This window comes from Ammospiza nelsoni, chromosome 5, assembly GCF_027579445.1.
Source record: "Ammospiza nelsoni isolate bAmmNel1 chromosome 5, bAmmNel1.pri, whole genome shotgun sequence".
In the NCBI taxonomy this organism is placed as follows: Eukaryota; Metazoa; Chordata; class Aves; order Passeriformes; family Passerellidae; genus Ammospiza; species Ammospiza nelsoni.
Genome location: NC_080637.1, coordinates 45,497,273 through 45,785,630, shown reverse-complemented (window position 1 = coordinate 45,785,630; position 288,358 = coordinate 45,497,273).

The following is a 288,358-nucleotide window of genomic DNA, read 5'->3' as shown; positions in this document are numbered from 1 at the left end:
TAAGCAAACCACAACACTACCATATACAAAGTGTCTTTATTTAAAAAATCCCCTCAATTGTGTGCAGCTACCTGTGTTACACCCCTTGAAAATAACTCTGAATTCTCATCCACACTTGAAGAAAGTTGGCATCTATTTCCTTTATTGGAAAATAAATTGGCAGCACATTCCCTCTCACGCTCTCCACCCCCTCCAGTCTCACTCAGTTCATTGCCCAAAGAAAATTTCCTGAAGTTCAACATGCACCACTGGTTCAGGGCATTGTTCAGCATGACTGGGAAATTTGGCAGGAGGTCCACTTGGCTAAGCAAGGAGCTTCTTAATGAACTAAAATGCAAAGCACATAAGAAGTGAAAACAAGGGCAAACGACAAAGGAAAAGTATAAAAGTACTGCTCAGACGTGTTGAGACAAAACCAGAAAGACTAAAGCCCAGCTGGATTTATAACTGGACAGGAACATAAAAACTAACAAGATGTGATTTTACAAGCACGTCAGAAGTGAAAAGAAACTTAGAGAAAGAGTGAGTCCATTTCTGAATGGAAGAAAACCTAGTGATGGAAAGTATGGAAAAGGCTGCTCAATGGCTTTTTGTCAGGGAAAACCTGTTCCCAGATGTCTGCACCCACCAATGCTATATGGGAAGTCAACAGTGTATTAAAATCTGTAGGTCTGGATGGGACTCCTCAGCAGGTGCTGAAAGATATGGCTGACATGCTTGTGAGGCTTGTCATAATTTTTGAAAAATTGTAGTTTTTGGGGAGGATCCCAGATGACTGGACTGATGTCACCCCCAGGTTTAAGAAAGGCAAGAAGCAGGATCTAGGTAACTGCAGGCTGATCAGCCTCACTTCAGTCCTTAGAAAAATAACAGAGCACATCCATTTCTGAACACAGGAATGACAGGTAGCAATGAGGAGCAATCAACAGATTTATCAGAGCAAATCACAGTTCTGAACTTGGACTGAGGAGTGGACTGCATTAAAAGATCACAGGTAGCAGGGTGTGGGTGGAATTTTGATTATTTCCCTCTTTTTGACATTTGTGAGGTCACATCTAGAACACCAGTTTGACCATGACTACATCCATAGTTTAAAAAAAAACCCTGATATGTTAAAGTGTGTCTTGGGGGTCTCCAGGATGACTGGGAGGATTGTGGCACAGAGAATAAAAGGCTACAGGGAAGACTGATTGTTGTTTTCTACCGCCTAAAAGGTTAGTATAAGGAAGGCAAAGACTTCTTGAAAGTGCCTGGCAAAAATGCATGCTATAGAAATTGCAATTTTGGTCACTGGAATAATCAGACATATTTAAAGCTCAGTTAGGCTTCCTAAACTCACTTTTGAAGTCAGCCCTGCCTTGAGCAGGATCCTAGACAGTACAATCTTGAGTTCACTTCCAACAAAAACCCTCCAATGTTTTTATGATTCTGTTTTTAGACAGCTTGATTCCTGCCTGTGATGAAAGAACTGGTGACGTGGATATTGAGTGGTTCATGTGGGCTTGTATCCTTCCTGTCTGGAAGCTGAGGAAGAATAGGCTGGACAAATGGACTCCTAAATGAGCTGAAGATTGTCTGGGCCACTGGGCTGAAAAGATAGCAATCAATGTCTCATGGTCAAGACAGCAGCCAGCAGAGTGCTCAAATGTTTGATAATGAGGCTGATACTGTCCAGTATCTTCACCAGCAAAAGGGAAGATGATGCAGAATGCACCTCCTAAAAGCTGTGGAAGGTTTGGTGGAGTGCACCATGACAGCCCTGAGCCTGTGGCATATGGCCAATAAAAAATGATTGAAGGAACTGAGTTTTAGTCTGCTAAAGAGGACCCATAGAGGCAGAATCCAAGAGTAGTCTACAACAGCTTGAAGGGGAATTTCCAAGCCAACAGAGCCGCAATCCTCGAGCAGACAGCAGATGCTATAAAAACATGCAATGGCCACAAGTCACAGATTTAAAGATTCAGGGTGGACATCAGGAATAACATTCATGAGAAGCATAGGACAGCAGTGGAACAGGCTTCCCAGAGAGATGTTGAATCTCTGTCTTTGCAAGTTTTCAATGCTTGCTTAGCTCAACAGAGCTACAAAGTGTGATTTGGTGCTTGCCATACACATGCTTAAGCAGGACTTTGGACCAACTGAGCACTCTTCCAATCAAAATTCCTATGGCTCTGTGAGCCATGCTTCATCTGAGCAACACATGTGAGACCTGCCAGCATATCTCCATGTCCACAATTTTAAATACACCACCACAGAAGCATCACAACCTCTGATTCCTGCACAAACACATCCCAGAACACACTATGCACTGTCCAGTGAGGCAGCTACTAGACTGTTTCCATGGCAGTAAAAGTGCAAAAACCACACACTGGAAAAACTCACAGAGATGAACAGTAAATGACAGCAGCTTCCAGTTAACAGGAGCTTAGGGTTTTATTTTGGTTTTTGCCCTTTCTTTCGCAAAGTAGCAGTTTCATCTGTGCCTGCTCAGGCTTAACCATCCAGGGAGATGTGCAAAGCACCTTCAGAAGAGGAGTGCAGGAAGTAAAATGCACACCCCAGCTGGACACTAAAAATTACAGATTAAATGGAGAGATTGGCTTTATAGCACATTGTAATTCCCTCCCTAAGCCCCTCTATCTTTCACAGGCAATGAATTACCTGTCTTTTTCTCTTTTTGCCCACCAGAAGCTAATGACCTTACCAGCTTTTTCATTGCTCACACTACCCATATGCTCCTCAGGTACCCTGCACTTTCTTGCCCAAATAGTCTAACTATTTAACATAATCAAGTTAACCTCAGACCACTGTTGCCTTTAACACTGAAGACGCTGCATTTATTTCAGCTTTGAAAAATGGCTCTCATAGCTGAAAGGCTGTCTGCTTTGTCCAGCTATCTGCTGGGTCTAATAAAAGGTATTATCTTCCCCTACAAACTTTTCAACTGTTATATCCATAGATTATCATGATTCAACAACAATGCCACTTTTATGAATTAAACAATTTGAAAGAACCATGTTTTTTAAACAATTGCTTAATCCTTTCTTCCAATGCCGCCCATTTCCATATGTGAAGGCATATGCCCAGACTCTGCCTGTAAACTTCATTTTTCACTGGAGACAGGTGATATAAAACAAAGTTTAATTTACTCCAATTTGGAATGCTGCAGGTCTTAATCCTGATATAGGTCAAAACTTACTTCTTACAATCTGCTGAAGGCTGATGTAAGTCAGCCTTTGAAAGTTACCTCTTTGTCTTTATGAACTGCATCAATCTCAGGCTCCTCAGCCCAAACACAGGACTTGGTTGTAGCAGATTTCTGTGCAGCCTTGGAAATTGCAGAGCTGAGCAATTTATACTAGTCTGTCAAACCTGTATTCTTTAGGGCTAGTGATTTTGATTGACAAGGATTCTTTTTAAACATTTAATTTTTAATTTTTTACTGATTTTAAATCAGCCCATTATCTTGTTGGGGAAATGCAAGGGAGCTGCTGAGACTAAAAGGGAATAATGGTCCTCTCTTGATGGACTGCATCCCATGTCATAGATAAGCAATTTCAATGCAAGACTAATTTAAGATAAAAATCTCAATGTTGTGTTAAAAGGATTGAAGCAAAGAATAGTTAAAATGCACTAAATCCTGCAACTTTTGTGCTTGTTTATAAACCAGTTATAGTCTTGCCAGAAGCCAGCACCATCTTTGGAGCTGTTCTGGATTTTCACTTTCAACAGTTTCACTGTAGGTCAGAGTTCACTATAAGCTGCTCCACTGTATAATGAACCAAGCCAGAGGGGTTGACTTAGTAGTCTCAGAATCCACTTTGAAATATCCAGACACCCTGGAAACAAAGGTTTAAATTCCAACAGGGTTGACTCAACCCTTCTACTTTTTGAGGCAGATAAATGGTGTGCAGTGCACTAGTCTACCTATGGACCTCTCTGGTAAGGTGAGACCTGAAAAAGAGACATGCCATCTACTCTGCACACATGAAAGGGCTTACTGCCTTTTTCTCAAGGACAAGTTTGTTTCAAATTCATGTCCAAAAGTTTTCAGCTCCAAGAGCTGTGCAGTTCAACCTGTACTGCTTTTCTGAGTGACTGTTACCCCCTGAGTTAGTGAGACTGACTGCACTTCAGCTTGATCCAAAACCCATCAAAATTAAGGTTGTACTTTTAACTTTTATATTGATTTTTTTTGTGTGACACCTTCCATTAAACTCTAGGTGTCCCCCGTCCTTCCCCCCCAACTCAAATATTATTAAAAACAATCCCTGTGGTACACTGTATCAGAAGTACAAATGCATTTGTAATACCATATATTCATGACCTCTTGGATATGCAACTGTGCACACACCTAATATGAAAATGAAATCAAACAAATGTGATTCAGTCCTTCCAGATACCTCAGCCCACTTGTCCCAGTTGTGTAGCATATTAGCATTCATCTCACAGTGATTTGCCTACAGAAATTTTTCAAGATGAAAGTTTGATGCGTAAGAAGAATCTTAGGACAGAGCGGTTCCCTTAGCAACCTTGCAGCCGGCTCCAGCAGCTCTGACCCAGCTACAAAGCCCTTCACAAGCAGAGGAGACACACTTAATGACAGCTGGGTGAAATTTGGGAGTACTGATAAACTGCCTTCTTATCTGGAAAACACCTTTGAGGAATATTATCTTTATTGACTTGCTTAAAAAAAAAAAAGCCCACAAACTGCTGCTACAAATTAGTACACAATAATAAGCAACAATACCAATTTATTAGTGTGCCCTCCCTCTCCACCAGTAAAGCACCTGAGGCACTGAATAAAAGAGTAAAAATAAACACAGCATAATTAATTAACACTGATTACACTTCCTCCCCTCTAGACCTTCACAAACATTGCTGCTCAGTCTTGTCTGTCTCACCCTGGCTCTCCCCATGCCACCTACACCTGGTAGCCCCTTGCCACATCCCCAGCTCTCCATTTCCTCTGCGAGCTCTGGCCTGCCCCATCTTTTGTCTCAGAGCACAACTATGTCCTTTTCCCATTTTTGTACCTGCCTTCCCTCCCCTGCCTCCATTTTATGAAAAAAGGCCAGTTTTGTCTTTTGTTGGACAGGGGAATCAATTATGGGTGTGACTGAATTGGAATAGCAAGGAAATATTTAGAGAATAACATGGGAAAATGTTGCTATGATTTCCCAGGTCTTTCTTTCTGCATTGCTGAAAAATCCTATTATCAAATTTTGGCTTTTAATCACATATTTACATGGTATCTCTGAGTCAGCTCTGAGCCTCCTAGCTGACTTCCATGTTGTCTAAATTAAGAAAAATGAAACATCTCCTCTACAGAGAGGTTGATGGCATTGACCTCTCTGCTCAGTTACAAGGTTCTAACTTCTATCCAAGTTTCAACATGAGTTTTGTAAATCTTCCCAACTTCACCCTGTGGCTGACTCACAGAAAAAGGCAAGCTTTAGCAGGTAGGGATTGCAACAGAAAATTTTTGATGTGGAGGTGAATGTGCATGTGGAACACAAGGGAGGCTGAATAAAGCTTGGTCTGACACAACACAAGGAAAGCCAGCCATTTTCTATAGGTCAGGATAATCCCTTTCCATTGTCAAGATAATATTAACAATATAAGAATACTAAATTGTTATGTGTTGGAAAAAAAGGACTTTAGCATCCTGACTTTCTCCAATGTGGTCCTTTTCATGATTAGCCCCTGTCACCACATGCAAATCTCTGCAAGGATTAACCAGCAAAATCCCCACTGAGGACTACTGTGCCAGTGCACTGACCCATGAGAAATCGGCAGTGCCTTCCAGACTCTTAGAAATAAAATAGGAAGGAAAAATTGTGGAAATCTTGTTATATGTTATAATAGCTATTGCATGATGTAAACAGTACATATTGCAACAAATTTGAATGAAGCTTGTAGTTACCTCCATCGCATTATTCATACTACTATTAAAAGAGAATGATAATGAAAAAATCTTAGCAAGGTTTATAAAATTCTGATGGGGATGGACCTCCTGTACTCCAAGATAAAAGTTACATATGTAAACAGAAAATCTGCATGTTGAAGGGAGATATTCCCTTTCACAGCTTGTGTTAGGCAGGAAACTGTAGAAGTTGTGGCTGAAAAATGAGCACTGTGTACTCGTGCAAGACTGTGGCTGGGGATGTGACAGTGCGTGTGACAGCAGCTGCAGCATTCCTTCATGCTGGGCTGAGCGTGAGCCTTCTTTCCACAAATTCAAAGGCATTGTTTGTGGAAAAGATGATTTTTGTTTTAGGGCAAATACACTCAGCCTAAACCACCACTCATTCTAAACCTCAATTTTGCATCTGCAGATGTTCAGAAGCAGATATTAGTAAGCTTAGATTAAATGCTCTTAAATAGATCAAATTTTCTTCCACATCTCATATTATTTAAAGCGATTTTCCCAGGTCACTTGACAGTCTCCAAAGTTAAAAGATATCCCTCATTGTGTGTAGATACACATACACAGTTTATCATTTCAAATCATCCCTTCACCTTCAGATCAGCTGGGTAAAGTTCGGGCACAGGCAGAGGAGGTGGCTGTAAAATCGTGATCAGCGCTGGCTTCCACAGCTTTGGCACAAATGCCATTCCTGTCCTTCCTCCTGGAAGAGTGGGAATAGGCTGTCTGAGCCTCCTGAGCTACCCTCAGAGCAGATATCTCCCTCCCTAGATAGCTGGATGTGCCACTGCCCTGTGGTTGGGGTCAGGGTGTGGAGCTGGAGGAGATTTCACCAGCATGGACAGACAGACAGGCGCGTGACGAGGCCACTGTCCGTGTCTGTACCTTCCCCTCCTTCCCCATGCCTTTGTGCGAGGGCACAGATTCATGGGGAGAAGGGAGGAGGAGGAGACAACACGCCTATACCACCACCTAACACCACCAAAAATCTTCTGGAGCCTCCAAAAACCACTGAAACTTTGCAGACCTCTGCACCATTCAGTGCACCTCCTTCTCTCCTGTCTCCCCAGATTCTGGCAATTCCTGTCCCTGCTATCTCTGCCCCAGCCAACACGTGCCTTTCCACACAATCCCTGCACTGCACCTGGGTGCTGCTTGCACAGTGGGTTTGCCTGTGCACTTGACATAAATATTTCTGACCTCTGAGCGAAGTACTCCTACATTGCCCCCCTGATGTCTTATCTCTGACCATGCTCTGCCAGCCCAAGCTCTTGCTGAGAAGCCACGGGGAGCAAGTTGGAGCTGTCAGCTGTGCCCCAGCTCCACAGCACCACGATGCCAGCCCTGAAAAGCTGACAAAAGCTCTGGCCATGAAAGCTGCTGCAAAAAATAATTTACAGTCTCGGCAGACAGGCTGAGCAGAGGTTTGTGAGGAGGGAAACAGGAAAGCAGAGAGAAGAAAAGTGACAGCCCAACACAGAGGACATTAGTGACATCTTCAGAACTAGATGTGCTAAGATGGACCTGCATCTCAAAAAGAACAGGGCACCATGACTCACAGAATGCAGGGCTGCAAGATTTTATGATAAACCACATGATCCTCAAAAATGTTGAATTTAACTCTCTAAAAACCTAGCTCAAATAAAAAAAAATTTCGGATGTTACAGTCTGAATAAAACATTAAGGCATAGTAAATATTCACAATGGTCCCCTCTGAGTTTGTAACCCCTGACTGTTGAAACTTTTAGACAGGGATATGCCACCTCTGAAGTAGGCCAAAATAATTATAGCATAGATGGTGAAAAATATATGGAATATAAGAAAAGGCATCCTTGTTAATACTGTGCTCTAAATTCAAATAGATTGAAGAATTTAATAAAGATGTTCGCAATTTTTCATGGAATGGAAATTGAAAGAAAAAAATGTATCTTTCTCAGATATCCCAGTTTGGTGTTGTTTTGCTGATTAGAAGCAGCTCAATTTGTTTTATGATACCATTTGTTACTGTACCACAAGGTCCCAATAAACATTTTAATAAACATCATAACCCAAGAACTCATCATCTCTGGTTATGTCTCCATAAAAATTTATGACAGAATCATTCTGCCAGGGTTTCTGACTGAAGAACTTAACTTAGATGGTTATTTATGAATTTTGTCTGGGGGGCACATATTTATAGAACAGTTGGATGCAGCTGGCTAATCACATCCTCCCCATACATCCATAGTGGAAGCCATCTAGACTTTTCTTTGGACATTTTGTGCCTTCTGCCTCCCAGAGTGGCCTGGTGTAAAAAGGGATGAGCAGTGGAGGGGTTACAAGCCTGAGCCTGAGCTGCAGCTCAAGCCTGTGGGTGAGACACTGTCTGTGCCTGCACATTGCCCTGCTGGCCACACGTGCTGCTGAGTGACTCCTTCCACGCACCAGAGGGTGAATTCCAGTCCAGGCCCGCTGCCTATTGCTTTAGATGTATCTAGGACCTTCCTGACCTTTATGGTTTAAACACTGATGAGAAAATGCTTGAACTGACTTAACCCAAAACCCAGTTCTGTTCTTTCCTCCCAGTTCGTAGCTTCAGCTATAGTTTTGCACCCAGTCACGTTGAAGCAGTAGAATTGCTTTCATATATGTCTTAACGATATTTAATGCCATCAAAAACTTTGAAATAAGCTCTGGTATAATGGCTTTTCCAGAGTGCAGAAGTGAAGGGGTAGTTCTCCCCACAGTGAAGTGGAGACAGGACCTGCCCATGGCTCTGGGCTTGCTGAGAACCAACAGCACCAATGGGGCCATTCATAAGGGGGGAGAGAAAAGCAAAAAGCAAGAAGAAAGAGTCTTTCTGTCAGCCGTGGGGAGGAGATTAGACATGGTGAGAGCCCAGTCCAGTGCTCTGGGCAGGTGCTGGGCGTCCTCAGCTTCCATTTGCAATGGCATAATGGGGGAGACTGGGAGCCTGCCTGAACACTCAGCTCCATGCAGCAGCATCCCTGGGAGCTGCTGCTCAGTCTCCTATTTTTAACTTCCATTTTTCTTCAATTTCAGTTGCAGCGTGAAAAGGTAAAGTAGGAGGAAGGGATTTGATGCACACAGAGATAGTTCAGTTTCATAGTGGCAACAATCAGCCAAATTCCCAATATTTATTGGCCATATTTGTCTCCTCAATTGAAAAGAGACTTTATCAGGAATGTGATTTATATGAAAGATTGCTGGTTTTATACCTCTTTATACAAAGCAGGCAATCTTGGCATAAATCAACATTAAATCATTTAAACAATAAGTTGTTAACTCATAAAACAGTAAGTCAGCTTCCACACAAGCCAAAATCAGTCACTGTCAGGTTCTGATCACTTGGTAGGGGTCTCCAGGCAATTTCTCTCACATCTGTGCCTTAAAAATAGATTTATCTCAATGCATGGGGGATTTAGCTCTGATTCTCATCAGGAAGAGGTCCATTTCCAGGCCATTTTTATAGCAAAGTCATAGTCACACACAGGTGTAGGGTTTTTATTGGATTATTGGCTTGACTTTTTTTTTTTTGTTTTTGTTTTTGTTTTGTTTTTAAAGGAAATGTCACTGTTTTATTTTTCATGAGTATTGCACCACAGAGACCAAAGTATATGGGCTTTACCACTGTGCCTTCATTTGTAAGTTGTTCTGTGGCTCAGTATATGACTGTTCTTTACTACATTGGCTTAGGCAGCTTTTTCCTTCTTTATTTTCCTAGCATTACTTCCTACTGTACAGCTTAAGACTAAAAATAAAGAATAAAATGACAATAAAGGCTCCCAGGGAAAAACAAAAGGGAGGAAACATGAAAAGGACTTGAGAAGAAAAGGGTATAAAAGCACAAATTACAAAGGAACCTAGAGTTGAAAAGATTATAGAATTAAGGGGGAAACGTGCTAATGTAATCTTTAAAAAAAAGAAGGGAAATAATTCAAATGAAAAGCCATCAAAAGGAAGATAAAAAGGAGGAACATTAAAAAAACCTGAGATATTTTTAGACAGCCTGTTTAACATGAGGGGCCACCCTCAGGAAAGCCAGATGTAGTTTACTGAAATTATTATCCTAATAAAATGTGTAACAGAACAGAGAGCACCATAAAAACAGTTTTAATGGAGAACACAAAATGATCTTCTCCTTCTTGTTGGTAACACCTTTGCTTTGAGCACAACTCCTGTAAAGGGTACTGCATTCCCAGCTTGTTAGTTCTCTGCCAAAACAATGCCTCTGTAGCTCATACATATTTTTCACTTTTCCTACCTATAAAACATGGGTATTATTTCTGGATGTGTTTGTCCCTGGGGAGAACAGGTGTATTAAGGGCTAATGGGGACCAGTCCTCAAGTCCTGTGCATGTGGAGAGAATGATGGGGATGCAGCCCTGCAGAGGAAGAGCAGTGTCCCCAGCCCTGCCTGCCCACTGCCCTTTCCCCAGGCTCATCCCAACAGGTACCTTTATTTATTTATGTGATGCTCTTAGCAGGGTTAAAATCAAATGGCCACTCTGAGGGCAGAAAGGGAGAAGCAGTTCTGCTTAGTGAAACACAGTCATTAATTTTCTACATTATAATCTTTCATTACAGTGCTATATTTAAAGCTAAGACTTTTTTCCCCCTTTGTTCATAGCCCCTATTTACAGAAATGTCTGTATATCCTGAAATACTTCATTTTTGCTGGGTATGATTATGTTTCTCCTAATTTCAGAAAAGAGCTGTAAAAAAAGTATAACACCTCTGTTCAAATGATATCAATATAAAGAAGTAAGAGAGTGAGTAATCTTATTAGTTAAATCTTCATTTCCCATTTCTATTTACTGGGGCCATAGTATAAAGCAGATGAAAGGGCAATTAGCTAAATTAACAAAAGAAACATTCATTAAGGACTATTAACCACAAAGGTGTAAACTCAGTTTTTGGCTTCAGGAGCCAGTAAGTTAAGTCACTAAAGTTACAGAAAACTGAAATGTCACATGGTCCTTGCCTTGATTTAATCTTCCTTTAGACTGGAGGGAGATGGCTTAGAGGCACAGTTGCATGCAGCCTGGGATTTTAATGTTGTAAACCCCAGGTTGAGAAGACAAAGAACCAAAAATAATGTTGAGAAGACAAAAAACCAAAAATAGCTTTAAAAAGTATTTGTCATGGGGATTTCATTGGCATGCATTGCCTCAGCAGGCAGGTTGTCAATGCTAAACACACCATTAAGGGCTGGGAGTATGAAGTCCATGTTTTGCACTGGCACACAGAGCTCTGTCCAGGTTAGAGAAAAGGGTCGTCAGTGGAGCAACGTCTTGTTAGCTCTGCATACATGCAAGGAAAGGCATTGACAAGGAAGGTCGGGCACAGAAATATTCAGAAGTGGTGGCTTCAGTTCCCAGACAAGCTGGGCAGCTGCTTCTGATGTTCATGAAAACTTTCACACCCTGGGTTACACACAGCCAAATCCTATCATGGCTGACATAATCATTGCTAGGGTGAGAATAAGGGAGGAGGAGAAAGGCTGAAATCAGGGGAGCCTAGACAGCAAGGGAATTAAAGGTTAAAAATAGACCACTGTCAAGCTGTATTTGACATTTCCCACATGCAATCCCGTGGTAGTTTAGAGCACTCAGGATCAGGTATAAAACCTCATTTCTACCCACGGTCCAATGTTGGAATTGGGTTTCATCTCTGACAAACCAAGCCAAAAAGCCCTGGGAGTGAGATTGCTGTCATCCAGGGAAGGACCCAAACACCTCTGTCATTTGTGACACCATGCAACCAAGATTTGCAGCCAAACTAGAGGAGTAATGAAGACAAATCCTACAACCATGGTCTGCCTGCCTTGTGGGCTAGAGCACGTTTGAGTAAGATCACTTATCAAATCCACTAGAGAAAAATGGGAAGAATACAAAAATAGTCTGCTGGAGAAACTCATTGCTGATCACAAGTGGATCTTTGGTGAACTATTTGGCAATATGCCAGGTGGGACTGAATGGCATGTAGCAGGCAATTTCATAGAATCACAGAATCACAGAATCACAGAATCACAGAATCACAGAATCACAGAATCACAGAATGAGGTTGGAAGAGACCTTTAAGATCATCAAGTCCAACCTATGCCCTAACACCTGAACTAGATTATAGCACCAAGTGCCATGTCCAGTCTTTTTTTAAAAACATCCAGAGATGGTGATTCTACCACCTCCCTGGGAAGAGCATTCCAGTACTTTATTATTCTTTCAGTGAAATATTTTTTTCCTAATATCCAACCTATACCTTCCCTGACGTAGCTTGAGACTGTGTCCTCTTGTTCTGTCAGTAAATTTCTCCCAGAAGGAGGTGTTTTGGGAGCAGACAGTGAAGGATGACAAAGAGAAAGCAATCAGAAGGTATTGGCTGGCTTACCAGTTCAGGACCCCAAGCCTGGGATTCCTCCTGAGCATGTGTGTTTATTAAGGTAGGACTGTGTCTCCCTCAGTTAAAAAAATAGTTCTGTCTATTGGCATCAGTATAATGATTCTGTGGAAATGAAAATACATGAAGCATTTCCCAAATGGTCATGCATATGGTTATGCTTGACTTCAAAGCTGAGTGCATTTCTATGACCTGTCTTCCTGCACTCTGCCTTTTCCCAAGGGAAGAAATTCTCAGATTCTTTTGCACCTTTCTTTATGTTTCTAGTGTTAACTTCACTCTTCTTTAGCAACACATTCTTCTTTCTATAAGAAGTCTGAAAGCAAACTCCCATGTGAAGAATGGTGTCAATATTTCCCTCCACAACCTCCTTGTCTTTAAACAGTAAAATTGTTGACACATGGCTCAGAATATGAATATTTGATCAAAATGAAGCTTCAGTGATTCCAGAAATTTCACGTCCCCAAGCATCTTTTTGGCAGATGGCCAGTAATCATCTACATTTTTTTCCATTTGGATCCACCTTGTTTCAGGTTTAATGCCCTTAGAATAGAACAACCATTATGGAAATTAGTTAGCAGCTGCTGTACATCAATGTTTAGAAAATTAATATTACCCACATTACACAGCACAGAAGCTGAATTTTAATGAAGCATGGAAACTATAACCAAATTGGCCTTTCACCTCATCAGAGAAATAGTCAAACACTACTTTTTCTGAGAAAACTTATAATTTTTGCCAGAATTCTCTGGACATGATTAAAGAAATACAGTATTTTCATTGTAACAAAAGGAATTAAATGCTTCAGCAGATTAGAGATGACAATAGAATCTAAACTATTGCATCTTCCTACTGCTAAGCTTTAGAAATATTTTCTCTTAGTCATATGAGAGCGGAAATTACAATGCTTTATAAAAACAGCTCCAACACATGAAGAGAAATGATCAGATATATGCTGGGAGGAAAAGGGATCTGAGCAGTCAGTTGAGGTTTGAGGTTTCCTCTGGCTTAGGAGCCATTACCAGCCCATACCAAGAAGGCAGCAGCATCAGTCCCTCACTGACTGTTTGGTTGCTGGCTTCTTTGTTTTCCAGCTTTTCATCACCATTTTCTTCTCCTTTTTATTGAACTCTCAAGAATGTTCAATTCTGACCTTTGTAATTTAAATCATGTATCTTCTTTTATATTCTAAGACAGTTATAACTAGATCACAGGCAAAACAGAAGGGGTGAATTTATTATACTCAGGCAATGTATCATGGACATTTTAATTTCAGCTAGAAGCACTTAGTTAATGCATTTTTCTCTTCTTTAAAAAAATACAAAAAATTACTTAGAAAAACTTGCAGGGTGCCTTTTTGCAAAGACTTTCTGAAATTATTTTATAACCTTTTTAAAACACCATCCTAGCATGTGTTTCTGTGTATGCGCTTGTGTAGTGTTGTGTGTTTGGTAAACATGTATCAAGACTGCCAGTATAAATTTACCTTGAGGGTAAATTTATTCTATAAATGGCAATGAGTACAAGAAAGTCTTTTGATGAAAAATTATGCAGTTTCTAGCAGAACTATTTACTGGAGTACAAAGTTAGAGGAACAGGTCTGAATGCTGTAGTAGCCAAATTTAAGTTTTACTCACATTTAGTTGGCAATAAAAACAGCCTCAAACTCTCAAAAGTTAATAAATGTGAAATAAAAAAAGGCATCAGGAAGACATTACAAGGCTCAAATAACTGTACTGTAAGCTGAGTCACCTGGCTGCAGCAGGAATTCTTGGTGTGTAGGGATTCAAATTAATGGAACTTTGGATGAATAAGAAAGTCTGCTTATCATTTCCCTCAGACACAATGCTGATTAGAAGGCTGCAGCAGAACCATAAAGTGCTATAAAATTACTTAAAGGTCATCGCATGTTGTAATAAACTGTAACCTAATTTATTTTTTCTTTAATGCTGACATGAATCTGCTGAAACTAAAAAAGCAGGTAACTTTCTCAATTAATGTCAAAATGTTCCACTTTATTTTATAGGTTGTTTTACCCATTCTAAGTTGAAATGATGCTTTATTATGGTGTCATTTTATGAGCCCAAAGAGACATTTTGACATTTAGCATAATCTGCCAGAAAATCAGTAGAGAAATGGTTACAAAAGGTGTACTGAAAAAAAATGTAGGAAAGATTACATTATAAATAGGAGGGGTGAATAAAGTATTGGTTTTTCCCCACTTCAGATGTGGGGGCTGTATTTCCCTCGCTTTCTCTATACTCTTCAGCACTGTCTTTGAAATAAAAGGCAAGCAACTTGCAAGAGACCTTTGAAAAGCAATAAAAATCCTTCTTCAGACTTCATTTTTGTCTCGTTATTTTGCCTGTAACCATTTCATGACAGTCTAGTGCAGAGTTATTATGGATTTCAACTGCAATTTATGGGCAGTCTCTGCTCCTTGCTGGAGCGCTGTGGGTGAAGAGATGAGGCATAAAGGGTTGAATAGTCTCATTTAAAGAGGCTCTTTCTCGTGGCCCTCTCTGTGACTGGGCACTCAAGCACCCCAATTCACGCCACCGCAATGCCAGGGTGGGAGGATGCTGGCAGCCCCTCTCCCTCCCCTGGCCCTTGTCTCTGCCTCTCTGCAGCTTCCCCACTCAGCTGCTGTTCATTGCTGGGGCTCACGGGCAGAGATGCAGAGCAGAGGTGACTGACGTGCTCTGCTTTGGCTCTCTCAAGGACATGGCCACACGGGGCTCCCTGCTGGCCCCTTCCCTGGCTCCCAGCCACGGCTGCCAGCATGCTGGCCACACGCCCTGCACGTCTCTGAAGCCAAGGGGTGTTTAAAAATACCCCATAAAGTTCATTGGAGCCTGGTGCTTTAGGGATTGGCAGAGAATCAGCCCTTCCTAATTAAAAGTTTTAATTTACTTTTGAGCCACCCCTTAGGTCCCCAGAACAATCCTGGCTTACTCTATGTGTCTTCAGAAGGACATTTCTTATTTTCCTGGGCCCACGAGAGAACTAAGGGCTGGAAGTGACACTGAGAAGATGCTTTTTTCTGGTGGTAGAGGTTGGATGAGTGGAAGGCAGTGGCAGTGGTCTGGAAAGCTCCCCAGGAATCAGGGCTAAGCCCAGATGGGTCTCACTGTCTTTGGATCTTCATCTCTCTTCACAGGCAAGGAAGTGGAAGGCTGTACTTCACTAAGCATTAATCACTAAATGCTGACATCATGTCAGGGAGTCCTCTGTTTTAACAACAGCTGTTTCCAGAGACTCAGTGGCAGCTCACAGCTGCCTAAGACCAAACAGTGGCTCCTGTCTGCCAATGGACATCAAATGTTTTAAAGCGCAGGATGTGTGTGTGAAGCCAGCAGCCCAGAAGGGTGAGGGGAGAGGTGTAAGGAAAGGCCATTGCTGGTCCTGCCCGGGGCACCATGAGCATCTGCTCAGTGCCAGAGGTGCCCTGTGCCATGTCTGGGGCCGGGAAGAGCTAGGGAGAGCAAGCCATGGAGGGCTGGACATTCAGGGGGACACTGTGAACACAAAATTAATTCCTTACACAGCTGATGTTGTCTGGGATCCCCAAATAAACTGTATTGGGCAGTGTTAGAAAAGGGACCAAGACCTACACTGTGCATGGTGAGCAGCCAAGGACTCAGAAAGTCCCCGGTCAGGGAGAAGGTGTGGAGCTCACACCAGAACAATGCCACTCTTTTCTTTCTCTAGGAAGAGGGAAGTGGAGATAGTACCATGCCACTTCTGCACTCACTTCAGAGCTCTGGACCTCAAGTCAATCGGGCAGGGAAAACATCTCCACCAATCTCAGCACCACAGGAACGGTGTTTGACTGCTGGGGGCTTGGAGAGGGTTGTGGTGGATCACCATCATCTGCCCCTGCCAGGTACAGGTTATTCAGGGTTTGGCATCCTGAGAGAACCTGGTCCCTGCACGCTTCAAACTGCCAGCAGCAATTTTCTTTGGGAATTTAAACACTGCCAAGTCATACAGAGGACAGTGAAACAATCATTTTGGATAAATAAACTTTCTGCTGAGTAAATTACCTTTGGTTTTCCTGTAAACCCCGGTATTTTCTGCTCTGGTGGTGCTTACTGGAAAGGCATGAAAATGCACTGATGGAACAAAAGGAAGGGAAAAAGAAATAGAGAAAAGAGGAAAAAAGAGGAAGGCATGGGTGTTGCACAGTTAAAGGCAAATGTTAGAAGAGAGGGCATATAATTGAGGTATAAGGCTGGAATCCCCATTAATCCAACAAGCCTCGCAAGCTGCTTTCTCACCATGTGTTAAATCACCAGATCCCTTCCCCAGCACACCCTGTAATGCACAGCCAGCCAGTTTTCATCCTAAATTATATGCTTGCAAAACCTCCAGTAGGCCTCATTAGCAGGGAGCTGTTAGCATGTGCAGACGTGTTGCATTGAGCTGGTATTTCACAGGCACATTTTTAATGTCCTTGCTATGACTGCAGCTGCAATTTCAAAAGATGATACCAACCCCAAGTGACTGCAACTTTCTGTCTGCCCCAACGGAGAGGACAGCAGTCACAGATCAGACAGGGCATGGGGGATTTCTGCTATTGTTAATAAGAATGCAGTATCTGAAGTGCCACATTCGTAAAGAGCACCGTGTTCAGTTTTCCTCCAGCCCTGATGCTGAACTGATCAATACTAAATCTAAATTACAACGATGGCCCCTGTGAAGCTTGCAAATGTTATGTCAACATGTCTTAATAGCTTTGGCTTCCTGAGCAATCTTATTAGCTGCAACCTTCTCTGCTTCTGCTATTCTCTTAACTACTTCCAGCTATGGAGCCCCATCTCTGACAATGCTGACCACTTCTTCCACCCTTCTTTCTCTCTTCCGCCAGCGGTGGCTTCTGTCCTGTTGGTTCCTGTCCTGTGAGAGCTCTCCGACAAGGACATACAAGAAAAAGAGAAGAAGAGGAAAGAAAACAAAATTAATTCCCCTGCCTATTCTCCCCCTCCCTGCAACTGATGAACCAAAGAAGGAAATAATTGCTACTTTCTTTTAATAACACCACGTTTACAGAAATTTCCATAAAGATGATTCAGAAAGGAATGCATGGATTTCTTCTCTGTGGGGTGTCAAAAACGGTTTGCATTGTTCTGTAATGTAATGTTATTAGTGCTCCATCTAATTTATATTTGCATTTCCCTGTCTCCAGGGCAAATTTTTACAACTCACTGGCAAAGTACTAAATGAAGAAGTGCTGCAGTGCTAAAGAACATTTCCTAGCAAGCTCTCAAGCCATTCATTAATTGCCAAGGGGCCAAACCTGAAAGGTGTTGAAGGACTCCAAAGAAACCCTGAGTATTCTCCATCCTCATGGGGAGCACAGAGCACGCAGAGCTGCAGAAGTGTTTGATCATTATGGCTGTAACATGGAAAGTGGAAATGAACAGACTTTGTGTTTGTCACCTGAATTTGCTGTAAATGGGAAGGATTACCTCCCCACTTACCACTGGAAAGGAAGTTGAAAGTGGAACAGAGGCAGGTGAAAGATGAGTGACAGGTAGAAAATTACCATTTTTCTGAGGTGTCTCACTGCCAGGGCATGTGTCACATCCACATGTATGGCAGGATATTTTAGGTGAACAAGCTTTCATTAATTGAAAACTAACAAACTCTGGACTATACAAATACTAATTGTAGCAGCGTTTCTCCTGCCAGTTACTGTGTAGGCACAGGGTCTCTATCCCAATGGAACAATACAGGGAAGATAGGAAATAATACTAATGTTATTAATTAATTATTCTGAAGTAGCTGTAAACTCTCCTTTATGTGCACTGGGAAACAGGTGCCAAGAGATGTAAATGACTTGCTCAAAAGTCAGATGGGAAGTGAGTGGCAGTGGGAAGGAGGACATGAATCCCATCAATCTCAGTCACATTCTTTATGCTTAAACAATTTTCTCCTTTTCAGATATCATCTATATAAAAATTATAAATACCTGTACATAAAAAACCCCTACATAAATTAAACACCACCAAGTGGATTCTTAATTCTGACACTAAGTGTGTGGCATTTCAAGAATTTGCCCAGCAGCTCAGGTCAAGCTAATTTGGGTTTAACAACAAAAGCTGCAGACACGCCGGAATAGTTACCAAGGGACAATGGTTACTTTCTTCTTCCAGGAAAGAGCTCAGGCTTCACAGCCTGTGGAAGAAAAAAATGTACTAAAAATTACCAGGGTTGGGAGAGAAAGAAACATAATGTGAGGTTTCTGCTGTAAATACCTGATCAAAAGGCAAGAAAAGAAGAAAGCAGCAGCTTCCTAACCTTTCTGGGCAGCAGAAAATTGTGATGATTTCTGTGTCTGTGATGCCAAGGTGGCTGCTTTGCTTTCTAACAAGAGAGTATTATAGTCCAATTAAAACAGGATAAGCTTGTTCCTCCTGTTCTTTAATGTCAATAACTCAAGACTGCAGTTTATGGCAAACTCCATTCACATAATGGGGAAGCTGCACCTGCTTTAACATCAGGTCTTAATTTAGATAAAAGTCTTTATGGATGCACCTCAGATTTTGTTTCATTAAGATGACTCTACATGCTTCACTGGGTGCTAACCTTTCAAATATATTTGCAAAGCAGAAAAATGTAATATTTCAAGACTTTACCGTGTGCCTTACTTAACAACTCAAGCTTTATGTTCCAGGATTTTAAGAAAACCCTTAATTAATTCAAGGTAAGGAACCAGAATCACGTTTTTTTTTTCTTAATAGGGATTCAAAGAATCCATCCACCTGTTCAAAACAGAGGATGAGCCAAAATTTCATGTTGGAGTAACAATTATGTCTGTCAAAGAAACAACTTTTCCTCCACTCCCCCCTTTATTTGGCCCATTCTTCCTGTTCTGAAGATATAATCTGTAGAACAAGTCTTCAGCAAATCCAGCAAGTATCATTTGTAAAAATCACACCAAGTTAAAAACAGAAACCAATTTCCACTTCAGCAGCTTGAAGTTTAGGTCAGAGGTGAAGCATGTTTATAAATAATATTGAGCTCTAAGACATTGTGAAAGTTGTATTTTAAAATTGAGATAAACAGTGGCCAAAGGAATGTCCTGTTATGTAATTCTTTGGACTCCAAAAATAATGAGAATGGCTTTTACAATGGAAAAGAACATCCATCTCGGGGCTGGCCTCTCCCTTTGTTCCCTCCTCCATTGATCCACCTCTCTCTGTTCCTCTGGCTTTGGTAGTCAGCAGGCAATTTTCTCCTTGGCAGGAGGGTTTCTGCAGGCTGGTGACAAACATCACACCACTCACAAGAGTGAGATTCTCCATAAGGAAGAAAAACCTTATACAGCATCCTCATAAATGATGTTTCTATATACTGGGGTCCTAAGGGCAATGAGATTGGTTGGAGACTATGTAAAGCCTATAATATTTAGGACAAGTCCCTGAGATAATAATTTAATAGCTGGGCCATGTTTTCAAGAGGAAGACTAGAAACTCACAGTAAAACATGGAAACTGACCTTCAGCTCAACGTTTACAGCTTCTACAACCTGGGTACTCACAGGCTTTGATTATGACTTTCAGTAGACCCAAAGTCTGGCTCTGCCTAAATAAATCCCTGAAGATCACACACATGGCAAGACAAAGGACCATTTTTGGTTCACCTCCCTGACTGTATATATGTGTCTTCATGTTCTTTGAGGATTTTCTTTCCTTGAATATTTTCTCCAGGCATAGTCCTGCAGTTCTGCCCCAGAGAAGACCCTCACCACGGTCTATGGATTTTGCTAAGCTGATCAGACACCACACAAAGAATTTTTTTCTGGCTGAGTCATGTGCAGAGGTTTCCATGCCTTTCCTCTGCCTCAATGCAGTATCTGCTGGCTTAGTTTGGACCAGATTAGTGGCACCTGGAGCTAATGCTGCACTCAGAGAGAGAAAAATCCACTGATATAATGCTTTCAGCTGCATAGGAACAAGGAACTGGTGTCTGGCAGTAATACCCAATGCCCAAACAGCCACTGCTTCAGTGGCTGACCAGGGCCATGGACATCTGGGACACAGCAGATGGGTCAGAGCAGTGTTTGTTATGGGCATTCTGCCTTAAAAGTGCCTGAATTTTCACACAGGTTAGAAAGGGTGAGCAAACATTTGCAAATGAATCCCCTAGTCTGGACAAAGCCAGTGAACGCGTGTTTAAGTTGGATTTGGAGGATTTGGCAACCAGCCAGGCCACTTCTTCCCTATTTGTAGCAAAGTGTTAAAAACAGGATAAGGTCCAGAAGGCTCAGATCTGCCCTTCAAAAAAATCCATATAATTGAGGAGTTTCTCTCACTGACACGTTTCTATTTCTGTTGTCAAAAGGAAGGAAAAACCAATAATGTTGGGGTTTAATAACAGAATATCCCTGACATACAGAAGGTCTTTAGATTTTGATTGGGAGATTACAAGGTAGGCTGCTGTTACCTGTGCGTGGTAAATGGTGCACAGTGAAATCATAACTGAAGGGCTGAGGTGCAGGTCAGACATGCCACAAACAAAAAAATAAAAGTGCGAGAGAGCTATAATATCTTTCATTTCTCTTTCACCCTTCAGGGTTTTAGGAACAGTAATAAGTAAATAGGTTTACAGCTGTCCACACATGAGGGGTTTTTGATCACCAATATGGCCATATTTTTCAGCCATGATAAGTTTAGGACCAGGGTTTTTTAATGATCTGAACTGGTCCAAATTTTGGCCTTAGTATCACAAGAGAAGTTCTTGATTACTGTCCAAAACACCAACAAGAATGAAAGTGGTAAAATGCCCATTATAGGACCTGATTTGCTGCTTTGCATCCTTATTATTGGTGGCAATCAAAAACAAACAAACAAAAAATACTCATCTTAAAATGGAAGCTCAGTGCTATAAATAACAATTCTCTGTGAGATTTTTGAAAGATATGCATTCAGTTTACTGAAAAAACCCATATTTTTCTTTCTGTCACCAGAATAGGGACAATATAACTACACATGAACACACTGCATTCTGACTCAAACACTTCCCTGGAGAATTTTCAGTTAAGTTTTTATTTTACAGTTTTTATAGTCAGCAATGATACTTAAAGCACAGAAATAACAGTTTAACTTGAAGTTATAAGGCTAAATCTCCGCTCTTGATCAAAAAATCTTGAATTGACTTTAAAAATGAGTGAATTCATGTGGCATTTATGATGCAGGAATATGTAGAGAGTGTTTGGATGTCATTTTCATAAGGACACTTCTTATAGTAACTGAAGCTGCTATAAATTGAATTATGGAATATGAAAGTCCTTAAGGTTTATGGCAGAGTTTGTGACTGCTGAAATGAAGACAAAGAACTTGAGATAGCAGGTGTGTCAGCAGCACAGAGGCTAAGTATGATTCATTTTGTTGTAAAATTAAAGTACAGGGTTTTCTGCAAATATTTGAATTCCATCGTAGGTGAATAAATACTGGTTTTCTATTAATTCATACTGAAAAAGATGCCTCTTTGTCTCTTTGACGTTGAATAGACTATATTGTACTATAAAGCTTTAGTGCTGTTATTTCTTTTACCACTAATACTTTTATGGTTTCACAGCTATTACACTGCCATGCTCCTTGGACTTGAAAATATGTTCTGTGCACTGATCCCACAGAATCTGTTTATGCATTTCACTCTCCTGAGTTTGTTCATTAGAGCAGTAATTACTTGCAGGAGCAGAGCTTGCCTTTTCAGGTCCTAAAACATGCTACTCTAATTAGGTTCTTTGAAGCCACCACATCCTGTAAATAATTTAAACATATCTGATTCATGCAAACACATCCAAATGACCTGTAAATATAATTTCATATGCAACAGATATTGGATACCAATTCTGAGATTTCTGCCTCTTCTGAAGTGCTGGAGATGCAACAGGGACTGCTGCTGTAGTGGGATCTTTTGGGGTGAAAAAGTGCCCTGGTGTCCCCAGGCTCCTCCATGCCAGCACCAGGCAGGGTCCAGCTTCAGCTTCAGCAGGGACACAACAACTTGATATTCACAGAATCACACCATCACACACAATAAGCTGAGTTGGAAGTAATCCACAAGGATAATCGAGTCCAGCTCCTGTCCCTGCACAGCACCATCCCCAGGAGTCACACCGTGTACCTGAGAGCATTGTCCAAACGCATCTTGAGCTCTGTCAGGCTTGGTGCTGTGACCATTTCCATGGCAAGACCACTTCAGTGCCCTTCTGGGAGAAGAAATTTTCCTAATACCCAACCTAAACCTCCTCTGACACAACTTCAGGCCATTCCCTCAGGTTCTGTCTCTGACCAACACAGAGAAGAGATCAGTGCCTGCACCTCCACTTCCCCTCATAAGGAAGCTGCAGACTGCCATGAGGTCTCCCCTCAGTCTCCCCTACAGGATGAACAGGCCAAGTGACCTCAGATGCTCCTCATATGGCTCCCCCTCAAGGCCCTTCATAATCCTAGTGGCCCTCCTTTGGCACTCAAGATGAGTCTGCCCCGGTGCAGAGCAGAGGGGACAATCCCCTCCCTTGCCCAGATGGTGATGCTGTCCCTGATGCCCCCCAGGACAGGGTTGGCCCTCCTGGCTGCCAGGGCACTGCTGGCTCATGTTCAGATTGCCAGGTCCCTTTCCCTGGCACTGCTTTCCAGTGCCTCTTTCCCCAGTCTGTATGTACCACACCAACAGGGTTGCCCCATCCCAGGCGCAGAATTTGGCATTTTCCCTTGTTGAACTTCCCATGGTTGGTGATTGCCCATCTCTTTAATTTGCTGAGGTCTGCCTGCAGGGCTCTCAGACTTCAAGAGGATCAACAGCTCCTCCCAGTTTTGTATTATCTGCAAACTTGCTCAGTATCCCTTGCAGTCCCGTGTCCTAGTCATTTTTTAGCACGGATGCATTTCAAACAAGAGGCTTAGCTGAAGTTTTGCAAAATCTTTGAGATCTGTGGTGGATAAGCAGAGGAACAAACTTTGGACGCTTGAGGAGGTAAGGTCAAGGCAAGTGTCAGCAGAATGATAAATATGATGACTGATATTGCATTTAGTTACCACAGGACGAAGTACTTACTTTTGAAATAAAATTGGAGACATATTTAGTGTTGGTGAATGCAGTACCTCTGAAAGACACCACAGTGGAAATTCTGACTTCTCCCCCATGCCCAAACAAATGCACCAAAGGTAAAATACAGCAAAAGTAGTAGCCAGACCAACCCAGCAGTATGCTGCCCACTGACCTTGAAGCCACTTCAAAGCCATAAAAGTTGCTTACTTCTACAGCCCATCTAATCTCTGACCTATTTAAAAGGTGCTATTGAATATTAAAGTAGTGTTTTGTTGTTGCTGTTGGGGGTTCTCTCTGTTCTTCTCTCCTCCCCCACCCCATCCTGCCCCTTTTTATTCTTTTCTTTTCTTCAAGCCAATTCCTGCACTGGTATGAAGCAAGCCATCCCATTTTCTGACATAGTACTAAAATATTCACGAAAAACAATTTGTTGTTAACATCAACTTGGGCTACAGTTGAACACCCAAACATGAACACCACCTGCCTGTCTTTCATGTTAAGGGGACTATTCATGAGATTTCAGCTATATGTTTTTAACACTCTCAGTGGATCAGTTCCACTGAAGTGGAAGATCTTAAAGATCTGCCTTAAAGATCTTTTCCACTTGCTTCATTAATGTTAAGCAACAGCTCCTTCAGAAGGCAAGAAAGTCCAAGCAGGGGTGATATCTTGTAGATATTGAAAGTGAGTATAGAAAAGTATAAAAAACATATAGTGAAGCAGAAGTTACAGAAATTATGATACATTGTTCATAGTGACTAGAGAAATGTGATCGTGTAATATACCTTATGAAAATATTTAAAAAATTGGATGGAATACTTGCATTAAAATTACAGCTTGATTTTTAATTCTATTGACACAGTTTCATTATTCAGACATTTCTATGTTTTTACCTCAGAAATATTTTGTGGTCATGTCTTCTGAAACCATTCTGAAACCACACAGAAGCCATGGCAGGGCTGGTGCTGATACCTTTCAACTCAACAGTAGGGATCTCAGCAGTAGTAGATGTGTGAGCATGTTTGGATATACTTTACATAATCAAAGTTTAAGGGAGTACAATTGCACAAGTCAGTAGAATTTTTCATTAGAAAGATAAACCTAACCAGACAAAAAATATTTAGTGCTTAGATTTTGATGAACAGATAAAATGTTCCTTTATATCCTATAAGGATCCTTCTGATTTTTTTCTGTGACCTCTTTTCAAGCTCTAGCCAAGTCACCATGTGGCAATCTCTGTGAGCCTGAGGATAGACAAAAAGTGCGCAGTAAGAGCTACCTATCACTCAAATGCATAGGAACTCTGAAATGCATTTATAAAACTTGTTTTTATAACTCAAAGCCAATCTACTTTTTGCATCTTCCTTATGAAAGTGGCAGCTGAAGCACACAAATATATGAGAAGTTCAGTTCTTACTACTTGCTTCATCAACAAAATCACAGGGCAGATGGGGCACAGGACATCTTGTTCCTTCTAATTACATCCTAAAACTCTCCTCTCACTCAGTCCAACCTGCACGTGTTTGCCCACATCTGTGACCTTGGGAATAGCTGGGGAATCTGCCACTGTGTGTGCTTGCACTTCTGCTGTGCTGTGGGGCTGGATGCTGCTGTGTGCACCAGCAATGCTCACTACAAGGAGGGGATGAGAAAGATTTTACAAAGGGCTATGAAGTTATTGTGGGGTTGGATCCCATAACCTTGAAGGTAGGAGCTTTCCCTGCCCCACTGGTTGGCACAATTAGTAATCTACAGAAAGGCTGCAGTAGAATTAAGCAGTCTAAGCATAATATCTGAGAAACCCTGAAGTTGTCTGTTTAAAATCAGCTCTATTTAAGGAATTGGTGAAATACAAATTATTTTAAGATGAAGCTGACCTATAAATGCAGTACACCACTTTGCCATTATCTCTTAAAGAAATAAAACTCCAGGTACATAACTTTGTAAAATAGTGGGAATATAAAGTCTGATAAATTATTAAAAAATGCTAAAGAGATTATGAAAAGCGATGCATGAGCGATCTACGTTTCAAAAGCCAAAACACAGGCGTGCTGTATTTCTTACAATTATTTTTGCTGTCATGCTCACCCTGTGCAGAACTTGGGAGATCCACTGCAACAGGGAACTTTCCAAGCACGTATTCTACAAAAGGCCATCTCATTACCCAGCCAATTAAAACGATTTGTTTGTTCATGATGGAACCTAATGTAGGGATTTGTTTTCTTCCAATAGATACCTTCTGCTAAGAAGCCAATTTGGCACAACTTTATAATTGTGCTAGTTCCACTGGGAGCTACAAAGAAGTTTGTGAAGCTGATAATTCTTTAGTGCAAATGAACGAACAATAAAGACAAGACACTTATGAAATTTTCCACAGTGAAATTTCAGAAACATTGTAGCATCCAAAGAAAATGTTGGAGATTAAAAACCCTAGGACTGTGTTATATTACCATCTTTATTGTATTACTGATGTTATAATATTTACGATATTATTGTATTAACATATATATTATATGATCAGCTTTATTGTTGATGCATCAATGAAATCTTATTCTTGAGGATTTTAAGACCAACAAATTGATATTTCAAAACCTTGTTCTTTCCCAAGCAAGACACCAAAGATGCTGTAAAAGTTGTCACAGTGACAAAGTTTTGCACTCTGTTTCTCAAATAAACACATTAACCATCAGAGCCAACCTGGATATAAAATTCAGTAACTTATATAAACACATTTTAAAATTGCAAAGAGAAACCTGTAGAGCCTTATAGACTTTGCTTGTAATGAATGTAAATAAAAATTTTCTCTGAGGCACTCAGAGCAATATGCACCCCACACAGCGTAGCCTGTTATTCAAAACTACAGTAGGTACAAACCTGCAGATTTAAGCATGAGGCATGGAGGGAACAGGAGGAAAGAGGCTGCAATTTTCTAAAAGTTAAGCTGAAACTGAACCAGGAACATTTTCTGAGGAAAAAATAAGGGTTTCTGTAGCTCACGGCGGAGTTGACTTTGGCACAGAAGCTTAGCTGGTGTCATTGCTGCAATACAAGCAGCAGCAATGGAACACAAAACACTCAGGTAATTTTTGGCTCCAAAGCTTGTTTTTCCTTTCCTAATTTTGGGGGTGGGGGGGTGTGGGGAAGCAGCAGAGCAAGGATCATCAATATGATCAGAGACAGACCTGATCACCCAAAGCTGGTGGAGAGATTGATAGTCCTTGTTGCAGACCACATAATCCTGGAGGAAATGCTGAGAAAGCCTCACATGAAGAATTCATCATCCTTCTGGGCATGAATGACTCTGCAGCAGTGTCAGCAAACTACATTATGGATCATTCTCACACTGCTATCAAAGTGGTGAGAAAAGATGGATGCTGTTGGCAGTGATGGGGAGAGGGTGTGACCCCTGATGGTCCTTACATGTTGTATTTGTGGGCATCCAGAACCTCACACTCTTCTCTCCAGGGCAATTGGTATGTCAGGAGAGACCAAAAAAGAAATAAAAATACTAGTACAGAAATACTACTACTGAAAAAAATAAATACTGATACTATAAGTACTCCCTTTCGTTTATTCTCCTTAGCCCTGGGAATCCAGCCCAAAAATGAAGAGAGTGGAGGAGGTCTCTGACAGCTCTGGGGAAGAGCTGCTGCACACCTGGAAGCTAAGGAGAACTCCTGGGGTGAGACACAGGCTTCATCACAAGCGATTCTGTGGCCGAGGCCTGAGGGTTTTATCCACACTGCAGCATTAATCAGAGAATCATGTTTCCTTTTCTTGGAGGCAAAAGTTTGGTTTATGTCATTAGAAGATTAAAATTAGAAGCTAGAAATGTGGTGTATGCTCACATACATCCAAAGGTAGGAATTTTCCTCAGGGTATTTAAATTGCCTCAAGCAGATTTCCTTTTATGGCCACAAGTGTGTGGAACTAGCATTTCCCTTACTGTGTGACTTTATCATCTTTCAAATTAGTGCAAAGTGGCAGTCAAGTACCACAAACCCAGAAGTTTGTAACACTGCATTTTGCCTCAGTAACACAGAAGAAAAGATGGTTTGTTACAATATTTGAGCTATTTTCTTTTGGACAATAAATGCCAGTTCAAAACATCATTATTATTCTTATTGTGGATAAAATTAGAATTTAAACTTGTAAAATATATGACAGAAGCTGACAATATAATAAAATGAAGTTTTGGAGCTGATGAATAGTTTATACTGTGGATGCTAAAATAAGATAAAGAATGGAGTTAATGCTGAAAAAAATGAGCTGGATACATCTCATTAAGGGCTTACTGCTGTATTTGCATTTTTGTTTAATACTGAAATCCTGAAGCACTGCAAATGAGCTGTAACTCTGCAGTCTTTAAAAAATAAATAAAGATTAGATAAATGCAGATGCTATGCAAATAGTCAAGCAGCAGCAGGCTACTGGGCAGTCATTAGTGAGTGCTGGGAAGTTACATAGGTGATCATGAAGACCTTTCCAGGAAGACTAAATGCCAAAGTGTTGTGTAAGTTCCTTCTACTTCTTTTCTGGAATTTGTCACACAGGCTATTCAGAGGTAATCTGGAGTTATGCCTTGTTAGGTGGGGAAAGTTGATGCATCTGTAGGTGGGGAAATACATGTAGCATTGCAGAAGAGACAAATAGTATAATTGCACAATGCCTGAATCATTGCAAAGGAAATGAAACAACCTTTTCTGTTATTTCTAGTTCTTCTTCATTATCAAGTAACAGATGAGTATCTCCTGGATTCGCAATCATACCCAGACCTTCTAAAAATTACTTATCCTCAATCAGATGAGACAGTTGTTCATTTACACCCCAGATTACAAAAGCATTTTAAAAATCTTTCTTTCACTATCCATTTATTTGTATGCCCCATGTGTTCTTATTGGTTGCTCGTTATGAAAGAGATTTGAGGTTTAAAACTCCTTCTTATTTATCCCCTTCCTTTTAATGAGTAACTATAAAATAAGCATCATTTTCCTAATGTGCATTTTGAGTGTCAGAAATAGGCAATTTAAATGTGAGGCTTCAAAGCGCTATTATTGCTGCAATTTAGTGACAAAATATCTCTGTTTTCAGTGCCTCTTGCCACTCTTTCTTCATTTCAGTGATTTATTGTATTATTTCTCTGCCTGTAATAGTTAGTGCCCTAAGTAGCCGGTTTATTTTTGTATTTCCCTGCACATTAATACCCTTCGGTAATGGCTGGCTCTACCTTTGTTTGACAGTCAGCCAAGAGGAATGCCACAAAAGCCCCACATTGTGCCAGGCCCTTCACGACGCCTTTCTGGGACTGTGTCTCCGTTCCCCAGCTGTGGATGGCTCCTGAATACTAACTTGGAGAAGCTCAGCCTGCCATGAACGGCTCCAGCCTCGCCAGAGAGCGCCAACCGCTGCTCTCTCCCCCTGGTGACAAGGGGGAAAAGCTGTCACAATGACTAACATGAGAACCTAAGTAATGATAGAGATTAGAGGGTTTCTTGATGATTAGCTCAGCTTCATCTGTTCCAAAGCCTTTAGAGAGGATGAACTCTGTCTCAAGAAAGGCACTGTTGCTCCGTGAGTTTAGCAGCCTCTTTTCTCAAATACGCTACAAACACAAGTAAGTTCTTAGCACTCAGTGTGTGGCAGGCACAGTTTCAGGGCCCTGGATTTCATGTCTGCCTGCATGAGGCACTATGTAAATTATCCAGCAACCTGCTGCTAGTTGAAGATACTGAAAGGTTTTTTCCATTTTAAATGTGCACTCAAAATCCAGAGACTGTACCACCGTGCCTGCATTAGATATACTCTTGTGCTGAAAATGTTTTCAGACAGCTTCATATAAACAGGTCTTTTGTGAAAATATATTGTGGTGCTCTGAAAGCTGCAAAAAGACAAATTGTGCTTGTCAAAGCCCTTCCACAGTCTTCTCTCTTCTCCTCCCAGGCTTCAAAGCCTATAACACAGAATAGGTACCCTCATCATTTACAAACTGTGTATGATGCAGGGATGGCTTAGTGTCAGTGTTGGCATTTCAGGCTGAGAAATAAACCTCAGAGTTGTGAGCTACCTGTCCTAGCATTGTACAGCAGATTTATTACAGAAGTTCCTTGCTCTGTGCTCTAATCCAATATTGCTAATTGGCTGACCTAAATGCATTCCTGTGGTGGCGTCTCCCAACAGCAAAATCAAGTAAACAGCGACACTTGCCACTGGAAAAAATATTTGTTGCCCCAGATTTAGGTCCTGAATCTGACTCTTGTATCCCAGAAGATCACAAGACCACTTTTGTTGAGATTTTGTCCTGTAGCTGAAATGTTGGCAGAAATGTAGGACAGAAATGTTTGGGGGGAAAAGAATAGAAAATGGCCTCCTCCTCTGTCTGAGTGTTTAAAAAAGCCTGAAGGGTTCTTCCTAGAAGAGGACAAAAATGTTCACTAATGATGAAAAATAAAAAAACATGGCCTTATTGGGAAAATGAATGATATATTGTGATCAACAGCTCATTTTGTTGCCACAAGAGCAAATTTCCTTACAGCTTATTGAGAGAGTAATGTCCCACCAATGTAGCAGAGGATGTGATGGGCTCATTTCTCATGGGTAGTGAGGGAAGTTGTTGCTGAACTAAGTTCCATAAAGGAAAAATCAATGCTATTGCACCCAGAAAAAAACATGTACCACAATATTTGCAAAATCTACCCAGGCTTGTCAAATTTATTTCTACTTAGAGGTATGTTTATACAGTATTTAGCATTGGAGCACATTTTTAAAAAAATTCTCAAACTACTTTTTTTTTCCAGGAGTACGAAGCCTTGCATCACTTTAGCTGGACCATCCCCAAAGCCAAAGAACAGTCTGAAGTTCAGGAGGAGACTGGCTGGATAGGAAAATTGTTAGTGTAGCTCGAAAATTGTTAGTGTAGATGATGGATTTGGCAATGCCATGGAATGAGCTTTATGTAAATCTCCCAAAACTTCAAGATCCCGTGCAAAATTTGGATCACCTGGCAGTTGAAATACACTTGCCCTTTGTCCACTTTTTGAATTTTAAAGGACTGTATGTGCCTGAAATTCTTCCATTACGACTCCAGTTTATTCCCACCTGCTCCTCAGTCTTATGCCAGGTTTTACTGTGAGAAGACTTAAGTTTGCATAGAGCTTGAAACAATAGCTTGACAGACATATATTCTCCACCTGAAATAAAAATAAAAAAAATACTGAAATTTTCTAAGAGAAGTATGAAATGTCACTTCACTGAATGAGTTCACCTGAAAGAACAGATCAACCAGAAAATTGTTCTCTACATGCACCTGAATGCTCTTTGATTGCCGCAGTCAGTCACCGACCATCACATTAGTCTTTGAAAGAGGAAACTGCAGACTGACTGTGGAGACTTGAGGACATTAGGCCAGCAGGGCTTGCAGACACTCTGAAAGTTTCTCTCCTCACTCATACAGTGATTCACTGCTAAGCATTTTGCAGTTTAACTGGCCACAGAGAAGGCTGTCAACTATTTCCAAGTGCTAATCATCACACTTTTGTGGAGAATAAAAGCGGGACATAATAACCAGGAGTGCCTTAGAACAAGAAGATGAGGCTGGGCCATCTGAGAGCACCATTTCAGGCACACATACAAGATCCACAAACCCAGGGCTCCCAGCTCTTCAGGCTGGTCCTTCTGCATGGCAGGATTATCTTTTTGTTTCTCATGTGAAGCAGTCACTTATATTTACTCATTTTATTTATGGGGTATGTCAGTAATTTTCTTATTCTGGCATTTTAATTTTCTCTGAAGAGACAGATTTGTCAAAGAAAAAGCTACAAAAATCTTCCTCTTGTAGAAGTGCCTCTCAAGAAGGGAGCAGTCTTTTTCCCTTTGAGTGGAGTTTGCAAATGTTCTGAGAAGGGAAATATCTTAATAACTCGGCCCATTTTATTCAAAATCCACATGGACTGAACAAAAAAATATTTCATATTTTTATCACATTTTCACCACATTTTTCAATAGAAAAAAAAATTTAGAAATAAATGTGGAATTATGTAGTTCAAGTTTATTAAGTCTACTTGACCCATATGTCATATAATGACATTTTAATTTTACTGCCTGACATTTAACAAATCCTTAGCAGTCCTGAAAAAGTTAATGATTGAAAAAGAAAAAAGAAATCTCTCTGTGGAGCTAACTAATATACATGCAAACAAAATAATTAGCGGCATATTTTGTTTTATCATATAAAATTGTTCACTATTATGATTTTTAATTGCTTGTTCAGCATATATTTATCCACAGCCTTTTGTCTAACAGCTTGCCCTATTTATTTAAGTAGTGGTTGATTCTTTAAATAGACAATAAGGAGAGGCCAATATAATAATAACAGTAATTTATAATATTCTTATCATGTATCAGACTTTTCCCTCCTTCACACTACTGACCTGGAGAGACTCTACTACAGAAATGAAAATACTACGTTGCCTTTGCATATTTCTGACAATAGGATCGTGTCCCTCCCAGCTATTTGCAAGAAGTCCTATAGGAACAATTATGAAATACTCTCATTCATTTGGCACAATGGCATATGGAAATTTCCTGGAACACTAATTACTATGGTTGCAATCTTTAGCCAAAAATGTCAGTGTCTAGGATTTAATTAGGCTTCAGCAGGATTTTAAAACTGACCTTCTAGTTTAGTTAATTAATTTTCCACTTCTTTTCTTTTTTCTTTTTTTTTCCAGAGAATCCTGTCACATCAGTTTTTAAGAGATTTTAATTAAAAAGAAATCACTACTTCTAATGCCAGCCGAATGTCTAAAAGCAGTTGTTAAAACATTTTTAGCAAATAAAGCAATGAGGTCAAGTCCCTATTGCTTCGGTGTGCCCTGCTAGCCGTTGCCCACGAGTGCTAGGATTGCCACCCAGGTATTGGTGAAAGGCAGTTTGCAAAGTGGAAAAGTGTAATGAAGTTATTCCCCAATTAACTATTTTTCTCCCTGCTTGCATCAGCACTCTCTGCTGATAGTGATGTCTTTACAGGAGTCTTTTACAGTATTAATTAGAGACCTATTTGAATAAAAATACAGAAACCAACACACTGAAAGTCTTGGAACGATTGAATTGTTCCAAAATCTCCAATGAGCATCTGAGGCTGGCGTCTCATTTGAACCAGAAATCTTGATATAATTCAGTTTCAGAGTTATAAAGGCAGAACTGCAAAAAAGATTTTTTTTGTTCAGTTTTATCTTGACATGAGCCAAAATATGCCTTTTATTCTATCCTCTTTCTTTGTGACAGTTACTCTGCTGAGAAGTTACACATTACTCTTTCCTGTGGAGAAAATTAAAAACAAGCTATCTAGCAGTCCCAGCTCTGCAGCCCATTCCAGCTACTGAACTGTGTCACACTGTTTTAAAAGAAGAACTATAGTACATCCCCTGAAATGGAAGCAGCTGTGGCTTTTTAGGTGCCGAGGAATCAATAAAAGGCTGAAAAAGTACATGGACGTGCCTGAGACTGCTCTTGACACCCGCACCCAGACACAATTACCAGCTATAGGTACTATAATGGAGGGGCTTTACAGCTGGGATTTAATCACCAGGAGCATGCATGTTGCCAGCTAAACCATGAAAACACCCAGGAACTGCTTTTTTGCAAAACTGTGGTAAACTTTAATCCCTATGGCAATACTTGTGATGGATTTCTAGTCATAAGTCCACCCTGTTTCCCCCGTATCCTGGATGAGACAAAGGAATTAAAATACAAGCAGAAGAATGTCATCTTGTTATAGAATCATCACCTTGCCAAAAAGTCACAGTGATACATAATCCCAGAGCTATCACCTGGGATAACTCATCAAGCCACTAGGAAGGGCAGTAGCTATATCCATGTGTCTGCAGCTCAGTCTGCCTATATCTGTCATCTTTCCATTGCAGACAAATGCTTCCCTTGCAGCCACAAAATGCTGCTACACTCTGGAAGAAGAAGAAATGAGACTTCTTTCTCTAAAGGAGACCAGGTTTTGGATAAAGAGAGAGGAAAAAACAGAGTTAGAAAAATTTGAAAGATACAAGAAAATATCAGAGAAAATAATTTCAGGGAATATTCCAGTTGAAATCTCAGAGGAAAATAATAGGAGGACTGGAACCTCTCTCCTGTATAAAGAGTGAGAATTGGGGTTGTTCAGCCTGCAGAAAAGAAAATGCTGGGGACGTTGTTGCAGCTATTCAATACAATAAGAATTTTACTAAGTCCTGTAGGGCAGAACAAGAGATAATGGTGTTAAACTGCAAGAGACTAGATTTAGGTTGGATTTAAGGAAGAAATTCTTTACCATGAGGATGATGAGACACCAGAACAAGTTGCCCAGAGAAGCTGTGGATAGTGCATCCCTGGAATTATTCAAGGCCAGGCTGGATGGGGCTGTGAGCTACCTTCTCTAGTAAAAGTTGACCCTTCTATAATGTCCCAAACCATTCTGTAATTCTTTGACCTGCCAGTGAGCAAGTCTGATGGTGAGCTGAGGGCCTGCTATCTTCAGTTTGTTTGCTCAGTAGATCATGGCTTATCAGTGGAGAATTATGAACACCATGTGAACTCACTTTCTGTACAAAACCTCTCTCAAATATCATGAAACCTCCAGGATGCAGGGACCTCTATCAGGTGTTCCATAATTTCGAGGAACATGCTTTTGATGTTGCCCCATTATTCATTCATCAGAGGCAGCTCTCTAGGCCTTTACAAACTGCACATGCCTGTTCTCGTTTCTCAGCAATGAGCTTGCCTGAAGACACAAATTAGCATCAGATATATTTGTCCTCATGTTACTGGCCTCTTCCTGCATTACTGCATGGTTCTAAGCTCCACTACAAGGGCTAGCAAAAATGAGATGAGCTCTCTCTCCTATTTTAACTGGTTTAGCTGTTGAACATGTTCTCTTCAGAGAGGATTTGTTTAACAGAGTGGTTGCATGGTTGCAGTGTTTGTTGGCCCTTCATCCTCAACAGGGGAGAGTATTCCATTGCTCACAGATTTAACTGAATATTTTACAAGCAGCACCAGTAAGTTAAAACCAAGTAATTTATTTCCCTTTAAAAGAACAACCACAGAGAAGTTATGGCCTTTCAATTGTGTGGTAACTGTTGACCATTTAACAGTTCAAAGCAAGTTCTGAATAACATCAAGTACAGACTTTGCTTATTATTAAACAATGAATGAGTGGGTGACTGTTTCTGTATCAGAAACCATAGAGAAGACTAGCAGTAATGACTTGTGAAATGAAATTAAACTTACAGGACACGTAAATTCTCCACTACCATTAGCAATTTTGACCTTCCATTGTACAGTATATGTTCCAAGGGTGGAATTTCATTTACCTGAATATATTTTGGACTCAAGGAGTTAAAAAGCAAACAAGCAAAATAAAGACGCATCAGTGCATCTTTCATAACCTTTATACTGTTAGAAGGTCCAAGGCTTTGAGGATTTGTCTGAAATCATTAGCTGATTTTCTCATTACCTTCACAGTGTGCAAGGAAAGTTCCCTCTGTACCAGCTTTGCCTGTCTACAGCTTTATCAAAAAGGACCCAGTAGACTTCTTGTACCCATAGTTGCATTGACTTTCACATCCCTTCAAAAACTTAAGGTACTTTTCTGCCTTCAATAAAATCACTCTTTACCAATCAATAAATAAACCCAGAGAATATGAATCTTTCAAAATCAATTATTATGTACAATAATCACACAAGTATGCTAGCGACAGCTGGAGTGTCAAAGCAAATCCCAGGTCCAATGATCTCAAAGCCTCCAGAAACTAGCAGAAAATGATGTAGTTTTATTCACTGGTACTTTTGTGTGAGCCAGTGTCAAGGTTAGATGATGAGTGGGTGTATTAACTCCTCAGCCTGTTCCCTCAACTTTCACAAAACAAACTGCACTTAAATGTGAGGATTTTCAGTTTGATCAAAAAAATTCTACTCCTGGCTGCTGATTGAAATGGCTGAGTTCAGACAAGGTGGAAAAGAACAAAATAGTGTGTATGAGTGCTGACTTCTCACACTAGCTATTTATGTGGTGCAAAGAGGATTCATGAGGCCACTTTACAGAAGTAAAATTTACAAGACTAGTTAGAAATTACTGCAACAATGCAAGCTGAAAGCAGCTTGGCAAGTCCACATTCAGCAGGAAGTCCCCTTGGGTAAAGGACTGGGGTTTTCATCTTCCTCATAACATTTTTGGTCATGTTGGAAAGTTAGCGGGTGGATGCTCTAGGGATGACACTGATTCCTAAATAACATATTGGTGTAATGTGATTTAAGAAACCTGCAGTCTTTAAATTCTAAGATATCAAATAATTGCCTTGTAACTGTTCAACCTTTTCAACTACAGTTTTCTGAATCTGCAATATTTGCAAGCTATAGCTGTATTTTTAACAGTTTGTCTTAGAGCTCATTCTGAGCTCTACACTCAAATAAGTTTGCTTTCTTACAAAGAAAGTACTAAGAAATTGACAGTAGGAAATGATGAGAGGTAAGGGTCACTGGCACAAAAGTATGTGTTTTCACATTTGCCCTCAGTGCTTTTTCAAGGCTAGCCTCAGTTTCTGGTGTTCTTGCTTTCCATTGGGTGGGTGCATAACACCTTGCACACAGCCTTGATCTTCCTTGCTTTTGTCCATCTCCTAAGTACAGCACAATTCAGGGGACAACCTCAGCAGCCCCATGCTCCATGTGCCAGGGCAGCACAATTTCAAATGGATGTCTAAACTGCATTGCTATTTCATCCCTCTAACTATGCTCAGATCCAGGAGTGTAACAAGCATCTCACAAACAACTTCTTCCACTCACCAATCCTCTTCCCTTCACCCTCTAGCCCTGCTTTTCCCCCCTTGTAATGCAGATTTCTACTTACATTTTTACAAAGTCATAAAAATACATGGATTACATTTAACTATTTCAAACTGAACATACTACCCAGAAAGTATACTGAAAAATCCTTTCTGGGGAAGGTGTAAGAAGATTTACATAAACAGCACCACTTCTCAGTTATTCATGTTGTTGTGTGTTGTTGCCCAAAACTGTAATGGAATAGAAACAAGGTCAGAAATTGAATAGGAGATATTAAAAATAAAAAAAAAAAATTAAAAGTACATCTATATTGGTATTTCAAAGCACCACATTAGAGCTCAGGTTTATCAGCAGGAAACTGAATACACTGATATCAAAGAGCAGCTCCAGCCTATCAGTCAAGAGTTCAGCCAGACCTTGTTTAGAAGTGTGTACAGTTCTTAGGAGTCCTTTGGTGATAAAGTGAGCTTGGATGTAGCTCCCATTCCTTGTGTCCTTGGTCTCCAGGGAGAGTGATAAATGTGTGTGAAAGAAAACTTTCCAGAGTTAAAAACATCTGCCCTCTGATCATTTTTCTAGACAACCAAGCCAGAGAAGCTGTAAGTCAGATCAGTCTACAGAATAAATATGAATGTAATCAAAACATAACAGAAGGGAAACAGTTTGAAGAAGTGATAAGAGGAAATAAAAATTTAGCATGAAGACTACTTTCTTTTTAATCCACATATGGCTGTCTCTGCCATTTTCATTGTTCTTAGGTGTTACATCCTACATTATCAACCTCCTGTTTGCATCTTCCCCATTTTTGCTTCTTGTTTTATGTTTTCCAGGTATTTTTAAGGACTCTTCCAGTCTTTACAGAGAGTAAAGACTGTAAAACTAGAGAAGCCAGAGATATAAGCCTTTAGTCAGCAGGAGGGAAGGTTTTTCTGAATCACTACAAATCCAAATAAAACAAAGCTTTTGCTCAGTGTTGGCTACATTCAGTTGTCTCATTACCTCAGGGCCTAATTCCCCTACTTGTGTTATTTTCTTCAGGGCTCTGCACTCAAAAAAAAAAACAAAACCAAACCCAACAAACAAACAAACAAACAAACAAACAAAAAAAAAACAACCAAAAAACCCCCACAAACCCAGGCAAAAGATATGAGTGTGTCCACAGTGCTTTTATGATACAGCCATGTTTGTCTCCCTATAATGTTGCAACTTCTCTGTGAAAAGTGTCCCTATTAATTTCTTTAGTAGATTTTAGGACCAGAGAACTTCCTAATTAAAAGTTCCCAATTTCTTACAAACTCAGTTCTTAGGAGATACATGTATATATCTTAATTTGATGAATTTAATTTCTCCTTCATAACTATAGAAAGAATAAACCTGAGTTAAAGATGCAGGCAAGTAAACCCTGAACATGGAAAACATTGAGGGGGTTTAAATCTCAAAGTACAAGTGCCTGTAAATACTAAAGACCTTTTTTAGGAAGAATAAAACAAAGATACATTTGGCTCAGTTTGGTTTTCAGCTCACAGTTGTAGTTTACAGCCATATTACCATGCAGAGTGACAGACCTATGGACTGGATAAATAAGATTTGCAATTAAGTCCTCATTGGGAAAAAAAGCCAAAATTCACCAGAAGGACTCTGCAAAGAATTTCATCCCTTTTTTAACCAGTTCTAATAAATGAGGTGACAGATGGCCCCAGATCCAATACAAGGTTGCACTGGCTCAGGGGGCTCTGCTTGTTCATGGGTAGCAGCTGAACTCCAGGATTGGGCTGCTCCCTGGGAGACACCATTTGTTTTAATGGGCAATGCTTCATATTTGTGTGTGCATGTTTGTGTCCCTTTTTGTTTTTGTGCCACATGCACACAATGGCTTGTAAATGATTCCTCACTAGGTTTCCTTTTTGTACCACTGGCAAAAATTTTGTCCTCCACCAGTTCTTAGGGGAAAAGGCTCGCACAGCTTTTCCATAATGACCTTATCTGTGCAGCCAGCGGCAGCGCTGGCAATGGGGGAGATTGGGTTTTATAATTAAACTAGTGCTCCCTCTGTTGGCTGGATGTCAGGGCCCAGAAACAAGGATTTGCATAGCCAGAAATTGTATTGATTGTGGGGGGAAAAAAACAAAAAAGTAGCATTCTGACTCTTTGCAAAATATAATTTCTCATTTTTGAGTGTGCATGCCAAAACTCCTTCCCCTCCCTTTGCATTCACATCAGTCACAAATAACGTAGAGACTCTGAAGTTTACCTGGCAAAGAGAAATAATTCAGAGACAAAACTCAGCAACTAGCTGCAGTACTGTCTTTCAAGTAACTCCACAACTGCCAAAGGATGTGGATGAATAATACATACAAATAAGGCTAAACAGGAAAAAAATGGACCTCATTCAAGCCAAGACCTGCACATCAAAGCTGCTTACCACTTTTTGAAAAATTATCTACAGTCCACTTTGCTCACGTTTGTGGGTTCTCCTGTCCCACTGGTTTCCCTCCACCATCACAAAAAAAGAATGAACTTTTTACCAAACAACTAAATAACACACCCAGAAACTGATGGGAGTATTTTGGGTCTCTGTGTTTATCTCTCTCATATTGATGGAAAGGAAGTCTAAAGAGTGTAATGAAGTTTTGCCCTTTGTGTTCTACTATGACACAGTGACAGAGAGCCTCATTATTACCTTGTTCTGTTTACAAGGATGGGATTAGTCTTTTGAAAAAGTGCAATCAACCAGGCTTTCCACAGAATGCTGAATATCTTTACTAAATTACAAATCTTACATTTCAGAACTAATGCTGTTCTCCATTTTAAGAAAGATGTATGTATCAGCTTTTTAATTAATTACTTACCTGGTGCTCTGTTGCAAGATAAATACATTTGTGATTGTATTATTAGCAAACAATATTATCTTGGATGCAGCCCATTGGGTTGTCAAGCACTGCTTGCATTAGATGAGTCTGTCTCTGCTTTTTTTGACACAGTGGAGTTTAGGATATTTTGAACGTCATAGAACGAACTGGAGGCAAGAAAAACTAAATAAAAATGCCAAGATATGCTTCAGCTAAGCTCAGGAATTCTTTTAATCTTACCTCTTTGTAGGACATTGCCACCTGCAGAGGTGTTTCTTGGCAGGCTTCTGGCACTGGCTCTTTTCCAGAGCCTCTGACCTCCCAACAGGGTGTTGTAGCACCTCACTGGATCTTGCTGGACATGAGCTAACTTCCCAACCAAATCCATTCTTAAACCTTGTTCACCTAGCTAGCTCACTAAAAGGATGTCTTGTCTCTTTAGAGACTCCTATTTTTTTTCCATACTCTATATTTTTTTTATTTCTTTCCTACTAAAGCTATTTATCATCTCCATTTCAATCTCAGATTGTTTTACACTTGCTCCCCTTGTAAAAATAATTTTCTTTATTTGGTGACGAAGCTATATATGCTGCCAGTCCCTACCCTTCCCCCCACCTTGTTTGGTGTCAATCTTTCTCTCCATTTCCTATTTCTGTTGGCTCAAACCATGCTGAAATAATTTCTCGCATTTCAGGTAACACAGGGAAGATCAATACCAATTAGGAGACCATATTGTAATAGAGATGTATTAAAATCTTTCATTCTTATAGTCCAATTTTATTCCCACTGAAGGATAAAATAAGGCAACAGTTTAGAGACAATTCCCTTTTTCTGAAAAGGGCTATATATCAAGTTCGCTGAGAGCTTAGTGGGGCATGCTGCATTTGCCTACAGTGAAAGTATTATTTCTTCCCATCAAAACTCTCCCTCTTATTTACTTTTGGATATAGAATAGCACATTAAACAGATCTTGGTTATGACCTAAATGTAGGAAATAGCTTATAGATAGCTTAAAATCCCGAAAACCATTGATAAATTATTTTAATGAATGCCTATGAGGGCTTTTTGTTATCTTTATTGGAAAAATCATATAATCATAGTACTGTTTTCTTACTTCTCCACAGATGCAAAATTCATATTCACTTCCTTGGGGTGCAAATACTTGACATAGAATTTGGCTTATATTCTTATCAGTATGGTCAGAGAAAAGAGGATACATGGTTGCTATGCTTTTATGCTTGGATTAGATTTCAGAAAAGAGAAAACTCTGCATCAAAATGCTCAGTCAGCTCCTGAGGAAAGGAGCTTGACAGGAAAGACACTTGTCCTGTTTTTCTTAGGGAAGGCATCTGTGGAGATTCCATCAAAAAAGGACAGGGAGACTTGTTTGTCTTCCACCACCAGGAGGGGCCATAGCTGCAACCAAGAACTGGTCCTTGACTTGTACCACACCCCTGCCTTCCTACATCAAAACCAAAAATGACTTAATTTTTCGTTCATGTCCTTGCCAAAACCTCAAACCCCATGAATTTGCCTGCTCTCCCACCACAAACTTACTTTAATGGAGAGCATAAAGCACACCATGCTATCCCTCTGCTATTAAGTATTCCTCAGAAAGCAGAAAAGAGTCATAGCACAGAATAAGGATGGACAGTGATGTTTACTGCAAATAAAGTGGGGGGCTGGGCTTGGGGGTTGAGCTTTTCACAGCCTGGTATTAAAAGGTAACTGTTTGCATCTCTGCTGCTGTCAAGAAGAGCTATTCTCTAAAGCAAATGGATTCCTGACAGTGTTTATTCTGGCAGCTGGAGTTTAAAATAATGATCTCAGACGTTAGTTAAGCATTTAACAAACAGCGAATTAAGATTTGCATTCTCAGAGAAATTACTGGAACAGGCCTAATTTCTGGTCTGCCAATCAGACAGAGGAAAAACATTAAAGGAATAAATTGCTTTCTCCCATCCTCCTGCCTGCCTTCAGACAGGCAGAGCCACCTTTCAGGAGAATGTGCTTCACCCACGTGCATCCTCCAAGGCACTGGAGTGTACTGGGCACTGTTTCCCCAGCAAAGGCCATTCTTTTGTGCCATGCAGTACCAGTTGTAGGGGAAAGTCTGCACATGCAGCCATGCTTGTACTAGCCCAGCTGCCCTCTTTCCCTTGCTCCTAAACTGGAGCTGACTCCTTCCCATGGAACTTTGCTTTGGGTGACTTTGCTATAATCATTGCCCACGGCTACACCAGACCAACAGAGTACAAACTTAATCCCTTTTTTACTAAAAATTTGCAGCCTCCCTTTTGAAAATCAGTACTTTTCCCTTGTTTTTGTTTTGCTTGCTTCTTTTATTTACTTTAAATAAATAGCCCTGGCAGCAATTTAGTCAACTCCTTCTCTTTTGTCTCTTCTCAGAGCAACTCTTCCTTTTGTCTCCCCTTCCTTCTCTCTCTACCACAACATCAGAATGTATCTCAATCATCAAAACATGCCCATGTCACAGATCTGAAATTCTGTTCTCCAAAATACTGCTCCTATATTTCAACTGAAAATGTACCGTGGGCAAGGAAAGAGCCCAGACTGCAGGGTCAGAAGGCTTGAAAGACTCATCACATTTTTGTTCCAGTTATAAAACTAATACCCTGGGAGGGGAGGCTGGGGGGAGTGCTGGGATGAGGGCAAAAGTTGATGAAGTCTGGGCTGTAGAAGAGTGCAGTGTGACTGGTGCTAGACCAGTCCATCTGGTGGTTCAGCGTCTTTATGGCTTGCTGTGAGAGGATGGCACGGCTCTATTCACGCATGAAAAAAGGCAGAAGACGGAGAGTCACTGCTGTGATCTGAAACGTGGTGCTGTCTGACAGGCTGATTGCCACCCCAACCTAGCAGGGCTAAAGGCAGAGAGCAGTGAGAGAGGGGCAGCAAAATCTGAGTGGTGGTGAGAGATCGATGTGCTTTTCTTTGCTGACATACAGGATTGCCAATTGTCAGTGTTAGTTGGACAACTGTTTTTCCCCTGCAAATGACTATTAACAGTTGGTGAGAATTCTCAGATAAAATGGTATAAATGTTGATTCATGCTTCAGCTGTTCTTGGCAACTCCATGTCTTCTGATTTCTTGTCAGGATTCCCTTGCACAGGCTCCCTTTTGCCCCTTGCAGAGACAGGGGCACGGGGTGTGATTGCCATGCTCTCATGATCACTGATCACCTTTCACTGCTTAACCTAAGACCTCACCACTGTACAAGATCTGCAGGCTCTTTGATTTGCCATGCAATTCTCCACAAATGCACAATAATCAGGATATCCTACAGGACTTGCAGAGGTTTCTAACCACACTGTTCTGACACATAAAGATTGCACAAGGAATATATATATATATACACGTAAAGTAACCCAACTTCTTCCTGCTCTTCTCTGATTCAGTTTCCTTATCAATTTAAAGCATCAGGCTCTTTTAAAGCATTCTGGAGGCATCTTCTCCTCTGGCCTTGGAGCTCCTTCTGTGTCCATCTCTTCTTGGGCTGTGAAACAAACCTGTCCTTCACAGAATCATAGAATGGTTTGGGTTGGAAGGGATTTTAAAGATCATCTGGTCCCAACCCTCCAGCAGTGGGCAGGACCATCTTCCTCTAGAGCAGGTTGCACAAAGGCCCGTCCAGCCTGGCCTTGAACACTTCCAGGGATGGGGCACCTACACCTTTTGTGGGAAACTGTTCCAGTGTCACACCACATTCATGGCTCCACATTGTGCTCCTTTGCTCCTAGGAAGATTCGTTCAAATCCCCCACCATGTTATGAGGTTGTCAGCAGACTGACTTTTTTAACCTGCCTGTCATTTTATCAAAAATACTTAATTTCAAAAGTAAATCATCAATGTGTAAACTTTCTCTACAATCAGCCCCCTTCTTTGCCTCTGAAATTTTCCTGGACTGAACATGAAAATACACTGGAGAAGGTAAACAATGTTCAGACTTGAAGTGTGTGTTTCATGATGGTTATATATAAAGCCATATATATATATGGTGTAATGCTATATATAATTATACTACTGAGTTTGCAAGAACTTCTGACTGGGAAATTAAACAACAGGTATTACTAGATCAATAACAGAGTGATTATATAGGATTTTGTTTAAAAATTAAATAAGAAAAAATAAACCCAGAAAACCAAATAATATTAATTATGTTTAATCACTTTTCAGTAGAAAAGAGTTATTGAAAATTTCCCAACTACTCATTTTAGTGATTTCTGTTGTTTATCAGGATTTATTTTAATTTCTTTTAAATCACAGGATAGTCCTTAATTCTTGGAAGAAACACCTTAATTTCTTGGCAAGAATTTTGTTCTTGCTGTTAAAAATGTCTAACACTGATGGTCCTGTTCAGTGAGTAATAAGATTAAAATAATTGTGGTAGGGCTGAAGATATGGTCTTGTTTGCATATATCAGTTTTCTTTCTAAATGCTTACGCTCTTATCAAAGAGCACTGATGTAATGAGTAGAAATAACCATCACTTCAGAGACAATAATTTTGGACTTTTGATATAACTTTTACATGCTGTTCATTCATCAGTGACCTTCAGGAGTTGATATTTTCAAACTATAGAGGGATGGTAGGATATCAAGGCAAGTAACAAAAAGTGGTGGGTATAATACATTACAGAAACTGAAAGAAATTGAGAGCAAGGGAAGAAGAGAGAAATGCAGCTAGAATCCTTGCCCAGTTTTGCACTGATTGTGTGAGAGACCAAGGGGCCCTTTGGATGCTGCCTTCAAGGGGACAAAACCATCAGTAGCTGCCTTGTAGGTGTCTGAACAATCGACCAGGACAGGACAAAAGGTGTCATCTTGCATCATGTAAGGAAAGATTTGTGTGTGACAAGGCAACTGAGAAGAGGGACAGAGGAAAGGAAACACATCTAAATCTCTTACAGACTACACAAGCTCTATGGTGATAGGCAGGGATGGACGAGTACATTCAAATCTCCTGTAAATCAGAAATTAGGGAATCTGCAGAGATGAGCCTGTTTCCATTATAGTTCTGTGTACACAGAGGTTTTGCAAGCTCAGTGGCAAGGTGCAAATCAAGAGAAAGAAAGAGGCTTCTGATGTGAATCTTGTCTCCCCATTCCTATCCTTTATGCAGTTTGAACCAGCTTTCTCAGGGGGCAATTGCAATCAACAGAAGAATGGTGCACTCTCTTCCATTCCACACTTCTAAAATAGCACATGGGGGATTAAAACTCTGAAACTTTGCTATGTGTAAATATTCTCCAAAACCTAAAATCCAAGAAAGGACTGAAACATATTTTTATTTTTCTATTTTTGTGTCAGCTTTCAAAATAGGGTATAAATAAATTTGACTTCATAATCTCATGATAAGAATGACTTCATGAAGAAATAATAAATTTTACATTTTCAGAAGCTGCTGAAATACTTTATTGCTGTAGCAAGATTCATGGTGTCTATTACATGGGGAGTAAGGGGAAAAGGTTTTTCTTCTTCTTCTGTGTTCTACAGAGAACTTGAACCATTTGCAACAATCCTTTTCAGGTAGCTCAGTTTATTTTCTCTGTCCACACTGGGGATCGAACACTGAGTTAAGCCTGGAGAAAGTAGGGACAATTGCCAGGGACCAAATGTTGTTGGTTTCACATCTATGACTTCTCAGAACTGCATGAGAGAGAGAAGTATGAAATGCTATATCTAAAACTGAAAAAGTGTGACTTGGGGGTTCATTTTTAAAATACAAACATTGAAAAGAAAGCAAGGGGTAAAATTGGCAGGGTAGGAACAGAGGAGCAATGGGCATAGGGACAGGATGCAGAAGATGAAAAGTTGCAGATAAGTCAGACAATCTCCACCCAAGTTTTCCACATTCCATGACATTTTTTTGTTCATTAGCTGAACCAAAACCCCAAACCCCAGATGTGAGCATCCTAGGGATTGCTTTGCTCCACAGACGCTGCCGTAGCTCCTGTCTCAAGAGGTATGCTTGAACCCATATTGAATGAGTTAGCTTGGGTTACACTGTTTAACTGGGACAGCACAAGCAGCTGAGACCACACAATGGCACAGACAACCAAGCATTTGCACAGATCCTTAGACAGGATTTGCAGCTCATGCAAAGCCCTGTATTGCCATGAATGCCCTACCAGTAGCTTCCAGCTACTTCTCATGAGCCTCAGTGGGGTAGGCAGGAGTGCACCTCAGGCTCAGCACTGACACCAGGGCAGAGCAGCACTTTACTCTCTCTTCTGAGCACAGTTGCACAGGTCTGCAATGCAAATTGTAATACTCTAGACCTCTTGTCCTCACCTCACTCATGGTGAGTTAAGATATTTTATCCCTTGCCAATATGAACAGACTGCAGCTGTCTCTGGGTTAGACTCTGCTGCAGGCTTCCAACCAAGCCGCAGGACCCTTAAGGGATGGGCAGGGAGGAGGAAAAGACTTTTCCTAATGAAATAAATGAAAGAAAACCCATTGATTAGATGAAAACTGTTATGATGGAAAGTCCCACATGATATACTGCTTCCTTACTGTGCTTATATCTACATAAAACGGCACAAACACCCACAACAGATCTGTTTGCTAGTGTATGATGTCATATTAACTACAGTTTTATATATATATATAGAGAGAGAAAGAAAGAAAGAAAGAAAGAAAGAAAGAAAGAAAGAAAGAAAGAAAGAAAGAAAGAAAGAAAGAAAGAAAGAAAGAAAGAAAGAAAGAAAGAAAGAAAGAAAGAAAGAAAGAAAGAAAGAAAGAAAGAGAAAGAAAGAAAGAAGAAAGAAAGAGAGAAAGAGAGAAAGAGAGAAAGAAAGAAAGAAAGAAAGAAAGAAAGAAAGAAAGAAAGAAAGAAAGAAAGAAAGAAAGAAAGAAAGAAAGAAAGAAAGAAAGAAAAAAAGAAAAAAAGAAAGAAAGAAAAAGAAAGACATGACTCTATATATATGTGCCTGTTTCTTTTTCCTTAAAGTGATTAGAAGCAGCTAGTGGACTGATGAACAGCTGGCTCTTGATAAAACCAGGATACCTGTGTGATATTTACAAGAAGGGAAAATACTGCACAGAATGTGCCAGAATTCTGACCTTTGTGTTGTGTAATGTCTCCTGGGTCTTACGGGATACCTGGGAAAGAAGTGTGTCAGGAAAGCCTTCTGTCATCTTTGTATGGCTGCAATACCTTTGTTTGCTCATCCCCAACAAGAGCTGCAGTTCATGTGTTTGCCTGCCCTGGGAGGGACCACAGATTCTTACTCTACCTGGAGGTGAACATGACTGTCTCGGACTGATCAAGTGAAAGAGCCCAGCAATTCAACCACCCATATGATCTACAAAGGACACCTTGAACATCTCACCTTCCCTTATAAAATTCTTCCCTCACACATTCCTTCCAAGTAAGTTCAAAGGCCAACTCCTGCCTAACGAAAAACACTTCCAAAATCAGGAGTTATCCATCTAAGAAACACATCCACTAAGTTTCTCATTCACCACTAAAACTGCATCATGGAAAAGCCATAGTTTTAAAGGGATACAAATTGAGGACATAAGACTGTCCATTGTCTGCAGGACCTGCTTCTGAAAGAAATCAGACTAAGCTGTATTGCACTTAAATTCAATCTTTTTAATGCAATTTTCATCAGGGACAGTGCCGGTAAATGGGGCAATCAAGGCTCATGTATAGGGAGGAAGACAAATGAGAAAGAAAGCAAAACAAGAAGAGGTTCACACAAGCGTATTTTTTTCCCCCTTGCATCAGGAAAAACAGGGTTCTGTTGTCATGGGAAAAGCTACCCACCTCACAGTATGTATCTTAAGGCAGGATTTGTTCCTTTTCATTTCCACACGTCCCATGCATTTCTTCACTCCTATTACAGTTCACTTTTCTGTTTCATGTTCTTTATTTTGGCACTTCAGAGCCAGTTTGCAACATATGGTCTATTAGGTGTAGACCTGCAACTGCTTACATAACTCAAGGCTTGCTGGAGTACAAAGACCTTGTTATACAACAGATGCACAAATGAACACACGGTCGAACGTGCTGTGGATACAAAAGGATAACGATACTGCTCAGAATCAGATTTATTCTGCTTCTCCTGTGGAGTACACCTGTCTTCTGCTGGCTATACATGTGGCTCCAGCCAGCAAGGCTTCATCATCCAAAACTAAGCTTAGATCTTCTTTCCCTCATTACTGCGCTGTGATTTCCCCTCCTACACCTCATTTGCACAGGGCAACTACATGTTCATCTAAGCATTTCATTAGTGTATTCGAGACAAACCCCCAGCAGGCTTGGAAGTGATACACACAGAGGCAAACAAATAAACCTAGATGAGGAAACATAAGTGTGCCCGTGGGTTCACAACAGGTTTTAAACAAATTCCCAGAAAGGAGATTAAAAGTCATGACACCCTTAGCTGTAAGAAAATGAGTCATGTTTGTTAACTCCTTCTAACCATTCCCTATCCCCTTTAAAGAGTGCTGTGTTACTTATGCCATCAAGGGAGCTTCCTCAAAGGAGCCTCAACTGTGATCTTCTGCCAGATGGAGGTTATTCCAGAGGTCAGATATTAAGCCCTGGCTCCTGCTCCTTCACCCTGTGAGGATAGTGCAAAGGTAATGGAGCTGCTAACATCCAGTTGGCAATTAATTGAAGAGTCTTCATGTGGAGTATTTCTGGTATAAATAAGTTTATGCCATCTGCTTTTCCCTCTGACACAGGTGTTTGGGAATGTTCAAGGTAGTTTGAGCTTGGTATGTCAGGCTCCAGCAGTTTGGAGAGGGATCTTTAGGAGGCTGAAGCTTACAGAAAGTCATACCAGTAGAGAAATGAAAATATGCCATGACACAGAATGTCCAGACAAGTAGTTGTAATGCTCTCTTAAATATTTATTAGAATAAAAATTTCTTCTTTTACAGACTGGGGAACCAAGGGACCTTTCACCCCTTCATCCAGCTCTACAGTTTCAGATTCTCTAATGTGTCCCTCATAGCCCTCCCACCCCAAATACCCCACCACACAATGTGTGGGCTTCTACACCACCCCATCCACTCCTCACTGGGGTCACACCTTCTGTGTTTGGGGTGATTTGACATCTCTGAGACTGCAATTGCTGTGTCAAAACTGGCTCACAAGTTCTCAGGGAGCAGAGCTGCCAGATAATGAAAACACAGGAGCATGATTTCCTTGGGACTTCTTACCTGCATGAAGTCAGGATCTTTTTTCCTTGTCTGCAGTTACCTCACAGATAGCGTGGCAGAAAGCAGCCTCTGAGGCAGTTGTGGGTCTTTTACTGGCAAATCTTTCCAATTTAGCATCCTCAATGGCTTTGCCACCAACAGTTTAATCACCTTAGAAAGCCATGGTTCCCTCTGACAGGAAAGGATACTACCTAGAATTACCTCATCTGCTTCTTCCTGTGGCTATATTGTCAGACATTATCAGCAAATATTTGCTTGTTATAAACATGCCAGTCTTCCTGCCTCCCAGGTAACTAATGCTTTGTTGTTTTTATCCAGTGAAGACCATCTTGCTTGAATTGTTCTTTCTGTGTATATTGCTCATCCAGACAGGCTGACAAGTGACAAGGTGCACCCACAAGCACAAGTAATTCTGAGTATATAAAGGAGCAAAACCTTTATGTTTCAAATGGCATGAGTTTGTTTTCTTGCTGTCCCCATCTGCTTCTTCCTAACCTCCATCTCATGGCTTATACAGAGGGTAGGGGAGGATGAGCATTTCTGACTATGAAAAACCTTATTTATCCTAAAAGGAAAGAGATTCTGCTGTATTTGTTAGAAAACAAGGGATTTTGGACCAGCAAAATTCCATGCATTTCAACTGCACTATCCCAAGTTCAGTATAAAATGGTAAAAAAGTTCTACCTAATGCTTTAAGCTTCAAGTGCAAATTCACTTTGAAAACATTAAGAAAGCTTCTATAGTTTTGAGAAAACATCAGCTTTGAAAACACCCACATTTCTCATTTTCTATTTCCTTACTCTTTTGTATTGCACTATAGAAAAGCTGAAGCCTTTATTTGATTTGATTTAGGGTAAAGAGAAAGGTAGGAGTTCCAACTGAAATGCAGACAGTACCTGTCAACTTTCCTGCCTCTCTCCTGAAAAGCACAGAGGGATCGCAGTCTGAGACTGCCATGTAAAGTTGTCATACAATGTTAAACATGCATTACTAGAAAACAAGATTTTCAGTACAGTAAAGTGTCTAATGAGAGGTTTAAGCATAATTGCGAACTAGAGTAATAATAAATCATGCAAGAAGCACCAGTTCTTAATTAACAGCCCATTATTTTGGGTAAAGTGCAGCTGCTTTATATCTTAGGTGTATATAATTAAGTGTATCATAAACTATGGTTACATTTTTCTAATAGTTGAGCTAGACTAGGTACTATTTTACTTTTCCTGTTCCAATTTAGCTTTTTTTTCCCCCTTAAAGCTGCACATTAGTAGGCTGACTCTTAAACAATAGATACTTATTTAATGTTCATATATATGAGACATAAGCAAGGGAGAATTTGAAGTCTTTCTAACCACCAGTATTAGCACAAATCATGCAGAAAAGTGCCTGAGTCTGTTATACACTCTTCTTCTAAATGCTGGCTGTGCTTTAGAAAAGCATCTTCAGCTGCATTCCAACCTCAAAGTCATTTGCTGAAAGACAAATTGTTTTGTTTCAGTCCTTAACAACCAGGAACTAAAAATTTATTTGAAAGTGTTTTGTGCTGGCCTAAATACTGACGGTGTTTTCTCAAAAACATGAAAATGCATGTTGTGCCTTTCTCCCTTATAGGCTTGTCTTTCTCATGCTGTAATTCACTGCAACATATAAGCCTTTATTCCTTTTCCTGTACAGGGAGTCGTGTAACTCAGAGTGTTTTCCTGTTGTGACTGAGAAGATGAGGAATTATAAAAGACTAACACTACAATTTAACGCTTCAGAGAAACAGTGTATATCATTACTCCTCTGTAGCCAAGCACACTAATTAATATTTATTGCACTTGTCAAACCAGTAGCCATGGTCAATCCATTGCTGCAGCAGTTCAATGGGAGGCTGGGCACCATATTTCTCCTTGGCAGGCGTGTTTAGGTCATCAACAAAGACAAAAGCCCTTTTCCCTGGTGGAGCACTGTAAACCCTCTTCTTTCTCCTGCAAAATTAAACCATTAATTTTATTCATGTTAATTTTCATCTTACTTTGAAAAAGCAGAAAAAAAGAGAGAGAGATATTGGAAAAAGGAAAGAAAAGAAGAAAAGAAAGAAGGAAAATCACACACTTTCTGGGGAGCCTGCCTGACATTATTATTAGAACCAGTTCTTTTGGAATCCATGACCTTTTATTTTTATCCGATGTGCCGTAAAGGTCACAGAAACATGGGGAGGACATAGTTATAAATCCACATGGAGTTTAATCAAAGGTGGCATGTTGTTCTGAAGTAAACAAGCTAATAAAACTATTCCAGTTTAAACAAAGAAAAAAAAAAAGGAAAAGAAAAACCCTTTGTTAAAGACTGTCAACAGAACTCTGATGAACTTGAATGTATCAATGGAATTAATTAGGCAAGAAGGATTATAATAAGTGAATTTCAGTGCTGCATCTACAGTAGCCTCTTTGGCACCCTGAGTAAAATGCTTTTATTTAGAGTCCTGCACCTCATACCAAAGCATGTTGTGGTGCACAGTGTGCTGCTGGGGAGATGCATTCACTCCAGATAATTACAAGACAGAAAGAACTTGAACTAAAGGCAACCATGGAGCAGAGTGCTTCAGTTCTACCAGCCTGTGTCCTGACTGCATCACAAAATCTTGGGACACTGTGAAGTAACAACATAAATGGAAAAGAGCTATGACACCCTGTATTTCTGCATGTAGTATGACAGCAAATTTTAATTACGGGTCTTGAAAAAATTCCCCCCTTTTTCCTTCCCTCCTCAAAAATATCAGGTTGGGGTGTCAGAAAAAAGATAGTGCTCCAGTGTGGGTACTATATAAGCTAGCGAGTCAAAAGCAAGGTATTGGTTCTATTTCTTGTCAAGCTGAACTGGTTGTGCTGCATCCCAGGGAAATGTCTAAAGTAAAGGAGGATCTACGAATAGAGCAGGAGGCAAGGTTGAAATACCAGCTACCAAGGCTAAAAGAGGTGAAACCACCAGAAGTTAATGGCTAGAAGACAAGTAAAGAAAACAGAGATCACCTCTTGAAGAATATAGAAATCATTTTGGGAAAGCCTAGTCCTGCATGGGTCCTTGTGAACACTGAATCAGATGCCAAGACCTATAGAATACATTATAAGATGGTTGTGAATGTGTGTTTTAATGTTATAGATGCATATTAACAGCCTCATGTTTCTCCCTGCAAAAGAGTCTGGGCTGGGTTTTTCACTACAGTACTCAGAGAAATAGATAAACGCTTTGAACATCTCACTGGCTGTCTAAAGAACTCTTTGAAATAAGAACTGACTGTCAAACCTACTAAGATACATTTGAAAATCATTTTAGCAGTTACATGACTCAACAGATGTCTAAATACCTTAGGAAATAAAATCCTTTATGGTTAGATATACAAGGACAGATGTATACATATTTTGTCTCTTATACTAAGGCTTGTTACTCAGATGGGTCTGGATCCACTGGGAAGATTTAGGTCATGCCACACAGAGCTTTTTAAAAGTGCCTTTAAGAAGACACTTTGCCTTCTTAAGGAAAACACAGCTCAAAGCTGGGTGCTTGAGGCTTCTCCATATAGTGAGAAAAACAGGTTCCAAGCCAAGGCCTCTATACAGAGACCTTATACGCCAGGAGACTTCAGATATCAGAGCAAGGCAAAATCAGCTTAAGGAAAGGTAGGCACCCCTCCACTCTTGCCATAGCTGGTTTCTTAACCCAGAAACTGTGTCAACCCCAGGAAAATGCCCTGCTGCATGGGGCAGCTCTCCTGAGCAATGGCGTAAGTGCCTGCCCAAGTGTCCTGAGCCTGGGTGCCCAGCTCCCAGAGGGAAGCACAGGCAGCCAGGAGCCAGAGTCAGAGCAGGGGAGGCAGGATGCAAACACTGGGGGGACTGAAACCACTGCTAAGTGTGGCGTGTGTTTTGCAAGTCTAACCTATATTTCTTGGCTCTTTAATTCCTCCACAGGGTTTGTTACACGAGGCTGGTGAAATGCATCAAGAAGTACACTGTGGTCTGACTGTGGAAAGAAAGCCATTTTCCCCATGCAAATAATTATAGAACTAATTCTGGGGTCTTTCGTCAGCTGTCTTGCCTCTCCCTTAAATGCTCTTGGATGGTTGTAGAGCCATAAAATGGGTTCAAAATAATACTTGAAATTAATACAGTTTGATTTAGATGACCATTTATTTCATAGCCCTAGTTAAAATGTCAGGAAGATTTAACAGAAGATAAACTTTGTATTTGCTAGAATAATTCTAGCAGCTCAAAGCCATGTTTTGAGGGCCTAGTGTTAGCAGTATTTTCCATTTTCCTTGACAAATGGACTGTAAGTTAGCCATCAGTTAATTATTGACAGATAGAGGTGATATATCAGATAATATCTGGTAGAAGAGAATCACAGGAATTAGCAGAAAAGACTAAAAATACTAGAATCACAGGAATGATGCAGAAAATAATTCTTATGCTGTTCATGTCCCTACCAATATGGAGCCGTTTTGTATTCTATATATCTATATACAGTTCATTTTACATGACCTAAGAAATTCTGCTTTCATTGTTTCTCCTGGAGTCTATTCATTAACAGGAGCTTTTTTCTAATATGTAGCTTAAACGTTCATTACCTTATTATGCCTCACAGTGAACTCAGCTCAGTGCTTTCAGCATATAGTCATAATTTTTACCTATCGGCTGGAAGTGTACTCTACTCTATGAAAACGTCAGAATTATCATACAGCTACTGCCTGATAAAACATTGCTCAAATCCTGTAATGTTTTCAAATCTTGAGCTATTAATAATTTAACATAATTAATTCAAAACACTTCACTCAATGTGAACCAGAGAGAGACGATGGGGAAATGATGCATATTCCATCTTTCAAGGGTGGAATTAAATATGGGAAACAAGGAAAAGATAAAGAGCTGCCAACACTTACTTGGAGTGTAATTCGCCTGTTTTGAACTTACTATAAATTTCACGTTTCTAAGACTTTCAACTAACTTCACAGGCATAAATGATAAAACCCTTTCCCCTATCACAAGCAAACAATTTAACATGGTTAGAGCTGTTTGTCAGGCATAAGAAAAAAGAAACAAATTAACAAATGGGTGAGATTTCTCTACAAAAGGGAGTAACAATTAAGCAAACGAACAGTCTTGTAGAAAATCCTTTAAAATGCAATACACGGAGACTCCTTCCTCTTTTTGTTAAAGCTTATCAACAAAGAGTATTGTATTGCTAACACTTTTGCTTGATTAAACCTTCTTTAAAAGCACTTTGTTGTTGCTCTTTTCATGGTAGGGTTGTTTTTTAAAATTTTATTTATTTAAATCAAGGCTGGACCCAACCTTTGTTGTCCTGGCTGGAAATTCTTGCTGTTAGAAAGAACTGCAGGTGCTAAATTATGGCACAATACATCGCAGCTGCAGAAGTGCACCTGGAAAAAATTAGACTAGTAATGAAAATTTCACCTGAGAAGTGCCAAATTGGAAGTCTCAGAGATTGAATGCTTCCATTAAGCCACCACTCAGGAACAAACCAAGTAATAAATATTGAAACTTCCTTCTTTTCTTCTTCCTTCTTTCACTTATTTCAGATGTGTTTTCCTCTTTATTTGGGGAAAGAAGGGAAGAACTTGGAGAGAGCATGTTCATCTCTCATCTCCATTAAATCCCTAGCCAATGTCTACTGCCAATAGAGGTACCAATTAGTACTAATTGTAGTAGACACTAATAGTGTAGACACCTGTCACTATCTATTGAGCTGGGACTGTCAGTAAATTCACAAAGGCCACCAAAAAAACATCTGGAATAATAATAATGATCATCATTTTGGTACTGACCCAGTCTGAAATTAAACTGTTGATTCTGAGGTAAAAAGCTCAGCAATGCTTTTTGAAGGTGCCATAATCTAATGAAAGTAATGCACACACGCACACACACACACACACACACACACACACACACACACACATATATATAGGTTTTTATTACAGAAACACACAAAAAATGATACAGAACTTGTTACCATAGCAACAGTACTTTCTGTACTGCACAGACCAATGATCCTCACTATTTTGGAGCATTACAATGGATTCATGCTTTATGAAAAGCCGCCCCCCCTCCGGACAATGGCAGGACCTGTGTGGGTAGAATGATGAACCCCAGCCCGCCCCGATCCCCTCCACAGCTGACACGCACATCACTCATGCCCACATAGGGCAGCGTTCAGCTTCTCCTATTTCATGTGTAATAATGTGGTAATTCTGTATGTAATATGTCACAACGCGATGAAAGGCGGCCACCTTTCATTTTGACAAAAAGCATGCGGAGCCTGTCAGCTTCAGCACAACAAGGGCAGCTCAAGGGCCAAGCCTGAGCCTCGTTTCCAGGCCACCTACTGATTATGTGATGTAAGTCATTGCTGTGAATGCTGCCTTCCCTCAAAGTGGGTGCGGGAAGGACAAAATCTCCCATGATGTGATTCGCACCAAACCAGCCAGACACGGGACACGTGCTGCTTGGCCTGGGGATGGGAACCCGCACCTGTTGGTCTTGGGGGAATTTCTAATTCCCACAGTTATTCTGGAAGCACTCCAGGCACACACTGCAAACACCACAAGCGATAACAAGCCCATAAAACACTGAATGTTAGAGATTACATGTAAGCATGATAGAGAAAAATTAAATCCATTAAAAATCCCTGCCAAGCCGTGATTAGCTATTATTATTTTTTAATTCATTGTAATATACACTGTGCATAAGAGAAAAGCTAACAAACGTAAATAAGAGGGACGTTAACCAACACATTAATTTTAATTTTAACTTAGGCCTCTTGCCTGAAATAAATGGAAGTGGTAACTCATGCAGATGAGTAAGATATGTTCTAAAATCTTCTGGATGATGGAGCCCTGCAGAAATACCAACAGGATGCCATTTGTGAGCGGCTTCTCTCTGGCAACAAAGAGAACCACCTGCAGTATTCAGAGCAGGTAATTTTTTCTTCATGCAGAACAGCTGGACAGCCATGGATTCTCAAGCAGTTTCTTTGCATCAAAGGAAAAAAGGGGGATTGGGAGTTCAGAGGATTCCTGCAAACTCTGTTCTGCTTGAAGTTGAGCATCAAAGAAATCCACAGGAATATATATGGAGAAGTCTTTGGGAAAAGCCTTTTCCGAAAGACAGACATGTTTCATTTTTCAGTTCACAGAGAACCTTTTTGAATTTCTGCAGGTTGGGAAATCCACCATGAATTTTCTGTCTGTATTCTGATCTCTCATAAGGTTGCATCTCAGTGCCAGCAACACATATCAGCTCCAGCAGTGCCTGATGGGCCCAGCTATGCTCATAAGGATGGTCGCTTCATCTCTGTCTTGGAGGAAACACAGGAAACACAGGTTTTCATTAATCACTAACTCTCCAGACAGGACTTGTATCTGGAGTTCCTTTGCTCACCAGAGTGTTGTGCAGACAAGTCTGAAAAGGTCCTGCTTTGCTCCTTGCCTTTCAGTACAGCATTTCACATTCCCCAAGCAGGCATGAAGTCAGAGCTTTACCAGTGCAACCTGCATGCAGCTAAATTTCCACTCAGGGGCCTGAGTGTACACCCTGAAAAGACCTGTCTGTGAGAGAAGCTTCTTGGCAAAGACGACCCAATTCTTTTTCAGAATTAATTAAACTGGTCACCAAGGGACGGTAAAAGAGTTCTGCACAGAACTTCAAAACAGAAGCTGCAATCAAACTATAGAAATCACTTCACCCATATTTGCTTCAGCAGGTGGGTAAATGCAATCTGCTCTTGGAGAGAGACAGCACAAGAAAAGTTCCACAGATGGAGATTGTTGTTTCTCCAGCCCCTGAAGAGCGTTCTTCCTCATCTCGTCTTCCCAGCCAGAGTTTTTGACTGATGCAGAAGAGGGTACACTGCAACCCTTGCCTTTCCCTCACTGCCCTTCAGCAGTGAGGATTTGGACAAGTTAAAAACCAAGCAGATGCAGGCAAAAAAGCACAGGATGTCTTTCTTCACTTGCTGAAAAAGGGGAAAGCCAATCTTTGTCACAAGGGGTGAAAGAAATCTCATTTTTGAGAGCACACTGTGCACTGTCTGTTAGACTCCTTATTTATTTGACTGTTTAATTCAGTACATGACTTCAGTCATGTATTCAGATGTCTGGTGCTCATTTTCAGCCAGTTGACAAACTGCCTGAAAGTTTGAGTCTTTTGATCAAATACTTAATGAAATAATCACTGTCTGAATCATGCTGACAGATCCAGGTTGGGTTCTCCTTCAGCTGATTTTTTTTTGTAGATTAGAAAGTTGTCTCGTGCTGAATGTAGCTTAAATGTCTCTTTGATCAGGCAGTTTGGTGCTGTTTGCTATGCTGAAGGTTCCTTCTGCACCTTTGCCTGAGCAGCCTCCTGCTGCCTCCACTCTGCCTGAAAACCATGACCAGCTCACTCCCCCTCCCTTCCCTGGGGCCACCACCTCCCTCCTCCCTGCTCTCAGCAGATGACGGTCCTGATGGACTTGTATCCATCTGACTTTCTTCATCTTGCTCCAGTACTGTGCCCCCAAGGGAGCCCTGCACCCTGTCCAGCCTCACCCCTGGTCCTCACGCACGAGTACCTGCTCTGGAGATGTTTTGTGGGGGGTTCCCTAGCGCCATGACCACCCACAGACTTTTTTTACTACTTAGGCTACATTTTTCAAATTGTTTCCACCATCTAACTTTCACTGCACCCGCCTCAAGATGAGAGCCACCTACGCCATGTGGGCCAAGCTGGGTGCTGTGTTATTCCATCATTGACATTTACAACACTAGATTGTGTTGATTACTACAGAAAATACAATATCCTTGGTGCTGGGGCTTCTAGCTTAGTAGCAGATGCGTAGCAATTACAACAATAAAATATAGTGACCTTTATTACAAAATTGTTCCTCTGTTCTTTGCTTTTACAAGTGTCTGTGATCAACTGGAAACCTTAAAATTAAGCTTGCAGCACCCATAATACATTTTGATTTAATTTCCATGAATGAAATTTCCATTCCATTTCCAATGCTTGTAGATGCATACGTTCTAGGTTTGCTCACTCTGAGTAAATATTTCTGCAATATTCTCTATCTGTTTTAGCTGAGGAGGTTAAAGTAGCTCTGGAAAATGTCTCTAAGAAATAATCCTGAGTGATCTTGGCCAAGCATAATCAGAGAAGAAACCTCATCTAGGCCATAAAACCATCTAGACTGGACTGCTGGTGTTTCCCCCTAAAAAAAGACTATTTCTTTAATATAGTTTTGGAAGACCACATTTCAGGTCCTTCAGTAACTTTTGACTCAGAAACAGATATGAAAAGGGCATGAAAAGCACTTAAAAATATTTAATGAATTTTCAAGGTATATATTACATTTTTCAGAATCTGTATGATCTCACTCATTTGGTAGCTAATCCTCTGTAATCCATCAACTTAACACATGGGCTTTTAAAATACTTTTTATGAACTAGAAAATCAAAATGCTAGTAATCAAAATCTGACCACCCCTATGTTGCACTTCACATTATAGCACTTTGCTAGAATCTGCTCTACTAGTGCATATGCACTTTGATAAATTGAAAAGAATGCCCTTCTGAGAATTTTTCTCTCTTGAGAGAAAATTCCTATTTTAGTGCAGGCTAAAACAGTGCAGCTTCCTCAGAGTGTTTATGATGACCTTGTCAGGATTGGGACAGATCATTTTTGGATGTCTAGTTATTCCAAATCTTCTGTCTAGGCTACTTTAACATTTTGGGGTTTTTTTGACAGACTTTGAAAACACAGCTTATAGAAGAATACAAATATAAAACAAAAATACATGGAGCAGTGGTTTTATCTTGACTACTCAGAGATTGAAATGATAATTATGACTTGTGAGCCCCACAGCAAACACCCTCATGGAATTTTCTAGCCCTTTGTATTGTTGGTAGGATATATTTCTCCATTAACTACAGCCTGCCAGTTGTCATAATAGCATTTATCAAACTCCATAAAAATGCCTTCTTTGTGTGCTTTTACTATTTATGTCACACCTGAGTCAAATTCCTAGTTTTATTTGCTCAAGGAAAGTACAATTATTACAGTAAATTTTAGCGCCAAAAATATAATCTCCAATATTCCTAAAGGTTCATGCTTGCACTGAGCATTTTCAGTATTTTCTTTCATTAAAAAGAAAAAAAAAAATTTTTTTTTGCATTGATTGAGGTGTGATACTGCCCACAGATCTCATTTCTGGTGCATGCAAATATAAAGTTGGAGGTTTTGTTGAGGCTGTCTGGCAAGCACGCCTCTCTGTATTGAGAGGTGCAGAATACTCTATGAGCTCCCTTTTATCATGCCAATTAACATTTGACTTGTTTGTCTGCCATGTGATGAATTAAAAATGCATGATTTAGATGCTGGTGAGCTAGCCATTTTCTAGATATAATCCCCTGGATGCTGCCATTCTTCCAGTTGATCTTTTTGCCCTCGTGGGTTGGCAAGTACCATATATAGCCCACTGTTCAGATCTTTCCCTAACAGATGGCTCTCTTTACTAGTTGGGACTCAATCTGGTGATTCCCTTTAATATGCTTTAGACTGAAGAATACCCAGGGACAGGGAGCTGATTCACTCTCCTAAAGCAAAAACATCTAAGAAGATAAAGTTAACCAGACATGCTTTCTGGATTATGCGCTGTTCTATATATGCCATAAATCAGAATTTTTGTCAACATCAATTAAAAGGCAGTTTCCCCGGTAATAAACATTACATAGAGAAACAAATCAGCTTTCATTTATTCTGTCATAAATGGAAGAAGAGCATTTCATGTTATTTTGTGGATGATCTCTGTGGACCAAACTGAGCACAATTACATATTTGATTTTAATTAAAACTCAGGATACCCTTCGAGTTTTGTTAGGAAGATGTCCTGGGTATGATTAGCTGAGACCTGTGCTGAGAAGTTAATTTGACATACAACATATTTTTCATGAGGTAACTGTCGCAGGAAGTTGTTTGTAATAGCTATCTTTCCCAGGCCTGTGGGGGCAACAAAAAGTAATGGCTTATCCTGAAGCAGCAACTTCTCTAGTATGCAGCACATCTGCATAACAGTCCCAGTGGTGCTCACAGTAATGTCATTAAGCTGAGAGAAAAAAAGAAAGAACCAAAAGATGCAGCTACTGATAAAGGTGTTTCATTACCCACTGCACGGCAGAACAACAGCAGAACTCAATCATAAAATAGTTTCGGGTCACAATAAAACCAAAACCCACAGAAAATACCTGGGAATGACAAAGGAGTTACAGTTTATGAGCATCGGGCTGGGTGGAATTGCCAAGTTGGGGAGTTAAGCACAAAAGAGCACTGAGAAATCCTGTTTGGTGTGAGGGAGGGAAGCTATTATACACGAAGCTGGTAATGAGAATGCAGTGTCGTTAACTGTTTTCTTTTACAATATTTGACACCAGGATGGCTTAATGCTATGTTGTTTTCTCTTCAAGCTACAGTTTTCCTTTGCAAGAGTGTGAGAGCAGAATTCTAATGTAGGTATACACTGGGAAAAAAGGGCCTCACTGCTCTGCTTTGTCTTTTTCAATCTCTTACACTTTAACTGGAAGGTCATTTCATTTATTACACACAGAAAAGGGCAGGAGCCAGGCTTAAAACTTGCTGCGTACTCGTATATCAAACTGGCACTTATTTTGTGGTCCCCTATCTGGCTTAGCTTCCCGCCCTCATCACTGCTCTAGGTGCATGGTCTGGCTAGAGAGAGGTGAAAATAACAAAAGTAACCTCCCTGCATGCACTCCTCCTTCACACCCTTCCAGAGGAGGTACCTGAACCTGGGGGATGGGTGGCAGAATTGTTTGGTTGTTTCACAGGGCATCTTCTAACCTCAGCAGCAATTCCCCTGCATGAGAAAGCTACAAAGAAAGTGTGCTCCATGCAGAAGGTTCACAAAGCAATTTCATCTATTCACAGCTGGCTTATTAAGGGAATCTAGCAAATGGCAGTGTCATTGAAGCATCATGTTTCCTGCCCTTTTCCTTTTGAACATAGCTTTGAAAATGTAACCAATATAAGCTGATAGAAACCAATTGCTGGGGTTGATAGGTTGTAACTTATATTTCTTGAACACTGGAACTATTCAGTCCCCTCTACCAGGGTCCAAATCGTGCTTTGAGCAACAACAGCTGCAAGAACATTTTCCATGCCTGTCCAGGGCTGAATGTAGTGCCATGTCTGCACTGCCTTCCCCAGTTTGTGGGCTGACAGATCTCCTCCCAGCTCAACCTGGCCACAACACAGCTACCACACTGATGAGTAGCCAGTGGAATATACTACACCAGGCTCTGCTACAGTGGGGTCAAGATGTGGAAGTGAAGAAAAAAGTGAAGGAAAAAACACCCTTACTTAAGGCTGCTCTGTGTTTTTCATACAAATTCTCTCTTTGGCTGAAGCGAACCACATAGATCTTGTCCCTCATTCTCCTGGATTATTACTGACAATGTATTTGCTCCAGAGTGGGTATATTGTGTACAGAAACATTTTAAAAGGCTAGGCAGCACACAAACACGCAAACACAAACTGATAGAGCTAACTCACCTCCTGCAAGAGCCTGAGTTATGAGCAGAAAAAGCAGCTGAAAGTTTGGAGGGAAAGGCAGAGATGTTGTTCTGGGTCCCAGAGTCAAATGAACAATTTTGGAGCAAAACAGTTAACAGCATCCCTAGCTGGCTGTGACAGGGTCCCTTCCAGCAGGATACTGTGCTGAGCAGCACAGGTGGGTAAGACACATTATCCTCTGCTGAGGATGTCTGTAACATTTGTAGAGAATCATGATCAAATATACAAAATACATCAGTGCATAGGGAGTTAACAACATCCTTTTCATTTTAACAAGAAGCCTTGAACCCTTTTAAAGCTACAGACTGAAGAAGAAGCAGTTGGCCAGTATTCCTGCAGTAGAATATGGCCTGGGATTCCTACCCATTTTTATTAAAAAAAAAAGAATTGTTTTTGGAGCGTGTTCTGAAGTACTGGCTCTCTAATCCACCCTTTTCCTGACCAGAAGCTGTCTCTGAGCCTGGCTGTACATTACTGGTGGGCTGGAATTAGTTGTTCTTGCAGATGGACACCCATTTTTAGTAGTGCCTCACCCCTGCACAAATCACATACTAAGGGACCTTGCTGTGCTGCCATAGAAAGTGGGAAAGAGAAGAATAAAAAGCTATTTAATTATCACAGGAAGTTTGTGGCTCCAGAGATGTGCACTGTACACATGTGAGGATATAAAATTAAGCTGTGAATTACACACAGTTTGGCCTGTACAATATTGCAAACTGTCTTACAGATTGGTTTCACTCCAGTTCAAATTCTCAGCCTAAAAGGTTAAATATATAATACTCCACATTGTCAGTAATCCATTTTTCCTGCTTTCAGCAGTAGGAAGAAGGTGAACATACAGCTAATTAAAATACATTTGTTGAAAAGGTCATGCAGAGCTACAGTTCAGCTGAATAGAAGGATTATGATCCTATTCACCCAGTCTGGTGACAAACACACTGAAGACAGAGCCTAAGATACAATTAATCTGTTTTGCTGTCACAGAATGGAAAATGGCTCAAACTTAAGCGTGTTCTGGTCCTGAAAAAATCCCAATCCTTAGCGTTCCCAACATGCTCTGGTACAGCAGTAATAGGCTATGACCACGCTTTTCACAAGAGAATTAAGGGGTCAGTTGCTCCAAGTCTATTCAAATGCAGTTAGAGCATCTCATTCCTGTTGCTGTAAAAATACCAGTTTACTTTACAGAAGTAATTCACACAGCACGGCACAGCCACATATTAGTGGCTACTACCCCCTGGCAAATAATGAAGTAATTAAAATCCATTCTCAGTTTGAAACTACTGATCATTCCCTTCATCCTGGAAGAAAGCTTACCACAAACAAAGTTATGTGTGCCTACATCTTCTGTGGAGTCTGATCTCAGTTCGGGAGTCTGATATTTTACTTTATCAAAGACAGGAACTGTTTTATGTTTAGATTTTAACAGCCACCAGAGGAATCTAAAGGTATCTCCTCTGCATGAATACATAAAAAAAGAAGTTGTGAACATAGCATTTTTTCATGCTACTCACTGTTCTGAGTCAGACACCTCCATGAAGCCATAGACCGAAGAAGATTCTTATGCCAAGGATAGTTGAACATTAAAGAGAAAAAGATTACATTCATCAGCCTCTCACATTACCCAGAAGAGGTTTGAAAAGCCACATACTTGTGCTGCTTGTGATCATTATTCACCCTGGGGCTTTTTGTTGCCAGCTCCTGATCCAAGTCAAATTTTATCACAGGGACTCGTGCAGGAACAGAAGGAGCTCAGTGGTTCACCCAGCCTCTCCACATGTGTGACCTGTGAGGTGATGCTCTGGGGCTGTATGACCCATGCATTCCTGAACAGTCATCACGGGCCAGGGAAAAGATGCAGTTGTCATTCATACTGGAGTGAATCCAGTACACCAGCAGAAACAGTAATGAAGTGAAAACGTGGTATCTACTTCATTATGCTCAGAGGTAAACAAACAGGCAGACAGCAAACAGTTAACCACGGGTAGTGTGATTGCTGAAAATGAAAGGCAGCCCAAGACAAAATCTATTTATAGGTCTTCAGGTTGAAAGAAGTTTAAATTTCTTACAAAACTACGAAGACTGACAGAATTATGGAATTTAATTAGTGAAAATACATATGGCAGTGACCAGGACTAAAAGTCAGGTTCAAAATACAATGGACCAAAAGCTAGATGTCACAGGCCTGAACTCTTAACTGCCTTCTCCTTCTGAGATTCAAGATTTCTTATGCAACCTAAAAAGTGGCTGGCAGAGGCGATCTTTTTCGTCATCGTCATGCAGAGCAACAAAACATGTAAAGTTTTGCCCAGCTATCCCAAAAATTTGAAGCAGCCTTGAGAAAGAGAGTAAATTAGCATGAGTGCTTCTGCTCTGCCATGGTTAAACAGCAGATCCATTTCCAACACGGCATGGTAGAGGCTCAGATGGCTGTGAAGCGCCCTGCACAACTAACACCCTACTGGCATGACACACAGTGCCATTTCCCCAGCTGACAGGGCAGCCAGCCTGCTCTCCAGCAGCACCACAGAACCCTGTGTCACACTCACATTCTCCTATGCAAAACGGGCTCTCAAATAGCCAGCCTGCTGGGCAGGAAGCTGCCTGGAGCTAATCGACACATGCAGCTAATGACAACAATAAGTCTTAAGTCCTGTCCCTCGGGCAGAAGTTGCCACCAGAACTCTCCCGTGAAGATTGACATCTGTATTTTCTTTTTTCCCCAAGTCCTAAGCAGGATCTCAATTCCTCTGCTGTGGCAATCCTTATTGCTTATTGTCCTCCTTACTCCTCACACACAAATACAAAACCAGGAAGCATTAGGCTAGCATGGAAAAGGGTGCTAAGCAGCTCCTGTGTTTAAAGTGTGTCACCCTGGTTTTTTAAGATTTTCTAAGCCTTCTGATATTGACATTCTTGTAGTGAACTTTCTCACACACTTTCTGTAAATAACTCATAGTTTTGCATTCCTACATGGAGGAGGATAGAGTTGATGGACTGTTGGTTTGACCAGTGTCATTGGAGAGGTGGCACTGTCACCCTCCAATCCGCTGTCACTTTTGGAAAACTATAAATGTTGGAGTCAGAAAATAAACTTCCCTTTTTCCCTCACCTTGAGAACAGTGGTGTGTGCTTGTGTTCTTTCATGTCCTATAGTGACAAAAGTGCGTAACTATATAAAAATAATGCAAGAGACATATGGGAATCAGGAAGAAGGGGTTGATGAAACATATTTGGTTATATTATAAATCTCATAGCTTAAGGAAAAAATATCCAGCTGTGAGAAGAGAGACTTGGGTCTCAGCATGGTTTAATTCACCAACCCAGAACAAGAATTAAAGTGAGGTGTTATCCCATGTGAGCCTCTGAACCAGTACAGACTATAGCTTTATACCCAGTCTATTGCACCATCTCTGAACTGGTACAGCACACTGGTACAGCCCCAGAGGTACCTTTGTCCTTGCCCCAGAGCAATCCTGACCTGAAAGTCAGAGGATTTTGGAGGGCCCTTCAGGCAAAGCAGAATTGAGCAGTGATCAGTCGACCACTAGGTAGATGAATAGAGAAGCCACAAGAAAAGTTGGTGTGCTAAGGGAAGAAGGAGGCAGCAGGTACTCTCAGAGCTGTTCTGAAGGAGGACACAGCCGCACCGGCCTCCCCACAGAGCCCAGTCTGGCTGCCCATGGCCTCCAAAGGCTGGTCAGGCTGGCCTCTGGGTTTGACCTCAGGTGGAGATGGGTTGCTCTTCTCTTTCAGAACAGAGGGAAGCTGACAGGGAACAAACCAAGTCTTTAGGCACTTTCAGAGTCATAAGAATAAAATTATTAACTAAACGAAAAATAGCGTGAAAGGAGAAGTCCTATGAGCAATGTTACAAAAAGCTCTTTTCTTTTTTGGATTATCTGTCTGACAGAATATGAATTCTGACTTGAGATTTCTGAGACCACAGCTGGGATTTGTGATTCTCTTCTCTCTCATAGAGACTTCAGTGTATAAGAAGGATTAAGCTCATGCTGCAGGCTTTATCACAGTGGGCACCCTAATTACAGTCTTACTCCTCTACACAGCTGTTTATTTTCATCAAACTTGTGGAATTTAATATATTTAAGACTGTCTTTCCACTTTGAAATATGGTTGAAACTAAATAATAAATTCAAAAGGTACTCAAAGAGAATCTGTAGGTAAAACAAATGTATTCTAGATTATATTGGTCATACTTTCCTAAGAAATGAGGTAAAAATCTGCAGTACCAGTGAAACTAAGGTACTTTCAAAGGTAAGGTGTAGGGAAGGGAAGCCTTCAAAGGTATCTTTTTGAACCAGATGCTCAAGTTGATTAAGTCCCACCAGAAGATCTATATCTGGGAGATTTTTCTTCATTACAAAACAAAACTAACAAGCACTCCAGAGGACAGGACTCATTTGTTTTCTTACCCCGTTGAATAGATATCCTCTTCTTTCGACCCACATGACCCTGCATAATGTTAGCTGCACTAATTGTAAACAAAAGTCACACTGTCAGAATAAAAGGGAGATGAATTAGCAACAATAGAGTTCATTAAGGCTTGTTAATCTTTAAGAGGATAAGTGCAATATAATTGGAAGAAAGGCTAAGAGCTATGTGGATAAAATTTTTCAGGGGAATACATTTCACTTCAAATGACAAAATATAATTAAAAGTGAGCTGTTAAATCAACTGTCAAAAGCCCAGTTACAGCTGTCTTTCTTTGTTCTTTGCATTTTAAATACGATGACGTTCTTTAGCCAGCTTTCCCAGCCTGTCTGACCCACTGTGCTCTGCTCCAGTTTTAGCTACAGGCTCCTTCAGGCTAGCTCTTACTGCTCCAAGGGAGACTGTACCCCTTGTGTACTTTCCACTAATTTCCTCCTTAGTTTCCTACCCCGTATATTTAGCTATCAGGTCATCCTCGTAGCAACATCTGCTGCCGCTTTTCTTTTACTCACTGACCTCTACTTTACTTCCATAGCAAACCTGATACTCCTTCTGACAGCCAGCCACACAATCAAGTCTTTGCAAGTGACCCTTTCCTGTCTGTAAACCAAATATCCAGGGATCTGCAGTCTTCTGCTTCAGTCCCTGAGAGATCCCTCTATGTCAGATGCCACAGCCTACCTTCCTGGACTCTCTCTATTTTAACTCTTTGCCCCACAGTCCCTACCTCCTCCTCTGCAACTTTGCAGTCATAGTATTTTATCAACTATCAGTTCTTCATCTTCCCATTAGAGATGCCTGAACTTCTGCTAGCAGTGCCTTTGTGGTTTGAATGTCTTCTCTCTTGCACTGGGCACAGTAGTCTCATGGTTATGGTTCAGGTTGGCTCAGCCTCTGCAGTGCCAGGCTTGTGCATCAGCCCAGACAGAAGGAAACCTGGGAAATGTTAGCTTAAAGCTGCAACATCTGCACCCACAGCATGCACTCACCAAGAGGATTTTGCTTGCCTCCCTCTGCATTATTGCATGCTATCTCATCTCTCAGTTTAATGCTGCTTCTGCTGGTAGTGCCTATCTCAGCTAGTCAGTGGGCTCCTTGAATCACAAGCTTTTATGTGTAAGCTATCTAAGCCGCACACATACACTCAAAGTGTCTCTTCCTTCAAACATAAGCACGTTTTATTACTCTCACAGTCGAAGTAGCTGCTTTCCAGGGAGGGAGGAGAGATGGGACTAAATAGCAGCATAAGGTAATTTCCCCACCATATCATTATTTCTAAGTCCTCTGTCATACTTCTGAGGTCTGGTTTGTAACTGCAGATTGGGTGCTTACACACACATCTGCCTTTGTCCGAAGGTGCACACAGAGAGCTGCCAGTGACTATTTCCAGGACCCTGAGGGCACCCCCAGCACCCCTGTCCTTGCCTGCACCCCTGGGGCTCCCCTCTCCCTGCTTATGTCCCAGCACTTCATTTCAGTGGTCAGTCCCTGTCCCAGCAAGGCTGGTGACCCCTGTTTGTCCTGCTCCTGACTGGGGAGATGGGGAGGATGGGGGAGATGGGGAGGACTGGAGAGATGGGATAGGCCCTGGCTTTCCCATGGAGAGCTCTTTGCCCCCCTCAGGGCCCTGGCAGTTGTACCCAAGGTTCCCAGAGGAAATACTGGGAATGGTTGAATCTCTGCTGCGAGGGCTGCACCTGGGTCATGTCCATGTCTGTGACCACACTGAAATTAATGTAATCTATCAGAATTTCAGTATGCAGAATTGTGGTATTTATATTTGTGGAGGGCTGTTCAGAGGGGATTGGTGCAAAGAGACCACCCACCCTGTACCTTTCAGCACCTCGTGTTTGCCTGGTTTTCAGGCTTGTCACACTGCCTCCTGGTCATGGCTGCACCAGTCCATGCTCCCTGAGTGTCAGATTCTCCCCTCCTTACACCACTGTCACAGACACTTCTCACATTTGGCTAGAATGCTGAGTGCTGGTGCATTTGCTACAAATAGTAGTCACGGAGGAATCACTTGATAAGCAATGCATTGTGCACTGCTGTTGTGTTTAAAACCCTCTGTTTCCACAGCTGTCAGTAAGCTGGTTTTTGTTTTTACAGGAGTCATCTATTACAAAGCACATCCAGGTCTATGGTCAGCATTTGAAGTATGCCCCATTGACCAGCAGCAAAAATCTTGTCTCTGCAAATAAAGCAAATGTCAGCCCACACTGACACTAGCACACAGTTTCTGGGAAAGGCACAAGAGCAATTTTTCCTCATATGAAAGCAACAAGCTTTTTATTGTCCTATTGTCTTGGAGTAATCAGCTCTCACTTAAGCACTGGGAGGTACCTGAGCACCTCAGGTCCTCAGGACTCTGGAGCACTGATCCACCTACCATTTGTGTGACAATGGCATTGATTTATCTCCTCAGCTTGAAGGAGCTGCTTGGGGTGGACTCAGGCTTGAGTCACACTGGCAGGGTTCACATGAGTGTCCTTGCTAGAACCTGTGTGAGCCAGACACTGTGGCCAGCCCTCCACAGAGATGTAGAGATGTACTCTAGACTCTGCTGGGAGACCCAGTGCTGGGAATGGGTAGTGGAGGTCACAGAACCCCAGGCATGGCCTTAGCTTCTGCCTCCAATGTGATGATCTCAACCAGCTCAGCATCTCCCAATGACACCTGTTAGAAACTCATCCTCCCACAGAACACCCCCTGTGCCTCCAAAGAAGCACTCTACAGGGCTGGGACCTGCAGTGCACTGCCAGGGGGCTGATGGCTGCTTCCACCAAGTACAGAGCGTGGGGACATTTGGCTTGAAGATTAGATGGGATGGGGAAATGAGAGAGAATCCTGAAAAAGGCAAAAGAATCAACAACAAATGAGCATAAAAACTCAGCTATGAGTTCGTATGCTTGTATCCTGTCCCAGTCATCTCTTACTTATTAGTAACAACTCCTCAGGAGTAACTCTGACTTTAGAAATGGGAAGTAGTCTGATTATGTGCATATTCAATGTATAGTACCCTGTGCATACTATATATAAATAATTCATAATGTTCCTAATAATATGACAATACTATTCACAATTTTCACAATTGTCATTTTCATCCTAGCCAAATAGGCAGAGAGAAGCCTCATCCATACTAAACAAAAAACATCTTAAAATATGTATATATGTAAACAGAAGCCAAAAGGAGCAAAAGTATCCTTGTTTCAAACATGTCTGAATCCTTGACCCATAAGCTGTAAACACATCAGCTTCAGGTTCAGGATTACAGTATGAAAACTCTGCCTAAATTTGAAGATTTAAGGTGTCCCCAAAAGTTCCCCATTCAATTTACAGGACAAAAGTAGTGTGCTGAGGTAAATGTTTTAGTTCAGTGATATTTATACTGTCAACTTAGGTCACCTCCAGATGAGGTATGTAGAATAGTAATAACAAAGATTATTACTGCAGGTTAATTGCATAACTACAAGGCTGTACAAGTTGTTTAAATAACACTGCTGTGAACACAGATCAGCTTGCCCGCTATCACCATATTTTAATATGGTTTCTTGTGGTGTGAATTATGATTAATGAATTTCTAGGTGAATGAAATACAGTATGATTATGATTAAATGTAATACATTGAAATGTCTCTGCTGGCATCTCTGTTCTACAAGGAAATTAGGGTGATTCTTTAGTTTTTGCTTGTGCAAGGGATTCTAACACATATTTTGGGAACAGCATATGTGATGAGTTTTGAAAAATAGGAGGGGATTTCTTCCAAATAAAACTTGACCTTAAATAATTAGTAGAGAAGAAACTGTGCCATCCTTTTACAGGTTCTGAACTATCACCTTTGGCATGGGTGCATTCAGTCTTTGGGGACTTAATACAGAGTTTTTCCTTTGCGCTCTTTAAGTCAGACCTTGGTGTATTAAAACAAACTCACCCTATAAAATCAGTTCAAGGAAATGCTTGAATACCATATATCTCCTCCACTGTCACATACATGGTGTAGTGTAGGGTTAATTTTCTCACAAGAGCAGGGAGTTTATGATCGTTTCTAGCTTATTGAAAAAATACCTCATGTTAAGAGGCTTATCATTAAGTCTAGCAACAAATCTGACTTAGTCACAATTAAATACGGAACTATTGACTATAAATAATACATATGGTATTAAATCATTTTAAATTCTTAATATTTTTATAAAAAAAGAGAGTTTAATTTTGTATGAAGCCCTGTAATTTTCTTTGCACTGCTTTAATGAAAATGTTATTGTTTATCTGATTTTCTGATTAGAAATACACAAAAGAAACACACATCCTGAGTTTTAAGGGTTTTTTTTCTTTTTTTTCTGTCTGATGGTAAGAATATTAATGGTATGACATTTTTTGTTTCTGTTTTACTTTGGTAGACATAAGCCACTTAAAAACAAAACCCTAAACAACTGTTGCAGCCCAAGGATACAGACCAAAGACAAACAGAAATTTTTCTGAAAGATTTAGATTTCCAAGGATGATGTGCTACATTGCAAGTATGGTTGATGCAGTATATTCTCCTTAAATATTGCATTCTAGTCCCAGAAGTCAAAAAGGTGCAACTCTTCTGCAAGATATTGATGAAAAACTCCACTAAATTGTTTATGCCACCTTCAATTCCCTGAACAGTGGCCCTTTAATATTTTTTTAATAGAAATCATAGACCCAGCCTGCAGCATACTAATGAGTCTAAGCCTACCAATTACATTTTGCTCTCCATTTCAGATTAAATGACTGTCTGTCTATGCAGTCATGCATCCCACCCACTCCCCACACATTGGTGCCCTGGTTTTCAAAAATAGAAATAATAACAATAATAATGTACTGTATCTTTCCAGTTAGCTACAACTCTACATGCTTTGTTAGGCTAATGATAAAGAAAATGCCTGAATCTCAATGTTATGGTAGCTGCTTCATGAGGATAATCAACTTGCCATGCATCCCTGATGCTTTGCAAAGCAGAACAGAGAGATAGGCTTTAAGGAGTTACAAAGAGCAAAGTGCATAGAGAAAACAAAAATAACCCACAGATGAAAGAGTAGAAGAAAGCTGAAGGGTAAAAACAGTAGAACTGCTCAGAATTTTTCACTCCACTCTTTTCCTTTGGAAACTTTTTTTCCCATGATGTGCCCTTTCCATTATCTTCCTTTAGAAGAATGACTATTCCAGCTTTCTGGCAGCACTTTTCTCCATATTCCTGGATCAGAAGGCCTCTGGGATATCAGCTGTCTGTACCCCGTTCAGTCTGCGTGCCAGAAAGCCAGTGTTTTGGGGTGCTCAGCTTCCAGCAACATATGGCAGGTTGTTGTCAATCTCTCTCTTTGCCTGTAGGCGGAGAGCCAGGCAGGGAAACCATTGCGTCGCCTCTGAGCTCACACCCTGCACATCAGCAAAACCAAAGAGGTCAAACCAGACCCGTGCCTCCCTCTCATGACGTGCCCTCTTGTTATGGTTTGACACTGGCACAAGGCCAAATGCCCCCATGAAAATACACCTTCTCTGGTGTCTGCTGTGAGATTTTGACCAGGAATAAACAAAGCAGGCTCCCACTTGAAAAAAAAGAAAAGTTTATTGACTAAACTACAAAAAACAGTTACTAAACTACACACAAAAGGAAAAAAAAAAAAAACACAAGGAAAATGAAAACCTCACAAAAACACTCTTCTCCTCCTCCCCCTTAAATTCCCAATACAATACATCTTCCAAAATCACCAGTTCTGGGTCCAGCACCACCCTTTAGAATGCTCAAACTTTCAGTTCCTCAAGAGGAGAGGGAGTCCTTCCGTGCATCGTGGTGGCCTTTTCCGTCCTTGTTCCGGTGCTCTCACCACCGAACAAGAATCAGGGCTGCTTCCTGGGTCGTCTTTTTAAGGATGCTTTGTCCATTTCCAGAAAAGCACAATATCTCACCTTCTCACCTTTGGGACATCTGTCCCCCCCATATTTTATATACCCCCTGGGGCCGAGGGGTACCCACACTGAATCTTCTTTGGCTCTGGGACATTTCTCCCCCTGGACTCAGTCTCTGTATCACACGGAAACATGGCTCTGTCCATGGCTACACAAAAGAGTCCAGCATAAAATGCCACTCCATCTTCTCCATTCTTCTAACATCTCTCACTCTCTCTTTGGTCCAGACTTCCATCGCTCGCTCATTTCCTTCGTCCTCCTCCACTCTTGTCCCTCGTCTAGGAAGGGTTAACGTTCTGTAAGGTTTTCATTGTCCCAGAAGGGTTAAAAACTCCTCCAAGCGGCTGGACTCCTGGCTGCACCCCCCCCCATCTCCTCAGCCGGGCTGCCTGCTGCCAGCACATGTTTACTAAATTTCAAGGTAACGGCCACAAACGCAGGCTGCACTCTCTCTCTGTCTGTCTCCAAGGGGCAGGGACAGGCTGCACATTGCTTCCCGGCATTTCTTTACTTCTTCCTTCCACCCTTGGGGGGGCCAGGCCTACCTCTCTCGGGCTGGGCCACATGGCTTTTCCCCTCTTTCCGCCCAGCCAGCAACTGGGCCGGGGGAGAGACCCAACTCCTTCCCGCCGGAAACCCAAAGAGAAACTGCCAGGGGGAGAGCCCTGCTTCTACCCTGTGTTCTCAGAGGTGGATCCAATGCCCAGTGGTTGGGCCAGATGGCAATATTCAAATCTGAGCACTCATTGGCCCCATCCACAGCATCCCAGAAATCCTGTTTCCGGGTCAAACCATGACACCTCTACTTCTCAATGTCTGTTTTGGACACCAACAATGTACTTGGTACTTTATTAGTTGTGCTGAAAACATAACCACACTGGCCTGGGACCTCTGAAATAACACAGGCTTGCTGTCAACAGAAAAGTGCTCCCCAGATCAAGGATCAGCCTCTTGGGTTTTACAGGAGACAGGGAAATAAGAGGAGGAGAGTGAGGCTACAATGACAGGCTGTTTTTGTTAGAGACAGAGACTGGGCTTATACAGAGTAGATGTAGGAAAAGTTTGACAAAGGCTTGTAAGACATGTTTATAATATTCCAGAGTTTGAAATCCACATGCATCCAGGAATATCATGGGCAGGGTTAGGGCAGGACTGCAAATAGACAGGTTTCATAAGATAAGAGGCAAACTAAAGCCTCTCTGTATGTTTGTCTTCACACATGGCCTCCACTGCCTTTACATGCATTCAGTCCCTGATCTGCAGGAAGTTGAAAGCAGATCAGGGACTGCTTTCCACTATATACTGGGACTGTTTCCCACTGCTTTTCCCAGTAGCCCAGTTTATTCCCTCCCTACTGGCAGGATGTTCTGTACTGAGGAATAAGTACTCAGTCCAATGGAGTTGTAGCAGCCTTCCTGCTCTAGAATGTTAGATGAAACAGAACAGTTTGGGGAGAATTGGTGCACCCATCCTCCTGGTGGAGAGGGTCACTATTTCTCTCTGAAGCTTCCCAACACCCACTTAAACATGGGGCAGCAGGAAAAATTAGTTTTAGATTGACATCTTCGCTTGACCATGGGTAGCTGAGGACTGTGCCAACATTTTGCTGACAAAGGCCTTGTGCAGCTTGGGACCAAAGGAACACACAGAGAAAAGAAATATCCCTATTGCTTGGTGAGATGTTTATCTATTGCAGTGCACAGGAGGAGGACAGAGTTGGGGCTGTCATAAAAGCTTTTCCTTGCCTCCATGTGCCATGGCCTTGCATTGCCCTTATCTCAGCTGCAAACCCCTGTTCCTTGCTAATTAATTAATTTCTCCTGAGCATAACATGCATTTCCCTTCTTTACTTTTTTCTGCCTCACCACAGGTAGACTCCTGTGCTGTGCCAAAGTCTTTTGTTTTGCTTCCAAAGCTAGAGGAAAACCACCTTTCTCCAGCCTGATACCTCATGCGTGAAGAGAAAAATGGGATACTGACAACAGGTTGGCATGATGCCTGAAGAGTGGATGCAGCAGCCCTCAAATTGGCTGAAATTAATGAAGGAGAATGGCTGACCTACACTTTAAAGCCCTTCCTTGATTGCTTTGTGATGAAAAAAAGTAATAAACTTGCTGCCTAAACCATGTTTTTCTCACCTTGTCCTGAGCCTCTGAAACACTGAAAGATTGAATGGGAAGGATGATTCTCTTTGCCAGTTCTTTTCCAGGGCTGATAATATGTTCCCAAACTTCTTGCTGATTGTTGTACAAATGTCCTGGCTGGTCAAAAAGAGTCAGGTCCCAATTTCATCCCCTTTTAATTATCATGTGGTTAGTCCTTTTGGAGGATTCTTGGGGCATCTTCTGGAATAGATTTGCACAAAGACTTTGATTGCCTTCTCTGCACAGACTCCATAATGAGAGCAGAATTTCACCCAACCAACACACAGGAGGGTGCATGATTACCCCACTGGAAGGGGTGGCAAAACTCCACATGTGGGAGCTGTAGGTAAGTTTTAGAGAAATCACTCTTAGGTTACAAGTCCTTAAATGACTCCCACTGGTTTTGAATCAATCACAAAGACTGCAAGAGAACTAACAGAGTTAACCTACTATGCAGTTGTTAATTTTGCCTCGTAGGTAAAACTGAAAAAAAAATCCCACTGCAAAACATAAAATATACAGGTGTTTTGTATGTCCCTTTGGAGTTCAACCATATAAACTACTGAACTGGTACAACTACAGGTGCAGAAAGACCTCAGAGGGGAAGCAAAGATATGGAGGCTTGGTGGTTTGAATTGGGAGTTTTCTAGGGCAGATCCATGGCTGCCAGAGGAATACTGTTCCCTTGGGGAAGACTGCCTTTGACAGTTCTCCATTCATCATGTTCCTCTTCCCCTCCCTCGAGGGTGCCAAATGTCAAATCATGCAGTTTCACACTTATTGAGAGGCAGGATCACGGGACCTTCAGAAGAATATGCAAAAGAAAAAAAGGATTATTGTTTTCAAAAGTAATAATTGGAAGTGCCCACCTAACAGCCCTTATGTGGATATGATTAAACTCCCTTGTTGAAAAAAGAATCCTCAGGGGCAACTTCACTTGGATTACAGGTGAAAAGAGATGTCATGGCCAGTTGCAGTTTGACTTCAATAGGACCAGAATTTCACCCAGAAAGTCTGTTTAATTGACATTTACCATACTCAAATGCTTTTTACCTTTCATTCCATTCAAATCTAGCACTGTCAACTTCCAGTCAGGAGTATAGAACCAGCTGAAACCTTCAACATGGTTAACTCTGCAGAAGCAATATTATTCTCAGGTACTTACTCAAGTCTTACTCAACTGCATCAATAACCCGTCTGGAAGAAGAGTCATTTCCTAAGAAAGGTTAATTGACAGTCAGAAAGTCTGACTGATGTGGAAAGGTACAAAACCTAAATATGACAAGGTTTGCCAAGTACCATGTATTACTATGAGAATACATGAACCACCCAAAAGTACCAGAAACCCCTGAATCCCAAGGATGGAAAGGAGATGATTAAAGTGGTGTCATAGGTAAGAGCAGGAGCAGTAGTAGGATCGTATTTTCAGAAATGACACATTCACAGCTAAATAGAAAGCCAAGCTTTAATAATATATGGAAGAACAGCTTTTCACAGTAAGCCATTAAGCCCTGTCTACTGAGACCTTAAACCTAGACTCAGAAAGTACCATAAAAGCCAGGGACAAAGCTGCCATGGAAAAGATGACCCAATATATCTTTTTTTTTTTGGTCCATAATTTATATAATTCCATGAGCTTTCATATTCAGACAATAAAAAGTAGAAACACCTCCCCAAAAAGTTTCAACTGCCCTTTATTGCAGTCTTTTGTCACTGTCATATCTTCGTCTTCAGGCTATCTGCACCACAAAAAAATTGTTTAGGAACTAAGATTAATAACAGTTTCATTGAAAGGGGTGAAAATGCAGTAGGATGCATGATTTTTAGCCTCTAGCTGCTAATGAGGCATCTTACACATGTTGGCATTCTTTGCCTTTGGAAAAGAGGAATGGTGTTTCTGCTGATAGCAGAAATGTAGCATGTTCACAATACTGCTCTGAGAAGACAAGTAGTTGCTGACCAGTTGCTATCAATAAACAAAGAAACCCTGACTCAGAATGCAGCAGTGCTTTCTGAGAAGGCTCTTTTTTCCAGTTTATCTAACTTACCATTTTTTTCTCAGTTTATCAACTTACCTTTTTTTTTTTCCCTCAGCACTCCTGAAATAGACCATGCCATTTTAAAAATGAATTAAAGTTGAAATTAGGTAGAACACTAAAAGATATGGGAATGGAAAGGAATTTTTAATTAAACCAGAAATGACTGAAGTTAGATACATTACTGTGGAAGAAAACTGCACTGACTGTAGGAAGTGACTAACTTTTACTATGAACTCAGAGAAAAATCAGAATTTCGATGGGACTCAGTAGGGCCAGAAAGGTGACACAAAAAAAGGCTGGGAAACCAACTGTGAAGAAATTCCCTGAATATTTTCTTCTGCCCTCTCTTACCCCCTTAGTGACAACAAATCTTTGTCCTACCTATTTGCTCATTCTTGTGTACTGTGTGCCAAGTAGTTAGTCCAAATTCCATGGAGCGAAATTTGTTCCACTGGGAAATAATTGCTTGGCTGGGGGTGAGGAGGGGGAATGTTTTATTACACGTCTTGGAAAATGAGATGTGTTTGGGTCATTAAGCCATTCTTTTCTGTCTGGATAAAATCAGATCAGAGGGCACTGGAAACATGACAGCAACAGTAGCAAAGATAGATGGACATATACAGAGATAAGATGGATAGACAGATATGACAGATGCTGATAACAGGGTGTTAATATATGGGGTAGAAGACATTGCAAAAACTACAATCTTTCTCTGGCCAAATGTGGAAACTGTTTTATGGAATTTTACCTTTGCTGTTAAGAATTCTGTAAAAACATTAAAGTGATCTGATGTATATGATTTATAATGACTATAAAGAAGCTACCAGCCTGTTAATGGAAAAATGGAAAGGCTCTGAGGAGCAAAAAATCATGGGACAACAGAAATAATTTGAAAAATAGTGTCCTCAAGTAATATAGACACTTTCTCACAGGTATCTCCAGAGAAGAAACTTCTTACTGAAATACACAGCAAGCCTGTAACTGATTACATCATCTGCTATATTTAGAATACCTCCAGAGTTACCATGGAAACTGCTTTTGCTTAAACTCACATTATTCCATTCAACATTAGTTGACAGTGGAGTAATACTTTTAGAAGCTCACAAAACAATTAACGTATCACTGTATATATATAGCAACGTGCTTTTTCTCAAGTATGCATTATGCTCACCCAGAGATGTCAGGTTTCTGACAAAGACTACAAAGACCCAGATTCATGGCGATGGAGTGCACATACCAGACTCCAGGAGAATTCATAGCACATCTCTGTACTTTGCTTTAGGCCAGCTGCCTGTGGAAAGAGTTCATGCTGCCACACTCCATGCACATGTCTGTGTGTCTGTCTTTGGCATGCAACGGTTGAATCCAGTTTCATCCAAATTAAACAAGGAGAAAAATAAAAAGGGAGGTTTTTAATCTCCCACAAGATTTGCAAAAATAAGCAGCTACGCAGAAGAAAGCCTTACCAGAGATGCCACTGAAAGACTAATAAGAGCAATCCTTTTTACACAGAGAAGAATTTACAAAAAAGAGGCTCTGTGATTTTTGCAGGTCAGAGAACTACTTATAATATTGATGATCAAATCAGAAAACAAATAAAGTTATACCTATGCACTGCATTGTAGAAATAAAATAAAAAAGAGTTTCTATTGTTTCTCTATGAAAATGCTGCTTTGCAGAAATCGTCAAGAAATTCCAAACAGGTAAAAGAACTTAAAAAAAATTACCAGAACTCCCAAAATGAGAATAAAAAAACACTAAACCAAAACTTAGAAGCAGAAGCCCCAGACTCCGACTTTCAAACTGTACTCAAGGACATATATTCAAATGGTTTTAATTTATACAAGTGATTACCAAGGAGGAAATGTAAAGTTAGTATTTGGAAACAAAGTACTACAAGATAAGTACAAATGTGCAGTTTTCACAGTGCAGGAATGTTACTATGAGGTTCCAGATGCATCTGTGCTCCTCAGTGTATTTAGAACTGAGCTGTAAATGGGAATGAGGCAACCACATTTGCAGACTACAGCTGACTGCAAATAATTTCAGAAGGATCTACTACAACTGTGTGTCTGAGTGAGAAAATGGAAAATCACATACTATGGTAATCAATACGAAGCAGAGTATGAGTGTGTGTAAAATAATCCAGACTATGCATGTACAGGGGTGAGCTCTAACTTAGCAGTTGTTACTCAGAAGGAAATACTGGATTTGTAGGTACCTCAACACAAAGAGCAGCAAGAAAGGCAAATCAGATATTCAGAGTTATCAGCAGACTTACTGGAGCAACAGGGAAAGACCTTATGTCACTTATACACAGTTTTATGACTGCGTGTGATTTTAGTCACCTCAGGAGTGATGTGAGAGAACTGCCTCACACAAGGGGGAAGAAGAAAACAGAGAGCCAGGCTATGGCATCCTTTCAAGAAGAAAAGAATACATGAGAATTCCTCAGCCTGGAAGAGAGTCAGCTGGAGGGTGGTAAGATTAAAGCCTACAGATTCATGAATTGTATGGATAAGATGAAGAGGGAGTGACCTCTTTTGTGCCGGGGAAAGGATGAAATAGGAAGAAGGAAAATGACCTTGACCTGAACTTCCACTTCAGTTGAGAGTCCTGCCAGCTGCACATCTTTTACCTCTGTCCCAAATCCTGTACCCTGTCAGTGAGTGATCCTGCCAGGAGTGCATCATCCAATAAAGAGACTGCAGGAAAGCAAAGGAATTGCATTACAGAAACATGGAAGAGAATTTTCTAGCAACTACATATCAAAATGAGAATGACATTTACCAAAGACATTGTTTTTAATCCATTAGGGGCTCTTGGGTAGATTTTTTTCTCCAGCAATATCCTAATTCTTCAGTAGCCTTGGGCAAAACCACCTAAATACTTTGACTGAGTGGCATACCACATGCATTGAAAAGACTACAAATTTTCAGCATTTTCCTCCATTTTCTGAAAAACTGCTGACAAGGCTTGCTGCTGACTAAAGCTGTAACTACTAAACTCAGTCATGGGACCAGACCTGTAGAACAAAAGGATCAGGCATTCAGTTTGGGGAAGTGAAGTTACTGCAGCTCAGCTCAAGTCAAGTACCAGGGTCTGAAGGCAGCAAGCCTTCTGTTGCCCTCCCTGTGCTCCCAGGAGGGCAGGCAGCCTTCCCAGCCCTGCTCCAAGCCTGTCCTGGCACCTTCTTTTGTGCAGTGAGGCTGTAAAACAGATTGATGAAATGATCTGAGTTAAAAATAACCCAGCAGAAAAATCTATGCAAAATAATGCTCTGCTGCAAATGATGGCCAACAGCTTTCCAGCTGCTGGGTGGGTTTAGTCCACAGCATTTCTGTGGGAAAGCAGTCAAAAGGATTTTCAGTACAGTGGCTGAGCTAAGGAGGATAAAATAAAATAATAGTGACAGTCAGTTTCTCCAGCAGCATAAAGTCCCCATAATGGCCAGAAAGAGATGTCTGAAAGTCAGCCCTGCTGTGTTGAGTGTTGGGGTCCCTCCTGTGTTGAGTGTTGGGGTCCCTCAAAGAGCATGGATAAGGGGATGAATCCTTTCTGCAGCAAGGAATTCTTCATCCCTTGATGGTAGCAGAGCACCAGTTACAATCTGCAAAAGCTTCTGTATTGAACATGTGAAAGCCATAAGTACTTGCCACTGAATAAAAACTATCAGTCACTTGTAGTAGGTTGACTTTGAAGGAAAACAGCTCTTTCAGCTTTTATGCTTTTAAAAACTTTACTCAAAGTATCAATTCCTTTTCAGTCTTAAGAGTCTCAAAGATGTCAGTTTGAAAAGCATAACTTTCCAAAATATTTTGCAAATGTTTCATGGTATGCCTGCTTGTACCAGTGGAATTCTTTAACAGAAAAATCAGATTGCTACCAACATCCAGAAACTAATTAGGAGGGAAAAGTACATTTCAAACTGCAAATATTCCTTTTTATATTCCCAGTGCATTACAAATGGAATGAAAATTTGGTTTTCAACCCCCATCTCCTCCTGTGATGTTAAAAATGTGACTGGAAAATAGTATATCACCAACCTGAAACCTTGTTTTACAAATACAATTTGTAACCTAAGGCAATAGTTTCAAACAGTTAAGTGGAAAATCCTGAAACTAGGGACTGGAATGCCCTCTTGGAGAGGGGAGACACCCTGAACTAATGTGTTGTCTGCTTGTTGATGTTTTGTAGCTTCTTATTCCCTCTAATGGGGCAGAGATTATTTCAGATCTACATTAATTTGCTAAGCAAAGTCATTAGGCTCCTTCAAGTCATTTGCATCTCACTTTAATCCTTCAGTGTAACATAGACAGCTCCATAGTCCCACATAATATGAACGAGCAGAATGGATTCCAATTTATCAAGAAACTATAAATTGCAAAATATCAAGCTGAAATGGCACTAACAAATCCAGTGATCATTGTCCCATACATTTTAGATTGATATTTAAGTTCTCCTGGAAGATCAATTCTGTATAACCTGTTTCTGAGGATTCCTGTGTGCTCTATGAATTCTTTGTGACTGTTTTCATTAATGTATTATGACTTGTTTATGATACTGAAGAATAAGGGGTGAGATATGGTCACAGTGCAATGGGAAATTATGTGGAAATCATCAGGAAAAGGTGTCATTTTTTTTCCTGTCTCTGTGTGCATATACTGAAGGATTATAATTAGCCTATTCCACAGGCCTCACATTTATATCCCTCACACACTGTGTCTGCACCTAGATGTTCCCTCTTTGTGAAAAATACGTCTGTAATACACATTGACTCCTTAACAATAATCGCAGAATTCAGACCCAAGATTTAACTTTAAATTGAGAAGTTCAGAGAGTTGGTCAGTAGAACTTTAAATCTGTGGATTTCTTCACAGATTATGTGACTGCCAGCCAAGCAACACCGGACTTTATGGTAGCCAATGTAACAGATGATTGTTACCTCTACTGCATCCCTGCCTGCTCCTGCTGATGCATGCCACTTTCAGGAACCAGGAGACTGAATCTCTCCAGGAGAGGGGGATTTTCTACTCAGCAGCTGCAGAGGAGATGGCCTAAATAGGGTACTTTGGGGCAGTACCCACTGGGCAGCAGGTTTGTGATTATACCTCCTCTACTTTCCCATCTGCTCATCTAGCACTTCCAGGGAATAAGCCAGGCCTCACCAGGAAGGTGCTGGAAAGAGTCAGTAAAAGATAAAGTCAGTCGTTCTCCCTCCTTTCTGTGCTAGCAGCTTCTGACTATGAGGCTTGGAAAGCAGGTGTGGCTAAAAATATCAAGGAGGGCAGCCGTGGGACCACCACTGGCAAGATTTCATCCCCCTTCTTTCTGATCCATCATGAAGCCAGGCTCCCTCACCCTGTGCCTCACTCCTGTATCTTGTGTGTCCACATGCCTGTGCAACCCTCAGTGTTGCTGGCACCTCGGGAGCACGCCCTTCTCTCTGACAGCAAAGGGAATCACGTCCCTGGGGAGGCTGCTCGGTGCAAGCTGTTTTCAACGTTATATCGTGGATTTCCCGAAAGGCTTATGCTATCAGTACAATTACTCCCATTTTAGGAAGGACATAACTGCAGCTGAGGGCTTACCAGTTTGCTCAGATATATCTCATGTGAATTATACTTTTAACTCAGGAATACATTTAAGTATATACTTAAGACCCTTTACACTGCTCTCTAGGAATACACCATTAAAGACTTATTTTAAAGCCCACTTTAAATCCAGTTGATTAAAGTCCATGCCTATATGGTTTTTTGAGTAAAAAAACTTCAGCAAATTGGAGTCTCATGTATAAAATGGATGACTAAAAATAAAATGCTGTTCACTGTAGGCACCCAGCAGAGCAAAGAAATATATCAAGGGCTTTTATGCTTGGTGTCAGGCATGATCAGATTCATTTTGGGTCTGTCCTCTGAGTAGAGAAAGTACCAGCAGTCTGAAACACATAAAATAAGAGAAATAAACACAACCATTTCATGTGATAATGAGAATGCAGTGTATTTTCCTTTGCCTTCCTTTCCTGCCTCTGTTTGCCTCCCTGTTCTCCACAAAGCATTAAAGAATAATAAAACCATTTGTTTAATAGTGAAAATTATAATTTCTCATTGTTTGCAATGCTTTAGCATATCCTGCATCATTCCTATGAGGAAGTGAGTTTTGCAATCAGTATGATCCTATAATTTGTTCTTTTGTGACAAGGTGCTTTAAAAGATTATGCTGTACCAACTCTTCCCATGCAACTCAGTTGCTGCCTTTTTCTTCCCTCCCTGTAGAATAATTTTCAGGATAGAGCCAAAATTAGTTATTTGTAAAGTCATCACTCCATTTCATCCACACGGATGTACAGATCTCTCACAGCAAAATATTGTAGAGTGCATTAAAATAAAAGTCATAATGAGAGGAGTTAAACTGTGGGATGTGTTGCAGTTGTTAAAAAGAAGATGTTAAATCCTTTCTGTTTTGTATCACAAGACAATATATACCTTCACAGTATTATAATTCAAATAACTACTGAATTATAAGAATTAGCTTCAAGTTCTGATTCTTAATCTGAGTCAAAGTTTTATAATGCTTTATACTTAAGGGACAGTATTGCTTTGACCTAGTGAAGAGAGACTAGTGTTTTTGAACCTTTGCCCAACATTAAGATTGTCTTGCTCACAGCACTTCATCAAAGACGTATGCACACCCAGATGTGCACACACACATTGCCCAACTCAAACTGCTACAGAAATGCCTTGTCTGCTGGTAAAACATGACCTGCAGAGGGTGAAAGCTTGCAACTATTTAATGGCATGCAGTCATGCACATTAATTTGAGGAAGTTGTGGGCTTGGCTACAAGGGGACCTGCAAGGAGCAAGCCAGTCACAATCTGAGATTTGGAGAAGCCATCAGGATTAATAGCCAGAGGCTTAAAGACAAGGCTGCCTGTAGTGCACAAAGGTTGCAGCAGACCTTGGCTTCATGGCCCAACTAAATCAGAGCATTTCCAGCAGCACAGTATCTGCTGCCATTTGGACTTGGTGCTGTTGCAGCCTGGACTTACCAAAGGCCCAGCACCATTTCCTGCAGCCTGGGGGTATTTTTTGCTCTATGCTTATGCAGAAAAGACTGACAGGATTAACTCCACTTGAGCCAGCTCTGGCTGGGCTCTATTAAGAACAAGAAGCAGCCTACATGAACTCTGTGTTTTTTCCTCTTTTGGAAGTATGTAGTATTGATATAGGCTTCCCATCTAAGCAATGATTTACTTTCTCCTTGCTTAGCATATCGATTTAGACAGGATCAAAGTACAAGATGACATGGCTGAAAACTAATCAACTTATAATTTGCACAGGATACCACGCCAGTATTGTACATCATTAATAAATATGACAAGAATCAGACAACTCTGCTTGCTGATCATTCATACTACATAGGAAATCGACTGAAATGTCATTTAAAAAAATTTGTATTTGCACAGAATCCAGAGCACTTTTTCCTGTTTTTCTTTCCAGAAGTTGTCCAAATCTTTAAAAACACAGAAGAAAAGTTGCTTTGATTTTTTAAAATGTCAGCTATCCTTAAGTGGCTTTTTTCTAGATTCTGAAAAGTATTGACAGGCTTTCTCATTTGCAACCCTCAGAAAGTTTCACAAATAATCTTTTTTGTCTGATTTTAAGTCAATAAATATGAGACTATATGCAGAGGAAATGGGATGAAAAGTGAATCGACTGAAAAGTCATCAAGTAAATAGCTTCTTTTAAAACATCTACTAAATTAGAACAAAATTTTTGAGATGTTGGAAATCATCTCTGCATCCCTTCAACAATAAAAAGTGTTTTGTGGAGGGAAGGCTGAAGAGCTTATCTCTCACCTCCAACTGTAGGTATGAGTGTCTTTGAAATAGCTGTGGGCAAAGGCCATCCTAGGAAACCTCTGAGTTTTCTGGTGAAAACAGCCAGTAAATGAAAACCTATGGAAAATATAGGATGTTGTCAAAGCACAGCCCGAGGGTGTAACCAGGATGCTGGGTATCTGAGACTGCCGTTTGGTGGCACCGGGTTTCTGTCTTTGTGTTGCCACCCCACCACGGTGGTCACTCATGGGCTGATGCTGGCAGGAATCTCCTGCTTTTCATTAAGCCTCTTGCCCCTGTGTCATGCTGCCAATCCTGTGCCAGACTGGGCCATTCCTGTGCACAACTGTGCTTCCTTTGACTGCCAGCCAGGCCCGTGCTGCTTTCTGCAGCACCTGGAGCTTTGCAGTGCATCTGTCTTGGCTGACTTGGGGGGATCAAAGGCAGCTGCTGACAGGCTCGAGAGTTTCACCGCAGACGTGGGCCTGTATTTCATAGTCAAAGTAAAATTTGGGGATTTCGGTGAATGTGTCTTTGTCATTAAATTAACAAATATCATCAAGGGGAAAACAACTCAGAGAAATGACAGGGGTTTAAAAAACTAATATCAATTTTTTTATATTCTTTTTTCTTTTCATTAATTCTATTTTTTTTAAGGTTTTGGCTTAGTCACCTCAATTAACAAGAGGAATAGGCTAAATTAATCTCTAAGTGAAAACATCATGGAAAGGACTGTATGCTTGATAATTTCAGGCCATGACCAATAATAATTGAGAATAATGCTTGTCTCATAATAATAAGCATAATAATAAAAAAGGATAACAATGCCATTTTAGCTGGAAAAAGTAGAAGGAAAAAGTTTGGCCTTCTTTGATATTTAGAATGCAGTCTTTGACTTTGTTAAGATAAAGTTGAAGATGGAATGAATTATTCACATAAATGTTGCCGTAGTAACAAGCCAGCAAATAAAATAATGAAAGCAGTTTCTTGGTTTTAAGGGGGAAATGACAAATTTCAGCCTCTGAAAATTCAACCATTTGTACACTCTGGGGCTACTGTGACTTATGCCTGCACCTGCAAAATCAGTTCTGCATGATCCTGACTCTCCATCATATGAACATTTTAGCATTTAGAGGAGTGCAGGACCATTGCCTCAGTGAGCTCCATGCTGCATGAGATGGGTATTTCTGCATCACCCAGAACTTAGTTCTACAATGAATTAAGACCTTTTTTTTCTTCTTTTCTTTTTTCTTTTCTTTTCTTTTCTTTTCTTTTCTTTTCTTTTCTTTTCTTTTCTTTTCTTTTCTTTTCTTTTCTTTTCTTTTCTTTTCTTTTCTTTTCTCTCTCTTCTCTTCTCTTCTCTTCTCTTCTCTTCTCTTCTCTTCTCTTCTCTTCTCTTCTCTTCTCTTCTCTTCTCTTCTCTTCTCTTCTCTTCTCTTCCCTTCCCTTCCCTTCCCTTCCCTTCCCTTCCCTTCCCTTCCCTTCCCTTCCCTTCCCTTCCCTTCCCTTCCCTTCCCTTCCCTTCCCTTCCCTTCCCTTCCCTTCCCTTCCCTTCCCTTCCCTTCCCTTCCCTTCCCTTCCCTTCCCTTCCCTTCCCTTCCCTTCCCTTCCCTTCCCTTCCCTTCCCTTCCCTTCCCTTCCCTTCCCTTCCCTTCCCTTCCCTTCCCTTCCCTTCCCTTCCCTTCCCTTCCCTTCCCTTCCCTTCCCTTCCCTTCCCTTCCCTTCCCTTCCCTTCCCTTCCCCTCCCTTTTCTTCCTAAAAATCAAGATAGCCTCATTTACAATGCTTTAGTAAAAGGAAACTTGGGTCAAAAACCAGTCCACAAGATCAGGAAATGTCAGCACAAAAATGATAGCAAGAAGATTTTCAAATAGTTTTTGTGGAAATGGATGCAGATAGAGAACTTAGTATGTCCAAGGCATTTAAATCAATTAGGGAAAACCAACAAAAGGAATAGAGCAGGGATTTTGTATTGTCTGGTGAAAATTGGAGTCCTGTGATTAAAGCATGAGCTCCCATTTGGTGCCTGAGGCCCATTCAGCACCCGAAGCTGTCCCAGCTGGCATGGTGATGCAGGGCTGGCTCACTGAAGGCAGCAGACAAGAAGGGAGCAGCCCAAGCCTACCAGCATGGGGGATAACAAGATGTCAAAGGGGTGATCACTGGGACAAGGGTCCCTGTCCCAGGCACCCAGCCAGCAAACCCTCTGGGTGGGGTAGCAGGCAATGCCTGACCTTGTGTGCTGGTGAGGGACACCAGCATCACTGGGGGCTGAGCCATTGACTCACCTGATCAGCTGTGCTGCTCAGGACACTCACCTGGGAACAGAGAACCCAACACTTCAGGGAGCATAAATCAGAGCACTGGTAAGCTGCCTGGTGGTGCCAAATGTCCCTGATGGCTCTCAGAGCCCTCTCTGACCCCCTTTGTGAGGGAATGGATGTGCACACAATTGTTCCTCACAGCTGTTGGAGCCTACATATGTAAATAAATATTTCTGCTCTATATTCAGTGCTTTAAATGAAGTACATCTGGAAAGGGTCAATACAGATGGCAAGCAGTTTGCCACAGGGAATACTCTCCAGTCAGAAGGGGTAACCCATGGGGTGAGACTTGTTCTCCACCAAACTGTTGTTTCAATCATAGGTGTTTTGGCATATTTTGCAAGACAATTTCTGTTCAGCTTTTTCTGATGTCATTAAAACTCAGCATCAGTATTTGGCTCTGTAAATAAACCTGAGTCTAGGCTAGGAGCAATACCAGCTTATACTATTGGAGAACCTGGCATATATTCTTTCATATTCTCTCCTTTTTTTTTTACCCCTTTCTGAATCTTTTTTCTGGAAGTATTTCTTTATTTTAAGCAAATGTATGTAATATCAGAGAAGACAGAGTGCAATGTGGTATCTTTGTAGGACATTGCTTAATGTCCCAGGTATAATCAATTGAGACAATCTCTAGCACTGAGATTGTGTTTAATAAGGAAGGATCCTTAAGGAAGGGTCAATTTATACCAGGAAAACTTTAAATACTTTTGCTTTCTAAAATCTTTTTAAAGATACATATAGTTTGGCCAAAATCTTTTTATGGATAGATGCTTTCAAACAGTGTCAGAATATCCTCTGTGCCTGATGTTTTTCTCTTCATTATCATGAAAGCTGGGCTTTATAGACTACCTTACATCAGATCATTTCAAAGCAACATCTGTTGGTTTCAAGGTTAAGCTTGCTGTTACAATAAAGTACTGCTAAAATGTTAGCTCTCTGTAGAAATACCTTGGCTGAGGTCCACTTTATGCACAAATGATTGTCTCATAATAGTGCATTGAAAATAGAACATATAAGCTAAATTAGAAAGATATTAGTTTGCAGCAATCAATTTTGTTTACAATAGCTCCAGCTAGAGAGCACTGTAAGACCCTGGCTTCACACTATTTTTTGAGGATGTGTTCATGAAACACATGAAATGTGTTGACCCTCACATTCACACTTCCACAGTCAAAATGCCAAGAGATCCCTCCAACTGGAGTGACTGCCAAAAATGCCAAGGATAGACAGGGCTGGATGCAGTCAGGCCATAGTCATTGCTTGTAGGGGATCCCCATCACTGTGCTGCCCTGAAATTGGTGTTGATGGATTATCATGGATCCATTCCAGGGACAGAACCTCAGTTGGGGCATGACTGACTTTGTGGGCAAGTAAACAAAAGTAGTTTTGTTGCATTTACGGGGGTTATTTTCTTTCTGCTAAATGTAATAGACTAGAGATTGGGCAAATTCCTGGCAATTTTTCTTGTTACCAATCTACCTTGCTTTTTACACATAAAACTGCCACTAAGCTGTTGATTAGATCAGCTTGTGCGCATCATGCTAGTGAATTAGGCAGCTACATAGGCATTTTCACTTCTGCAGTGGAGTTTGGGTTGATAGACTGAACCCCAACCTCTGAGTGGGGAAAATTAATGTTTGTACCAAACAGCTGCAGCAGGATCACAGGTCTCAAAAATTCTCCTTAGCAAACAGAAGTTTCATTAGAGGTTAGAAATATAAATTGGTGAAGTGACAGATTCTATGATATGATGGAAGCTCAATTATAAGTGGATAACATAATATAACAAGTGCAGATGAAATCCTATTAAGGTCTGAAAATCCAATATCTCATCTTCCTGACTTTTAATTGATCTTTACACATATTGTCATTACAGTCAAATATTTGAAATTATTCCTGTACACATAAACAAATGTAAGCACATTAACTCTGTTAATAATTTTAACAAGTAATTTGTATTTCCCATTAGAGTATCTTACAATTTGCTTTACTATAATTAAAGATATCATCAGTGATAAGCTTTAATGTGTTATTTAAACTCTGCTTGTTTATAAGATTTGGTTTTATCATTAACTGCAGGTTGATAAGATCCACATCTTAATGAAGACACTCTCATTAAGAAATTAGATTTTATGTCTAAAGCAAATAGGATGTTCAGGTAGACAAGGACTGCCTATTTTTTCATAAATCCTAAATATAGACCTTTCTTCCTAAGGCAGGTCTGTGGTAAGTCAAGCAAGTTCATTAAACCATGCTTTTAGTCTGTTTTAGCTGAGAAGCAACACCTCTGGTAAAGAGTATATCCTTCACTTGACATAAAATTATGTATGTCTGTAGTGTCAAGAGTACTGATGGGCAAAAGAAGTCCTGCACATGAAGACAGTTATGGGGGCTCTTGCTCTGGAGCAAGGTCAGGCCCCTTTGCTTTTGACTGGGATCAAAAGCCTTAAAGAATGGAAATGTTTCTGCCTGCGTTTCCCAAAGCCCAGACAGCAGAGGTTTACAGGGACCAAGCTAGAGAAGAAAAATGGGATACACTGGGGACACTGATTAAATCCCTTGCAAATATTTTGCTTCTTATGGACTTCCAAATCAGGTACAAAACACCCCTCCTTTATTCTTGACTAACACAATGGGAATAAACAGACTATTTGCCTCTGCCCTTCTCTGTCTTGTATAATCGTTATGTCTCTCTCAACAGCGGTGCTCTGAAACTGCTGTTCAGAGATGATTTCTTTTGTGTTATTTGCCACAAAGAGAATGAGAAGTAATATGTATGTTTCCAGCTTGAGGTTTGAGCTATTTACTTGTGGTAAAAATGTGACTTTTGGGAGACTTTCTCTTGATATACCCAACACTGCCACTTTGTAAACAAAAACAACTGTTTTCACCAGCTATGACTAATCCATTTCTTTAGTTCAGTAAGTAGAATATACGTTCAAAACATAACCAAATAGATTAAATTATTTTGCAAGGTTGAAAAACAGACAGGTGGTTTAGCTTTTTTTTTGTTGTTCCTAAGGTTATAAGACATTTAGATAGAGGTAAATAAATGTCCCCGTGAATAAATTAGCAGAGTAGGTGGAAGGGAAAGTAATTTTCTTCAGTTTATTTTTCACTTGTGGTTTGTTTAGAGGGCTTTTTTTGTCCTTGGTTTTATTTTAAGGAATGAAGCATTTATTCCCTCAGAATCTGCTGCTTCGCTGTTTTTATTTTTCTGTAGAGAGGAGATCATTTGGACCTTAATTAAAATTAGAACCTCTTCTTTCCATGGAATGATACCAAATACTTTGCTAGAGAGAACTAGCATTTAGTAAAAACATTTTCTTGCTATTATTTTCATGGAACTTTCAAGATTCCTCAAGAAGATGAAAAGAGTCTACAAAGACATAACTGGCAAGTAATAGACGGATACCCTTCCATTCCACATAGCAATCAGAACAGCAAAATCATGTGTATCTTCCTTCTCCTCTGTATCCTTATTCTTCCTCCGTAACTTACATTTTCTAAATTATGGAGGGTAGAGTGGATTCAACTATAATGTTAACTGAGAACTGTTTAACTATTTATGTTACTATAATTTTGTATTGATTTTATGTAAACTTTTAACCAAACACAGATTGCATTGCTTAAAGAAGACTTTTGGGAGTTCCTAATAAATTGCCTTTCCGATCTTTAATGGAGCATTAGTAATTATTGGATACAATGTGATTTAAAGCCATTTAGAAACCACATAACAGTAGCTTGATACAGTACATTCATGTTTCACTAACAAGTTGTGTTAGATGCAATTTATGTCTGACAGGAAAAATACTGGCAATAGTATATCTTGATTGTAAAATTCTGTGTGATCTTCGTGATATCTCAAATGCTAGATAGTATTTTCATCACTAAAAATTACTGTAGTGATTTATGCATTTCTACAGGAGAAAGAAATAGCAGAAGTAGCACAACAGAAGGTTGCAGGATTAACTCACATTTAAATTCAATAAAATCTTAGCAATGCAAAAATAACTAGGTCCAGAACAGGTAACAAAATGAATGAATAAAAACATGCTTCCGCTTGCAGCAGTCAAAATACAACAATTTGCCCACAGAAAGATGAAAACAGAGAGATAACTGATTATTCTTATGATAGAATTTCTGGTCATAACCAGATCTTTAGACTTTCAGTTGTTGGTTAACAGCCAAGAAACCCAAAGAACACACACCACTGGCTAACAAGAATCTTTGGGTGACCAGAAAATGCTGTGATGCAGCAACTGGACAAAATTCATTGTAGTGGGACATATGAATGGCCTGGCACCTCTTCTGTGTCTTATCTACTTTCCAGACCTAGTAACACCTCTGATACTTGCTTTAGATACAAAACACTTAAAAAATTTTTCCATAGTCCTCCTGTTGGTCATCTGGCACAGCTTGTATAAGTGGGCTGAGTGTGCAGTGAAGGATTGAGGATGTCCTGAGAGGAGAATTCCCTTCTCTGTATTGCTATTGCTCTTTCTATTGTTGCTGATAACCCCCGTAGTTCCAGCAGCTGGAACCTAAGGTAAGGGCTTTTTATTAGGCACCCTGTAGCCATGGCCAAAGGCCCCATCACATCAGAACTGCACACAGATCTAAGAGAAAACCTCCTGCCCCTTGCCCTCAGGCTAAGGATGCTATAGCTGGCACTTTTTCCTCTGTCTCTGTCACAGCTCGCTATATCCACAGCCTGCTCACAATGTTCTCCTTCTTGCTCCTTTCTTCACTGCTCATCCCTACATGGCCCTGAAGCCCCCACCTGTGTCCCACCCACATGCTGACACCCCATGTCTCTGCCTCCTACCCCTGCTTTTGGGCATCCAGTTCCCACCAGTACACATATTTCTCCACTCAGTGTCTGAATCACCTCTTCAGTCTCCTTTCCCCATTAGCTGCTTCCACTTTGGCTGTTACTGCCACTCAATTCTCTTTCATATTTTCACTCTGTCCACAGCAAACACTGCCCAGGTCTGCAATAAATTTCAGCTAACCCATTTCTTGTTCTTCCCATCAATCTACCCTGATGCCTTTTATCAGTTTTGTCCCCAGGGAATTATTTGCCCTTTACTTGCCCCCTATAAAACTGCTGAAGTAACTGTATTCCTATCATGTCTACCCATCTATCTTCAGCATTTATGGTCTTCAGGTCATTACAGAGCATAGGTACTGCTACCTTTCCTGAGATCACCAATTACTGTTGGAGCCACTTCTTTAAAACTCAATCCCTTAATTAGATATTCTTGCTAGTAGTCTCACCACCCCTTTCTTACTAGCTCATATATATATTTCGATACCTTTGCCAATCTGTGAACAAAGAAACAGTCAGCAGGACTTGTATTTCTAGGTACTTTTTGCAGGTAGAACTGAAAAGGCTTCCATGAGTAACAACACTCCTCTCCACCCTTGCAGATTTCCAGATGCCCCAGCCTGGGGCATAGCCCAGAAAAGTTCATCTATTGACTTGAGTGGTCAACAAATAGGGTCTGCTGCCTTATTTTTTGATCTGTAAGAGCAGACAAGAGCAACATAACTAAAAAAACATTTTTAAGACTTAGGAGAGGGATTTTTTTATCTGCTCATTTCATGGTGTACCATGACTCATGGAGATCATGGGTGTGACTCTAGAAAGCAGAAATCCCAAAAATATTCTGTACAGCACTCACTGGTGGAAAGAAATGCAAATGTTCACAGCCAGCAAGCAGCCAGCTTACCTCATCCATTACCTCAGTCAGCGTATTCTCATGTGTACAGGAACCTTCTTGGGTAGATCTAAAAATGAGACAGGGATTGATTATGGAAGGAACTGTTATGTAACTTAAACATTTTCTCCATTTCCACAACCCTAATCACAAAGTTCCAAATGCAGTCAAGTGACAAACCAATTTAAAAACAATTTGACTCCCAAGAAAATCACAACAGGGAAACACTTTAAACTGAGCAGGTAATACAATGCAATTAGCACAATTAACCCCTTATTACAGCAGCAAATCAAGAATTTTCACCTCTCACTGTTTCTTTAAAATGTCTGCAACTAGAAAAGTGACTTCTGGCATGGCGGAGTTAACACTGTGGCAATCTCTCCCTTACAGATTTTTAACAGTCGCCAGGTGGCAAAATCTATTTATACACCATATGTTTGTAATAGAATCTCAATTTGTAAGATACAACATTAAATTTCTCAAATGAATATACTGAACAGAATAGCATGGCAACTGAAGCTGCAATATCATGATAAAATGTATTAAAATTGGTGTTAATATAATAATCAGCTGTGTTTTGTTCCGTATGGCAATTTATGTTAACAATCAAGCTAAACCCCATCTGCTTCTTTAAAAGCTGAATATAATAAAGGAAGAAAGGTCACAATCATGAACTTCTGCCACCAAGTCACACCATGTGTATGTAATAATGAATGTATAGCTCAGTGGTTCTCTATAGGATGTGTTGCAAAGAAAAAGGCAATATTTCTTCCATATTATAAGGAGCTGTTTCCCAGAGAAACCAGCTCCCTATTTCCTAACTTATTAAAAGAGCCTTATGGAAGTGCACAGATGGCAGCAGAATGGTCAATGGCAGTGCAAAGAGTAGACCCAAATTTTTCCTGCACCGAAGACCCTGTCATCTCAAGGTATACCTGGTTCTGCTGCTATGACAAGACAAATGGTATATTCCACACATCTAACAGGTGTGCTGTGCTTCCGTTCTGCTTGTACTGAAATGCGCTGACAGTACAGCAATGGGGAACATTTGTCTTTATAACAACTGACAAGATGCATGATTACAACTGTAAGGGTATCAGGGATAAAAAAAAAGGCAGGCCCTCTCTGTGAGCTCAGTTATTAGTCACATGCTGAAATGCTGACCAAATCTAGGAGAACAGGAATTATTTGTAAAATTGCTCTCAAAGAATATTATCTTTTGCCTTGCTTCCAATAAACAAGTGAAACAGATCTAAGCTGATCTAGATTTTTGTTCTTTTTTTTTGTGAGAATTTCTATCAGTTTGAACTTAGCCAAGTTCAAACTATTAATGTCCCTCTGAAATTCATCACATCTGTGGGGGTTTTTTAGTCCTTAAAAAAATCTATTACTATGATTTTGATTACTATGGATTTTTTTCAGCACAAATAGCTCCGAAGGGTTGCTACCTGTGAATTTGCCCAATGTGGGCAAAATATATATGTATACTGTATTTATTTTTGAAGACAAACTTCTCCTGGGATACCTTTGAAGAAAATAAAATTATCAAGCCCCATACAGCCTCAAGTTCAAACAGAGGATCCTTGCCTGGGCACCTACCTTACATCTTTTCTATCTTACGTCTTTTACTGCACTGAGATATGTAAAGAAAGGGTCCAGGTTGTCAGTTTTGTCACAGATGTGAGAAACAGCCTATCAAACACTTTTTATATCAGCCTGTTACATAGTATCCCTGAATTTTCCTTCCTAAAGTGTGCTCATTCCCAATTTGCCTGGAAGTTAACCTGGAGTGTAATCTCTTTGAACACATAGATCAATAAATATAATTCTGCCATTGATGAACAGATGTGTTGTCCTCTGCAACGCACAACAAATTCACCATGTACACAGTTCTAGGTTTCCCATTTGGAGCCAGGAGTTCACACATGGAAGGGTAAGAGTTTGTGCAACCTGGAATACCCCTTCAGAGAACAAAAATAAAGAGGGTTAGAAACAGAGTTTATGCCTATCAACAATAATTTAAACTTTATGAATTGCCTCCCAGGGCACAGTAAAGGCAAATGTGGGTTTTCCTTTACCTCTCAAAGTGTGGTTTTAGTTAAACCTTTTCACTCATGAGGGAATTACACCTACAGCACCACTAACTGGTGTACAAACAGGAGATCCTCCTATTCCTCCAAGGATGGGGAGTATGAAAACATCTCAGGTCTCCTGCAAGATCTCTCCCAAGACTCCACCAAGTGAGTGAATGTCCTCTCTGGACAGTGAAGACAGTCACTGTGAACCACTTCAGCTGCCCTGATTTTATACAGCAGCAAACTGGACATAGGAGCCCCAGCAGCTGCAGCTCAAGGTAGAGGACAACGTTACATAACATGGATGTTATTTTCAAGATGTTTTCCTCCAGAAGGTGCTAGAAAATGGGATAATGGAAAAAGAGTATTCATCTTTTAAAGAAGCTTCAAGTCCCAGCACCACTCAGAGCCCCACTCACATAAATTTGCTGGGTCTTCCTACATGCTTTGCTTTTCTGTTACCTGTCCTACCTACAAGCTTCTTGAGCAGATATTTTGTCCTTGTATCTGCCTGTGAAAGCTATCAGTAAATTGTTTAACCAGGCAAACATGCAACTAATAAATAATAATCAATTTAGAAGATAGGTCTTTAGACAAGAGGTAGAGTCCTTTCTCTCACAGACAGTTATTACCTCAGGAGAGCTGCTGTGGCCTCTTTACATATTCAGTCCTGCACTGCTCTGTTTTATTTATGATAAAGTAAAACAAAAATGAATTTAGAAGGAAATGATCTCACTTCTATGCCATTAAAATTGAGACACAAACCACAGAAGCCAAGATATGCAAAGACACGACTGTCATTTTTCCTGACACCATGCAGTCTGACATAGTGTCAGACTTAACTTTGAATTTCCTGGCTTTGGTGGGTTCTTGTTCTAACCCCAAGATATCATTTAAATGCAGTTTGTCGTTTCTGAATATAACTGTAACTCTTATATTATCAATAATAATAGGGTACCTTCTGCTCCTCAGGGGCAAACTCTAAAACAAATGGCTTGTGAATCAATAAATATGTTCTGTGCTGCAGTTGGATTTATTTATTCATGAGATGCTTATCTCTCTGTAAATTCCTTAGGAAAAATCCTTAATCCCACCCTACTGAATTGACTATTTATCAGTTTTAAATTGGACCTTATTAATTTTGTTCCATGCTGGAAAATGTCTCTGGCAATCCATCTTCGGACAGAATTGAATTTCTTTCTGTCTCCCTTTTCTCTCTCAGGAACAAAACCCAGTGGTTAAGAATGGGAAATAACAGATGGCAGCAATCTCCCATATACAAATCTGCTCTGTCTGAGCGTTCTGCAAACTCTCTTTGCAATGTACTTGCAGAAGCCTGTACGCCATGGCATAAGCACAGTCACATTTGGCTCCTCACTTATCGATGACAGGCTGAGCTGTTTCTTCTTTTGTTTTATTGCTGGCTCATTGGCAGCTGCTGTAAGTAGAGATCAGCTCCATCTCAACCAAGCACAATTATATTTATGGGCTACAGACGTACTTACAACCCATAAGCATAACGCAGAATTAAATGCTAAGGCAGTGATGTAGGTTTTACCTACTGACTGTGGCAGAAGATGTCTTCTCAAGATCTAGGAGCTAAGAAAACACTGTTGTGCTGTGGGCTCATGTGAATAATCTCACCACTCATTAAATACAGCTGCAAGGCAAGGAATGGCAGGGTTCAAAGGCAGACCAGGAGAATATATTAGTAACAAAATTATTGTCAGACCCTTTAGGTACATTTTCTGATATTCCTCAGTGTAATTCCATAAATTACAATGGGAACAATTGTGTCATTTGCGAACACTTGAAAAGGTTAGCTGAAGATTCTGTGCTGATAGCCTTAGTAGTCTATTTTTAGAAACACTGTTGCTAGAGAATTTCAAAATATTGTATATTTTGATTAAAGATCAAAAGAGGGATTTGGTTTGGGCATTCATGGACTATTTCACGTTATGTGATAAATGAGTAAGAAGTCCTAGACTGTGTTCTTTTCTAAAAAAGAGTTGTTGACATGATTTAAAATACATTGCCTAATTCCAGTATCTTTTAGAGGCTGCAGACTGCAGGGAAAAGACAGCATTCAGATATTCACACAAGGTTATGTTTTGCTTGTGTTTTTACATACTATTATCATCCAGCTCCTCTTCTGGCCAAATGGCATCCACTGGCTCATCAGAAATGCGCCGTTCTCCGCCTTTTTGGCAAACGTCCCCCAATACACCTGTTAGGAGAGGCAGCGAGCACAGCAATGGGGCAGCCTCTCTTGATTCAGATCCTGTGATCAGAGGGTGCCAAAATGCTTCAGGGCTATCAAAGTGTTGACGTCTCCAGTGCAATTTTCATCTTTGCTAAATAAAATAAACTTTCCAATATGGCTCAGGAGATTGGAGTAGTGTCTTTTTTCTTCTCTGCAAATAAGAACTGCTGCCATCCTTTAATATTTATCAACCCGAATCCAGAGGGAAATATTCAGCTGCTCATTTTCCAGAATACGTGTTTTTTCTCACCCCAAAAAAAGCTCCTGGATTCTACGAGGCAAAGAAATTCAACTGCATTTGATTTGGGAGAAGGAGGATATTACAAGTGCTTGGAGGCCTATGTGGCAAGTGGCCATATTTCAGATCTGCCACTGTAATCAGAAGCAGAGTGACTGGAAGGTGTTTTCCATGAAAAACCTCTCTGGAGCTAAATCCAGGGACTGGGGCATTGTTTGTGAAAACACTGTCATTTTTAAAGGAAATGTACTTGTTTACACATCATAAAAAATTTAAGAGGTACTTCTCCTTTAGGGACAAGTGTGAATGACTAGAGCTAAAGACAGTTATTTTCTGGATCCTTCAAGTGAGAGGGAGCACTGAAAAGAAAAGGACTGTAAGTACTGCTTATGGAGTGTTTCACTTTAAACTTTTGTAAAACAGGTAAAGGAAATGCTTCGTATGAAAGAGATACAAGAGCTCCCAATTAGACCTTGGTTTGCATAGCACTCAGGCACCCACTTATCTCCCAGCCTGTGAGTAGTAATGCTGACTCCCAAAGGAGATGCTAACAGCTGAGCATAGTCTTTAGCCTGGATGGAGAGGAGGAGCTGGCAGAGAGGCAGCGTGCCATGCTGCGCCTTGCTGTGTCTTCTGTGCCCCCAACTCCCCTCCTTTTCCAGGCCAGAGAGCAAAGGACCTCTGCATGCAGCAGGGATTATTCTGCAGCAGAGATCAGTGGACACACAAATGAAGTTTGATTATACCCACTGTTGCTTTAAGTCTTGTTTCGGTCCTGCAGATGCTTTGCTTAACCTTGCAAAAGTCATTCGCAGGCAAACTCGCAGGCGAAAATCCTTTGTTTACAGCAAGCTAACACCAGCTGCTTTTAGCCTTTCTGTATGGGAACAAATGTCACAAAGAAGGAAAGAGAATATGCTTTTATTTTTATTTCATAGGGAATTAAAAACACTAGAAGCCATGGGCCTATCTCACTGCACAATTTAATTAGACTATTTTTCAGTGGTTTGTTTAGTTCTCTTATTCATATTTAATGTGGCTGCAAACAGCAAGCAAGGAGTTTGGTTCACCAGCGTAATGATGCATTATGCTAGCCACTAAACTCCTGAGACTTTGTGATCCTGGCATTTATGGTCAGGTCAGCTCCTATTATTCTGTTTCTGGAGTCACATGTGAGGGACATTAGCATTTGTTCTTCCAGCAAGGGGAGGGAGAGCACACAGCCAGCAGGCCAATGGATGCTGTTGCTAGGCAGGAGCCGGGGTCCTGCGGTAGGGTCACGCTCGCGCCCCCGCACTGTGGCACCCAGGGTCATCGCCAATTACCGGGCATGGACTGAAGAAAGCAGAACCATATCCTCTGGAAGGACAGAAGAAAAAGGGTGGATGGAAGAAATATGGTGTTAAGAGTAAATCTTTGTCATTACTCAGCTCATCCTTGGCTTTTAGCATGGCTTGTTTTGCTGAGAGAACAAACCGCACGGAAGGACAGAAAAACTGGTTATGCCAGCGGCCCTGAACTGCTCATTACCCCCTTCAGCCACTTGGAGAAAATATTGAAACTGAAACATGCACCTAATATTCAGGTTTCCCATAAAAGAGAACTGCAGGTGGTGAGATTTGGAAATCCTTGCCCCAGTCATCCCGCACCCCTATTAAACATGTCTGCTGCCCTGGAGTTTTTCTGAGTCCTGAGAGCTCTTCAGACACTGTGCTCTAGGGTAATAATTTCACTATCTGAGACAGAGAAAGCAGAGTTGCCTGGGGCAGCTGCCAATAACACAGGCCCTTGACAAGCAGAATATATGTTTTCGGGTTATGGGCCTTTCTTTTTAGTGACATTTTTTTAAGCCAAGCTTTGATAATCTAGCAGTAGTACTGATCAACTTAATTTTCTCAAGTTGGTTACATATTGCAATTTATAGAGTACATTTTTGTGAGTATATGTAACAAGTGTTGGATTTAATTTGACAGAAATTGATATTTTTAGGATATTTTTGAGGATGTGTAACAAAAACAAAAACTGATAATGCTGTGGCACCTTTGTCTGAGATTTGCAAACTTAAAAGAGCTATTGAGAGGTCTCAAATATTAATTCCCACTTCCAGCTAATGTAAGAAATACATTTGGAATAGGATAATAAGAAGAAAAATAACTACCCACTTCTTATGCAGAAAAGTTTCAAAATCTTTTTCACAGGAAAGAAATAACTCAGAGAAAAAATAATATTCTAATCAAGTCTGAGATGTTATTGCAGTCATATCATACATCAGTGGTATAATGGATTATGAATGATGAATGAAGGCAATAAAATTAGATCATCTAAACCAGCTCACCATACACAGGGCTTTCCAGCCAAAGCTGGTGTTGACATACTATACAGTCTTAACTGAAAAGAAGGTAAGCAGCTAAAGTCTACTGATGGTCTTGTGCTTTGAGAATTTTTTTGCATATCTGGAACAGAACTATCCTGGCTTTGAAATCAGTACATAAGAATAGAATGGGGAAAGAAATCCATGGAGGAAACTCAAGCTGAACCTGAATGCTATTTTAAGCAGAGGAAGGCAAAAGTCTCTGCATGGAATACAGACAAAGCTTCTAAAGAGGGCTGATGAATATCTTCCTGGTGCTTAAGAGCAAAATACATAAAACACTCAGATGAAGTCAGTAGCTCCATAAAATGACCATGATGTGCTTTAAAAACAGAGCTACAAACAAAACCAAAGCATATGTCAAGTTCTGGGGTTGGAATACATGCTGCAATCAATTGGTTGATGCTGGCCTAAGGTGTGCCTGGTGTGGGTTGCAGACAAGGGAGCTGTAACCTGTGTTGGGTTTTGTTACCTGCACTATCTCCCTAAGAAAGAGCAGTCTTGAAAATACAGCCTTGTCCCAGTAGCAAAGAATAGAAAAGTGAAGGCCATTGATCATACAGAACTTTATCTTGTGATAAGACTGGCCAGTCAGACCTAGGAAAATGCACAACAGAACTGCTGGATATGAATGCAGCAGGATTATATCTACAATATTTCATTTACATTGGTATGGCTTGTGTGGAGAGGACCATTGAGCAGAAAAGAGAGTTTAATTCAGACCTTATGGCTTCTCTAATATGAAAGTGAAGAGAAAATTCTCAAGAGGGGCTCAAAAATTTGCAGGGACTCTGCCTGAGAGTCAGAAAAAAAATGACAATTATTCATCCCTTTCTGTCTGTATGCAGAATTTCCAAAATACCTGTTATTAAAACACGATCTTGACATCTGTGTATATAATCAGTTTCAAGTCCAGGGCAAAAGAGGCATTTCACAAAGTTCCTTAGTCCATGCCATTATGAGCATATATAACATATAACAGCATATAACAGTAATGATGATGAAAACAATAAGAAGAAATGCAGGGAATGCAGACAGTCAATACGTTGCACACAGCATTTATATAAAAGGATTATTTCACTTCATGGCTTTACAGGGCTATGGAACTCTTTGTAACTCTTTAGCAATCTTAGCAGTGCTGAGTGAGATGATTTATGTTACACAGCTGAAAAGATGGAAGTTTAGAGATGTGGTCTACTGTAAGCCAGGCTGGACTGCAGCCAGGATACTCCGTTAAGTAACACTACTGGAAGCTCATGAACAGCAATCTTGGGATATTTAATGACTGCAGAGGAGCAAGCTAACTGCCTTGCAACTCATCTGAAAAGCAGTTCATCACCACAGTGGAGACATTCAGTCCTACAGCCAAGGCACTCCTGGGCATTTGGGAGGGCTGGGTCTGACTCCCCATGCTGTGGAACAGAGGAGAAATAAATTCAGCTTTCCAGGACTCCACTCCTGCCATGACACACATGTCCCCCGTCAGCCTCTGTGCCTTCCAGCCTTTGACTGCTTTGTCAAAAAAGCAGAAATTGGATGTGATGAGCTGTGTTTGTACACATCTATCCCTATGTGACCCTTTCATTACTGGGAGTTGTTCCTGCTCTGGGGAACCACCTTCTTAGGGTGGGGCAATGTGGTGGCACTTTGCATCATGTCCTGTGCATGTGAGAAACAGATGGAAGTGACAGGAGATAACCGCAAGTACAACCCTGATGAAGGAAGGGTCCTCCTGATGGATGCTGGTGGCCTGCACCAATGGCTATTCCAACACAGAGGGCCCCAATTCCAGGCCTTTACCTCAGCAGAAGACCTGGGCTCCACAGCCATAGCTGAGGCTCAAAAGCAGAAGAGAGGCTCAGCACTTCAATGCAAACATGAGAGGGATAAATATCCCTATGAAAGAGAGCAGGGCTGAGGCCAAATACAAGTGACATTTGATGGGTCTGGTCTGGAAGCATGGGCAAAAGCTAAAGTAGCCAGATGGTAGAACAAGGGCTTATGAAGAATAAGTCAGAAATACTGAGGGACTTGCTGCTAGACATATTAATCTGGAATTAAATAATGTTATGTATTTCAAAGGAGGCATAATAAAATCCCCAGATACATTACTATAAATCATCTAATTTTAACCCCCTAAAATATTCATATTTCTAAAGTGGTCTGATAGTTAAGTCTAGAGATAGGGCATTCAAAGATTTAATTTAATTAGCTGTAGAATTATAGGCATTTAGTATAAATCAAGAGAGGCAGCTGTAGTGGCTGCCTAAGAATAACATGTAAGACTTTAAGCTCATTCAGACTAAAATTTTCTAATCACAAACTGCCAATAAGCTTTTGAAATAGGTGCTACCATATGAGCTGGGAAACAGAAGAAAATACTTCAGAACTAATTATATTAAATTACCCATATTAAACTCAGCAGATTAAGGAAAAGAAAATATAAAAAAGCAGGGACTCTTAGGAAAACAAAAACACTCAGGAGAGTGGACCAGAAGGATGGAGAACTGTCCCACACTAATTCTTCATCAGTAGAAATGCAGCCAATCAAACTGCTACAATAGATTTGGATTACTGTGCTGACATGAAACAGACAGAGAAAATACATTTATCTGAGTTCTAATAATTAATATCTTTAACATAAAGGAAAAGTGATTGGGTTAATTCTAACAGCTGTTTGAAACCTTTGAATAAAGAAACTCTCAATCATCTACAGAAAACATATTCATAAGGCCAAATTGCCTGTAGTAGGTTGTTAGAGTAATACGATAAATTAAATGGTTATTTCTCCTTTACAATAAGAATAGCTTACAAATATGTCAATATTTCTCTCAATTTTTATGAGCAGATAAAATATTTAGGCTAGACAGTGAACATGGGCATCTGTATCTTTTTATATGTGTAAAATGGTCAATCTGAAATAAAATTAGCCTATTCAAAAAAACACAAGGTAAAGGAACCAAAAACACAGTGTAAAACCAGACACCACAGTTCTGAAAATAAGCATTAAGTAATGGAAAGTGCATGTGTTCAGACAGCATTGTGTGATAAGTTGCCAGATGGGAGCCCTTGAGGGCATCAAGGAAATGTCTTGGGATCTCACTCTTCCTCTGTGCCCAGGTATATGGATGTGAGCTGATAAGAGTGAATTCAGCCTTTAAAAGCCCTATTAACATCCCTCTAGTAGTTTCCCCTGTTCTCCTGTGGTGGTTTTGACTGGGGTAGAGTTAATTTTATTCATAGTACCTGGTATGGGGCTGTTTTAGATTTGTGCTGAAACCAGTGTTGATAATAGGGAGATGCTTTAGTTACCGCTGAGCAGCTTTTCCACAGAGCCAAGGTCTTCTCTGCTTCTTGCAACAGCCCAGAGAGGAGGCTAGGGGTTTTCAAAAATTTGGGAGTGGGGCACAGCTGGAACAGCTGACCACAGTGACTAACGGGACATTCAAGACTGTATGCTGCCATGCTCAGTATGTAAATTTGGGAGAAGAAGGAGGAAGGAGGGATGATGGTGTTGGTTAGAGCCTGATGCTAATAACACCAAGATTGAGGGTTTGATCCCTGCATGGGCCCTTCACTTAAGAGCTGGATTCAGTGATCTTTGAGAGTCCCTTCCAACTCAGAATATTCTGTGATTCTGTCCTCCCAAGTGATGGACCCCTGCTTTCCTGGAGATGGCTGAACACCTGTCTGGCCATGGCAAGAGGTAAAAGAATTTCTCGTTATGTTTTGCTTGCACATCCATTTTTTTTTTTTACTTATTACCCTGTCTTTATCTCAACCCATGATTTTTTGCTGCACCCTTACGATTCTTTTCCCCCATCTCACTGGAGTGGGGTAGAGAGTAAGTGTCTGTGTGGGGCACGGTTTAGGATGGGGTTAAACCATGACCCTTGGAGTTCTCCCTTTTGGCAAGCATTCAAAGGAAATTTATGCATAGCATCAGAAAAATGACCAAAAAAATTGAAAAAATGGATAGAATCAGAAGCAAGAGATATTTCAGAAAACTGGTCTTGGAGCAAGAGATATTTCAGAAAACTGGTCTAGGAGAGAAGAGATGAATTCTGTGGGGCAGCAACTCTGGGACTCAATGGGATAAATGATCTGTGGGCCAGGAAGTTGTAGGCCTATTTCCTTATACATTTTGTACACACAGGCAGGATACCTGTGGTCTCTAAAGGAAAGCTCACTGAAGACAGTGGTTGTATGTCTAGAGTCGCTCTCAAGTCAATGGAGTGCTTATTCATAAGCACTCCAAGGGCAGCTTCTTTTTATCCCAATGTAGGTGACTGGAAAACAGGTCAGATTATTCACACTTTAAAAACTGTATATTTCATTCATGTAGATGAAAGAGATCTGTCTGATACAGTCTATATGGATTTCCAAAATCATTCAGCAAAGTCCTTCCACATAATTTCCTGAAGTATCTAAATGGATGTGGGATAAAAGTTGTTGCAAGAATAAACAACTGATTAAATTATTGGAAGAAAGGGTAAGAGTAAATGGCCAATTTTCACAGTGGAGGGAGGTCACCAGTGGAGTCCTACAGGGCCATGCTGGAACTCATGGTGTTTAACATGTTCTTAAAATGCTGTGAAGCAGTGGCTGTGGAAGTGTGGGTGGTGAAGTAGCAAAGTTTACTGAGAGTACTGGGTTGTTCAGGGTTGGAAAGTTGAAGACCAGCTGTGGAAAAGATATAAAGACCTCTTAAAGCTGAATGACTGGACATGATAACTCTGTGTAGAGAAAGATTCAATGAGGATACAACGTTGGGCAATTTTGTCTGATATTACCCTTTAGGACCAAGATCTTAGGCTTCTAGTGGATAAGTAGAGAATTCCTTGAAAATCTTAGCAAGAAGGAATTATGATAAAAAAATCAAATTGCCAGGATAAAGGACTATAAGGAAAAGAACACAGATCAAACCAGAAAACAACATGATGCTTTGAAAAGCAATGACTGAGAGAGGCAGAAGGTTATGAAATTGTGAAGGGCAGGGTTAGACTATTCCAGAAAGACTTTCTCTCTGTTCCTGTACAAGAACAAGAAAGCATCAGTAGTCATTCAGAGATAGTATGTTCATTAAAATAAAATTAAAGCAAGTTGTTTTTCATGTAGCTTGTGTTTCAGCTGTGGAATTTCTTGCTTCAGATTGCTGGAGGTTCACATAAGTGCTTACAGGGATTCAAAAAACAACCTGTCCAAGGAAGAGAATTCCTTTCTTTCTAGGATAATTAATTGCAAAATAAATTAATAGTAAAACAGTCCCAAAATCCTGAATGTATTGGTTTATGGAACCACTGACCGGCAACTTGTAGAATGCTTGGAGAATATTTTAGTAGTATTATAGATAGCCAACAGCTTTTCAAACTCATCCTTTGGCATCTGCTGTCAGCCATTGCCCATGGAAAGACACTGGGCTGGATAGATCTTTTTATCAACTTAGTCTGGTTGCTCTTATATTATATAATGTGAATAAAAGGACATTCTTGAGAAAACTTTGTCTTTTGTAACACAGTGACTTCCATTCTCAGTGTTAGAATTATAAAAGTACATCTCAAATGTGAAATAGAAAACTGAGTAATTCCTAAGAAGGACAAAATGCAGAATGGAACAAGATAAAGCAAAAAGCCAAAGAAAAGTATTTGAAAGAACAAGCGCACACACACACGCACACTGCTGTAATGGTTACCAGATCTGCAAAACACAGAAGTTGGAAAATGGAGAAACTAGGCTTGACAATGCAGTGAGTCCTTTAAAAGAAATAATAAGCTCACACTGGGCTGCACAGAAGCTAGTTCCCTTGACTACCAGGGACTTTCAGAATGGAAATAAACCCAGAGGTGACTTAGAGAAAGAGCAAGTGCAGAAAGAGGGGGAAACAGAGACTCCAATTAAAATGCACCAAGAAGCTGAAAAGATTCATGACGACACCTCAGATGATGTTATGCAAAAGACTGGGCAATGAGTAGATTTCATTGGGCCAGCATGAATGCACAGAGTGTAAAAATGGTAAGAAATCATTGCCACTGTGCAAAGTACCAGAGATAGAAACGCTGGGAGGCTGTGACCATTTGTGATGCACCCAGCAGAGCTTGACAGCAACTGGCAACTGATGTATTTAAACATGGAGGAAACCACCACCTGCTGATAATTGATTATTACAGTTGTTCTTTTGAAGCTAACAAAAGTAAAAAACACATAATGCAGCACTCTGGTGAATCACACTGAGGTAGGAGTCATCGAACACTGCATTTGCAATGAGTTCATTTGAGATAATGGGTCACCGTACACACTGGAGGAATTTTTAAGGTTTTTAAAGTACCAGGGTTTCAAATGCAGCTGGTAGTTCTTATTGCTGATAGTTTTATGGGCTGGTCAACATTATTAATAGCCAAAAATATAATAATTCAGAGAAGATCTGCCTTGAGGTTTACTGACACGACCCTGTGGAATCAAATGCTTTACTGCCTGGGATGCTAATAAGCTGAAAGCTCTACTCATAAGTCCCATGGCATGCTCCTTCTACAGCCCAGAGCTGCAAATAGCAGCCAAGTAGCACAGATGGGAGCAGAGAGGGAAATGAGAGAGCAAGCCCAGCACAATCATTCGAGAAACTACAACACAGCTCTAGGTAACTCAGAGATAATGGCATGGCTGGTGTTATCCTTGTGTGGAAACAGCATTTGTGGGAAAATTCACTTTCTCTGCAATACAGGTAGAAAATGGAGAGAAACGAGATTAACCTCAGATGTTAGAAGACAGCCCTGGCCATGCAACTACTCTTCTGCTCTGATAAAAATCTTATTCTTGATCCTCAAACAGCATCTGAAGAAGTCAACGGCCACAATCTCGCCGTGGCTTTAAAGCCACCCACTATGCAGAGGGGAAATGACTCATACCTGAGCATCAAGTGATACAAGTGAACTGTACTGTGTCACTCAAAAAGTTCAAGCCCAAAGATCTGACATTTTTATGTTGTGATTACACAGAAACATTGGTAAGAGCATTTCCAGTTTTATGTCATTTTCATGCATCATTAGATAACTGGTGCAACATCATTTAGAGAAAACCTCTTAAAATTACTCCAGGAGATTGTTTTCTGCTCACTTGATCAGCACGGGTGCTGAGTTCAGATGCTGAGAGCAAAGGGTGGTTTTGAAAGCCCAAATTAAAAAAAACTGTTTAAGTTTAAATGCATGGGGTGTCATTCAAGTGAGCAGTCAGAATAACACAAAATATAGGTCAAACAACCAAAATGAAAATAAATATGAAAAGTTACACTCAAGTCAGAAATTCACAGCTGTGCTGTGGAAGAGTTGGGGGAGATTTTTGTTGCTGAGCTGTATCTCCTTCATCTCACAGAGAGAAAGGAAAGCCTGTGATCCCCAAGCCATGCCATAGATTTTACCTCACGCATATATTGCCTCAACTAAGAATTCATTTAAATTAAGAGCACTGAATGCTACAAAGCAATGCATTCAGGTAGGAGGGTGATTACAGCACCTTGTAAAATGGTTTATTTGAAGAATAGGCCCCTTACATTGCAGGATCAGGTTCCTTTCCATACCCTTAACACTGTCTCTGGGAGCAATCTGGCTGATAAACCACTTTGTATATGAGTTGAATGGCTCTTTTGATTCCCCTGTCTCAGTTAAATATCCACTGAACGCAGTGGAAGCTTACACATCCAGAGCAGAGGAAGACACTCATGTAACCACCTAAACTCAGGTGTCTTAAGCTGTCATGCATAATGACTTTTCCTCTTCTCCATCGTGGCTGCTTCAACCTTTTGACCCTTATTTAGCATAGTTAAAATGAGTAAAATTGTAATTCATTTAAATTAGTGGAAATCAATGACTCATTTCTTTGTTTGGAAAATCTATTTCCAGTCCCCTTTCCTCTGTTTGACTAGGGGAAAGCTGGGGATAGTTTCTTTTTTATGTTTGCTAGATTCTAGCATAAAGGGAGCCAGGAAGCAACTGGCTTTCTGGACTGTATGAGAGTAACACTTTATATTATTGATCTTAAAGTACTGGTTACATGTTAGATCCTATGTAATGTCAAAACAACAGAACTTGCCTCTGCCTTTGTATGTGTATAACTGCTGTGTGACATTTTCACCTGACAAATATCAGACTAGAGAATATGAAGCTGATCATATGTGTGTGTGTATATATATATATATATATATATATATATATATATATATATATATATACATGCAAGCACACACATATACATGTAAATTAATTAATTGTGACTGTGTTTATAATATTTCTGTCCTTTTAAGTTACAAATTCATCATCCATATTTTGCATAAACAGCTGCACTTACATTAATTTTTGAAAATAGTAAGGTCATTTAGTCATTTAATTTAAATTAGCAGCGATGCATTTTCCTGTTGTTAATATCTTTTCCTAATAATCTGTTGTTCCCAAAGCTTTCTTTAGCCTTCAGGAACTTCTTCAGTTTTCTATTCAAATATTGATGAAACTTAACCCTGGTTAGTTTTCACATCTGACAAGATCATAACTCGATGTGTACTATTATCCATTAAAAACCACTTAAGGCAATTGCTGTTACCATTGTAACATGATAAACCTGACAATAGACTGTTAGTTCAAAAGAAAGAACCCAGTAATTTCATTTATTCTCCATTCCTCAAAACATCTGCAGTGACGTAAAAGAAATGTCAAGTTAAAAATAACAATGCATGGGTCATGGTATCAACTGTGATTTCATTACATTATGTCTCTGAGAAGACTAAAGCTGCTCTGGCATTCAGACTTTAGGTGAGCTTGTAAATGAAGAAAATCTTAATCTATTTCAGTTCAAGAATATCAATTATTCAAATACCTACGCAGAGTCTTCATTTCCCCCACACTGCTAAAATGAGACATAATGTGGTCAGCACCGTGGGAGGCAGGTAAGTGTGGGGAGCTCTGTTTGCAGCCTGAGCCTGCAGCCTCTGTGCCAAGCTGGGCTGGGATGCTGGGAGAGCATGGCTGAGGATGGCTCAGAATCAGCATCCTGCTCAGAATCAGCACCCTGCATTTTGTCTGGGAGCTGAGCTGCACCTGCAGACAAGCCTCACCTGTGCCTGCCAGAGCTCCCCTGGGATGCTGTGCTTGGGAGACATGCTGCTTGAAAGAGAGATCTTCCAGGTTCCTTCTGAACACCTCCCCTCCTATGCTGAAAGTCAATTGTTACAAAGCGTATTACTAATTTTATAGTAAGTAATATATAGTTATTACTTTATCGGTTAGAAAAATGAATTTTTGAATACAAATGGAAAAAAAGGGACAAAAAACCAGGAAAGTACATATAACACCTTATCCCTTCAGTGCATTTATGGCAGTTCCATTGCAGTATCTATGACTGACAGGACCTGGTAAGCTCAGGTTCTGTTCTGAGACACCTGCATCAAGAAAGAAAGAGAACTTTTATCCTTATTTCAGAACTAAGTCGCTTTAAATTAGCAAACCTTTGGGGCTGACCTTACTTTCAGGGAAAAAAAAATCACCAACTCCTAAGTGAGAGAGACAAAGATGAAATCTAGAAGAGCTGCTATTTCAAGACATCCCTTGCTTTAAGCTATCTCCAGGAAAAAATGAAGCTTAAATGCAAGAGTGATGTAGGCACTTCAGAAATCCCCATACAAAAAGGGACAGATGCTCAGAGATATGGACAGTTATAGGCACCCATTTCAGAATGTATCCACCAAGTGTCACTGCCCAGAATCTGGGAAAAATGGATCTTATGTTTAAGAATGACACAGATAATAAAAATTTAAAATATTTGCAAGCCGAAAAAAATCCATATAGCAAGAAAAATTTCACCAGGGTTATTTTCTTTCCTGAAAGCATCATGTCTGCAGCTAGTGCTTGAGTGCATGCACAAATTAAGTTTACAGATTTCATAAAGCAATTTATTCCACTTGAATGTAATAGCAGTAATTTTTCATGTAAGTCAGCAAAATACAATCCATAAAGGAAAAAGTACCGCCATTATTTTAAACTATATTGTTCTTATTCTATCCAAATGTGAACTGAAACTAAATAATTTACTGTGTAAATTTCATTTTTAATTTTATGCCATTGAAAAAGAAAACAGAGAGAATGAGAGAGAGAGGGGGAATCTTCAAAGCTCTAAATCCTTGTATAGTAATGTCTCAACAGTAAAATAATCTAAGGAGTGTGCTTCAGCAAAAATGATTGCTAGGATCTATAATAGGATTGTTTTAACTCAATAGTGTTTTATAAATTTTTGATTCACTCTGGGTTTTTGACAGCTTGCCAAGTTACAGTTTTTATCTGATCATCTTTGCATTAATAATACATTACAATAAGTTTTGCTGAAAAGTGGCCACTTTTTTCTCACTGAATACTTTACTTTTGCCAGCAAAATATTGACTTGAGTTTATAATCAATTCCTGTTTGGCTTGATCATGCTTAGCACGAAACTAAAATATTTGCTGCTAGACAGATGCCAATACAAATGCCATCATTGTCGTACTCTAACGAATTCCATCAGCTGCTAAATGATCTGCCTTGCAGGTTGCAATGTGTATCAGACCGAGGGCCACAGCTTCAGGCACACCAGGATGTGAGTAGTTGTACTTACACAAAGCTCCCATTCCTCTCCTTCAGAAACACTTCCTCCCAGCAACAGCATTTATTTCCACACAGACATCCTCTGAGTCATCTGTGGCTTGCCCACTGACTGGATTCAATCAAGGCAAATGTATGAACAAAGAAAAAAAAATGCTAGAAATTACTTTAGTTACCTACCCCCACCTTCTGAGGCATGAATGAAAATTGACTTTCAGGAAAGAAACCAAACCAACCCCTAGTAAAGGAAGTTATTTCTCGAGAGATTTTGCAGGAAAAAAAAAAAAGCTACTTGCAATTCACATATCTTTATCTTCCATCATAATTATAACATTTATATACAGATTAATTATACTTGATTAGTATCAGGAAACAGAATAGTCTGAGAAATACTACTTTTTAACCTAACTCAGTCAACTTACCTCAAGAAGATAGCACAAATTACCCCTTCCCTTGCACTGGCATGCCATTTGGAAAACCCCATCCTATTCTGGCACATCAATCCCAGACCTTGAGTTTGCCCCACCAGAGGAACTGAGCCAGAATTCTTGCAATTTTCTCTTTGTGCCTTCAACATTGAAAGCACAGCTCTTGTGTGCCAGGTCCAGGACTGGCACTCGGCCAAAGCTCTGCTCTGTTGGCAAGAGACTGCTCTGCCACATGGCCCAACCAGAGAAGGCAAGCATGCACACCTCTAGGAGCCCAGTGATGTGATGATGATGGATAGCAGGTACCCTCTGAGCAGGGGAAACCTTGCCACACTCTCAGCCACTCCCATTGTGAGGAATGGGAGAGACTTTTCTTAAGCCCCAAGTTGGCAACTGCAGAGAGTGAGAACATACCTGGAGAACAGAAATGTTGGAGCCTGTCCCAAACAAATCTGTGCTGAGGTCCCTCTGTCTGAAAGGCAAATCAAGATGCAGAAGTGGCACAGAGCCAGTGCCAAACACCCTACCTGACCCTCACAACACTGTCTGTCCTAACACACATCTCCCTTTGACATGGCTGAATGCTCTGATACTTCACCACCTTGTGGGGTTCTACAATTGACATAATGTGTTGTCCATTTCATGCCCAACTTAGATATTTGAAAAAAGTGAGGAAATTAAAAACTGGCATGTGCAAATCAACAGATTGTGTACATCAAGACATGCTTTAGAATTTCATAAAGTCACTCCTGATGTCCAGCCATTATTTGTAATTAACTATTACCTTCAGGCTGACCAGTTAAAAAAACCCAAACATGAAAATATGAGTTTATATTTAAACACAATTACACATTATATTTATTGCTTCATAGAGTAAATTTCTCCTCTCCCCCAGGCAACAGGCAATTGCTCTGAGAAGTATAATATATGTGAGCCACTAAATTATGCAGGCCCTTTTAAGCACTGCGTACATCTATAGTGTCCCAGTGGCAGTGACATTGCAAATTGTAACATAGCAATATGGCCTTTATGAAAGCCATTTTGCTACATCTGGTCATTACACAAGTACTTTCAGAAATATGTTTCATTTTTCCCAAACTTAAATTCCTTTGAGAAAAGCATGCGAAATTTTGTCTATGAAAAAGCCAGGGTTGGCAGTCCTGTGGCACGTAAGAAAACCAAGTGCCTCAAGTCTCAGCTCTAGTGATCTCAGAGAATAAACTCCCTTTATATAGTTTCATCTCACTTGGGGCAAACAAGGAAGACAAAAATGTGAGTTTGCTGCAGCTGCTATCTCCTGCCTGAAAGTGACTGTCAATCAGCTTGAAATGAAAGGAAGATGCATCCCTCTTGTAGCAAGACAAAAAGAATATAGTGGTAGCTCACTAAATCAAGATAGTGAGAAGCATCATTTGGAATTAAAATTGGAATCAGCTGGGCAATGACCTTCTTCCATGCCTGTGATTAATCAATACTTCTATAATGAATCAATTAATAGTTGATAGCTGCTATATCTATTATGAAGGTCAAACAGCAGAAACAAAATTCAATTGAAATAAATAAGCCTCCACATATATATCAGTGAAAAAATTGCTCTGGAATGCTGAAAAACAAGTGTTCATTATTTTTAATGTATGCTTTCCATTTGCCAGGGTTGGGCTTCCCAGTCCTCAGGGCTGGGTGAAGGTGGCAAATGGATGGTGCTGTAGTGAATGCTGAACACATGAGTGACATGTGGGACTGACTTAAAAATTACCTTTTGTCTCAAAGAACAATAAAAAGATGACAGTTTCAGATTCATTCACATCACTGTCTTTTTGCAAATCCACAACAGTAACTCTGTCACTGATACAGCACACAGCACTCTCCATTCCAATGCAGGCAAGCATAACCTACATGGCAGCACAGGAAGTCTGGAAGCAAGAAATGCCATCCTGATTTCCCTTCCTACAGTACAGTCTGTATTTTTCAGCTTTGAGGAAATCAGTAAATTCACTGAGACAATGGATGGGAAAGAAAAAATTAAACCTTTCTCTCACTGTCATGTGCATACAAAATGAGAATTATCAACCCAATGCAATCAAGCATATGGAAAACAATTTCATTGTTTATACAACAGAAGCAAAAAAGGTCATTTAGCCCTGGCTTTCCAAACTGTGATTTGCTACATATTTTTTTCAAATAGGAAGGATTAGTTGGTTTTGGTTTTGCTTTCTGTTGAAATCATGAAAAGAGCTCACTGGTGTCGCTTCATCTGTGAACCCTCGTCGGACTTGAGCTGAGATAGAAGGTTGGTACTTTGCATGTTGTTGCAAAAAGAAAACCTTCTGGTTTTGACAAAGTGAAGAAAAATGATCAGAAATAGCAAAAATGCATCAGATATTAGCTGGAAACACATGAACTGGTAATATGAGCGACACTGCTATTCATTTCATCCCTTTGTCAAAGGAGAAAGACATTTTCTGTTTTGAGGGTTGTTTTGATTTCATCCTGTTGAAACAATCATTCTTCCATTAATGTACACTGGTCATGACATTGTTGGTTTGTTTATGTGATTTCCTAACACTGTGGATGTCTGTGATGCTTTGTCCAAGCATCCTGACACCTAATTTTCTCTGACAGCAATCATTCCTATCACAAATGCCAGTGGAGAATGTTACAATGGAACAAAGTGAAATTTGGTGCTTTTCTAACCATGCATCACTGTTATAGTGATTGAAGGTCAAGCAACAGGACTACACAGGGTTTTGTACAGCTGCAGCAATGCTAACAGTGAGTGGTTGATGCCCAGGAAATCACCTTTTATTGTTTCCTTTTGTGTTACACAGATCCATGCATTTTTCTGTACACTGACTTGACCTGTGGTGAAGTATGTGTCATCCAAAAATCAATACCATGGTCTTTTTGCCTTTCTGTACCTCGCAGGTCAAACAAAAGGAAGGTGTACTTGCTAGTCTCTTTTTTTAGAACTTTTTTGAGAGTGTTCATCTGAAATGATCCAGTGAGTAACAAAGAAACTCAAAAGGAAGCTGGTTTCATTAAAAGGAAAAGTATGCAGAAACATAATGAGTTTTTCTTGCATTAAATGAGGACCTGACTCACACGATAGAGGAGGGGATCAAAACCCAGGTACTTATAAGAATATTACAGGTTCTCCTCTTTGGCCTGAGTCAACACGGGCATTTCATTACATTAGAGCATCTCGTGGTGTTTTATTTGAAACAATACTCTAAAATGCCAAGATGATCCCATCTTGGCTCTAAATCACAACTCCTCCAGCTTCTGAGTCAGACAGCAGCCCCTGAGCACACAGAAGCAGCAGACAGAAACCAAAGTGGTTTTGAGCTACACAAATTTGTATCTTTCACTGCAGATGTTGGGCAAAGTCTCTGTTTTCTAATTGAGCCAAAACAGTTTGTCTTCTGCTAGTGCCAAGCTACTCAAATGCAGGTCCTTAGTTTCCCACATTCACTGCATGTTGAGGAAGGAGAAGGATGTGAAATGTGTGATCCCCACTTTTGGTCAGAGGTGCAGGGAAACAGATGATTCTTTACAGAAGCTGCAGAGGCTTTCTCCTTTTCTGCTCTGTATTTCTTGCTTAACTTCCTTGTTCTCACAGTTTCCTGCCACTGGCACCAGCAGTTCCACTTTAAGTGGAGTTTTAACATGGATATTTCACCCTGTCTGCCATTCTTCCTTGGACTAACATTTACATGGCAGATGGTACAAATGGCCCAGCAAATATTTACTGGATCAGTGTTAGAAAGGCAAGGCAAAGCAAAGCAAAGCAAAGCAAAGCAAAGCAAAGCAAAGCAAAACAAAGCAAAACAAAACAAAACAAAACAAAACCACCCCAGCTGCCAGACTGATTACTTTTTGGCACCATATTATGTACCACCAGTCAACAGGATGGGGAAAACACCACAGGAAGATAATTGATGTTGAACTTACTGGATTTTTTGGAGTACTTTCTGAATCTTTTTATTTGGAGCAAACCCAGAGGGCAACTACAAGGACAAGAACTTTTCCCTTTCCTTCCCAGAGTCTGCCTTTTTCTTGTTGCTTAGGTAAAAAAAAAAAAAAAGTATTGTGACAGATTAATATATTCCCCTTTCAAATAAAAACCAGTCATATCTGGTTTCAGAACTGTATTAATTACAGAGAAGCTCCTTGCAAATGGAGTCTCTGAAATTCTCATGGCAAAGTCTGGGACAAATATCTTACAGATTTAAGTAATGATAGAAGCAGAGGAAGGTGATCAATGTTAAGAATAACCCATGGCTTTTGGAGGCACTTACTTGTTAAGGCTTATCAAGGGAAGAGCAGAACAGTGAAGCACCTGTGCAATGAAGTTGCTTTTTAATTTCCATGTTCCTGTCAATCACTATCCCTTTACTTTGCCATTTCTTTGCTAGCTGAACTAACTGGGTGTGAACTTCTTTGATGGTGAAGGACAATGAAATGCCAGGAAGTCTTATGGAGCAAAATCCTTTTTCTTCACCACAGTGATTCTCTATAATATAATTAACAGTGCAGAAGCAGTTCAAATTATATTACTATTCAAATGGATGCTATTTTCTAAGCAGGTTACATAAGCCATAATTTAAAAACATTCTGTTAATATTCCAAGCAGAAAAAAAAAAGGAAAACTGAAAAACAAAAGCCAAAAATATATGGGCCCCCATTCTGAAAAGCATTTCAGCAGAGGGCCAAAAGGAAGATTTGTATAGAATGGGACACAGCAGAAGGAGATGGAGCTCATCTAGAATTCTTGTTCCAACTAGAAGTTTGAACCATCTGAAAATCAAATTATGTTTATCCTACAGCTAATTTTTAATTGAAATTTCTAAGTCTAAGAAATATTTACAAATGATGTTTTTTGTATGTATATTTGTTTAAAGGAAAACAAATTTTCCTTCTCCCATCAGTCCCTCAGGACATATTTAATTTCTCTTTAAGCCTAGGAGCAGGATAGATAGAAGGAGAATGTACATACAACAAATATAAGTAAAGAGAAGAAAGAAATTTCTGTCTCCTGCAACTGTGTTTTGCCCATTTATCTTGCACTGTAAACTGTGAAATAAATGAGAATATGCCATGAACTGGAAAAGGGAAAACAATACAGTCCTGATTAATGTAGTTCAGCCAAAGTTCTCCTCTTGATCTTATGGCATTTCAGAAGACACTGTTCATTAGCTACCAAAGCTAAAAAAATGTCACTGTATCTTCAGTGCCAAAAGAGAAGTGAAGAATTCTTCCACTGGAAAACCAAAGCAACTACAAAGTCTTTACACAAAGGCTACAGAGAGTAGGGCTGGTTTGGGGTCCTCTCTCCAGGATTTGTTTCATGACTTTCAAACAGATCCTCCTCTCCAAACTCATGTGTCCGAATGCTAAACCTGACAGTATCAGAGTTTACATCTGAACTCAAAACAGCAGCATCAGATATAGGCAGATTCATATAGTCTAGAAAAAGAATATTCTTATACAGGCTTTGAACCTCATGCTGTGAACTTCTATTTATTAATAAAGGTGGTTACCTGGTTTGGGATGTTCAAAGGCTCCCATCTTTCATGCCAGTAATTCTTCAGTTAATCTCAATGTGGCTACTGAATTTATTCAGTAAAAGAAACTAACCAAAAAAAACCCACCCAAACCCCAACCTACCCAGCTGGTTTTTTTTTTTTATATCTATATGTAAAAAAGTACAAAAAACCAAATCAACCAAATCAATGCTTAAGTAATTTGTCAATGTTTTAATCATCATCCCGCTGCACAACAAAGAGATTCTATCTGCTATTGTTTCTACCATTCTGTCTCAGTGATTCCTAGGGAGGTTAATCTCTCTGAAGCACCTGCAAACTGCCACCTTGTTAAGCCAAAAAATTCACCAAAGGATATTGGATTTCACTGGCCCAGGATAGCCTATCACCAGGTTTTTATTTTAGCTCTCTGCTTTATGTGGCAAATAGATGAGGTTAAGCAAGGAGAGGGAAGATTCTTTTTTTTTGTGCCCATTTTCCTTTTCTCTCTAGAAAAAGGTGACTTGAATTGCACATTACTAGAAACAGATATGTGGAGTCCAAGGTTTAAAATAAGTTTCATTTTATTTTATAAGGTTTAGATTTTGTAAGCAAATCTGTTCATTATATAATTAGGGAAGAAACCATGAAGACACTGACCAGCTTCTCAGCTGGAGGAGCTGGACAAAGCTGTGGTGAAGCCCCGGGAAGGGCTGCTCAGGGAAGGTTTGAGTCTTTTTTAAAAGTTACAGCTTCTATAACTGAAATGGCACCTGCCACTCTTTTCCCATCTAGAGAGAGTGCTGTTGCTCTGTAGAGAGAGCTTATTGCTCTGTCAAAAGCACCAGAATTTTCTGTCTGGGATTGCTATCTCAGATTGAATTGCTTTTTAAAATTTTCAGCCACAACATTCACTAAACAAAATGTGGAAAAAAACTTGTAAAAGAAGGTTTCTCTTGAAAGCAAGGAAGAAAAAGCAATTGAAATAAATGTTAAAACCAAGGATAAGTGGAAATGTTGCAGGTCTCTACCTATAAATGGGGGTCAGTGGACCTTGCTCTTCCTAGGGTATTGTAAAGATTCATTAAAGTTTGTAATGTGTTCAGATAGAGTGAGAACTGCAGAACAGTCAAGTAGGAAATGAATAATTCTGTCTTTAGAATCAAGCCTGAGCAGTGTGCAGTAAATAAGGCCTGAGGCCAAACGCCAAGCAATGAGGATAAAAGAACATATTGAATAGCTGCTCATTAAGTGAGCACCATCCATCCTGTGCCCTGCTGAAGCAGGTGTCCTGGGGAACAGTAATAGTATGCAACCTTGTAATTAAAGCTGTATCATAATGCATATTCACCAGGAGGCAAATTTAAGGATGCCTTGAGAAATTCAGCCTGACGTTACCTAACTTTTGAATGCTCAACTTTTGAAAGCTGGACTTTGCATTTTTTATATCCTTTTTCATATATTTATATATGTATGTAAATACACATATACATATATCTGAGTGTGTGTGTATATATAAAATATATACAAATATTATTTTCTCCTGTTTTCTGTTTTTCAGGAGGTGGAGATACATGAAAAGAGATTGCAGAATATAGTCTTTCTGGCCCCACATCCAAACAAGAATGACTTCAAGCCAGTGGATTGAAACATGGACACTGCACACGTCTGAGGAGCCCAGAGCAGTGCTGAAAGGAGGGGAGTGGTAGATCTGAGAATCTGTAAATGAGGTAAAAAATGTCTGAGAGATAGGGATCATTAACCTGTGGCCTGTTCATAATAGGTACTGATGCGCATCAGGGATAGATCTTGATAGACACTTTCCTTGCTTGCAATCTGGTTATGCTTGATTAGAAATTGTAAGTAATAATTTTTTTATTAAATAAATTCTATGTTCTTTGATAACTTGTTATTGAACCTATTCTCCTTCCTTCCTTCCTTCCTTCCTTCCTTCCTTCCTTCCTTCCTTCCTTCCTTCCTTCCTTCCTTCCTTCCTTCCTTCCTTCCTTCCTTCCTTCCTTCCTTCCTTCCTTCCTTCCTTCCTTCCTTCCTTCCTTCCTTCCTTCCTTCCTTCCTTCCTTCCTTCCTTCCTTCCTTCCTTCCTTCCTTCCTTCCTTCCTTCCTTCCTTCCTTCCTTCCTTCCTTCCTTCCTTCCTTCCTTCCTTCCTTCCTTCCTCCCTCCCTCCCTCCCTCCCTCCCGACACTTCCTTCCTTCCTTCCTTCCTTCCTTCCTTCCTTCCTTCCTTCCTTCCTTCCTTCCTTCCTTCCTTCCTTCCTTCCTTCCTTCCTTCCTTCCTTCCTTCCTTCCTTCCTTCCTTCCTTCCTTCCTTCCTTCCTTCCTTCCTTCCTTCCTTCCTTCCTTCCTTCCTTCCTTCCTTCCTTCCTTCCTTCCTTCCTTCCTTCCTTCCTTCCTTCCTTCCTTCCTTCCTTCCTTCCTTCCTTCCTTCCTTCCTTCCTTCCTTCCTTCCTTCCTTCCTTCCTTCCTTCCTTCCTTCCTTCCTTCCTTCCTTCCTTCCTTCCTTCCTTCCTTCCTTCCTTCCTTCCTTCCTTCCTTCCTTCCTTCCTTCCTCCCTCCCTCCCTCCCTCCCTCCCTCCCGACACTTCCTTCCTTCCCTTTTCTTATCACATTAATACTTAACTTACCCCTAAGAAATTGCAAATAATTTTCTTGTTTATTCTCTCAGTCTTGAAACACCTTTTCTCATTTTCTACCCTAAGGGGCTCTTATTCATTACCAGCACTTTTTTGCTTGTTATATTGATAGTAACTCTATACCTGTCCATAATCTGGCATGTGAAAATGACTGTAGATATGCAGGTCTTTATAAGCACACTTTGTCTGCAGGTATAAACTGTAAATGAAAGAACAGTAATTTCACAAAGTCAAGGTCACAAGAGTGAGTGAATCCATAAACTTTCTTTGAACTTAAATAAACATATTTTCTTCCTCTGTATTAGTATTTCCCTGTCTGTGCAACTACTTTTGCACCTATATAAATGGAAGTTTATTTCCTTGTTGACCTCCAGAGGTACCAACAGAGAGTGTTCAAGCGCCTCTGTCTCCACACACAGATGGGGATGAAGAGCCCAGACAGGTTGTTTTCTTGGCCATGCTGGAAGAGAGGTGATCTGCCCACAATACCTGTTCCTACCAGGAACATGGTCCTCATGCAACAACCACCCTGCAAGTATGAGGAGCACCAAGGAAATAGATTTTTAACCAAAGAGCAAATTCAGCATCCTCAGCCTTCATGCTATGGGCCTATGCTCCTTTTTCTGCACATCTGACTTCACAGACAAAACTAATTACTTTCTCACTGCTCACAAGATTTGTCTGGGTGCTCAACTTATAATGCAAATACTTGGAACTTGCTCAGCAAAGAGAGCTGCCTAGCAACTTCCTAGCAAGGCACAAAGTCAAATTTATCCTGAACTAACCTCAGCCCACCTTGGGCTTGTTTCTCACTGCTTTTCTAAGCTCAAGCCCAAGATAAGGAACCCTTATGTAGTAATACATTTCCTATAAAACCCATACTTTATAGATTATATGTTTCAGAAATATTTTGAAACATTGCTTTTAAAATGCACTTTTCATTACCTACTTATTAAAAAAGCAAGAGATGTTTTAATACTCCAAATACTATTTTATAGGCCTTGAGAGAAAAATTTTTTTACACATAATAATTCAGCAAATTCAACTTCTAATATCTAATTCTGGCATTCATTCAACCCCTTTGAGTCTCCCTTTTCCTTACAAAACATTGCTTGAGGTCAAATCTCAAGAGCTTTTGACTTTCAGCCTTTAAAACAGTTATAGTCTCCAACAAAATATTGCACAGGCTGAGGATCAGGGCCAGCTCTGTGCAAAGGTAAAACCTTATGAGTTGGAAGAAAGGAGAAAGGAAATGTGCTTTCATTGCTTCAGATAAATATCTGTGAACAGCAGAATTAACGAACTTGAGTTTCCAACATATTTGTGTCTTCCGCTTAGTCTGCCTTGTGGCTGAAAAAGTGCAAGCTGCAAGAAAAGCTTTGCATGCTGCTGGGGAGGTCACAGATGCCCCTCCAGAAATCTTGGTCCTCTCCTTCTCCTTCTTTTTTGCATAAAACTTGAAGGATTTTAAGATACTTTTTTCCTGTCTGCAGTGTGGAACACAGAAGCTCTTCATGATCTCTGATGCAACATCTGGGCTTGGAAGTTAAATCTATACAGAGGCAGAAAAGGTGGAATCCTGTTTCCATACAAAGATCATAGGTCAAGCTGTACCACACATAGGCAGGAAAGTGTGAATCTATCTATCTGTGAATGTGTTGTCTGACCTCTTTGCCTCTCTGGCAGATGTGATTGACATTGACCAAGTGGTTCCCAAGTTGTAGACACAGAAGCGAAAAGACAGGATCACAGAAACCTTGCTTCTAAAGAAGCCCAGGGTCAAAATACTATTAGCCTAGGGAACCATTGGGATGCATTTAAAGTACTGGGAAATAGATGGGTTTATGATCTAGATACAAATCACATAGTCAATTCCTCTCCCACTACTGCTGGTCACAGCAGCATCAAGAGATTTTAAGACTGAGAGCAAGAAGCTGAAAGAAACCAATATGAAACTGCAACCCTAGATTTCCTGAGCACTGTGGGGAGCACACAGATTAAACACGGGGTAGAGGAGAACATGAGGGCAGCTTGAGCAGAGAGGACCCAAGACATGAAGGCAGAGAGGAAGGAGCAGCTGAGCAGCTCCCAATGCCACTTTAGAGCAGAGGGATGAGCACAAGATTTACTGGTGTCACTGAGGACCCAAATCACTGAGCAGTAGCTCCTGAAGTGTCACAAGAAGAAGAATCAGAGAGTCTGTAACTGAGGGACTTCCTTGCCTATTCTCTGGCTTTATGAATCTTGCAGGCAGAAAAGAAAGGGGCACCCTGATAGAGTTGAAGATGTTCATTGTGGGACAGTTAGACTACCTGACCTTTAAAGGTCCCTGTCAACCCAAACTATTCTGTGGTTCTGTGAAAACAGTGTTAAACATGAGGGAGAAAAACAGTGCACAAGCATGTGGCTGGATCCTTTGTTTGGCATCCCAATCTCTCCTCCCTCTGTTTAGAACAGTAAGAGAAATTCTTCAGCAAAGCTGTTGAGAACATTTTATTGCAGTTTGCTTCACCTGGTGCCAGGCATACAGTAGTGCTGTCCTCAAAGACTAGCCAAAATTGCTGCTGACAGCTCTGGGAAGCCACAGAGACAACAACAAAAACAATGGCAGGGGTGGGGGCGAAGCAGCACAAACCATGAAACGTTGCTGCATTTACCCAGAGAATAGAATTCTAACTTGAGGGGGTAACGAGAGGCCAGAGGTCAGCTTGGCTGTGCAGGTCCTCAGACACACCTGTGCTCTGAAGGTACCTACATTGCTGGTCTGCCACATCCAGAGAGCACAAGATGTGTTCAGCCATTTTTTGTTCACAGTTCAGTATCATGGTAATTGAGTCACCTTTTTTCAATATACAAAGAATAAAAGGACACAGAGAGGATTGTGAAAGATCAGCTCAAAGTTCAGTTGCCTGCACTTATTTGTTTCTTCTTCTTCATGTGAAACCTTTCCAAGAATGGCCCTTTTGTGCAAAATATCTTTGTGCTTTTATAGCACCAAATTCCACTCAGAGCTTATTGAGGCTCCCGTGTAACACAGCTTTTGCGTACCTGTTTAATGATGAGCATTTATTTAAATCACATCCTTAGTCAGCAAAGGATTCAAATCCCTTATGAGCCTCAAGAACTTGAAATTGCTTTTCAAACTAAAGAATAATACATCAGTATAGGAAAAAGAGACCTTGAAAAGCAGCAATATGACAAATAGAATCAAAATCAAGCCTGAAAGTTGCATTCTTAAATATTAACAAGAAAAAAAAGTTAGGGATAGTATTCGAAAATTGTCTCAGCACTGACTACTTAGTTATTATTATTCTTCCAACATTTTAGTAACACCCTTGCCACCTGCAGAAAACATACTACAGCTCTATACAAATCTTTTCTCTTCAGGTATCTGGGACATGTGGAACAGGAAGCTAAAGTGTGGTGCGGGTGCTATAGGCCAGAATGTCCCCACCAGGATGTTCCTCTACACAGTCAGAAGAGACTTTCTCAAATGTGGAGGTGGCATTTGCCCCTTGGCAATGGAAATTTACAGTCTGGTGCCAGCAAAAGCAGCAAGTGCAGAACACATCTACAGACTTGATTAGCATTCTGAAGGTGTATATCATTCACTCTGTCGAAGGAAAGAAGACAAGTATCATAGATGACTCGCACTGTTAGTGGAACCATGCAGTCCATACTGTTACAGCATGTGAAATGAAGCAGTTTATTTAGCGTTGTGGCACTTTAGTTTAGGTATTAGGCACCTCATGGAAGCCTCTTATATATTTCTTTATACAAATGTGGAGTTCTGGACTTTATAACATGAGAAGATTTAAAACAAATAAACATCTGAATAAGATTTTAGGTTTTCTGAGTGCTTTAAAGAATAATTTATGTATTAAACCTGAATGTTGGAAATAAACAAATAAATTGGCAAAATTATATAAAGATAGTCACTAGCTGATGAACAGCTACTTTACCTCTCAGGTAATTTCTCTCACTTAAATGAGAAATGCATCAATTTAAAAAGAAAGCTTATATATCAATTTCTGCTTTGAAAAACTAAAAATTTCACTCATAAGTTCTGCCTCAATTTAAAAAATATTTAGAGAAATTTTAATGAGAATGCAAATTGCATAGAGTTAGTACTCCATATCCTTGAAATATATGGCATCTATCCCCCAGACTAAGCAGCTTTTGGTACCATCTACAAATAAGATGCACAATTTTCACAGGCTCTCCTGAAGAGCAGAGTTATTATCATACATTAGATTTTGCTTCTTGATTAAAAAATCATATTAATTAAATGCAATTAAATTAAATTAAATTAAGAGTTGAAGAAGCAGCAATCCATTTATTATTATTTTCTCACAGTGTGGGCCACATTCTAATAGAGTGATCACCCTCTTTCCCAGCCTCCCAGTCACAATTACCCAGCATCCCTGGAGCACTATGCAGAGATATTAACATATTTTAATTCTCTTCTGTGGGATATTTCTTTGCACTAACAAAACTGGTTATGAGGCCTCCTCCTTTTTGGGTTAATCTCTTCCTTTTAATTGATTTTTTTTCTTTGTCTTGCTGTCTCTGGATTGTCTTTTCTTTGTCTCATTGTGTGATGTCTCCTTGCATAGTACTAGTCTACTTCACTGTATCCTCTCAAGAAATCCTGGAAACTTTCTTGGGAAGGATAGCTGTCTCTGCTGACAGTTACTCTCACAGTGTGTGTTGTATATTCATTGAGATCATACATCTCAAAGATCCTTGAGAAGAGAGAAGTGGAGAAGAGTGGAAGCAATTCCTCAAAGTAAGAACAAATTAAATTTTCTTTGGTCTTGATGGCAGGACGTATCATGCAAAAGCCACTTTGGGTTTCATGTACTGATCCCCAGGAAATCTTAATCAAGTCACTTAAACAGAGGTCTAGTTTTGTTGCAGTGTGGTGTAATAGCCTGTTTCAGTCATCCCGGTTCTTTTCCCTGGTGTGCCAATACTCTCTCCCTTCCCCTCCCCTTGCCCCTTCGTCAATCTGGGTATGCCAGCAAGGGCGTTGTGTGATTGGCAGAGTTCAGAAGATGCCTCTCAGCCCTGGGGACATTGGGCCATCCAGGTGCCATTTGTCTCCTCTCCCCCCTTACCTGGTCGGTGGGGTCCCTGCCCCTTCCCTCCCCTCTCCCCGGGGTTAAAGGACACGGCAACCACGCGGTTTGTGGTTCTGTGGGAGCTGTTGCTGCATTCAGAGGCCTGTGGGCCAGGAATAAAGCTCTGGATCGAAACCCTCCAGCAGAACCCAACTCCTTTCCTTCACCTCACCTTAAAGCTCCTCTGCCAGAGGTAAACCTGAGCTCCTGCATGCCTGGACTTGTCCCAAGTGCCAGCTGCAGCATCCAGCCAGCCAAAGGTGTCTCTGAGGTGGAACCACCACAGCTGCTGCCTCTGGTCAAGCAGCAAGGCCAGACGAGCCCAGGCACGTTCCATCCGGCTGTATTGGTATTTAAACTCCAATATAGTTTGTTTGTCCATTTGGATAGGGGGGAACTCCCAAGCTGGCGGGGTAGTTGGCACTGAGGAACTGCCACAGGCAGACTGTGCCTGCACAAGTTTCTGGGTCAGGTCTTTCTGCCCTACTCTACTGTAGGCTGGCTGAAAGAAACATGTGGGCTGTCCTGTTAAACCAGAACTGAACTGATACATTGGGTGCTGCTTGAATTGGCACACACTGGTGAGTAAGGGGAGCCAAAACACCACAGCTGCAATGCAAAGAGTAAATGTATTTCCTTACCTCTCTGGCTGGGAAGGGTGCCAGGCTGCAGAGACACAGGCAATGGGGACACAGACACTGTCAGGCTCAGTCCAGCCCAGTGGCTGGCAGGGCTGCTCTTTGCACCTATTTGTCAAAGTCACACACAGACAGAGTTAACCTCCATGCTGTGATCACCTCTGCTTTTTATGTTCTCTGCTTTGATCTCTGTGCCAAGACAAGGAGCTCAAGCATGTCTGGGAAAGGACCTCCAAGTCTGCAAACACCTATGTTATCTCTACACAGAAATTCTGCTCCTCAAAACAGAGTGGGCATAAGCACCAGCAAGCATAACATATGGTTTCCCACACTGTTACTCTCCAGACCTTGGCATTCCCAGCTTCAGGGTCATTGGAGCAAATCCACCATCCTCCTCACCATTCTTCTGCTTTTAACCCTTTTCTCCCAACAGATGCCCTGAACTATGACTCAAGAAAAGGTAAGGCACTCTGCCCAGCAGTACAGAAGTGGGTAATGAAGTCCCAGCTGGCTGAAAAAGTGAGAGCAGGTGAGGAGTCTGGGGCAGAAAAAAAGACCCATGCTAAACAATCAATTTCTTGACAGATGAGTCTCAGAGCAAGGTCCTGCTGGTAAACCTGTGACCTTGTTAAAATGAACACATTCTCCATGGAATTTTGTCTTCCTGAAAATATTAGGAAAAAATTTGCTTATTTGCAGTTCTTTTTGAGCAGGCAATCCTCATGTGGGAGAACTATGGAGATCCTGAGCAGCTGCCCCTACAAAACCAAAACCCAGATCTTCATAGATGACTGGCACAGACATGCCTTAAATTACACCAGAGCCAGTTTTTAACAAGCATATAACAGCATGTGGAATTATTTTCTGCTGTTGTGTTCTCTTTCCTTCCACTAAGTTAGCACTGCCATTCCCCCTTTTCTGAAGCTCCTGCTCCTCTCTGGAGCATCACCCACCATCCTACACACTCCCACCATCTGTGAGAAACTTTGTCCTATATTATTCTCACCTATTTTCTATCTCACTTCAATTCACTGCTGGCAGCATATTCTCTCTCTTTCCCTCCTTAATTCCCTTTCCTTTCTCTCAGCAATATAATTTTATATGTTAATACTGTTATTTAATATTGTCTCAGCTTCTTGGATCCGGCTTACACTCAAGTAGCTTTTGCCACAGCATCTTTGTATATTATGCTTTTATCTCATATGGCAGATTTGTTTCAAAGATGTTATGAAAACGTGTCTGTTCATGATTATGTACTGATGATTCAAGACAGAGTTTTGTTTTCCTTTTGGAAAATCATGTTGTCTAAATATCTTTCTCTTTTGATATCTCTGGACAGCTTCTGCATCATGCTCCCTTGTGACAGTTTGTTTCAGAATGGGTTTAAACTCATAAAATAATCTCCTCATAGTATCCAATTCACAGAAAATACTAACATGGGCCCTACTGAAAGGAAGATGCCTTCTGTGAATAACATGAATCCATGACAGCTTAAACTTCAATATTTATATAGTCAGAAACATGGGCTTAGAATCTCTTCTCTATAGCCAAATCCTGTTCAGATCTTCAACTCACTCAACTGAGGGGCACACCAGCCTGTAATTCAGAGCAGGAGGCACCCAGAACGGCCAGGCCACTGGACATTCAGATAATTATGCACACGCATGCTTAAACTCATCCTGTCCACTTCAGTCCTCACCACAAACACGTTTTCTGGACCGAAGTGAACTGTAGACAGGCATAACAAGCTCCTCAGTCTTTTGTGGTTCACTTATTCACATCGAACACTGGTGGCTAAGACTGGTCTTTAATTCATTATCACATTTAAAAATAGTTTATTTGTAAGCTTGATTTGTAGCGTATGCTCACACATGATGCAGAAGAAAAAAATAAAAGCTTGCCAGGTGTCCATCAGTTTCCAAAGAAAAGCCCTAACCAAACTAACCTCCTGAGTGTGAGAAATCAAATTTTAAGCCTTTCAGGAAAATTGAACTATAAAATAGGCCACGCATGAAAATATAATTAAAGTAGTTAGTAGTTTTCACTACAGGAGCCCTGTTCTGCTCTCTGAAACACCAGCCATCACTCCATTCATGTGAAATTGGATCAAATCTGCTATACAATTGCTCCACACTGATACTTCTGGGGCATATGAAAACATACTCTACTCTATGGTCACCTATTAGAACTTTTCCCTCCTGCTGTTCAAGACTCTAACAAGTACTTTCAGACTAAAGGTTTTTATACCCTAGAGGGCTTTCCACAATCTTAAAACCAATACAAACTAGCATTCATTCATGGATTTTCAAAGAAAAAATTGTTCACATTTATTTAGGGAGACAAAATGCTTAACCAGGCGATCATTCACTTTTCCGTGACAGAGGTTTCTACACATAGCTTAAATCCCCTCCTAAAAAGATAAGACATATATTATGTCCTTAAAGAAATCTGTTTGTTTGCTTGTTATCTAGTGGAGGATGACAGAAGGATGGGTAGTACAGCCCTGAAGTATGATATATAAAAATGATTCAATACATTATAAAATATACAAAGGTAACAATATCAAAACTTTCCTAAATAAAGAGAGTGGGATATTGGGGAAGGAAGGCAAGAAGGGTGGATTGAAAGGAAAGGTTATTTTTTTTCCATGATGCCCCTTTTCTTAAGTTTTGCCCTGGAGTTCCATTTATCATCTTGCTTAAACAATGAGCATACATAGTTCAAAACAGTAACTGTTAAAATACATGAAAGATTACCTATGATTTCACTGGAATGTTTTCACATTATTTTCTTAAACCAAAGAATTCTGCATCCACATTTTAGAGCATTAAATAGAAATATGTCCTGGTTTGTATTATCTAACAAATGAACCAGCGAACCAAGGAACCAGCTGCAGATTCATTTTCTGTATGATTTCCCTGATGGATACATTCAGGATGCTATGGTCAGGAGACAGTGAAATAACCCCTGTGAAGAGGTCAGAAATGTCTGTCAGAGAACAGACAACTGTGGGACAGACACAGAAAATTAAAAAACACCAAAACCAAAACTGATAAGGAATATCAGCTAGGGCAGCTAGGGCCATAACTAATGTAATAATTTGAGTTTCTTCTATTTAAATCTCCTTTAATCCTTCATCTACAATTAATAAGATTTGCTATTAAAAAAAGTAGTTCAGAGGGTTCCACACTTATTGCTAAAACATAAAAGTAAAATTTTGGCTTTTCATCATCTAAAATATATATAAAACTTAGTGAATCAAAAGTCTCTTTTAAACATCTCTGAGGGTGACAAGTTAAAAAACTGCCAAAAATGAACATTTTATTGTCAAAATCCTAGCACAGAGTAGCAAAGATATAAAGCAAGATGATACTCTGTGGCATACTGAACTGTCATCAAAGAGAGTGAGCATTCCATCTATGAAAACAATTTTTCATTTAAAATAAAAGGTAGGCCATTAGAGATGCAGAGATTACCTTTCTCATTCTTAATAAGGATCAGACAGACCAGTACATGGAAGAATGGAAGCAATAAGCACAAGGAAATGACCCCAAATTAATGTTAAATGTGGACTTTCATAACAGCAATGACAGCAGCAGCAAGAAAAAAAAGGAACTGTGCATACACATATTTTGTGTATTTTGGACCCAGGTGACATATTTGCACAAGTGACTCAACAAAAAGCCTGGATTGCTAAACAAAGTCCTGTTTGCTGTGCAGAGATAAGCCTGATGTGGTGTGTAAGGCAGGAGAGCACCTGTGTGCCTTCCCTTCATTAGTGTCACACAGCCCCACGCTGGGCTCAGCCTGCACTGGGGGAATGCAGCCAGTCCCAGCTGCATGGAATCCTCTCCTCTCCATCCCCCCTGGCTGCCAGGTGAGCAGCACACCGTGGGACACACCTGCTGGCCCCTGCCCAGCTGCCCAAGGGCTGTGGTCCAGAGCTGGTGCTGCTCTGCCCGCGGGTGGCAAGGTGGCAGTGGGGTGAGCAGGGAGCTCATGGGCACAACAGCCCTGGGGGCACAGAGCCCATCCTGCTCACCAGCCTGCCAGGGAGACTGTGATTCTGAAGGGAAGCAGAGCAGGCAAGAGACAAAAGAGCTACAAAATGGAGTCTCCCTTCTGACCAAAGCCAGAGACTGAAGAGAGGCCACTAGCATACTGCAGGCAGCCCAGACCAGCTCCAGAGCTACACTGCCGCAGAAAAGGAGATATCTTCCAATTTCCCTATATATTTGCTTTGGATCTGATTGCTTTTTCGTCTGTTGTATAGTCAGGACCATCTCTTCCACCTTTGAATGTCTTGTTGTGTAGTACATGTTCCTAGAGGAGATACTTAAAAAAATAAATCAACACCAAGACGCTTATTAACAGGCATAAAAGAGATCCTTTCCTGATTCCATTTCAGAACTGAGGAAGAACTTTTGCATCCAAAATTGTATCCTGCTTTTTCTTCTCATAAAGGATACTTCTTCTAAATTTGCTGCCATGAGAATGATGCACGGTATGAACAGTAGTGCTGCCTTGAGAGATTTGGGACACGGCATTGCTTTAATATGAGAGGAGACAACATTACCTTCATCATTTATAATTTTCTTCCTGTATATAGAGAGAAATGTGTATGCACCCAGGAGAATAAATCAATCTACTCTGGATCAGACCCTTTAGTCGAGCAGTTTCCTGTCTTTCTTCAACAGCATGTTTGGAATCAAAGCAGGAAGTTTTGCATTTTGGAGATGTTTTCTCCTGTAGCTTTGAATTCAGGTGACACCCTATTTGGATCCAAACAGCCAACCTCTTTGGTGCTCCTTAGTTTCCAGCCTCACTCTCCCAATGGGCAGCACCAGAATGAGGCAGAGGCAGGGAATGAGTAGGTTTGCTCACCTCTGCTCACAACTGCTTGCACAGAGGGGGACCTTAGCAGAGGTGTCCCCTGAGACCACTTAAAAATGTAAGAATACTTTAGTGATAGCATTGCAGCCATGGAAGAGGGCTGACACCAGTGAGTTGATGTTTTTTCAGCAGGATATCTGAATAGGCATATCTCTTGTTTATACCACTGCAACACAGAAGTACATGCTGCTTATATTTTTAAATTACATACACTATATTCTATCATATACAATCATAGAATCTTAGAATGACTCAGGTTGGAAGGAACCTTAAAGGTCATCTAATTCCAGCCTGGCTGCCATGGGCAGGGACACATTCCACTGGACCAGATTGCTTAGGGTCCCATCCAACCTGGCCTGCAAGGACAAAAGAGCAAAACATGGTGATGTGCATAGTATGTTGTATATATATGTCAAAGATTTTAAAAAGTGAATAGCTTCTGGTTGTCCAGCTTAACAGCATTTGAATAGACTGATTTGAACAGTTAGCTTTCTGAGATGTCCTAATTTGATCTACCCTCTTGATGTAGACGTACAATATGATGTTATACACATTTCTAAATCACAAATGTCATATTATTTCAACACACCAAAATCTCTAAAATCCAAATTTCAAATGGTAAAATACATCTTGTTTGTCAGAGTGTTTTTAGTCCCATCAGAGATTAGGTTTCAATCATGCCCAAAAGAAACAGTTGAAAAGTACTCCATGATCAAATTGCAGATACATTGAACTCAATTGCTCACTGTGACATTTAAAACACTCTGGTTGCTGCAAGGCAGTATGAATACATTGAAGAGAGTTTTCATACCAATAAAAAAAGAGAAATTTATCACTCAATAAACATAATTCATATCAACAGAAAGAATGACAACTTGCAGAATAAAAGCCTGACAATCCCCTTTCTCCTCCATACACACAGAGATGTGCATCTAAGGGAAAATAACATCTCATGGCTTCCATTATAATATATATATATTTAATAACTCTACAGTGCTGTAATGATGCTTTAAGGTTTTTCAAACAATAAAACATTTCCAAAGCATTTCAAGGAGTAAAGGCTACTAGCAAATTCCCTGCCAAAACAATTTAAATTACCATGCCACTTTTCCATGCATGTTCAAAAGCAAAATGGAGATGAATATGAAACACCAAGTCTAAGATCTATTTTTCAAAGTTTTGTAGCCAACACATGAAAGAGAAATGTTTCTTAGTTTCCCTAATATAGATCCAGTGCATTAATGCAAGACAACGACTCAAAGCTATACCAAAACATTTAAAGACTGAGAAACAAGCAATCTGGTTTTCTCAAGGAGGGCATAATAAATTATCTGTAGAAGAAAGAAAAGTGTTCAGAATTCTGAGGCAACTAAAAAAACTGCCTGTAGAACTCCAAGAGATACCTGAGTGCAAAATTTCAAAACCTGAAATACCTAATTTATTTCTATTTTTAAAATGCCAGTTCCTCTTAGGAATATGAAATAAGGTACATGCACAATAACCTGAAAAACCTCAAAAAGATGCAGAGACAGATGGAAATGTAAACAAGTTTGAAGGATCTCTGCCAAAAGTCTGCTCTAATCTACAGTCCAATCATTAAAGAATAAACACCACACAAACCCCTTTGTTTTGAATGAATTACAACCTGGAATTACTTGGCGAATACACAATGCAGAACATTGTGGAAATAAAGAATTAGAATCTGGCATAGAGGGACATATTTGCAAGTCATCTCCTTCTGTGCAAGATCACAAAAAGGTAAAAAAATATGTCTTTAGGACTCTGTTGGCTAAAGATATAGAAAACAAACACTCCACTTTTTGCTCCATGGACCTGGCAGCAGCGGGTTGGAGGAGCTGCAAGGTCCATAGGAAGTTTGACTGTCTTACAAAAACTGCCCTGGAGCTGCTCTTTGGGACCTGTTTTTCTCTGTCCAAGCAGGCACTGAGCCTCTGGGGAGGCCAGCACATCCTGTGGCAGCCAGCTTGATAGGCAGGCAGCCCTCCAAAAAGGACACAAGCACCAGGTAGCTGTGGATGCAGGAGACATGAGGAGATATTGCCCTTCTTATGGCTGCATCTTCATAAAGTATGTAATAAAGAGACTAACTTTAATTTCTTGGTCAACTAAGCCCCACTGTAGCTTAGTTGACCAATTTCCCCACTGTTATTTGCACCTTTCTCACAGTAAAAACTTCTTGTTTTAGAAAGAGAAAATATCCTTAGCAATTTCCTGTTCACTCTGCTGTCTTGTGACAGCATGCCTCTTAAATTAAGGGTTATCATCAGAGAAGGTGCCCAGCACGACCACACTTTATAAAAAGTATCTATAGATGTCCATGGAGCAGAGAATCATGTTTGCAGTGGGGCCATCAGTATTCTGTGCCTCTCTAGTTTTGTGCTCTCAGCAGTCCCCTTCATTTGATGCTGTCAGCAGCACCTACCAGGAGCTGTCTGGCGAGACAGGAAAATGGACACATTGCTTTTAATTACATGACTCATTAGCTAATGAAATTAACTTTGATCAGCAAAGATATTTTATGTTCTATTTGTCTCATAGATTAGTTTGACTAGATTCACATAAATAAAACCATTTTGCTTTCAAATTCCCAATAACTGCAACAGTATGCCAGTCAATCTCCATCCACATATTGTAGCAACTATGAAACAATGATTTTTTTGCTGACAGTAGGCACAGAAAAGGACAAGATGTCCCTCTCATCGATGCCAGCATAGATTGAAGTAATTCTATTAAGGACAATGTGGACCTGTCAGACATTGCAAATCTATATTTCACAGGGAGAGAAGAGAGCAGGAGCTAGAAGCAGGAGCTTAGGAGGAGCTTATTTTCCTGTATTCAATTTAGGAAAACCTGGCATGGTAAGATGTAAAGCTTTGATTATATTTGTATGTACATACACATAGAAAATATATATATAAGCAAGAAAACAAATTCCCTTACTCATCTGTTGGTGAAGTCTATTAAGGATGCATTAATATAGACCTGTTTATTTTGTCTAGACTTGTGCCACTCGTTTCTTTCTCTTTCAAGGAACTTCACTTCCAAATTAGGCAAATATTAGGGTCCTGTTTCTGCAATTAGCTATATTTACATATGCTTTCTTTGCTAAACAGACGTGGCTAAGCCCAGAAAAAGTGGTACCTTCCCTCTGATTCCCTGCTAGCCTTTTTTTTTTTTTAAGAAGGCATTTTTCTGTCTTAAATTGCCTAGATCTATTCATTTTTCATGCAGAACATGGGTGAAGACAAGTAAATTGTGCCTCTCCCCCCACACATATTCCAGAAGCAGCCACTGCAATGGCTGATAAAAAGAGGTGACATATGGATATCACCTTGCACAGCCCAGCCACAGAAGAAGGAAAGTCAGATCAGCTGTACAGTCCTGACCCACCACCTCACACCTCCCTTGCCAGCCCCCATCTCATGGCCCCTTTCCTGCCTCTTGGAATGTCTTGCCCCTTCCATTGCTATTTCTGCAAAGCAAAACTTTTACAGAGTTTTGGGTTTGTTCAGCATGATGTCTTTGCACATCATAATTGGGAAATGTGCTAATTTAACTGTTAGCTCTAGTAATTGAAACACGCTCTTTGAGGCCCACAGCGTGTGGAGTATTCCTGCTGCGACTAACAGCAGCCCTGGAACTGGAAAGAGAAGTGGGAAGAACCAGGAGACCAGGCAAGGAAGGTGTCTGGAAGTGATGAGAACAGCTCACTGGGGGATCTGGAGAACCTGGCGCGGGGAGCCCATCATGCCTGGTGTGGTACAAAACAAAGCGCAGAGCTAAGTGCCTCCGCCCCAGGTGCAAAGACATAATTGTACCCTTTCGTTTTGCTGCAGAGTGCTGATGAGTGGATTTCTAACAGCTTGGAGATTGTTTCACTACATGGTCCAGGAGATTAGCTGAGCCCCTTGGGCCTGCAAAACCAACATTAAATCTCATGTAAATAAGCTTGACTGTGAGATGGTGAACGTTTTTACTCCTCCTTTCCAGACAAGGCAGAATTGTTTGACAAACCTATGATTATTTGAAAAAATCATAGAACTGAATTCTTCAAGCCTGGGAAAGACTTTGCTTCATTTTCTCAAGCAGATGAGAGCTTGTAATAGCTCTGATTTCATCAGACTCCTTGGCCATCCACACACAGAGATAAGTGCAGTATCCACTAACCCTTACAGGCAGTCATTTGGGGTGGCAGTACTATAGAATTTGGTATACATGTTAAGGAGAATTGATTTGCAGCATTTCTCGGTATGTTCGGCTCATTTCTCATTTCTCTTAGAATTTTCAGCTAATTCAACCTAGTGTTTATCAATCCTCTCTCAACCCCAGACACCTAATTTCATTGGCATTATTAAAAATGAGAAGATCTTTTTATTCAAGAAACATTTCTGATTTCTAAATTCTCAAGGCATTTATTCTACTAGAATGAGTTGTTTACAGTGACATTGCATTTATTTTTCTATGTAAATTTTTTTATGAACAAGGAATCTGTAGCACACTTATGTTTTAACCCAAATTACTTTTCTAGCCAGCTGCACTCACTTTGTCCAAATGCTCAACACCTCCTTACTCCATGGTCTTCCGTACTCTTCCACAGGTTGTTTACTGATTTTCACTGCTAAATACAACCTGTGAATATAAGCATCTTACCTTTTTGACTGATTTTCAGTCCCAGATGCTTCCAGTGTTCCTTAAACCTTCCCAAATGCCATGGTTCTGCCTTTGGAATCTGTCAGAGTCTGCATTAGTACCTGATTTATGTATGCAGGGAATTACTCCCATAACCTGGTAGGGAAGAATTACACAAAATTACTCCAGTTCTTAAGGTCACAGGTTTCACAGGCAGCAGTGCTAAAATGCCTCTTTACAAGCCTCACCAATGAGATCTTATAAGCCAGTTGTTTTCCAGGATTTAATTGATACCTTCTGGGCCTGACGAAGAGGGGAAGCAGTGTGTCCATCACTGCAGGAGCACGTGGCTGGGAGTGCAGTCCTTCAGAGCTCTGTGGGCAGTGCTGCACATGGCCAAGGCAGCCCTGAAACATGGATTTGGTTGAATCTTCCATTATCTTTAGCTGTAAGATGTCCATCTCTTACAGCATGTATCATCAGCATGGGGAATTTTCCCATCCCTTCACAAACCCCATCCCCAGGACTAGGCTGGGAATGAGCCCTAGCAGGAGCAGACAACATGGGCTATCCCAAGGAGAGCTCTTGCTTGCCCTTTCACTGACAGGGAAAAGGCTTGACCAAAACTAAGGGTCCCCCACTTTGTGCAGAAATCATGCACTTGAGCCCAGGAATCCAAGTATATAGAGAGACTCTTAACCTTGCAAAGTCAAAGAGCTTCTCTGACAAGTGGATTTGATTTTTAAGTTAAGGCCAGAAGCTTTTCCCCAACTGGGGAGGTGACTTGTTGAATCCCATTAACTGTTCATATCTCCTGGCTATCTGCAGGTACTATCAATACACCTTCTACCACCTCTCCTGGGATAGCTGAGACACTTGGCAATTAATCTGCAGGATCTCAAGCAGAAAATTGTCTCTCTGTAGAACGAGCAAACCCTGACTGGTCTCCATTTTAAGAGAGATAGTACAGAAATGGCTGCTATTTCCACAAAATCCTGAGCATGCATGCCCCTTTCCCAATTATCTCCTCTTACTCCTTGGAATTACATAGGTGATAGAGGACAGTGCTGTTGTGCAAAAAATCACAGCCTGACTGTGGCCAGAGCTGCACCCAAAACTGAGCAGCAGCTCCTGTGGAGCCATCTGACTGTCGCTGCATCTGTGTGAAAATGCTGGCTGCAGCTGGCTCTCTGGAGCAGGCTCAAATAGAGGGGGTACCAAAACCATTTTCTGTTCATTTTCATCTTTAACGCATAAAAGTTGAGAGCTGCATGTTGTGGATGAGACAGAATTTCCATTTTCTGCAACTTGAGAAAGCATTGAAGCGAATATGTTTTATTGATTATTTTGATTGTGGGTCTGGAGAACAGGATCTATTCCAAGTGACATCTGCCACCTAAAACTTTAGAAACGTGCTAATTAAATTAAATTCAGTTAACTTTTAATCTATTTCTATCAATTTATTTTCCAGAGCCACCAAATTTTGTTCCATAGTAGATAGTGCTCTCTTCAGAATTTAAAGTAATATATATTAACGTGCTTTGTAGATACTTGGAATTTTCTTGCAAAATTGAAAACTATTGCTATGAATGTTCACATTTGATGCAAATAGCTATGCCTCTTACTGTGAAAATCACGAAGAAAAATGAATTCTAACTGAAGGAAATATTTTCCTTGGAGCAGCTTCAGAGGGATATAAAAATTGGTAACAAAATTGTAATATAAAAATTAAATAAATATATGCAAACTCATATGTTAAATGCTAAACGTTCTATTTAATTGTTATGTAAATTAAAATTCTTAACTTTCAGTGTATAGCACAATCAGCTTTCAGTTATTATAAATCACATAGTACCTATTCTAAGAGAAATTTTCTTTGGCTGTGGGGTGGAAACTTAGTAAATTGATCAGTTATGAGAAGAAAAAATACCAGCAAAATCAGTGCAAATCTGGTGGCACTGATTCATTTTCCCCACTTCCAGATATGTTTGTTCACAGCAGCTCAGCAGCTTCAAACCTACACTCTTAATGAAAGTGTGAACATTTCTTTAAAGTTCCAGCAAAAGTGGTTAATTCATAGTCAGGGCATGAGCAGTAAATTTCTTTTCTCTCCTGTAAATTAAAGAAACATTAATTACTGAACATTAATTAAAGTAATGTTAATAATTTTACTAAAGGACTTTTATTCTCCCAAGCTGCCGCTCAATTAAACTCTCACTGACACTTTGAACAAACAGACCCTAAAAATAAACAAAAAAATAAATCCCAGAACCCCTGAAAGTACTCTCCTGTCTGGGAATGTCCTGGCAAATTCTGTCTGTGTACCCATTTTTGATATTGATATTGCCTCCAATAGCAGGCTTCCTGAGTACCTCTCTGTATTAAATATGTTTATTGTCCAGCCTCTCTGGGGCATTATGAGTCAGAGGAAAAAAGCCCAATGTTTTCCTGCCCTACTTTAAGTTTTCAAAGTTAAATATCACCCCAGGCTCATCCACTGAACAACCGTCTAGAAACATCCCAATCTCTACCTCTCCTGCCAGGGAGGAGCCAAAAGTCATTGGCTCAAATTTATACATCTTAATCAGAGTCAGGTGAAATGTAGCCCAGCTCAAGAGATTTACCCAGGGTGCAACACTGGGAAAAAAGAGGCTGTGGAGCTTCCTTCCCTGTAGATATACAAAACCCACCCAGACATGATCCCATGCAACGTCCTCCAGGAGAATTTGCTTTACCAGGAGCATTGGACTGGATCAGCTCCAGAGGTCTCTCTCAGCTCCAGCCATTCTGTGATTCTGTGATCTTTCAACCCCAAATAATACTGTGCTTTCTCTTCCCTAGTTCAAAATGGAGCAACAGTCATCGTTTTTTAACTTACACAATTTACTTTTTTCAATGCTCTGGGACTGCTGTCTGGTTAATCAGGCAAAGATTTTTTTTTATGGGGAAGTTGGTTTTTAGCAGAAAAAACCCATCTGATTTAGATAGTTTGTGGGGACTTTGGGCTTTTTTTGTACACTATCAACACAGTTTAACACAAAATTTGCAGTATGTTTCAAAATTAAGTAAAATTGTATTATTAATAATATAAGGTGGTGTTATAATCCTACTACTGTCATAGAATTATTTAGGACAAATTTCAGGAGAGCATGCAGTGCATCCCATTTTTAAACAGAAATCAAAAGAGATTACCAAAGAGTTTAATGGCTTACTGTTCTTGATTCATGATCATGGAGTGTCCCACACGTTTGTTCAGCAGGCTGAAGAAAAAGGCAGCTACAAAGGACAAATGGTCACAGGGACATAAACTAGAATCAACATAACCTTTCAGGAGCTATGCTGTAAGATTTCGTTACCTATTAAGCAAAAAAATAAAATCCTTTAATCTCTTATAATCTACTTATAAATAGATTATAAATCCTTGCAAAGTCTCACTTTAAAAATCTAGAAGGATTTGAAGAGGCATCACAGAAAAAATGTCCTCTAGCTAATCAAGAATGTTGTACCCGGTGTCCCTAGCTCAAAATATGCAATTTTTGAAATCTGTCCCTACTAAAACAAAGTAGTAGCCATGAGTTGTAAATAAAATTGACAATGGATACAAAAAAGGCTGTATTTCAATTGTAATGCATCTACTTCTCATGTTACAGACAAGAAATAAGCACTCAGCAAAGAGATCCCTTAACCAGACACAGTTTAGTATGCATGTAAATCAAGGTTAGGGACACCTGCAAGTAACAAAAATCCTTTGATAATGCCTTGATTTTTGCACAAACCACATTTTTCTGCTTTTCAGCACAAAAAGTGCAACCAATATCTGTTTTCTAGTCTGCAGGTCAGTGTGGTAGCTGTAGGCCTCTCACCAGCAACCTTTCAATAGCTGTTGATAAGATGAATCTGTACATCTGCAATACAAACTAAGCACATGAGCACTATTAAAAAAAATTAATTACTCATATTTAGCACATTGCTACTCACATAGGATTGCACTTTCAGAATATAGGTGCTGAAACCTTATTGCACAGCATTCACTTTTTTTTAAAGCTGCAAGAGAAGAGTAAAATTTCTCCTGCTTTATTATTTACAATATAAGGTAGATCTGAAGTGGATGTTTCATGTGAGGAAAATGAGTGATTTTTTAATAAAATCTTCACTGTCTTATATTATTAATGTCTTTTTCAGATTTTTCACTAATTGAAATTAAAAGTCAATTCTGATTGTACAATTGCTTGGTAAAAAGAAAAAGAACCCAGAGATTTTTTTTGCAGACATTTCTTTCTAGTCCTTATGGGGCTCCTAGTGTGTCATTATAAAGTGGGGAAAACATGAACCAGAGATACTAATGGCTTTGTTCTCATTCTCTTGTCTTAAAAGAAGATAAGACAAAATGAACAGTCTCAAATGTGGTGTGAGCCTCATGAATTTACATCCAAACTGGTGGTAAAATTAAATAAAGCTTTGATAAATTACACTGCTCATCTTGGATAGAACTGTCTTCTATATCCTCCTGGACATTATTTTTTGTAAATTCCTGCATTCAGCTGTTTGTTAAACTGTTTTATCAGTAGCTGTGAAGGTAAGAAAACATAACATTTTATCAGATACGTGAGTGAGAACACACAGTAAACAAGATATAAACTTAAAAAATCTTCCTTGGAGAGTTTCCAAGCTCTGCAATGAAGCCCTGAGTCCTTTGTTTCCTTTGTTTAAAAGCCCATTTAGAATATATCACTTTTCCTTTCTGGCAACAAATAGCCTCCTAAAATAATTTTGATTTTAAGGGTTGTAGTGCTAACCAACATGGGCCATACTGAGTATGTCTGATAAAGTCTCCACTGAGATGTGATTTCTGATATTCTGATTTCATAGCTTGTTTAAATACAGTGGAAATCCCAGTTCAGGTTTGACTAATGCAAGAAGCATGAGTTAGAGGTGACTTGCTAGGATGGTTCTCCTACTGGGAAGCCTTATATAGCTTGTCCCAGAGTAAAACATCAAGAAAGAAGAACAAGAGGGGGGACACCACTAGGGAAAAAAAAAAAAAAGACATATGGGTGGGCTCTAAGAAACCACAGCATTGCACAGACATGCCCTGCTCAGCATCCGCAAAACAGGTGGGTGCCTTCCTATCCACCCAGAGCAGCAGTGACAGACAAAAGCTCTCACAGGAACAAGACCAAATGATGACAGCTTAATAACTTCCTGGAGCACCTGAATGCCAGCTTTCATTTGATGGAGCCTGCCTGTCAAGGTTTAACTCCAGCCAGCAACTCATCCCCACGCAGGATGAGTAAGGCACTAAGGATGCTTGTTTACTGCCCCCGTGGGATGGGGGACAGAACTGGAAGAGTGAAAAGGAGAAAACACATGGGTTGGGATGAAGACAGTTTAACATGTAAAGCAAAAGCTGTGCATGCAAACAAAGCAAAACAAGGAACTTATTCACCCCTTCCATGGGCAAGGTGTCCTTGTGTTCAGCCTTCCCCAGGAAAGCAGGGCTCCATCACATGTAGTGGTGACTTGGGAAGACAAGCACCATCATTCCAAATGTGCCCTCTTCCTTCTTCCTACCCCCAGGTTTGTATGCTGAGCATGATGGCATGTGGTAGGAGACAGGTCTGTGGGATCAGCTGTCCTGGCTGTGTCCCCTCCCAGCTCCTTGTGCGCCCCCAGCCTCCTCTGCCACTCTGGTGTGAGAAGCAGACTGTGTAAGTACTCCATGGCAATAACTAAAACATTCCTGAATTATCAACACTCTTTTCATCACAAATCAAAACCAAAATCCCATTCTGGCTACTATGAAGAAAATTAACTCCATCCCAGCAAACACCTGCACACTTCCTCAATGTTGAGCCAAAATGCACTCTGAAACTTCTTCCTAACTGCATTATCCTCAGCCTATTTCACTGAGTTTTGGACTAACACACTTTATCTGCCAATTTAGCCATGCACACTGGGGCAGCTTGGGCAGCCCCTCTGAGGGGTGGTTACAAATTCCATTGCCAGTGCCTCTGATTACACCTCTGAAAATCACATGCTAATCCCATTTCCAGCCAAAGCATACTCATTCTCTGATAGATTATTTTTACTGCATGTGGTCTTAAATTATCCTAACAAAACATGTTGCTTTTTGTTTGAAAACAACACGTCACACTAGTTTTTTAACAATGCTTCTGTAAGAATGGTAAATCAGGCATATTGTTAATATAAGTTTATAGGTATAATTTTGTATTATACTGCATATTTACATCATTATTGGTATATATTATAACTTTTAAAAGCATACCCTCTAGCCGTATGTTCTGCACCACATCTAGTACCTGCCATTTATGTTTTATTTCCTCTGTGCTCTTCCCTCTAGTCGGGGAGAGCAGGGACTTTCTATTTGAGAGAAGTAGTTGATACCTCATGGCTTTAAACAGAAGTAGTTTGCCCGGGATATTTTTTCTGTAATGGTCAGGAAAGGTATTTTGGCAGCAGGGAGGAAAGAAGTTGGCTCTGCCACTCCACCAGCCTCTCCTGAGAACAAGCAGACAAAGGGAAGGCGAGTATAAAATAGATGGCTCCAAGGAAAATGCCCTCTGCTTCCATCAAGAAGAGTTAATTTTGGCAAGCTGACATCTCTGATTGTTTTTCTGAAAACGAACATTTCCAATGTCTGTAAATTAACTTTCAGATTTCCAGTGAAGATGAGGACAAATTTTACCCTTGTCACCCATGGGTTGCAAAGACAGATCTTTTGACAAGAACTAAAACCTGGAACTCATTTAAAAAGCATATTTGACACGACACTAGCCATTGGAATACATCCAATTTATAATTACAAGACTGGGAAACTTAAAATTAGGTCAAACTTCAGCTCCAAATTAAAATGAAAGCATTCAAGGACTTAATGCATATGAGCAAGACATGCAGGGTTGCATTTCACACTGGCTACTTGAAGGCTAAAATGATACTAAAAGCAAGAATGTTAAATAAGTGAATTTCTTTTTAATCAAGAGTTGCAGTTTTCTTTGCTCATCACTTTGTGCTAGAGGGCCATGAAACTATCTCAGCAAAACTGTCAGTGTTTGCAGTCTCTGTAGCCTGCTCCCCAGTGAAGCTGAGCTACTTATTTAGCTGTAAAAATGTTTCCCTAGTTGGAGTTTCTAAAATTACCCACAGAAAAAAGTTTGATAAATCTCTCCTGAGTGTAATGGCAAATCTCAAGAAATTTACCTTAAAAAATTTATTTACCAGAGACAGTTCAGCTTTAGATGAAATATTTGCTTTTTTGCACGAGGCTTTGTTTTTCCATAATTTACCAACAAGTTTGATTGGTAAAAAGAAAAGCTGATGAGTTGCCATAAGGTATGTAACAAAATGGTGTTTTTATTTTACAGCGGAAACTAGAGCTCTGCTGACAGCCACGTTTTCAACCCTCAGTGCAGACCACCTTGAAATCCTACTGGAGGTTTGTAGGATCCCAGTAGGAGCCTTTTTTACTGGGTCCTTTTTTTCCGACCTAGAGTGTGGATGTTGTGTGTAGAGAAGTAGTGATATGTCTTGCACACTGTACTAGGCTACTAAAAACAGCTCTGAAATGAGACAGTAAGAACTAAACTATACTAAACTAGTCAGAAAAAATAGCTCTGGTAATGGAAAAATAACTTCTATTTGGATTATGCAAGAAATCGTCATGCTTTGGAGTGAAACAAAGCTTTCCCCAAGTGTAAAGAGCAAGCAGCTTCCATTCTTTTTTTTCTTTTGAAATTCCATTTTGTGACAGTAAGACTAGAGAACTCTCTTCTGTGAACCCACCTCTCAAAGACATTTCATCAAAGTAACAAGGTTACCCACTGGAAATCTAGCATCAAAGATATAGTGCTGTCATACAGGGCAGGGGCAAAAGTACAGGGAATGATGCATTGTTTCCAACTTAACTGCAGATAGTCAGGAGGAAGTTCAGTTATTATTTTTACAGTTTGTGGGTTTTTTCATATGTGTTTGAAGGCAATTACACCAGAAAAAAAAAAAAAAAACCAAAACAAAAAAGCCCAAAACACCAAAGAACCCCACCAAAACTAACCAGAAAAAAACAAAGAGCAAATCCAAAAACCAAACCACAGCATCTCTCATTCCTGAGAGCCTCCTGTTAAGTTACAATTTCACATCTTCAAATATATCTATATCTTTTCTCTTCACACTTTTTTGAGAGCTGAAATAGGCTGCAAATATTACACATCCTGTTTGGGTAGTACAAGAGAGAATTGCTTGGATTAATTAATGAAAACTTATTTTCCACACTGTCCAGGGATGCAAAACCTAACTGTAAGTAACAGATGGGCAAAATAATAAATATTCCACTTTATTTTGACTTTTAATAATTTTCCCCATGTTGTATTAAAAGGAACATAGATAAAGAGCCCCTTTTTAATATGAGCATGCTAATTACAACCTATTCCTTAAAAATGTAATAGGCAAAACCAAATTATTTAGTTGAAAAGGAGCTACTAGTTTATCCAATCTGGGGTAGCAGACAGAAAATTTACTGAGTAATAACTATTGCTTAAAACTGCAATAGACAAAAATAAATTACTTAGCTGAAAAGAAGCTACAAGTTTATTGAAGCAGGGGTAGCAGATAGAGAATTTACTTAGTAGTTTGGGATTTTGTTGTGTTTATTTTTACATCACTGGCTATCTTGGTTAGGAATGTTTCGGAACCCAGGACATCCCTCTGGCTGTCCTGAGCAGCCAAGACCCCTGCCAGGGGTCTCAGACACCTCAGACAGAGCCCAAAATGCCTGTGGTTTTGATTATGGTTCGTGGAGCAAATTACCAACCTTAGATGAAGATCAGTAAGCTTCAACAGTTTAGGTAGAATATTAGTGAAGTTATCACAGGGTGAAAAAGTATATTTTAGGGTTTTTGGTATGGGGGTTCAGGAGGCAAGATTGAGGGATCTGGGTGTGTCCAGCCTTTCTCCTTCTTCTTGTTGGCCTCCACCTTCTGCTGTGATGTTGGCACTTACAGATTGGTTTAGAGTAGAAGCTCACTGTCTAACATAGGTGATAGGTGTTGGAAATTAATCGTAAACATTGTACACGTAGTTTTTAGTATAAAGACATACCACCACCCTGGGGGCAGGCAGTGTGCCTGGAACTGTCCTGCTGAGTGGACCTCAGCAGGGCAGGAGAAAATTTTTTATAGATAAGACACAATAAACAACCTTGAGACTGAGAACTGAAGAGCTCTGACTCCTTCTTCAAGGGCCAGGCTGGGAAAAGAGACTTTCTAACTTTTCTCGGGGTCACTCTGACAAGCTAGAGATCCTGACAGGAATGGGATTTTAAAAAAAGAATTGAAATAAGCAACAAACAGAAAGCAGCCCTTAAATAAAGGGAAAGAGGTAACTACTTAGTTTGGGCTGGGGTGCCTGTGTAGGTGATGTCTGCAGCCTCCAGGGCAGTGTTACCGTTCCTCCCTCTGCCTCCAGGCCATTATTCCTCTCCATGCTGCCAGGGGCTGAGACACTCCACCCCACACATCTCTCCCTGTCACTTTGCTCCTCGAGGCCTGCATCCCACTCTGTGGAAGGCAGCTCAGCACCTACTGGTGCTGTCTTACCTTACAGCTGCTGTTTTCCCCCTTTGATTTCCAAGTGGTACTTTAGTCAACACACTGCTTCTAAGCCTTTGATGGCATAAGGTAGGAAATCATCACACTAGGAGTGTAAGTCCAGCCTAAATTCTGCTTTTAACACAAAATATCATTAGCTTCATCAAAAGAGATGTTGTTTCTACTTGCACATTAGAAACACTTTATTTCCCTTTTGCCAAGAATTCTCTATGTTTGTTTCATCAACTGTCCTTCATAAGAGGAAAGAATAAAGCTCTTTCTTTCAGAAGCAGACTGCCCAGAAAAATCCTTCTTACCCTAAAAATCCCTATTTTGGGCCATATTTATTTATTGGTTAGGGACTTCCAGAAAAATCCATGGGACCTGCTTTCAAGCTTTTAAATTCTGGTCCTGTTGAAGATAAGGAAATATAAAATTCCAATAGAAGAATAAAGCTTTTCAGAGGAAATGCTTTAAAATATTTGAGTTAACTAGAAGCCTGCTTATCCAGGAAAAAGGCCAGTACACTTAAGTATAGCAACCTAGGTCTTCTTTTTAAGCAAGTAAGAGAATAAACATTGGCTTTAGCTCCCAGTTTAAAAATAAAAGCCCCACAACAACTGTCTCAACATTAGCTGCAGGAAGAAATGAAATATGACATGTATTTTCTTCAAGGAAAATACTGCAGCCTTTCACCAGGATGAAATATATACAGGGACATGTGGTCATCAGTTGGGAAAAATTATATACTTTAAATAAATACCAGCATAGTCAAACACATTGTTGTAATGCAAGTGAGTCTTTTACAAGCTTTAAACGCATTGGTCCAATTACCTGAGCATAACTTTCACATACATTAAATGACAAATAATCAAAAACTTTGAAAAATTAATGAAGTTAAATTCAAAATGGCCAGGGTAATTAAGTCATGGGCTAAAATGTCATCTTTGGGGCATCCAGAATATCTACTACTTGCACATATGCAAAAACACTGCAAGGGAAGAACAGATTTTAAAGTGAATTTCTATATAAACTTGGAAATATGTCCATGAAGAAAATACTACAGACATGTGAATTGTTCATTTAAATATAGGATCACTATCCTGAACAGAACATCAATCTAATAAAAGATAAAATTTTTTATAGGACTTCAGGGAAAAGAAAAAAAATAATACAAAAGCACAGGCATCCTATGTGTTTTGGAATTTGCAGAGATTCAAGGCCAGTCAAGCAGACCAATTGTTCTTTTCATTAGTCACATGCCAACATGCATCCCTAAATTAACAAGAGAGCATATAATGCCTTCAAAATTAATGGCCACACTTTCTTTGACTGCTGCAAGGTTATGATTTCAAGTTTCTTTACTACATAAATGTTAACAATTTTCACTGAGACTGGTACTGCAGTGCTGGTGCAGAGCTTTGGAGAATGATCTAAATCCTCCTCTGCCTTCTGAATTGTTAGCAAAGGTGCTGGCAAGCATTCCCAGCGCACACTATTTGCATTAAATTTTAAGCAGCAGAAAGAGATCCAGATCCATCTTAAGATGTTAGATCTTTAGATGCTCTGTGTTCAGCCTTCTAAACTGAACACCTTTGATACAATAGATAGTGAGGGACACACTGCAGGAGAATTTTAGGAGGATATAGAGAAGAATTATTTTTACTTATACTACTTCTAAGGATAAAATACAAGTTTTCATATTTTAAAAACCCCCACAAACTTACAAATAGCTGACATTGCATCCCTTTAGCCATGAATATAAAGACAAAACATAATAAAAAATGGGATTTCAGCATTTAAACTAATTATCTGTAGTTTTCTTGAAGCTTTCAAAAAAGACTATTGAAAATGTTAAAAACAGGACAAATGAGCTTAAAATTTTGCTTATGGAAATATGTAAATATCAGAACCTACCCAGAATAGTTTCAGTGCATAGAAACCAGCTGAATTTGTAGTGACATTTGGAAAATGAACAGGAAAAGTCAGCTATTTGTTTCATTTGCAAGGAAAAATGATGACGGTGTGCTGTTTGCAAAGCTGCTGTGTAAACACATGGTCATTAAAGGAACTAAACAGAGAAATAGTAAACTGGTTCCCTACACAGGAGAATGTCACGTAACAGTAGAGAAAACTGAACAGCCTTGTGAGCTCCCACAAAATAAAAAATATCACAAAATTAACATAAATAGACAACCATCATTGATATACAGAGATACACACCAGAAAATGTTTGACTGCTTGGAAAGCACATTTTTGAAAGAATTCATGCACAAAATTTACAGAATCAGCACTGGGCAGTATAAAGTTGTGGTGCAGGATTTCCTTAGCACTCTACCTGCTCAACTCAATGCTTTCGATTAACCCTATCCTGAACTGGAGGGTGTCACATCTTTTTGGAAGGCAAAAAAGCTGGAGGTGGTACGGAAATCTATTTTAGCAGTATTTTGGATGTACAAAGGGCAATAGGCCAGAGTGGGTTACAGATGGGGCTACTGGTTACAGACGAGGAAATCACAGCTGAAATCAGAATGTATCTTCCATTCTCTCTGTCACTGAGAAGGAAAAGAGAGCAGCTGTCTTGGTCTTGATGATTTTGGTCTGGAAGACACTGTCTGGAAATTATTGGCGCCCAGTAGGCAGCATTTCTGTTTCTAAAATTTAATGGTTTTCAAAAGTGAGAGACGATCTTTCAATACAGAAGCCTTGCATAAAACACAGGTCACTCCTGTGTGACAGGTTGAATCACAGCCCAGGGAGTAGACAGCTGCCCTGGCATCACTGAAAAGGTATGGTCCATCAGGCAATATCTGGCCTTTCCTTGGATGTGGGAAGGAGCACTAATAAGTCATGTTTTGAGGACTTTCAAATTTAAAATGAACTTTTTTGTCATTGTCTCAGAGCAGAATGTGGTTACGAAGGCAGCATTAAATTTGGAGCTGTGTGCATGCTTCAGGCTCTACAAGATAATGTGGAGATATGGAACCCAATCTGGACATTAATCAGTGGCAGAGATTGTGCAGGTGAGATTAAGAAGCTGGAAGGAGAAGGGTTCTACTGCTCAGGGAAACAAATATTGGCAGTGAGAGAAAACACATGTTGTGGTTCAAATCAAACAGGTGTAGGCTGGCAAAAAACCAGAGCCTTCCTGTTTTACCTGATCTTAATTGAAAGTAAAGCTCTGGTTTAAGATAATTTCATCAATTTCCCTTATTTTAAATGTCAATAGCAAAGCAGATATTAGCTCAAAACCAACCACTAACTCAATGGCAAGAAGAATTTTTACATTCTTTCAGGCACTGAAAAAGTGCACAACAGAATGCAAAGGAGCGGACTAAACAAAACAAAACAAAACAAAAAAAAAAGAAAAAATAAGAAAAGGAGATATAGAGAGAAAATAGCTGAGGCTAGTAATCCAAATACATTATTATGAATAACAAATATTTTTGGTGACAGAAAGCAAAAGATTGGATTTCTCTCTCTTAGAATATTTATTACAGAAATTAAATCAGTTTTTATCTCTAGTTTGGGGAATATACTTGCAGAAAGGATGAGTTCACTTCTTTTGCTATCTACAAGCCTAACATACTGTCCTATTTTATTTTCCCATTAGAATATTATTTTACTTATTTTTATAGTGGTGTCAAAGAGTACTGTCTTTAAGCACACAGACACACATTATATCCCTCTGTGAAATGAAAGAAATTCTGAAGTTGTTTCAATTGTCTGATCTATTATAAGGTAACATCTGGCCTGATGCACTGGCATACTAGCTAGCTTTCTCCACTCTTCTCTTAAATTCTTGTAAATGCTTGTCCCTTAAGCAGTTTCAGAACTCATAACACACCAGAGAACTTATTGTCATTTAGAACTTAGAATTCTAAGGGAATATTTTATTTCCTATTTCTCCTATTTATTCTTTCCTTTAGTATGACATTTCAAAAATGTTCCAGTGCATGAGTTTAAAAATATTTAGAAATTTCAAATCCTCCACCATGTATTCTAAGTGTTCCTGTGTGTATACTTATACAAAATTAAGAGTGGCAGTATCAGAGCTTTTGAAGAGCAATTAAAGATAATGAGACAAAATTTTGGATATACACTCTTTAATGGCAAAACTCCCAGTGGAATTCCCAATGGCTCTCCCTACAGGACAATTACAGTCTCTGTGTTTTAATCTAGTCCATTTCAACATTTACAAAAAAATGAATAACTTAGTAAATTTCTAGATTCAGGAGTGGGTGCTAGGAGCTGAGTCAAACTTGTGCAGATGAGACACAAGTCACAGTACTGAACTGAGGGAAGAAACCAGACATAATGTAAAGATAATTTTTCTAAAATTGAAATATTCAGACTAGGCTCAGCTAGACCTGAGCTCTTTTTCAGACATGAAAAAGCCTTAGCAAACCCAAAGTCTTTTCAGACTCACAGCTCTGATATTAGTGCTCCTACACAGGCTGAACTGGTTTACTGCCAGGCAATTGCAGTGATAATGAGCAGTGTCTGGGAGTGGTTGCAAGGATTGACCAAAAACATGAAGCAGAATGAAATACCCACTGACCTCTGCTGGATTTCCAGGTACTGATCTACATATTCTATAAAAAGCCTACAAATTATATCAGAGCGTTCAAATATGTGTGTGGCTTCTACAGCAGTTGTCCATTAACATCTCACTCTGCCCACCTCAGCCTGTGGGTACCAGAGGCTGAAACACTCCTTGATCAGATATAGTGACCTTCGTTTAGATAAAATTCTTTGCCACTGGTATGGTGCTTCTTTCTTTGGAAATGAATTGCTTCAGCAATTTGAGGACTAGAAATACCAAATAGGTAGCATTTAGATGTAATTGTTTATCTTCCAGCTGGAATACAAGCAGCCTAGGTCTCGAAATTAAAATTTAAAAAAAATATTAAAATACGAGTAAAATAAACAGTGGATAGCTTTAATACATCAACTGACTTTCATCAAGTAGATATAATTATATCCAGTTTATGATAATATATTAACATTAAATAATATTTCATTATGAATCAAAGAAGGTCTAAAAACCACAACACATTTAGGACTGTGCATGTATGTAGTTTAACTCTAACTGCCCCTTAGCCCTACCTTAATGTAAGAATCCAGGTTTTAGGTGACCTTACATTAAAAAAATGAAAAAAGAATATTACTTTGCAAGCATGAAACTCATTCAAAAAGGCAACTATACAAGGCAAGCTAAAATAATTTTAGCTAGAAGCAACAAATGTTTTTACAGAAAAGGAGCTTAGTTTTTAGAAATAAATGAATTTAGAAAAGAAGTATTTTTCTGGTTGTTGATTAGTGGCATGCAAAAAATACAGCAAATGGTGAGCATCCTAGTCATCCATTCTAATTAAAATTTAAATTGAAAACTGAGTTCTAATGAAGAGGAGCTTAGTGGTGGTCTTGAGGGATCTCCTGTCAGTGGGCAAATGAAAAAAGTGCACAAAGGCAAAAGAGATTCCACTCAGGCATTTACTTGGTGTATGCTGCAGTCTAATAGGAAAAGGGGTGCCTGCTGCCTCTTTATTGAAAAAGAACCAATGCAGGCAGAGTTGCTCTCTGCGGAACTGTGATCCAGGGAGAAAATCTCTCTAAGTCTAGCCGAGAAGCAAAACAGCAATAAGAAAGAAGTGATCCTATAATTTTGTCCACCATAACAAAGTGGTCGTACTGCTGGTTCCTTTTGGATTGTTTGACAGCTCCACTCGTCCAGCTCACCAAAACTGTTGATAATAAACATAGCTGAAGGTGAGTACAGACATATCTTCCTACACCTACATCTGCTCAGATCTGGTATCTGAAGGGTCAATGTTTGCCAAACAGATAAAAATATCATCGAAGTGAAGCGCAAAGCAAGACCTTTGACACGATGTTAGTTAAAAAAAAAAACCAGAGGTTTGTTTTTTTTTTTTAACTTCAAAAGGATGCTTTAATGTGCTGCTAAATGTAATAAAAACAAAAATCCATCACACCCTTAGGCTAATAAATTTCCCAGTGCATTGAAAAAATCCCTATACATCAAATAGGCATAACCTGCTAAATGAATGAAAATGCAAAAGTTATAGCATCTTCCAGAAACAGCTATGTATCTCTAATGGTCTAATACAACATAATGGAAAATACAGCAAGCATATTGTACTTTTAAAGCTGGTTTCTGTGTCACATCAGAGGCAGAAATTTAAATGAATGGGTATAAACTAATTGGATATCTATAACTTCTACTCAGGGTTGCTTGTAGCTGTGACTCCAAAAGGAAAAAAATCAGAAAAATTGGATCTATAAAGTTGGATCTATAAAAGACCAATCAGACCAGCTTATACAAAAAATAAGTTATGCAGTATCTCCCAATATGGACACTTAATTTTGCTTTGTCTAAGTGCAATAAATTACTGTCTTAAACCCCAAAGCTCTCATTTGTTGCAGATCCCTTGGTGCAGGGCTGTTTTTTGGTTTTTGCTGCTCCCCCCTCCCCAACAAAGTAATAAATGCAGAATTAAAGCAGTGTCTCTCTCTGGCTGTGAGCTTTCTGAAGATGGAAGTTAACTCCTGTCCTTCAAAGCACTATGAGTGGCAGTTGCACACCCGTGCGAAAGAGAAATCTCGCTGCTAATCTATTACGAACAAAATACAATGTCTCCCCACAAACCTCCCTCTGTCACTCTGCTCAGAAGGTTGCAACAACAATATTTCTCTGCTATATTTTCAGTAAGAAATGCAGAAACCATAAGAAAATCACAAGGAGAGATTTGCCATAGACGATCGGTTGTATTTGAATAAATTGTACTAAAATTGTATTTTTTTCATTTAACAGTAAAATTCAGTCAATGTTGTTTAATGTCAGTGCTGTTAATGAAGTTGTCAAGCTTGTCACTTTCATTGAATACCAACTTTGCTAAGAAACCAGTACTACAATTACCTCCAGCTCTATACGATTAAATTCATCAAAGCACACCAAGGCTCCAGATTGTGCCAGACCTTTGAAGAATTTCCCCATGGCTTTGTAGTCTCGTCCATCAGAGTAGTTCAACACAATGCATTGACAAAAGAAAAGACCTTAAAAAGATCATTTTTCTGGGTTATTTAAAATGTATAGGATTCAGCAACATTTACTGCCTGCAATTCAGCCTCCCCTGCCGTCACTCCCCAGCCCCAGAATTTCCCCTTATTTATCCAATCTGAGTCTGTAATATAAGGACGGCTCATGCAGTTCTTAACTAACTCAGTCTTTCACAGTAACATGGGAAATGCATTTACACACAATTTAAAAAATAAATCTCCAACAGCAGGAAAATAAAGTTAAAAGAGGAACAACAGCAATTTCATGTCCACCCAATTTCTCCACTTAAATATGCTTCTCAGAGTCCCTCACAAAAAATAAATTAATTTAAAGGAAAGATATAGTGGGAGACAAGATGTTCCTGGATTCCTCTCCTCCCTCTGCTGACACAAGGAACACCAACAGGTGAGGTGACTGATATCACCAATAGGCACTTGGACAAGACTCAGCTTCCTCCTCCATCCTCATGTCTTCCTCTCTCACCAAAACCTGTGGTATTTGGACAAGGACCAATTCCAACACAGCCTAGGAGCAGGTACCTCACTGGACGCATGCTGCATTGGACGCTTCTCCTTGGCAGCCCCATGGCACACAGGCAGTATAGCAACCAAGGTGTTCCCAAAAGAAAGCCATTGTTTTCACTCCATGTTCTTTACACCATCCTAGAAATGGATATGCATCATCTCCAGAAGAACAAGCATGAGAAATCACTGCCCACAGGGGTGGTTTTGTAGAAACTAAAGTACCTATTCAATCATAGACAGTCTTAAGACTCGAGAGATCTAAAAATAAGCATTTACATTCATATACATTGTGCCGGACACATACTTGCTCTGCTGCTGTAGCTGGGCTAAAGGATGCAGAGGGTGAAGAGGCAATTGCTGCATCACTGATGGGAAAGATAATTTGGCAACACACTTTGTAGACTAAAAACAATAAAATTCTCAAATTATTAAAAAAAATAATTACAAAGAAAGGGAAATTCTGAACCTACATAACAAACTCAAGACCGTGGGATTTTCAGTTACTCAAAAGATCTTCCACTAATAATCACTAGTTTTGGTTTGGTGCATGGGTAACACAGATGGACACCTGATGCAGCTGCAGGTAAGTTGTTCCTCCTGGCTTTATACTTGCTGAACTTTCCTCCCTGTTCTGTGCTTGTAAATAAAAGACATCTAAAACTCTCAGGTTTATTCTTCAAGATAAATGTAGCAAGACTTGGACAGATGGCTCACCTGTGGAGCCATCAGGCTCCAGCTCATACAGAGGTGGAAAACAAATGGAGTCTCACCTGTCACTCTCAGGAGCCTCAGCTCCTAAGTGTACAGTGATGTAGATGCAGATATATAAGAGATTCAGGAACAACCCAAATGGGTCACACCAGTGGCCCCTCTAGTCCACCAGAGGTCAATCTTTGCACGTGAGCCTCTGAAGTCTGTGTGAGCTGTTCTGGGCACTGAAAGGCAGAGGTGACAAAGCAAGCAAATCATCATTAGCAGGAGTTATCTGGTCAAGACACAAACATTGGGAAGAGAATAATGCATCAAATTCAGTGATTATCTTTGACATCTACATACCAAGTGTGTGGAACAATCTTACAGTGAAATAAACAAGAGGACTGAAGTCTTCAAACATGATCAGAATTACTGTTTACATGGCATAGAGGATCAATCCAGTCACTTTCTCAGAACCAGCACAGGAGGTGGTACAAAACTTTCTTAAGAAGTGGAGGTAGAGGAGAAAAGGAGAATCTGATATTTCAAATATTAAGGACATGTTTATTTACCCTGAGATCCCAGGAGAGATCTTTTGAGAAGCTGAAGAAGAGCTCTTAAGTAATTAGTAAAGGAAATAATTGTAGTGGGCAATCTATAAACTTCAGCAAAACAGGATGATCTGGTAGAAGATAATTTCATGACCAGAACCCTTTAAATGAAAGGACTTTGTGGCACCCAAGCATTTCAGCTACATAAGTAACTAGTGGAAACTGGATATACTGGGATACAGAATCCCATTCTCCCTCCGGTGCTTTGGCAACAACTACTAAATGCAGATGGCAGAGGAACCTCCAGAAAAAAAACAATGTTTCTGTATTTGATTCTAATGACATGAGTAATTGGAAAACCTGAATGTAGAAAACATCTCAAGGGAGCATCATTACAGAGAAAGAACAGCAAAATAGATATTGATAACCTCAAAAAATTGACCGGTCAGCTCTTCAGGAACTAAGTAAAAAGCGAAAATAAAACATTGGAGGAGAAATAGCAGTTCCCCAATTTTACTATACTTAGGGCATAAATGCAAGCTATAACAAGGAGAAAATAAGAGAGAAAGAGTTCACTAAATAATAATCTTTCCACATAGCAAAAATGCTGAAAGACATACAGGAGGCAAAAACTATATTTGCTTGCAGACAGGCTTCCAGAAATAGCCAAAGATGAGAGACTCACAAAAGCATGAAACGAGATGCAACACCGAAGTGACAGGGTACATAACTAGAAATCATTTGAGAGTATTAGTTATAATAGAAGATGAGAAAAAAAAAGTTGGAACACAAATTAAAAAGGAAAAATCAGCAACAGGTAGTGATGAGAAGATCCAAGTTTACTGCTTTTTTGCATCTCTTTACTAGAGAGGCCAGCCACAATCTGGTAGCCAACAGCACCAATGGCAGCAGGATAGTATCTCAGGTTGATGCAGACAAGAGTTTAAAAACCAATTTGTTCAGTGATTGTATTTAAATACCTGGCTGAGGCAAAGTCAGAATTATTACCCACTGTCTTTGAGGAATCAGGAGTGACTAGTGAGATATTGGAAAACTGGCAAGGGCCAACAGAAAGCTGGTATTTATACAAGAGAAAATGAAGAATTACTAGCCCAACCTCAAAGCTCCTAAAAAGCACTGAAACAAGCAATTAAATAAAGGGCTGTCCATAAACCCTGAAAAGAAAACAAGACGTACAACAGTGTGCGTTGACTTGTTGGGAAAAATCACACCATAACGGTTTGACAGGAAGAGGAGATATGTAAGTTATAGCAGATGTCAAATATCAACTTTTTAATAAGGCCTTTGACACCATCTAGGAGAAAGCTAAGGAAAAGTTTTCTGAGGGATTTTTTTCATTGCATTTTTAAAACTGCTGGAAAAATGTAGTTTAAATGTAGCTGCTGGTGGTTGGTTATCAAGCAGAGAACTATATCAAAAATGGCTCTGCAGTGCATTACACCTGAGTCTGCTGTTCTCTGATGCTTTCATTAGCCACCTACATGACAGAACAGTGTAAAAATCAAAAAGCATATACCTCACTAATGTGAATTAAGAAAGCCCTGTTGTTTTAAAAATGCTGTGATGAGAGGGCAAAAAGCATAGAGATATCCTCAAAAAATAATCATCCATCACTGGAAAATCTCCAGCCAAAATGGTGTGTTGAATTTTGAAGAAACTGAACAAAACCGTATGTCATTAGAGAACATCTTGAAAGAGAAATAAGAATGCTCTACGATAAACCATTTCATAAGACCAAAAAAGACAACTAGAATCATAAAAAAAAAAAAAAAAAGGCTGTTTTTCTGTTTTTAAAACAAAAGAGAACAGTGACAAGGGTGAATGGGCTTGCTTATGGAATGCCCATTCTTTGGTGTTAAAGACAGAAAAAAGTGCATGAGGACACATGGCTTTTCAGTCAAGCTCTGTTGAGAAAAAACAGACTAGGATGATCTTGAACTCGGTCTGTCTTTTCATGTGATTCTAAGATAAGAGAAGACATGAGCTAATCTCTGACAAGAGAAGGTCCTACTTTGTGATGTCAGTTTTAAAGTAGCAGTGCCATGGAAACTTTCCCAAACTTTATAATTAACACAGCAATTTCTAGTGCCAGGAGTCACAGAGAGTGTATCACCTCTCTCTCAGTTAATACAATCATATCTGCACAGCACTCTTTTCTACAATGGAGACATTCACCTGGCAATTAGTTCATGCCTAGCAACTTCAGTTTTTATAATCGCAAATAATATGTGTGCAAAAAAGGATCCTATCTGAAGATAGCATGGAGACTTTCATTGCCCTTGCAAATGTTCAATTCTTTTTTCAGCTCTAAGGATCTGGAAGTATCTTTGCTAACTGGGTAAACTGGAAGTTTTTTGAGGTTTTTTTTAAGTTCATAGGTTTTCATCTTTGTCCTCTCACATACATTGTTAAGCAAAAAGGGACACAGGTGTGAAGTCCCTCTGCTGGGCAATACCCTATGCACATGTAGCAGTCCCAGTACTTTTCAGCCTCTTCTCATTTCAAAATTATAGGCTCATAGAGCAGCTCATGCTGGAAGGGACCTCGTAAGATCATATGGTGAACCTGAAATCTCACTCCATCATAAAATGTGCCATAAATCTGTCATCTGAAGACCATCCCTCTTGTAACTTCTTTCCAAGACAGAATAGGTTTGGCTGAAAAACAGCATGGAGCTGAAGAGAGATAGGAATCTTTCTGAATCATGGCAGAGGTGATGTTTTCAGTATTATTTTGTATCCAGTTCATTAAAAAAACAGTTTAACTAGGTTGCTTCTTAATCGACTGCTTCACATTTGCACATTAAGCAGAGGTTTAGAGTGACCTGTCCACAATGATATCCTTGTCTTTTTCCTTGGTTAACAGATAATTTAAAAGCAGCAATGTGCATGAAAACTTAGATTATTCTCTCTGAAGTCCATTAGCCTGTATCCATCAGTAGTGGCAGTTTTCTCTTGCCACTCTACTGCCTGGTCCTTTTATTTTGGTCTGCCTGAATTTCATGCTTTTCTCCATCCAAGCTTAAGGCTAGGGGCCAGTGAGGAATGGCAGAGGCATACAAATTTCCTAAGAATGGGCTTCAAATAGCTGAAGGAAAGACCAGGACACAGTGTAGAAGCATACCTGGCTTTGTTCCCCCTGTGGGTCTGACACACATGCCCACTCAGATAAAGCCACTTCCAGATACCTGCTAAATCATTAGTTACACCAAGTGAAGGAGCTGGCCAAGTGTGTGTTCACAGCTGTTCTGAGCTTTTCATGTCCCTAAACTGCCATTTCTCTGCACTGCATTTTCCCTTTTGTTCATTTCCCTGCTTTCTTCTTTTACTGTGTGAGAACAGAGGTCTGGGTAATCCATTTGTCATTTTTTCATTCTAGGTCTCAATTATTCTTTCTAACCTGCTTTTCTTCTCTGTCAGCAGTTCCTCTTGCTCCTAACCTTTTGTTTTCTTCCGCCTCCTATCTGCCCAAGACTGATTTAAATAAATCTACAGGAAAGAAATGTGAATGGGACTTTTACTTGCAAAATGAAAAGCAAGTGTTCTGCTGGCACTGCATTTCTATAGCTTATGTGCTGCAGAAAGCTACATTCACACGGTCAGAAAGTGCTCATAGCTGGAGACAAGGAGGAAAGGTGAATGGAGTTTTGTGTGCCTCACAGAAGCAGCAGCCGGAACCATACCCATGCTCAAATGACTCCTTGAAAATATTTCCATCAACTGGAGTATTTAATACTAAGCATCACATGACTAATGAAATGGGAAACACCATATTTCAGTCTCTTAAACTTTCTAATTAAGTATCCTTCTCTGCAACGTTCTTATTACTGATTTTTATGCTTTTGAACCACCAATGTTTCTCTCAAACCTCTTCCATTGTATGTTTTGTCTCTCTCTAAAGCTTTGCTTCCCATATTGTGAACGCTTCTCTGGCTTCTTAGCTTTTCCCTTTGCCTAAAATCTCTTTCAGCTTGGGAAGACTGAAGGGCTGTGCCATTGTGCGTTGCTCAACATTTGGCATTCTCTGATGTGTCAACACCATGCTGTTGTTGAACCAGGAGTGTTGGACAGAGGAAGGATATCTGCCTGAAACTGGAGCAGCAAGGCACTGACCACAGGCCTTCATGTTCTTTGGTAATTGCTTTTTACTCTTAATTGTCAACCATCAATCTGTGACTCTCCTTGCACTTCTCTGTCAAGTACAGTCTGAGGGCAAGAGGAAAGCTACGCAGGCAAGAAAGCAGGGGAAGCTGCTTTCCCTTGAAGTTATCACTGTCCTGAATGGATGAACAAGGACCTGTAACAGGGAATTCAGTAGGCAGCTTGGGACACTGCAGTGGTAGTTAGCCCAATAGCAATTTTTTAACCAATAGATATAAACACGCTCTTCAAGTTAAGCACACACTGATGAGTTAAAATTAGCTGGAAATTAGAAACCAGCTATGGGATGTTTTGCTATTACATATATATCTATGCTGGGACCTATTTCTTTTCATTTGCATATATTTATGTGTTTAAGAAATATTCATAAACAAATCCTCTCTCTCTTACATGCTTATTTTCTTAATGAAAATGTGCTGTAACTTTTTGCACTAGAAGCACTAGACTTTTATCTGTCACATACAAGAATTTTTGATCAATGTCTTATTTCCTTGTTTCTGTACTTCCTTCTGATTTTATTTTATTATTTAAGATGATGAAAAACCATCATCAAAAGATATCTAAGTGCCATCTGAATAGATTATTGTAACAGGAAGGAAACATACAAGTCACCTTACTATATGTTCCCAACAAATAATAATAACTGCTTGTATGCATAATAAAACCAGATATGTAAAAAAACATTATATATAGAGCAATACAGCAATGAAAAATGTCCCTCTGGGACTTACAGTGTTACTGTCTCAAAGAAATTTAGATCTTCTTTTCAGCACTAATTTAGCAGCACAAAACCCCAGAATCCTTGCAGTCCCACACTGCGTCTCAGAAATGCCTGTGTACACAGACTGTGTTTCTTTAATCAGTGTAAATTCACCCTGCAATTTTCCCTCCCCACTGCTACCCCCTTGAGCAACAACTTAATAAATAAATAAATAAATGAACAAATAAACAAATAAATAAATAAAATTGGCTTAGCTACTCCCTGAGTCAAGTGCAGCCAGACATCCTCTCCAGGTCTTTAGGTAGATGAGCAACCGTGCTGACTCCAGTGACTCACATACTTGTAATTATGTGCACACAGGGAATCTACATCCTTAATTTGTTTTTTGCCTCCTGTGGTGTTTAAGTCATGAGTTGTGGGTTTGGGGTTTTTTTAACTTGCTTGTTGTTCTAGTCAGGTCTTGGCAAGTGCTCCTTTTCCCTGTTCTGGCTGGCTTTTCAGGTGCTCCAACAAAGTATAACGTTCCCACCAGAGTTTTTAAAGAAGAAAGATTTCCAGGGTGAGTATACTATATCAATAAATGATACCCAACCTTTTAAAAATTACACTGTCAGAAAAACCCATTAGGCTTTAAAAGAGTTGAAGTAAACATTAGATTTTAATATCTACTGGTGCTTAGATTTTTCTGAACTGAAAATCCCCAGTGAGCACTTAAAACTTCATTACTACACTGAAAGGTTGTGAAAGGCTATTTAAAGGTTTTCAATTTTGTTGAAGTCTAGAGGTTATTACAGCTTGAAAGAATACAAACCCTAATATTACATGGAATGAAAGGAATCAAATTTATGTTCTCATCTCCCCTGTAGTTTAATCCAGTTCTATTGGATTCAATGGAGAAAATCAGGGCAGGTTGAAACTTTTTAGGGGGCTGATGAAAAATAATATTTGGTCATTGTAGAAAACATTTCTGTCTATTACTCACACTCTAAAGGATATTCCTATCTCTCAGTCCCACAATCACAACTTGCAGCGTTATCAGCCTCCTGCTCAGAAACCCATGGGCTGTGACCTTTGTCAGTCACACCAAAATTTCCACAATAACAAAAGAAAATTGAGGACATCTGCCTCAATTCATCTCAAACTGAGTTTATCTATAACTTGATATGCAGTCTTGCATTATAAATATTTTAAGCTCTTTTTCTCCTTCACTTAATTTGGGAGAAACTATTGGGCAACTCAAACATTATGGGCTATCATCATATTAGACATCTGTAAGAGAATCTAACCAAACAGTGCAACAAAAATTAGAACAAAGAAAAACTTTTATACTTTTATACTGAGCATTCCATCAGACTCCAGGTTTGGTCATTCCCACAGTGTGAAATAAAGAAGCACATGTCCTGGTGTGCAGCTGTGGCTGCTGGGACTGGAGAGATCAGCTGTGCATTTCTTTACATTTTGGCATTCTAGATAACCCAGGGTCTCATAACTGAAAGAGAGAGGTCCCCAGCTACATATATTTATGCCAATTTGTGTTCTTTTAGCATAAAACAGTAAAAAGAACTTAGAGTTCTGCTTAGCACAACCTATATCTAAATGCCTTTATACTGGCATTTCTACCTTGAACCCAAATGTTTTCATTATTTTAAAACTTACTGAGTGCTAATTGCTTAAATGCTTGTACATAACTATAGTTATATTGGCCTATATGCTAGAAGGTAAACCCCCCCCAGCTAAATAGCACTCTGCATTTAAAGAATGCTCTAACTAGATGCTTGGTCCCTATAACAGGGAATAAAATTACTAGACAGTCTGTAAATGGCTGAAGGACACCATCCTCTTTGACATCGCAGCCATGGCACAGTTGAGAAAGGGAGAAAAAAGAAATCTTGGTGATTTTTCTGCCTTCATTTGCCTTCTGCTTTGGGACACAACAGGAAGATCAGCCCAAAAGGTGTCTGAGTGATATGCTGGTTATCTCCCTCCTGCTCTTGGGAACATATGGTCTCTATTCAGACTCTCTGCTGCTGCTCCTCCACCAAGCTCTCAGTAACACCAGTCCAGAAGCTGAGTACTCCCACCAACAGCACTATCCTGAAGAGGGCTTCATTCACACCCTGCTCCTCAGTGAGATGTTCAATTCAGGTACTAGAAGTTGTGACAGCCATAACCCAAGGCAATCTGTGCCTTTGGCTTCTTCTCCCAAACCTTTGCACCACCTATTAGCCCTTTAATTCCGTCAGAAATCCCACAATTCACACAACTCACACAAGTCACATGCATGGACCACCAAGGAAGCATAAAGTGATTCAGGGACTCACAGAGCCAGCAAGCTGGAAGGGATCTCCAGAGGTATTCTGGTGTATTTTCCTGCTCAGAGGGAGTCCATTGAAGGAAGGAGGCCCAAGATCTCTTCAGCTTGAGTTTTGGATCTCTGATACGGAGATAGGACTGTCTCTGCAGGCCTTGGGATCTCCACCTGTAAGATCAGAGAAAGACATACGTTTCCAGCAATAATTTCCTGTCTTGAAACCCACAAGGTATAAGAAATGGCAGAAAGATATTATCTCATCAACTGTGCCCAATGAGCTATAGTGGTTTTAAGATGCAAATTACTCTTCAAATTCAAATCTTAATATCATTCACTTGGGAGAATCACAGTTTATACTTCATGTGTGGACAGAAACTTATGTTGCCACTGGCTGCTACAAGAATCACTTATTCAACACTGCATTCCAAAATATTCATCAACATTTCAGAATTAATGCATCTTCTACATTATCATAATATGTCTTTAAATTTTTATTAAGTAAGATTTCTACCCTTTTGTTGGTAGGAGAATTAGTCTTCATATTTTTGCCATGTAATGAGTGCCAGAGCATAGAACCTGCGCTTTCCATTACGTTTGTTTAGAGACAAGATATAAAAAGGCATTAATTTCTTAAATATTGGCATGTGTGCCGTTTTCACCATTCCTGCAAAGGTCAGTGAATGTGCTGTCAGTGGAGCAGAAGAAAACAAGTGCTCCTTTGCCCAGGAAGGCAGGTGTTATTTGAATCATTCTTGTTAGGCAATATTCATCTTCCCTTGAATTTATTACTTGTGTCAGCATCGGCAACAATAAATCAAGCACAAGTTGCTTGTCCGCATGGACAATTCTCTTGTCTCATGTGGTGGGAAGCTAATGAGGAGGAGGAAATGACGCTGTGTGGGTGATGCAGGTAGGCATGCTCCCGTGGGGAGGGTATGAGCACATTGCTTGTCCCAGCTCCCACCTACTCCAGGGATAGGGGGGCCAAATATGAGTTGCTTTAGTGCCATGGATTTCTCTAATCAGAAACTTCCCAGCTGTGGAGTCCGGGTGAAGTTAGTACAAATAAAGATTTTTGAGAGATTCTAATTTATAAGCAGCACCTTGGATTCACAGTGGAATACAAATTTTATTTTACCATGTGTGAAAGGCACATCCCATAATACCACGCAAGGATCACATTACCTTTCAGTCCTCAAAGGTACCCAGGTCTTTAGGGAAGCCACAGCTTGGCACAGTTAGATCTGAGTCTAACCCAGTGCCATGCTGCTGTCAGTGGCTGCTAACCAGCAGCAAGTGTTCTTTTAGCCTGGCACTGTTTCGGGTCTTTGTTCTTTTCTTAGAGCCCCAAGTGAACATATATCAAGTTATGAGGTCAATGATCTCTGAGAGGTTTTCTGGGGAGGAGATGTTTATTTGGTTTTGTTTCTTTGGTTTTAGTTTCATTTTAGGTTACTTTTGCTTTATTTTTATGCCTACAGCAGATTTACTTTCTTTTAAAAAAAAAAGTAAAAGCAAGCAATGTCTCTGCTGTCACCCTGTTATAATTTGCAAGTAAGAAACTTCATGTTTTATGCTTATATCTCCTGATTAAACTGAATTCACAGATACACAGTTTCGGGCTATTTTCCCTGTCACTTATGGTATTTCCAGAATATGGTCCCAAAATACACAGTTCTGAATTAACAGGGGCTGAATGTTTAATGAATGCAAAGATATGTCCCAGCTTTAACCATGGGCTGCAGCAGATAACTCTATAGCTTCCTCAGAGAAAAGTGGTACAACTTATAACACTTTAAATATTTCTTCAATGAATTTTAAAATGGCATACTAACACGCACATACAGAGAAATTCAAATGCAGTCAGCATTACTGGGCTAACTTTATAACACAAAAATCCATCAACATTAACTACATAAATATCCTTTCTCCTGGAGAAACAGCAGTTTCTTAAACCCATCCAAATGCTTTAGAGCAGGAGATGTTTCTCTCATCAGTGCTAAAACAGTACTTTAAGTGCAGAGAGAGGTCTAAGACTGCATCCAGGATGAGGCATGGGCTCCACACTTGGTCTGGAGCACACATTTTATTAACTCAGGATACAGATTCCCCATGTTATGCTGTCACACAGGTTCCAGGGTGGCACTTAGAGGGGCACGGCTTCAAGGGGTTAAACATATAATGATGACATACTGAAGTTTCTAATGCTAATGTTTACATGGAATTTAGTTATTAATGAGGTCTTTCATTTGCAGTCACTAAATTTTTTTTTTCATCTTACTTTCACAGTCTGCAGTACTTTCAAAGACACCGTCAGCTCATTATGAATAATCATAGAGTGTTCATGAAAGAAGAGTACACTGAAAATGACAAAATCTCCAAGTTATTAATGTGAAAATATTCAAAGTAAAGTGAAAATTATTTATAAAAACACTCTGAAATGTTGTAATGTCATTTGTACAATTTCAGAGTGAAAAAAATAGAGGAAGAGGATGCAATCTTACTTTCTATCTTTTTCTAATATTTGCTATGCCCAGGATTAATTTCAAGGAAAATGTATATCTTTTTTTTAGACAGCTGCTACTTTGAGACTTAAAAAAATATTTAGAGAAGATAATTTGTTTAAAAGACTAAGAATATAAACACTGCATAATTAGATGTTAATGATATTGTAAATCTGTTTCTTAATACACAAATTTATCTGCTGATTTTAGAACTAATCATTAGATTTACATTAAAATAAGATCTACTCTCTCAATTTCTGTTCTAGTGTTCAAAGGTGTCCTTTTTCTCTGTAAACATATTGATACAGAATCATTGCAATAGCCTGTTTTATAAGTTTCTGTCTTTCAGGTATTAAAATAATACAGACAGCATGTGAATGCGATAATATCAAATTTCACAAAATCGAGGGGCGTTCCTTTGCACATGATGAACATTTGACCTACAGAAGGCTTGATAAATAAAAGGTACCTTTTGGAGGCAAAGGGTAGGTGTCAGCCTGCAGCTGCTGGAAGCAGACAGGAGCCTTATTAAAGCACACAGGGCTGCACCAAATGAAACAAGGATCTGGCCAGGGCTTGTCACAGTTGGAGTAATGCAAGTTGCAGCCTTGAGAGAGAAAAAAAAAGAAAATATTTGAAGCCCACAAAAATAAAGAGTTTGCTGAATTTTACTGTCACAAAGGTTTTTGGTGGCACTTGTTGGCTTATCTTGCAGTCAGATTTAGTATTTGACAGTATCACTTGATATGCCCAGGCAAAGGGCTCAGGTTGCCAGGTTTTTTACTTCCCAAACACAGTAAGTGTGCCCACCTTACCTTGATGCAGATCTCCACCTTTCCATCTTGCTTCTTAGTGAGGCTAAAAGAAAAAAGAGAGATGAAGGGTTGTAATTTGGAAATAATTTTAGACACTATAGGGTTATGGAGACCTTTGAAATATGTTCTGAGTTTCATGTAACAACATTTCTTCAAAGCAATGAATAACTTAAATTAGTGTTGCTTGAGAATATTTCAAGACCAATTTTTCTGTAAATTAATTTCTTTTGCATTTTTAACTGGTTTTGGCTGGCAGTAATTTTATTCAGAGTCTGTAATCTTCTATCGGATTTTGTGCCCACCCATAATGTTCCTTTACACTTCAATGGAGTCCCCAAGTATGCTTCCAGCCTATTGAAAGAACAGATTCTAGGTACTGCTGGTCCTAAACTTCATGTTTCAGTGTCTGAAAAGCAAAGAGATAATTGAAATAGGTCAATGTCAACTTCAAGTATTCTATTTTTCTCATTATATGCATTGAGGATAACATATTCTCACAGAATCATTAAGTTCTATACTCTATTGATAGTTTTTTCTTGTCTCAGCAGAGATTGTTTTGAAAATATGGAAATTCCCTAAATAGGAGCATATCTTTCATCTGAAAGTATGAAATAATTTAGAAAACAAAATCCTGATTGTGCAGACCAGTTGCATAAAAATATTGTTTCCAGCTGTAATTTTTATTTGTTGTTTATGGCAATTTAAAATGGGCTTTTGCCACAAATCCTAGGTGGAATCTATCAATCTTTCTGTCATAAAGTAGAACAATGCTTCGCTCCTTTTGTGTGACCCTGGTGCTATAATATTTTTCTAATTAATATCACCATAAATTCATATTTCTTCTACTTCCTCCTCCACATCCCACTCCTAATTTTCTCTCAGAATAAGAAGGCTACTGTTTCTGTCTACTACCAGCATAAATCAATTCCTAGCAAATAGCCTAGTGTGATATCTATTAACTTGTCACCAGGGATAAAATTTATTTAAAAGTTAAGAAGTGTTTTGCAATATAAAATTCTACCCAGTGCTGTAGTGAATAGCAGACGCTTCCTTAATAAAGAACTTTTTCAGGCACCACTTCTAGAAATGTAATCTCCTGATCCTGGAATGCTGAATGAAATTCACAAACCATGAACATCTTTAGTGATTACTGTCTCAAGAGTAACAGTCACTTTTCTGGACAAGTTGTCTTTCATTATATCAAACAGATTTTTCATTGTTTTGCTCTCCCTTCCTATTTTTTCTTGTTTTCTGAAACAAGCAAGTAGATCACATCATTTGCATGGGGGTCTAAGAAAAATAAAAAACATGTGAATAGTGCAAAAAATTTTCTGATAAAAATCACGGCATGAAACTTGGCTAATTGCATTTTTCTTTTCTCTAGGCTTTAGAGTAATTTGATTTTTGTTGTACAAATATGAATGCATTTGTTAATCAACCCTGACATGTCCAAAACTGTGTAAGAAATCTTCTCATAGTTTCTAAGCTAATTTGAAAAACTCCTTTTTTGAGGAAATATCTCACTTCAGAGGTGTATAGAATAAAATAAGGTAAAATATGCATGATATCATTTGATTTTGAAGTCAGAGCATTTGTATTTTTCTGTTTTTCTCAGTTTATTAATATCTAATAAGAAAGAAAAAAGGAAAAGAGATGCAGAAATCACAGGTAAAAGAAAACAAATGACAATAAACCAGTATTTCAGCATATTACATGCAAAAACAGAAGAAAAGAGTTCATCTCCAAAGATGTACATGAATCTTTTCAAAGATAACAAGCATAAAGAAAATAGTTGGCATTTCATGTTAGAGTTCATTTTAAAATCCCAACCATTTGTAAAGGAGAAAATATCATTGCATTTTTCCAGTTCTGTGAACCACCCTGTGTTAACGTCTCCTCAGAGATATGCTGGATCGGTCATTTAGGAGTTTTGCATAAAATGGAATGTTTCAGATTTCCCTTACCTAAGTATGATTCATTTAGCCACTAAAATTGCTATTGAAAAGCATTTTGCATCGTTAGCCAGTATTACTAAATCGTTCAGCATGCTTGGAAAACACAACCCTGGGAAAACATATGTTCATGTGAAGCACTTTTGATAAGCTGTTATAAAGAGAGTTCCAGTACATAAACCCATAACTCCTGCCTGTAAAATGAAATATGCAACAAGTAGGCCAAATCTTGATTATATCTCGGATATTAAAGCCACAATTTTGGTTGATTTTGCCATGCAGTAATTATACCATCTGTGATGGAGTCCTTTAAACTCCTCTGCAGCCTTCTGTATAAAGTGAGAAAGAGCCATTTTTATGGCTTGCTTTCATTTAATATTTAGCTTTTGGTTTAGATGGTCCCAGTTCATGATTTTGGCCTGACATAGGAATAAGGAATTCTCTGCTTTTCCTCTCAGCCCCCAGACCTTTGGCCAGTAACTACACTGAATCCCACCGAATGGGATGAACTCCCTAAGTCACTGTGGCAGTCAGACCAAAGAATTTCCCAGTTAGAGTGTGGTGAATCCATACCTTCCTTCCTCATAACAGTCAAGTAAGGCAAGAACTACAATAAAACAATTCTACAAGCAACAAGTTGCCAGTTTCTTTGAAAACCAATATTGATTATTTGCTGGAAAAAGACACAGGAGATCCAAAGCTACGTTCCTTTGACTATATGACCAAAGCTCTTTAAAAAGCAATAGGGGCTACTTTCCAGAAATCCAGTTAATTAATTGGTATAAATAATGCCTTGCATGTTTTTGCATATTAATCAAAAGACAGAGCAGTTCCGTGATGCCATGAGGATGGAATTGCTTGGGCTTTTACAGGCAGGTCTGCTCCAACCAGTTCCTGCTCCATGCATCTGTCTTTTCCAATGGCTTGCTCCTGGCTGTGAGTCAATGTGTCCCTTCTGCTGCATTTGTGTCTATGGGGTCAGGTAGGCTGGAGGAACTTGACTTAGCTGAAGAATATCCTCTGAAAGAAAATAATCAAGAATATTTACTTTCCAGCCTGCTTCATTTCCTTCCTGGAATAAAACAGCTGTGCCAGCATGGGACTTTGGGATGAGGAGAGAGGCACGAAACACAGGGCAAGAGCCAGCAGCAAGGGCAGCTGCTGCTTGTGCTGCTGTGCCCATCAGGGACTTGTTCAGCACACTGTGCCCACAGCACCCTGCCTGTCACCCCCTCGATTTTTATCCTCCTCTCTCTAAGTGAAGTTCTGTCTCTTTCCTTTTGTTTCTCAACAAGCAACTCCTCAATGTGCAAAGCTCCGCTTAGCACTAGCACCTCTATTGTTTTTTGCAGAGGGAGAAGCTCTAGCACGTGCTCAGGCAAGTCACCAGAAGCAGCCATCCTTCTGTCTGGTCAGCAGCACAAATGAGGCCACAGCTGCTGACAAACATTTCTTCACTGCCTTGATCCACCAGCAGAACAAATCTCTCACAAAACCCAGTTAAATATAGCAAACCCACCATTCATCTTCCTCTCTGAAGGATATCACAAGGACATTTGGAAATTAACCTGAATGATCATTAAACATCTTCCTGACGCAAGGCAAAGATCAATCTCACCAGCAGATAGCACATGAAGGTAGTGAGCGAGGTGCCCTTGCAGAGGGAACAGAAGGGAGGTGTTGAAGCCTCCATGAATGAATCACCCTTCCCAAAGCACTTTCCCTGGCGTTACATGGGCCCTCCATGGCAGAAAGGAGCTTGCCTGACTTGGTCCCTTCAGGGTGGGCAGGGAGGATCTGCCAGCAACACTTGGCAAGGCCAGTTGCATGTACTCAGCAGTGCTGTAGCAGGCAGCCACTCATCACTTTAGACTTACTACCAGCACAGAGAGCCAATTTAAAATAGCCACAAGCAGTGAGAAAATGCTCAGAAACCTCAATATCTCCACCACCTAACTTTCAGACGTACTGTGGAGGTAAAGAAGAAGTTACATACCTTAGGCCAAGAGCAAGTTGCTGCTAAAAAATTTTGAGACCTAAAAATGACCCTTTTGGTGGCTCATTGGTCCCCACAGCACCAAAGCAAGACAGAGACAACCGACAGCTGATGAAAAGTACAACACTCTTTCACCTAACCCGTGAGTCATCAAAACATTTTTATGCCCTGACTTCTGGTGAGAATAACTCCTAGACAAAACCGACAATGATTGGCATACCATGTTTGCTGGAGACTATCACCTCTCAATATGGACACAAAAAAAGATGAGGCTTTTTAAAACTCATGGAAATACCACCACTGTATGAAGCTCCACAAAACAAACTGAAACATTTTCTCCTTTCCGACAGCACAGCAGGCTGGCTCGCTCCAGCTGCTGAGGTGCTATTTTTGTATCACATCACTCAAACCCATTGCGTCTCACTGCAGAGAGGGGTGCTGGGCAGGGGATGAAAGGCTCGGATGCTGCTTCGAAGGAGGCGTTTTTAAAGCGCCATGGATTTAGTGTAGCTGCACAGAGCAAGGGAGGGTTGCTGGCTGAAGGGATGCTCTCTGCCATTAATTAAAGTCTGTTTGCTTAGGGATCATATCCCAGTGCAAAAGAAGAGAATTATTTTTAGAGAGATTTCACCTTTATTGCCATTGAATGAAATTAACGTTAGCTGAATGGCTCACTTGGAAACATAAAAAGCAAAAGCATCTTAGAGTGCCAATTACAAGCATAAGGTCTGGAATGGCTCTCACCAGCAAGCAGTAGCTACTGGTCTTTGTGAAACAACTCCACGATGCCCTCTCTCTCTCCCTTCCTGCTGTTGAATTTGCTGGCTTGTGATTGTGCAAAATGGCTCATTTTACCACAGACCGAAGCGAAGGCAATTAGCTCACTGTCCAGGCTGACTTAAGCTGTCCATGTTCATGGCAGAATGGCTACAACCGCAAACCTGCCCCTCAGAGTGAAATCATTATACATTGTTTATTCTGAGATGTTTGCCTGGTTTTAGAGTGTATGTTTTGATGAGCTGAAGAAGCACCTTTCCCTGATTAAACCAGGCAGTTCAGGGAGAGCTTTGATCCTTGCATGCCTTCTGTGCAGCAAAAGGATTTTGCAAACAGTAACCTTGAAGGAAGTTGGCTTTCAGCCATGAACAGGAAAAAGTAAATATTACATGTCAGTTGAGAATTTAATAGAGAATTTGGGGTTAAGACTTCTAATAGAAAGCAAATTTGTGAGAGCTGAATTTTTCTGTCGTGTTTCAATTTCTGATGTGCAAAATGAAAATGAAACAGATTGGCTTAGGTTGGATTGATCCATACAGGACTAATTTAGTTCCCTAAATACAATTAAAATATCTTGTCTCAGGACGGTTCAACATTAATCTTCCCTCAAGCTGCCACAGTGATTCAGGGGAGCTGCAGTTCATTCTCTTTTGAGACAGATACCTGACAGACCTCATACCTCATGGTTCACACCATTTTCTAAACGAGATAAGGCAAAAATAAAGCCATCACTTATTGAATTTCATTTTGATATATCATGTTTGGTTAAACCTGAAAATGCAGAGAAAGTTGGGATAAGAATTTAGGAATCCACCTGCGCAGTAAGATAAAAATCTCTTTGTATCAAGGTCTGTAAAATAGAGAAGTAGATTATATCTGGCCCTTTAAAGTGCAGAAGGAGATAATATGTGGTCCTCCAGGCAGGTGTTAAACCACCTGGTTCTTTGGAAATGAATGGCTTCTCTGGGTAAATTTGGAGAACCATGACAGTGATGCATAAACAACTGCCCAGATCCCTCAAGGTGGACCAGGCAAACAAGTTCAAGGTCCACTGCACATACTTTTACATTGCAAGACTTCTGTGCAGAAATCATTCTCCGTGATTGCCAAAGGTGCGATTTTATTGCTCTAAAAGCTCTCTGAATTGTGCCATTCAAGAATAAAGGCGGCAGCTCTCCCCTCCAAACAGCTTTGCACGGCTGGATACCTTACCATTGAATACTTCCCTCTCAGGATTTTCTTCTTGCCAGCATAGTTTCCAAATTGTTCCCTTTTCTTTCAATAAACTCGGGATTTGAAGGGTTCAGCTGTAGATGTAACAACCAGTTTTCAGCACCGAAAATGTAAGGGTGGAACAGTATACACTTAGAAGCAGAGTTTCAACATTTCATTTTCACAGAAAGGCTATTTCTTTCTAGGACACTAATGAGTAGAAGCTTGAATAGGAAAAAAAAAATTAGATACACTGGAGGTAAAGAAACTGCAGAGAGTTTCACCCTTTAGTGAAGGCATTTTAATGCCAGCCTGCCATTACTTTGGCTGCTGGTTGAGCTGGTGTGAGTTTCTCTGACCACTCCCACTGGAGCTCTGTCCTGGGACAACAATTTGCACAGGGCAGTCACCTGAAAACTTCCAATTGATCTTTCTATTGATCTTCTATCATGGGTATATAAAAACATTTAGTAGTTTGGGGGTATGTATGCGTCACAATTTTAGAAGAATCTCTGGTTAAATGATAGTTCCCCTATTCTGGTGCTAGCTTTGAATCTGTGCATGCACACTCACATATGCTCCAGCACATATTGTGCACAAGATAAGGTAAACAATTGCCTTCTTTTCTTCAACTATACCACAAGCAAAGACAAGTCCATAATAATGCAAACAAATCCTGAGCAGTGGGGTTCCTGGAGGACACTGGTTGCACCAGCTGAAAAATTGGAGGCAAGCACTTGCTTTCTCCTTTCTTGAGGCAGAATAGTCCTCGTATCTTCCCTAGGATATTTTTTTTCCTTTGGGCTTCATGGATCATTAGAAATGAGATAATTGTAAGAAGGTTTTAAAGATATTTTATAAAAACAGTGATTACTTTTAGTGCAATCAATACCACAAGAGTGGCTATACACTGCACTAGATGGAGTTGTTAGGCATTATGAATGAATAAAGAAATTTCCCTTGCCTAACATATTTACCTCCTAGCTTCTCAGTGCAGGTAGCTTTTCTAAGTTCCACAATGCAGCAACTTTATAAATTTTCATAATAGAGTAGTAGAATAGCCTGGGTTAAAAGGGACCTGAAAGATCATCCAGTTTTCCAACCACCAGGCTGTGGGCAGGGACAACTTTTATTTTTGAAGTTTTCCCTGATCACAGCTTAATGTCCTATGCAAGTTCAGCTGCATGTATTGATTCAAAGTTTTATGTAAAAAGAACTTATTAATAAATAAGTTTTTCTGTCATTCTCACTTATTCATTGCAATCGCAAGAAAGAGTTAATTTTATCAGCAACAAAGTTTTAAAAATACAGCAAAAAATAATGACAAATCTGAAAGAGATCACTTTTAGAGCTATAAACTTCAAACCATGATTATCCATTGATGAATTCAAAGGCATTCTATATTTTAAGTCCTACTATTTGTGGCCTTGTCCTTGCACTGTGCTTTAAATAGTGCCTTTCCAGAGGAGCATATTGGAACACGTCACAGTGGGCATGATTCTGATTTCTCTTGTGTAAATACTGTGATTGACAGCTGTGTGCTGATATTCTCTAACTCAAAATTTATTTCACCATTTTCACTGCGTTAGCCCTTACTTCAAGTCTGCTTTAATTTACCTTCTAATTATTTTTAATGGTATGTGAGCTGGGGAAATGGGAACTCTTGCTCTTCCTGTAACCAGGACACAGCATATCCAGATTTTGCAGAAATCCCTTGAAATCACACAGGATCTAGAGAAAGAGTTAAATCTGATAGCAAATTTGAAATGTCTTACCCAGCAGAGATAGGGGGCTATGCTTGTCTCTTCTTCCAGGGAAAGCAAAGGAAAATCTGGCTGGTCCTTAGCTTTCTGGGTTAAGAGGAAATGTCAGAATTTTGTTCCAGCTTCGCTGACACTGCAACTAAGAGAAGAAAAATATTGGAATAAAGGGACTCAGAAGAATGGGGAAAAAGTGAGAGAAGGTATATGAAACCTGCACTGTCTCTGTTCTAGATCAGCCGGTGCTTGGAAGTTTTCTTCCTTTCTTTTGATTATCCAATATTCCCTGATAAAAGATTACTATTACTTTTCTACATACATTTTGTAAACTGCTTAAATAAAAGAGCTGGAGATCAAATCTGTTAAGTAAGGTTACCATGTAAAACACTTACAATTCATCTTGCTAATTATAGATACAATGACAAGCAAATGAACTGCAATGTGAAACATTTTACTTCTTTTTCACGCAAGAAATCAATGTCAGGTGCTGTGAAGGATCATAATGGGCTTGGGAAGAGGAATAGACTTCCACTATGGTCCTCCATATCCAGAGAAGACAAGATAAGTGTACAGTCAGCACATTTTATCACTAAGCAGCATCTTCAAATGCCAAACTTATTTACCGAACTTACAGTTCTATGTTATCTCTTACAAGCAATGGAGAAGAGTAATATGCTTTGTATAGATTAATCCTCATAATTCTACACTGCTTATTCACAGAGATAACTCTGACTCACTTTGTCTTCTCATTATCTAAACAGGCATGCCTTTCCTTAAGTCATCAACAGAGGTCATCACACAAATGCCCTTGTGGAATATTCATTAATCAAACAACTAATTTGAAATGGATCTTCAAAGCATTATTCATTCCCCATCATTCTTCATACATCAATTTAAATGCTTTATGTGTATAATGATTAGGTTGATGTTTAATTAATTGTGAAAATGTGAATTAAAGCTAAATTACAAGACAAATTATTCCACAGCACACAAAAAAACCCCTTAATTCTCTACTGTTAGGTTTCGAAATCTCATCAAGTTTCCATAAACAACTTTTTCAGCTTTAAACTGTGTGGTTATAGCAGATTGGTTGGCCACACTATTTAAAGAAGGTTATAGTCTCAGTGCCACTAATTTACTTCTGCAAATGGCAGAATAAGCAAAGGTTAATGTAAGTACACATCACCTATTTGTAATTAACAATAAATAGGACATTCACTATTTGAGAGGCAACTTAAGAAGGCCTGAGACAGAGGAAGATGCAATAGACATATTCTTCTTCAGCTTCAGAATTTATTTAATCTCATGAAGCCACTAGATCTAGTAACTGGTTTCTCAGACATCACCAAAAACAAACAACCAGCTACAGAGTATGAAGTAAGTGATACACTACGTGATATGTCTTGGCCATGGCAAGAGTCAGACGGTTTTATGACAGAGTAGCGTCCAAATTGCAGCATGTGAATTACACCTGTGCCATTTACAAACCAATGGCTCCACGTTTCAACAGGGTAAACCATTATTTATGTTACTTCCTACAGGTTTTCACACATAGTTGCTCTTGCAGAATGGATATTGCTTCTAAATGCCAGGAGGGCATTTAATAAATGGATGGCTGATCTCAGAACATTGCAGCCCAAAGTACATTGGTAAGTCTTCTACTGAAATATATAAAATGACAATACTGAATGCATTGGAACAGTAACATGGTGATTTACAAGAAGAATTTCCTCAATTTACAGGTGAAAAACAATTTTAAAAAATTATGTAACAAGAATGAGAACAACTTAAAAATTTCTAATTCAGTGTGTATGAAGTGCTAGTAGAGACTATATATATATGGTCAAAGAGATCCAAGAGAATGATGAATGATTAAAAAATAATTCTGGAAGGTAAGAATGCCACCTAATTATTATTACAAAAGTAAATATAACATCTAATCAGGTTTATTACCATCTGGTTATTTAATGGAGGTAGGACAAAAATGGCAACTCAGATTAAAAATCTTTCTTCTGCTCACAAAATGTATATGAAAAAAAAGTGTTAAAATGGCATCATATTGAATTCACCCAAAATCAGAACAGGGAATGCACTTTACAGGACAGCGTCACAGCAATTGGTCCCAGTGTGGTGAGGCAGTAAGCACAGGCATTTGTTCTGAGCCTTACTTGTTCTGAGTTCTCATGTACTTCAGCAAAAAGATTTAAACCCACATTCTTTGGGCCTATCCATGTGCAGTGTCATGTCAAATCCACAATTATGGTTCATTTAGGTATATGCTTATATGTGTTGCATGATAAGTCTGCATTATTAAATGAGTGATGCCTGAAGCAGAAGCAATAAGATATAAACCAAGCTGCTCAGAATGAGGCATTTTTTTTTTGTTTTTCTCTTCATAAGCCTGCATGAGCCAGTATAAGGAGCCTTCCTTATTTGTATGGTTCAACAATGAGAAGTGGTGACCATCGACATCTCTCACCAACTCAGAATCAGATCCACATTCAGTAATAGACCAATTCTCTAAGATTTACTTTCTGCAAGCATTCAAGTAAAACCACCAACTTTTAAAAAATACTGCTGTTTTATCAGCAAATCCTTGAGTATACAGACCTGAGCCACCAAAGAAATATGAATATTAAAGATGTTGACTTTTAGTTAAGATGAAATTTCAGTTCAAATCAATGTCAAAATACAATGCAGAAAAAACCATAGTCAAGCAGCATTTCATTCCTTTTCTTGTTTGGGGAGAGTTCAATTGAGGTTTTCAGATGAACCAAGAACCCTCAATCTGTTCAACTGTCTTGAATAATAAGTACTTTTCTTCCCCCCCTTTTTTTTTCCTTCCTCCTCCCCCCCATCTGGGATAACAGCTTTATGGTCTACAAGCCACACATGTTAAGAAGAAGCAGAGTCCAAATCCTACTTCAGCACATGACATCCCTTAGCAGGTGACAAAGCAACATTAATAAACCTGGTCTCATCCTAGTCAAAGCAGATATCATTCAGAAGACATAAAATGCAGCAAGAGGGATGGAATTATATGTCTAGTTTTCAGTGATTTATTTATGAAATTCCAAGGGGACATAGCCATACAGAGGTCTCAAAGCCATCGTCTGTGGTAAATAGTATGTCATAATATATTTAACAAATGATAATTCAAACCACAGAATACTATAAGGAGAAAGGTTGAGAAAATGTTTCTAGATGGGAAGTTACTGAACACTTGGTTTCAACAGTTTTATTATAGCTTAGGGGTGCACTCACTGCTGACTGTACAAATAAATAATTCCCCCCCTCTGTAGTAGAGGAGATTTTTGCTCACAGTAAGGTTGTTCAAATACTAGAAAATTTACAGGTCAAGATGTAGAAGTTTCCATGAAAATGTCCCTGTGGATTGTCAGGCACTAATGAAGGAACAGTTTCATATATGGTGGTAAGCTTGCAGAGGTTATTCAGAACCAATAACTATAACAATAAAATATGAGCAACAGAAAATTGATTCAGCATCAGAGAAAACCTCAGGTGGTATATCATCTCAGCTCTCAGAATTAATCACTGAAAAAATAAAGGGAAATACTGTACAGAATCCTGTACTCAATTCTATATTGCAAAGTGTCTGTTTGTAACTGAGTGGCCCATAGAACAGTGATGCTATGCTTCTTATTAAAAGGTTATCCCCTCATATGGTATTGCTGCTGGAATCAGCATTTAAAGAATCAGCCAGAATTTTCAAGTTCCCTATTCCACAGCATTTTTATACTGCCACAAGCAATTGTTTTCTTCCACTGATGCTTATATATGTGGGGTGCTATATGGGAAGTGGATTATCCAACTTCATGGGTGCCTCTCATAGAACATTTCTCTTGTACTGCTGCCTGTTGCATTTCTCAGGAGTTTACCTACATCACCTTTTACTGTCCCATGCTACAATTTATAGGATATTTCCTTATATTATATATGTTTTCAGTGCTGTCTGCTTTTACTAACTGGGTTTCCATAGGGTTTCCATTTCTACAAAATTCTGAATAGTGTTAATAAACTGGGAAAAATTTACAAAAATTTAGTTGAGTTCTGACATATCCTACTGCACCAGCTAAAGTTTTAGTCTGGAATCTGTCATGCTATGCCTGTTTTCAGTCCAAATGCTCAGAAAGAAATGATGTATGTCAAGAAACCCTAAGCTCTGTATTTCTGTCAGAGGAAACCTCTATCAGTGTGCCTTTGCTTGTTGTGAAAACCCTGTGACAAAATCCATTATCGGGTTCTCTCGCTTAAATAGTTTGGTTCTGACTTTATTTTCCTTGTTGCTCCTTTCTCTCTTCTATTATTGCCACCAGCTCCTTCTGTAAAAAAACCCCAAACTAACCAACGAACAAACACAAAAGCCATACAGTCTCATTAAGCTTGGATACCAAGTTCATCATTTGCAATGATGAGGACTGTGCAGAAATGTCATTCTTTATGTGCAAGCAAGACACTTCAAAATCCTAGCCATATCTCTGCCTGCCTCCCAGGAGATCATCCTGTAACTTGTCATACTCACATTAATTAATTCGGGGCTTATTTGTTTTGTCCTAGACTTTTTCCTCCTCTTTTCTAAGGGAAGGCTACTGGATGGTAACAATGAAAAGGGTAAAAGTCACATATACAGTATCTTCAGAAAGGTCAAGTCATTAAGAATTTGCTTATATCCTTCTTTGTGTCTGCACTTTTGGTACTGATATGGAAGTCCCAAAGCTGAGCAGGAGAGTCAGCTCTCCTGCTCCAGGAGGACACTGCATCAGCCTCCATTTGTCTGCTCTGTGTAACCCAGCTCCACTCAAGGTTCTCGCTGAAATTATCTCCAGTGTTTAACATCACAGCCCTTTCACTCTGTGTAAACAATTCCAAATACTAGAAGCCATTGGTATCCCCTTAAAAAAATTCCATCCCTGAAATCCTTGACTACTGTGACAGAGTGAAGAAAAATGTAGATTAAACAATATATTCTCAAAAACTTCACAATGATTACAGTGAGGTAGAGGTTATACCTGCCACCAATTGTCCAGCCATGTTGACTGTCTGCTTTAAGACTCTTCCTTATTCTTTTTATTGATTTAAGAGTATACTATTTGAGAACATCTATATTCCTGCTACACACAAATGATTGTCAAGTAAAGATAACCATCATCAAAGAAAAAGACTAATTTATTCTCATTTGCCCCTTGAAGAATACCTGCTCAATCAGGAGAAAAATCAGGAAAAAGAGAGGATGAAATAAAACTCTTCTAGAAGAAAACACTTATACCAAAAGAAAAATAGCCTATTGAGCTAGCTTTTACTGTTCAGTTCCCTTAAAAATGGTCTTGCCCACAGACTTCTATTTTCTCCTGAATCTCCAGGAAGATAATTCCAGCTGATGACTTGTGGAGCTTCCAATTTCCACCTTTTACTCTTTATCAGGCAGTCAAGAGAAATGTCCTTAACAGCTTAAAGCTTTAGTTCCTTTACTAGCATTATTACTTGTCTTCAAATATGTTTTCTATCATCCATCCAATATAATTTCTCAGTGGTGATGCAATACAATAGCAAAGACCATGGTTTACCGCTACACTTCAACTTCCTTGTATTAAAAATATTTGCTACAAAAACAACTCTGTCTCAAAAAAAAAAAAAATAAAAAAAAAAAATGGTGCCATTGGAAAAGTAAGTAGTAGTCATTAGTCAACAAAGTAATTAATTAGTCAACAAAGTAATTAATTGCAAGGACCTTTCTTCTAAAAAACAGTGGAAAGTGTTTCATTTTCCTTGTAATTTCTTAAAGACAAATTTTAGAATAAAGAGACATGTGAACCAGAATTCTGTATTTTACATTTACTATCATTTGTCCTAAAGCCACTGGATTAAACTTGATTCACTCTGTATTTTAATTTTTCTAAATAATGTGATGGTGTTATTTATTAGATTTCAATAGCATCATGATAGTGACCTTGGGGCACTTACAGTAACTTATCCAAGCTAGCATGAATGTTGCTTTGGTCCCCTCCTAAAGCCCAACCCCTGCTGTTTTTCCTTTCACAATACCCTTTACTGGTTTTACCTTTGATTTCTGTTACTCTGAAAACAGTGTCAGACATGAATGCTTTCCAGGCTAATCGCGCAGCCTCCAAGATCTCTCATTTTGCTTTTGTGAAAAGAAATGTGAGCGTTTCTGGATCTTAAAGGCCTCTTAGGACAGTCCTGAGCATGCTGACTTTCAGATCATTAAGCACGGTACCAAGGCTGCAGTGTCTCCAGGCTGTGAACTGCGAACCAGAGGTGGTGCAGACACCAGCTACAGCGCAGCTGCTCTGTAGAAGGTTACAGGAGCTTTGAAAAATAGGGGTTCCTGGGGTTCTGTGATAAGTTTTGGGGAATGGCAACAGTCTTTGATACAACAGCACCCCCCAGGATATTCATCTCAGTGGTATTTAAAACAGTTGCACTTCTAACATACTTGGACTGGTTATCTTTGCGGCATGGCATCAAATAACAATCCTATCTTCAGACACAGCTGACCTGTGTCTCAGCCTTAGAACTTGGCCCACCCTGAAAACAGCAACCCCAGAGACCTCACCCACCCCTTGTGCCAATGCAAGGGACAGGCCTTTCCACCACACATAGTTAATGTGTTGCTCCAGCTGTGTGAGGCAGCCTGACAGTCATTTCCAGATAAAAGGATAAAGCTCTGACACGTGCACAGTCTTAAATACTCCATTGTCACAACTGGACATGATCACAGATGCACCCACAGAAAATGCTTTTATCAGCACAAGTTATTTGCTTTTATTTCTCACAGAGTAATAAACTGTAGAAGGTAGAAGGTGCTGTAGTGTTGGTCTAATGGTATCTGTGCTCAGAGTAACACTCTGGGAGAAAAAAGCTTATATCCCTCTCAAACAGAGTTACAGCAATTAAAATACTGCAGCCAAGTGGAAGCCTAAAAAATCATAAGCAACATCCATGCACAAAAGCTGATGATTTGTTTTTGTGGACCTCAGGCCAGCTGGGAGTACACACGGGAGGATGACTGGTGCCAGCACCCTGGAACAGAGTCGCGTCTCTCCTGGCCCCCTCCCAGCCTAATCACACATGCACATTTCAGCATTATCAGCACAGCTGCTTCTGCACCACACAGCAAACCAGCCTGGGGGTTAATTGGTAGCAAAATTAACCCAGAAGGTAAAGAGAATGATAAAGTTGGGGGGTTTTTTTCTCAACTCACAGAGCTGTCACATGCAACCAGTGCTGCTGAATGGGAGGATGCTCCCTTTGAGGGCATTATTCTGTTTGGTTAGCAAAGGTTTTGTTCCATGATGTCACTGCCTTGCCCCCATTACCGTTTTAAGGCATTATGCAGATGCATTGCTAGTCTCTCCAGCCAGATATGGACCTTCTTCCATTTCCACACCAAGTGCACCACCCCCATCAAAACAGAGCGTATATTTAAACTTCTTTAGCACTGTACAAACAGTTTTTCATCACCATATTTGATTTCACTGCTCTCTATGTGCTTTGGAAATGGGACAGAACTTGTAAAACCCTTTTTACACGTATATGCCTTAGTTGACTAGGTAGAGCCTCAGGTACCTGGATGTATATCAGAAATATATAAAATACCAGCCAGCAAAACCCATGTATAATTTCAGATGATATCTGTCCTTCTTCTCTTGCAGTCTAACCACAGTTTCTCTTATCAAAATCAGTTCTGCTACAGGAACACAAGACACCAGTAATATCCTTGATTTCTCCTGCTCTCTTCTTATGTGCTGCATTGGTAAAAAAATGGGCTTTATTATCTTGTCGGGATGCTTTCCATCATTTTCAGCACACTTCTCCCTTGGAGTAGGGTTTGGCTGGAAAGCTCTCTCTTTTCAGACTGCAGACATCATCTGCAGATTGCTAACTACAGGAACATGGGTATCTAGCATCAGAATTGACCTGGGTGGGATTTAGAAACCATTCAAACAGTGACAAACTGCAGTGAAAAAACCATAAGGCTCCCAGAGCAAGTGATATGGAAATGCAGAAAAACAGGCTGCTCTCAGCTGCACTGGGAGTTCTTTCAGTGTCTCTGTAGAGAACAACCACTGAATCTGAATCTCAGTCTCGACCACCATATCCATCAAGCCAAAGTCATATCCTCCTGCTCTGAGCGACAGCTCAAATACTTACTATCAATTCAGTCAGAATCCTTTTGGAATTCCTTTATGCATCTTGCTGTTCTAGTTCTGATGTAACTTACTTGATTGGGAATTAAACCAACAAAACTCTGAAATTCAGTGAAATATAAGACAATACTTCATAAATAGGGGCAAAACTCCACTTGAACAGTGCTCCCTACCTGCTATGAGTAAGCCTCTAAATTCTACAGTCAAATTCTGGAGACAAAGTAAAAAAGCGATAGGATTATCTGTTCTGCCTCCCTTCAGCAGGCAGAAACTCTTGTCTATATAAGCTGAGTGGTCATGGTTATGTGGCCAGCTCATACTTAGGACTAAGCCATAATTTTTATCTGTAAGTTAAAATATTAAAGTCTTAAATAAACCAAAGGACAGCAGGCCACCCAAGCGTATTAGCTGACATTAATGGAAAGATAACATAAGCCTCTCTACCCCTTGGGTACCAGAAATTTTGTAGCTTAAAGTGCAGTTTTCTCATACCTTCTCATTAACTTCAGTGAGAATTGTGGGGTCTTAGAAATTCCTAATTTAGAGACTTGAGTTAGAAGCTTTCTCAAGCTGTAGTGCTGAAAATATCACCTCATACATGAAAAGCACAGGCAAAATATTAGAATCTCCCTTTCCTCCCAGCACAGCCTTGTGCTGAGGTCTTGGGCTTTATCTGGCTCCAGAGCAACTGCTGGAGGGGTGCTTGGAGCGTCCTGCCAAGGCAGTGCCACACAGCCGCAACGGTAGTGCTATCAGTAATGAGATAACTTTGGACCATATCACCCTTAAATGAAAAGGGATGCTGCCCCTACTGTTGGCAGCAGAGGACCTGAACAGTCACAATTTTAATTGTGCTCCCTGTGCTGCTCTTTAAAGACATAAGAGACAAATTTCCAATCTGTCTTTGCTGACCCCAAGACCCTTCCTGTTTGAGGTTCATTTTGGTGCTTCTGCCTTAGGTCAGATGAATACAGACGTCTCTACCTCTCTGTGACCTAACTGCTCACACAATTTAATTTGTGGATTTGTACTAGCAGAATAAGAGGTCAGCTCCTGAAAACCCAGCCTTAATGTGTCCTGTTGACAGCTTCTCAGATATTGCCTATCTGCTATCCATAAGACAGTGCCTGTATTCTCTCCTCATAACAGTAACAAACCTCTCTTCATTCTCCAACCTGTCATCTTTTTGCCCTGTGAATTTCCAATAACATCCTGAAAAAAGTAGCAGAGCCTGAATGAAAGACCTGAGAAAATACTGCATTCGATGCTCCTGCATAATCCTCTAAACCATGGCATATATTAATATAAATCCATAATGAGAGAAAATCCTTGGAACAAAACAGCACAGGTTTTCCCTTGTCTGTTTGTTTGGGTTTCTCTTTGTCACTCCATGTATGTTAATATAAAAGACTGCAAGCAGGGGTACATGTCCAATGCATTACTCTCAGCTAATGCATGCCTATGAGGCATTCCAGCTGCTCCTTCAACCTGAGCTGTTTTGTAATGCCTGTGAACCTTGTTTGAGCTGCATGATATAGTATCTGGAAGAGCAATTTAATGCAATCTCTCATCTATTTCACTGATTGCAACCATTTAGTGCAATCTTAAAGAAAGATGATTAGAACTCTCTGCTTCTTAATGCTTAATTTATTTACATTCATGTCAGCTAGAGAGCCATTTCATTCATCTCCTAAATGATAGCATAAAGTCATTGAAAAATGATGTGCAATAAACATTATTATTATAGTGCTGTCCTCACTAGCAGATAACAACTGCTGTCATTCGTAACACTGATTGACCTATATGGCACTGGTCTTTAAATTCTAGCCATAATAAAACACATTACATGCATAACCATTCTCTATTGATGCCTGGCACAATAACAGGTTTTAGTTAAAATAAAATTCAAGCACGACTGGCATTTCTGTGCAAGTAGGTTGAAACACAGCCACAATGTGAAAGAAAAAAAAGACGAGACACATAAATGTCATATTAGCTGAAAAGAAAGGGTGAATTTTTGGAACCAGGACTGCATCCTAATTGGCACTTCTGGTGATGTTGCCTGGTGCAGAGGCATTTATATTAGGCTGAACAAATGCCACATTTGCATTTCTGGTAAGTGATAACATTTTTCACATTTCTCATGCAACTCTCAGTTTAAAAAGCATACCTGAAAAGTTGTCTAAATTAGTCTGCCAGGAGAAATTACTATCTCACTCTCATTGGAAAAATTGTGAATTTTTTGCAATAATAGCCTTGATTCAAGGTAAAGAACCCTGCCAACAACATTCGGGGCTTTAAAATTAGAGCACTATCAAAAGTTGAAGTGCCTACAAACTATACCTTCTAACAAAGCAGCCTGTACCATCAAACACTGAGTGTTTAACTAAGTTTCCAGTAAATTAAGATATTCATGAGAATAAATTTTATTTTTTTAAAATTGTAATACAGCTATTTGGTGATTGCAATGCTATCAATTACTATTACTTTAATTTGATAAAAATCAATATTTTTCATATTATTACTTCTTTCAAATATACAGTACCATTAGGAAAGAAGGTATCCATTTTCCTTGGTGTTATCAAGGTACTAAATAATTGAAAGTCACTCTTCATTTCAGCTGTGCAGTATGGCTTCTAAGTTTTCAGTAAAAAAAATTAAGTAAAAATAAGTTACTCCTGTATAATGAAATAAGTTACTCCTGTATAATGCATGAATATGTATAATAAATAAATAAATAAATGGAAAATACATAAATAAATTAATTGTATTTTATAAATTATACTCCTTCCCAGACATAACACTACACCTAGGTTTCTCTAACAAAGAACCTGGCATCAAAAAGCATCGCCCTTTCAGGAAAAGACTCCGTGAAATGGGAACTTTCCCCTTACACCAACTAAAAAACTTCTTACTTTTCAAATTTACAACATTGAGAGAGATCAGACATACAGATGTAGGGAGGGAGAGATGGAGGGAGGGATGGATGGACAGACAGACTGTTTTCTCCACATTATACTACCTTGCTGTCTGAATTCTAGCTAAATTCCAGCCTGTCACACATAAGCAAACTCTGGATGGCTGGTGAGGTTGCCCAGGTACCACTGTAATTATCTAGTAAAACTGGTATTACCTGGAAAAACTGAGCCTAACTCTGACTATAGGCTGCAGTTCCACAGCTGGAAAGCCAAGGAGCAATCTACTTCATTTGATGGAGGCTGAAAATACTGCACACAAAATTAGTCAAGTACAATATAAAAAAACCAACAAAACAACCAAAACCTACTTTATGTTCTTTATCAGAGAACAATCTAATACTAGAATAATATGGATACTTGAAAATTCACAAATGTTGGAACTCAGTACATCCCTCCGGGTGTCCAGAGTTGCCGGAGCCGCTGCCGGGGGGCTCGAGACCCTGGCACACAGCCCGGAACACCTGGGGATTTGATTATGGCCCACGGAGCAAACTACCAGCTTTGTACGAGGACGTGAAGGTCACAGAAGTTTAAATAGTATAATAATAAAATTATGACCAGGTGAAAAAGTAGATTTTAAGATTTTTAGTATAGGAGTTATGGGGACAAGATAGAGGAACTTAGGTGTCTAGCCTTTCTTCTTCTTCTTCTTGGTTTCCATCTTCTGCTGTCATGCTGGCACTTTGGGATTGGTTTAGAATAGAAGTGCACTGTCCAACATAGGTGATAGGCATTGGAAAGTAATTGTAAATATGATATACATTGTTTGTAGTATAAAAAGACAACACCGCCCCAAGGGCAGTCAGAGTGCCGCTGGCTGCCCTGCTGAGCAGATCTCGGCTGGGCAGAAAGAAAATTTTAAAGATAAGAATTAATAAAAGACTTCAAGACCAAAAACTGAAGAGCTCTGACTCGTTCTTCAGACGCGTGGGCCGAAACAGAGACATCCTGCACATCTTGGGGATGCAACTGACAACCCAAAACCCAAGACACAAAGAACTAACTAAATAAGCATTAGTAAGTAGTTCCCACCATGATTTTTCACTATTCTTATATTTATTTATTTTATCTTTATGCTTGATGATATTATTTCTGTATACTTATGCACATACATACACAGACTTTTGTGGCAGAAGGGGGTGAGGGAAGAGTTCTGAGAGAGAGCTTGCAGATGGAGATGATGGTGACATGAGCCCTGCCATAGGGATCCCTCAGCACCAGTCCCAGCTCTGCTGAGCAATGGCTTTCTGGCATAGAGGCTCGGTGAGTGCCTAAATGTCCACTCCCATGCAGGAAGAGGAATAAAATATAAATTTTATGGCGTCTCTTACCAAATTTAATTAGTTCCTCTTAAAATTCTGGGTCTGCTGTCTTTTAGGAAGCCCTTCTTGGGACTACTGGGATAGGAGGTTCAGAGCCAAGGTGGTTCAGGACTTGGTGCACCCACTTCTCTTTGCAAAGCACTGAAGCAAACCTCACCTGGTACCAATGGGGGGTTCTGGCACCTCTCATTATTCATGCCTGACTTACATTGCATCAGCTGAAAAAGAGCAACACAGGAAATGTTTTCTGATGTCTTCTAAGCATACCTAACTTATATACAGTACCCTGAGTGTCTGAGGGCACCAGCTCTGGGGGTATCTTTGGGTCCTAGTTCTCTGGGTTATCTTTGGGTTTTAAGTCTGTCAGGATTCTTTAAAACTCAACAAAGCTTGCTCAGTATATCCAGGCCTTCAACGACCCTCTTTGTTGAGTAGACCCACGCTGTCACTGCACAAGGAAAACTTGTTTTCTATTGAAAGTAGAGGTTCATCTGTTTCAAGTGAGTTTAGAAGCACTTTCATTGCCTTGGCCTTAGATTTAGAGTGGGTTCCCCACTTTCCTCCATGGTGCCAGCAGAAAGGATGGAGAAGAGCATTTACTCCAGCTGTGCTGTCTCTCCAGCATGATGTACACATCATCACCAAGAACAGCTTTCAACTGCAGAATAACAGTCTTAAACTGGAGAAATCAAATTAGGACTGGAAGATATTTGATGTAAAAGAAAATCAATTCCCCTGGTTTCCAATGACCATTATCACCTTCATCCAGCTGGACTGAAACAGCCTAACAGCTCCAGGTGTGTTTGCTCCTACTTCATGATGCTTGCTCTGTGAAAAAATGGATTCAAAAGCACTGGGACCAGCACTATGCAGATCAGCCAGACTCCATCAATGCTTTGTGTTCACTACTATCCTGAGTACTAACTACCCTGATTGCTACAATTCTGGATTGGGCTTTCTGATAAAAGATGGTTTTGGTGCAAGGTTAATAAATTCAAATTATGTATCAGAGGTGAGGGAGCAGTGGAGGGAGCCATTAGTCAACCAAGTTGCTTTGAACTGGCAAAGTCCAAACCAGGGATGTACAACTGTGCCAGCCAAGCCTCGAGTGTCCCTGCCTCCAGTCTCCTACAAGTGGCACTCATTCATTCATTCATTCATTCATTCATTCATTCATTCATTCATTCATTCATTCATCCCTTTAGTTCCTATCCCACCCTTCCTGACTACTTAGGCTATGGGCACATGAATATGTTGACTTTTGCAAGCAATCTCTATTTTAACAAACTGTAAATGACAATACAACTCTTAAAAGCAGTGCAGGCTTACCTGAAGAGCAGGAAAAACACAGTGGATGACTCGGGGCAAATCATGTCACACTTCCAATCACTTGCACAGTGTAATTTGCTGCAGGTTTATGACTTCAATGTCACCTCCTTGCTCAGAGGTGCCTAGTCTTACAAAGTCTGGACTAGTCACACAGCAAGATTTAATGCCAATACCTCCCAAGTCCTTGTTATGTGTGTGCTGTGGATAGCAAAGGATGGAGCAGGGAAAAGGCAGCAACCACTCTCTTAAGCTCCTTTTGAAGCTTCTGGTATTTCATGGCTATCCGAGTGCCAATTAGGACTCTGATTTAAAGTTTCAGCAGTCCCCAAGGACAATAGCAGCCACAGCAGAAAGCAAATACTCGAGCTTTCCTTTGCCTTACACTGATCAAGGGAACACTGATGCCAATACCTTTTCTCATTTCTCTGTGACTATTATTCTCAACCAAAAAATAACCTCTAGAGAGAGTCAGGCAGAATGGTGAATTGGGCACAGTGTGTTTCATTCTTAGGAAACAAAATTATTATATTGTGCTAACCAGAAAAAGGCTGCAAGAGCCAACCTACATGGATAAGTCTTTTTATTCTGTATAATAATTCCTCTTACACTGTACACATAAGCAGAGCAGCCCCTCTTCTTACCAGAATGGCCCTTTTTTTCTCCATGCTTTATAAATTTTTGAGAAAAGTAGGCAAATTATGGGCCTGGAAGTGTACATGGTTCTGTTTTGTACAAAGCGTTGTGACCTTTTTCTGCTCTCCAATAACCAAAAAAGTGTCTTGCTTTTAAAAGTTCAAACTTGTCATGTTGTTAATCCTGGAAGATGACAAGTGCACACCATATATTTGAAAGATAATGGTTGGAAAATAAGAATGATATTAAGATTCAAATTGATTAACCTTTGCAGGGGTATTGTATTGTACTGGCAGAAGATAGGCTGACTATAAACAATACTCTTTCAGATATCTAGTTGAGGTTGTCTGATTCACCACAGATTCATTTCTTCCCTCTGGCTCAGGGGTAAAGTTGATCTCCTTATGGCAACTGCTGCCTCCTCCAGTTTCCTTTACTATGCTTTAAGGCATGACACAACTCCAAACCACTGCTATCCAAGCAATGGTGCAAAGGATGGCAGACTATGGGGCAGTAGAAATCACCTGACAATCTGTCTAGGTGCTTTACAGTTTTCATTCCTGGCTGGCATTCCTTGGAGCATCCTGCAGGTATGGTCCCACCTCAGGTGGGGGTGCCACGGCTCAGCCCAGAAACATTCCCAGTGCCTCTTTGCTGTGGCATCAGCCAGCACTGGGCACAATTACAGGTGATGCTGCTGGCGACTGCTTCCTTTGGAACACCTGAATTCAGCTTTTTGAGCACTCCTTTGGTCCTTTAGTGCAAAATCATCAAGCTCAGCTTCAAGGTAATTGTGTCAATCTCATTTCTCTATCAAGCAAGGACCTGCTTGAAGCTATTCCCCAGTCAGGCACAGACTCCAGCTGGAAGTAGCCAAGCCTTTTTTCCTTTTTTATGCTTGTAGTAAAGCCAAACCTTTACTAGAGGGTAAAAATGGTCAAAATTTCTCGTGAAGATATTTGAAAAGGTTCTGAGATTTCTGAAATTCATCATGAAAAATAATACTACCATATCTCCCATTCAGTTTGGACACCAGAATTTGGACTGTAATGAGTTTTAATTTTTTTTTTCCTTTCAGAAAAATCTCTTATTTTAGAGAGAACTATATCTCTTTTCTTTTAAAATCAGCAACTGGAAGTGCAAAGTGAAGAATGAAAAACCTCAGGTGCCTGAGAAAGACAATGAAGGCAGCTACACATGGCAGCTTCTCCTCATTTCCTATTCTGAGTCCATGTTTAAGAGTGGGCTCACTCTGCAATAAGCAGCATTGTGAGACAAAGAAGCAAGTGGCAACAATGAGCGCATCATGGAAAGAGAAATAGGAATTAGGGAATGGGAGCTATCCTGGAGAAAAAGTGAAAAGTGCACCAATCTTATTGCTCTTTTTATGTCCTCAAAAGGGAACAATCCAGAATAGATAGGTGGGCAATGATAGGGTACTTCATTTCATTGGAAAACAATCTAGTTCTCATGGACTTCCAAAAAAGGCAATCTCCACTTAAATCAAAAAATATTTTACATTTAGGCTTGTGCTGCTTACACTATCCTTAGAAAACAGAAAAATGATACCACTCTTTTCATTGCCTAGAAAGAAGCAGTTAAGGAAATAAAGTCCTGACTAATAGGCATGCCTTAAAAAAAAAAAAAAAAAAAAAAAAAAAGAGAGAGAGAAAAGAAGAAAAAGTGATATGCAGAAGATACCTGTCTAAACTTAAAAGGCATTCAGCTTCTTCTCCAATCTACAGACCAATTGACTTCTCAGGCCATAAATTTTGAGAATGGGAACAACTAGAATTGGAGAGTGCTTTTACAATTACTATTCACTATTTGTGGAGCAGATACATTTTCAAAGACATTACCATTACATGTCAAACTCTGATTATAAAGATGAAACATAAGACTACTATTTATAAGTGGTATTAAATAATCTCTACCCATCTTTTAATGTACAGAAAAGATATATTGGAATTTAGAAGTTGTGTTGTTAAAGTTGCCATTATTAGCCAGACAGAAATAATTAAAAAACATTATTGAATCCATGTATAAGGCACTAAAAGTGCATAGAGTTCAGATTCTGTTTCTATTTTAATCAATAATTTTGGTTTTTGTCCCAGTTTCTAGAGATATAGCTGAACCTAACTCTGTAGGCAGAGACTCATCTGCAACAGGTCATCTTTATTTTCTGTATGTTGCTCACTGCCAATCTCCACCCCATCCTCCTGGTTTCAGGCCTCTAATGGGCCCCAACAATTTAACAGAAAGGTTAGAGTACAAAGAGTATTTAATTTCCTCACCGTGTTAAACACCAGGGTGAGAAAGGGCAAGCCTAAGCAACACTATCCTCAGTCCACAGCATTACCAGATCATAGAATCATGGAATCCTGAATCATAGAATCATAGAACATGCTGGGTTGGAAGGACCATTAATTCAAACTCCTGGTCTTGCACAGAACACCACAAGAGTCACACCATGTGCCTGAGAGTACTGAGCAATTTCTTCATGAGCTCTGTCAGGCTTGCTGCTGTGGCCACTTCCCTGGCTAGCCTCTTCCAGTGCTTTGAGTGAAAAGTTTTTTCTAAATGTCTAACCTAAACCTCCTCTGATTCAGCTTCATGGCATTTCCTCTAGAACTATTAAAAGAGTCAAGGGATGGGTACTTGCCTCTCCTGTTTTTTATTTTTGGGGTACCAGATCACAAAAATCAGATACTGAACTGTAGCCAGCACTACATACCAGCTGCTCAATATAGCATCTTGTTTTCCTTTGGTAGTTCTCAGGGTACTTTCCTATTTTAATTCTTCTCAAATTGCAATCATGGTAACTTTCTTCCATGGTATTACTATGCCAGTCTATTTGCAATTCTTTAATAATTTAGGCACCATCTGACTGACCATCTTCTGTGAAGGTCATGGAGTCTTTTTACATTTTATGAATATACAAAATATTTACCCCTGGGCTACTCTTTATTTTCTTGTACTTTTCTCTTTGTCCTAAATTCCCACTCTGTTTTTCACCCCTGCCCACTTCCAATGATCACATGCAATGTGCCCTTATAAAGATAAGAATTACACCCATATATCCCAGGGCAGTGCCCTTTCATCTAATAGCAACTTAAAGGGGACTAAGGGCCTGTGTGTGAAAAGGAAACTGCAAAATGCTGCACCTAAACATTCTGTGACCTGGTGGTCTCTTTCCCTTAAAAGGGAGAATAAGAAAAAAATAGCATATTTACATCACTGTATTTCAATGCCTTCAAAGACCTTCCTGTCTTTCATCAGGCAGAGAAAATTAAATGGTTGCTGATCTAGAACAGTGGTGGCATTTACCACACACTTCGCATTAATCAACATCACCAAGCATTGAAACTTTGTTATTGCACTTATTTCTCTTGCTTCTCTTGCTATTTCTCTTCCTCCTTCCTATTCTTTCTCATGCTTTCCACATCAAATTTCTTCTCCCTTCCTGTACCAAGACTGCAAAGTCCCATCCAAACCCCCAGCTGAAACATTACCTGTCCACATGGAGGCCACTGTTTCCATGTGTGTTGCTGAAGATCTACCAGGCATTTGGCAACCAAAGTATCTTTCTGCAGTGTGTGCTGCTTAATAAACAGCCCCAAAGAGTAGAAAATTGAGATGCATAATGTACTCCTGACACCTCAGCTTGTAAGATTCAGTGTGGGAACAGGTGGAATTCAGGTCTATTTCCTCCATATGACTGCAAATTTGTCACTGAACACCCATCCAAGAATGGCTGTGAACTGGAGGACAGCTCTGCACTAGAGACAAGGCTGGGCAGAAACTAATTGCTGCTCTCTCTCCCTGCTCCAGCTTACAAAGAGTTGTCGACGCATACAAATAGCTGGCTTCTAGTACAAAATCATCCACTGTTCTTAGTGATAGCAAAAGTACTGTGAGTGAATTCCTGCCTTCTGTGCACTATGTAAAAATGCAGCATATTGCAAGTATTTCCCTGCAGATGGCTTGTTACAGAAAAATGTGGAGCACGAAAGGGGGGTGTAAGGCTTCCCTTTCGCACCTCTAAGGCCACAGACTTCACTGCAGCTTCTGGGCCAGCCAAAGGAGCAAGTACAGCACATTCCCTGCCACAAAGGACAAGCCCAGTGCTCTCCAGAACGACAGTATCTGTGTGATTCCCAAGGCATGAGGATCTATCTTCCTTCCTTTGTCAGTACCAGGATGGAAGGAGGCAGTTCTTGTTTTCAGTGGGTGGGAAACAAAACCTCATCTCTTCAGCCTGCATTAATACTACATATAAAAACGTCCCTTCAGTGGGCAGGACTTCTGGGGTTGTGTATCAGCAAGGCTGTGAAAATATTTTTAACTTCTCTGACAATCTTCTTTCTAGAGTGAGAGCTACATAGAAGTTATTTTATAACTGTAGTGATTTCCTGGATGTTTTTTATTTATATAGTGATATATATGAAATTACTGATATTTCTATGTAGCAACAGACACAGCTCACATATCTCTAACAAATGAGACTCTGTTACTAGGTGTATGCTGTGAATTGCCTGGAGATACTACCACAGGATTGTGTGTTTTATCATGCAAGTTGAAAACTAAATTGTTTTGTTCCCTTGTTGACTGCAATACACAAGAAACTCTGTGAACTCCCAATTACAGCTGTCACACTTTTGCACATTCCCTAGTCAATTCAAAGAAATAAAATGGAATTTTTGAAATCATGATAATCTGAAGCAACTGGAAGATATGTGGGTGGAACGGGTGTAAAGGTGAAGGAAGAAAAATGCACCAGGATATATATAACAAAAACACATCTTCCTTGAAGTTTACTGCTTACACGCCTTTTGATGGAGAGGGACCCAGCAGCTGAGATGAATGATACAGTGTAAATCTGAAATCAGTTCTGCTTGGTGTGCTGTGTAATGCCAAGGTTTCAAATCTCCATTAACACCTCCGGTACATGGGTTTTGACACTAGCTGTTCAAAAGCCACAGAATCACTAGTGCCCCAAATGTCAAAACACAGACAGTTAAAATCAAAAATGACAATTGCAAGGCTGTCTTAGGAAATTAAAATAAAAGTCTGAGGAGCTCAGCAAAGTAGCCAAATTATTCAGTCAACAAACCTTTTCCCAGTCAAAAGAGTCTCCTGTCTCTGTGTCTGTGGAAGAGAAAGTATTCCACCACCACTTACAACAGCTACCCAAAGGCAATATAACATGAGCCCACTGTGGAGAATTTAAGGGTCAGCATTTGCAGTTATCATATTTTTTTTACATTCCATTATAAAGGGCAAATTCTTTTTTCAGACAGCTGAATATATGAAGGAAACTTTTAAAGTAACTATGGATGTATCAGTTTCAAGCGTTCTAAAAACACACAGAAATGCATGACCTTCAGGAGTCATAAATTCACCTTAAACATCTGAGATGAAGATGTATTCTCAGAAAAGTAGATGGCAGATTTGATTTCAACGGAGTATGGATTCCACTCTGTCAGATTTCCTAAAAAGCTTCAGGTTGATTTTATTTGCAGGTCAGGTTTCTAAGCCTGCAAGGTGCATTCAAGTTACATTTTCATTTTTTTTCCCTTGTGGAAGAGCTAAGAAAAAATTACTTAGCCTTTTGAAGAGCTGAAATTCTCATTTAAAAAAATAAAACAAAGAAACACAGATCTGAAACTTTTACATATGCCCCATTTGAAACACAAAATGAGGCAACACTTGTGTAGTTCAGGGCAGTAGTTAAAATCTACCTAGTTAATAAACTTCAGCAGGAGAGAATGCGCTAGTTTCTGCTGAAACTTGGGTTGGGTTTTGTTTGGGCTTTTGTTTGTTTCTCAATAATGAGTTCTAAAGTAACCTGGTAAAATAAAAAGCTGAAGTTTAATTTTAAAACATCATTTTGGGATATGGTAAATGAGCCTTGCTCCTGACCTGGTATGCATCAAGGTCTGGAGTTTTAAAAAGTCAGCAACACAATCTACTATTCATCTTACCAAGACAGGATTTCACATGGGGATAAACTCTCATCTTCCCAGACAGGTAATTTTTTGCCAGCGACCACTATGAATAAAAATTGTCCAGTGTTAAAAATAATAAACCCACATATATTAAATTTTAAAATTATCAGAAGCATTAACCATTGGTATAGAGTTTTCAAATTTAGAGAACACAAGCTCTAATACATTTTGTTAGGAATGCAAATTCTATCCCCAAACAGACAAGTTAAAGTCATTACAATCAACCAAAATGGAGGTTTTGTAGGCTATTAAGAATCAAAAAAACAGCTTGTCTCCAGAAAGCTTTGGGAAGTAAAAGAAAAAAAGATAAGAAAAACAATTTAATTGGCCTACCCCAAAATATTACTTGTCTCAACAATTTAAAATGACCCACAGGACTACATGGTAAGGATAAACAAGGGTAAACAAGGCCCCCAAAATGTGCTCACAGTGGCTGTGAGATGCACCAGTAACTTGTAACCATGCTGAATTGCTTCTCTTATCTGTTTCTCAATTTCTGCTTTCCTATCTCTCAATAAATCTGATTAAATTGTGCTTGCTTAGTCAAGGGCAAAGGAAAGAGGAGATGGAACTGGCTAGGATTGAAAAACAAGGAAATGAAAAAGGCAAGAAATTTAGTTAGGTTATTTTTTAAACCTTCTGAACGCTATGACACTTAAAACTGAATGCAACTGAAAACAAAAAGGATTTTGGAAAACCTCAGAACAAATTCTATAAAACAAAGGAAAAAATCCACTTCAGATAAAATATTTTTCTAAGCCTTGGGGCCAGATTACATTGTAATAGCATAAGCAGAGGCAGGCACTGACTTTCAAATTACCTGTTAACTCCAGTCTAACCAGCTGTATAACTAGCTTAAAAACTTGGAAGCTTTTTTTTCACTTTGAAGAGTTACAGAGTTAGACACCAGCCCTTCACACTGTTGTATAAGCCTTTATGTCATGACCGCTGAAAATAACTCTTCTGAATGCACTTTAGACACAGGCATGGAAACAAAATACAAAAAGCAGGGGTTCTTTGTTTGTTTGTTTTAATCCCTTGAAATCACAAAATCACAGCCTGAGAGGAGAGGTCAAACTCAGTTTCCAAAGCCTACATTCACTCAGGGTGCAGTATTACTGTCAATTGTTTTCATGGCTGCCCTGCAATGGAATTTATGAAGGATTTTCTAAGTTTTACATTAAAAAAAAAAAGACAATAAAAACCCAAAACCAAAGCAAAACCCAAAACATTAATAAAGAAAAACCCATGCCACTTGATCAGGCTCACCACCACAGTTTTTAGACGACTGCTCCATATGATCTTTTGTCTGTCTCCACTCCTCCCCGTCTGTTCAAATGGAACAGTGCCCACTCGCAAATTGGACAGTCCTTGTTGCAGAGATGGCAGATGCAGAATGAATACTTGAAAACAGGGAAAAAAAGTAGCTTGCAGACTAATGCTGCGTGCCAGCGAGACACAGCTGCATTGCAGAAAGCACATTAAAAGGAAAAGCAACCTACACAAAACCCTCCAAGAAACAACTGTGGCTAACTTTTAAAAGGATGTAGCTGAATTACAGCTGCAAAGCAGACAATTGCCTCCTCAGTCATGCGTGTGAGTGCACTGACAGGCCAGCAGGTACTGGCAGCACAAAGTTATTAAGAGTTCAAATGTGCTAGATGCATTAATCAAAGAATAAAAACTTTTTAGTTGGTCAGATAAGAAGGAACATTATTTTCAGTGTGCATTTTAGTGCCTGTGGTAGTCCTGGCCGAGACTGCTTTATCCCTGCCGCTGCTCATCTGCTGCTTAGGTGGTAGGCTGCAAACACAACCAGATCTGAGAAGCAACATTTCCTACAATTTTTACTGCACCAAAACCACAGGAAATATCATTTGCCTGCACATTTGCTCCCTCAAATGTTGAGATCAATATTTTATTCAAGTCTATTCCATTTACTTGTCAATAACTGCAAAATAGTATATTCTACTGTACTATAGGAAAATGAAGGAAAATAAAAGGGATGTGAAGAGAAAATTAGGGCACTGAAAAGTGCACCCAGCAAAACAGCAGACATAATGATACTCCCTACTAACTCCATCCAAGAATGTGCACCTGTAAAAAAGTATGTTTTCAGATTTCTTCCAGAAGCTGTGAAAATGGACTCAGGGCGATGCAGAAAGCAGACATTCAGATATATAACCAGGGTCAAGTCTTGACAGAAGTTCAGGGAAAGATGTCTAGAAGAAGAGAGCAACTTTTGCTGATGGCTGAGGAGGTGGCAATGGCCTATGGAGTTGCTGCTCTCCCAGGATGGGAGGTGAGCCCAGAGGCAGCATTTGACTGTTTTATGACCACGCTGTAACTTCATGTAAGTAGCTTAGATAGATACTACTTAAATTTTAGGCTAGGTGATAAAACTTTTAGGCTCAATCTATTGACTGCACAGTCCCAACCAATTTCTGTGGCCTACTGGAAAACCCAACAGCTGTCACTGCTTCCCTTCCACTACAGCTTCAACTCTATGCCCTTTTGCCTTAAACTGCCCTAAAAACAGCTGGATAGAGAATACAGTTTTAAACAGGCAACAGTTACTAAATGATAAATTTTTAACAGTATGAGACATTTAGCATTAATAACTTCACTTCATAATTTACTTTGCATTACAATAGTAGCCAGATATCCTTATGCTTGATAAGCAACAGGCTTCTCTGCCCTGGAGATTATAAAATCAAAACAGACAAAAGAGAAAAAAAAGAATAATATATGGAGAGATTAAGTGGATATCCAAGGTCACAGAAACCATGTGCCAAAGAGGATGGAGCTGAACCTAAAGAAGTGAAGGCACAGTGCATCTGCGATTAGTTTAGTATTCCAGAAGCAGACAGCCCTAAGGCAGCACAGTGAAAGGAAGGTGTATTATGGATTTAACTTCCATCTCAGGATAAGCCAAATCAACGATCAGAGCAGGGTCTGATTCACCTGCAATCTAGAAGGTGGGCCGTCATCCATCACAGCTCCACAGTGGAGGGTGAGAGCCGTATGTGACATCTTTGGTGGCATCACTTAATTTGATCTTTTAAACTGACTCTGTCATGAGTGCTGCTGAGACAATAGAAAAGTAGATGAGTGTCACAGCCATGTTAGCCTGGAGGGATGTTAATGTTTATTAACCTAAAAACGTTTGGGGAGCATTAAGAAATAGAAACGGCTGTGTGTCCTGCAAAGTGGTTTTTTTTTTCCTGCCAAAGTCTTGTCTCTCTAGATTGTTTGCCACCATGATTGTCACTTAAATAATTGTTTCTCTTTTTCTCACTGAATGTCTAAGCATCTTAAATATCCAGTGAAATGAGGCCACCTCCTTTCTTGATGCAAAGGAAAGACAGGAACAGGTGGTGCTGTTTATCTGCTTTTTTATTGTTGGAGTATTATCAGGTTATCAGTATCTCTAAAACCTATAGCAATTTGACTTTGAAATTGGTTTCATTGATGCCCTTTTCACCTCATTTCTCAGGAGATTTGGAGTCCCATTCTCCTTTGATTCTCTTCCTCTGACCCTAGGGAGATTGAAGAGATACTTGGGTTCAGATGTAATGTTCACTAAAAATTCAAGAAAATCTCCAACACCTTCTCTGTCACGGCTTTGTTTGTATCAGTCCCCTGGCTTGTTTAGCATCTACTCAACAAGCTACATACCTAAATGAGATAGTGATCTTTATTTACAGAACCATCCAAGAGCTGATTATTAAATTATGTGCTGCAATCATCTGCTACTGAAATTCAATCAGAAATGTAAATAGAAGCTGTAGACAACAAATTCAACCACATTCTTTCTCACATACTGTGAGAAATTGTACATTGTTTTTCTCTTTTATTGACCAAATCTTTAATACATAGATATATCCAACTTTGAGCAGTGTCCTTTAGAAGAGAATAATACTAATGATTTTCTGTGTTGCCTTTCACATTTGATCAGGCAGAACAGAAGATCACATCAGATCATCCAGACTTGAAAAAATTGCCTTAGAACACAAAGATACTGAAGTGCATACTGTGTACTCTTTCTGCAAGAGACAAGGGCTGAGCTCAACCCTGCAGTAGTCCAAGTAGCTCACCTGCACAAGAAAGCTTAAAATAGATCTATTGTTGGTAAATCAGTCAAAAATCTTGGCTGATAAATCTGGGTTACTTGCAATACCAACAACAATAGAATCATGCCCTTCATTTAAAACACAGCTTCTGATCATGTCCCTGGATTTGGATAGGACTTTCAACAGTTTTCTTTGCTTGTGGAAGAGGTAATGGCTTGCAGAAAATGAGTCACTGTTCTGCATCCGCAGGAAACCCTTAATTCTGCTGAGCTCCACGTCCTTATATTGAATCTGTTTGCCTATTTCTTTTTTCCCCAGAAACCCATATGCAAAGGAACCTCTATATTACTGCAGAGAAACACCTGTAGAATGCATCTATTTTATTTGATCTTCATCATTTCACCACTTATTCACATCATCTCTCAGTGTACTTCCACTGTTGAAGCAAATGTTTGACTCAAAAGGGGTAGGAAATTGTTCTTCACCCAGAGGATGTTTGGGCACTGGAACAGGCTTCCCAGGGCAGTGGTCACAGCACCAGCCTGACAGAGCTCAGGAAGGGTTTGGACAATCTCTGAGAAACAGGGTGTGACTCTTGGGGTGTCCTGTGCAGGGCCAGGAGCTGGACACGATGAGCTTTGTAGCCTCCTTCCAACTCGGGGTATTCTATGATTCTGTGATCCTATGAAAGCTGCCATTAGCATCTTCACTTGACCAGCATCTTCTGAAACCTACCTTCAGATAGATTCCTACAAGTCAAAGCAAACCCTCTACTGATTTTATTTTGTATTGCATAATTATGAATCATCCTAGAAAAAGAAAAGCAACAAATCTAAAAAAACATTCTTCTTCAGCCCAGACACGCATTAATGATAGAAAAAGTATTGACAGTAAGTTCATTGCACTGACATATTCTTTTTTCTTTTCTTGGTAATAGGTTACATTTAAAGCTAAATCACCCACATAACTAAATTAAGGAATAATAGATTAGGGAAGAAAATCTGATATTTTGCAAATGAAAATCCCTGCCACTGTTATCACCAGGTCAGTCGGGAGCTGAGGCTTTTCAACTCAAATTGCCCGATCTGAGGTGAATTTCCCTTTTTAATGATACTTTTACCAAAATTCTGCATATATATGGAAAGGTAATTTACTTCTTGAGAGATCAGTCATGTTATCATCTCAATCTAATTAGAGAAAATTGTCCTTAAAACAATATTGATTTTGTACTGAAGCTTTCCGTTGTATTACCAGTAGGCAGTGTTTCCCTTATTTAACCTTGGTGACAGATAATGTCAAATTCAACAAAAAACACTGTTGAAGAGCATAGATAAAGCAATTCTGACTCTTAAAAGAGAAAATTAATTAAACTGTGCTAATTGCTCTATCAAATAAATACAACACATTCTCTTATAAAGGGGAAAGTTGCATAAATCCTTTTCATTCATAATGTTTCAGAGCCATTAGAAAACATTTCTCCTGCATAGACAAGACACATTTAGTCTTTACTGTACCTTCAGATTATGGTTTGGCTCCCATCCCCTTTTTCACTGTAAAATGTCATGATTGCTCTCAAAGGTAGGTGAAAACTATTATTTACTCATCTGGTGTTATGTCCAGTTAAGAATCTATTTTCTTTTTTCCTGAAGTGTACTTTTGCCGAACAAAATGAGTTCTGAAAGAGAGAGGTTGAACCAGATCACCTTCCAGAAAAGAAACAGTCAGCCAGGGAACATGAGTCAACATGAAATTTGGAAAATTGAAGTTTGTAACATTTATAAACAGAAGCTCAAGTGCCTCTCCTGAAGTAGTTTGAGGCAATGAGAGAAGTTAGTGCAACAGCAGAAGGGCTGTGAGGCTATTCCCCCTTCCTTCTTCAAAAGTGCAGCAGGCACTTGTCAGCGGGAAAGTGAAGGCTGGCACTGGGCTGAGAGCAGTTATTAACTCCAGATTTCAGCCAAAGCATTGCAGGTGGTCAGCACAGATACTCATCCGCAATTGTAAATAAGCCTGGATTTGAAGGGATAGAGGGGAAAAAAGGTCCACTGCCCCACTAGCAGATTCAGTAGCCAATGGCCCAGGCTGTGAATGCACTTTAAAAGATGATGACGTTTTTACCGAATGGCATGTCATCTTTCACCAGCCCCACAACAAGCATGAGGAAGCCACAAAAAAAACTCCCACAAGTTTCCAAAAGATGTTTGGAAAAAGAGATAGCAGTAAAGAGGGAATAATATTTGGCTTGACCCAAACTGCATAATTTAGCATTAGTCCAGAAACTAAGACAGAAGCAGTTTTCAGAAATATTGTTTGCAAGATGTCCAATCTTGAGGCTATTTTGTACATTCAAAACATGTCTACACTTTCAACTACTCTCATAATAGTAGACTGTAATAGCTGCACTTTTGCTGGTAATGGGAAAATTCCAGTTATTTTGGTAATGTTGCTTTCAGTTCATCATGGTTACAATCCATATTTTCTTGCCAAAGACTGTATGAATGATGGGGAAAGTTGACAATTTTGCATTTACTATCATTGTGGTTGCTCTTTTCTTGGCAATATAAGAACTTATTGTAATAAAAGTAGCTAATGTGTATTGGATGTGTTTGTTCAGTTCAGTTTAGTGGACTCTTGGCTCCTCAGAGAGGATCTGGAAAGCTGCACCTGGGCTGAACAAGTAATATATACTACCTCTCCTATACAAGTAATATATTACCTCTCCTTGCTGATACTCTATGTTTTTCATGTAGTAAAAAGTATGTTAGGAGGAGAATGGGTTTATATTTTTTCATCCCTAGTCACTGCTAGAAGTTACAGAGAAAGCATCTCACCTGACCAGGCCGCACAAATAGGTGTCTGACCACAGCCACATTGCTGGAATCAATGCTCAGGACTAAGACAGAGAATGGCACTGCCAGCTCAGTGATGCTGCACCTGGGGACAGGGACAAGATTATAATTTTCAAAGACCCTCCAGTTAACCAGTGGCTGATTATAGTTTGTACTCATCCTCAGTGGTCTCATTTCCTCCTCCATACACATGTTAGGACTTGGCTGAGACAGACAATTTTGAACACCATTTATCCTCTGAAGTTTGCTTTCTCATCCATTAAAAAAAAATCAAAAATCCAGAGGCACATTCCTCTTAATGAGATTCTTGTCTGGAAACAGCATCAGATTTTGGCCCTGCTATTGAATTAGGATGGTTCATCATTGATTTATATTTAAAGTAAAAAAAATCTGTAAAGTCTAAACACACTGATTCATATTATTAACATCATATTATGCAGCAAATGGAAAGAAGTAGAAGATCCTCTGAAGGCAGACCTGTTGCCTAGACCTCCATTTGTGTGCTTACCATCAACAGCACTTCTGCCCTGAATGCCTGGTTGAGCTACCACTCTTGCAATATTAAGTAACAGCTAAAATTCAAAAAGCAAGGCCTTAAATACTAAATCTATCATAGGCAGTAACTTCTCCCATGTCCAGTATATTTTGCAGAGTTTATATAACTTGCTGTCAGCCATTGATTATGAGCAACAGGCCTAATTAATTCCTATGAGTTTTTGCTAAATGGTAGCTGAGTCATCACAAAAACCTCCAGAAAAACACAATAAATGGTGTGGATCCTCAGTGAGCTCTATTGCTGCTTATCATTTCTAAAGACAGCCAGGCAGGCTTAAGCAGGCAATCCTTTCTTGAGGAAAGGATTGTAGGAGGAAAACACCATCTGCAGCGTGTTCTGTTCTGTGCCCAGAGAGCCCACTGGGACCACTGACCACTGCAGCCTCCCAGCCAAATGATCTCACTCTCGCACTTAGCACTGTGCAGGCTGGCTGAGCAGGGATCTCTGCAGCGCAGATCAGGCTGTGACAGGGCCCATGGCCGCTCCTGCCTCTTACTTATTACTCTGGTGAAGATAAAGGCATTTAGCTCTGGGCTGGGTCCCCACCCCCACAGGAAGATCTGCCAACTCCCCATGCGAGGAACCACCCGGGTGTCCTACAAATAGAATGCATGTATGTGGTAAATAAACTGGCCACTGAACTTGGATTGGGATATCCATGAAAGGTGATATGAAGAAACATAAATATCAAAATACTATGGAATGCATCAGCTTAAAAACAATTAAAATATATTTTTTATCTTCAAAAGATTTCAGTGCAAACAAGAGAAGAGTCACCAGCGTCTCACTAAACAACGTGTGGAGGATGTGACATAGATTTCTAGATGCTATTTTATCATAGCATTTAAAGTTTGAATATACTGTTCCACTTAACTAGAATAACAGTCTTGTAGAGCCAATAATCTTCCCTGCTGATGGACAGCAGATAAGACATAACAGGATTACAATTATTCTTTCAAGAGTTCCCCCATCTACTCAGTCCTCACTCCAATTTCTCCACTGGAAATAATTGCAAATGCTCTAGTGCCAATACAGGTGCCATAAAATTGTCAAAAGAAAAAAAAATTGTGTTGAAATTCATTTTTAAAAAGATATTTTAAAGTTCTGTGAAGTCATTCCTTTAGTACTTCACTTCTTTATTTCTTGCCAAAACTTCTAAAATATTTTGCAACAAAATATGAGAAGAATCCCTCAGATTCTAATATTTAAGATTATTTTCATACATTTCTAATAAGTTTATTGACTGATTAAGTATGAAAAAATAAGAAACTTTTATTTCAGTTTTAGCATCAATCTTTTCCATTTCAGTGGCTGCTGCTGCTCTTTCTACTTTAAATATACTCCTGAGTGAACTTCTGGACCAGCGGTTACTGGATACTGTTTTCAAAATGACTGAAGTACACTAAATCTCATTGACTTTCAGTTTTGCCCAACATGGCATGCCCTCTGAGCAGTAAGTGACAGATGTGTCTATTGTCCACAGTAGGACTTAAAAGGCATCAGTGCTTTTTTGACAGGATTCATTTTCCCACCTAAAATGTTCTGTCAGACAGAAGTTGGCTGAATTGCTAGAAAAAATCCTTCTTCTTGGATCATAACCATTAAAAGAGAGCTTTTAGAAAGGCATCTGGAGGGCTTCTGATTTGCTCTCCCACATTCGATAAAGCTGATGCATCTTGCTTGATGGTGGATTCAGGAAGAATCCAAAGCTTTGAACTCCTCCTGTGAAAAAGGGGATTAACCTACTGTCATTGGTACTGCATTTTGGAAATACAAGTCAACTCTGCTTTTGGGGTTATTCACATGAAACTATTAAAATTTATTCTGAAATAATGGCTGATTCTAGAAAAATTCCCATACCTATTGCTCACATAGCAGAGGATTTGACCTTTTTTACCAATCAAGAGCAAAAGGAACGTGAGAAGGGATTTTTAAGATTTTCTTCAGCTGAAAAACAATTGGCACTATTGTACAGGCACAGGAAAAGGAAGCAGGCAGGAGTGGTGGCTCCCCAAAATGTCCCAGGCTGCAGCTGGGCTGCTCCCCTTTCTGATGCTGACAGCAGAGCAAAGTGTACTTCATCAAAATTCCTGATGATCCCTGGTACGAGCAGTATATTGGCTATCATTGCCAGCTTTATGTTCATATTGAGATCTCCTATAAGGGTGGAAATCTGCTCAGGAAGTATCTGGCCAGCTTAGTGCTCCTTAGCACATAGTAATCAATCCTAAAGAGTGAAGTTAATGAGTTTATGTTGAAAACATAAATTTGTGCAACCATGTAATTTTACATTGCAAGTAGCCTGCCTCTGTTGCAACCCTCTAATCTTGTGCACTAGCCTCTGTATGTAAAAGAGCCAGATCTCCAAGGAAAACAGCCCACCCTGTGCAAAGATTTTAACAGCTGAGGCAAAAAAGAAAATAATGGTACCCGGCAACTGCTTTCTCTATAAATGCCTTCTTTGAAGTTGGATCTGCTAGTAAAGCTCCCTTTTAAGTTTGATGAGCAAATGCTGATTGCACCATGGAGACAGTTTCTACAAGTAACCACAAAGTAGTGAGAAAGTAGACAAAAGTCTGTAATATTCAGGGAACGCCTCCCTCTGCTAATCAGAGAAAGCTGAAAGATCAAATGCTTGCTCAGTGGGCAGCTGTTACTGGGTTTGCTTTTTAGTTCAGTTCAATAAATTGACTTGCTCACTTGTTACTAAAGCAGATTATTGTTAATGGGCTTCTTGGTCAACAGCACCTCTTGATAACATTTTAATTAAAATGAATATGTGTCTCATTTAGTTTTTGGGGTCTAATATGTGACACTTCAGAACACTGACATTGTCAGATGTCATTTTCTTCAATTAATTGGTGTGTAATTATTCTCAAATGGCTGGAAATCATACAACTTTTTACTCTTGCCACATTTACCACTTTGATACTCAGTCCACCAGTAGTACCCATTAAAAAAGTAGTGCCTTCCTTCTGAAAGGAGACACCAAACTGAATTTGCAGATCAGATTTCTGTTGCTTACAGTCATTCTTAACTCAGCATCAACACCCTTCCAGCTGGCTCTGCCAGGTAATCCTGTGTGGCCCTGGCTAAAGAAGGTGAAGGGATAATACCAGGAACCAAAAAACCCATCCCTGCTCCTGGCTTACCCCTGGAGGAGACTCATAGCACAGACAGAGGTACTTCTGGCCAAGGTTATGCTGGCAGCTTGAAAATATGATTGCTACGCTGTTCAGGATCAACATGAACTTGTGAGAAAGAAAGTAAATTAAAATATAGTGCAAAGCAAATGCAGCCAGACTCACTATTTTTTTCTATCCTACAAGGTCTAACAGGAGCACTGCCTAGCTGGAGCTCCTGCCAGGACCATCTCTGTGAGGCACTTGTGCACAAACCTAAATATACTTAACTCACCTGCTGCACCTAGGCATAGGAGTGGTATCCTTCTTCTTCTTCTGCATTTAGGAAATGAAAGCACAGGAACTGGTTCAAACACACACAAAAAAGCTCTCAGAGCAAAAGCAGCAAAAGGACATGGGACTCCCATGTTTCTGACTACCATATGAACCAAGTCTCCCCAGCATTAATGGTAGCTAATCAGAATTACAGGTTTAGATCTTGTACCATGTATCCTTCTGGCAAATATAGATCTAATTCCAATCAATGATAGATTTCCCCCTCTGCTTTCATCTTCAGAAAGGGCACTATTTTTCCCCTTTCATACCAGTTCCACTATGCTAAGAAATAATGATTAAAAACATGGACATCATCCTGCTTCTTTAGCTCTGGCATCCCTATCATTATAAATGTTTTCCTACACTGTTACCACTACACGAGTTCTATAATGAACTATTTGTTCATCAGGGAGCTAACTTGTAAGCTGTAAAGATCAGAGCTTTATTTCAAAGGGAGGGAAAACATTATAGCTTTTCATCTTATGCGCATTTGTCGTGGTTTAACTCCAGACAGACACGAAGCACCACACAGTCGCTTGCTTACTCCCCACCCCCTCTATAGGATGGGGAAAAGAATCCATTTAATGAGAGTTTAATAGGCAAAGGAAAAGCTGTGCGTGCAGGCAAAGCAGAACAAGGAATTCATTCACCACGTCTCATGGACAGGCATGCATTCTCAGCCATCTTCAGGACAGCAGGGCTCTATCATGCACAAGGATTACTTGAGAACAGGCAACAAATATCGTCATTCCAAGCATCCCCCCTCTTCTCTCTTCTTTCCCCAGCTGTATATGCTGATATACAGCTGGGGAAAGAAGGTACAGGATATCTCCTTGGTCAGTGGGGTCAGCTGTCCTAGCTGGGTCCTTTCCAGCCTCTTGTCCACCCCCAGCCCCCTCACTGGCAGACTGGTGTGAGAAGCAGGAAAGGTCTTGACACTGTGCGAGCACTACTCAGAAGTAATCATAGAATGGTTCTGGCTGGAAAAGACTTTTAAGATCATCTAGTCCAACCAGATGATGCAATGCAACACTGGAGGCCATGCCGCAAAAATTTTTGGCCATACACCACAGCTGTGACCAGCCACAACCTGTAACTATCTCCCAAAACTTCACATTCAGCTAAGCCTTGTCACCATACAGACAAATCTTTAAAGTCAGCTGCACTTACCTGTCCAAGTCTCCAATTGCTTTGGAGTAGACACGAATGTAGCTAGGTAAGTCCACTATCCAAGAGTAAAAACATCTACTAACACTGTTTTCAGCACAAATGCAAAACATCCTTCCATACAACTACTATTACTAAGAGGAAAATTAACTCTATTCCAGCCAAAACCAGGGCAACTTTTAGGCGAATTTACAACATAGAGTAGAATCATAGAATAGAAATGTAAAATCACTAAGGTTAGAAAATAGCTCTGAGGTCATTGAGTCCAATTGTATATCCAGCAGTGCTGAGTTCAACCCTAAATGATTTCGTGCCACATCCACATATTTTTTAACAATTCCAGGGATGGTGTCCTTCCCTGGAGGGCCTGTTCCAATGCCTCATCAGCCCCTTCAGTGAAGAAATATATCCTAATATCTGATCTAAACCTCCCCTGGCACAATCTGGGGCCATTTCCTCTTGTCCTGTCATTTGTTATTTGAGAGAAGAGACCAACCCGCACCTGGCTGCAGCCTTTCTACAGGTAGTTGTAGAGAGCAACTGAGCATTACTCATTCCAAGTCAAATAACCCCAGCTCCCTCAGCCTCCCCTCATCAGAGCTGGGCTCCAGACCTTCACCAGCTTCCTTGCCCTTCTCTAGACTTGCTCCAGAACCTCAACATCCTTTCTGTAGTGAGGTGCCCAGAAGTGGACACAGGAACAGAGGTAGGGCTGTACCAGTACCAAGTACAGGAGGACAATCCCTGCCCTGGTCCTGCTGGCCTCACTATTGCTGATCCAGGCCAGGATTCCCTTGGCCTTCTCAGCCCCCTGGACACAGCTGGCTTGTATTCAGCTGCTGTTGACCAGCACTGCATGAAAGACATTACAGGACCTTACTCACAGCTATGGGTGCACCAAAGAGGTACAGCAGGATTTAGATATTTTGGGTATTTCCAGAAAGAGCTGTGGATTCCGTTTTTCAACACATTTTATCCAATGATCAGAGAAGTTAGCCTGCTTCCAGTACCCATAAACTCTCTTCTGCTGCAACCCTCTTTTTGTGCAGGTGATTTCTTTTTCTGTGATAGACACCCATCCATTTGGAAATATCCAAGCCACAGAACAGCTGTTAGACAGTAGCAAGTTTTGGTTACTCAAAACTAAGGCTGGATTCAACCCAAAAGTGACTGAGAAGAGAGAGATTTGGTATCATGTTATCTATTTTCTGAGCCATCTGGTTCAAATTTGTGCAACAGTGAAGGGTTAAGTTTTAAAACCAGATTATTTATTACCACAAATAATCTAGGAGCATTTATGAAGACTAGAATGAACCTCCAAAAGGATAATCCTATCAACTTCAGCATATTAAAATATACACGCTTAAAATATACCTACCATTCACAGTGAAGCAAAGATATCTATATATCATTAAATCTAATGGAACAGAAAAATGATCCTCTTACAGAAATATCTCACCAAAGTGTTTGATCTATGTCAAAGTAACACATGTTAATCAAGACAAAGCCAGCAACACAAGATAAAGAATTTAGTACGAACAACTGTGCAAATCACCATCAGAGTACTTCACTTTTCACACACAAGGTAGAAAACACTTCTCATGTACTGTACAATCTGCATGCAGGGCCATGAACCGCGGCAGGGTATGACAGTCTTCAAAGCCTGAAGAGAAAAATTTAATAGCTTGGTCTATCAAACCCACTGCTCTGAGTGTCCCAGGAATTTCAGTGCAGACAGACCAATTCCTGATAGGATATGCTTTTCAGTCTTCCTTCCTCCACTCCTCCTTGTGCCCATTTTCCAGCTAGGAACATGAAGCTCAGGCACCTACCAAGACCTGCTGAAGATCATATGAAAAGTCTCTGAAGATAATATGAAAAGCACAAGACTAAGCTGACAGACCTTCCTCCAGCTTCAGGTTTGCATCCTTGCTGGATGACTGCATGACTTTTTATTCTCCTCCTCCAATGTACCTGTTATTTTTAGGACACATACTTCCTAAGGTGTTTGGAAACATGGACGTCAGCCTGGGTGGAAAGTCCTTGCAGCCATTTGGAAGCTTTATTAAAGTTAGTACACATCTAGGAAAAGGGGGGCTATGATCCCTACTACTGAAATAGTACTTCAATATTATTTAAGATTTTATTTGAACTTTTAGTAAAATATTAATTCCCATCCTGGTCCTAATATAAAATTCTTTATTATGTACTGGTACCGATTTCCAGAATCTTGCTGTAGCAATTTTCAGAATCTTGCAGTTTTAAAGTAGGCCAAATGTCAGGTTTAAATATCCTGAAAATGTATTTCTAGAAGATAATAATCAGTCAAATGCAAAACTGAGTTTGAAAGGTAACTCGTCTATATGGATCGTTGCAATTTTGAAGACTGAATCATGTCTAATTAACTAGGCTGAGATAGTAGCTTTTTTTTCCCATCTCAAATTTAATTTAATTGTTAAAAACCAAAATCTATATATTAACCAGCTCTCCACCTGAAATATGGGGGAGCGCTGCTTGCAGAAATTTCTAAAATCAGACCTGAGGTATCAGGCTGTGCAGTTCCTTGCAGCTAGGAAATATGTCAAAGGCTGCTCTCTGTGTATCACATCCCTGACATTGGCTTTTAAGGAAGGATTCGGCCTGAAAACCCCTTTGAAGGGGAGCAGAAACTTTGAAGGCATCATCAGAGCAAAATCATGTTACACTCTTCACATCAGCCTGTGCACTTGGCAGATGCCACACACCAATAATTTAAATTTTCATTTTCATTTTTCATTTTCAGGCATTGTGATAATTCCAGGGCATTACCTCCATCATATTTGTAACCTATTCATTATACCATTTTACTGCATAATGAAGACAAACGCCAACACTTTAGCAACAGATTTGGGTTATGACAAGATGTACAATAACACAGAATAATGTGACCAGGCCTTCAAGTTCTAATTGAATATTTTTCTGATCCTGCTGTCATTAATCTTTCCTCCTGTTTCATTTTTCTAGCCATTTTACTGCTGCCTGCCCCTTTTCCCCTTTCCCCCACAAACCACTCTCTGAAAGCTTTTTTGGGAAATAGATTCTGCCTCCATTGTGGGTTCAGGCTTTCTCCCTATCAAAGTACACGGCTCACTTGCTGATGAACCACCGAGCCTCTGACAGAGGCAGCAGCGTGCATCCCAGGCACGGTGCTTAATTGGTATGCTGGCCCATGCAAAGCTATCTGATTGCATTCAGTAACTGCCAGGGACAGAAAGCATTTCCAAGGGAAATAATATCTAGCTGTGAATGTGGAATATGTGTGTAAGAACTGAACAGTAAACACCAGCCTTAATTTTAATATCTCACATTATGCAAAACTAAAAAAAGATGAGTGCTCCGATATTCAGGCAGACCCCTGCGGGATAGGAATGTTATCACAAGAATATTATAGAAACCAATGCAAAATATCCAGCTGCTGTGAGAGTCTAAGGGGCATCAAATGATTTTGAATCACCATTTTCCTTCCACAAATGAAAGTATTTACCTATTAACAGCAGCAAAACTATATTATTTTGCTGGCCAGTACGACCGCAAGCAACATTGCCTTTCAGTTTAAGCTCTGATATGTTAGCACTTAATGTCCCAAACGGCCCTTAAAAGCTCCAAGGTAAAAATGTAAAACCATAATCCAGTCCTAAATGGTCATTTAAAAAATGATCATCCCAAAGCTCAAGAGTGCCTTTATCTGTTTATGAGGCATTCCAGTTAAAATAGTTACACTAGGAATGCAGGGAGGATGATACCTATTTAATTTTATGGTGTTTTTCTCTCTCTCCAATGATAAAAGGTGGCTGGGACTGCAGCAAAAGCCAAATCCTGTTTGCTTTGTTCACACAACTAGTCACACTGACTGCAGCAGGGCTGTGGAAGAGATTTGCCCTCACCTCTTACTGTCTAAATTACCTTTCTTTGTAAGCCACTTCTTGTTTGTGTCCTACTCTCTAGTGAAACTGTTACTCATATGCCTCCAAAAGGAATGTGGGACAGATAAGACCTAAGACGTGAAAGCAGAAAAAAGAAACATCCATTCAGATCAGTGGGTTCAGATTAAAAATAAAATCTTGACAAAACAAATTGTCTTGCTGACACAAGTTTTTGCGAGTTGGTCAAGGAAGATTTGCACAGAACTGCTCAGACAATGCCTGTATTGGTCATCCCTTAGGACTTACATCACCTTTCCCAGAAATGAGAGGGCAGGAAAGAATTTGTGATATTCAGAGAAAGTTTGTGTGCAATTTATAGTTCAAAAAGATGTACAAATGTTCTCAAGTTGATTCTATTTTTTTTTTTTTTTCCTAAAGTAATGTGTGACATAAAGAGAATTTAGTGCTCATCTTGCTGGGCAGTCATTTAGGCCAGGCTGATGAGTAAACAACCTGGCAGCACCACACAGCTCTGTGTTTGAATCCTGCCCTCTGAGCAGCCCAATGAGCTCATGCTGATCTCTTTTCACACCTCAAAGCTAGGTCTCAGCAGCCTGGGTCAGTTCCTGGGTCAGACACATCCAGAAGCACCTCAGCAGCATGGTGCTGAGAGACAGTGGCTGCCCTAGTGTTGCTAGAGCTGCTTGCTGCTGTCCAGAAGGACTTTTGCCACTTTGGTTGTGTGTCCCCACTTCCTCAGCCTGACTCCACCTCTGCTTGCCAACTTTCTCCAGTGTTGCTCCTGAAAATAAAAAAAAAAAAAAAAAAATCTATTCTCTGATGATGTCCCCTCTGGGTGAGGAGGAAGAACTGGAATTTTGTGGCCAACTTTCAAGGCCCCCCTTGAACTCTCTGCTCTTGAGGGACAGGGAGAAGGTTGTTCCCTAAACTTTTTTTTTTGCTCTTCAGGTGGCAGAAGAAACCTCAGCAACTTGGGCAGACTAGCTCCTTGTAAAGGTCCAGCCCTGTCAGAGGAGGGGATCTTAGCATCACTGTTCTCTGGGGGGTGCCTCAGGAAGGAGGAAGAAATTTCTCTGCAGGAGCCCAGACATTCATCCTGAGAGACTGAAAAGCACAGCATGGTACTGGGTCCTTTCTGCAAGCCTGGAAGAAGCACTGAGAGGCCTTGGGAAACTAGCATACCTACTGAACAGAAAAACTAGCTCTGCTTAAGATCAGCAATTTTAATAATGCAAACACACCCCTGGTGTAATGAAAAAACTCCTGGGAAACACCACTGTTATTTCCAGAGCATAAATGCACTGTTTCAAACACCATCCATTACTTTTTGTTCCAGAAAAATATGTGGATCATATATTTATTTGAGACCAAGACCAAATCATCCTCAGTCCTTGCAGATGCCTTCCTTCTTGTAAAATAATAGCAGGGAAGGTAAGAACTTTAAAAAATATTTTAGAACTGAAGATAATAGCAATAAATCTCCACAATGGCATAAACCTTCAATTCCCCCTATTTAGGTTTCAGGTTTTTTCAATTAATGGACATTAGGGACAAAGATTTGATAAACTGTTCTGTGCGGGCTGTGCCCTATTCTGGGTGTGTGTCCTACCCTGCAGCAACTGGAGATGTCAAGTCTAGCTGTCAAGGCAAAAAAGGAGAGAGATAAATGGTCACCCTGCCTCACAGCTGTAATTACTGCAAACTAAGCACAAACACCTTGTTTAGAGCCCTAACATTTGAATAGGTTACAATGCACCTCCAAATGAAAGGTGCATTTTTTTTTCTTTAATTCGTAATTAAAGAAAAAAAAGGGACAGAATTTCTTTGCCTACTTATATAACACTTTTCTAAAAGACAGAATTCTGTTTCTAAAAAACAGAATGAGAGAGATTGGATGCACCTCAGCAAGACATGCTGCACAGTGAGTTGTCTGATGCTTCCTTGGTATATTTTGCCAATTTTATCACTAGTAGTAAATTGGGTGAACTTTTGGATTTCAATGCATGAGACTCCTCATGTGTCAGGATGAGACAATTCTGTGGCTCGGACGATTACTTCTGAAGGCAAAAGGCCAAAGTTTTCTCCTTGAACTTTACATATGAATTGATCAGCTCAATGCCTTTACATAGTTTTAGGTACCTCCCAGATTTGCCTAGCCACATCAAGGGAATAGAGTGGTAAAAAGCCATTTTCTTTCTACTTGCAGAAGACATTAGCATTTGAGAGGGAAAAATTTGTAAAAGACTCTATAAAAATATTCAGAGAATGCATTAATCCCAGATATTTTGTCCATAGTTCCTTGCAGAGCTGTCAGAGTGTCTAGGTTATTGACCTATAATCCATTAATAGGATTTTTAAGAGTTATGTTATGGTTACTCTTCAGGAGATGAGTGAACAGATGGATAGGATGGTCACCCCCTCGCTGTAACCTTTGCCTAACAAAGCTGATTAATTCAGTCGTTCTAGTTGATAAGGCATCAACTGTGGCTTTGTCTACAGATAATTAACTAAGATCCAAGCCAGAGAAGTCAGAGGAGGTGAACAGCAATGTGAACTCTAGGCTAAATCCAAGAGATTGAGGTCTAGAAGCAGGGGTGAGGTAAATGATGCTGTAAAGTATATGTCAGTAAGCACCACTGCGCCAGCCCAAGCTTTTGTGAGCAGAGGCAAGATAGAGCCCAGCAGATGAGCAGGTGGTGAGTGACATCAGGCACCAGGAGCACATGCTGGAGCTTTCACAGGGTACCACAACTGCAGCCCATCACCTCATTCACTGCTTATTACACTTACCTGCACAAAACATTTAAGCCACCTGAAGACAGTCCACCTGTGTTAGGCAGCACTGGAGGTGGCATAGAGCAACCCCCCTGCCCTGCACAGGGGCATTTCCAGAGCAGACAGAGGAACAGTGCTATAGCTGCAGATGCCCTGCAAACCCGTGGCAGCATGGTTCTCTCCCTTCCTGTTTACTTTTGTTTGGCTCTTTGGAGCATTTCCACAGGCCTGTGCTGGACCAGAGGCTAGCAGGCCTCTGCCTTGCCTCATTAGACATGAGCAGTAGGGGTTGCAGCCATCTACCACACTTAAGACATTCAAAAGCACCCAGACACATAATTGACTCCAGCTCCTTTCAACCCCAAAGCAAGCTAGCTACAGTCAACAATGACAAATAAAGAAAGAATTCAGGCCTGGTAAATAACCTGAAGTAGAGCAGCTGCAATGGGAAGGGAAGCAGCCAAGTGAATTAAGCCTCCCATATTCCTTGCTTAGCCTTTCTTTTCTCTCTCTGACCTGCAGCTGAATACAGCCTTTTACCACTGCTCCTCATGGCTTGCAGCTGCAGCACTCTGAGGCTGTCAGGAGCCCTGTAACACTCCTCTGGGCACCAGTAGGCAATTTGGAATACCAAGGCAGGTACACCACGGTGCTGCCCCTTTCACTTGCTCCTCTAAAGGCACATCTGCCTTCCTTGGCATCCTCCCAGCTCACCCCTGAGACCACTCCAGCACACACCACTGACTTCATGTTTGCAAAGCAGGTTCCTAATAAAGTGCCTTAGGAGTCAGCCTCAGCCATCAATTTGCAGCAAGGGGGTAGACACAGATATAGGTTAGCTGGTCCACTGCCTCACTTTGCAGTGGGGAGCAGAAGGAACACACAATCCATACCTTGTTGGCAGAGTGGTGGACAAATTATTTTTGTCAGAACCAACACTTTCAAATGTTGCATCTTATAAGCAGCTGTGCAGAGGTTTTAATTCTATTTCTGAATGGAAAAAAAATTAAATTCACTGTGCCAGAGCCCCCCTTTTTTTTCCCAAGAACACAAACTGAAATACTAACACTAAAATAGGAGGTTGTGCAAAAGCTTTGGTAGATTTTCACACTTGGACACCAAATTCTGATTTACTAACTGCTGATCCAGCTGTGGAATAGTACCATAGCTTCCCAAACTTCTGCTTTGGGATTGCAGAATTTTGCATTGTGCTACTCCCAGAGATATCTGAGTGCTGCTAAGACAATCCAGCTTTAACCCTATCTCATGCTCATGCCTCATCAGAGGGCACAAATAGGCAGCCCTCTTCTTACAGCCTAATTACCAAATTGAAGGCTCCTCTGGGGTGGTGTCATATTGAGGCTGACTCACTGGAAACAATGAATTTTGGTTCTATTTCTGTCCCAAGATCTATTTCATGTATTTTATTCTCTTCCTATTTAAGGTAAACTACATATACAGCCCATAGGAGAGAACAGAAACCAAAATCAGATTTGCTGTGAGCCATAGTCAAACTGACACATTGCTCCCATAAGAAGCTATGATTTACCCTCTTTATTAGCTTTCGTTTTAGATAATTTTCTTAGAAGCTGTAAGACTTAACTTTAGTGCCACGCAGGCAGAGAAGAAACTGAGCTCGGGTTTATCCTGTCCTAGATGAGCTCTTTGAAAACCTAAACAATGTATTAAAAGGTGACAGTGACACTGGTACATGCACAATGCTTTACAGTAAGGTACAGATAGGAATGGAATCCCGTCTTAGCCAAATTTTAAATTCTATGCATCTACACACAAACTTACACTTAGGATTGTATATATACAAAATTTCAATAGAATTGGAAGGAACATGCACAGTTAAGCATTTTAACCAGCGCATAAGCATTTATGAATGTTTCATGCATTCTTGCTCTCTTTACTCAAATGAGCAGTGCCACCAGAGAGGCTATTCATGTGAGCACAACAGCATGATTTAGCTCTGTCTGATTTTTAAAACTCATAGTAATCAGGATACAAGCTTCAAAATCAGGGTGACTTGGATATTTATTAGCACAATTACATCTGCAACCCCTCCTAGACTGAACACAATTTTGGTAGTAATTTTCAAATCATTAGCACACTCTTTTAGTAACATCTTATCTCAGCTATTAGACAGGCTTTACTTAAATTGAAGTCATTAGCAAACACTCTATTACTGTATTGTTTTGCAGTATGCATTTAGTATATTGGATTATTTTGTAAAGTAAATATCCTCTGAATATGAAACAAATCAACATATATCTATCTATAAAACATAATTATAAGGCTACTTAATTCTGCAATGTATAAAAAGTATTTTCAACTTTTATATGAAGTAGCTTCTAAATAATAGAATTCATGGTACATGATTAATTATAGCAATCATCTATCTGTGCTAAAATATGACAGTTTAATCTTCTAAATCGCATCGGGAATGAAACAATTCTGAATCCAAGATATCCCTTTATAGGTTCTAAGTACAGCTCATAAATTACTGTGGCTTTTAAATCTCATCTATATTTCTGCAGCAGAGAGGCAAGACAATACTATGTTCAAGTTTGCAGTCTTCTTTAAGTGAAATTCTTGTTCATTAAAATATTTTAGAGGTGTCTTCCTAGCAACAGTGCCAGATAGCTAACTTTCTCTGGAAGAACAACTTCAAATTCAGTGTTTGATAGGGTAGATAATTTTTACCTTTGGGGATTTCTGAGAAAGATTCCCTGGGGTAGAAGCTTTGTTGCATGGCACAGGTAAAATCTCTGTGAAACCCCTGTGAGGTAAACCTCAGGTTTTTAGTTCCTTCCTTTTTCTGGTAGCATTGTAAGCTTATATAAGAATCAAGAGTCTCTTGCCTCATAAATGGCCTGAACTGTGACTTTGTCTGTGGTTCACAGCTCCTTACGTCCTCCCTGATCCAGACTGGGGGGCCCACACTGTGACTGAGGGAGCTCTGCAGCTAAGTTTGGGGGCCCCCATCCCTGTGCTCGGGACACTGTGCCAGGACCTGCTCTCTAAATTACCTGCAGGCCACTTCGGTCATCAGTGGGAATCAGGGAAACTTGCAGAGAAGACTATTGCTCAGTGAGCACAAGACAATTGAGACTTTCATTTGGAAAGAATAGTTAGCTCAAACCTACCCCACTGGCATGTAGATCTAGCTTTAACAAAACAGTGCTGAATAATGTCCAGATTAATTTAATCCAAAGGCACAAGGCAGAGCAGCATCATAATGTAGCTGAGGCACATGGAGCCAACCACGGCTCAATGGTAATAGAGACCTGGGGTTTCTCGGTAACTCATAGGCAAAAGAAGAAAAGAGACAAGAAGCTGTGTCATTGTGTGTGCAACTCTTGGGCTTTTCTGTTCTACAAGGCTGGTGGGAAGGGAGAAAGTTCAACACAGGTGGTATACCCGGGTGTCTATGCTGCCATCTTCATTTGTAAATCTTTGCCAATACTAACTGCTCCTGAGAAAAAGACTGGTTTAAAGGCAAGGCTGGAAAAGGTCAGGTTATGGCAAATCTACTTTCCTTTTATTAGCCTTTTCCTTGGACTTGTCTGCAATAATCACCAAAACAGCCACACCATTCCATGGTGGTGGGAACAGGGAGAAAGGTCTCAGTAAAAAAAACAAGTGAAGTTCCAGTACAAATAGCGCAAAGAGTAAAAATTATGGACAAGTTCTAGCAACATTTACAGAAAGTGTTTAACCAAGCGACCCACTGGCTTTCTTTTCTCCACCCTTACGATAAATATACAAGACCATAGTGAAAAAGAAGTCTTCACTGCACAAGTATTTGGTTATAAAAGTGATCCAAAAATATGTTGTTGCATCAGAAGTTCTTGTCAGGATGATGCAAAGGAAGTGCTCAGTAAAACCTTGGTTTATATCTCCTGGAGCCCTAAGAGCACTGCTGTGCCTCATGCAATAAGACAAGCAATGACTCTGCAGCTGCCTTTCAGAAGAACATCATTCTTCCATCACACTGATCCTTTTCCAATATATTTTAATGCATATGTCAAGTTCAGCAAGACATTTGGTTGAAAGTTGTGACTGGATGTAAATTTTCACAATATAAATAAAATTATGTTTCCTTTCAGCTTTCTAAGCTGAAATAGTGCTTAGATGCCATACATGTATTTCCAGTTCTCTTCTCCAAGGTCAGAAGAATTAATAGCTTAGTGTGTAAATTGGCCAACAAGCAAATCCTCTCCTGAGTTTTCAGTAAAAGAATTCCTCTTCTGTTTATCAGACTGCCTGAAGGTAATTTGCCAAACATGAGAGAAAAAGGGGATTTTTATTTTGTTCAAAAATGCTTTATAAAGAAATCTGATTTTTTCTTCCTGAGAGGCTTTCAATGAGAATTACATATTCAAAAACAACACTCACTTTAGAGTTTTCATTTGGCTGTGTACTTTTTACTTCTTTCAGCAATCTCCTCCAAGTTGTCCCTGATTTGAAAGCAAATGCAGAGGAAGAGGAGACTGTAAAATGTAGGAGAGACAAAGTGAGGCCTTGAGATGAAAAACAGCTGCAAAAAGCTTTTATTTTCTGGGGTTTTTTTCCAATCCAAAAATGCATTGTTATTGCCTAAGAACTTCATGAGAAATAGCATAGCTCAGTAATGCAATACACTATAACATTAGGCACCCAAACACATAATCCAGCATTGCTGCACATATGGATGTCCTCTGAGAAGGTGTTGGTTATTATGCATTCCAAGCTACTTTTTAAGATTTTATTTCTTTGTAGCCCTGTATATCAGCTCTTCAATTAGTTTCACTTTTCATGTTGTTATCTGCTTTGACGTACATTCATGACAATCTTTATTTATTCCTCATTTCAGTGCTCTATATCCATTTGTCCCTGTTGAGGGCACCTTCACAAACTCTCAACAGCAGCAGGGGAAAGCAACTAGTGAACCACAGGGAAACATAATCTAGAAGCAGGTCATCCTCTGGACAACCTCTGCCTCCTGCTCCCATGTTGGCAGCTCCCAGCATGTTCCACAAGCAAAACCTTGTACTGAAATACATTAAAAATTCCATTTTACTTCTTCACTCTGTTTTAGCAATAGGGTCGATTGAGGAATTGATTCAGGAATTCAAACTCTGTGAATTAATACCAATACATTTCTGCCCATTTTTAGCAGCTCTAGGAAATGGATTTGGGAAATCTCTGCAAGCAAGATCTGGAAACCTGTCACAACTTCCATCCCTTTGGGTATTTCCAGATTTTTCATTGCTGTTCCCACCTGTCATCACTTTGAGTGATCAATATTGTTCTGCAGGTTATAATGTCTAAACATTTATGCATGGTTAGATAGGCTCCCTTTATATATTGCCCTAAATATAAACTACCAGCTATCAGAGTTTTTCCTGGCTTAATCAGATATACATATCTTTAGTGTATTAGATATAATAACAGCATGATAAATATCCACGATTTATATGGATATTTATATATGGATAAACGATATGACAGATTTAATCATTAATGGGCCATCATGAAAAAACTTACTAAGGTTTTTTAATAACATCTGCACATTCTCAGTTTAGCACATTTTGAATACCAATGAATGGTGATCCATAGATTTACTAATTAAATGACATACTCTATATTCCTCATGCTGCTACTTCATGGGACTTCATTTTTCTTGCTGCACTTTTTCAAATATCTTCTAATACATCTGGAATCCCATCCTTTTTGCTACAGTATGCTAAATATTACTTATAACTGTGTAAAAATTCACAATTAGACATTTTAGAAATTATACAATATACATTGCTTTTAAGAACTGCATATATTTTATTCAGAAGATCTGGTATTTCCACCAAAGTGAAACCTGGAACCAGACAATCCTGTATTATGACCAGGGAAAAAGCATGTTTTCTCAAGTAGGTTGGATGCCTCTGGGCATTGATGTCTTTTGCATTATAGGTAAAAACACAGTGAATACAAATTAAAATTCCTCATAATGGAAAGTAGACTCCTCCTCAAATGCACCTATTGTCCTATCAATTTTAAGGTCAGGTGACGTTTCAGAGTAATCTAAACCATTTAAACATCAAATTGTTACCTATAACTTGGTCTAAAAAGAGATGACTGAGATTTGCAGATATGACAGGACTGAGGTGGCAAAATCACCAGCAGGATTTCTGGTGTGCCTGACTGCAGTTTCAATACCTATTACTAATAAATCATTCAATTTTCCCTCCCTCTGTCTCCATTCAAATGTACACAGCTCACATGGGTGTGTTATGACATGGCAGAACATGCTACTGCTGACAAACGACTCCCCAGGAAAATTGTCTGAAGCACAGGTTGCACAGATGATCAATAACACCCGTCAGTGTTTTGGGGTTGTTTAGCTTCCCATTTACATGGAGGAGAATCACAGCTGAGAACCTGAATTCGCACAGGCTTCAGGACTCATCCCTGCTCAGGAATAGCTCTCCAGGAAGCCTGCAGCGATGCCTCTGTCACATCTGTGACGGCCAGGCCTGGGCAGCTCCCCTCCCTGCTGCACAGAAAAGATCTGGGAGTGCTGATACCCTGGGGTGACAAGGGGCTCCCAGCTGCCTGGCATGAACCTGGTACTCAAACCACCACATCAAAACAAGGATCATAACAGCTCCAGCACACCCAGACTGTCCAGAGATGACAAATCTTCTAGCTGTGCCACCTCTTACCAGCTACTAGGAACGAGTCAGGTTTTCACAAAGTTTTACCTTGCAACAATCTGTTGCAGTGTGTTGTAAACTTCCTTCCCCAGGTGTGCCAATACCTCTCTTCCCCATCCCCCCTCGCCCCCTGCTGGGCTGTCAGTCAGGTTTAACATTCCAGCAAGGAGTGGTGTGGTTGGTCAAGTTCAAAGGATGCCCCTCAGGCCCAGGGGTCATTGGCCTGTCTAGGTGTCATCCCCCCCTGAGACCCTGCCCCTCTCGCCTGGTTGGGTGGCTCACCTGTTCCCTCCCCTTCCTTCCCCTGTCCCTGAGCTTAAAAAGGTGATCAGACCAAGTGGCCGGATTCTGTTGGAGCAGTTGCTCACGTTCAGACCTCTGTAACCATGGAATAAACCTCTGGACATTAAACCCTCCAGCAGAATCCTCTCCTTTTTCTCTTCACCATCGCCTGAAGCTATTCCTCCTGAGGTAAACGGGGTTCCTAACAAGCCTGGACTTGTTCAGTGCTCAGCTGCAACCACCAGCAAGCCAAGGTATCTCTGGGGTGATACACGGCTGTTGCTGCCTTTGGCCCAGCAGCGAGGGTGAGACTGGCCCAGGCACAATCCAACTGGTAATATTAGGAGCCTTTTTCCAATAACAATCAGAGATTTTTCAAACCAAAACCAAAACAAACCCAAGAAAAGAAACAAAGAAACCATGAAAAACAAACCACCAAAACACAACCCCTAAAGAAACCAAAAAGTAAAAACCACCAAATCTCTTTATTTACAGGTTTTTGTCTGATGGCAATAGTTCAATGACACAGAGGTTGAAGTTTCCACACCTGAGGATTAGATGCATTATATTACTTTCTGAGAACAAATACTTGCAAGGCTTTTGTGTTCTGCATTTGCAAAAGACCTCATTGAGGTATTGGTGGAAAAGATACTATCACAGACTAAAGCAGAGGTACATATATTAGCATTATTGACTAGCCACACTGAGTGATCTATTTTATTTAATACCAGATTTATCTCCCTGGTGCCTGCAACTGTAAGAGCTGTAAGATTAGCAATTTACAGGAATTGTCATAGGAAAGGACAGGATGAAATGATGTGGTGGGTTTTCATACAAAAATCAAATTCAAATTCAAAATCAACCAATCCAAAAAAACCAACCCAACCCACGTCACAATGTAGGGTGATTTTTGTTTTTGTTGGGTTTTTTAATCTTTAATTGCCAATGTTGCATATTGGCTGGAGGTTTGAACCATTCCATAGGTGCTATTCCAAAAAAGCAATGTCCTTGGAGAATTAATAGCATACGATCACTAGAATAACTCTTCATAAGTCCCTTGAGTCTCTGTAATTAACATGTTAAACTGCACTTAGAGGGAATAAAGTATCATTATACACAGAATAAATCATTTCAAATTACTGAATTATTTGTCTGTACAATTACCCAGATAATTATCTAAACTTTATTAATAAAAGGTTTCATTATCTACCACTTACTCTGGATAGAACCCATCGAGCTTTTACTCTCAAATACACAAACAATGCAAAATACAACATAAATGTTATGGACATTTTAAAAAAACAACTAAATTATATGCTGAGCATGATTTTGAGACCATATTTTTGTTATATAGGGTGCCTTCCTGAGGTGAGCTAACTGGAGGCAGATACTGCAACACAAAGCATAAGAAAGGAACAGAGTATTTGCCAAAGCATAATCAGCCAAGGTAAATCTTAGGCTTAATATACAGGGTTGAAATTGAAGAAAAGTGACCTGTGACATATTGAAGCAGAATTTCATGCACCAGCTTGCCTATATTTAAAGGTAGAACCCTCCTTCAGCAAATTTAGAGCTTATCTGAGCTATTTGTATTGCAGTAGATAGTTTATAATACAGGGGTAAGATAACAAAGTGGGAACTAAAATTGACAACAAGGTGGCATTACTGAAAAGACTAAGACCAGTGCTTAAACAAGGTTTTCCTAAGCAGCATGGCTGATCATGCACATGGCACTGCTCTGAGGGCAATGAAATCTGAAGGTCTTGCTCTTTCTAGAGCTGAGGCACACCAGATGCAGATATGTGACCCAAAGGGGATGACTTTATCTCTGGAGCCACGGCTTAAACAGTCTTACACTAAATAAAACTGCCGTATGATCTCATTATTGGTAAGATGTAACACCTTTGGGAATTTTGCTTTCTTTCATTTTAAATCAAGTCAGTAATGACTTTGTCACTGTTATAACCTGCTGCACATGCAGGATTCATGCACGCACTTGGTATCCTGCTGTGGCCCCAGGTTCAACTCCATAATCCAGCCACCACATCAGCTGAACTCCAGTAACTGCTGCCAGCCCTCAGCAAATGCAAATTGAAATGACTGAGGTACAAAGTCATATTTCCTTTAATTTGCAGCAGACTAAAAGCATGCACACGGACAGCTATAATGCTATAAACACCCGTTCTGCAGCTACCTGAGGCATAATTCAAGCACATGTCTAAAACCTTAACCATTATGGTACGTGAAGAGACATGTAATGTTTTATACACAGACTCCCTTGCCATTTATAAGTTGCACAATCACATTTTTCCTCCCACAAATCTCACTTTTGATCATATGGCTTTCCAGGAATCAGGCACAGAAATACCTTTGTTTTCTGGCTCTGAGAGCCTACCAGTTCCTAAACTTCACATATTAACTGTTTCCTTCTGATACATCCCAACCTCAGCTGCACAACTCATAAATGTACTCTAGAGCTGTACTCTAAATCCTTTGACTTCAAAAAACACCCCATTCCAGATGTGATACTGGTGCTGCTCATACTTATCCAGCTGATGAGTTATTAGGATGCTTAAGGCTTTACCTGAAAGCTCTTGAGCTTGTATTGGACATGTGAGCTGGGATATCTGGAGTGGAAATTCTTCACCCTTTCCAACTGAAGTTGTTCCACTTCAGGTGAAACCCTACCTGTCTTTGTGGCCATAAAGAAGATTGGGTCACAAGTGCCCTTTCCACTGGCTTTGGTGTGCAGTGTGGGACCTTCTGTTAACTCACCTACTATATGTAACAGAAGACTTTGCCAAAATGCATGTAAAAGATTGCTTCTCCCTTCTTTTGAGATTTGTATGCACCTACACTTCCAAACACAGACCTAGGCATCTTTTATATTCTTTGGTTTTGTGTATGTCACTTCATAAGTTTTTATGTTGTTTCACAATTCTATCATATGAACATAGATAAAATTGAGGAACTAATGCAGTAACATAGTTCATTAATAGTATTGGAAGGTTACAGTCACCTAAAATTATTACAGCAATGTTGATGCTTTTTTCCTAAATAACATGTGGTTCCAGGGTTTTGGTTTGAATACTTTTGGCAATCTGCTGAAGAAAACAACGGGCATAGAAAATTTCAGCCCGATCAAGGTATTGACAATTGAAAGCAACATATTATAACAAAGCACTGTGCAACTTTGACTTCAAGAATCACTGCCTCAGATAAATAAAGCTATCTATAGACTTTCACAGTGTCTTCCAACCTTAGATTTGAAACTGCCTTATAGTAGAGAAATATCAGAAACACTGGTTTTCCTTCAGCTAGAAAAATTGTCAAAGACAGGACAGATTTGGCTACCATACAAATTCCAACTCAAGATATAACCTCAGAAAAAGATTGCTAATTACTGGGATCCTGCTTGCACTCTTGCAAAGGGAATCATGGCAGGTATGAGCATCCCCTCTGAAGCAGCTGTAATGACTGGAAACAAATGTGGGTGCTTAGACACACACAAGCAGAACTTCATACCTTGCAGACACATCTGTATTTGCCTGGTAACTGAACAGGGGACTAGCATTTCTGCTTCCCATGGTATGGGAAAAGGAAAGAATTGCACCTTAATTTTTATGAGTTTATTACCCCACTTTTCCATATTCAAAGATATTTCTCTGTCTTGAGAAGCACAAAAGATGGAGATGGATTATAGAAAGTCATGCTTAGCAAGAAGTTTTGTGAATAGCAAGCAGTGTGCACAATCCTAACTGTTCATGAGCCCATCACAGCTCAGAGAGCATGCCTGGCAGTCACAGAAGACCATGTAAATATATTGCTGTAAGTTAGAAACTGCATTACTGATGGACGCTCATGGAAGGAATTTTTTGGAACAGAAATTATTCCATGGCAGTGGAATTCTTACAGCAATGTCCCCAGGATTGTGCAGCCCCAGTCTGCTGTCCACAGCTGTGAGGGAGGACACACAGACCCCTCTGAGGGCAACAATCAAAGCAATTTGACTTATTTGTGGAACTGGAAAAGACGCAGGCTTAAAACCAGGAGTCCCTCACTCAGCATGCCAAGGAGTTCTTCCACTAAAATGCATGAGTGTAGATTTCATTTTTCTCCTGTCTGATTTACAACCGGCTCGTTTAGGACCGGAGATAGCTCAGGGATGCCACTTGCTCGGTTTCTCGGCTGTTTAGGCTTGTAAGTTTTCTGTGCTGTTTAGGCTGTTTAGGTGGCCTGGAAAGGCCCAGGGTGGCCTTGAAGAGCCCGGCGCTTCAAAGGACGAGGAGAGACTTCTGATCTTGTCTCGGTCTTGGTGTTTATTAATTGTTTATCTAAAAGATTTTCTTTCAGCCCGACAGAGGTCTGCACAGCAAGTCAGTGATGGGCACACTCCCCAAGCCCCCGGGCGGTCACTTATCTTTATACCCAAAGTTACGTGTACAATATTTATCATTTTTCTCCAATACCTTCTACCCTTATTAACTGGTGCACTTCTAGTAATAACCAATCCCAAAGTGCCACCATCACCACAGAAGATGGAGGCCAAGAAGAAGAAGAAGAAGGACAGGACACGCCCCAATTCCTCCATCTTACTTCTTTAGACCCCCCTGTACCAAAATCCTAAACCCTGTGTTTTACACTCTAACTAACTTATCCCTTCACCATTCACCCAGTGAATTCCTCCCAGTCCTCATACAGGTGTCGTCTCCTGTGTAGGATCAAAGCCCTGCCACCAGGCACTTCTGGCAACATTCCAGGACTCCCGAGTCCCCCAAGGGTGGTCTCGGCCTCTCTGCACCTCCATCCTGAGGTGCTGAGATCCCACACATGAGTAGAAAACACTGGAGGTCTCACTTCACCTATGTGCTTGCTATCCAGTTCCACCAGTGGTTGAGAATCAGCATGGTGCAGAACTGCCTATAAGCCTGTAGGTACCCTCATGAGCTGCTTCTCAGTGGAGAGAACTGTGCAGTTACGTTGAAAGTAAGATTATTTGGTCTAACTGTTGCTCATTACTGACATGAAGTGCAATTAGGCAGGGCATTTGCTCACTTCTACCAAGGTGACAATGTCAATTGGCCTCCAACCTACCTGGTTGTCTCTGAACTGTCCCCCAAAGCTGCTGCACGATGTTGTTTTCTTGCCCCTAAGTCAGCAGGGAGCTGAACATTGTCCCAGCCTGAACAAAAACAGCCACCACCTTGCCTAGCTTCCCACACTCCAGAAAATGCTGGTGGTGGAAGGGTTAAGAGCCTCTCTGATAGCAGGCAGGTCGTGTTGAATTCTTCATTGTGAGATATATAAAAGTGTTTTTCAAGATTACATATCTCCATAGGTTATACTGTCATTATAAGGAACTGCATTTACACAGTAGGGAATTTAAGTTGGAAATGTGACACTCCTAGCAAAAATGTGAACTGGAACAAAAATTACCCAGGGAAGAAGCACCTTAAACCTTTCATTTCAAAGAATCTGCACAAAGCCTGAAGAGAGCAAATAATGAGCGATGAAAGGCGTCTTTGTTATGCTGTGATTTCAAAGCTCTGCCAAAATGTCAAACAATCCATTTAATCAATCAGAAAATTAAAGAATGTGGTAGATTCCCAAGATAGCTTGACGTTTTAGCTCTGCCAAGTAATTCAGCTACTGCACAAAGCTTATGTCACAATAGCAATTACTTAATAAGGCATTTTTGTCTAACTGTGTTGATGTAAAAATACAGTTTAGTTTTCAAATGATTTGCAGCTGTGTTCCCTGGATCAAGCATGCAATACCTTCGATGTTTACATTTGGTGTTTTAAGCACTGATTTAATTCAATTTTTATCACAATGTATCCTTCAAAAGTTTCCTATTATCTCAAAACAGAAAGAAATTTATTTCTTAAAATAGGTGCTCATGAGGTCACGTAAGAAAAAGGAGACACTGTGTGTTGTTTCACATACAAGGCTCATTACACACTTCAGACACCACTGGCAGAACTCCTGTGATTTCAAATACATATTCTTTATGATGTTTACATTTCAGATTTGGTTATTTATGTCAGGACAAAGTTAAACAATCTGGGGAATCCTGGATTAATATAAATTAAATTTTGGGAATGTGAAACAGTCTACACTGAACATTTTTTATATTACAGGTAATTTGTTTTCTATTTCTCCCAAAGGAAAAAATTGATAGACTTGTTACAAATGTAGATTGTTTTTTCCTTCTGACAAGCCAAATAAAATTAAATATCCATTTTGTTAATGTGAAATTAAATGCAAAAGTTTTAAGGTAAAAAGTTCAATGAGCACTTAAATACATTGTTACTTTAGAAAAGTTGGGTATACTAATATTGTCTGCCAAAATAACAATCCTCAATAAAAATAAAATAAAATTTCATTTTATTTATGAAAATAAAAAATACATTAAATTTAATGTCTTAGTTTTAAATCAGATTGTTTAAGATATGGTTTTATTATCTACACTTTTGCACATTCCAGAAATTTCTTTTGAGCTCTACTTTAAGTCAGTGGCAAGAAATACGTTCTATGTCTACCTGCAACTATATGGACAGTATCTGTTTTTCTTTTCTATCTTTTAAAATCTGAAATGCTGACATGAAAGAATCATAAACTCTGCCAAATATATACCTACACTGCAGTTTTTAAAGAAAAAAAGCATTCGGCACAGCAAACAAAGCCTGACCTGCACTCCTGACAGCAGGTGGTGAGTGTCTTTGTGATCCTGGAGCCCATTAGTATGATCTCCTTCAGTGGCCGGATGAATAGGGACCTTCCTTTCAGGAGCCACAGTGAGTTTCACAAAAGCTTCTCTGCAGAGGAGGGCTGGAATGAATCCAGTCATGCAGCTTTCACTAACCCCCTGATCCTTTCTTTGGCTCCCCATCTCCACTGCCTACCTACCTCTCCCTGTCCCCCTACATTTTGTTTCCTAGTCTGGTCTTATTGCCAATGGAAAAAGACTACAATGAAGACAGCAAAAATATCCCACAGAAACGCATTGAAATGGATTATAAGTGGGGAGCTCCCCAGCATGACCAGACCTGCACTCACAGAAAATTCTGCAGAAAATGCAAGAACTTTGGCCAGAGATGAAGCACCAAATTTGTATCACCTCTGAGTACTGTCAGTCTCCGGATTTTATCAGAATAGGGCACCCCCACATACCTCCTCTAACAATTTTCAGATGCACAAGTGCTTCCAGGGCTGAAGTATCAAGGAGACTCCCTCCCCACCATATTTTCTTGTGGAAGTAGGAAAAATTACCCTAAACACTAAGAAACGTAAGTAAACAGTAAAAAACCTATTTGTCCCAAATAGGAATCAAACAGTTTTTTCTGTAATGATTCTTGGAATTTCCCTTCTTACTGATGTTTTAAAAGTAACCAAGTTAACTCATTCAAAACAACACATAGGATTGACCAAATCTATTGAAAACTCAGGTCAAGCTAAAGTTTAACTTCAAAGTTGAAAAAAAAAATCCTCTCGAAACATTTAGCTGCTCAAGTAGCTAATTAGGAACAGGTGACCCTCAAGCTGTTTGCATTATCCAAGAAAGACTTAGGAAATCCTGCTTGGATCTGAGATTACCAAGATGCTGCTTCTCCTGAGAGCTGGTATGTCCGCTACCTCAGACAATATTTTGGAGGTATAAGTAGGACATTTTCTTGCTCTTGACTAAGGCTGTTAATTTATTAAGAACACACATAACATGGACATTTACAATATATTAAACAAAGAGGTAACTTTAACATTTCATCTTTGTGACAAGACCTTGCTTTTTTCTGACAACTGACTACATTTTAAACATATACACTTTTTACTCAATTTGACACTGACAAGAAAAATACTCTCTTTGCCATCATGGCAAGGTGTCACTTAAAATCTGATTGTCACAGTCTTACAATGCATAATTCAAAGAAGTATATCTGAATATATCATATTTCAGGATATATAAGAAAGCATATTTCTTGCTCAGAAAAAAAAATAGACCTGCTCCACCCTGGAGGCAGAAGGAAAGGAAAATAATTAGGATATAAATACTAAATTTTTTTCAGAAAATAATAGACTAAAGAAGATTATCTGAAACATCTACGGATGAACTGCTACTAGAAAGAAAATATAATCCCAAAGTAACACCCTCTCCTCCACTAACACCTTAAGGTGTGACCACTCCAGGACAGGCCATTGCTCATTAACTCCAGGGCTGAACTCTCATGGGCACTTGCAGCTGCTTCTGAAGTAGTCAGTGGAGTTAAATCTGCAAACATGTCATGAAGAGAGTTATTGAAGCACATTAGGGCCTTTCTAGTGCCTTGTTTCCCAGGATGAACTCACCTCTGTTTCAGAGCGCTGTGACTTTTGACTCTTGAAATAATTTGGAAACAAAATACAGTACTGAAAATACACTCTACAGGTGGGATTGTAGACTACTTTTCAAAGTATAGTTTGCAGTAAAGATGAATTAAATTTACCAAAAGAATAGTTTAATTGCAATTCATCATTAAATTGGTAGAAATGGAGGAAAAGAGTACAGGGGCCCATGTTTAAAGGACTTTGTCTCAGGTCTGTGAAAAGTTACAACCAAAGTAGGTATTGAAAAAATGAAGACAATTTTTAACTCAGCCAAATAAAAAGTTGAAAAATAAACACAGCTTATTCTCTTGGCTGTACACCCTGGATACTATTGGAAAAATTTTTGTTAACACATGAGGAGGAAAATAGTTTTTCTTTGAATAGGAGTCTGAAGATAATGTGATTTATAGGTTTTTACTCTCTTCTTTCACACAGCACCATTGAAGCAAACCTGTGTCTACCTTTTTTAAGCCCAAGCAAGACTGAAATAATTGCACACAGCATCTGGGAATTTAATTGTGGTTAATTTCTCCATGTGCTGTTTGATTTAAAGCAGAAATTAAAATTTATATTAAAATGGGAAATATACATTCTGCCTAATTATTGCTGGGGCTTTTCACCAGAAAATTACCTTAGTTACAATAAAGTCAGTATTTTTAGCAGAGAGAGAAAAGAAAAATCATACCTAAGAGAAATAATAAAGGAGTCAAAGTAGCAAAAAAATCAATAATGTTTTATTAACATATGCTTCAGAGAAATATTACAACAGAAAAATTGGAAATAAATAACATTCCCCAAAATATTCTCAAAGGAAACTGGTATACAAAAGCAAAGGAGATAGAGCAGTAAGGCAATATGTGGAAAAGCAGCACTGTAAGGAATTTGTCAGAAATTTTTTTCTGAGCCCAACACTATCAGCCTTCATCCCAGTTCCAGAGAGGAAAAGAACAAAGCACTTTCAGAAAGACATGCAAGCAGAAAAAATAATTCTTTTTAAATCCCTGGTTACATCTCAGATTTGCTCTTAAATATGGAAATAAAGAGTCTGGACCAGTTGCTAACAGGGTAGACCTTGCTTTGTTTCCTTCCTTATTTCCAAGCATTTAGAAATTCATTGGCATTTCTTTGTATTCATTTTGGCATGTGTTTATTAGCTATATTAAATTCTTAGCTAAGTGTTTCATATACAGTGTTATCTTTGGCAGAAAATGAAAGATGTATGAACAATTTAAATACTGAACACCGATGTAAAGATGGATCATCTTGTTACAAACTGATTTCCTCTCATCAACCTACATGGGTGAAGGATGAAGAAGCAAAATGCAAAAACATGGTAGTCAAAGTGATGACACACTAAACCATCTTCCAATCATTCTCCATAACTCTACAACTACAGCATGCTATCCTGATGGCCCCATCTGAGTTGATGATTTTTCACAATGTATTTCATGGCTTCCATCCCTACATGAGACTTTATTACTATCACATAGGAATAAAAAGCCATAAAACACTAGAGTGAATTTATCTTGATCAGATGCAATACTTATTTTCTTCACATGATTTCATCACCATTCCAAAACTAACCAATGATTTCATGCTACATTACTGAACATTTTAAACTACATTTCAATGACAAGAAAGACACTGAAATGGTTACATCACAAATTAGCAAAGCTTTAGCCTTTAAACACATTCCTACCTACGAGAATCAAGAAACAATCACAAGACAAAACCATTTAATTCACTGATAAAAGACAGGACGCCACAGAAAAATATCACTTCCACATACATCTTTCAAGACAAGGAAAGACAAGAGACACAAAAGAAACTGGTATAGATAAACGCTATGAAAGCACACTACCAGCATCTTTTTCCTAATTTTCCTTAGTAACTTCCTGGCATGCATTATTAAAAATTTGCACTCCAACACTAAGACATCTTTAAGACATCTGAGCTTAATTGCAGAAGCAGAACAAGATTCCCTACTTATGACACTGAAACAGCCACTGTCACAGATCTCCTATCAAATATGACCCTCTCATCCCTAGAACTTTTACCTTCTTGGCTATGAAAAATTTCCTATATAGCTCCAAAGTCCATATTTCTCCTGATGAAAGACCAAATGAGGCAAATTATAAAATATCCTTATTTTCTAACCCAGACTATAATACTGAGGTCCTGGTCTGAACACAGTTATTTATTAGTGTAATTACTATTCATCTTCTTATTACTACTAATTGGCCAAGTAGAAACATAAGTCTCTAGGGTCATTGAAAAGTCAATACAATAATTTAACTGCCATTTGAAAATAATTTTGCTTGTGCACTTGCAAGCAAACTAGGCTACATCAGAAATGTCTCAAGCTAAAATCTCTGCTTTACCAAAAATATTTTACATCTTCCCAGCCATGTAAACCCACTGGCATGAGACCAATATTAATTCTGATCTAGTGGTGACACTAGAACTCAAAATTAACTCGGCTTTGATTTATATACTGCTATCCTTTCTTGCCTACCAAATCCAACTTCTTGCATAATATAATGTTGATAGCATAGAAAAGAGTGAGAAATCATTAAATGAAAGGAAGTGCATAAATAAATTCAATTATCATGCATAAAACATGCAAATGACTTAAAGACTGCATATGAAACTCTAGTTTATATTCATTAATCTCAGGTTGCACTTTTGAGGGAAAAAGAGACACTAATCTGATCCAGATTAATGCACTCCCAAATCTTCCCATTTGTTTTTAGGTGAGGGTTAAAATAGATGTATTAAAATAAACACAGCTGCTCACCTCCCTCAACCCTGTTTCATATATGGAAGAAACTGAAAACTAAAATTGATATCATAGGTTTGAGAATCTGGGTTTCTCCTCAGGACAGCTACTTTTCCACTGTCCCTTTTTTTTTTTTTTTTTTTTTTTTAACGGAAGACAAATTTGTCTGCAAACTAGTCCAAAACCAAGCTAGTGGCTTGACACAGAGAGCAGGGTGGGAAGTGTTTGGGCTTGCCTAAATCATCCCCTTCTCTTCTCCCTGCCCTATCCTGAAAAATGATGCAGATGGCTCATTTTAAACCACGTGCAGTCACACCCAAAAGGGCCTCCATCCAAGGCTGTCACATTGCTGCTTCACTGTGTAGGAAAAGGGGATTCACAAGTGGGCTTATGCAGCCTGGCTTTGCTCACCCAGCCAGTAGGAACACGATACAGAATAGGGCCAAACACCTTTAACCTGACACCTGCTCCAGGTTTCACTGCCCAGGGATTGCCCCCAGTCTCTGCCCAACCATCTGGCTATACAAACAGCAACCCCCCAGCCTCTCCTCACTTCCCCTGCTGGTGCTGGGTGCTGGTTCCTGTCACTTATCCCTGCCTAGGGAGCACTCAGGGACAAGCGCCTGAGGACGAGACCAGTACCTGCAACAGTGAACAAAGGGGAAGTGGAATTCCCGGGGCTGATCCTGACCCAGGAAAAAGGGAAGCGTGTGGAAGAAAGGTGCCCAGAAAGAAAAAAGAATAGAAGGTCCCATTCCCATCCACTGGGAGAGGAAGGTTAAACAAAGAAAACAAAAAAGGTCACCAAACTAATTTCGTGCTGAAACCAATGAATTTAGATTAGAGGCCCGAAGGGGAAAGGTTAGGATGTTATCAGTGACATAATTTCTCTTCCCTTTTGTTAAAATGATTGGATATTAAACCCCTCCAACACAATGGGACACACTTTCTGCAGGGTGGAGGGAAGCATTTAAAATCTTACATTTCTTTGATTACTTTTTACATATTATCCTCCTGAACTATAGACATTACACCACGAAAGCACAAAAACACATACATGTAGACTCAAACATATATTCACACATATGGTTTCAGACACAGACCAACTTCTGCTGACAGCCTGATTCAAGAGAGCTTTTTATTAGAATTAATTTCTGCATGTTTGCAGATGCTAAATTAGTTGCAATAAATAACAACAATAAGGCTGAAATCTGTCAACATCTTGACAAATATTCAGAGAGCTATTTAGTATACACTTAAAATATTCATTGCTCCTAAAAGAGAAAATGATCATACAGTAACCAAACCCTAAGTAAGAGCTAAAGATATTCACCTCATGAAGCCATTTCTCAACTAGCCCCTTGGCACTTGCTGGAATTATTCTCAGCACGAGCTCTACTTTTTCATTTTCTGCTGACTCCATGTGGGTAATTTCTCTCTTGTGATTAAAAGTGAGCTTGTCAATTCCTTCAAAGCATTTCCTTAGGTTGGAGGTGGAGTGGATCCTTTGTCTCAAAAAGGATTCTTAATAGATCATTGCAGCATCTAGGGAAAAAAACCTGGAAAATGATAAAAAATGAAGTTTAGAGGTATTTATATAAACATATTTTACACCAACACCAACACCAGACAGATGAAATGGACTGTTTACCTTGAAAAGAATAGTCTTTTCTCCACCAGATAATCATTCAAGGCCTTCCTGAATGTCATCCAAAAGCGATTCTGCCTCCTTCAACTTATCCAGCATCTGGGGCTGTGAGATAACCCTTGTGGCATTGGTCTCCTCCACTGACTCCCTCGTTATTAGCCTCCTGGTGGGTGAGATAGAATACAGTGAATGTAATAACCATACTTCACACAACAGGCTCTCTCTCTCTTTTAAATTGAAAATCCCCTTATTACAAAACAAGGGGTGTTCTTTCTCTTCTACCTTTTAGTAGGACTGCCACATTCATTGCTTTTTACAAAAACGCAGCTGCTTTTTAAGCTACAGATAAATAGAATCTGCTAGGCAGTAATTCTGCTCAGTCTGAATGTATTATTTTCTAAGTCACTTTGGTGAGGCACTTTTTATTATGAACTGGAATGAACAGGGAAAGTCCTTTTCTCGACTAATTATGACTATGCTTTGTTCTATACTATTAACTTACAATGCCAGATTGGTCAGCTTTTTTTTTTTCCTTCCTTCAACCAGTTCAACAAATTACCATGCTTTTTCTGGGAAATTAGAGAGTTAATTATACTAATGATGAAAATATAAATAGCACTGAACAACAGTGTATCAGTAACATTCACACAATCCCTTTGATATGCACAAGGCAAACTCCTCTTTTAACACCACTGATGTGTGGACAGGGGTTATTTTAACACAATCTACAAAAAGATTTGTTAAACTAGGTACTTTCTAACTGAAGAAAAAGGAAAGCTGAAACACTATTTTTCATATACCTACCCCTAGTATACTATTATTGTACTCCCTATTTATGAAAATCAGGAAAGATAGAATAGAAAGAAAAGCTATAAAGACATTAATCCAGGAAAGCATCAGGACATCTGTTGTTTCCCACTACAAGACATAATGTTGTATGTTTGATTTGAAAGACACTTGTGGTTTGTTTGTTTTTAATTAATTACTTTAAGGAATGGATTAGTTTGCAAAGAAGATTTCAATATTCCCCAGTAACAATAAAAGCTAGAATATCATTCTGAGGTGCTGAGGCCTTCAGCAATCCATAATGCCTGGCTTTAACCAGGTAAGTAAGTAAAACACAGCTACATACCAAGTGGAAAACAATACTTTTGGCTTCATGGTTGTCCATATAGACATTCCAAGAAATGCAATGTAAGCATATGGATATCACAACACAGATCCTTTTATGTACTATATAGTGTGCTGAATTGAATTGAAATAAATAAATAAGAAAAATATTTTCTCCTTAAAGATAATTGTCAATACTTTTGAGCTGAAAACCATCAGTATGGTAGAAAAACCTGTCAGCAGAACTGCTGCTACCCAGTATTCAGATTTGTAAATTAGAAAGAATTTTGGAAATAGAACTTGTTCATTGAAAGAAAATTCATATTGCCACCACCTTAATATCCCACTTGCATTGGGAGATATTTATGGTATATGGGAGATATTTATGGTATGTTTTTCAAATACCTACTGAAAAAAAAAATATAGATATAGCAACAGTGACATTGCTTTGAGAAGCTAAAACTTGCTTCTTCCATTAAGTATTTCTCAGACCTCTGATCCTTGGTAAACTACGGAGCCTTTTGGGTTGCTTGTCTCTGTATCTAGAGACCAACCTGAATGCTGGAGTATCAGGAGAAGCCTAATTCATGTACACTGAAAAACACTTGATTCTACTAAAAAATAACTCTATCAGCAGAGCTTCCAAGATGTGAAAGTAAATGAACATATCCCTACAAACATTTATTTAACTTGATTTTAATACCAAGCTGAGTGTTCATGTACATTCTATTATGTCCCTCCGTATTGTCTCTGAAACAAGGACACGATCTAGCATATTGCAAATTTAGGTATGTTATCTTCTGCACTAAACTAATAAAAGAATTTTGAAATGCTTATTCCTGCTTGATTAAAAATATAACTGGATCTGTCAATTTAGCAACATTTCTTTTCAGGAAGTTACAGCAAGGACACTAAAAAAATACCTGTGAATGTGAGAAGCCTTACCAATGTGGGGTACTGTTTTTCCTAAATTAATTTCAGAATTAAAGATATCCTCACTAATTTTGTTGAGAATGCCATTCTTTCAGGCATGAAAGGCCTTCAAATTACTGATTATCCCACTTTCAACATGGCTAGTATCAATGGAGCACAATATATTTTGATTAAAAATGAACCTATTTAATTTTAAATTCATTCATTTTGAATCAATTAAACACAGTGAAATAGTCAGATTCTACCCTGTGCTCATCCTCTGCTGAGCACTCCCTGAGAGCTTTTCACAATAGCCAGGGTTATTGTACAAAGTGATTGAGTGACTTGACAAACATTACAGCCCTGGCAGGGGCCCATTTACATACAGGGTCAAGATCTAGAAACTCCCAATTTTGTACTTTACCCATCTGACCATGTTTCCCCTCACTTCAGAAGAGAGAATCAAAATGAAGAAAAATTCAGGAAAAAAAAGAAAAGAAAAAAAAATCAAACCTCCTATCTTTATCAAACCATTTTGTAGCTGCCCCTTTTCCTTACAACTCTATTAAGATAGCTAACATGAGAGACATATGTCTTCCAATGTATTACTTGCACGATTAAAAGGAAGTGTTTTACAGGTGCTTTTAGGTATGCATGCATTTTAAATATTCTGCAGATCATTCATTAGCAGATCACATATATATCTAAACACTGACTCAATATTTCAGGGAAGAGACAGCAGTAAAGCGCAGTTTTTTATAAATTTAAAAATAATTAAAGAAATATTTTGCAAAAAACATTCTTCACCTGTTTCTTGTGGAGTACTTCATGGAGTGCAATGAGAAACAAGACATGAGGAAATGGTTGCTTGTCTTTGTCACTTGAATCCTAACTTACTGAGCAGCTGTGTCTCTATTGTTTCTGAGCTCATATCATAAAAACTAATTAGAAATCAATTTAAGACAATGAACTTTAAACTTTACTTTTCCCTCATTATTCTAAAGTGGCACAGCTAAGTTGGAAAAGTTTTAAATAATGGAAGTCAGTGAAGCCTAAATCACACACAATGGTGAAAGCAGAGATGCGAGATGGAGATGAAATCTAAAAGCTAATTAAATTCAACAAGAGCCTCTCAAAGGCAACATACCAGCTTAGCCTCCCATGCTAACATTTCGTTTTGAAGGGTGCACTAAATGGAGGGCCTTTCATGGCTGCAGTTTTCACAATATGATCCACCAGCTAAACCTGAGAGAGGAGAGAAAAAAAAGATTAGATGCATGGATTACTGTACTGAATAGATGCCAAGGCCAAGATAAAAAGAATAGATAAGTTAGGGCTTCTGAGGAGCTAAATTTGAAGCCGACCGGCAAAACGGATTGAACTTTATTACCTCTAGTCACTGAGAAATTCCCTAGACAGTTGGATGTAATTTGAAAAGGTCAGAAAAAAAAATTTCCTTCACAGTATTATTGCTTCATGCTTTAAGGGTGTACGATTGTGAGGTGCCAGCTCTAATCATTTTTATTGACTTGCTCTAGAGAGACAGACAGATGCACGGGGAGTCACGACGGACAGATAAGACATACCCTACCTTTGTTTCCAGTTTTAGAACATATCGCACAGTATTAGGTATGTTTTAATGTTACTCATTTCATTTTATCCCGTGTCATATCTGAGAAGAATTTCCTTGTTTCTCTAAGACAGCACAGGAAGGGGGAGGGAGGGAAACCCTGTGCATAACATTGGAAACTTGCTACAAATATTCATATTTGATTTGAGCACTCATTGAATTCTATGTGAATCTGAAATACATAACTGGAATTCAGTAAGTGTAATAGGATTTTCTAGACGTTTTTAGGTATGCTCAGTTGATTTTTTTTTCACCTAAAGGGGAGCAGATCTTACTGAATATATAATAGGAATGACCTTCAGCATACTGACAGTACAAGCTTTATTGCCAGTGTGGATGTCTTGGGGAAAAAAATCCCAATATACAAAAAACCTCATGAAGAAACAGAAAACAAACCCACCCCAATTAAAGTAATTCAATTCTTTGACTTAGCATTCACAGATGCTTGTAATCAAATATAAACATTTGCTAATATTACACTTACAGTCAATGTTTTGTCATGCAATTAAAATCAAAAGAAACTTAAGAACACAAAAGAAGAATAATCCAACCCAACCCCTGGAAAATTTTAATTAACATTAGATTTTCTTTTGCTCAGAAGATATTTTTTCCATCCATTCATAATACAAGCATATGTATTCCATGTATACTGACCCTGAATGCACAGCAGAGGCAATTAATGGCCATTAAAGTACAGCTCTGTGAGTTTCTCTACTGTATTATTTAAGAAATATTTTGAGGGGTTTATGACCCCTCCTGCAAGCTGACTAAACTGTTTCCACTTGGATAAGAAAGCCATTTCCATATGGTCATGTTCCCTCCCTTCAAGCCCCGTACATCAGAGGGTAACATGAAATTGCAGCAGAAGAGTTGCATATATATATTCACTCCTCCAGCACTTTATGCCTCTGAAAGGAAGTAAGAAACAAACTGGTTTTTCCCAACAGAAGGAGTGACAGAGAAATTAAGTTCTGTTGTAAGTTCTGACATAAGCTCAAAGTCGAACTCATGTACCCTATCAATCTTTTTGCCAAAAAAACCCTTATTCATCATGAAAAAAATATTTGTTCAAGACACAAACATTTAATGTCCGAAGTCAATTTTCCAAAAATATTCCCCCATCAACATATTTTGATGCCATTTGCAACAAATTAGCATGATGTCATTCCCTGTTTACAAGACATTCACTACCTTTTTTGCTATTCCTTTTTTCCTGTCTCCTCAAGGGCAGCACACATAACAGAAGATTCATTGTACCACATATGGAAGGGGTAGATCTTTAAATGTTCCATATGACATCCCTCTCACTCTAAGACAAAAAACATGTGAGAAGCTGATCCTATTATCCCTTACACATAGGTGACAGCACCCTCCACCTTTTTATAATAATTTCTATTATACCGTTTGCCTCCCATATGACTATTAGCCATGCTGATGATAAAATTGCACAAAATCCAAAATATTGCTAAATTGCACTGTAACAATAGGTTTAATTAACCACCTAAACAGTTTGCTCAGAAAGGTGAGAAATGTTCACTTACTTCTAATCAGGATTTCATTTTAAACAATATTCTCACAGTCTGACAACAAATTATTTGGTTAGGTGCAGGAATCACACTTCTTTCCTTTACAGCCTTTAAGACTACAGTGTTGTGATCTAAGTGGAACACCAGTTCGTGTAATAGGATCCCACCAGTAGGATGTCTTACTTTCTGTTTTTCCCTGTGTGACCAGGAGACTGTGGCATTTGTATATATTCAATTTGAAAATTAAGACCTTGCAATTGTGTGTTCTAACAATGAAAGAACAGTAGGTGCCTTTGTCTTGTGAACACTAGATTACTGAAACCCAGCCAGCATGGGATATTCACCAATTGAAAAAACATGAATCCACACAATATTTTTTTCTGTTGGAAGCACGTAACCATGAGGGCTACAAGGCAGGTATTCCCTGTAAGGCCTTTCACTTGAATGAATCCTGTCCTTCATTTCTGATACAAAGTTCCTCCTCCCCAAACAGCTGATAACAAAGGCAAATGCCATTTGTCTGTCCTGACCAACAACCAGAGTCCTCACAGGACTTGAGGGAGGGCTGCATTCTCATATTTGTTTTACCAAAATTAGATATCATCCATGTATTCTTCAGTTTTGTTCTGACCAGCTGACATGCCTAAGCTGCATGCCTCTTCTTAAGAGGAAAAAGTCCAGTCAAACAAAAAAGCCCAGAAAACCTAGAAGAACAAAAAGCTGGCTTCAGAGCATGCCCCAGACACAATCCTAGTTTTAGATGAGCTCCACCATCACTTCAACCTGCAGCAGGCCATGTTGCTCACATACATAGCTCATGCAAAAGAATTAGGTAACTATTTCACAGATGAGGAAGAAATGCTTGAGAGATGGATATGAGTATAATTACTAAGATTAACTTCAGAAAGCAGTGTTAGGTGCTGGCTACTGGTTTTACTACTTCCAAATACTCCAACAGGTCTTCTTTCTGAATGGACTAGCTGCTGGAAAAGGCTGGTGAGCTTGTTTGCTTGTTTGTGTGCTTTGGCTTTGCCTTTTTTGTTACACTCAATATAAAAAGTTTCTCAATGAAAATATAGGAAACATTTCAGCGTCTTACATCATACTGGGCCAGCTAAACCTGTTTTGTATGCTTCAGAATAGGTCCCAAAGATTGATGGTCTTAAAGGTCTTTTCCAACTTAATGAATCTATGATTCTTTGTCAGTTAATCACTTAGCAAACATTCGCTTTCTCTTAAAAGCCACTCTGTGATGTGTGTAATTTGAACCTGTAATTTTTTGCTATACAGAAGAAATAAAGTACTCTCAAAAAAGGCTGCAATACACTTACTAGATATAACATTTATGTCTTGAATGGCAACTCATTCTTAAAATAAAACAGACCTTCTTCAAGACATAGGAAAAAAACAACACTTTTGGATTTACTATGCTTAATAGTATATTTTGCCAAATTCTCTCATGTGACCACTGATTCAGCTCCCAGCTCGAATATAATTACACTTAACATGCAATAAATTAGGTTTGACAACAATGAAATGCAATTAAAATACCATATGTACTGCAGCAAAGATAACATTTTATGTCGGTTTAGTGGGAAGAAAGAGAAAATCCTTTCTTGTTATTAAAGTTATAATGAAGGGACCTCAAAAAATATACATAGGTAAAGGAGGAATTTATAACTGTTTTTTCCTCTCAGCATTTCAGCTAGCAATTCACTGTTAGTTGATCATATTAATGAAAATCTAAACATTTGATAAACAACAGTTGCTATAATTTGAATTTGCCTGTGTTTCTAAGAAGAAAGATGATTATACATTTTCAATCAGCAGTTGTTTGAAAGGATTCTCTGATAAGTTCTTAATGATTTGGGCGTTGCACATTGAACTTTAGGCCCTTCACCATTTTTTTCTGGAGAAAACTTAAATCAACTGTCAGAAAACATCTTTATTCAGGATATTGTTGAATCCTCTCCAAGTGCTATTCACTATAAATAAATATTAAGAAAACTGAATGCCAATTTTTGTACATTTTTTCCTTTATATTAGAACTGGTTTTGGAACCCAGAAGATACAGGTGAGTAAAGTGTTTGGCTGTCCTACAAAAGTATAATGGAGATGCAGCCAAGATTCTTCTAATGCTGTATTTCATATCATCAAGAAAACTAGAATTTATATAAAGCAATACAGGCACCATAGGTTTCTTTTTCCAATTTTGTGTTCATAATAGATGAATGCCTTTTTTTCAGGCCTCAGATTTCACTCTGAGTGAAGGCGACTCTCTTTGCTTTCTACCCCAAAAATTGAACTCTGAAATAATTTAAACCAAGTAGCTGTGGTAAGAAAAGCTCTTTTTAAGTGCAGACTTTCTTTAACATCTACCATTTACCACTGAGTTTAGGTATTCAATCATTTATTTTAAAGAGTTTTGGCTTTACTCTTTGGCTTTCTGTCCTGACACAGCACTGACCCATGTCCAGCCACACAAAAGGTAGAAGGCAGTTATATGCACTTTTTGCTGAATTTCCTTGTTTGTCAAGTGAAATTAACCTTTCAATTACATAATACATACATATAAATATGTATACATCTATAAATGCATAATAGATTACAAATAAAGCCATTGGTGAATGGTCAGGACCATCAAGAAGTCATTTTACTTTGTACTATATAAGCTAGAATGGATGCACCTGTTGCCCTGAAGAGTCTTCATTGAGTTAAGAAATACAGTGTTTTCATTATTTTGTAGTTGTCCACTGCAGCCTTGTAACATTTCAGTATTTGATCAGTTACAGCATGTTTGTCTTTGACAAACAAGACCAAGAGTTAAAATGGTACCATTCATATTTATGCCTTCCTTCTATGCCATGCTATTTATAAGAATGGGGCTTTTTTTCCGTTACTTGTATCAAATTAATACCTGGAGTCCCCAGCTCCTTCCAGCACAGACCACAACCAAACAAAATCTCTACTTTTTTTTCCTCAGAGGCCTTATAGCTGAAGTGGAAATGAAAGGAAAACATAGTGACTTGCCTAAAATCTTTCTTTTATTTCTCTTTCACACATGCATGGACTTACAGAGTCTAAAGAGAAGAAAGAGACCTTATAGAGAAATACATGGAACAAGTAAAGAATCAAAGTTCATACTATAATGAGGAAATGGGGAGAGAGTTAATATTGTGCATAACATTTTAGAGCACACTAGCATTGTTGAAGGCAGACTCAAACTGTATAGGTACAAAAGGAAAAGGACAATCAAAGCAAAAAGATTTAAAAGTTACACAATCTAACAAAAAAAAAAAAAAAAGGCTAGGTAAAATATTACCAAGATTTGATTTTACACATCTGAGAGCTCATGCGCTTGGAAGGAAGTATTTTGTTGCACTGGGAATTTGTCCGAGTTTTATTCCTTCTTTCCAAAAGTAAAATTTCTACTCTCATATCCAGAGAGAAAATTAACATTAAAATAGTCTCTGATTTAAATAAAGTCTAATACTACTCCGGGGACTAATAAGCATACAGATAATTTTCGTCTAAGGGAAAAAGCACTGTTTAGGCTGTTTGGAAAAAGACACTGGCAATTGCTGGAATGTGCTCCAAATGCCCCCAAAATGGTCAACCAAAGTAGAATTGTCAAGAAAAAGAAGAGAGAGATGGTGAGAGTTTTGATGCATTTTCTGTGTGATCTTCACAGCCATTTTGATGGTCTATGCATTTGTACATGCATACACATGAGTATGCCAAATACAGACAGAAACACGTTTGTTATACTATGCAATCACAACTTTCAGACAGCCTTTTTCATTACTTTAAATGCAGTTAGGCATATTTTTATCTGGTCTTGCAATTTTCCTTCTGAGAACCTATAGGCTTGGAAAAGCCATTATTCAAAAATCATGCCTCTTGCAGCAGGTACTCAACTTAAATGCTCTGAGTTTATGGCAACATAAAAATGCCACACACAGACTGGTTCATAACTGCTGTGCAAGCATCAGTCAGTGCATACATACACACTCAGGAAAAATCAAACTAAATTCAAATACTCATAATGTTCATGCTATTTCTCAGTTGGCACAGCTGACGATTGAAACCTGAAATGGTTCAATAATAGACATTCTAACATAAGAAAACTTACAAACTTACATTGAAGCTTTACTCATTTCATGCCAGTTCTGTCTGAAACAGGAACTGGCCCAAAGTATGAACTTCATAAGTTTACACAAGTGCACACACACACAAACATATATACAATATCTGCCAGAAGAAAGGGTTGCATCACTGTCATCAATGATGAGGAATGTAGATGGGGGAAACAATAATAAATGAGGGACTGTTGAGGAGAGGTAGTGAGAACAAAGCTATGTGAGGTTGAAAAGAAGACATCTCTAATGCCATAGACAAAGGAGCTAATGAAGTTATCTAAGAAAGGAATTTATTCACATAGCTTGAGTCTTCCTTTCTGACCATATTTCTGCAGAGACATGCACAACAACACAAAAACAGACTATCTATAATGTGGCAGAAGAGGTGGTACTGACCTGCTCTGTTTTTCCGTCTCTTACTATATTGTGTAGTTTTAGATAGTTGAAAGTAATTTTAGATTAAAAGTACATTGTTTCTAATTAGTGTAAAGAAATACAAGAGGAACAATTTAATCTGTGTTGAACAACAGAGAAAAATTTAGGAAATCTAATTTTAAAGTAAAATTAACAAAGACCAGTGATGTGAAAAAGAAATTTTTAGTGTTCAGCCTTGATTTGATGGAAGTTTGCAGATATCATAGAGTTATTACACTTGCCCTTTTGACATACATATGGTGGCTTTAAATATAGACATGAAGTAAATTAATGAATGAATAAATGAAGGTTGAAGCTGAATCTGAGCAGAAGAGGCATAAGAACATCTAGCAGAGAAAAGCACATGAAAAAGTTCACATACAAAGTGAGTGTGAATTTGGGACAGCACAGAAATAGTTGATCAAATAGGAATTTGCAAGATGTTTTGAAATCCATGCTGACACAAGACACAGAAAAAAATTCACTCTTAGTGATAGCACTCCCAGATGTCTAGAGTAGCCTAGTAGAATAACACACTTTGGGTTTGCCTTTCAAAGGTAAAGGAAATTTTTTTTTCAGGTGCATAGCATTACTCAGACACTTTTAGAAAGACAGAGCAATTCAGTATAATGGAGACCAAACTAAAACTCATGGTCAGCCTTAAGAGCTTTAAGTAGAAGAAAAATATGATCAACTAGAAAAATCAAAATTACCCAAATTGTGTACCAAGCACAAGGAGAAAGGGACAGACATGAAAGAGGATCACGGAAAAGGATGAGGTGAGATACAGTGATAGCACAGAAACAGAGTGAACGTAAAATAGCAACTGGACTATAAGAGAAAAGGAGTCTGGGGAAGGGGGGACAAAGAATCTGGAAGAGACTAGAGGACTTCACTTCTGGAAGGCTCTTGAAGGCATTTTTAAACAGGGACCCTTCATACCAATGGATACTTTGAGATGCAATGTGAAAGAGAAAGAATGTGTAATATGTGCTTCCCTTTTTCGAGGGGAACGTTAATTGCTTAATGTTGTACATTGAACTTGAAAAATAGCGAGCATTTAATTGTGAAATAGATTTATACTAAAACTGACCTTAAAAAAGCTCAGGTGAGTAACTGAGGTGTAAGTTATTTTTTGTAAGTGCACTGTGAGGCGTTTTAGTAAACTTAGAACAAAACAACTACTTCAGAATGCATCAGATTTCAAAAATTCAATGCTGGAAATTAGAATAGTTATTAAAAATGTCAAAAATTATCCATAAAAGCAGAAGATACTTTTTGACTTGAACTCTATAAGAGATTCCCCAAAGCAGCAAGAGCAGTCTCCTTGTTTTGAGAAATAATTTAAAAAGTCAAAGAGGTAGCCCACAGAGCCAAAACGGACATATTAATTGCTTGGAAGACCAGAAACATGCTCTGATTTTGTAACCAAAAAATCTCTGGAATCCACTCGAAATGTCCAAACAGAGGGGATGAATATATATAGTCACTCAACTCATCCACAGAGGGGAGACCAATACAGCACAGTGTCTCATCTTTCCTTCCAAGTCAACCCTGTATGACAAGAATTCCAATAATATGGACTGACAAATAAAAAACCAAAGGCATTTGAGGTGGAGATGAAGAGAGAATTTCTGCATTAGCAGCAGGTTGGTCTTTCTGTTGTAGGAAAAAAAAAAAAGGCAAAATTCAACATGAATGGTTAAGTAAGTAGCAAGACAGATGATTTCAAATCAAATATATAAATAAATTGTGCTAGAAACCATTTCCATTTTTAGATGGGCTTGTTCCCGACCAGAGATGTAATGTCATTGCACAAGGTGGGAATGTAAAACTGGCAAAGGTGATGCTGAGTGAGGAGAAGGAATCTCCTTTTCTATTATTCCTCCTTGGTTCATATCTGCTGTTCAGGTTAAGTACATTTCATAAGAACCAAGTCTCCTGGATACTTCAGATCTTTTTATGAGGGTGCTTATATCCATGTCTTTCACATGGACTATGCAAAAGTTTCATGTTTCAGTTCCAGTTGACCAAAAGTGATCTATTTTCCATAGGAATATGATGACCACTCACTTTTATTGATGCAGATTTTTTTTGAGAAATAAAAGCAAAACAGGCAATTAGTCATGACACTATGTTCTTTTTCCTGCATGATTTTTGTGTCTTTATTTAAGGGTTGACTGCAGAGCTCATAAGTATTTATTTATTGTTATTTGGTTAGTCTATGCCTAAACTAGCTAATTTAGGGACTAAAGAAAGATATAATCTTAAAAAATGTTATTGTATCTCTTCAGTAAGCAATTTTATACAAATTCTGTAGAATGCATAGCAAGTGTCAGGAGATATCACGCACAATTTACACTGTTGACTGGAAACAAGAACCTGTTGCAAGGCTAAATCAGCTTTTGCAGCTGTATCATACAGATGCCCTAAGTAACAGCTGACTGCTGCCACCAAGATTCTGGCCTGAACTTCTATTTTAAAGGCCAAAAGCAAATACTGCAGACTTCTTTCTCACTGATTTTGCTCTCAAACAATGGTAAAGGTCAAAGTTAGGAGAGATTTTCTATATCAAGTGTTGTCTTTCTTTACACATTTATGTGGAAGTTGCTGCTTTATTTTCTATGGAAAAAAGGCCTTAGTAGATTCTTTTAAGCTATGGGTTAATCCATTCTTTCTTTCATCTACCAGTTTATTTGAAGATCATCAACTGCCCAAAAGATCTTGTCTATGAATCATTTATTCCAGAAATTTGCAAGTGAGAGCAATGTCTGGATCCAAATTTTCATGACTTTTTCCAACTCCACCTTAAAACTAAATTTTAAACTTTGGATTTGTGTGTCTCCCTCTTTCTGTGTTTCATGAGTTGATGCTTCTCTCTCTCTTTTTCTCTTTCCAATACTTCTTGCATAAAGAAGTCAAGCTCTATTGAGGGTGGTGAAGTACTTGACATTAAATGGTCTAGTATAACATTTTATGACTCAGAGCTCCTGATAAATGTGATTTATTAGGGATAAAAGCTTTTTCCTGGGTCAGATGTCCGCACTTAAGAGACAGTTCATTATAGAGGATCACTCATATTTAGCAATGTAATAGGAATGAAGCAATTTTTTTATCATAGTGGTCCAAATCTGACTTGTACCACTACTGTTCTCCTCTTCAGCCAGAGTTAATTGTCAGCTGAACAATGAAGGTACCTGGAACTAATTTATTTAGGAAAATGTTCCACCTGTAAAGCCTCTGCTAATGGAGTACAAGAGGCCATGACTAAAGGATTCAGGTATAAAGTTTAAGACCTTAGATAATTACTTGCAGAAAGTATCATCAGCTCTACGTGTCAACTTACACAAAAACAGAACTATTGAACCTTTTAAAAAGGAGTATTGTGTTCACAAAACTAAAGTAAGCAGGACAATTTCTATTCACCATGCCAGTGGAATAACAGAGTCAAAAGAGTTCTCTCTCTAATTGCAACACACAAAAGAAAGTAGATTCCAACCAGCTGAGATCAAAAGTCTGACACTCTTTATAACTATAACTGTAGCTACCTACATTGAGCCAGGACCACTACAAATATCTTGAGAACATTTGTGAAAGAACTGTCCAAAAAGGAAAATTAGAACATTACAAGTCCAATTATTATTTTGGTACAAATATGTGCAGTACTTACAACCCCTGCTTTTCATTTTGTCAAGACATTGTGCGTAAAGCTTCTGATGGAATTACCGAATTTCACATGGGAGCTGACCCCTGAATATTTAAGCTCTGAAGCAAAAGAATAAATGGATTGACAACTGGACATATGCTGTGTGGCAGCTGATCTATATTAAGAGCACTTATGCTCTAGATATTATTTTGTACTACTTTAAGATTTATTTACAGGTTTGCATCCAACTGAACTACAAAGAGGGATTAAGTGCAATAATGGAATACCTTAATCTCTGCTGCTCTAAATAAAATTAGGAAAATTTGTCAGATTAGTGCAGTTAAAAGCCTTTCCACAACACTCTGAAACATGTAGCTCAATTGTCCTATTATATGAAAAACTGGATTTTTTTTTAATTCTTGCAGAAGGAGAAATCTCTGCTGTTGCAAAAGTTCTTTTAATGAGATCTGTTTAATCTTTCTGTTATTTGATTTTATTCCATTTACTATCTAGCCTTATTACATTTGCAAAATAGCTTGTTTATCTTCATTCTGGGAAAGTAGGTGCCTATAATTTGTAAATATGTCAGTCAAAAATAGACCAGTTAGATGTTCCTGGTTGGCACATTGTCAAGGCACACAATAAGGGAGGATCCCTCCCCTCTCTCACACACATTCACACACACTCCTTTCTCTCTCACATACACACACTCAAAAATGTATCCAGTAGAGTAAAATATTCACATTAATACTGGAAGCGATAGAGAAGAACCCTGGTCGACATCCCATCTGTTCCCTTGAATTAAATTTAGAATTCATATGTAATATAGACATTTCTGTCTGAATATCATAAAGCCCTGACACATTCAGGGTTTCATTAAAAAGCTCTGAGATGTGACTTGAATAACAATCTGTCTTAGCTAATTAGTATTTTCAGTTTAGCATATTCACTTTCAAACGTATTGCTGTTTGCACATGGTAATTTAGGTAAACAGAGCCCATCCACAGCTGCATCAATTAACACTGCTAATCAAAACTGAATTCAGGTAATTAGGCACATTTATGCAAAAAATGTGTAATTTGTGGGGAAAGCTAGATTCTTCAGTAATATTTCAATAAGTAGGAGTCTCTTTTTGCAAATAAGGCAAGAATATAGTGATAAATCAGCTCTAACATATACATGATACATAGTCAGTCACAAATATCTAAATTAAATCTCACTAATTGGTCTGTATTTTCAGAAATTTGACAATATTTTTTTCACATAAATCCTTTCCTCAGTATTTCTACACAAAAGAATGGATTGGTTTCTGATGGAAGTTTTAGTGCCTTTAAAAGTTAATGTTTTCTCAAGCGGTTTTTGAACTGTTGAACATGATGGTCTGAGTTGTTCTCATTTTCAGACAGGAAAATTTTAATGAGAAAGCCTTCAACTCAATAAAAATTTTAATTTCTTCAAAGAAGGCACATTTTGGTTTACTTGAAAGAAAAGCTAGAAATTTCTATCACCATCCATTTCAAGAATGTAAAGTGGTACATACCTCAAAAATATCCTGCCTTGACCTACAAAGTTTCACGTCCTTTCCTTCCCTTTCTCTCACTTAATCCAAAATTTGAAACCCTCCAAAAACTTCAAAAAAAACCCCAAACCCAAGCAGTGTAAGAAACTGCATATTCATAAGAGAATTTTAATTTCTATTGAAATGGAATGAAGAAATGTTCATTGAAACATTACACTCCAAGAGTTTTCATATGCAGCTATTCAAGATATTCAAATTCAATTCTCTGTTATGCACACTTTCAGAAAGCTACACAGGTCTGATGAACAAGGAATGCAATTATCAACTTGCAGCTAATTTTCCATGATGAAAAGAAATACCTAGGCAATTGCTGATTTTTAACAGAAGCCTAAAATTAATCTGCAGGTTTTGTATCTTCTCTCCTATTTGAAGCTAACTCTGGGGGAAAATATGCAATACATTTTGTGCAGATTTGCAACATGGAATGTTCAGCTTCTGCTAAATACATCATTGTGAAGAAAAAGAATTCTTTACAACTTTAAGGTCTAAGCCTAAGTAGCTACTGAAACTGCAGCGTGTTTTCCAATTATATGTAATGCAGTGCATATCTCACTATTCAGAAACTTTTCTGTATATAGAAAATTGCAGTTTGTTCCATTATAAGATTTTTTTTTTAATGCTTCAGTTAAAATGGCTTTAAACCTGCAATTTTCATTTAGCTATTGGCTGAGTAACATATTGAAAAAATATTGAAATGAGATGAAAGAGGAAAAATGAAGCCTGTGGCAGGAGCAGAATTTTGAGGTGTTTTCAAGTAATTGTAATGACTACTGCTAATGTTAGAAATGCTGAACAAGATAATTTCTAAACAATTATGCTACCAACATAAAAATACATGAAGTTCCCTATGCCATTCACACTGGGAGCAATAGTGGGGGCAAACAAGATTTTAACTGCACATTTTTTGGGGTTTTTTCAAGAGAGAAACATCACCTATATGACATCACATGCTAAGCACCTCACCGATGTCTCATGTGACTTGATAACATTGGCACACAGTGAAGTTCATCAAAACAATCTTATGTGATCTTTTCCAAAGCGACGTCTTTGAAAGAACCTGCTTGATAAATGCTTTTCCAAAAGAGCAAAGCAAAAGGCACAATGACTAACGGTGTTTATTTTAGGTGTTATGGTCTGTAGGAAGTGAGGACAGTGACAACATCCTTGTTGAGGGAGGAGGTCCCTCCTCCACCAGCCACATTGTTAGCCCTTTTTTTTTGCCTAAAGTAATCAGGTATAGTATTACAACAAACTTCCCAGAAATACTTTACTACACTGGCCTGCCTCTTCAGCCTGACTGCCTCAGAAAATGTATGGAGACACAGTCAGGAGAATCTCTTCACTAAACACATATGTATTTAGCACACATTATTACCTCCTCATGAATTTCCCTGATGCACCTCCCATTTGAAAATTTAATACCATGCTAGAGCATCATTATTTCATGCGATTTGGAGGGGGTTTTCCCACACAGGTTTAAGAAATTTATGGCAGTATTAGCTGATAACAGACAAGGAAATAATGCCTCTCTCAAAAGAGAAAATGCTATATATGAATGTTGGCTGGTAAATAGATGTTTCTGACAGATGTAGTTCCATTTTTTTTTCTGTCCTGCATTGCTCTGCTGTAAAATATGGAAAATAATTGAGGCATCTTTCTACTAAAAATATTTAAAATAGGATTTTACATTCCAATTCCCATTAATTAAAATATAATGGATATGTATGACTACAAAAGATCTATAAATACTGTTTCCCTCAATTTAAAGAAAAGTTTCATCCTATTACAAGCACTGAAGAGCATTCCAGAATTATAAGCAAAACAATAAATATTTGAAGTTATTTATTTTTTTCACAGAGCATGCAACTCATTATTCATAACATAAAAACTGTTGAAATGCTTCATGCTCCAGGTATTCATATGGTTAATTCAAGAAGATGCAAATATTTTTAGTTTGAGAAAAGCAAAAGCAAGAGCCAAAAGCCAACAATTAGTACTCTACATGAGGAAAAAAAGCTCAATAATTTGCAAACGTTGAAGGAAGTGCTGGTTCCATAATTAAAAATCAGCCAGAGATCCTTTTGGCAAATGGATCTCTTTGTTAAACATCCCACTAATCCAAGCCTGAAGGTATAATTCAGTACCCTGGAGGATCCCCTCTATACTTTTGCCAGCTGTTCCATTTAGGTCACTCCACCACAAGTTTAGCTTTTATCTATTCCTCACTTTCTTCGCTGGGTCCCAGAAGCAGCAACCCATCTCTCTGAAGGCTGTTTAAAGTGTAAATGAAAAGACGAGACAGAAGCGAGCTGCTACTTCAGGGTCCTTAATTTCTGAACTGTAATTCCTTGGACTTCCCTACCTTGACAGATGCAATATGAAAATCTTCCTTGATAAAAAGTGAGGAGATAAACTGAATATGGAATGCAGATGGCACATTCATTATCATTTTAATGCTTTACAGCTGCATGAAAGAATAGGAAATTTTACTAGGCAGAAAGTCCACTCAAGACCAAACAGTTGTAGAAGCCCTTCTGCCCTTCAGCCCAATTCCCAGCACTACTTGCTGTTGGCATGCAAGCAAAAGCCTTCAAAGAGCCATTTTATCTCTTCTCAGGTGGTCAGGGAGAGGTGGATTCAAGCACAGGAAATAAAAAGAAAGAAAAAATAAGGCAAAAAAATCCTGTATAGTCTGATCCAGTACAGTGTATGCCAAAGACCATGAAGATTCCTGGGTGCAGACCTGACTCTCTTGCCTCCCTCTTCTGGACTGGCAGGTGAAGAAAGGAGACAGTAATCCTTGAAGGACTTGTTCACACAAGTTAAACCAACCCCAAATAACAAAACTACTTCTAGTTTACCATTATTTTGGTGCTTTTAACAAAAATATAATTTCCTAACAAGGCAACAAAAATATGTGAACTGGATCCATTTATAATGGATGGAGTCAGTGTAAATTTAAGTCCTCAGAGAGTCATTATAGTCCTCCAGAAGGACTTTTTGACAGTATGCTGCTTTATAACAACACCCTGATCTCTTACCCTGCGGAAGTTAAGTGTAATTCATTATAGAACAAATCACTGCTCTGACATTAATTTTTTCTGCTAAACAAAAATAAAGAGTCAGGCCGATACTCTGGGAGGAATTCCTAAGTGTTTAACTTTTAATGAAAGATTTATAAAAAATTCAGCAAGCATATTACTGAGGTCTTTCCAATTCAATATTAAGTAATAAAGTTTGCACACCCAGATACAAACTGTAATGTGAAGCAGTATAAGATCTATTGGACATTAACTTTCTAGATTTTTTAAAGTGCTGTTCAGTAGCATAGCCACAGCAACTCCAACAACCATCTGCAAGACTTTACACATGCAAAGTAATCCCACAGGTTTTAGACATCTACTAAGATCATGCCCTGATCCTACCCATCCAGCACGACATACTGGCTACAGCCTAAGAAGCAGCTTGTTCACCCTTGCAGGAAGGATGGGAATCACATCTCTGAAGCAGCGCAGCAATTCACACACCTGCACTCAGCCTGTGCTGGAGGAAGCGCTCTGTCAGTCAAAAGTACAGTTCTGCAAGCTCGTACATCTGACGTTTAAGGATCGGGGAGAAGGAAAAAGCATCTCAAAGAACATGGATGCAACTCAATTTGTAATTCTGCCACGGCTCGCACAGGTGAGCAACCCGTCTCCGGCACGCCGTCCCGCGAGGCTGGGCAGGGACCCTCACCTGTGTCACCTGGCCCGGGGTCTCCGCTCGCGGATCGAGCACATCCACAGTGGCTTGCACCGCTTACCTCGCTGACGGCTCCAGGCTCTCCTGCCGGCATTCCTGCACGCCAAGGCTCCTTGCAGGCACTGCTCCCAAGCTCAGCATCCCCGGGGCACGGCTGCTCCAGCGGGAGCCAGCACCGCAAAGGCAGGTTGCCACTGGCCAGTTCCACCGCAGCCCGGCCGCGCGCTGTCTGCAATCACATCTCGCTGAGTGCAAAACGAAAATTAAAACGTTTTTTTTCTCTTACACTTAGAATAGTATGCTATATCATTTGTGTTTGCATTTAAATTGGACAGAATAATTTACTACTGGCTTTTAATTTCAGAAGGGTTAATCACCTCAGCAAAGGTCAATCAAACTTTAATCTCCAATAAAATTGCAGTAGCTTCAGTCACCTGCAGGACATTTATTATATTCCTATTTCCATGCAAAAGGATGCATCGCTAATCTTCTAATTCTTTACATTAGCACATTTGCCATTAACATTTTACTAAAATTATTAATTCCTCCAAAACTATTACAAGGGCTCATTTCTACACATCTCAGAAGATAATCCTGTTAAAAACCAGCCACATCTACTGTGACATTGCTTTAGTTGTCTGCTCTAATCCTCACAACCATTTGATACTCCAACTGAGTTCTAACAATGCACGAAGTCTCAATTACAGAAAATATTACAGGCTTTAGTTTAGAACAACAATATACTGTTTTAGTAACTTAATCTTCCCTATTGTCTGCAATCACAATACTAATCTATTTTGTCACTGCTCACAGCATTTTCTATTCAAAACAAAATATAGATTTTTAATTTTGCTTAGCAGCTCTTGAAAAGCAATAGATTTACAAGGATAACTTAAAATCCATTACCGAGGATAGGAAAAATAATGATGATAAGAATATGTTTCTGGCCTGCAGAGAAGTATTTCCTCGCAAAACAGAAGTCTCTTTTGGGGTATAACCCATTAAAAAACCAAAGAAATAACAAAAAAGAGTAGCTGGTTCTTTAAATTTGATCTCCCAGTTAAGAACAATTTATCTGCTATTAAATTGACTGAGAACTGCAAAGTCTCTGAAAAATTCACATCAGCATTAGTTTTAAACTACCACTGCAATAATATCAGCTCAAAATTAGAAAATTGTTTAACTCAAAACAGAAAATTATCCAATTAAAAGAGCACATCTCCTCAAAAATGTTGGTTTTAGATAAACGTCTGCTATGCTAGCTACTGAACAATACGTTCCTTCAAAAGTCTACTGTAACAATTCCATCTGAATGCCCAGAGCTAGTTTACCTGTAAAGACATAGAGAAAAGCAACAGAAAACTCAGGGAGAGCTCGTTAAAGAACCGAAACAAAACAAAAACAATTCATTTCCCAAATTTTAGAAGCTGGTACCAAAAAGTCAGAATTTATTGGGCAGAAAAATACTAATACCACCAAAATAAATGGCTCTCCCTTATCCTCCTACCATGGTCATATTAGCTCCTGCCAGAAAGAAATCTTCTGTCTATTTAAAATGGATTTTTTAGCCATAATAACATTTTGACATACCGTAATGTAAACAAACTGTTCTTTCCCATCCCAATATTTCCTTCTCTGTCTCTCTGTCTCTCTGTGTCTCCGTCTCTCTCCTCTTTTTGTTTTAATATATGGCACACAGACAGACACACGCCCCCGTCACTGTCAATATGCACACTCATTAGCAATATGTCAGGCTGGCATTTTCAACACACTCCAGAGCATAACTGAACTACCACACAGTGCACACACACACACGCACACGTTAAAATACAATTGCAGAGAAAAAGAGCTCAGTGGAACAATGTTTAACTTGGAAAGCTAGGCAAACATACAAAAGGAGTAAGTGAGATTCTCAGGCAGTATTTTACAAAGGGACTGTGAATTCCCAGCTAACATCATCAATGCTCCCCTCTTTTCATACACACAAACAGACACAAATACACATACACAAAAGAGCATTTTAGCAAGAAATTCTAATGCAGAATTACAGATGCAAGAACACAGGTTTTCCCCTGGTTTATTCTTCTAACTTTTTAATGCCTTTAAGTTACATTCTAACTTGAATAATGCATGAAAATAAATGCTGAAAATCCCAAGCTGAATGACAAGTTCCTAGAATATGGACTGTCAACAGCATTTCTCAGTTTCCAGCTGAGAAAATTAGCTACGAAACAACTGCATCCGCATTTTTTGCAAAAAGCATCCAGCAAGACGCCGAAGACCACTTAGGAAGGGTGAGTATCACTGAACTACATTGTTGATTATTCACCTCTTGACGCATTGATAAAACACATTCTAGATTGCTATTGCAACTGCTTTAAAATACGACAGAATAGCTTCACATGGGACCCTGAAATGAAAGGCATCCTCAAAGAGTCATGCCCTTCATTTTTCAAAAGAACGAACAGTGGAGAAATGCATAGGGAAAGAAACATACCTTCAGTTATCCCAGAGAACGACTTTTCAGCACATCTACATAGTCCTGCGGCTCCACCAGTGCAAAAGTCAACACTGCTGTGCTTGTGATCTCTGTGACAATGGCATCATACTGCCGGCAATTTTTTCGATTAAACTTCTCAGACATGGTAGCAACTTTGTTAATTATGATATTAGCCAGCTGGCGGGTACAATCAATCATCCACTGTAAGAAAGCCAGACAAAGAGACATCTAATCATTGCAACCAGAGCAGATAAATTTTGTTCCTTTCTTATACATGTCACAGATTCTATCCCTCCTGACCCTCTACACAGGCATCGACTGTCAAATTTAGATTCAGCAAGCTCCCAGCTTTTCTTTATCCCTGCCTTAGATCTGAAACTCCTGGTTATCAGGAAGACAAGCGTCACCAGCTGTCTCAGAACAGGAAGGCAATCAGGTGAATAGTACTTATTATCTCTCATTGCCTTTTTAGGAGCAACAAGATTGATTTTGGATCAACAACGCATCAAGATCTCAGGCACAGCTACTACAGTGTCAAGTCTAGAATGCAGTGCATACATAAAGCTGACCTCAACCTTTATTAATACTGCATACCAAAAGTTTGAGGGCTGCTCTTTTTTTAGTTTTGTTTTGTGTTGAGTTTGTCGGGGTTTTTTTTTTTCATTTTTTCCCCTAAGAAAACTCTTATAATTTTTTTTTTTCTCCAAAGCTGCGTTGGATATTCTCTTATTCCAGGCCTCCATCCCCCCACCTCAGCAAACCCAGGCAAGCAGACCGCACCGTTACTCCGGGGACTCTGTTTCACAGTTGGATAGTCTTAATTGGGCCCACAGAAGCAGTTAGCTACCATTAAAGGCTTCTCTGTATACATCTTCCTCTCAACTAGTCTGATCGCACAGAAAACCCCACAAGTGTAGCCTATGCTTTGGGAAGGTTAAACACGCAAATATGTTATAAACCCAGAATATAAAAGCATCCTAACAGAATCTGAGATGTTGGTGAATTTCAGCATTGGTCTAGAAATAGGAATATATTTGGGCTTTTCATTTAGAGCAGCATTAAACAATCATGCACTCTTACTGTAAGACCTTTTTTAACACACCAAATGCACTGCCAAGTAGTGGAAGGTGGCTCATATGAAGTAGAAACAAAGGTTTTGTTACAATAGAACAAAAGCTATCAGAATAATGCATTCTGGTACAAAAAGCCCTACCAACTAACTTCATACATTTTGAAATGCCTGCCAACAGTTCCATTTAACTAAATAGAGTATAATAATCTGTGAATACAAATTTATAAGGTGAAAAAATTGTCAGCATCAGTTGTGGATTCTTGGTATATTGGCTGTCCTGGCACTTGGACCAAAGACTGCTTTTCCAAAACTATTTATTTTCAGAACAGTGATCTTGTGTTTATGTCACCTTAAGTGAAAGCTAGTTTCCATTTAAAGTGGTATCAAGGAAGACCATCTCAAATCATGAAGAAGATTTTGTGGACTTTACAGCATAAAATTACCTCTTTTTTTAAATAAATCCACTACAAACAATAAATTTTTTCTTGAAAGTTTTCACATGCAGTTCAGCTGAAATTTTCACGCTTTCTTTACACGCAAACATAAAATATCAACAGTTAGAAAACAGCAGCTAGTGGGAGCAACAATTACATCCTGACTTTGCTCCCTTCAAATTAAAGTGTTGCAGAACCTGCTATACCTTTCAGAAGTCAAATTTTTTGACCTATGTGACTTCCTCATTTGGAAAGTTGAGGCTGAATACAGGAATAGCAATAGTGTTCATAGTTCATTATTAAACACAGCTAATTGCTTTATGATATTTGTTTGAAAGGATGAAGACAAGAAAATAAATTACATTCTCAAATGTGATGTCATTGTTTCATTCATTTTGGATGACTGAAGTATTCAACCAGCTTCTCAGGCAGATATTGAAGGCTACACCAGTTGTGCTTTGCATTCTATATCCAAATTGTTACCAAATTGAGATCTAGCTCAAGTACCTCCACAACACATTGTCACCAATGCAATGGCAGACACTGTTAGAAACTCCTGACTAATTCACTTAAAATATCTACCAACAAGAGGATTTTACTCAGAAGGAAGGCCTTAATGAATTATTTGCCCTCATTTTTAATGCTTTACTCAAACCAGATCTTGCTTTATTTAAGCAGCAGCTAAATATGAAGAAATAGTCTTGGTTTTAGCACAGAGGTTTAAGGCAAGAAGTAATAACTGAGCATAGCAAATGAATGAGGGACTTGAGAAGCACAAAAAAGCAGGAGGCTGACATAACTACTGATTCATTTTTTGGAAGGTTAACCAAAATCATCAGATACATAAGCCTAACCCTAGCTATCTCCTGTCAGCCACCAGCATAGACCTGACTAGGTTTCTAAGCTGTCAGAACAGATCTGACCCGGCAAAACTGGAAAACAAACAGGATGGTGTCTGGCAGATACAGAATAATTGACCGGACCAATTATTTTAAAGATGCAGGAATGAAGGATCAAACTTGGGACCCCAGAAGAACATGCTTTTGTCCCTTTTCGCAATTACATCTGGTTTTCCTCTTATTCACATTTTTTTTCCTTTTCATTACTTCAAAGTTCACTGCGGGAAAATATGGAATTGACTTCATAAACCCTCAGCTATAATAAAGCAACTGGGCTTGTCACAATACTCTCCTTTGCCATTACTAGGATAGACAGCATGACAGGAATCTGCTGAGAATGAATTATTATACCTATTTACATACTTGAATACTAGTGGAACAACTTATACACTGGATGGATGTACTATCTCTCTCTACTAGCTCTCATGGAGATTGCAAAACTGGTCTGAATTCAGTTTTAACCCTACTTGAAGGAGGAGGCTGGACTAATTGACCTCTGGATGTCTCTTCCAAATTGAATTATTCTATTTATCTATGAACTGTCTAAAGCAAAAACAACATAAATAGTAAAAATTATGATATTATCCAAATTAAAGGAATTAGAGATGTAATTTTCACCTCCTCTGAGTACTTTGGCCCTCAATTTCTTAAGTTTGAAAAATCAGCCATATTTGGTTGGGGGGGTTGTTTCACCCGTCCTTTGAGACATAAATATTAGAATTACCAAATCCTCCATACAATAAGAATTTCAGAGAAAAGGAAACATATCAAGGGGAATACACAAAGAAAGTGAACAAAGACCTCCACGGAAGCAACTAGACAACATACTTGATATAGGAGGAGTAAATTCAGGGTCAGGTAAACGAAAAATTCCATTAGAATAGAGGGAGATAAAAGATAGACCATGGTTAACTAAAAGTATATTCAGTTTAAAAAAAAAATGCAAGCCATGGCCATAATAATGGTGGTACAGGCTCAAAATAGAGGTTTATTTTGGCAAAGACAGGATAGCTCCAGGATTTCCACAGTATTTGCTACATTCTTAGCATTCTTACATGGAATGGGGGGGGGGGGGGAGGGGAACCCAAAACACCAAAAGAAACAAAAAAAACCCAAATCCCAAAGTCCAATGTAGAAAAAATATAGTAAAGAGTAGGAGCCATTATCTAAAGGAAAAAAAAAAAAAACAACCAAACCAAAATAAAACAACTTATTTGTAAGCTTAACTTAAAAAATGTCCATCTAATAAACCTTCCATTGTACTCTCATAAATCCTGTAAATCTTCCATTCAGTACCTCATTCCAAAAAATTAAGTGAAATTAAGCAATAATATATGCAAATTATACATTTAAAATAATGAACAATGTAATGAAAGGAGTACTCTTCACATTGCAATCCATTGGGCTTTTAAATTAACTTTTAATGTTCAGCAGCTGCCAATTAATAAGGAGCCTACATGCTTGATTCTGCTAGAAAACACAAACTCGGAGAAGGAAAAGTGTAACACAAGGGCACAACGCCAGTGCAGGAGGGTACACCAACACCAGTGCAGAGCTTTAAGGGAACACACGTAGCAGAGCCTGGGTCCAAGGACCAAAACCCATCTGCAGTGAAGCTCTTCCCGAAAACAGCAGCTTTTAAGGTTTTGGGACACACTGACCCTCTTACACACTGATTCCCCCCTCAATCCAAGAAAAAGCATATGCAAGTACAGACAGAAAACTTATGGTATGGTTTCTCATTTTGGCGTGTCATATGCACCTGAAAGCCACAGATATTTTTTCTTTTTAATTTTGTTTTAAGCAGCTGGCCTGCAGTTTAAATGGCACATATATTCCACTGAAAAGAATGAAATAATAAAGTTTCACAGTGTAGAACAATGTCTGCAAAGGTCACACGTAGCTTCTCGAGGGGGAAGCGCCATGAGGCAGATGTGAAGAGGCCACATGTTGTGTTAGTCCTTAGCACAGAATGAGCAGAAGTGAAATATTAATGCATTGCAAGGAAAACAATCTCGCCTATATTCTAGGAACTGTTAAAGAAAGAAAAAGGAGGGAAAGACCATTTCTCCACCTGCAGCGTGATGAACAGGTCCAGTTTTGTCCCCACTTTAACATTGCCAGGACATGTGAACTAAAGGACTTTTTCTGCCCTGCTGTGGCCAGATGCCGACAAGACTAAAAGCTGCAAATGTTTTTCCTTGCCACTCCATTTCACCAATGCTCTGCTGTTTTGCTACCTGCACTAGTAGTCTGATATACCTCTTCTTAAACTGAAAATTGAGAGTATAGACACTACATATACATGCTCCAGCATCCTGCCTTTGAAAACATCCAGTAGCAAGTGTCCAGGAAAAAATGTAAAGGCAAGCAAGGAGCAATTTTCATTCCTGATGTCCACTCCCAGCTTCTACCCACTCATGGCATGGAAGCTAACTTATCACAAAACCAGGACAGCTTAATGCAACACATTTGACAGGAATTTCAATTCTGTTACCTATATAACAGAATGACCAAAAAAAATCAGTAATTGGCAATATATCTGTGAAACAGAAATGCTTGTTGGAATAAGAAAGACTGAGCTGAAGTCGACAAAAAATTAATATGTCCTAAACTATTTGTTTGCCTATTTTTAAAAAAAGACAGGCTGTTCATTAACGTTCAGACTAAAAATTCTGGATTTGAAATGGGGTTGGCGGTTGTATCATTCTGTAAAGATGAGACAATAAAAAAACTTGCACTGTCTTAATGGAACGACAGCATATAAAAGCCCTTTCCCAGAGAGCCTCTCACTGGGTCAAGTGAGACATCTGAGCACCACAACTCCAGGAGCTAGTAACACTTCTTCCCTAAAGGCAGTGCTTGCAGTGTTTTACAGGAAACTCATTCCCAATGTTGTGGTTACAAAGCCTTTTCTACAGCCTGAAGGCATCTCCTATGCAAAAGTTCTCACCTGCAGTAAACTGGAACTGGGATGGCAGACACACACAGAGAACAAAATAACAACTGAATTAAACAAATTCTTGTTCTGGAGACAACAAACATAAAACACATTGGAGAAAACATATTGCCACGCTAAAGCAACACAATCTCTTTAGATTATATGGTACTTATGTTTAATGTGTCATTTTATATTTTCTCCAAAATAAAAAATGCGCTTACAGCTGAAGTAGTCTCATAAAATTACCCATTTTGTCTGAATAAAATTGAAACATGTAAAACACTAATCATATGGCAGAAACAAACTCTGGTGCATGACCTATTAGAAAGGTTGTAACTTCAATGATCCAATCAAAGTGACATAAGCCAAACACCCAACAGACAGAAAAAGAAAGTTAAATCCAACAACGTACAGCACGAAAATTGTCTGATAAAACTTCATCAAAAATAGAGTATAATGTAGTTACATTTTGAGTCTGGATTCTACAAAGATAGATCTCAAATTCTGAAAGTGCCTGACACCTGCATCCAGGATATTAATAATTTTTAAATTCACATAATGATCTTCTTTCAATACAAATAGTTAATTTCCTGACAGATAATACTCTACAACTGATTCCTTTCAGAGCGGTAAAAAGGCAACAGCTCCAAAGGCAAACTAAAAAAACAAAAAGATAAGAAGGAGGCCAAGTAAGTCATCATTTTTTCCCCACATTCTAAATTTCTTCCTTATATATCTTTTAACTGGTTTTGCCATCAATGTCAGTTATCTATTATTTTCAATATTAGAGGACAGAGAGCTCTTACAGAGCATTATATCAAAAAGTAGCTGAAAGAAGATGATTTAACAGCAAGAGAAGCATAGTTTGGGGTTGGAGGGAGGGAGTCGGGGAGGGTTTAGTTTGCTTGTTTATTATATCAAGCAAAAATTATCAAATTTTTTGTTTTGCAACAACAGCAGATGTCATTGTATTATATCAGATTCAGGTCCCTTTTTACTTCCTCATTACAGAAATTATCACTAGTAACAGTGTCATCTACTTATGTCACAGTGAAATCAAGCCTAAAATAAATAATTTTGTGAGGCTATGGTTCCTTTTAAATAAAGTCTAGCGAATTCAAAATTAAAAATGTTGTTCTTTCCCAAAACTTACTGGTTTATGCCTTTTTTCCCTCACTTATACAGATGGTATTTGCACAAGGATAAGATTCTCCTGTAAGGTGACTGAATGGGTCATACGTCATTGACCAAAGAAGCACCTCTGGATGAGCTGTCTCCATTTTTAAATGCAGATTTCCCATCACATAATCAACTGCCCCAGGTTTTACCACACTAAACAGGGAAGTAGAAGTTCAGCACAAGGAGCCTTCTCCAGAGAAAGAGCATTAAAAGAAACCCACAAAAAGTTTTAGTGTTCAAATGCTGGCCATTCCCAAAGGGACAAAATATGTTCCATATATGCAGCAAAATAGGGAATGGCTCTGAATGTGCCAGACATGTAAGATGCTAGACTGGAGTGAAATATATCAAACCTCTTATGAGCAAAGACTCAGGAGTTTTGCTGCTGTAGACTTTTTTGCTCATTTGAAAATGCTCTCTCCACTCTAGCATTATCAATCATGAGAAAAATGAAATTTCTACTCTCACTTAAAGCTGAACACTGATTTAAATATTTTTAAGAACAGAATTCAAACTCTATTGTACGTGTAGAGGGATCAATCATACCATTAAAAATGCTCTGTTGGTGCTGCTAGTTTCAAATGAAAAGTATAATGAAAATTGTTAATTTGCTGGCTTCATTTGAAAAAGAGTAATTCCTTGCTGGTTGTCATACTTAAATTTAGGATGCGGTGGGGGGTAGGTGGGGGGACAGGGGTGAAGATAACCCAAAATGTAACTGTAGCTCAGCATTTGACCAAATTAGAACATGGAATTTTGAATGCCTTTAAACTCCCTGGAATAGGATAAACCCACAACTAAGAAAAAGTGTAACTTCTTACCAGTTCTTAAGGAGCTAATTAAACTCAAGTTCTGCATTCTACAGCTCTGCCCACTACTGCTCAATGCCACCGTAGTTCAGGTGTCAATACCCAATAGCAGGCTGCTCCAAATGTGTGTACTGTCCCAACTTATTTCTTTGGCATGTCCACTATTTATCACCACTATCACCAGATGCACTAATCTGTAAATTTGTAAAAAATTACACTAATCCCTTTTAAGGATTCTGATCAAGGCTCTAAATGCAAAGTGCCAACCCTGAAAATGACATGGCTCTCAGAGTCTTTGCCTGCGTTTTAAATGCCCGTACCAACTTAATTATCATAATGTTAAAGCTGTGCAATCAAGTTCCTTGAAAATGAAAAGTCATGCTAAAAGAACAAAATAAAATTGATGCATTCAAGTGGAAAATGGTAAAATAAACAAAATAAAGCATTAGCTAGAAGTTAGGAAGATCATGCATTAAGATGAAAGATGAAACAGATGCAATACACAGCAAAGATCAAAGAGCTCCATCAATTCATTCTGAGAGTCAAAATCCAGCTGAGCATGGGAGCCCTGTCCGCATAATAAGAAAGGTTGACTAAAACATAAGGATTAAACAGATGAGCTGTCTCCAGTGAATGTATGGCACAGGAAGCCCTGCTGAGCCACTTGTAAAGACACTTTGGAATTGTACACCTGCTACTCCACAGTGAAACCTACAGGAAGCCAGCATGCAAGAGAAAGAAACCCACTAATGGACTAAATAGCCATCTTTAAGAGGAAAAAAAAAGAGTTGATGCAAGAAAACAGCAGCTAACAGATTTCTTCTATCCCCTCCATTTCATTTATTTACCAAATATTTCCACCACAAATGATTATAAAGAAATTGTTATCACCACCCTCTCACTCCCTCAAAACAAACGAAAAAAGCTTACCACTTAAACATCAGCACAACCATCCTTACAGGATCAGCCTAGTGTTCTCAATGATACTGTCTGTCACAATATTACTGGTTTGGAAGCTCTTTTTGTACTCCAGCACTCGTGCTAACCAGCCAAATCTCTAATAACTTCAGTGCTGTGGGATTAATTTTAAGGGTCACTAAAATTTGTATTATTTCTAATGCTGATGGCAATTGAAATAAGATTATATAAAAATCTTAATTTTTCCTCATCCACTTTATGGATAGGGATGGAGACATTTCAATCAAAATTTATAGCTTATGACTAGTTTCTCTTATCATCGGTAACAAGAAACAAAACTAGAAAAAAGTTAATAGGTAAGAAATGCTATTCAATTTCATTCATTAATTAATTAACTCTTATATTAAAGTAAAATCCCTATGACATGCATGTAGCCAAAACCACAGTCTTCTCACAAAAGAAAAAAAAAAAAAAAAAAAAAAAAAGGGAAAATGTAGGGCTAGCAGCAACTCCATGACTCAAAGAATCCAAACTGCAGGGGTTTCCAACACCTCTGACAGGATCAGTGCTATCCATTACACCTCCTCACAAAGAGCGGGCAGGGACGCCCTCACATCATAAGATGACAAAGCACAGCTTAAAACAATCAGGAAGCAAAGCCCACAAGTTTCTTAAGGCTTTGTTTTCTGACAGATGTACAATTAATGTCCACTGTGGGCTACAGGTGGTTCATATTTATTTTTCAAATGAATGTTACTAGCCTGCTTGTCCCACAAATGTTATTTACAATCACATCTTTTATTCTTGTTTTAGGTGACAGGACAATCTCCTCAAGGATCTCTGCAGAGCTGATATATTTGATTTTCAGGTTATCTACTGCCTGCAGATACAAGCACTTTGATTGTTTACAATGCAGGAGTAATTGGTAACTGTTAAATAACTCCAGAGACTGATTTAAGAGTTCTTCACCTGCTGCATGAAAGTAGGGCTTCATCCCACAGTCCCTAATCTGGCTAAATACTTTAAGATTTCACTACAAAAACAGGATATTAAAAAATTAGCAAATGCAATGATAATTTAATCATCAATCACATGTGAGCATTATATTCAGTTTTAATGATTTCAAATCAATCTATATTTCAAAGTGGAAATTAAAATAAGAAACAAGCATGTTCTCTCATTATACTTCCAAAATCAGTAAAAAAAATTAATTTGTGTAGCGCAGTTTAAAGCAGAATTCCTAGTGCTGCTTTCAGCATCTCAAGCCAAAATTAGGACACTAAAACACAATTCAGCCAATGTTCCTATGAGGAATTTCACATGTTGTTTAATTGGTGATACATTACTTGTGATTACATAGGTTCAAGTTGCTGACAATATTTAAAATAACTTTCAGAAGCATTTGCCTGGTCTTGCACAGTCAACTAGAATTACTTAGCTATAAACAAATCTGACAAAAAGTCACAGAGGGCGTTTTGACTATTATTTGACACCATTTAATTGCCACTGAACTTTTACTGCTTCACAAAATGGCGAGGAAGCACAATACTGCTATGAACACACTGTTTGTTGGCAGAGCTCCTCTGAACTCAGCATTTTGTACCAGGAAAGAGCAGTGAAATGCATCATTGCAGACAGCACACATTACCAGACAGCACCATCATAGATGTAAAATCAGATGCTAAAGCCCACTGTGGGAGGCCATCCAGTTAGCACTGCTGCGTGCTCACTGTGGCCACGTTTCACCACAGAGCATCTACCAAGCTTGGAGGAGCAGCAAGAGATAGGGGAATCTCTCTCTTGTCACTCTCTGCCCCTCTGGCTTCTCTGGGGAGTGCAGCACCAAGGCTTCTCCCCTGCTTCCATGTGACAGCAATGTGGGTGCTTAAGGGCTGATAGCAGCGGCTTCCCACAAGAGCAGCTCCACCTGTTTGTGGAGTGAAGGAGGCACCAGCGGCAGAGCATTCACTCCTGTGCAGCACTACAGCCAGCCTAAAGAGTCACAGCATCCCCTCCTGCTCCATATACTCTAATGCAACCCCTCAATCGCATCCAGAAAGAGCTTTCCTTCCAAGCAGAAAATGTAAGGAAAACTGAGATTGTTCCTAAATAATTAACAATTCCGATTGTCTGACTTCTTGGAGCACAAACATACATGCTAGCACGCTGTAAATTAGTCAAGTGGAAGCCCAACGTTTTACAATTTACAGCCAGCATCAAATGACACCTGGACTCCTGCAAATCCCAGGTGCACATCCTGCAAAAATCACATAAGATATACAGCAGAGACTGAGCCAAGTGCTCTTCCAAGCTGGTGGATATACTATCACAAATTTTACCACCCATGGGCAAACCACAATACGTTCAGACCCAATCACAACCAGTCTCATAAAGACATTTCAAACACTTTTCTCCAAAGAGAGAACTGCCACTTAGAAAAAGTTCAACCTGTTTACCCAGCTGTTTTGGCCCTACAGCTGTCATTTAAAAGGTCATAAACATTCATTTTTATAATGAGGTAATGATTTTACCTTCTCCTGCTCAACAATTATCCCTAAAATATTGAAATCATTTTTGTGCTGAAAGTTTACCATTGAAAATTTTAGAACAGTATGCGAAGAGTACAGAAGGTTATGATAGGTCAAATACAGAAATTGTGTCTATTGTTAATTTAACCACTAGGCTCCTATGCAAATTCCACAGTGAGATGTATGTACTCATTTATTTGTTCTGCTTTTACATTTGAACACTACATCTGCAGCTCTGTTGCTCTGCATTTTTTTAAACATTTATGTATATAGAATTAGCAGATGGCAAACAATACATTACCCGACTCTTTCAAGTAAAAAAAATCTCAGAACAAAAATCCTTTATAAGCTTTATAGTTAATTTGGAACTGTAAAAAAATATGAACATTTGGACATACCTGTAAGTATGCTAAACGAGGCAAAAGGTGTGCCCTCACATCTAATTCTGAAACATTTCTTCTTTGTGTCTCCCTCAAACAAGGCTTATGTTTGGTTCAACACAAAATAAGAACTGTGGTCATTTACAACTTTTTATAAGGAAATAGGAGGAAATTTTCAAAAGTTGTACTCACATGTTCAAGTGTGAAAGAGACACAGAAAAAATTAGTTAAGCATACTACTCTGGCTTACCTCTGTAAGCTTACTTTTCTGAATTTCATTTCCTAGACTACAATTGTAGCTCTTTGTATTTCTCGATGGAGAAAATCACAGAATAAACTAATTGCAAAAGAAAGTGTCATTTCAGAGACTAGAGTCATTTGCAAAACATTTTTTCTTTCTACATCCTACCTTGCAGTTTGTAAAAAAGTCTTACATGCGTTGTACTATAAACTTGGTTTAAAAAAAAAAGAATAAAAATTGATACAAGGTTGTTGAATGTATAGTGAATTTTGCAGTTGTATCACATACAGAAAACTCCGCCTTATATGAAAGTATCAATTAACGGGTTTTGTTTTGTTTAAATATAAGATAGCACATAAAAGCACAAGTAAACTGTATATGTTGTTATACCCTGCACGAATTCTGCTATTATACTTTACTTTGACACCAAAGTAAAGTATAATAACAGAATAAATAAGCAATTAAAAAAACTCTAGGTCAAATCTAAATACTCAAGTCTCATCTTGATCCTTCACTGTCTCTTGGTCCAGCTTCTTTTAGAGTGGATAAGGTGTGAGAGAAGAGTAAAGGAGCTCAATCTGCAGTGTATATCTTCAGCAAAGACTATAATGTGAGACATAAATGAAATTAATAGTAAAAAAACCCAATAAAACCCCCGCCAAAATAAATATATTTCCTTTTAGGTTTTCAATAGATGCGCCTATAAAAACTCCAACAATATTTCCTCAGTCTTCCAGGTTCAGCTTCCACTGATCAAGGTAGCACAGCATGATCATACAAACGTCATCATGCACAGCTACATACATAGGAAAATCTATTAAAGTTTTATAGAGTTCATAGTCTGAGCCCTTCAAAATGGATTAATAGCATTTCTTCAAGTGATTTCAGGCACCAAATGCTACAAACACATTTAAATCTGCCTGACTTCAGCAACGATCACGCATTTACTGTAGTTTTCATTATATCAAAAATACTTCAGCTTCATTAGCAACAGATGAATTCATTTTTTTTTATTAATTCAAATTATCTTTTTTCCAATTTTTTATAAGCCCCAAGGTTCTTTCAGCAATATTGGCTCCTTCTCTCTTCCATAAAATTGTAATCAATCTCTATTATTGTCATGAAAATAGTAGTTGTCACTTTGCTGAGAAAAAAACAATCAATACATCTTGCAGAGTAGAATAGGAATTTAATGCAGTGAATTGATGTCTGTTAGAGAAATTTAGCTTGCCAGCAGTTTGGGACAAGCTAATAGAAAACCAGAAAATTCACTGAAGGTTGACAGATGAATACACAGACATGCCACAAAAATTAATATTTGGGCACTTTGTATAGCCTGTCATTTCATATGCTGGAGAGAAAATAGATGTAGACAAGCATATCCCTCAGGAAATCCTTTTGGTTTTAAAAGGCAAAAGCCAAAAGCATGTAAAAAATGAATTCTTCACTGTATTTTTTTTAGATTTATGTAAGTTTCTGAAAAATAAGTATTCTGAAACAATCTTCCATTTAAATATTTTTCATCAGACATGATACTGATACATCAGACAGAATATGAAACACTGCTGAGTGATAAAATAACACAAAGTTTGTGAGCCAACACTGAACTCATGATCCTTCTGGATAACACCGCATTGCAAAACTAAATCAGAGCATTACTTCAAAAATTAGTACAGAAACCGAACAACAGGAGCGCTCACAAAATGTCCTGGATCATGAAGAGAGAAAAAAAGTAAAATTTTCATAACCAATACCTAGAAAGAGATGCAGTCATACATTGTATGACAAATACAATACCCTCAAAAGAGCTGATAGAATTATTTGAGTATTTTTTTTAAAAAAGTTACATTTTAGGAACATAATCCTCCTTTCTGTCTATTGCCATCTGCAGAAGCTGTCAAAACACTCCACCTTCCAATTACACGCTTTCTGTCTTTCACTTGCTCCAACATAAGCCTATAATCTGTTTAATTCCCTTGTTTGGTTGGTTTAATAAACAATGCTTTTAAGTAGCAGGGCATGATAAACCCAGCATCCACAACAAGCAAGCTGCAGTTATCCCTCCCTCCAGGAGAGCATCAGCACCACTGACTGCAGAGACAACACGATGGCCACAGCAGGAAGAGCACAGGGCACCCAGCTTTGGAATTCTGCGGCACTGCTTTCTGAATTCAGCTCTTCCTGTGAAATCTGCTGATTCTACACTGGATGCAAATGGGACACAGTCTTCAGGGTCCTGCCTCTGGTTCCCAGAAAGCTGTAAAAGGATGAATTTTAAGATCTCAGGTACCCACCAGATCAAAGAGAAGCAAACGGGTCTCTAAAGCCTAAGGCAACCAGCTGATTGTTTGTGGGAAAAAGTTCATGCTGTCATTCCAGAGACTTCAAGAAAGCCTGGCATATGAGCTCTGTTTCAGTAAGAGGAACAGCTTTTTATCATGTGCAAAAGAGCATTCTTGGGCAAAAGGATGAGATGCTAAAGATGTCAGTAATTTTACATGGGATCACACATGTTTAAACATAACAGAACAGAAGGGACAAAATTTAACAGCTCCTTTAGTGTAAAACTGAAATATGACCAGACAACAGAGGGCTACAATAAGGTGGATATTGAAGAAAATCTGCATCTTCTACTGCCTTCACCATTCTGTCATGGATTTAAAGATACCCATGTGAATTAGAGGTCTCCCCTGCCATTCCTGCACTCCTTTCTGATGACAATGCTGCTAACCCTCCTTTCTGATGACATAAGAAATTTGATAAAGGAAGTGAAAAAATGCTAACATTACTGAGGTTCTCCAAAAATAGGGAACTTAACCTAATTTTGTCCTAATTTGTAAAAGAATTTGACCTTCAACCGGATGAAAGATCAGGTCAAGTTTCTACCACCGCAAAATTTAAATTGAATGATAAAAGGAAAATAAGCTTCTACTGAGACTGTGCCAGTCACAATTTTGCAACCCTAATAGAAAGCAAACACTAACACTATTTGTAAGAAAGTTATGCATTCTTTAAAAAAATGATGTCATATTCCATAGGAATTTCACAACACTAATGTAGGAGGTCCCAAAAGCCAACTGTGTGGTCTTTATTTCACAACTGAGTTCCAGCTGCTATTGTGCATTACAGGATCATGCAGCTGATGGTAATGACAAGAAATCAGTGTTGCATGGCACTGTCAACTTTTCATGACTGCAAACATTTGTGGTTCACCCTGGGAAAGGTAAAGGGTTATTACAGAAGGTGACAGAGTATTAGCAGAGCTAGTTCAAAATAGGAAATGTTCTGTTGTACACTGTCAAATCTGATGCATCAGATTTGCATGTGTGGTGTGAAGATGAACACACATGTTATGCCCTGGGAGTTACATATGTATTTTTGTCAGAAGTGCAAAGCAGAGTTTGGTGTAAATGCAAGCTGTTAAAAAATTTATCAGAGCTGTAAGCATTTGCAACATCACTGGCTCCACGTGAATGTATACGCTGAATCTCCTTCTGCAAAATTTTGTGAAAATATAAACATAAATTCAGTATTAAGCATGGATATTTTTTGTAATCAGTATGGTGGATCCTGAGGGAAATATTCCTGTTGAATTTTCCTTGGGCTTTCTAAGATAATTTGTACAAGACTGATGATGAATTTGAACAGGTTTGAAAGCTCAGTCCCACTGAGGAAAAGTGTAATAGGTATTTCCCAATTAAACTCTTTCAGATTAGTTTACTGACAAAGGGACATAAATTTGAACCCACAGCGTACATTAAAATTAGATGAGCTTCTACTAAAGACAGCAAATTTTCAGATTTTTTTTCTTAATTTCACAAATACTTTTCAGTCATTTCCACAGAAACAGCCAGAAATTTTGCTGTACTCACAGAACAGACTAACAAGTAACAGCAATAGCTTGGAAATGCCCTCCATCTTTATTATACTCCCCAGTCATCAAGTGAGAATTAGACCATGCACACCTTTCTAGCACTTGCCATTAATGCAAATACCATCAATATGAACCTGTTCTACTTTAAAGTATTCTTCCTCATTTTCTATACATAATCGTAATGTAGTCTGTTTTCTCTGAAACATGAAACATTTCCAGGGTCTATGTGAACACTTTTCCCAATAAGACTCAATAAAATTATGATGCAAGGGCATGCTCCTCCATCCATTGAAGTTAATGAAAAGTGTACTCTGGTTTAAACAGTAAAGAAAGAATGTCTACAAAAAAAAATAAAAATTAAATGCAGCCAAAATAGTGGACTTTCTATCTAATATCTGGCCTCATTTACCACAAGTGTGAGTCATGAGCATTAGATAAATACTAATCAAATGCCTTACAAAATTCCTGCAGCTTCATTTCCCATGCAACTGCAATGTTCATTAATATCAGCAAATATGTTTGCTTCAGGTGGAAAAGAGTTTTTCGAAAATACCAAGCAGGTATCATCTCGATTTCTCATTTTGCTATTGACCAAGCAATAACAGTTGACTGCTAACTACTGAATCATTACTAGTTGAATTTGGATCTGATTTCTCTTATGAAATAGAAGGCTTTATACCATACAGATTTTCTTCTGAATAATCTCTTTCCCCTCACTTCATATTTGCAAATGAACTTAACTGATCAGCAGACAAGGGTTCATACGGTGTTGAAGAAAAACTTATGACAAATAAAAAAACTTTCTAACTTCTTCTCAAAATCTTACCTTCATTTTCAAGAACAACCATCATAGGCACTTTGCATAACATGCCCTTTAAAAACTATATTTAGTTTTAAGAGCAATCTTTGAATGGATCCTTATTCAGGATTCATTACTATTCTGGTTTTTGTAGGAGGCATTATCTTAAACCTGTTTACAGAATAACAGCAAAGAAAGGCGGTCATATACACCCACGAGCAATTAAAGACAGCAGTGATGACTTCTAGCAAAGAATAAGTTGTCCTAGTTCTGTTTTGCTTCCCCTGTGAAGTGTGCTAACACTTCTCATTTGGTTAAGAGATTTGAAGTCAAAGGATCTCCAAACTTGTCTGTTTGCATATTCATTGACATACACCAGAATGTTTCCTGTTTAGATTTTCAAGGAAACTGCCTTCACTGACTAGTTAGAAATACAGAAAGGCATTTGACAGCAGACAAAATGGGCTAGACAACACTCACACCTCCTCCATAAGCTTCTCTTTTTGTCTTCTCATAAAGGATGTTTGCTGCCTAGCCCAGTCCTGTCTTTTCTGTGGCCCTCTCCTGCTCAAAGGCAAGTCAAGGAAAGCCTCCACAGACGTCAACAAGAGGAACCACAACTGAGCAGGAGGGACCAACTTCACAGGGCTCACCAGCTGCCCCCCTGCGTCCATCCAGAGGGATCCATGAGTGGGACCTCATGGATCGTCCTCCCAGAGAACAGATGGGTGGAGGAGATGGCCACTGGTGATCAGAGATATGTACTTCACCATGTCTTTCACTTTACCAGGGAAGTGATTTCAGGTCTTAATTCCTTAAACACTGGCATGGCCAGATAAACCCACAACTTAGTACACTTCTTTGACAAAATCTTTGCTCTGTATATTACTGAGAAAATGATGATGAAAATAATTTTGGTGTTGTACAGTACAAGCTGCTATAAGCCATTTAGTCAACCAAAATATGTGAAAAACTCATCGTAACCTTGAACTGCAGATTGGCATTTATTTTAAAAACAGTTTTTTACCAGTATAATTAGTAAATAAACTGTTTTCAATGGCTAAGGGATCTAGCAGTCAGGTTTAGATTTAATCCTGAGTGACCAGAATTAAAATTCAATTGTTCATATTTTAAAAAAAAATACAACCTAAATATTTTGGGAATTTAATTTTGAAAGAGCTGAAATTAAACCAAGTTACCAATTATTTTCAATCTACATACTTTGGGAATTACTTTTATCTATAGGTATCCATACAAGACATGTACAAGATACATGAAGTCAGGTCAAAAAAAGTAAATGAAACCTCTCTGCTGATGCTTTCCACTGATTTTTATGAGTCAACAGGATAAGAGAGAATGGATCCAAGAGTCAATATTTAAATTAATTGAATATTTATCTAGAAGTTCAACAGCTTTGGTGGCCATCTGCCATTGTGCAGCTGCATGGGTTTAAGTACCTGCTGTGGACTTTAGGTAGATGTCCACAGATGAAAGAAGCTGGTGTACAAGAAAAATCCTTAATATCCAGAGACACTAACACTGATATTGCTAAGCACATCCTCCAACAAGTCAATTGCAGAACCTGTAGCAGCTCAAGGCCTGTTTATAGTGCAACTGGACAACTGTGTCACTCTAAGAGAGGTGTTTGGGATATTATCAATGTTATCCTGCTGCAAATTAAAGTTTGAATTTACTTAAAGTGGAAAGTTTTATTTCATACAAGATTTAATCATGGCACTCCAGATCATTAGGAATATGTCCTAGCAAAGAACAACCTAATCCCAAAATTATCAAAATACTTCGCCATGGAATTAAGGCTGTCATTATATGAGAAATAAAAAATACATATATAGGTTTTAAATAGACTGATAGTCCAGAACCATAGGCCAAAGAAAAACAGAGGCAAACAAAGAGCTGTTAGCAGGTTAAACAGGGAAATACACAATAAAGATGCCACAAAACTTTAAGTTTGGACCATCTATCTTGTTAAAACAAATGAAAATATGTGCAAAACCAGAGTCAATTTACTATTCAAGACCGAAATTTTTCAAACACATTCATGTTATACCTACAGGACTTTTTAATTGGATGAAATCAAGACAGGTTAGATGCTGAAGTTGTAAATTCCCCTGTATTCTGTTCAGTACACTTTTTAAAATAGAACTTTAGGAATGAACACATCAAGTGTTTTGCTGAAATTCCCAACTTGAAATACACATTAAAAAGTTGACTGTTCTGTTCTATGATGGCATCAATTTACCAGTAAACGTTGTTCAAATGATGTCATGAAATGCCACGAATAGAAATCTTTTCTATAATTTTCAAACTGAATTAAAATTCTAGTGAAGAAGGTAAATAAAATATTAAACCACTTTAAACATTAACTTCCTTCACCTTTCTGAACACTGGCAAAGGTATCCATTTTTATATGGATTTATTCAATTTGAAGAGCAGGAGGATGCTCAAAGTTTATATATAGTGTGTGAGAATGGGGTGCTATACTTATATTATACTTACCTCATGATTCAGTTCTTAAATCCAATACCTTACTAAATGTGACATGCTATGATTACTTCTCCTCAAAGGACAAAACAAAGCCCGTATCAAAAACTTAACAGTCTCTTTGGTGCTCTGAAAAAGCCGCCTGATCTGCGCCTCAAACATCACTGATATGTTTCTTTCCTAGCTGAAAAGGAGGGGAAAGATATTTAATTCACAGTTTGACTCCCCACTACTTGCAGGAAGCCCACACGAGGACTTTTGCTTTTGTTCGCTAATAACAGCACCGAATGCGAGGTCTGCTTTCTGTGGGCTGCTCTCAGCGAGGCTCTGCTCCAGCTGGGGGAGCAAGGGAAAGGGGAGAAAGAGAGAAAATGGCAGAGCCCAATTAGTCAACACAGCCTGTCAAGCAACCCAGCCCTGGGAACCAGGAGCCTGCCTCATTGCACAGCCCGCCACAGAAACAGCAGGTGGAAAAAATGTATAATTGGTTAAAGTAAACTAGAACCTAAATGGCATTTCTCACACAAAGGAAATAAGATAAGGAAACTATCTTTTTAATGCTGCTGGAAAAAACCCCAAACATATAAAAAGAGAAGCGATAACAAAAAGTTGGAATCTGATTAAGACCCTGAACCTGTGATGCTGACATTATATGGAATATGAAAAAGACAACTAAGAAAACAGAGTATTTGGAAAAGTATCAGTGCCAAGGACAGCACTGATCTGTCTAACTTTCCTACATAGAAATCTTATCACTTTGCTCAATCTCACAAAATAAGCTATAAAAACAGTACTCTAAATGTGAAAAGTGGCTGCAGCAAAGCCCTGCACATAATGCCTTCTCACAGAAAACTACAATGGGGAGAAAAACATTGAAATGTTGCGAAAATTATGGTGAGTGGTAGTGGTTGAGGAAACAATCTTAAAAAAAAAAAATAAAAACAAAACCCAAAAAACCCCTAAAACATAATAGTGTGTGCATGTCTACCACAGCAGCAGTTTTGGAAAGGACAAGGAAATCTCAAATTCCCCTCTGAACCAATGCTTCAGGGAGAGAACCCCAATCCAATAAAGTGGGGTAAAGATAGTCAGATATTTAAAGGCTCTGCAAGAGAATATTTACTTTTATGTGTAGCATTTCATTCAGGCAAAATAAAAGAATGAGGCAAATACACCTGATTGAATTTGTTTTATTTTACTACTGGGGGCAGAAAAGACAAAACTGATTTGGGCTCACCCATAGTTCTTTCATTTAAGCAGCTAACTTCCATGAAACAGTTCTCAGAAGAGCAGCAATTAATTCCAAAGAGAATTAATTTTTCTTTGCCAAATCAGATCAAAAGCTGCTCTTTCTCTGAAAGGTTATTAAAACTTACTGGACTTAAAACATCCTTCCTTGACCTCTTTACAAAGTCAGTTACAATCCTGCTTTAACTGCATGAAACTCCAGTTTACTGTTGTTAGTCAGATAGTAATGACACATGGCAGGGAAGACACAACAGTGTTCTCCCTCCATTTGCCTAGTTCTGATCTGCAAAGTAACAATTAAAGTGTCACTGTGGATGGGTGATAAATGCTGAAATTATGCTCATTTCTGCAGTGATAAAAACAGAGTATAAACATAGAACACAACACACGAACATCCATTATAAATAAAACCCTTTTTAAAATGTTCCCCCTATGCATTTCTCTATCTATATTTATTCTCTATTCCCCATAGGGATATTCTCCATTTCCAATTCCACTCAATGGATATAATTTAAATAGGGACTGGCTTTGAGTTCTTCCAGGTTTAGAATAAGATAGTAAAACAGTTTTCAAGTATTTTGACTCATTCAAGAAGTAGCAATATTTGCAGGCGATGGGTGAAGGAAAATTATGTCAAAGTTGGAGAAAAAAATTAACTTCAGAAGCTTGAACCTGTTGTTCAAGTCATGCTAAGTACAAAATGTGGCAGTAAATGGTTTTATACAGTTTCAAAGTCTTGGCTTTATTTGGTACTTTGGTGATTAAAAAGTTAGCCTTTTAGGGAGCTAAATGGCTTGGAAAATATGCTATACTATTTCACAGAAGTATGGACTGAGGCAGTAAAAGAAAAAGAGCATCTCATATCATGGCTGTCTCTAAAATTAATTTTAACATCAAATGGATGCAAAAAACCATACACATACATATTTAAACCACTCTTTCAAAATATCAGGACATCTGTCTTGTAGGAGTTATTGCTCTTGGTGAAAATACTCACAGCAGAACAGGAGCTTCTGATAATTAGTTGAGTCAAAACAGGCCTACTTACTACGAACAGAAAATAAGATTATTTCTTACTTCTCCCTTCTACGTTTTGAATTTTTTTTTTTTTTGCTCTTGAACAACAAGGCATTCCCATTGTGACACCCTGAAAAGCTGAAATCTCTCCTGTGACTTTCAATCATAATGTCACAAGCTCATAAACAACATTATTTTTGACCCAAAAATATACCTGGAGTAAGTGTAAAAGTGGTATCTCTCATGATTACTATAAAACTAAAAGACACAAGCAGGCTACAAGCATGCAGCAGAAGCCCTACTACCCGTGATTAACCGAGTAGAAATTAGTATTCTCACATGGTGCTTCATTGCGCACTTGCAAGAAATAATACCAAATAATTCAATAAAGCGGTAATTAAAAACCTGTCTCAATTCTCCTGGTGCCGTGGCAATCATGCTCCCACAACCTCGCAGCTGAGCACGGAGCACTCAGCTGCCTGCACCGCACTGCAAAGAAACAATCCACCCACCACTGACTCCTGTTGTTTCATAGGGGATCCAATTACTGATATCGTTCTGACACCAGAGATTAGCTGATTGCCAGTTCAGTGTGCTTACAAAATCTTATGTGTCACAGGAGGCCCTTTACTTGTTTCTGTAAGACAAACAGTGTTTTTTTTTAAATCTATTAAAAACCCACTAGAATATATTCCCTCTCATGTGTAGATCTTTAGCCCCATCCTGTTGGACTCAAAGCAAATTCCTCCTCTAACAGTGTGGTGACAGTAGCAGCAAAAATACACTTTTAATTGTGCTTTTCAAAGAAGAGATTCAAGAGAGGCAGAAGCCATATATGCCACTATTTTAGCACTCAGAAAGACTGCAGATCTTTGCGAAGTCTAAGAGCACAATTAAAATTTCTTCTAATTAAAAAATGCTAATGGAACTTTGCACCGCTCTTTTTCCAAATCTAAGAGCACATTGGAACAAGCACTTGTGCAGAAAACAATGCTTTGGTTTTTGTTAGAAAATGTTTTTCTAATCCCCAATGCTGTAAATAAAATTCATTAGGACTGTATCATATCAGTCAGTTAAATTCTATTACCATTCAAAGGAAGTATATCAGTGGGGCTCCAATAAAATGTTGCTGTTACAGCTCTTGAACTGAAACAAACAGAAGAAATGGAAAGGCAAACTACAGGTCGGACAAATTAATATGAAGGCAAGAAAGGTCAGATACTAAGAAAAAATAAGGAAGAAAGACAGCAATGAATAAAAAATACCCTATTTTCTCACCAGCAACACCAGTATTTTTACAGGGAGACATCCTAATGACTCTGCTGTTTATTCAAGTGCTTAAGCTGTATCTACATATGAGAAACCAAGAATACCCTTTTTAATGCTCCAGTGACCTCTACCATCCATTCTAGAAAACAGTGTCTTCTTCAGGTGTGACAGGAGATATTTTATTACTTTGAATACCATAGGATTTTACTGTAAATAACACCATCTCTAGAGAACCAAAGCTTAAATTGAAGTGGGAAATGATGTAATGCTACATAGATTTAGAATGAAAAGGACTTTATGTATTTATCCTACGATATGAAAAAAACAAACAGAAGGGCATTTTACAATCTCCAATTTAATTAATTTCCACAAATCTTCTTTAAATAAAAATGGAAGTTAACCTATACATTTCTGGGATTTAATTTTATCTAAAGACAATATGCAAATTTTGTTTCAAACTATTAGAAAAAGATTTCATTCACAACATCCAAACAAAGAATGCTGCCAAATAACACAAAATAAGGGCTAAGAGAGTATTAAACTGACATGCTGCATTTTCTTTTAATACCCTTCCTGGGGAAAAAAAAAAAAAGCTGTGGAAACTTGCTGGTCAAAAGTATATTTAGGTTTTATCTTATACCCTAACAAGAGCAAAGTAAGAGACACAATCATAAAAGAGATCAGGGTAAAGAAGCCACTGCAATGCAAAGTTTTTAATCTCACTGCCTCCCAAGGACAATGCAAAAACAGGGCTGACCTAGACAGGGTGGACAGGGATGCCACAAGCCATCTTTGCCACCCCTCTGCTCACAACAAGGATCGCTCAACTGCCTCTGCTAGAAGTTTGCCTAACTCGTTCCCAGAATCTTCAATAGGGATGCTGCAGCATCTCTAATCCAGCAGCTGCTGTGCTTCACTAATTTTACACTTACAAAGGTTTCCCCAATGCCTAACTTAAATCTTCCCCACTACATGTAAAAACATTATTATTCTTCTCCTGTTCCCCACAGACAAAAGGACAGTTTAGTAATTTCCTCTTTGCAACAAACTCTCATGTATTTGAATCTCAATCTGAAACCTTTCCTTCAATTGACTAATTCCTTCAGATTGCAGATTTGGGGAAGGTTTTCTAGAATGCTGACCATCCAAATCCTGGTTGATTTTCTTCAGACTTGCATGGAAATCATAGGTCAACTAAAGTGAGATAAAGAACTACAAGCACACTGTTAACTTCCACAGTACTGTCCTTTCCATGCCAACATACACAAACGGTACCAGCCTACTGCACTTGGAGCTTGCTGAGTGCTGCTGTTCTTCAACTAAAACGGCACCTCAGCACTTTTTACTAGTAAAACTCTTGAATGTGCAATAAGGACAAACATATGCCTAACTTAAAATCATTTTAACTATAAAAAGCCCTAAACCAGACCTCATTATTTTAAATTTTGCACTCTGTTTTGTGGTGTGATTTACCCTTGCCACATCGTATCACTTAGCCAAGGCACATTGTTTCTAAACAATATTGTTTCATTAGGTAAGTACTTACTAGGTTGACAGACATTTCATGCACCAATTGAAAGTTGCTGTGCAAAGTCAGGGGCACAAAAATAAACACCATGTGTTCATACACCTGAAGAAAGTTTAATCCTTTAATTTTCTCATTAAATAAGAAATTTATTTAGAAATTTAATTCTTATTAAATAAGAAATATAAGGAAGTACACTATTTTATCAAGATAATTAATTCCTTTTGAAAGAGCTGACAATGACAGTGAGCTATAAACCATAGGAATGTTCTAGATCGAAGGGAATCTCTTGCTTCTTTAAATCTCATATGGATTAGGTGTCATTGCTCCCCTGGCTCTTGTTAAACATTATCAGCTAAACTTGCTAGACAGTGTTCCCAAGGCAGGCCTCCTGGAGCACTGAACCCAAGTCATCAAAATAAAAGTGAAGTTACTATAAATTAACCATAGGTGAGTCCTTAGTAAATGTTAATTTTAAACTACATTATTGACTTACATCATCCATCATTAATGAAACACCAAGCCTCTGACTACGTATCCTTCACCAATTCAATGTGTATGTGATTAGGAAGAGTGATTTTTTTTTTTCCCACTGAAGCAATTGCTCTACTTTGATGCTTGCTCCAAGTATTTTACCATTCCATATCACCATTGTTGTGACTTCAGCAGAGTGTTCTTGCTCGTCAAGGTTACCCAGGAACCCTGAGCAGCTGTACTACAAAATAGAAATGTATGTATGAGATAACACATTCCAAGTAGGTTTGCCATTCTGTGGCACAAAGCATTTCCAACCACTTATCAACTGTAGAGTTGCTATTTGCATTTTGTACTCTGTATATGAAAGCGCTACAGCTGCCTGTGGCAACAAAGGAAATGCAAAACTTGCTGGAAGAAAATAAATAAAATAAAACCATTTCCTGTGGGACAATTCAAAGTCTCACCTCATCATCCTGAGACATCAGGGATTCTGTGTTGCCTCTGTTTTTTATTAATAATGCAGCAACAGTCTTTCAACCACTCTTTCATAAGAGGAGCCTTTCCTTTGGAGGTGATATGAGTCATGTGATTACCTCAGTCATCTGGAGTCAAAGGCTAAAAACTGATAGAGGTTCTCACTATCAACTAGCCTATAATTTGGCACCCAGAGAAGCAGTAATAAATGAGTGTTTATCTACTCAATGGGGAATTTCATTTCACTCTTTGCCCCCAAAGTCATTACCTGCACAATAGGAATGAGCAATGGAAATTCACAACATAATAAACTATTACAGGCTTACTGCTTAAACAGCATCTCAAAATAATTTTCTGGACCGGAAGCTATAAGCAAACTGTGCTCCACAACATAAGAAAAATTTGTTGATATGATGAAATAAAAGGTATTTTCATCTCCTAAGAACAGAGAAGCATTTTGTACTCCAGATAAATAATTTCTTCTGCTCTCAGTATTGTTTTCCTTGGTGAAGGGAAACATTAAATAGTCCTAATTTTCTTTTTTAGAAACCATTTCAATTAAAGTGTCACTAAGCAATATTTGTATAAGTCTTTTTATCTAACTGAAAGTTGAAAGACATTTTCTATCTTGTTGAAAAAAACTTATGTGATCAAAAGGATAACTAATAAGAAAATATTGTTCAATTAACTTGGTATGCCATTTACACTAAAGTATATTGCCAGTAAGTAAAAATAACAACACTTTTGGTGTAATATCTACTCAAAATCCTGCACAAAAACTTACTCTGAATATTAATTTTTTTCTAAAATTGGCATCTTACTATGGAAGAAATTGAAATATTTGTAAAGATAACAGCACTTAAAATGGTTGAAATTCATATTTTTATTCAGTATTTTTGTGGAATGTATTGGTGTATCATTTTAAAACTAAGATATTATAAGATAGTTTCAAGCAATACCTCTCCACTGCCTTAATCTTAAAAAACTAGTTTCTCATCACTGTTATATTTGTTGAAGCATCAAAAGCATAATATTTTTCCCCTTTTTTTCACATTCTGTTGAGATATTTCAGTCTAGAAATCTAGGATTATCTAGTCCAGTATTGATATGACTGAAGTAACTGTATTGTCATCCTGTGATCCTATGAGAGGAAACACAGCAAGAAAATTATGTAGTCATTAAGGGAGCAACAGAAGCCACTTAAATAAATTACTGTACAGTAATTCAAAAGAATATGAGGAGAAGAGATGCTTGAGGCTTATGCTTCTTTATTCTGTAAGCCTTGAATGTATTATCTGCCCAAATCTTGGGTAAGAGACCACCTGGTATCTCCTTTTTAAGCGTAAGTGAACAAATCAGTTTTTCTGTTTCTTTTAAAAATAATTTTTTTTTAAAAGCAGAAAATATGGTATCTACAGTTTCTTACTACTGTAAAGTGACTGAACTAATATCTCTTAATATTAAAATAAGCAAAAATCCTAGCTCATCATGGGGATTTTCTGTGTGTTTTCTTAAGTCACAGGGGAAACCAGAAGTGAGGATACCATCCTTTCTCTGACCAAAGGAAAGTAATTTCTTCTAAGAACATATTTGTTTTAATGTAAATAGCATATTTCCTTTCCTAAAGCCTACTGACATGATAACATACTCATTTTAATTTTCCCTGTCTATAGGAAAATAAATACCACAGAAAGGAACAGACATCTCCAGAAAATTTGCAGTGAGAATCAAGTCTTGATCACAGAAAGTACCAGCTACATGCACAAGTCATACAAGTCCCCCCAGCCTGGTTGATTTCAGCCACCATGGAAAATGCACACTCTGGATTTTCAGTCTTGCCTTCAGGTTCAGAATAGAGACAATTAAATTATTTCACATTATTCAAATTATTTCTCAGGCAATAAAATGCAGTTGATCAGACATTTCTCTCCCAGCATCAATGAACAGTGTTCCCACCATGGTGTTTACGGATGTCATTCTCAGCAGAGGAAAACGCAACCTCTCTGCAAGTTTCAGGGCATTCCCACATCATCAGCCTTTGTTCTCTGACAGTACAGAATGTGAAATATTTTTTCCCTTTTTTGTGCACATTTTTTGACTAAAGGAATAGTGGATTTCAGTTTCTAATTGTGAAGTGTGCACTTTTCATTGACCATAAAATTTCAAAAGCTTCACATTGCACCTGATCATAATTGCAATAGCCTAGAAACTGGCATACACATGAAAAGTATCAGAATTTTTTATGAGGCCTGGCTTGTGTTTTACAGAACTTGACTCATTTTTTATCAAAATTTCACTTTTACCAATCACTGACTTGTGATTTATCAGAACATATTCATGCTTAGAATCAGCATTCTATATCTCTGCTGATACTGACTATTTGAAATGGGACTTTCACTAAGAAGTCATCAGAAAGGCTGAGGGAGATACAGGAAGGTGCAGCAGAAAGCAGAAGAACAGGATGGATCAGACCTCAGCATTTATTTTGTTGGTGAGCCTAAACATTTACTGTTGCTCAAAGTCTCTGAAGAAGAGCAAAAGGAGTAGAAAAAAACCCCTGATATTATTTTCTTAACAATGATTTCAGGACACACTAATTAATTTTTCTCTGTTAAGAAAGAGGAGTGGACAACCTAAATACCAAAATCTTCAAATTATCTGCGTGAATCAGAAGGCTGCATGCATGGAGGGCAAACACTGACATTTATTTTGGATAATAGTGCATGTCTTGAGATGAATTGCCACTGGAACATTATTCCCACTCTGCATGTCAAACATTAATATAAAATCAATATGGAGCCACGTTCCCAACATTTTTCACGCACCTGTGTTACCTCCCTGGAGGGTTTTGCCACACTTGGCATTTGGCTCCCCCAGGACATGGGAAGAGGTTCACTGCAATCCTCCTGCCCAGCACAGCCTCCGAGCATTGGTAAGGGCTCAGCAAGACCCCAGCATCTGTGGAGGGAAAGTGCAAGGTCAGACAAAGGTGACTGGGGGTAAATTTGCTGCTCTGTCAGCAAGTCTTGAAAAACAGAAAGTAAAAAGGGTGCCTTCCACAATACAGATGATATCCCCATTTGAAATTATACAGCTGGAGTTGCTTTGTGACAGATATGTTCCTTTCTGTCTTTAGACATGATAGGAATAAATCCACAAGAACAGCTAACCTGCAAAATACACTTAGGCTCACATAAAAGCTTGACTTCATAGATCCCAATTTTTTCCCCTGAAAATGCAATTTCCTTTTGAACTCATAGTAAATTAGCCTTCATTTCATAGCTGAACTAGTTCTCAAACACGCTCTACACTTCAGTTTACCTCACGATCAGACATTGTCAAAAACATTAATTCATCAAAAGCATCACAGTTTTGAGGAAAGAAAACCCCAGAAAACCACACCACACTATTGATTTTTTTCAAATAGGATGTAGCAGATCTCCCTCCATGTTTACACTCTCCTGGAACACTGCTCAGACAGCTGTTTTTGAGCTCAACATTCCAAAACTGCCAGTCTCAGAGGAGCTTCATGTTTTTCCCAGACAATGTGCATCTCTGTGAATCACTGGCACCTTTCAAACCTGGATTTTAAAAGATTCCTAAGTCAAAAGGTATTTAAGGATGCATTTCTAACACGTTTCTTCTGGATCTGGTATAGGTAAGCCAATCTGTTTTAATGTATACACTCAGACAGCCACAATAGTCTTTTATCCTCAATTGAAATTACACCAGCTAGGCCACTGCTTACTCTTCATTGCTGATATACTAAATCATTGCTCCTAAATATGGTGACATAGTGCTCAAAAATACACTCCAATTCCCATCTGGATTTTGTTCCTGGGTATTTTGCTTTATGGAATGGAGCTCAGTTTCCTTTCCTTTTTCTCTATCCCAAGTTTCCAAAGCTCAAGGCCAACATTTTCTGAGGCCTGTGGGAGAAAACCACAGCTAATTTCCATGACACAGATGGGAAAAAGATCTTAACCACAGCTCCCTACCTTCACTGGCTGCAAAAGATACTACACTTAGTTTTCACTGGCAGGATGTTAGATACATTCTAGTCCAATGAGATCAGGGAGGGGACTATTCAGAGAAGCAGCTCCTCCTTAATGAAGGTGAGGAGTCAAACATGATCTCAATATCATAGGAAAAACACATGGCAATTTCTATTGCGGCTTCTACTGCTAAGAGTCAAAATGAAAACTTGTTATCCTGGACCAAAATTTTTTGTCTATTTCTTATAACAAGACTTCCAGAAGAAAAGAGGTCTCTGTGGAGAGGTGACAGCATGTTTGGACTCATCCATGGATGCACACTGGCAGCAGATTCGGCATGGGGATGCCAGATGAACTCAGAAACCTACATGGGGGCCCATGTAATTTATTGTCATCAGTTTCAGAACACAACAGCTTTTAGAAGCAGTAACCCTATAGACTGAGACCCTATAAACTAAGGAAGCCCAAGGCAAGTTTAGAATCCACTCCATTTGTGTTGTTGGGTAATAGCACACGATACAAAGTCATGGTGCCACACACCCATTTCCTTAACGCATGAGATCTTTTGTTTTCATTGACACATGTGATGCTTCTGAAAACAAATTGAAACTTTTCAAAAACTCTGAGAGGACCTTATGAATCAGTGCACAGACTAGTCTTTTCAGCAGCCACTGACATGTGACTTTGTTCAGGATGGCTGGTAGAAGGGGAAGTGTATGCTATGGACCACATGACCAGACAGAAGTTTGGCCAAAAGAGCTTACAAAGAGCCACATCTTTCATAGTCAAGAGAATCCCGTATTATAGGTGCTTATAAGAACAGTCTCCACAGAGAAAAAATCTCATCAGAGCCCATTTTATAGGCTTTATTTATGTGAAGGACCAAACAATCCCATTCTGGAATGAAACTCATGATTTTAGACAAAAAAGCATTTCAAAACTCATTGTTTAGACACAATTCTCCCTCAAACTTAGGCTGAAACTTCAGCTTCTCCCATTACTTCTAAAATGAGAGAATGAAATATCTCATGCAAAAATTACTATATAATGTAGGGAATTTATAGAGATATATTCAACATTTAATTAAGTAAAATAATCACCACATCTTTTATTAGTCAAATTTTCTGAGTACTCAAAGATCCCAACCTAAACCCCACTTATCATGAGCTGAGAAGTTAGCTGGTTCTTATTCCTAAGAGGCATGGGAATTCCTCTGCAATCTATTGAAAATATCATTTGTCTGTGTACTGGTACTTAACAAAAAGAAAGCTATTGAAAGAACCAATTCTGTTAGTGTTACTTTGCTATGACTTTTTTTTCATGCATGAACAAAAAAATTATTCTTCTATCCCAGTAAAACAGAAACACAAACTGCAGGAAACAATTCCTTCGGTCCTTGTGGAATAGGCATTAAAAGGTTCAACAAAAGTTATTATCTCAGACTATACATACTATTAAATTATTGATGACCTGCTTCCATTGTCATTTTTACTTCTGTTAACAGAAATTAGAGTAAATTTTAAATTTCTAAATACACCATGACTAGGGAAAAAGATCATGTTCATAGGCACCAGGATTCTCTGCAGTCTCAAAGGAATTTTCATAATCTCACAGGTATCTTCAAGTCCTAGAATTTGCATTCTTCTTCTCAGCTCAGCTTGCAGATGTTTAAAAATACATGCAACAAGACAATTCGCTTTTGGCTACACATCTAAGAGGCTCAAACATCTGAATTATTCTGTCTGAGGTCAACTGCAATTTATGTGCCAAATTAGGTTGAAATCAAGCTAGGAAGAGCTAAGAAATACTAACATCATTTGTGCTTGGGAACTTGAGGCTATTTCTGCCCAATGTGAATCATCTCCAATCTTCTTCCAGGAAAAGGAGGCATTTTCAGGAACCAGATATGAAATATAAGCTTACAACTTCTGAATCTCTAGGCTTCAGTGATTTAAATTTTGCTGTGCAAACAGATATAAAATCTAGATTAGAATAGCAAAATTTTGTAAGAGTGTTCCTTGGATTTTGGAATTCTAGAAAACAAAGGATGCACCTGTTGTCATATGCACTTGCATGCCAACAAGATTTGCAATAAAGACAAAAAGACAAGTTTCCCTGGGCTTTAACAATCCATATTGCTGTACTGTTTAATATAAACAGAAAATATTTTCCAGGACCTCAGGTTCAAGGCTTAAAAGAGGTATACATCTAAGTGGTATAATTCCACCAAAATGTTGAATGCAGTACTAATTATACTAATTTCATATATATATGAATTTTTATATATATATATATATATTTATATAAATAATTTAGTCAGTTACCATGAAAATCAATGTTCATCCCAAAATATATGGGCTATTTTTTGCACAATTCAAAACTGTGAACTAGTAATTCAAGTAAGCTTATTATTTTTACTCTAAAATAATTTTCCATAAATATCTAAATGGTGGAGGATATTTCATATAACTATCTCCTGAAACTTCTCAATGCAATTAAGGTATAGCTAAAGAGAGCTCAAGTGACTTTCCTTCTCGGGGATTCATGTTAAAGTAAATTCCCAACCCGCAGCCTAAAGCAATCTTTGCATTCTATTTTCTTGGAACAGATAACACCAATATTAAAACTAGTCTTGGGAGGGGACAACTTCAAACAGAATTATCCATAAATGAAAATGCTAGTTAAATTAGCATTTTTTTTCCTTTACTAAATATACTAAACTTCAAAGTCCAAGAAGGGATTTTAAAAATCTAAAGTAGCTATCAGCCTTCAGTACTGTTAATGTCTCTCCCACTCACCAAAACCCATCCCCACCAGCTTCCGAGTCTTATCTTACTTCTTCCAGGAACTGAGAATTGAATAATGAAAGAACAGTGAGGGATGTACTGAGATGTACTGGAAGATATTTGTTTTAAGACTGAAGAACTCAACAGATAATTCACTATGTGCCAGCCACATTTTTCAGAAATAACCAGCATACTATCATAAACCTGGAATTAAGCTTTAAATATGTTTTAATGGGCTGATTCCAAAAACATTGAAAATTGTCATCGATCAAGAAGCTACAGAAAAAAAAAATACTAACAAGTAGTAATTTTTTTTGTATTTTTTCTTTCCTAATAATAAAACTTTTAATAGAAAAATCAAACCTTAAATAGATTGTATTCAATCAAAGCCCTCTTTCTCTACCAGCACAAAATTAAAAAAAAAAATCATCCTTATCAGGGAGAGAAAGAGTCAGAATCTATTAAATCTATCTTGTCTGACACAAAATTACAAGTGTGATGTAAAAATCTAGCTAGCCTGACACAAAATTAAGGTGCTCCTGGTTTAACTTAAAAAAACACAAACCATCTCAAATGCAATAGAGGAAACTACAGGATGCAGTTTCTAGAAGCACAAAAGTGGGATCCAAGATCCCAGCTGAATTCATTCTGTAAGAATGGAGTGCGATGATAATGATGTAACTGAATTCCTGCAAGAGACTTGGAGCTGCACAAAGAGAAGAGAACTCTGGTAAAAGATCCAAGTTGCCTGATCACTACGGGTTCCTAATGAACACCTGTGCATTGCCTCCTTATGCAAATCAGAGCAAAGGCTGAATACTATGATTTAAGAATTCATTTTCAGTGCAGCCTTTAAAAAATATGGAACTAAACACTGAAATAAGCATCTCATTTCTGGAGAAAAAAATCCAAGCCCCCTGACCTGCAAAAATAGTTGTGTCAGTGCTGTGTATGCTTGTCCTTGACCATGGCTCAGAGCAGGCAGTCAAGGAAGATTATAAAATTAGGACATATTCCTCCTACTTTCTGGTTAAACTGGAGATTTAAACTTAACTTGAATGAACAGGGTACATGATGACAGTTACATTTTACAGCCACTGTGATGTCTACCCTCCAAGAACCTCACTACTTCCATTTTTAACTCACACTTTTGTCCTCCTTAATTTCTTCTGGCACTGAGTTCCACAACTCAGCTTCACATTGCCAGGAAGGGTTTTAAAACTTGTTCTTCCTGGGCAGCAGAACTGGCTCTTCTCTGGTCACCTTCTCCTCACAATGTCCTCGTGTAAGGAGAGCCAAATCTGAACTAACTGTGTCATAGGACAGAGAGACTTCTCTTCCTTCCCCCCTCCCCCCCCAAATTCTTGTTTCAACCCATTCATCCTGTGAACACAGCAGTAAATTCCTTTTCTAAGAAACTCTCTCCTCCCAGCACACTCCCGCCAGGAGGCTTATGACTGCTCTAGCAGTCAGCCCTGCTTTGTTATCTTGGTCCACTAGCCTTTCCTGAGCTGACTCTACTGAAATTAAAGTTATGGCTGTATTTAAATTAACCATAGCATTTGTGAGAATTAAAAACACCATGCAGGAAAGCCCGCTGACCTGCTAGTTGATTCCTTTACCTTAAAAAATATTCAACCTGGCCAAAACTGCCACTTTATATACAATCCCAAGAAAGCTGAAGGCTCAGCAACCTGCTCAGGAGAGGTAAAAAAACTCTCATGAGACACAGTGCATTTATCCTGAGCCCAACCAAAAATAATAAAATGAAGGGAAGGGAAAGGAAATTGATGGAAAATGATCAAGTTCAAAAATAAGACACAATTTCTTTTAATTAGAAAGAACTGATGATAACTGAACCAATGGCCAAGGGAACACATTTGTCTATATTTCACCAGATTCACTGAATCACTTAGTGTGACATGGAAGATATGATAGTTATAATGAGATGGCTTTAAGAAGGGAAAAAATAAGATTAAACAGTAGAAAACAGCATCAGTTAGTGAGATTTGCTAAACTAAGAAATGGTCCTCTCTGTCAATGCACTTTACATTTCTGAGAGTATTTAAAGAAAAAGGATAGTGGAAAAAAACATTTAAAGAGAGAATTCCACATGGAGGGGGGAAAAAAGCTAAATAGATTTTACAACAATTCCCTCTATTCTAAGAAAAGCTGCACAAATCTGATCTCTGCCTGAAACAACCTCTACAGAGTTGCAAATGCTGATGGATGGCTATCATATACTCACTAGGCAGACAGTCCTGTGGAACACGGATAATTTGAGGGATGAATCAGATTAGCTCAAGTTGCTTCAAAGCCCCCTCCTCTCTCTCTGATTCTCTCCCTCCAAGGGCACTATCTCACATGAGTGTGACATTCCAGAACAATGAAATTGGTAAAGCAACAAAAGAAAAACTCATAAAGATGGATTTAAAAAAAAAAACAACACAGAAGTAGAACCAAGGATGCAAAATTGCTTCCTAAATATCTCTTCCAAAAGAAACATTCACAGAAAAAGTTAACATTTGCTCCCCACATCCTGAAAGTACCCTGCAGTAGTACTACCATAAATTAACACTTCCATTTCTACAGACATGTGTTAGGACCTATCACATGAATATCTAAGTGAATGATATCAAAACTGTTATCTTTTTTCCCTTAGTGTGACTCATGCCAGCTGGACTAATCTAAATATTATTAAACATCATTAAATATATTAATTTTGAGCTTATATTGTGCCAGCAGGGCTAGTTTAGAAAAAGAACATAAAAATAATATTTTAATTAATTATGCTCCCAGGTTGTGGTGATGGGTGCTACCCTCACTACTTACATACAGTCTCAATTATTTTCCACAAATGGATAGTTATGCCTACCAATCCTTCTGGCAGCATTTCCACTGCTGATGCATGGTGCAAGATGTAAAAGGCCATACAGGAAATTCTATAATGTGCTAAAAAACTTAGGAAGTATTGAAGTGCCTAGATCACCTTCCCAGGGGACTTTCCACATTTACCTGACTAAATTTCATTGACTGTCCCTGGAAAGTGACCTGCTTTCTGTACTGACAGCAGTATAACCCTACTTTTATTCTGGCATCTCTAAGAGATACTCAAAACAGCACTTACCAGGCACGGTGCTGGGGAAGACCAATTCTAGAACCAGAGGGATTATTTTACAGCAGTAAAAATCTACTGAAACTGGCTTTTGCATATTATAGTTCCTACACTGTTGCAACATTCAATATTTTTATGAATATTCTAAACTTATATCTGTGTAAATGTACAAATATACGTATATGTACAGCAAGCTCTAGCAATTGATGTGTTTTGCAGTTGCTTTTGCTGTTGTTGTTTTTTATGTAATAATGATGTTTATAGTCTTAGAAGCTTTTCAACAGTGACAAATACAGTATTTTAGAAAGTCAAATTGTGTATTGCATGTCAAATCCAGCATGCCTCTGGGAGGACAAATCAGCATGTGTTACACTTTCAAGTCTGCAAGCACAACTGTTAAGTATATTATGATCAACAAGAGGAATGCAGAGTACATCAAAGGGAAAAATAAAACTCCTGGTAGATAGCAACCATTTTCTTCTTTTCTGTAGGTAATACTCAGATGCTGGAAATTGCTCATACTTAAATCACTATTAATTAAAATAAGCCTTAGCTACCCCTTCCTCAACACCCTACTGCTTTTCTTCTCTCTGCTTCCAAATCAAGACTGAGAAAAAATGAAATGTCTGTGTAATGGAGACCTACATAACCTCTAAGAATTTGCATTTAGAGGTAAATCCAATTTATTTGGTTTATACTATAATGGTACTTCAGTTTTGGTAACTTTTTTTAAAGGTTATAGAATTTTTGTATGACACTTTTGAAAAAAATTTTGCTAAATGCACAGAGTTCAAATGCCCTCTTTGTGCATATGCCCTTTTCCAGCAAAATAACTTTTCTCATTCAAATTAACCAGACACTTTGTTCTCTGCTCCCACTTGTCCACACAAAGAGATTTTTTTCTCTAAAATTTCAGAAGTGCCTCTCATCTGAGGTATGAAGTGAAGGAATTGATTCCAGCTGAACTTTACCTAAATCAACCAACAGTGTTCCCAGTTTCCACAAACAGCTGATTTCTGATCTTTGCCACCACTTTGTTTCTCTGGAGTTTTCTCAGCAGCATCACACAGCCACATGCTCACAGAAATGCCCATCAGATGCACAAGTGGCCTTGGGGAGCAAATCAGACTCTGGGTACAATACGGAAATTGGGAATATTCCTGTGCACATGTGATAGGACAGAGAAGGCAGAGACCACAGTACCTCTGCCCCAGGTTTCCCTGGATTCCTAAGGCATCAGTCAGAGGGATAAGACACACCACCAGTCTGAGAAGAGGCACCCAAATGCAAAAGGATGTCAACCAGGTGATCTTCTCATTCTGGTTTAGCATCCGCATGGATCATTATATTAAGCTGTGGACTTCTCACCTCTCTTGAGTGTACTATTTTTTCTTTGTTTTTAATTTCTCAATAGATTTTTAAAAATTGATTAAGAAGCTGAGCTGCAATCTCATCTAGTTTCTGTATTCTAAAGGTTAATACAAGCATCCAAGCATCACATTAACATAACAGCAGCAAAACTCAATCCAGCATGAGATTGAAAGCACAAAATTCACCCTTAATTCCAATTATGGCCTGTTGTATAAGTTTTAAATTTTATGTAAAGAATTGATACAATCATAATTTCCTACCTCCCAAATCCTTTGAGGAGAAAGAAAAAAAAAAGTAAAATGGAGACTTGGCAAAGAATTCCCTTTTTCACTGATACATGATGACATTCTTCTAAGATCTTTCTTGGGAAAAACGTCATAAATTTTTTTCTGAAATATTCTAATATCTACATTAGAAGCTGTCAGTGTAGGGATAATTCTGTGAAGGATAAAGAGAAACAAAACAGATTTAAGGGAATAGCAACCTAGATCTTGCTTGCCATAGGGGTAAAACACACCAAAAATATTTTGAACGTAGTACAATATAGATATATTTTGCCACAGTTAATATCTAGTGCAAGTTCATGGCTTAGAAAAAGCCTTTGTGCCATCCTTGAAATTACTGCATTCAAAAGGACAAAAAACAGGGGTGGAAAAACACCTTTAAAATGCATTTCACGTTTTCTTCTAGTCCAAAATTACAATTACTACACACTTTATAAGCCTGCAGCCAGGTTTAGTAAACTGCTACTTACAGGTCTTGCATGACAGCCAACAGATGAAAGTGGTGTGAGTGAGAGCTCTCATTCACTGCTGTCGGCAACCCACTGCCTTGCTGATTTCTTTCTTCAGAAACAAAGATTAGGTGGGGGAAAATAAGGTAAAGGGTTATTTTTAAAAGTCCTTATTTTCAAATCACTATCCAGGAGCTGTCTGAGTTGGCCTCTTATTAGTTGTCTCTCATCTTCCACCTCTGTCTCCATAGAAACCTTGCAGCAGCATCTCCTGCCTCTCTAGCCTGAAGTCCTGAGATCTGGCTGGTGCCAAGCCTGGCTGGGCAAGCTGGGGGAGGATCAGGGCAGCACCCATCCAGTGCTGAGGGTCACCATGCTGGCCCCTGTCACATGGGGACCTTGTGCACAAAACAGAGAAATCACCTCTAACCCACTGCACAGACTGCAGCAGACGGCTCATCCCAATCCAGCTGCTTCCCTTTGCTCTGTCACCCTTGCAGAGATGGATATACATAGACTGGGATGAAGGAAACACCTCAGACCTCATAAACTAAACCCCCAAAAGCTGGAAAGTAAGGGAGGTGGAGGGATACTGAACTATGCAATCAGCACAGGGAAAGCCAGCTGGCTGCAAAGTGGGGCACTTCTCAAACTCTTGCCCAACTTTCCCTGCTTCTAGAAAAGTGCAGGGGATACTATCAGGAAACGGATTTAAAAAAACAAAAAAAGAAAGATCAGTCTGAATATTCAGAGATACATTGTAATACCACCTCTACTGTGGAAAAACACACTTGGAAAGTCTTTTTTCCATGGTGTTTTTCTGTTTAAATGGATTATCTACAAAAAACTTTTTTCTAATGTCAGTCTCTTGTTTTAGGGAGAGATGTACTGAGAATTATTTTTTTTTAATTTATATTAATGGCCTGCACATGAATAAAATGGTACTTTCTTTTTACCTGCTTCAACTTTCCCATCATTATTATCCCAGTTGGAATATACCAAAAAAGTATCATTTTGAGGTGACAGCTATGAGTCTCCAGGTGGCCAAAAACTGACCAGTCAAATGCAAAAGAAGTTACTACTCTCTACAGAGTGCCCAAGGGAACTACTAAAACCTCTAAGCTGGAGAATTGCTCTCTTCCAAAGGACGGGGCATGTTTAGGCACACAGTCCCTCAGAATGGCTTTATCTGTTTTCAATTTGAGTAAATTGTTCTTAAAATAGAAAAATCTCTGCTCTCAGGCGCACAAACAGAAAGAAGGGGGTTATGGAAAAAAAACCACAATAACAACTTCTAGCAACTTGCTAACAACAAGGGAGCCTACAAAACACTTGGTATTGAGGAAGAGGTAACAAAATGTATCCTGTGAAAATCCAGAGAAAAGAGGGGCTATCCTCCCGTGTTTGAGAACTATTGCAACAGTACATGAACACAATTTCTCCTCTTTGTAGTTATTAGGCCCTCCAGACAGTTTCTGTTCAAGAGATTGTGCACGGTGTGCCAGAACTCCAAACAATCTAGAAGAAACAGAACGGATTTTTTTCTTTTTCCAACGTATTAAAGCCTTAACCTCTATATGAAATATGTAGTTACTGAAAAATCAAACTATGCATTACAGAACAGATTTGGAACTTTGGTGCGTGTGGGTAAGTTTAGAGTTTGCCCAATAAACTAATGTGAATATATATATTAATATATACACGCTATTGTTTTCAATCAAAGGCTAAAGCAAATTGACAAGCCAAATGTTTATTGTGGTGCAAAGAATATATTTGCATATTGGTTTTTATTCTATTTAGAGTTGTGAAGAACTTCTAAATACAAAGAAAGTGTAAGGACAAACATTAACTTTAAAGTACATTTCATGGACATGGAAGATGGTGAACAGAAAGAAAAATGTCAGATTTGTGCCATAAGTTTGAACCAATATGCTGAATGCAGACAGCAGTGATCACAAGTTACTTGCCATGATGATGGTTATTTTCTTCAATATCAGTACACATTTACTCACATAGGCAAAAATTTTTATCAGAACCACTTAGTAGTTCCGTCTTCCAG